Consider the following 288,358-nt stretch of genomic DNA (forward strand, 5'->3'; position numbering starts at 1 on the left):
GATGTCATTTTCATGAGGACTCCTAAAAGTAAAATATGCCTATGATTCATGGGGTTTAGGGTTTTTTCTTTAATTTGGTCTTCTCAGGTAGTCTTTTTATTTACAGCAAACCAGACTTTAGGACAAAGTCTAGAGAAATGTCTTTTGTTTTGTCTTTTATCCTTATTGCTTGCCAATGGGATGCAAATGGGGAGAAAGATCTAATTTCCAATATAACTTCCGCTTAAGGAGAGGAATATCTTCCAAAGAAGAGAATGGTGTTGGTTTGGTTGTGTCTGATGAAGAAGAGGAATGGACGGTCAGCTCTGAACTCACAGGTTACTGGGCAACACAGAGGCATTGCAAGAAGCCCCATGGAACAACCTGCTTCGGTGCCCTCTTCATTGACTTCCACAATTGTCTTCTGGATGGCCTTGGACACAACCAAGCCACCTTTCATAGAGATTCCTGACAAATCAGCTTTTCCCCAGTCAAAAACATTCATTACTCCCATCTCCTGGAGAGTGCTGTTGAGAACATAACTTTCCTCCATCTTGAACTGGGGCAGGTACACCTTCACTCTCAGTGGTTGCATCGTAGCCAAGCTGGTCCAATCTGCGAGTTTTTCGTAGGTGAGGGCACATTCAAGCTGTAAGGTGGTATTGGGAGTAATGAGTGGCACCATAATGAATGCAAGGAAAGGAAGTTCAGTTTTTCCCACTTGTCTTCTGACCACACTGGAGCAATGCTAAAGCATTGCTCTCTATGTATGTTACTAGAGAGAAAATGAAGTGTTACCTGTTCTAGGCCAGTAAAGTCCTCACAGTCATCTTCAGGAAGAAGAATGAACATGCTCAGTTCATTATTGAAGTATTGGAGCTCTATGACTTTTGTTTTCAGTTCCTCTATGATGGCCATGTTAAAATATCCTTCTTGAAACATCATCTGCACTTTCCTTCTCTCATTCTGGAACACATGAAACAAATTAAATGGAAAATACAGAAATTATCACCCTGGTTTTAATTGGTTTCAGCACTAAGCTTAGAGTTCAGCTTAAAAGCATTATTTAAACTGGTCATGGGTTTAATATACTTGTAGCATTGATATGTTCCTCTCAACTGTAGTCCCAATTAAGTTAACCATTTTAGAAGCATTAAAAACTACATTTCCCTTTCTAATGGTGCCAAATTACTTCACTCACAACTTCCTCATTACATCTTTCTTTTTTCTGGTATGTCAGATGAGGAAACTGATATATCTTATGCAACCATAAATTAAATTCCTCATGAATAATGTATACATTCCCCTGAGACAATTTGTCTTTAATACTTTTTTTTTCCCAAAAGCACACACTGTTCTGTTCATAAATAGTAGCAGAGAAGCAGAATCTTCACTTTCAATCTCAACAGCAGACTTTTTGAAATAGCACCCTTAGTTGCAAAATCCCCAACAAAGTTAGTGCATGTGCTCAGTGGATTTGGTCCAAGGATCTCAGCTGCACAAGAACCTCTTTCTGATGTGAATTGTTACAAATATTTACATATTTCGTTAGGAAAACAGAGAGAAATAGAACCTTCTATTGTTCCCACTTAAGACCACTGACAAATATCTTGGGATAATAGAGAGGAGAAAAGACCCCATCAGTTATTACAGGACACATCTGACCTCCATCCCCCAGCTGCTTCAGCTCCTGCCCTCACTGTACCTTGTTCAGGTGGAAATACGCTTCCTTAGTGTCTTCTTTTTTAAATTCTACTGCCCACTTTCCTTTAAAATATATAGCATTGACCAGGACAAGTACAGTCGAGGGATCAATAAAACCAGCAGCAAATAGGTCTTTGATTTTACCTTTAAAAATAATGAATTAAGACAAATTATTACTTTGTTCTGGCAATCAGCTGACTTTGACTATTAATAGTTATTTCTTTTAAATTGACAAGTGATATAATGCTGTCAGACAAATGACAAATATTTATGTACAGCTTTGGAACCAAGGAACTCAAGGCATTTTTGTCCCCCTTACTACATTTGTTTCCTATTGAAAAAAAAATAGTACAGGTGTTTAATATATAAAAATCTTGCTATCTTTGGAAAAAAAGTAGAGAGGGATAAGTAAATGGTTCAATTGCAAACCAAAAAACCTGCACATTTTTTCTTTACCTTTTGTTTCATTTTCAACCCAGAAGTTAATTTTGTCTCTGACTTCTTCTTCAGTGTATTTAAAATTTACTGGTTCCAGTTCTGCTCGATAGAATTTCTTTGTGGAATCCAAGTATTGCTGGAAAGTACAAATTGCAGAAGTTTATTGCAATTGATGATTTTTATAAGATAGATAATTCCATGGCTTCAGGATAGTTCCATGTAGTAGATCAGCAATAAAGAAATTGGTAAAAAAGGCATATGTCCCTCTGTGCTTCATGATGGAAAACATTCTGCTGAGCTCCCCACTCCGAGGAGCTGTTACAAGGAAGACCACAGTGGCTTACCTGGAAGAATGGATAAGTGATTTCTCCAAAGAGCCTGTTGGCAATGGTGAGACAGCAGCCTGGTCCAGGTTCACTGACTTCAGCCAACAGAGCCTGGAACTGGGAATGGACTCCTTCATCTTCTTCACACTTCAAACAGGAAAACAGATGTTTCGTGGTAGGCTTGATCTTTCCTATGCAAAGTTGGACCTGAGGGTGAATTGCAGCCTCTCTCTGCATGCAAAACCCTACTCCACCCAGCTTATTCAGACACTGGAATAAATGTACCAGGACACCACCTCCTACTCCCCCTGTGCCACGTGCAGAATGACAAAACAGTTCCCCTTCAGCCCACACCTGTTCACCTCCAAACTACACTGTATCCTATGGTGGTGTCCCTGTGCACACTGCGCAAAAGGCTGCTGGCTTAGAGACTGGGAGAAGCAAGCTCCAAGGTGCCTTTGGCATGCTCTGTAGGCAAACCTTTGCAGGTGGCAATTGAAGCACATATCACATTTTAGATTGGCACTGCTGTTTTGGTTAGAAACCCACAATGAGAAGGCTCAGCTGTTGAAATGCGTGATCTCACAAGGCCCCTTAAATAACTAATAAAGGAATTGTAATAAGCAGGTTGGCAAATCTAGATGGAGAGGCTGATCAGCCCTGCTGTGCTTTCTGATTAAGTGATTGTCTTCAAGGAAAAAGGCTGACAAACTGGCTCCTGTTGATTCAGCTCAGAACTGCAATTGTGTCTTACCTCCATAGAAGGGTATCTGTTTTCCTGTCTTGTACTGCTCAAAACTTCTCTGAAATGAAAGACCTGCAGTGTAAATGTTGGGTGAATGCAGATCAGTGAAGGTACTTCAGAGCTAAAGCAGTGTTGCAAGCCCATCCCAAAACACAGCCAGACACAGGCCCTGCAGAAGGGCCCCTTTGCTCTTTACCATAAAATCATTTCAAGTGAACAAATAGTTTTAGGAGGTGGTGAGTGCATGAAATCTTTGAAATCTTTCTATATGAGAAAGGAGGCTTTGGGTGTCCAGAGAAGGCAAAAAAGCACATTAAAGGTAAGGAACTCTTCTGTGCTCTAAGAGTAAAGGCATACCTCCAAAACGCTTTCTTTAGCACTGATGTATTAATTGAACAGTCAATTCAATAATAATGCTTAGTCTGAAGAAGTTTGGTATTAGGAACAGCATAATGTATTTTTAAAAGGTCTTTCTGTGTGCATCAGCCCTTTCGATGTCTAGGAACTGTATCAGATGGCACAATCAGCCTCTTGGCTCATATCTTGCCATCATTCCCTTTTCAGAGCAAAGCCCTACCTTCTCAATCTGCTCGAGTGTGCTGCCCCTGGCTCCAAGGACAACCATTCCAAAGGCAGCTGACAGACTTAGTGGGGAGAAGAAGATGTTTTCATTTCTTTTTCTTTTGTTCAGCTCTCTGAAAAAGTCAAGACAGAACTTGGCATTGGCTGCACTGAGAGAGCACATTGTGGCACTGTGATCACCTGAAACAAAGGTAAAAATAATTTCAGTTTCTCATCCTTACATCTGCTATGTTTAGATGCTCTGGTAAGGTTTTTTGCAATAGTTTGGCTGAATTATTCAGTACTTCATGGAAATTCCCTGTTCATTACATTTAGGATTTCACAACGAATCTGAAAATCAGCACCCTGAATTGCAGAAGAAACACATTTGCAGAAACAGTGTTCTGAGTTGAGCCACTTTTCCAGCTTAAGCAATAGCTATGGCTTTGCCACTTAGTCCTAACTTAGTCCTAACCAGACTTCCAGCTCAGTTTATATCCTGATCTTTGTGCCTTGAGTACTCTAGGCATAGCACTTATTAATTACACCCTTGATCATATCTGACTCTTTGTTTCTCTCTAAAAACTTTATGTGTATTACTCAGTTGTGCATCACATAACATGTCCTTCTAAGGCTGGTTGCTTAACAAATGTTTGACAGAAAATGGAACTACAGACAGGCTCACTTAGTAAGATTTTGAGCAGAAACACATTTCTGTGAAAATTCCAGACATATTTTATTATCTGAAGCTTAAAATCTTTTTCCTGCAGATTAAACTCTTTTTTCCAGATACCCTTCAGTTACAATCACAATTATTACAAGCAGATCATCTTGAATTTTCTGCAAAACTCTTCATATCTTAGACCTAGAACAAAGTTCATTTCTCATTAAAGACTTAAAGATGTAGTGTCTGCATCCAGTAAAGTGTTGTAGAAACATCTGATCATAAGTTCAGTATTTTAGAAGTTCCACTATTCTAAGTCACATTTGGTTTGATTCTTACTGAGTCTGAATAATTTCCTCCTCACATGTAGTAAGCATATTTCCCCTATTACTCAAGAAGAATTAAACTATCCATATAAACATTTGAAAGATAGAGCACTATAGAAAGACTGTGCTCTTATAAACTACCAGTCTGGGTCATACAGAAAAAAATGGCAAACTGTTTTAATCTTCTTTAGAAGCACATTTGGAAAGTAGAAGTTTAGAAGCACCATTGTACAAGTTAAGCACAGATTCATTACACAGCCCATACGTTTTAATGCAATCCAAAACATTGTCACTTCCTCAAAATATGCCACATGCCATATTTATGTGCAAAGGAGGTATGTATATTACTAATGCACATATTGATTCTTAGATCCTAGTTCTGTCATTTAAAATTAAAGATCATGGAGATATTTACCTTCTCCTCAGGACTGATGGTGTCAGCTTGATGGTCGAGCTTCTTGACAGTGCTTCTGGAGCAATGGGATATAAAACCATTGCCACTCCCAATGGCAGCATAAATTTCACTCCTGATGAATCACATTCCTGTCTGTTGCAACCAGTTAGTATAATTAGGGAACCTGTTGTGGAATCTTGAATTTTTCCATATCCCTAGGAATTCAGAAAGAAGTCACAATTTTAAATGCATACTAAGATGTTAAAAAAAAAAAATTCTAAGTAGTTATAAAAAAGAAAGCAAACTCCTAGAAAGAAAGGCAATTTCAGAGGTGGTTTTCACCTGTAAAAAAAAATCCTAAGAATTTTGTTGTGTTTTGATGTCAGAAGTGGCACCAATAAATGCAGCATACAGTTTTTGTAGTAGAAACAATTATACTGCTATAACCAGCCCACTGATTTAGTTCTGGGCTAAACTGTATCTTAAGTTTAGCCCAGAACTTCCCATTACTCCTCATTTTTGTCAGTGTCTCTGAGGACACCTGATCATGGTCTTATATTGCTTCAGCAAGGCATAGACAGCAGGGACAGAGCAACCTACTTATAAGAAATAGTATATTTCTGCTGTTATTTTCCAGAGAAATTATCTTTCTTCACATGCAGATTGATATGGTGTGTGGGTGGGCAAGTATTCATATGAGTGTATGCAAGCATTAACAGCATTGTTTTGTAACAAGTACTTAGTTATTACTACTGAGATGTATTTACACATCGATCCAACCAGACACTGGGCTTTTCTGGTATTTACGAAATTCTGAAAGCAGTTTCCTATCAGTCATAAAGTACTCATGGTGTTTAATTCCCTTTCAGTTTGAATTTTCCCATAGCTGTTTCTTGGGAGGAAATAGAAATTAAAAACACACTGCTCAGTCAAGCCCTGAGAACAAGAGAGTCAGACCTGCACAGATTTTCCCTAAAGCAATGAAAGCTGTGCAGTCTGGTTTAACTTGCTTAACACTGGGGAAAGAGAATTTTCCAAAGAAGCATCTGGCTTGCTTTCCTGGTTTCTGGCTGCTCTCCACACAGTCTCCTAAAAACCCACCTGCTGAGCCTGTTCCTCAGTGCTGAGCCCTGTCTGACCAACCAGGAGCCACTCCAGCAGTTACATCTGCACCAACCAAGCTGGGATCAAGACCACTTCACAGCTGCATATCCCACAGCCACAGTCACACCAGATTGCCTTACCATCACAGAGCCTCAAACATCTCAGTCCTTGAAATAATTTAATCATGGTGCAATAACAAAATATCAGCTCGAGCTGGTGCCTCCAAGGAGGGACCCCAAAGACACCTTGGGCTTTTATGCCCTCACAACCTAAGTGTGGGAAAGTCGAATACCTGCACTGAATGGATTCCCCAACACTCAGCATTATCATCAACAGGGAACTGCAGAACAGAACCGGGCAGATGCTGTTCCCTTCCTTGTGATGATGGGCTGCTGTCTGCAGTCTTATTTTGGGCACAAGGCACAGTTGGAGGAAAAAAAAGTTGTGGAATATAAGAGGGGGTAAGTATACAGGTAGGAGCTACAAGATGTAACAGTTTTACCAGGCATCCAGGTGTCTCCCAGAACAGAAATGAGATGGTTTTTGAGCAGCAAGACACAACCAAGTACTTGTCTTTCAGGAACACTTGCAATTTTTAATCCAAATTAATACAGTAAATGGAAAATTGCAATCCTGAAGCACAAAAATTCATGGCCTTTGGGCACAGGGGTATGTGCCAAAAGCCACAAGTACCCTTAAAATGCATTCTTCTGTGTAGGAATCTGTTAAAGCAAAGTTCAAGTTATCTAATATGCCCGCAGAGTAAAACACTACTCTCTTAGCCCCTGCTTAGTTTTCTAATACTTTTAACTATCTTAAGTGAACAGGTTTCTCCAGGTTTTTTTTCAACATTGTTTGCTATTTCTCTGGTTTTGTAGGTACTTCTGTTCTTAATGCATTTTAAATTAATCTAAAGGTTAACTGTGGCTCCATTTTTCCATTTGGTGGCTATTTCTTTCACACACATCACTTTTTGTTAGTGGTCAAATTACAGGCAATGGAGTTAGACAGGGCTTCATTCCCAGAAAGGAACACTCTCTGCTGTTCTTCTAGTCTCCTGCTTTGCTATTTTGTTCTCTTCTAGGTTAGTTTACTGTAGGTTAGAGTGTGGTTTAGACAGAGATAGTTTTTTAATGGGAATATCTGAGAAATCCAGGAGCTTTTGTTCAAGCAGGTTGAAGGATCTCCTGAACTGTAGGTTTTGAGGAGATTCACTATGCAAATGCTTGCTGGGAAAGGCAAAGCTACAGCTCATCCTGCTGTTGAATAGAGGGCTGGACTAGGACTTGTCCCACATTTTCCAGATCTGTGACTCCCTTCTTGCTCTTTGAATAATGCAGAGGTTCATTGCAAGCCAGAGAAAAGCTATGAGGATTGAAGATGGTCAGAGTAGTCTCAGAATCAGGAGACTCTCTTTATTCCTTTCCATTGATAACCTTGCTAAAAGGAAAGGATAAATAGCAGGAGGACTTCTTCTAAAGGTTTCAGAGAAGTAGTTGCTGAGATGCCATTATGTGTAAAGGAAGATGAAGATGTAAAAGCACTGCAAGTACAAAGACATGACAGAATTTGTTTCAGATAGTCAAACTTCTGTCAAGAATGCAAATTTTTGCCCTTTTAACTGGTGGTCAGATGCTTGTCATAGTCAAGTTGCTTTAAGGCACAGAGGAATGGATTCCAGACTGACCTGCTTTCTACACCTAAAATTCCACACATTTAGATAAGACTGTAAACAGCACTACATCGTTAAGAATAAGTTTTGCCCAGCACCATTTGTCTGTTTGAAGTTATTATGGCTGAAAGTCTCAAAATTTTACTTCACTTTCCAGCAACATTTTTTAATGTTTCTGATGGCCCTGAAGCCAGGACCAAGGGAATGAAGACTTCCCTATATGATTTTTAAACCACAAAGAGTTCTGATTACATGGATGAGATAAGCATAGAAAGGCCAAAGCAAGGAACAAAGATCCAGCTGGTGATGTCAATCAGCAGAACACAACCTCACAGCAAGAATGACTCACTCTGTAAGCAGAACAAACCACCAGCATATTCCTTGTGATTATTCTTTGCTTCAAGAGAATGCAAGAAACTTGGATGTCTCCAGTTCTCCCTTGGCTTTTTCCTCACTTTTCGTAGCCATAAGCTTCCCTTGCTGTTGGTGACTGCAGGACATAGCAGGGAAGCAGATTCTTGTCGAGGAACCAGAGGCTGATCTCAAGTTTGACAGCAAAGGCTTTTCTTGCCCCTTTCATCTTACAAAATGCATGTTCTGCTACCACCCTGCTCAGGTGGTAATTACAGAGTACCTGATTTGTCTGAGGTTGCCTGTGAGTAAAGGTACTATTAGATAAGGGGAGTTGCTGAATAGCAAGGGTAAAACAAGGACTCCTTTGATTTTCACTGGCCAAGAGGGTCCCCCTCCCTGTTTGTCAGACATCTGCTACAACAAACAAGTCTTATACAATATATCAGAGCAATTAGTGTGATAAAGTATCTGTGGTGATCCACAGAAGCTTTAGCATGACAGAAAACATGCCTCTTGAAGTTGAGCAAGTTGGAGATACTTCAGATGTTGCTGATGGTCTCAGCTCATTTGGGAAGTACCACATGAGCAGATTCTGGTATTCATTTCTGTGATCTTCAGGTTGTATGATCAAGAACCTATCGAAAACCAAGTGTCAGCTTATAAATAGCACTGCTGTCTGCTGACTCTCCATTACTGAATTTGCTGGCAACAAGGTGCAAGAATTGATGAGTGTGAACATTGCAGAGACCTGAGCCACTTCATGCTGGTCATTCAACTTGCTAGGAAAAAGGTGAGCCCAGCACTGTAGTTTTTCCAACTGAAGTTCTTTGTGCACCAGAAGCTTTTCCACAATTGAAATAAACCCCATTTACTCCCCAGGGAAACTTAGACATGACACAATATAGGACACATCTTTGTTTCATTTATCAGCATCCAAAAATAGCTCTAGCAATAAAGCTAGTTCTGCCTGTTGCACCTTCTCTGCTCACACCCTCTCTCACTTGTTCATGAGCTTTGACTAACAGGAAATTAGATTTGTAGGCAGGGATGTGTGCATGTATCTTCTTAACAGACTTCCACAGTATAAGGTGATATGACTAAACAGATAAATATTTCTGCATGATGACCCTGTTTTATAATGCTGATTCAGGCTTTGTGAGTGATCTCAGTTATAGTATTTCTGGATATAATTTCTTTGTGGCAATTTAAGTAATTTTGTAAGTCAGGTTTCTTTACTTTAATAGCAAGTGCAGCATTTTTTAAAGCTGTGTGATACAGAGTGTCAATAAGCATTCCTCTCTTTGCTCTGCCTCAGTGCATACTTTTTCTTGTCATTCATCATTGTGGGATGCAGTAGAAAGTAGGAAATTTCCTTTGCATTTTAAAAAAGAGACTGCTTTTCTATATTGCTTAGACAGTGAAAAAGATAACAGATATTTTCATGCAATGGAGCTGTTGTTGTTAACTTCGGTTAGAAATTACAGAACTGTGGCTGGAAGGATCGTTGAGATTCCTGGTGCATCTGCTGACCTAAGGTGGGATGAAATAACTAGATTACAGTTGATAGGTGTTTGTTGAACCTGTTTTTGAAGCTTCTGGACAAAGTGTTTTCAAATCTCTGTTGAATTTCTGTTCTTATTCCTGAAGTTTTAACTCAACTTTGTCCTAAGTTGTCCTGACTGTGAATTAAAACAGTTGCATACAGTTATATTGAAACTGTGATATGTGCTACTGGCTAAGTTGTTCAAATACTTATTAGTCCATTTATCCTTCGTACAAATGTAGTATCTGGGAGTGTCTCCCTGGTCATAAAATGTAATTGTTGTAGTTGTACTCATAACCAGGAACTTAACATTACGCTAATCACACTATCCAAAACCTGTGAGTATTGTTAGCTCCTGAGCTACTTTACCAGATTATGGACTTGGAAACCTGAAACGCCCTTCAGGGCTGCTCAGCCCTGCAGCACATTGTATAATTTTCACCATTCTGAGGAGAAAGGTATTGCTTTTGGCCATCAGTCTGGATGTTAAAAATAATTGTTCTTCCTCATTCCTGCGACAATCCTTGTGGTAAGATTTCCATAGCTAGTCAAATTATGCTGTGGCTCAGCAGACCCATATATTATTTGCATAAATGTTAGTGCAGAAATTCTTGCCAGTCCTTACAGTTAGTAAAGTCAGATGTATCACAGGTCCAGAAATTGAGCTTGTTTACCAATATTGTGCACATATTTTTTTAGTGAATGAGTTCTGAAAACAAAATGAGATTCGAAAATACCCTTCCTCAGCTGCCAAGCACTGTGAAGAACAGGCAGGTGAATTATTTGAAAACACAGTGTCAAATTTTCAGCCAATGTAAAGTGACTCAGGTCCAATTGAGGTGTAAAAAGATAATTTGTTTCCATGGAAAAAGGTTCCTCTTTTAGGCCACAGAATAATACAGATGTGTAAATGGTATGTTTTCCACATACTGCCATGGAATTTGTACAATATATAATTTTTTCATTCTGCCATTCAAATTCCTACCTGCCCAAGGTAACCAAGGACTGAACTGTCCTGAAAATAAGTTCTCTATATCTCTTCACATTTCTGCTTTCCCTCAGTTCCACTGATTTTTACCATTGATAAAATTTTTGCTCTCATATTATCCTGGATAAAATTTGACAGCCCTTTTCTCTTCTGGCCTGCCTGTAACCCAGACACATCAGCTTGTGATTCCCAGATACTTGTATCCTGGCTGGTTGTAAACATTTGTGTGTAATCTAATGGGGAACCTGTGACCAGCATCACTGACCAACATCCTTCATAAAACAAGGTGCTTTTACTACACAGTTATTTAAGAAAACATGACTTAAACGCATTATGCTTCCAAGAACCACTACTTCATGCAGAATGTATAAAGTAGTCCCTGCTATTGTGTTCTTGAGTAACCACTGGGTGCAAACAAGAATGTCTTGACAGAACATGATGTTCAATAGCTGTGGTGTTTGGCCTGGGACATCCAAGTGAAATTCACACACAGAAGAGCCTCACATTGTTCCAGATGGAGGCAGGTATTCTAACTACTGCTGATGAAGGGATATTAAGGGTGTGTGAGAAATTATGACACAACACTTCCCTTGGAACTCTCTGTGTGCCAATGGAACAGAGATCCCCTGGTACAGAGGCACACACAGCCAGTGTTGCTGCTGGGGGAAAGTGCCATTTGGCCCTTTCCCTAAATCTCTTTTTTTTTGTACAAAGTAAACATTACCAGTAAGCCATGGGAGGTAAACAGGATCTGGAACAACATCAAATGCCTATGGGGTGACTTCAAAGCTCTGACCCTGCCAACAAGCCTTCTCATTTGAGATTTGGGAAAGCTTCCCACATCTTCATTCACAGAGCTGAAGTTTACTGTATATTTAAGACGTGGCTAATTTTTCCCTCCTGTATTTGTAAACCAGAAACAGGATGTACCCATAAATATATTCTCCCTTTGTCTGCTTTTGTGCTACGTGGAGAAACAAAACTCTGTGTATTCATTTCTAAACTGAGACTTCAAGATGGCCCTTTTTTCTTCCTGCTCAGCTAGAGAACTGGGACTGAATTCTGTTCTCGGACATGAGTGTTAATCTATCCTAACTCCACCAATACCTCTTCACTGATGTTTTAATAGCTTATAAACACATTTTGTATCATTGCAAAAAAAATTGTGTAGGCAGAATTAGACCAGAATTTGCTTTTGCAGTACAGTTCAGCAGTGGCCAACATATATCAATACTGCTTTAGCCAGAGATTCCAAAAGACCACCATATAGGCTACTATGAACACAGTCAGCTCCATCCCAGTCACACTCAGTGCACCCCGGTGTAGACACAGACAATAGTATTAATATATTCTGAAATTAATATGGTACTTTAGAGGGGCCTTCATCCATTATGGAGTTCTGGATCGAGAAATACTTTCCCTTCAGCGGTCATGTCTGTATTGTACAGTAAGACTGTTTTTTCCCACTCATCAGGCAGAAGGTCATAGAACTGGCAGGGTGAGAAATTACAGACTGAGAACAATATTCCTCCAAGGCCAAACCTCTTATGGTCTCCAAGGACCATGGTTTTTCAGGCACATGTCAAACACCAGAGCACTGGGGAGAAGAATTTTCTTAGAAAGTTTCATAGTGATACCAAACAAACCCTACCTTTTGCCTTCATTATTATTTTCAGAATGACCAGTCAGAGAAATGAAGGTGAAAGACATTCAAATTTCTGGTGGTGGTAAATTACACCTACCGTGCTTGTAGTTCACGGATGAAATACAACAGGAAAGAGACAAGACGTGGCAGGGGTTCAAAAGCATTGAGTGCCTAAGGCAACCTTCAAATCAAGGTTCAAAAAGCCATACCAAGTAAATGCTTTGAATACTTTTATTGCTGCCACACTTTACTGCTTCCAAAGGGAGGGCCTGGAGAGAGTATCTGAGGAGAAGAGTGTGGGACAAATCTCTACATATCTCCATGCCCAACATCTGTATGGAGACTTGCTCAGGACATGAACATGGCCTGTGGGTTTCACTGCCTTCATGGCAGCCAAGAGCCTTCCCTCATGGTGGTGTTTAGGCATTGGAGATGGAGTTACTGGAGACATGTTTCAGGAAAGTAGGGGATTCAGCACTGAGCTGTGTCTGGCTTGGGACCTGATGGCTGGGAACAGAGGTCTGTGACACCTCCTGGAGTGTGGCCCCACTATCAGCCTTCTCATGCAGCTGAGGGAAGGCATCATGCTGGACTTCTGATTTACACTGCCCATCATCCAACTCTTTAGACAATGGGAGTTTCCATGGCTAAGAAATAGCCATAATCAAATAAGCTCCATTAAGTCTGTTCACTTGTTGGAGAAGATCTCTAAACAGGAAAGGCCCATTAGAATTTTTTCCAGTTGTCTTGCTGAAGCAGTGTGGTGTTTTTTCTTGGGTTCCAGAATATAGATACCAAGAAATGTCAGTGGAACTTGATAGCAACATATTGTTTATGCCTTACTCCTTTCTACCAAGCATTGTGCTCTCTTTGTGCAGAAAGAAGCAGAACCTGCTCTACCCTTCAGGGGAACATTGGCCAAAGTAGAGAATGTTCTTGCTTGGATTGTATTTGATCAACAAGAGGAACAGGTGGTCAGCTCTGAACTCATAAGGAATTATGGAGGCAAACCATTCTTTTGGTCACCCCTGTAGCAGCAGCTGCCTCAGTTCCTTCTTCATTAATTTCTACAAAGAAAACTCTTCCCCTATCTGTTCCAGCTAGCTCCACAGTCACTTTAATCTCCTCCATTTTTTTTTTTCCTAAAGGCTATACTCTGTGTAAACACAGTCATGTAGTCAATATCCTGGATTTTTTGCAAGAACTGCTGCTATAGAAGCACTGACCAAGCTTCAGACACTGTGGTTCACTGAAATACATCATACTGGATGTGGATTTTTCCCACAACACCACAGGGAGTTAGACATTGGTATGAGAGCATAGCTGAGGTTCTTAGTTCTGGATATTTGCTGCAGCTATGGATCTGATTTTCTGTACCCTAGGCCTAGCCCACATGTTTCAGCAGAACAGTGAGGGGAGCTTGAGGCATCGATGGTTATGGCTTGAAATGTATGTTGGCCTCCTGAGGCTTTTGTTGAGCTCCACAGTCATTGTCAGTCTGCACCTCTGGAAGGTTTGCACCAAGCAAACCAACAAGCAAATAAGGCAGCAAGGTGGAGTTTTTTCTGTCTGGGGTACAAGAGATACACCACAGGCCCCTGGGCATGACTTCCAGGATCCTTCATATTAATCACCATTCATAAACAAGGAAATGGCTGCACACTGCCAAGCACTCATCCTTCTACCCTGGAGGCTGCTCTGCATCACAAGCAGCAGTCAGCTTTTTCACAGTGTTTCCTCCTGGTGGCTGGAGGGTGGCTGTGGGCTGAGCAAAGCCTATATTTTAGGCCAACACGCACTGTGCTCAGCACTGCTCTGGGCAAAATATTGCATTTCTCATGGAAGACCAGCAGGTGAACTCACTGAGCAAAATGCGCTAAGCCCCCACTAGATAATATGCAATGATTGTATGATTATAAACTGAAAATATGACTGAGGGGACTTTTCCTCTTATGAAACTCTAGTTTGAGAAAGCCTTTCCCCACAGTGGTCATCCCACTGCAATTTAGTAAGATGATTCCTCACTGGGCAAGCTGAGGGCTGTGGAAAAGGCAGGACTGGTCATTGCTGGCCCACTTTTGGGAGAGTTTCGTGCTGACAGATTGCAGGGGAGAGAAGTGAGAGGCAGCAGAGCGGGCTATAGTGGGGGTCTCTTGGAAAAGGAGCTGTCAGGGTAGGAGTGGAAACAGAGCAGCCGCTGGTCCTGTGAGGTTGCAGGCTGCAACTAGGGCTGTGCCAAAAGCTACCTGCCTCATGAGGCATTGCACAAGAAAATAAGGCATCCATCAGAACTGGCGAGAGAGGTCCTTTGGGGCTGCTTTTCCAGCATGTTTAAAACTGTCGGTAAGTGTGTGGAAAAGCTGGACTCTGTTTCCAAACTGTAGCACTCAAGTGAGGGAGGATTGCAAAATAATCTTGGAGATGTGTAGGTGGCAGTGCTCTTACACAAAAGCTGTGACTTGCCATCCCATGACTAAGAATATCTAATTTCATGCCTGAGGATTCAGATGAAAAAGCTGCACAGCAGCACTCTCTGAAGAGCTGAGAGGAAGCTCACAGCTGACCTACTTCATTCACTATGTTATTTTCTAGGCAGATATTAAGAAAGTGAAGAAAAATTCATGCTATCAGAAAAATTTAGACTAAAATTCTTCCATAGCATTCTAGTTACGATAGATACCCACATACAGATAATTTTTCCTCTGTTACTGGACTAAAACAGGAATGGCACCAGATCCTGGAAACTAGAACTGATCTATTATACAGTTATTGACTGCAAAATTATCAGTCCTGGAATTCCCTTCTTGTGCCTTTAAGATGCATGCCTTCACATAAGGACTTCAAAATGAAGGTGGGCAGTTTTGCCCTGCAGCCAATATTAAAGCCTAGTGCCTGAGATCACTTGGTGCATTGAGAGCTGCAGAGTTGAATTCCAACAAGGATATGGGATACAGGCCTTTCACCTCCTGAGGCACATTAATTTCTCCACCACAGAAGTCAGGTACTATTTTGAATTTAAAAAAAACCAAAAACCAAAAAACAAACAACAAAAAACAAAAAACAAAAAAAACCAAAAAACAAAAACAAAAACAAAACAAAAAAAAAACACAAACAAACAAAAAAAACCCCACCAGAATATAAAAGAGTCCTTGTAATAGCTTTTTCAGGAGCTCTATTTGAACAGCTTTCTCAAGGTCTACTTTGAATCCATTCACTAGATGTTCTTCAGGAATTTACACCTCATCTTACCTTGCTCCTGAATTTCAATATGGGCAAAGTATCTAACTGCTCACATCAAGATAGCTCAGAGCAAGCAAAGGAAAATGCTAGCTGCTAGAAAATTCACAGAAGGAGAAAATAAAATGCTTACAAATGTTGAATGAGGGGATTTTACTTTCAGATGGCTTTTTGGATGTACAAATTTAAAGCCAGCCTATATTCTATTTAGGAGAGACATGTCATTTTTAGTGTGTCTTCTCCTTTCTGAAGTCATATATAATTCTGTGCATTGAACATGTTATTCACTGATTCTCCATTATATATAAATTTAGAAAGCACATTACAAATGTTAATTTGTTAAACCTCATCCCTCTGAGGAAGATGTCTCTTATGTTAAACCAGGAAATTATCAGTAATGTCTCCCTATCAGCTGGAAATAAGTTTAATTTTTTTCCCACAAGCATTCCCAGGCAATGTTTAACTGTGGTTTCCATGATTTATACCTTTCCTCATTCTTCAAAGCATAGAGAGAGCTCTGTCTCTCAGATTTTCATCTTAGAACTTCTAAATTCACCACTCAGAAACATGGGAAAAGGAAAACACATTTCTTGGAAATTCATTGCTACAGTGTTCCACATCGGTAACTTCAGTGGGATGCTTTGGACCATTTTCTTTCTGTTCTTTGAAACCTTGAGATAAATAGTTTGATTTACCCCCATATAAAAGACAGCCTTCTATACTATGTAAATAATTAACCATCTTTAGAAATACATGTGTTTGTGTCCTGTTCCTGCAGACACTATGCATATAAAATTCTCTTTGGAGTTATTTCAGAACTTAACACAGACTTAGGAGAGGTTGTCCAGACAGGTGGTGGAGTCTCCATCTTTGGAGATATCCAAAAGGAATCTGGACTTGGTCTTGGGCAACCAGCTGTAGATGGCCCTGCTCGTGCAGGGGAGGAGGACCAGATGACCTCCAGGGGTCCCTTCCCACCTCAACCCTACTGTCACCATGAGCACATATGCACATCAAGGAAACAAAGTGCTATCCATATCCAGTGAGTTAAGGTAAAATTTACTCATATTCTGGATTCAGATCAATATTTACAATTCAAGGAGTCTAGTGGCAGAGCATTCGATTCATAGGTTCTAAATAAACTGGCTGCAGTGACTATTTTAAAGTACAAACTAGCCATCAAAGGATTAAGAAAGCTTTTGGGAGAAAAATACAATTTCAGCTTTTCATCCAGGTGTTCCTCACAGTGTGTTAGAAAATGGCCCTGACTTTAAGGTGAACAGAGTTTGCCAAAGAAAACGATAGCATTGGTAGGATTGTGTCTAATAAAGAATAAGAAAGGGTGATTAGCCATGAACACCTCTGTGAGAGGCAGAGACCTCCTCACAATGGAAGCTCCCGTGCCAGCTGCTGCCACGGTGCCTTCCTCATTGACTTCCACATACGCCTTATGGACAACGTTTGACAGCACCAGTGATTTTGCAAACGTCATTGCAGAAAGGTCAACTTTTGATTCAGTGAAGATGTCAGTCATCCCCATCTCTTGTAAAACCTCGTTGAGGTTAAAGGTGCCTTCCAGCTTGAATCGGGGCAGGTAAACCTCCACTGTTGTCTCAAACATGTTCTCTGAGGAGGCCCACAGCATTACATTTTCATAGGTGATTGTGCTTTCAATCTATAAGATGGGGGGAAAGGAGATTAAAATAGGTGGGGAGCTTTGAAAAATCGAGATCTTTACCCATTGTTAATTCAGACAAGTGGCTCCCAGCCCTAGTCCGTGACGTGTACTGCCTTACCTGCTCCAGCCCACTGACAGATCCATCAGCCACATCCCCTGGCAGCAGGATGATCATGCTCAGTGACTTCTGAGCATAAGGAAGTTCAAGGATCTGGGCGCCCACCTCTTCAACGTAGCCCAGTTTAAATTTGCCTTTCTGATACATCATCTGCACAGGTTTCTTTCTGTTCTATTGAAAAGAAAATTACACAGTCAGTTAGGCAATACAGATCTTACCAGCACCTCTACCCAACAGGGGGGATAACTTAAGTTCCCAACACACCCACAGCTTACACACAGGGCAGCTCAGCCCCGGACATTGTTATGCTTGCTGCAATGCTGACAGTATCTAAGGTGAATAATGTTAAGATTTACAGAACGCAGATGTACCTGATTCAGTTTAAAATCCCTCTGAACTGTTTTTTCTTCCTCAAACTTGCTTTCCCAGGATGCTTTAAAGTAGATTACATTCACAAGCACCAGCAATGCACGTCCATCAATCACACCAGGTGCAAAGAGTTCCTTGATTTTACCTAAAGGGAATTTTGAAACACAGAAGCATTTGTTAGCATTAAGACTCTGGACTGAGATGCTTTTATTGGTCTGTGAACTTAGTTTTTGAAAAACTTAGAAACGCAGTTCTCGGTTTATTCAAAGGACAAAAACAATGTAGTCAAACAAATGGTAGATTCTTCTGCCCTGTAACCAGCCAGGGAGGATGGGGGTCACCAAATTATGTCATGGTATTCTGATCGGCATTTATGGCTGTTTGCAGGAGCAGTTTGTCTGGCCAAGACTTATAGTTATTGCTGCAATTATCAGGCCAGGCATAAAGGCGGGAATAAAAAATATTTTACAGCAAATATATCTTTATCTCATAAATAATTTAGCCAGTAACTTAGTCTAATAAGAGCAGATGGAAGACAAACTACCCTTGAACAGCATAACAGTGAACACAAAGAAATGTGAACAGGTCTTTGCTTTTCCTACCCTGGAATTTCATTTGTTGAACACATACAGGAAAGCAGGGATAGAATAGCTATAGTTTTGCTTTGTTTTACCTTGTGTCTCACTTTCAACCCAAGCATTAATTTTTCTTCTGGCAGCTTCAACAGCACCATGAAAGTCGACTGCTTGCAGCATTGCTCCATACAGTTCCTTGCTACACATTAGAAATTGCTGTAAAGCAAATTAAACATTATGAATTGGTCAAATCTATTCATTATTTACTGCCTTTTGAAAGAAATCAATCTCTTGATAGTATTTTAGAAATGGTGAGGGACCTGTTGAATCTGTAAGACAAATTTCATTTTGGAAATGTCAAGTGTCTGAAGTTTATTCACAGGATCTTTGAAAAAGAGATTCTAATGCATAGGTCAAAAATGTAAATAAGTAAAAAGAAAACCAGAAGAATGAGTCTTGTCATGGGGAACTGCATAACTGAGGTTCGGATAAAAAATTAAAGAAACAGAAAAAGTTCAAGATGAGTTGTTTAATGCTTAAGTATCAAAATAATTGACAGCAAAGATGTGATTACAAGTTAGCCATACCAAGTAGTCTCAAGACCACTCAGTCATTCAGTAGGAAAGGAGCAAGAAGTTCAGCAGAGCAGTACTGTGCATGAACCTGCACAACCTTCCTGGAGACAAACTCTCTCCAAGCTTACTGCTGCCTCAGCTGTCCCTCTTGCAAGACCTGAAGTAGGTGGTTTACAGACAGCTTGAATAGGCTATTTTTTGGCTGTAGGTTCTCCTCTGGCTGAGTGCACACACATGAAAAATGTGCCAAAAATTAACAGATCCCTGCTTTATTTTTGCTCTATAGCCTTTAATGTCCACAGGGTGGTTTGTTTCTGTTTGGTTTTTTGGGGTTTTTTTTGGTTTTTTTTGTTTTGCTTTTGATTTGTTTTTTCTTTTAAATAAAAGCATGGAAAGTTGACAGTCTTGTCTCTTTCCCTCCAGCCTCAAGAGCTATAGCTCCATGTAGCACATCACGTGCTCCAAAACACACACATGAGGGATAACAGTAAGGCTCACAGTTGCAGGGAAACTCGAGGTCATGGCCACAGCAATTAGCAGGTGACTTACCTGCTGGAGCTCAAATCCTTGTTGTATAAAGAGATTGTTGGCCAAGGTTAAAACGTATTTTTCACCAAGGTTTTGTAGTTGCAAAAGCAGCTCCTGGAACACTTTATGGTCAAGGTCTCCCTCCTTGTTACACTGGGAGTAACACAAACACAACAATTAAAATGATTCCTCTGTACAGTTCTGGTTGCTAATTTGCATCTTAACTGGATAACACTATAAGGCTAACTCCTGCTGTACTGATTTTTAAATCCAGCTAGTCCAAGCTTTGTAGCCTGATCCTCCTTTGGATGAGATCACTGAAGGCTTTGGTATTGACTTGCTGGCCCCTAATAAAATAAAACCTTGTATCAGTCATTTCCTAGAAGATTAGGCAGACTCTGAGCATGTGATCTTGACTCCCTCCAGTGGCAAATCCTAGTGTTTTACCTGCACTAACCTACCACGCAGTGAAGGCAGGGCTCCCCACCCAAGGACACACCTCTGAGAAGGAAGGCTGACTCTCCAGGCTTCCTTCTGGCTCCATTTCTGGGGCTGCACTCTCGTGATCAGATCCAAGACTCATTCTTCCTGCAGCTTTCCTGACATGGAGCACCTGCGGGTGAAGATGTCAAGTTATGTCAATTGTAACTGGGATAAAACCATATTCCTTGTTTAGAAGCTTTGCTGTCCCCTACTGGATAAGTGATGTAGATTCACGACAGATGTCTTAGCAGCTTCATTCACCAGCTAAAATGACAGACTTGAACTTGTTCATACATTCATGTTCAGACTCACTTTTCTATATTAACACACCAAGAAGAACTTGCACTTAATCCCTCAAAATGTTGCTCTTCACTGCCTCAAAATGTTTATATTTGACTTGTGTTTTCATTGCTAGTCATCCTAAATTTCAAAAAAAAAAAAAGTTGCCCCAAGTAAAGAGATGAAAATTAATTTTCTTTAAAAACACCAAAACTGGCTTCTTTTCATCATTCTTAACATTAGCATCAGCTTAAGAAATAGATCAAAGCCACAGTGCTCTTAATGGAAACCAGTCCTTGTTTTGCTGTGCAAATACATCGCTGAAAATTTTTCAGCAGTTTTTCTGTTACAATAATGTTGCATCATACATAGATTTACTCTCGTTTTTTAGAGGATACTGATATTGAGCAATTCCCATTGCTTTCTCAAAATAAGCAGGAGTCCCTGTCTAAAGTAGTGATGTGGCAGGGTTATGGTAGCCAGGGGGCGGTGGGGGTGGTCTCTGTGCAAAGAGAACAGACTCAGAGTGTCTGGGTGGGCACTCAGCAGCCACAGCAAAGGTCAACCCACCACACCCTGGTGAGAAGCTCTGCCTTAGGATTATTGGTCTTCTACCACTCATGGTAGAGAAGAAGACAGAGAGAAGAAAAAAATAGAAGGTTGTAGAAAGAAGAACTTGCACTGCAGGAAGTAAAGGCACAGTGACTGGAGGTGTGGTCTTCTTCACCTCCTGCTTGCCCACCTGGGGCTCTGTGGGGTGAGACATTTTGACCCTTGAAAGTCATAAGGACAAGTGAGCTAATGTTTTCAGCCACCCAGGTGCAACCCCTTCAGGTGTCTGCAGCTCTACACAGACTCCCACTCTCAGGATTCTCGTAGCAACCACAAGAGGAAACATCTGCCCATAATTCTGAAATGAAGCCTGACATTCTGCCACAGGCTTGGGGAAAGCCAGAACACCCCACTGTGCTGTATCACCTCCTCTCAGTCAGCCCTTGCAGGGGACAGGATGAGACTCACCCCAGCAGATGGCCCCAAGCACAGCTGTGAAGGCAGCACCCGTGCCTGCCCTTGTCCAGGTTTCCTGTGAGACATTCACACATGTGCCGTGCTGGGATACCCAGCATTTCCTCTGAGGGAGCAGCAAGCGATGTGGAAGCACCTCACCCTGGTTCATTCATACTCACTTTTTCTATCTGAGCAGCCGTGTTGTTTTTTGCACCAAGATGGATCAGGGCCAGGGCAACAGAGATGCTCATAGGAGAGAAGATAATATTTGTGTCCTCTGCACTTCTGTTGAGCTTTTTGTAGAGATCAAGGCAAAACTCAGTAACTGGTCTAGAAATGGAGTCCATCATGAAGCAGCTGCTGAGTGGGAGCACAAAAGAATTAAAAAATTTAGTGCAGCTGGCCTAGCTAGACCACACTGTGAAGCATCTCTCAGCTCTGAGATTGTCCCACAGCTGGTCGTTGAACATAATAGACATTTTCTAAATCCTGAAAGTTTTAATCAGCCTTGCCCCGATGAGTCTATGATGCACAGCAGGAGCAAAGGCACAGAGGGTCTGCAAAAGGGACCCATGCTCACAACATATGTACATTACCCAGAAAGGACCCTTTTAATGCCTTATCCCATGCTGTGTTTTATTTCAACTTATGGTATTGAAAATAGACAGGTATGGATTGACATTTTCCTTCTCCACACTGGTTTGATGCATACACCTGCATCAACTCTTTCCTCTTAACAACATACATCAGTGATAGAGACCTGGTGACAGAAACTAAGCCTGCATATAACCATCAGTGGTAACCAAAGCTGTGGCAAGGGTGTTTCAAACAACAGGTTTCTAAAAATAAAATCACTATCAATTAAATGTCTCCATACATATAAAAGGCTCATTAACACCTATGGAGACTGTACTACATATATACACACACTAACAGTTTGAAATACACTTTTAACTTCTAATAAGTTTTCCAGGAGTCACAGACTGAGGCAGGATCCACAATTAAAAATTCCAAACAAATAGCCCAATAGTCCTGAAAAGAAGTCTGTAAGTTCTTGCTTAGTGATATGACAAGACATGTGTCACTCTCTATTTTTGTAAAAGAAACATTACAGTCTGATAGCTCTCCCACGGGTCATTTACTTTCAATCCACTCCATTTAGAACAAGTTTGGACCAAGTTGATCTTGATCCTTGCAAGAAGGAGGCCATTTAAAAAACAGGCAATTAGAAAATTCTTTCCTGAATCTTAGATCTTAGGCTTAGGAGAATTGTGAAGGTGTTGTGTAGATACCAGTGGGATCACACAAAATTTTCTGGAATCATTATACCAAGAAAAAAAAAAAAAAAAAAAAAAACTGAAAAACACATCCCTTTCAGTATCAAATATTTTGGACAAATAGCACTGGTCTGTATTCCAGAAAGATTATTTATTTAGGGGAAAATACACAGCCGCAGTATGGTGACAAGTCCTTCATGTCTCCCATGGCACAGATCTGGCTGGCTCTATCTTTCAGCCTGCACTGGGACCAGCATGGATCAGGTCCAGGGAAAGCTGCCAGAGTTCCTCTCTTTTGGAAAAAGGAGTGAGTGCACAACCAAGTGGTTCTCCCCAGTGCCCACAGACAGCCACAGCACAGCAGGCACTCTTCCTCAGCCCTGTCTGCCCTGAAGCTGTAGCCTGCAAGGTTAGGTTACATGAGAAGCTCCTGTCCATGTCACCAGAGGTTAAAGGTGGGAAGAGGCTGGTGCAAAGCTGAACTTCTGGATCTTTTATCAGCAGGACACTTGTACAGCCTGTCCTGGGCTGTTGCTGCCCCTCTGTGACCTGTCTTGAGCCCTCTGGGGAAGGGGTTACCTGGTGCTGGGGACCTGCAACCCATTCCAGCCAAAACTCTCCTGTCAGCCTCCCACTGAGGCCCCAGTTCAACCACAGCCACAGCTCCCTCCCCTCACAGAGACTCTGACCTTCACAGAGTTCTCTTTATGCAAAGAGCTGCTCAAAATGCATTGCACTGTTCTCAAGATGCAGCATGCATGCTCTCTCCAGCTCAGCCACAAGCCAAGCATGACTTTGCATGGAAAGCTGGGTCTCAGGCGCCAGAAGTTACCAGGGCATTGGGAGCTGATATGGCTCAGCCAAGGTACGACATTTGTGTGTGAAACCTTCCTCACCTGCAGCAAGTGCCAGACAGTGGGAATGAACTCAGCCCACAGGAAAACAGAGTGAGCCTAAAACAAACTGCTGCAGAGGCTTGGAAGAGATGAAAAAGTAAAGTTTCTGAATATATGAAGGTACAATGTGTGGCAAATGCAGACATTCCTTTCCATTTGACTTACAACTTAAGCAACAATTAATGCTTCATACTGTTTCTGAGTGATGCTCTGTGGAAAAGAACCTGTGATGCTGAAAGAAAAGCTCATAGATGTTCCATACTGAGACTTTTGCTTTGCTCTGGAGTCCAGAAGTACTTCATATAAAGACCTAATGCAAACGGACAAAACAGATGAGAAATACCAAAGGGTTCTTTGCACAGACAAATTAAGGATGAGTTTTATCTCATTTATTCTGTACACAGCTGTTTTAGCTCTACTATTAGTGTATTTTTATGTAATATGGTTTTAATTTTTCTTTTAATAATGCAGTAATCTTACAACAAGACATTGCACAAAACAATTTATCTTGTTTTCCACCTTCATATCCTACTATCCACAACCTTCTGAAAACAAAACAGTGCCTTTTCAGGGCTGATGTTTGTAGTGCTATAGTTCCAGATCTCTTGAAAGATCTGAAATGGAGCTGTGATTTCGGACACAGTGAATGTAGGGCATGAGGCACTTTGTAGGTGTGCCCCACCTTCAGACCGAGTCAAGGAGGAAAAAAAAGAGTTAATAATCTTACTCAGTAGGAAGAAGGCAGCTCCACCCCACCCTGCAGGGAAAGGCTGAGTGCCAAGAATGGAGGGAGAGCCCAGGATCTGGGAACAGGTTTTCAAGTGAGTGTCTGGCACACTGATGTGGCCACTCCTTCAGCAAAAGCAGCAGGCTGCCACCAGGGAGACATCCAGGTGCAAACACTAGGGCCAACTCCATGGTTTTGTGAGCAGGAACTGCTTAGAGAGCTGCCCTAGAAATCCAGAGGAAGAGAGGGCAAGTATAGGCTAGTGAAGGAACTTTCTTACTTCACAATGAAAGGATTTAGTGAACTTCCTTAATCTAAAATGGGGTGGGAGCAAGTGTATGAATGGTTCCACACCGCAAAACCTTCTGTGTAACCTGAGCAATAATTCAATCAGACTTTTGGAGCTGCTGCAAGGATCACAGCGTTTGGAGAACATCTACATGGTGGACAGCAAATGGTAATGTCACTTTTAAATAATCTTGGAGTGTAAGGAGGGATGATACAGGATCAAAAAGAGTGTTCCAGAAAGTTCCTAGATGCTGATCTGCACTAGCCAAAGCACCTGTGCTGAGCGTTATTGGTAGTGCAGAGCCGCTGATGACAGGAGATCCTTTGCATGATGGTTCAGCAACTTTTAACATAGTCTGTCAAATGAAATTACTGGCACTGCAGTATGTGAGCAAGAAGCTACCCAGGAAAATCGCTTCCTTTAGAAGAAAGCACTGCATACCACAGACCTCATAAAAATGACAAACTTCCTCCATGGCTGTGTGAAATGATGAACACTCCTTTTCTATAACTATTCATGATCCGGTCTCTCTTTATAGTTTGTTTTTGGCTAAGGTTAGATGAAATCAAAACAAAAACTATCAAAGAATAAAGAAACCTGTGCTGAAAGCTGTCACAATTAATGGTTGTGTTAGATTATATTATTCAGCCAACAGAAGGAGGCAGTAAATTGGGTGGAGAAGGTAAGAGACCTGTAGCCTTGCTGTTAAGGTAATTCTGTATTTCATACAAGTTAAGTAAGAAGGAACCTGTTTTGCCTGATGCCACATGATAATTCCCATTGCATGTTTGACTTATTCAATCTGCATCCCATTAAGGTGCCTTAATATGCATTCATTTCTCATGCACAGAGGGAAATAAAATTGGCAGAAATTACTTGGTCTATCCTAGGAAAAGACAACATGACAGATAGTGCTGTCCCCTCACATGAAAATTGGTAGAAGTGACTTTCTTATTTTTCATTACCAAACAAAAAATAAGTTTCCACGTGTTTCTGTGCTGATTTGGAATGAAATGGACAAACAGCACATAAGAAAAATTAAATTTCCTATAACGCAGCAATTCTGATCATCCCTAAGTAGCACAACACATGCTTTAAATTAAAAACCAACACATTTCAGTACAAAGCACCTTTTCAAGCGAAATGGTGCCAACTTCATTTTCCAAACAACCTAGCCTCTCAGTAGGCTACTTTTATGTCAGAAAGCTTTTTCTTTACTGCTTTTATTAGTTTGCATCAGCCTCTCTGGTATCTTCTGTACCTCTTTCTAAGCCAGTTATTTCTGCATAAACAGGCATGGATGTGCATTGGCCTGTTACAGGCTGTAAGGTGGCAAGTTATTTGCTGTGCCTGTGTGCAGCCTGCACAGGCTTCTCTGCAAGCTTCTAAACAGCATTGCCAAACCGAGGAGCTCATATTTTAATAGCAAAGACTAGCACCCCCACTAACAAAACAAAATCTGAATGCCACTCCACCCTTTCTCTTTTATAGCGTCATTGTTTAAGAACATAAACAACTTCCCTGGTACTGGGGATCAGTGTAAAGGGGAAATGCCTTAGAATCCAGCCAAAGGATTGCCTGCCCTCTCTCTCTTCCAGAGAACATTTCAAGGCTTTTTCTTGTGCCATGGAAATGTGAGTAAAGAAGGAAAAGTAACTGCATTTCTCAGGCAGTGGGTCATGTTGCCCAGGTCACCAGCACCATCACTTTATATGAAGCCTGTTTCTACCAGAGTGAGTAGAGGTGCTCTGAAAATGCCTGGAATACTTCAGCCCTTCTGGAGAGACAGGCAGAAAAGCATCTACTTTCTCATACAACCCACTGAACTCATCAGTCTTGTGGCAATTAGACTTTACTGGGTGGACAGAGAGGTTTTGGGGAAAATTCAGATTCAGAAGCCTGTGAAATTTAGGCAAGAATCCTTAGATGTGTCCCTAAAATCTTCATACATGTCCCACTGAAGACCAGCTCCCTTTGTGTGAGCTCTGAATTTTAGCCACCTGTATTTTAGCAGTGTGGTTTGCTGCCTGCAGCATGTAAAGGTATCTCTCTTTCTGCCCAATATGTAAAAATTATGTTTACTTTACCAGCCTGTAGAGTATTTTGGATCAGGGCAAAAACAAAGGGAAAAAAAAAAAGGAAAAAAAAATCATAGTTATTTTGAAAAAAAAAAAAAAAGAAGAAAATAACAAAACAACATAGAATTTTTACCTTCTTGCCTGAAGAGGTTAAATGAAGAAGACAACAGCTGAGTTCTGGAGCACGTTCCTGTGAATACTGTATTTAAGAAATCTCCCACTCTCCTGTGGGAAAGTTCAGCCTCTAACCAATAATTGCTGATAGCAGCATCTTGCTGCTCAATGCAAATGCCATTACTATGAGAAAGAAGAATGAGAAACCTATATCTAGCAATACGCTATTAGCATTTCTCTCAAGCTGCCCAACAAGTCTGGCAGGCAATATCTGCTGGCAACATCTCCTGATTGCAATGTCAAGCCACTCTCAGCTGGAAGACTGGTCATTAACCCTAAGAAGACCCTTGACTGCACTGCTGTGCTTAGTCCCTTTCAAATTTTGATGGGGTCTGGCCTGGACAAAGGTGTGTGCAGGGTTCATGCCAAGATTGATTGGAGCTGAGCTTGCTTGCAGAGATAAAGGAAATGAATGGGAAATGCATGAGCTTTATGTTGCCTACAGCCATCTCTCCCTCTCAGGTAAGGAGCTGGCTTTATATGCATGGAAGGAGATTAATTAGAGAAGGGAAGAAATATTTCCTTGAACTGTAACAGGAATCCCCAGCCAGGGGGTATTCTTTTAAATCTTAAATCACTGGAGTTAAGAATAAAAGAAGGCCAGGAGTGGTTGATCACTGAGGTTAGGTCTCCAGCATAAAGTGAGAAGGAAGTAAAGAGATGGGAAGCATGGAGCTGCAATAGCACAGTGTTTGATCTCTAATCAGTACCACTGAACTCAGCTGCAGCACTGGGTTATGGCAGCTGGACTTACAGATCAGAGCTAAACCAGGGTTGTATGTGGCTTTGCAACACCAAAAATGTTATGTCTTTTCTCTCTCACCTCTTCTTTCTTCCTACAAAGCACAAAACTGGCTTTGGATTCATAGGGTACTTATGGGATCAAACACGGTAAGCAGGAAAGAGGAACAAGGCACCTAAGCACCATCTTGCCCTACCCATGCTTTCCTTCCAGTGCAGAAGCTGGACCATCCTCTTCTTTAGGCACAGCAGTGTCCAGCTTTGCTGTTCCCCACTCCTCTGCCAAGGTCTCAGCCCAGCTGGCCAAGCTCCAGTTCTCCAGTACCCATCTGAAAATAGGAATCCATAAGCAATGGAAGACACAAGGATGAAATAACCATTCTCATTACCTCTGGTTTTTCCTTGCTTTTTTGCTTCCATTTGCCATTCACTTTCTTGTTTTTGTTTTTTCTTCCTGCATGTTCCTGTAGTGCTCTCTAGTCTTCTTTCTCAGTTCTTTCTTTCTTTATTTTTAAATGTATTTATTTATTTATGAACATTGCCTTACCATGTATCTTCTGATGCTTTTCTAGTCCATGCGTCTTTTCAGTGACAACCTAAATATTTTGAGTATCTTGCAAGATTTTCCTTCTTCCAATTTCTGTGTTTTCTCCCTTCCTTCTATATTGACATCATTCCTCCACTGATTTATTTTGCTTGCTCTGTCATATATTCCCTCAGATCTTCCCTGGCGTCTGCTTAACTGCTTTGCCTCAGGAAATGTCCACATAGGTGCAAATTCTGTTTTCTAGACCCTTAGGACAGCATATTCACAAAAATGTACTGCTTTTCCAGTGGGGCCAATTTGCGCTAAGTTGCATTTTTCAAGGCTCAGAATTTCTCCACAAACAACTTTTGCTACCACAAGACATTGAGACGTGTCCCTTCTCAACCAAATGCTGGGAGCCAGGACCAGGCAGTGACTGTGCAGGTGGGCAAGCGATGAGGTGAGCAGGCACACAGCCCTGCAGCTTGCAACCACCTGCCAAAGCCAGCCACAGCTTGCTGTTTTCCAGGGGCATCATCCATCACTGGATAGTAATGCCCTGTTGAAAGGTGAGGTGGAGCACCCTGTCAATGTGAGCAAGCCCTCAGCTATGCTCACTCTCTCCGTTGTGACCAACACCTTCCAGCACGTAAGAGCTCCTGCACACAAACTCCCACACGCATTTTCCCATGTCCTCCCAGGCAATTTCTTGCCCAAGGCCCAGAGGCCAACAAAGGGTAGAATGAAAATAGTAGACTGTAACACGGTTTCTCCCAGCAGCAGGAGCCTCACGGATACTTATCCCTCACATGCTGCAAGGTGGAAAAGCTTCACACTGGGACTGGCAGAGAGAAGAGGCAGAAGTGAAAAATGACCCTGAGGTTTTCATGAGCAAGCCACCCTCTTCATAAATAACTAATAAGTGGGTTTGCTTTATGTGGGCCAAGACAGCTTTGTATCTCTAACATCTGCTTGCCTTGCACAGGCTGGGATACCTTGGAATTAGTCAGGAGGTGGAGAAAGATGGGCACACCCTGAAGCAGTGTTTCTCTCTGCTTTCATGGGATAACCCTTCCTGGCCAAGCTATCACAAGGAGAAGAATGCTGTCATAAATTTGTGGGGATATGCCAAATGCTCTGATCAGCATTTAAATGGACTACGGCTTTTACTAAATGAAGACTGGCTACTGAACTGGAAATGAGAAAGCAATGTCTGAGCTTTTCTCCTTTAGGAAATCTCATCCAGGAAGGAAAAGAGGGTTGGGACAATCTGCCAGAGGTTTTCATCAGTCTAGCAGACCAGCAGAGCTGTAGCAGTAAGCTGTAGCTGGAAAACTGGAACGACGTGACAAAGTATCAGTGCCCAAGCACAAACTGCACAGTCCCTCTTCTCTATGCATGAGCTGCCTGTGCAGCTGCTTAGTCACCAACCCCATGTCCTGATCCAGCTCCTACAGGAGAACCAGTAGAAGCCACAGTGACAACAGCCCTGGATACATCTGATCCCAGCCTCCAGAGCAGACCAGACAATGAAGGGGTGTATCAATCATTACCAGTCTTTCAGGTATCACTGAAGTTGAGCCAGTAAAGATCTTTGCAGCTAAGTCCTTCTCAGATAGGACGGACCCATTGTTGTATTTTTCATTTTTCTGACCACTATCCTTGTGTCAAAACATCTGATGCATACCAGCAAAGACCCCCAGAGATCTGCAGTGTCTACACCTCTCATTGTTTTTGATCCAAGTTAGTCTCCTCAGTACCCTCAAAGATACAGGCCAAAGACCCCAATTAACCCTCTGGCACTAAAATGCATTAGAAGCCATTAAAGGTCCTCTGAGGGAACTACTGAATTATTGTGACTAAAGGCTTCTCTTGGGTTGTTAAGTTCAAGAATCAAAACAGAACTCCCGTCTCTAAATTCAAAATAAGCAATGCTCTGATGTTGAAAGTATGCACATTTGTTGTCGTTGTGTGTTCTCATTTAGAGATCTCTTTCCAGTTTCTTTCAGACCTGAGGCACCAAGAGGATTTCTCAAGTAGAATGCTTCCATCTTTTGAGGCTACATAATTGAATTCTGCATGTATCCTGACCACCTAAGATAGTCCTGACTGGGAACTATCATCATGTGGCTCAGAAGGGCAATGCAGACTTTCACTTAGCTGCTTTTTTTGTTATTTTGATTTTGTGGCCTAAGTGAATCTGCTTATTTCTGTTCCTGTAATTTACTGGAAGTCAGACGTGAACACTGACACTGTCAATGAACACACACACTGGCACTAGAGGTATTGTACATTTGACACAGGTTTTATAGTGCTTTATTCTGAACAGTATTTAGGTAAATGAGTACTGAACATATGCAGCAGGCAGTCTTTAGATAGAAATGAAATCTGATTACCATAATCTCTTGTGGAATTTGAAGACTAGTAATTACAATGTTAATTTCAGTCAAGTTGAAGTCCTTATTTCTTTCTCATGCCTTAGACATTGAGTAACTGTAAGGAGTTTCCTTAATGCTGAATCCAGAGCTAGAAATGGCAGATAATCTGTGCATGAGAAGTGTGGCACTTCCAGTATTAATCCAAGTGTGTTCTATCCTTGATTTGCATAATGTTCTTTTCCTTAAGATACATACAACAAGATTCCTCTTGTCCCATCTTCCATGTCTGAAGGGAATGAGTCAAAAAAGGTCACACAGCAGAGTTCAACCTCCCCAGTATGGGAACTTCATGCTGTAAAGTTTTCTGGGGACACAGAGTGTCCCCATGATTTTTGCCTCTGGTGTCCATAGGCCTTGGTGTGGCTGCTGTTTCACAGATGCAAATCCTGATGCCAGCCTGAGCTGTTGTAGCTATGCTGCAGAACTTGTCCACTTCTTCAGTGGATGCTGGCAGGGTCTGGTAGGGCACCCTGGACCACCAGAGTGTGGCCAGGTACTGAGGGAGAGCTATCGTACCACATGTCCACATTTCCCCTTTTAGGCATTAGGAATCCAGAGAGTGCGAGTGGCGAGGGAGAGAGGTTTCACTAGGGTGCAGGAATGCAGCTCTTCCTCCTGGAGCCCTTTCCAGCTCCTCAGCTATCTTAAAACAGGCTCTCACTTCATTAGGGGAAAAAAGTGTCACAGAGGAACAAAATGTTCTTGTTGCTGAAGCTGGGATACTTCTCAATAAAATATGGTGTGTTCTTCACAGTGGAAATTATTCCGCTAAAGGGGAGGAAACAAAAGGAGAGAAACTACTTCTGCTGCATATGTAGAGTACATTGTATTACTCAGCCAATATGTGAACCTCTTAGATTTCCTTTCAAAGGTGATAGTCGGGAAGAAAAGCTTTACAGGACTGTGCACCACCACAAATGTAATTGTGCTTTTTTTGTAACGAACATGCCCCGCTTAAGGAGAACAGAATCGGCCTGAAAGGATCACGTTGCGAGTTTTGTTGTGTCTAAACAAAAAGATAAATGGATGGTCAGCTTTAAATTCATCTTTGTGTTGCAGAATCCGATATCCAGGTACCTCTCGGGAGTCGCCACCTTGTTCATTTACTTCCAAGGAGACTTTATGGATGACCCTTGACACAACCACACCTTTTGTCTCACACATCTCAGAGAAATCTGATGCGCTTTCGTTGAAGATATTTGTCATTCCCAGGCTTTCCAGAAGTGGCTTCAGGTCATAGTCACCTTCCACACTAAACTTTGGAAGAAATACATTCACTTTGGTGTTGGCCATCATGCTGGGATTCGTCCACTGTAATAATGTCTCAGGGGTCAGTGCCTTTTCCAGCTGAAAACATAAACGAACAAAGGAAATTAGTGAGCAGTCTGAGGAAAGTGAAAGGAGGAAAAAAAAGACCATCCCTGAACTTCTCACTCCTATCAAACCTCCAAAAAATAAAGTCCAAAGGTAATTTTTGTTTTTAAATTCACAGCCATAGCATTCAGGCTTAACATACTCTCAGTTATATTGATTCAAGTATGATTTAATTCATAGGACAGGCCTCTGGAGCAATTCTGCATGTGCATGCTCTGGCAAGCTTATGATAAGCAATCACCTCAACAGCCATATGAAGGAACCTGAGGAAGACAGTCCCTAACCAGGTTACACCTGGCCAGCTGGCAGAGATCCAAAAGTCTTTATTCCTGACCCTACAGAGTAATGAAATTGCTGGTATTTGGGACACAAAATCCAAATCCAGAGCCTGATCTCAATCAAACATGCAGCTGTTCAAGCATTTTTTTTTTTAAACTGGAAAGGGAGGAGGCAGAATGTGGGGCCACAACAAATTGGTATCACGAAAGGCCTCACTTGCATTTTATGATAGGTGTGTTCTGTAATTTACTCCAACATATAAAAGCATCTTACTGCAAAGACTCTTCCTGCCTTTAAAATCTGTGGTTAGTTGCAGCAAATTGCAAAGGAGACTTAAGTGATCATCAGTCTTCTAATCCTTAAATAACTTTACTATTAATTAATATTAGTAATTACTTAGTTCTTAATAAACTTTGAATAGGGGTGAAAATATGTCGTAAAATTTTCATAGAGAAATGACATATGAAATTGTTGATCTTTAAGAAATGCCGTATTAATTTTCACATTTATGTGCAATTGGTAATAAAAAGTGGCTCATTTGCAGGCATCTCTGCTCAAAATCAAAACTTGGAGAAGTGTAAGACCTGAGTAAAATAAATCATGGACACATGTCAATTGAAAAAAATAAGGATACCAGAAATAAGGGCACCTTCTGCACTTTACACTGTTTTCTGTGCATTCCCTATCTAGAGCAAAGCCTAATGTACAACCTCTCGCTGGACACAGTGAAAACAATGATGCCACAAATATGAGAGGAGGAACAGAGAATGAGAATGAGATGGTAAATTCACAGGAAAGTTACTTTTTGTTTCCTTATGCATTGCTTCTAAATAACAAAAACCTTCCATAAACATATGGCATTATATGGGCTGTTTCCAGGGGAAGTATCATGGCAGTTCTATATTTTTCTCTCACCTTCTCCAAGCCAGTGGTCTCGTCTTCAATCTCTTTGGGCAGGAGAATGAGCATGCTTATATGTTTGTTAAGGCATGGGAGCTCAAGGATGGCAACATTTAAATCTTTTACATAACCCAGGCAAAAAGTAGCTTCCAGATTCATCATTTGCACTGGCTTAGTCTCAGTCTGCAAAACATAGAGGAAACAATCTATCATTTGTTTTAATTCACAGATAAGATGGTGACAGAGGAAAGTTTGTAAGCTTGCATGGAAGCGATACATTGAGTTACCACCAGAGGATTTGTTGGCTTTCACAGGTAATGAAAGCAGCGAGAGTTGGCTTTTTTACAGTAGGCAGCTTTCCAAAGAAAAGTGGAACAGAATTCTACTTAATACAATAGCAATATATGGGGGATGTACCTTAAAGGAGCAATTTATCTAATACTGGTGGCCCTTCATGCCTTTTCACTGAGTACTACCAACTACTACACTGTCTACAGGGCATTGTAGTGCTAGCAAGTGTTAAGCACTAAGCACAGTTTAACAGTGAAGGTCAAGCTGTTCATTCCAATAATTGATATTTTGGTTCAGGAGTTGAAACAGAATCAGAAGAAATTTCAGGCTTACCTAAATCTCTAAGTCTTTGCTTTTGAATTAAATTAAACAGAACAAAACAAAACATCTTATTTCATAGGAAAGACTTTAAAACTGTTGTGTCCACATGAAAATGTTCAAAATTCAAATTCAGTAGAAAAATGTTACTTTAGGGGAGAAAAAAATCGTGAGATGTTTTACTTAAAAATTTTAGTGTTGATTGTGTGATTTTAAAAACTTTTTTAGCCGGAACTATTGGCTGATGAGGTAATTTATGAATATTTTCAGTGAACCTGAAACTTCGACTTTGATTTTGCATCTCTATATGTATGTCTGTGTATATTTGGAATATAATCCCTTTATCTCACAAATGTTGTGCAGCTTTATATCTTGGCTGTAAGTTTTCTGATTACAATATTCACCACTGGTCACAGACTCCTGAATGCACCAGCCACAGGTGCTGCTCCCACATGGACCTCATGGCTCAGCAGGAGTGGCATGCAGGGAGCTGCAGTCCTGAGCCTGACTGGAAAGAGGGAGACTGATGAGATGACATCTCTGAAGAGGAAAACACGGGCCAGGCACCTAGAGGATGTAGTCAAAGAGGTGACACAACTGTACACATTTCACCAGCTCAAGAAATGCAATGTGCTTCACCTCTGCTGGTGTTTGATGCAGCCTCTGGTACCTGCAACCTTCCAATCTCTTGGAAAAAGCTGTCCATGAGAATTTGTATCTCCTTGCAGACAATGGCTGCTTCTGAACACTTGTACTCAGCTCATGTTGTACTCCCAGGACAGTCTGGGACCCTTGCAACACTGGGTAAGATTAGACAGAATCTAAGAATGCCACAGTAATACATATTTCTCAGTTTCTCTTATTGGGATTTCCTTAGCTCAAAGTTTGCATTTTCATGAGAGAAAACAGTACCTTTTATTTTTTTTTCCCCCCCAGAACGTACCTTGTTGACTTTAAAAGGACATTCTTTGATCTCTGCCTCTGGGAACTTCTTCATCCAGTTTGTGACAAAATAAGCTGCATTAACTAGAAGGATCTGAGTCTGGTCACTCACACTATCCTCATTCAAAACGTTCTCCATTTTTCCTGTGAACAGATTTAAGGTGGTTGTTATTACAACAATACATTAGCAGTATATCAATTGCTTTAAGTGAATATGGTAGCATTTCACTGAACTAAACACACTCGTGTCCTGCATCTCACAGACAAAAGATTTTCTTTCTAATGGAAAATTACAAAAAGGAGCACTTACTTAAATCTGCAGCTTAATTTTTCATGTGGGGTTTGGGATCAAGGCAGGTCTTCTAAATGATATGTTTTGTTGGTTTATATCGCATGTAATCAAAACTACATCTCCTGCTTTTTTTCAGTACCTTAAAGAAGGTGCTGAGTTGTCAGTGAAATTCAACAGGTTTAAGTGAAAAACACTTTGTCATTTGGAGAGCAAGACTTGAAGGGAAGCTTCAAATTAGCAGCTACTCTTTTCTAGACTGATACACAAGAATAAAATGACCAGGAAAACAAAAACATGCTGCTTTGATTACAGTTAATATCCAAATACTGCTACAGACTTCAAAAGAGGATGTAGATGTCACAACCCACTCTCTGTTTTAGACCTGTTCAACCACCGCCATAAATGACCCTGAATTCAGAGCACTGGGAAGGCAAGTCCTGTCTTGGGGCTGCACAGGCAGGGCCAGGTGCTTCCCTGTGGCCCCTGTGCCAGCCTGGGAAGGCGAGGTGTCATGCATGGTGTTTCTATATTTGCACCACACGAGGGCCACAGGTGGCCACCAACCCCAGGGCCACCTCTGCCAGGACTTCCACAAGGTGGCAAAGGAGAGACCCACATCTGCTTGTGGCATCCTTGCTGGCAAAAGCAGCTGAGATATTAATTAACAGCCTGAAACTCAGAGTCCAACAAGTGCTTCCCATTACAATGAAGATTTTAAAGGAATTAGAGGGTTCGATGTTTTGGTTTTATGCGTTGTGATGCTCCACAGCCAGGAACTGCCATTCTCCCAGCCCATCCTGCTGCAGTCAAATGTGAGCAGCTTTCCCCAAGGCTAATGCAAGGTCAGTCTCACATTTCCACCTTCATAAGTGCTGCAGCAGTGAAGTCAGTGCTGCTAATCCTCATGAATCCAAATAGTAGGCCTAGTGTTCTTTCCCTATGTATTTACTCCTAAAGAGGTGCCACAAGGATAAAGATCTTTCTCCAAAGAGGCAAACAGCATTCCTAAGGTTAAGATGTACCCACCATCAGTCAGCTCTGAAAGGGATTTGTTGATCTTTTCTCGGGTTTCCTCAGTTTTTTCTTTGAACTCCACTAATTCCAGTTCAGATGGAAAAGGTCTCTTTGTGGAATTGACAAAGTCCTGAAAGATACAAGTAACCAGTCATTCTTGGTTAAGTGCCATTGAGTAGTTGAGGAGTTTATTATTATTTGAGGAAAGGTATTAAATAACTGCAGGAGGCAAGAAGGACATACACCTGCATCCAGCACAGCACTCCCAAGGTCATCTTCAGACCAGTGGTGCTACATCAGCAAAGTAACTTTGATATTGGAGGAGTGACCATGTTGCCAGAGTTTACAGGGTAGAACAACCCTCAGTCCAGGCCTGAGCAAGACTGAGACAGAGGCCACAGTCTGCTCCCATCATGTCTGTCCTCACCAGGGAAGACACTTACTGCTCTGGGTCCTGGCCTTGCTGTAGCAGAGGCTGAACTGCAGGTGATCTGAGCACAGCATCACTGCAGCATGTTGAGTTTTCTGAAACATCTCTTTTAGGCTGATGCTGTCCTTGCTTGGGATTCTACTCAGAGACAACTTTTGGGGGAAAAAACCTGACACACACAGCATTCTTGTCAGTTTTTCACAAAGCTCATAAGTTAAAAGGCCAAACACCACCTTCTTCACTTGTGTTGCTTCAATAGTCAGGCTTCTGCCTTTTCAGGCAGATTAGGAAAACTGAAGCTTATGCAGTAATTACTTGGGTGTGTGAACTGGACATACACTTGCACCACCAATTTTTTTTATAGTCATTTTCACTCATACTTACAATGCAAAGACTTTGATGTGGCATAGAAGTTATGTTGCATTCAAAACCAAACTTGCTACTGACCTAAAGCATATTAACGAAAGACTTAAAAGTGTTGTAAGAGTTGCACAGCTTGGGGTCAAGCAGCAGACTCACCTATCCTCCTACAAACCTTTATGGCAGGAGACAATATTATGCTGTTTATCATTTGAGTCCAGTCAACCAACAACGAAAAGTACAAAAATTAATTTTAAATAACACTGCAGTCTGACATAATCCATCCACATGATGGCCAAGTAGTTCATAACACCAGGGTTTTCCTGCTGTACTTACTGTGGTAGGATTGAGAGATTTGTCTACAAAGAGCCTTTTAACCATTTTCAGTGCAAAGAAAGAGCTGAGTTTGGAAACATCTGAAGTTATTGTTTGAAACCCAAAAGAAACATCTTTGACATCTTGTAAATGGAGCACCTGTTAAATGAAAATGATAAAACACTAAGCATCTTTTTTATTATTATTGTCTAAACATTTCTAACAGCTAAGCAAAAAATGTTAGTTTGTGACCAGAGCTGTTGCTTTTTGTATTTAAGCTAAACAGCCTCTCACTGTTGTTACTCAAAAATCATTTATGTATTTGACATGCTCACATAAATCTAAAAACCAGATCCTACAAGAACTTCCACCAAATGCATTTCTTTCCTATGAGCAATCCAAAGAAACCAACGGAGCTGTTCATGCTGCTGATGCACTTAGTCAAGTAAAACTCCATAGCATGGAGTCATAATGTTTTTGTCAAACTTACATTCCCACCCAAAATCCTGAAGCTTTTAAGACAGATACATGAGCATCCTGGATAATCTCCTTTCTAGAACTGGGCTATACCTTTAAAAATGCTTGACAGATCATCAAGTTTTCTGACTGCTGTGACTAACACATGACATCACATGACATTTCAGCAAAAACTGATCAGATAAAGATAACTGTGTTTGGTTTTGTAGACAGACAATAACCATGGGTAGGGCTGCTGACCCACACATGGCTACCTCCCAACTCCTGGGAACGACAAGTCCAGTTCTAGGAAATGTTGGGATAATGATGCCTTTGTTTGAAAATAACCCTATAAATATGAATTCAACTTTTAATGCCTACTTATTACAGGCTCTTTGATGGTGACTGTTTCATTAAAGGAAGCCTGTCCACCCTTCTCACCTGCCTCAAATTGCCTTATGAAGCACAGCAGGCACTCGTGACCTTCTTTTCCTTTTGTACATCACTACTGTCCTTTCTCCCAGAACACATCACATTTTCACAGACAAAATTGCTGCTCTGCCTTAGTCACCCTTCCATATCCTCCCCTCTCCTTGATCAGTGGGAGTAGAAGGAAATAAACTCCCATTACAGCAGCAGCACAGCTGTCATAGCCAACTCCAGATCCATCTCCTTAGAAACAACTTTCTCAACTTGTTTCCTTTTCCTCCAACAGTTTTACTTCTTTGCATGTCAAGTGCAGAAAGCTTCTGTGCCTGGGAACTAGGTGGAGGAAAAAGCTACTGCCGCTTCTCTACCTGGAAGAAATTTTGGCACAAGTTTCTTGACCGATGTTTCAGAGTACAGCCGCCAATCTGGCTCCTTTTGTATCTAGTATTTAAAACCCAAGCACAAACTCAGGGAAAGGCAGAAGCTAGAACAGACATGGAAAATAGGAGATATTACACTTAAAAGCATACCAAGCTCTCCTTAGCATCTGTAGTCAGCACTTTTTAAATACCACTAGAGAAATATGAAACAGAATTGTGCTTGTGTAACAGAGCTCCACTTGCGGAGGTGCAGGTTAACTTGTTATTATGGAATGGTTCAAAGCAAATTGCAGACACAAGTGAAAGCAAAATAAGGGCAGGGTAATATTTTTAACTTTCCTACCATAAAGACAACGCTTGAATTTTGAAACCGTAAGGGAGCTTCAGGGTACCATTTAAATTTCAATTTTAATTCTTTTTTTTTTTTTTTTTTTTTTTTTTAATACTGTTTGGGAAAATGTGCAGAGCTTACAAGATCCATCCCTGAAAGTCTTCAGTGCCGGGTTGGGTAGGGTCTGGAGCAACCTGGTCTAGTGGAAGATGTTCCTGCCTGTGGCAAGGAGATTTAAGGTCCCTTCCCACAGAAATCATTCTATGATTCTATGACTTTCATGGACATATTGCTGTGCAGCTCTGTGAACAGCACAAGACTCCCTGTAATCTGTGGCATAAGTAGGGGCACAGAAAGCTGTGCTCAGGGGTACTTTCAGTGAATGAGAAACTACATGGAGGAGTTTCCAAAGGAGGGAAAATACATTCAAATATGTTGAGAGTCTTTCAGAGCCAGGTGATAATCAGCATACAAATGCATACTTAATTTGCATTTCATGCACCTTTAGGTAACTACAGAAACCGTGGGGACCCTCATTGGGATTAAAAGGATCCCACTCAATCTCTGCTTACGCAGAGGCAGCAGACAAGGCTGGAGGGCTGACTCCCTGCACCACAGGGTGAATTCCAAAAACTGATTGAATCATGACTGCCATGCTGGATCATGATGCTGGAAACCCCTTGAACATCATGAGCTGCTTGAAAGGAGAAACATGGATGCAATTGTGCCCCTTCTACTTTATCCATCTCCTCTTTACAGTATTGTGGGAGAAAGGGGAAAAGTCAGTGACAGGGCTGCTACACATACTTTCGGCTGACAGCAATGGCAAAATAATTTTAATTTCCATAAAGCTTAAGCATTCTTGAATAATGAAAAAACATTTACCTAGATCTGAACAGTGACTACAGTAAAAAGAGACAAGGCTTTAATGCATCTGTAAGGACCCTGCTATGTTCACTTCCACCTTACACATGCCTGAGAAGATTTGTCTTTAAGACAGAGTTTCACCCTTTTGTTGTGCATGGCCATGGAGTGTGGAACTATTCAAGAAATTTGGATGGATGATTTGAAGTCTATCTTACAAGGAAACCAGACATCCAGGAGAACTTAACGAGAGTTAATAAGAAACCTACAACAGCCATAGAATTTTGCAGCCACAGAACAGGTTGCTGACAGCTTACCTGTTTCATCTGCTCTGCAGTATCACCTTTCGTAGCTTTATATGCCAGAGCCAGAGATGTTGAGGTACACAGTGGGGAAAAAATAATATTGGCTGTTTTGTCCTTCTCACATAGCTTTTTGAACATATCAACTGCAAAGGCAGTGTTTGCTAGTTGCAGAGCGTCCATTGTCATCCTGAAATGGAAAAGAGAAAGGAGAGATGACTCAGGTTGTAATTCTAGTTGCTGCTGTGGTGGGCTGGGTTAGAGTACTGAAAGAAGCTGGCACCAGTATCTGGACTGGGTATCTTGAACTTTCAGGATGAAAGGGAGAGGAGAGGAGAGGAGAGGAGATGAGGAGAGGAGAGGAGAGGAGAGGAGAGGAGAGGAGAGGAGAGAGGAGTGGTTTAGTAATAGCCATCATCTTCAAGTGACAGCGGGCAATGCCACATGTTATGTAAAACCAGTATTATCAGAAGCACTTGAGAAAATCTGTGTGGTTCAGGGTAACCCACACACTGAGTCGAACTGGATCACATTTGAATTTAATCTGTTTTTAATTGATACTCTTAAAATGTGCCAGCTCAGAGGGTAATTCACCTACACTCTGGGACCTCCTGGCTCTCAGACAAGTCTTTAATGGCCTCATAACTTCTCTATCTCACTTCATGGGTAATTGCTCATTAAACCTTTAGCTTTGGTGCACGTCCCTCCTCTCAGGGTTGATTATCCCTGGCCTTTCTAGAAGTCTCCAGAAAGTTGTCTGGTCCTGTATGTTGAGATTATTTTAGAAACTTAAAGGAGGCCTTCTAAAAAATACCACTGTGTGCCTACCCATCACTTACACTGTTTTAACTCAAAGATTTTCCTAGCCACTCTCAGTAACTGCAGTTGCCACAAGGCTGTTACATGACCTGTGCAGTCAGGAAAGGCAAGGCACAGTTGCTGCTGTCCATGCTCTGGGAAAGCCAGAGACGATTCCCATCTTCCAGGCTGCTTTCACATACCCAAAGTTGTGCTTTTGTATAAGCACGTTTGTGTAGATTCAAGCCAAGAAGGGTGAACCCCAGCATTTCAGTCAATAGCACAAGTCTGGCTTTAGACCAGCAATCACACAGAAGATGACCCCTCTGGCATAGTGAATTTGACAATACTAGGTATCCCCCCAAAAAAGGAAACTTAAAACTGGTGCTAAATGACTCCATCAAAGCTATTGACAGAGACAGAAAGGAAATGGAAATTTTTGCATGTATTATGCTGCCCAAATGTAGCTGAACATCTGACACCATTGTACAGAGACACTCTAGAGCAGCTGTGGTACTTGACAGTAGTAATGACTTCCAAATCATTTGTGGTAGTTATAAATTTTTACAACTATTTTTTTTGTGGGAGTAACAGAATGGGCACGTAATTGGCCTGCAACACAGTAGAGAAAGAACTTTGATTTACTTGTAAGACCTGTTTGACTACAGAAGACCTTTTACAAAATAAATGTCTTTATTTTTATTTTAATTAACTTATACATGTTCTTGGATCTGTTAGGTAAGGCAATTGTTTTACTTGGCAACTAGTTTGTTTTGGGCTAAAACATGAAGTATAAAAGGTTAGTGAAATGCACTGTATTTAATAAAGTTAAAAAAATATATAGTGGCATTAAACCAAGGCTTTTTAAAGTCATAGTTTGAAAAGCACACCTAACCAGCCCCACACTCTTGCAAAATCTTCTGACTGTTGGTATTAGCAACAAACTGTTTGCTAACAAATCCCCTCCCACTGGGGGAAGAAAAAAAAAAAAAAAAAAACAATGCAAGAAAAAGAATTTGTCTTGACTGCAAACATTGAACGTATTTCACTGGAGAAACTTATCCCCACACGAAAACACAGAGGCGTATGCTTTGCAACATCCCAAGGTTTTGTCAGACTCAGAATTCAGAATGGGTCTGGCTGGACTTGTCTCTCTTCCAGTACTCTGGCAGTCTCTGGCAGCCGCTTGCTAAAGAGGAATTTTCCATGAGAGATTCCATTTTACAGCATCAGCAGGCCTCGAGCTGATGTCACCACGAGGTTCAGGAAACGTCTCAGAGATCCAAGTGCCAGCCTAGCACTGCAGCCACCCGCCTTGCTTACGCAGACACCATTTCTCAGGCATGAAAGCAACTAATTACCAGAAAAGTTGAGCTTGCCAGCAACCATGGGCTCAGCGCACACCTTCAGGGAGGAGAGCTTAGGCAGGACAGTGGCAAAAGACAGAACCAGTCTGAAGGACCGAGAACGCTGATGAGGGAGTAACTTGGAACAGCGGGGCAAAGAAGCAAACAGAAAATCATTCCTTTAAATGCCTCCTTGCAATTGCACATCACAAACATGCTCTTTTGTGCCTAAGCATGTCTTAAATAAATTCCCCTGCATAGGCTACCCACCTTATCTTTGCCATTAACTCAACCATTCTCACAGGAACAGACAATACACTCCTATACTGTGTCTGTCTGCTTCTCAATCTCTCTCTCTCTCTCTCTCTGCCCCACCCCACTCCACCCCCCAAAATTGAAGATTTGGGGCAAGTACTAACTTCACAGGTATTTCTTTCTGAGGAACTGGAAAATTACCCAGGGAACCAAGAATGCGTCATTCAGTAAACATCTACCACCCTCAAAAAGACAAATAATACAAAAAATCTCACGAATCATGCAGTGCACCTGAAAAACATTTAATATGGAGTTTGATTTAATTTTAATGGAGTATATTATTTAGTATTAGCTGGCATGATATTATTCTATTCAGGCCTCTGGGTTTTCCTTACAGGGTAAAAACCAATATGAAATCATATCCAATTAAAAATACACCTTGTTCCTTTCTGGCTTAATGTTGAATTTGAGATGTAAATGAAACCTGTGTTTCACTTCCTTGGGTTGCAACACATTCAGAGCAAGCAAACAAAATAGGAAATTTTACATAATTGAATTAAATTCTTCTTCCTTTTGCCAGTTAAAAGCTGTACCATGGCTCAAAAACTCCTCTGGCCTCATGAGTAACTCTCATACTATTCATGTTGGATCATTTTTTATAAAGTTTCGATGCTTCTTTTCAGTGAGAAAAACAGGAGGTATTTCACGGTGAACCTTTTATGAACCTTTGTTCATCCAGTAACTGCTGATACTCTCAAAGCTTCTTTGAAGGAGAGTGAAATTTTTTCTGGTAGTGGCAAAGCTCTCTATTCTAATTTCTTCCTTTCAACACTACTATTGAAATAAGGATCATTCAGGGCATTTTGTTGGGGCAAAAAGCTCAGTTGCACCCTTGACCTTGAATTATTGGCTGGATAGCAAATAATCTCTATTCCACCATCTGTTTCAAAGTCAGTCTATTTTTTATTCTCCATTTATTAATGACTATTACATTATATTATATTATAGAGCTCACAACATTCATATTACTGAAAAAAATTTAAAGTATTAAATATTGAAAAATCTTAAATCTCTTTAAAGCCTTGAGCACCCCAAGCCTTGCAAGTCCAGTAAAGCCAGTTCCAGCAAGGTGAGAAGGGCTGAGGCTCCCAGTGAGAGGAAAGCCCATTAGCTGCCCATTAACAGTCTAAGAAATCAGACATAGCTCCTGAGTCAGTAATCACAGGGAACCCTCAAACAGGGAGGAGTCAAAAAACTGAAAATGAAATTTTACAAAGGCCTGCTGCATGGATTCTTATTGGGTGCCTCCTTTCCCAGGAAAGCAGACTGTCAGCATTTCCAGAAAAGCTGCAGCACTGGGGCATCTTCTAAGCACTTGGAGCGTGCGATCCACCCAACTTTATTTAAATCTGTGACTGTCACAGCGCGAAAGAAACACTTTCAGATACAGAAGGCAGCTGAAAGGTTACAGAACTAGATCAGAAAAACCTTATTTAAACTTGTTTATTGATATAAGACCCCATTTTTTCTTAGTCAATCTTGGATTCAACAACAACTGCAAACCCCCACCCCAAAAGAAAAACCAAAACCAGGGAGGCTTTTACTATCTGCTTACTAAGGGGAAATCTAAATATAACTTACATTTAAAAATACAATCACAAGAATAGCAGCATCAGTGTGCAAATGTCTGACAAGTCAAGTTAGTTGTACGGCAGGAATAATCTGATAAAGCAGAACCAAGTATTTATTTTATTCTTCTCTTGGTTAAGCAGTCTTTCCAGGAGAAGACACCTGTGGCAGATAAAGCATAGACAATGCTGGCCATCCAGTCCTGGGGGGTATATTTGGTTTATATCTCAGGAGCTGTGAGTGCCAGTGCTGTAGTCTCTCCAGTCCAAAAGAGGATGAATTGTATAAAACAACCCACATGCAAATTTTACAAGTGAGGCATTAATATTGAAACTAGATCAAGAGTTTAACATGACCATACTTCAGCTCTTACTCAGCACACACGATCACAGGAAATAAAAGATTTATCTGAGCCTTTTCTTCTTCTACAGAAATGACAACTCTCCACCTGACAAATTATCTGGATAAAAAACCAAGGACACAATTTTGTCTGAACAGACATTGTGGAATACAAGATATCAGACTGATGTGGGACCAGAACATCTCATATGGTTGAGGAAAAAGCGCTGTCAGCAACAGAGCGGGGAAAGTCACTCCAGGAAAGAAAGAGAAACAAGCCACTGCAATATGCTTTGTTGTACTTCAATAGCCAATGAACTGGTCAAACAAAATGGTCACACTGAAAATAAATTTGTAATTACTAGGCCTAAGCTCCTGTCCTTCACTTTAAACAAGTGCGCATTAGTCACTTGGTTAATAACTCGGAGCAAACAGAGCAGAGCGTACACACCTCTGCAGAAAACGAGAGGAATGTTCCTTTCTAACAGGGGTTTACAAACCAAAATCCTACTTTGGTACATGAGGATTTTCATGGCATCACACGCAACCTGCTTTTTCAAATATGGGAATAGCCATTTGCAATAAACCACCATATTTTAATAATTCCTAATGCCTTTGCTGTCTCACCTGCCAGATCTTATTCACTGCTTCCAATGAATCTTTCCAAAAAGAAAGAAACCTAGCATAGCAATTTCAGCAGTTTTGAAATGAAACCAAAACAGTGTCATTTGGGAAGGCAAAAAAGCTTCTTTAATTCCACATGTACATTTTTGGCACAAATTTCCTTATCCCACTCCCTCCACGCAATTATGTTTCACAGCCAAGATTTGTTAACTATTAGCTCAGCATAAATTAAAGTATCAGAGAAAGAAAAAAGCTGTACTTACTTCGCAAGGCTATAATCCTGGCAAACGAATCAATGAAGTGAGCACAGCACGAAGAACCAGCTGCCCGTGCTGAGACCTTGCTGAGCTGAAGACTCTGTTACTTGCCTACTCATTGACACCACTCCCACTTTCCCAGCCTCAATTTGTGCACACACACACTCCCTCTCACTCTCGCTTTTTTTTCCCCTCCCTTAATCATTCTTCATGGCAACTCCTACATTGGAGGAGCAAAATGATTCACACCAGAGTTGTCTTTGCCTGCCCAGCCACTGAAGACAACAACAAGCTCTGGCAGGAAAGAGCAGCCCTGTATGTTGCCTTCAGCAAGCGCAGTACAAAAGGCACCAGACAAGAACGAACGAAGGAGCAAATGCAGGAGTTGATAAGCAATTTAAAGATCTTCTCAACAAAACCAGCACTCCAAGAAACTCCAACTGGGATTACCTCTATTTGCAGAAAAATTGTAACCATGAAAAACAAACCCAGAAGAAAACCAAAACACGTAGAAGTGTGTGGCTGGGCACTTTGCATCTGTATATGCATTAAGACAGTATCTTAACTCTGCCCACGAGGCATATGTGTGTGTTTGGCTGCCTAAAAAGCCCAAGGTCAAACCGGAGTTAATGCTCAAAGGAAAACACCTTGTTGCTGCAAAGCAAAGCTCCCTCCCTTAAACAGCCAGGTCCTCTGCAGGGGAGCAGCCATCCCTGCTGCCAGCTGTCCCCAGAGGTGGTACAGGAACAGAAAATCCCACCCCTTCACTTCCAGAATGGGCACCACTGGGTTCATGTAATACAGCCCACTTTAGTACCAGTGAACATGACAGGGCAGGAAAAGAAAGGGACAGGGAGAGGTGCCAGTGCAGCCCACCAGGTCTATTTTCTATAATTTGAAAGATGTCTCTGCCCTTACCAAGCCCTGCCCCTGCTCCATACAATTCCCTGGCTGGGCAGCCCAGCTGTCCGCAGCGGCCAACAGCAGCAAGTACCCCCGGGAGGCCACGGCTGCCCCGCAGTCCCCATGAGGAAAAGGCCCCACACTACAGGCACAGCTCCAGGTCACACCTCACTAACCCCAGGTGGCCCTGCATATTTTTAGACCACAAAAAGCACAAGCAAGATAATTGAATCTGCCTTCAGGTTTGAAGTGCTGGTGTGCCCAGCTGCCCAAATGAAAGGGGTAGGACACCAAAGGATGCATTTTCACCAGCATGGTACTCCCTTGGTGACAGTGGGAACTGGGGAGATGGTATCTCCTTCTGGAACGACATGTTTCTGTGTTGCTTTGAGCATAAATCAGGTCACACCACAGCATCCTGGTCGGGTCCTACCCATGTTTCCTTCCAAGAAGCTCCTAAGCTCTTATTACCCAAATGATTTTTTTTTTTTCTGTGATGCAGATGGAGTTCACCTTCCATCACTGCCAGACAGCAAATTTAAAATTCATGTCCTTTTCCATAACTGAATTCATAACCAAGACAGGGTGTGGATATGTTTAGGCAATTAAAATAAGATACAGGCCAGCTGGCTAAACTGTGCCATCTGGGACATCATTGTTATGTATCTAATTAAGCTCTCTGTAAGAGAAATGTTTATGAAAATACACAATAATTTTGGCTGCCAGACTTTTCTCAGATGTCTGCAGGTAATCTAAAGCCAAGTGTTGCCATCTCTGCAGAAGCAAACATTTTTTCAGACCCAGGTCTAACAAGTACAGTCACTGTGAGGTGGCTCAGGAGCTTCTGGATAAGCTGCGGGGAGGTGGACAACAGGCAGATTGCCTTCACAGAGACAGCACAATTCACCAGATCCATTTCCTTCTTACTGATAGGCAAGAAATACAGGTAAAAGCATGTGTCTCAAAGGGCTGGACAGAGGAAAAAGGAAAGAGCTCTGCATTGCCAAGATGGAGGCGTGTAAACATCACCTACACTTCACTGGGTAACTGCTCTGCGATGGCTGAGATCTGGCACCATGCAGCAGTACAGAATCCTTCAGTCTGACCTAGTTAGTGCTGAGAAATTAATTAATTCTGATCATGGTGCCATGAAACTAGTAATTACTTCCGCAATTGTTATGCTTCAAATGAAGAAGTACACTGGCTCTGGTGTGAGTGACTCATGGGGCAGTTTTGCTTCCCCTCAGAATGGAGTTTGGGCTCACTTGCTCTTGGAGGCAGTGTTAAAATTACTGTGACTTCTTGCTAGCTACTTATTCAGATTTATGGGACTTGCTGGTATATAACTGGGTGTTACTTACAGCAAAAGATGCTAACTTGAAAAGTAAGAAGATGCTGAATCTCAGGTAGTTGAAGTCTGCACAGTACAAGAAGGGAAGCAGCTGTCCCTGTGTCCACGAACACTCTTCCTCACTCTGACTGAATACCAACTACTTGTATCAGCATCCCCATGTCCTTCATTTACTTTTCACTAAATTAGTTCTGTTCAGTTTAATCTCAAAGTATTTTCAACTCACATACATTATGACCTATTTTTTCACCACCACAATAAATTTAAAAAAAAATAGAACAAATAACAGGATTTTTTCTTATGAAAAAATAAAAATTATTTTTAAGCCCCCTGTGAATTGGACATCTATCAAAAAAATAGGTAAAAATAACAAGGTAGAAACAATGGGGATGTGACATGGAACACTCTGAATCTTAGTGTGAAGCCTTTAACACGGACAAGTTACAGTCTACTGGCAAAGTAATAAATGAGCTATTGTCCTCACTCTTCCAGGTCTCAAGGAAAAATCCAAAGCTGTTGCTGGATGCTAGGATCCCGCAGTTACATTTGTGTGCCTGAATCTCTGAACTGGCATGCCAGACACACTCCCTTGCAGAAGGGATGCAACCCACCAGGTGACTCTCCTGTTACTCAGCCTGCTCTCAGCCCTCACTCCCCTGGCTCTCCCTGCCACTCCCTCCTAGGAACACTGTTCCTACATGCTGCTGGAAAGGAAAAAACACCAGCTGTGCCTTCTCCCCACTCCTGCTGCTGGGAGGGAATACTCTTGCTGCTCAATACAGCATGAAGAACTATTTCAATTTTTTCAGAGGCTCAAAGCATCCACTGTAGCCCTTATTTTTCCTTCCCCGTAATCACTAACTCTTAGTGCATGTCTGTTTGCAATTAATGCCCACATATTTAGAAGACCACATGGGGAAACATTTACAAGTGGGACTGAATAATGAATAGCCTAAAACTGGTGCACTCTTTCTGTGCTTTCAGTCATGAAAGATCTTCTAATCAAGTTACAGCTTTCACAATAAGCTTTGGATCTTGCAAAGGAACCAGTGGTAGGAGGTTATTTGTACACTTTTGTTTTGATTTAGTGGCCTACAGCTTTAATACAATTAGAAATATTCAAAGGGTAAGAAAGACTGCAGTGTCTGTAAACAAGTATACACAGCAGAGCTTTTCATAGTTTTCACATAGCATGGGTCTATATTACTATTTAATAACAGGAATAAGCCATAGCCAAAGTATTTTTCATTTCATAAGAAATGCAAGTAAAAGATCACATTGACCACAAGTTAATTTGAAATTAAAAGAACACCACAATAACAAAGCATTACTCTATGCTTCCATTGAGAGAGACATAAACTGAACAGCAACAAACAGCCTATTTTTTTTCCCTGCCAATCCATCTTTACCAATATGTGTAAAGGATGGTGTCACGTAGCAACACATTGAACCAACACATATGGTAGCAAAATAGTTTTCTTCAGACATCTCTGCTGATGTAGAAGTATTACTCATCAGTGGTTACTTCTAATAACAGACAGGAAATTAATTTCTCATACTTCAATGCCTTCACTTTTGTGTTGGGGTTTTTTTGGTTTTTTTTGGTTTTTTTTGTTTTTTTTTTTTTTTTCACTTTTGTGTTGGGGGTTTTTTTTTTTGGTTTTTTTTTTGTTTTTTTTTTTTTTGGTGAGGCTCTTCTGAACTCTTCTGAAGAGGTTTCATTGGAAAAAATGTTTCATTGGGAAAAAAATTAAATAGGCAACCAAACAGCTGACAGATTTCAGTGAGAACAAGGCCTTTAATTTGCACAGTAGGAAATGAATGATTCTGTGTGCCGAGATAAGGCTGTTGAAGATTTGACTACTTTCCCTAAAGGTGTTACTCCCAACACTTAGCACCAGGCATAATGCTTTGTGTAAATCAACTTAATAAAGACACAGATTCAACTGGCTACTTGGAATAGCCTTGCAATATAACTAGGAATTTGAAACACAAGGGGAAATTAATATATGTAAACCAGACAAAAAAATTCTGACACATTACTCTGAAACTGTACACAGATCAACTTCTGTGAAACAAAAGCAGAGAGACAATGCTTTGGATTAACAACTTCTCACCAAAACACCTGTGATCCGTTCCTTACATGAAAAAAACCCAACTTTGAAACCCATCCCTGTGTGCACTGCTGGTTCAGGGTGCCATCTCATGGGGACAAAGTTAATAGTCTTTTTCCTTTGTCACCAGTGCCCATTGTGACTGCATCAGCTTCCTTCACCAGGCTGAAACTGTGATTCAAAATCACCTGCCCTATTTTCATCCCAGATAAAATGCAAACACACTCGCATTTGTTACGTTTTCTATGGGTTTTTTTCAATTTAGTGGTATTTTCAAATGTTTGAAGTGTCACTCTCTAGTATTGTTTAGTTGAAATCACTTAACCACAGGAGTGCTGCTACTAGGAATGCTTTCCCTACATATCCACAATTTCTTGTGCTTGATTATAATTTGGGGAAGACCCCACTAGTGAATTATTGACAGCATAATAATCCATCAGTAAATTCCAAAGTGAGCATACAAGCAATTTTAGAATTATCTACCTTCAAACAGCAAAATAAAATTCACATGTGGATAAGATCACTCTTTTCAATGTGGAAACTCTAGAGAGGGAGGAGAGCACATTCACATAGGGTAAATTAGCAGAAGTATCTTTCCCAAAAGAAATAAAGGGACCAAGCAGCTCCCTTCCTCAGACACCAAACCAGTTTTAACTCAAGATTCAGCAGATTCTGGAAGAGATTACATGACCTTCATTGCTCACCGTAGCAGACCTGGACTCTGACACACAGTTTCTCTTCCAGCTCTGTGCTTTTTATACTACTCCCTTAGGTGCCTCCTTATCAGTACAGAGGAAGGGGGAATGAGACTTAGGAAATTTTCCCCCCCATTTTTATTATCCAGTGTCATCTGTAGATGAGTCACTTTCTTCTGTAATCCAAGTAGTTACCTCTGTGCGATTAATCTTGGTGAAGGCACGTATTTTCCCAGGCTTGCTTAGTGCAGGTTCACAGACTGAATTTATGCACATTAAAGTAAAAGAAAAGCTTAAAATTAATATTTGCTGAATATTTCACTGGAAATGGGCGTGACTTCACAGGCTGAATTTACTCCTCTTGTGTGTTTTCAGAGTAGGATGAAGGTCTTTGTTTATCCCTGCATGCAGCTAAGACAAGGGGTGAACATGTTAATTCTTGCTTCTTCAGGTGAAAAGCAACCAAAACACTGTGTGGATTCTTATGCACAACTTGGAGAAACGCACCCTGCACGTTGTTTGTGTGATCAGTAAAATACAGAAGTTATACCTGCAAACCTATCTTGACTCCCAGTTTTAAAATTTACAATTAACAGTCCAAAGCTCCAGCTAATGCAAAATGCAAACCTAGTGCCCATGAAAGTGAGGCAGCTATTCCCATAGTCAGTTGATTCAGCTCCTATGACCACTGACCCAGGACTGCAGGACTTGCACCACAAAACATGTAGAAAAGATTATTTTATTAGCCCATGATAGGAGAAGTATAAAAATGCCGTAAATTGTGAGACTCAGTTATATATTTTACAAAAGAAAGTTCTAGGACCTTATCATAGACTTCTTCCTTCTTACTTTCCCACCTACATTTACCCAGGCAATAGGTAGTCCACTGAAAACTAGTTTTCCTCAGTCCTTCTGAGATCTAATAGTCTCATTAAGCCCTATGGAAAAACTTCAGAGCATACTGCATGTATATTACAAGCTAATAAACTTACTAGCACAATAACATTAACATTTCTATAACAGGAGTAGGGTATTAAATTTAATAACACAAAAATGTAATAAGGAAAGATGTAATTACTTGTGGTAATGCAAATACTTTCCTATTTGTCTATCTGAGGCTAACATTCAAAGTCCACTGCAAATGTGGCTGCTGACTTCAGTGGGTTTTGGGTAAAAAAGGGCAACAGTGTTCCTAGAGACAATTGTATTGAAAGGTGTGGAAGCACTGTATATGTGGAAGCACTATAGACAGGTTATGGTAGAATAATAGCCTGGTTCCAAGAGCTTCCTGCTTAAAATGAAAATTATTCTGCTACGAGTGGCTTGGATCAAGAGAAAGTTAAATGACCAGTTTTTGCTCCTTTCCATACCTAATTAAAAGGCTTACGGATTAATAAACAGGGATCCAGTAGGGAAATTCTAGCCCAGGAATCTAGTGCAGACTACACTGCAGTAGCTCACAGCTAGTCTAGTGCCAAACCAGCTCTCTTTCCCTTTATCACCTTAATCATTCAGACCACAAGCCATTCAGTTATGTTGGAAACACTGCTCTCTACAGTCACACAGGCAAAAGCCACTTTGAATTCACCATGAAAATTAAGTCTGGAAGCATCAGAGGCATCAGTCTTAAAACTTACTCATGCAGATGAATCTCTGTGTTGCAACAGCCAGGTTCAGTTATTCTGCTGTATATTGGAATGGCAAAAGTTATTCCCCTGTCATCTGCTCAGAGGAGTCTGGTAATACTTTAAAAAGGACCTACTGGAGCAGAACTGCTTTTATGCTTCTCCCTGCTTAACACAATTCAGATTTCTGGTACTCTGGCAACAGTAAACACTACAGACTTTCTATTGCATGGGAGATTCACGGAAAGAAAATCTGGGTCAACACACAGATTCATGTCTTTTTTAAGACAGTGAGACACATGCTGTGACAACCAGCTGGCTTGAACTCTTTCATAACACAGGTTGCAGAACCTGATCTACCAATTTTATGAGACCCAAGATTTCTCTTTGGGTTACAGCATATATTTTTGAAAAATCTGGCAGTGATCAAAACAGACCCCCAGCTGATGAGAGCATCTAGAATATCCTCAGGAGTTGTTCCAATGATTCTACAGGTCATCAAAATTTTAAATGAAGGCAGTATGAAGCAATCTAAAATGCACAGTCAAAACCTGAACATTTCTAAACTCAAAGAAACATTGGCTGGGGAGCACTTTTTAAATTTTTAACAATAAAACCTCTGAGGTGAATAGGGCTATATAAGGCTGTTAAGTCCTGTGACTATGAAAACGTTTCAAAAAGAAATGCTGCTGCACCAAACTCAACAATGCATAGCACAAAATCCCTGAACTCATATATGTGTAAAAGAGCTGGCAGTTTCCAGCTGGCAAAATTGTGTATTTTAAATGAAAATAGTCAACCACTACAGCCCTGAGGCCACATCTGCTCAATTGTACAAAAAGCCATCATCGAAGAGATTTTATTTCATTCAATCTCAACAAGTTATCAAGACCTACAAATGAAATAGTATGCAGAAAAGACCTAGGTGAAATATTTGCCCTTGGTCTCTATATAAAATGCCCATGAGAGTCCCTGTTTGCTGAGTTCAAGATGAGAAAAACCTCAGAAATCTCCAGACTTATGCTCGTAGAGGACAAATATTGCCCTTGAAGATAACACATGTAAAGTTAATAAAAATACTGTTTCAGATTTCGTTTTTTATTCATGACAATTTCTGCTGGTCCTCATGTAACAGTAAAAAAAGTCCTGAAATTCACTATGCTAAATGTCATTCAAAAAACACAGTAGTAGCAGTGGACGGAATATTTCACAACTTAAGAAAATAAGCTATGTTTTTATTTCTATGCTCTATCAAAAAAGATCAAATTAACAACTTCAAAATGTGCCCTGAGTTATACCTGCAATCATTGTCATAGGCTATTTTCATGTTGTGCTGGATTTATCTCAGTATGAACTACAGAAATATACATCCTAAGTCATTCCATTGCTGGGAATAAACTAACTTAGTCCAGAAAACAACACATGTGTGCATATATACAATTTTGTATATATGCACACCTAATTTGAAATCAGTGTGCCTTCAAGCATTTACATATTTTGTATTTCAAAGTTTAAAAACTAAAGCAGAAGTAGAGTGAAAATTAACAAAACTAAAGCTCAAAAGTGACAAATTTAAACTTTCCACACCCATTACTGTACTATGGCAGGAAATAGTGTCACCATCCACCTCAGACCCACAAGACTGGGTAGAGTTGGAGGACCACGAACTCCTCAAAAGCCAGTGCTTCAAGTCTTGCCCCAAAGCTCATTCTTGTCTCTAATGCCATAAATGTAACACGGCTTTATTTTGTTGTCAGTCTTTCTGGCCCTGAATGCAGCTTTAATTCTTTCCCTCCTAGGCTCCATAGCTGCACAACAACTTCTCTGCACCCAGAGCACTGAGTGCTTTAGGAATAAGAGCTCTTAGGACACAGGTCTCCCCCATAAGGCTGCTATGGTTTCAGTGCTATTAAAGGGGTTATATATGGCAGCATCCTCCTGGGAATGCCACAGCAGCAGGACTCCTGCAGGCCAGGCACTATGTAACAGGTAGAAAGGTTCCCAAACCCTGGTGGCTTGAAGTGCTCCTGCTTTTCAGTCCAGCATGGTTCAAAGAAGGGACCCAGCTGCACCACGAGTGCATTGCAGGTCCTGTCCCAAGATCATTATGTGTACACCAAACTGGATTGAGGTGCCGCAATAGAATTTGGACAACCTGAATTTTACTTGCTAGTCTTGCTACTGACAGCGTTTGTTACCTAGGTCAGATTGACCTGACCAGATTCAGCATCATTTCATCAGCTAGAGAAATACAGGAAAACAGAAGCTGTATTTTCCTGCCTTCTCTCCCTTGTCTGCCTGCACTGTAAAGGTCTCTGAGGCACTTCCCTCACCTGCATGGCTCTCACGTCATGTAGCTGATGCCAATCTCACTCTGATGCTAACATTAGTCATCTCTAGCCACCGCTCAGCTGCCAGGACAGAGGAGAATCACAGACACGACACCCGGTTGTGCTGTAGGCATGACTTGTTTTATTGACGTATCCATCCACTCTTGGCCCAAGGTGTCCAGGCAACATGCAGTGTGGGCCCTTCCCTCCAAACCAAGGCATGGCAGCGGGAAGCATTCTGCACAACAGCTTACTCAGCCTTAGGAAACACAGATCATCAGTGCCTGTGCCACGTAAGGCCACAGCAATGCGAGCAATAACGCCCCAGGCAGTTATGGGATGGACTTAGTTGAGGACAGCAGGTACCCATATTAACACCTTTAATACGTTTTATTTTCATTACACTTGGTTGTACACAATCATTCTTAGAATATGGTAACACAGGAACTTCAGCACTGGGAAGCATTGGATAATGCGACTGTACTCGTCCCTCAAATTGAAGTAATGCCCTTAACGTGACACTTCATTAGCTTCTCAAGAAATAATCTTGATGTCATTACTCAGCATTCATCTAGTCTTTCCTCAGGCAAAACTAGCTGCAAAGTCAAATTATAGCAGGAATACCATATGAGTAAGACTTAAATAAGGAGTGCAAGATTTAGCCTGTTATCTGTAAATGACAGAGGTGCCTTTTCTGATTTACTTTCTTTAATCACATTTGCAGAAACCAGTCATTTTTTCTGGAGTTTCTTCTGGAAGGCAGTTCAGTGTGACTGGAGAGGCATACTTACACTCTTGTGAGGTACATATTGTTTTAGACCTCAGTCTAAAACCTAAATATAACATTAAAGAATTAAAAATCATAGGTACAGATGACACAGAATTGCTAGCAACAGGAACGTATCTGAGAATACTCTGTTACACTAACCAGAATGAGAAGGTAAAGCCAAAAAGGAAATGATACCCCAAGGAAGGAGCCTGTTTTAAATAAAAAGGAGGTTAAAAGTAGCCCAAAGGCTTCATAATGGCATAATCAACCATGAAAGAGCGAAAGGGATGGTTTTGCCTCATCCTTTGAAGATGGAACAAAGAAATACATGATATTTAACCCACTTTTCTTGAGCCCCTCCCACCACTGATGCTATGCTTGAATCCTGATGACCACACAGCTGTAAGGTTCCTTTAGAAATCACCTCTCCTTTCACTTTGACCAATTTCAGTTGTCTTTAGGGGCAAACTCTCTTTACCATCTCATTTCCCAAAGCCTGATTGCATGACTTAGTCTTTCCTACGTCACGTCTTTACACATTTGCAGATGATGCAAGGAGAACAGCTGTTACTGACCATGTCTAAAAATCAACCAAAGCATCCCCAGCTCGTGAGGACACTTACCAAAATAAACTGCCAACCAGATGGAGAGATTCACCACACCTTCCCAGTCCAGGGGGAACTGTGGATGTGCCTTTTTCCTTTGTGCCCAGAGTAAACGGCCTACTGACCATATCAAAAAGGTTCAGAGGACTTTTATTATAAAATAAAATCAAAAAAGTTACACTAGAATTATTAAGTCAAAGCTGCACTGTGGTAAGTTGGAGGTACTTGGAAGAATAGGTTTTATTACAGCTGAGTTTGCCAGATACTTTTTTTGCCCTAAAGGAATTAATGTACCAGAGGGGAAGATATGGCACTTATTTAGCAGACATCCATACATCGACACAGCGAGCTGCCTTTCCAGAACTGGTTTGTAATTGCTCGTGCGTTGAGTCACTTCCTCCTCCCCAGGCCGAAAGCGTCGCGCGTCACCTGATCTTCGTCACTGACCCACGGGTGAGTGACACCCGCCCATGACTCCGTCATGACTGATTAAACAGGATTGGGCCTGTTTCATCCGGAGAAAAGAGGACTGAGAGGGGATCTTATTTAATGCATATAAATATTCCTCAAAGCAGAGCCAAGAGGACGGTGTTTTTGGTGGTGCCCAGCGGCAGGAGGGGAGCAGTGGCCATAACCTAAAGCACAAGTAGCGCCACCTCAACACGAGAAAGAACTTCTTCACGCTGAGTGGCAGAGCACTGGGACCAGCTGCCCAGGAAAGCCGTGGACTCTCCTGTGGAGAGATTCCAAACCCCACCTAGGTGCGTTCCTGTGTCCCCTGCTCCAGGTGACTCTGCCTTGCCAGGGGGATTGGTCTGGACGCTCCCCAAAGTCCCCTTCCAAGCCCAAACACCCGGGGGGAGCGCGGGGCGGGCCGGGCGCTCGGGGCGTGCCCGGAAGCGGAGGCGGAAGCGGCGCTCGGCGCGGAAGCGGCGGCGGAGGCCGCGCTTTGGGTTCCGCGGGCGGCGGGACAGGGGCGCTGCGCCACCGGCAACCGGGCCCGCTCCCCGCGCCACTCTCCTCCCGCTCCCGCTCCCTCCCCTCGCCGCTCCGCCATGGCGGGCAACTCCGGCAACCTGCAGGTACGGCGACGCCGGCCCTGCCTGGCGCGGGGCGGACCCGGCAAGCGGCGGCGGGCGGGGGGCGGCGCCAGGAAGGAGCGGGGCCGGGGGTGTCCCGGGCCGGGCTGCGGGCGGAGCCGGGGCACGGGGAGCGCGAACGCGGGCCGGGGGCAGCGCAGCCAAGGGGGCGTGGGGGGCGCTCGGTGACAGAACCCGCGGGGTCGGCCCTCATAAGCCCCGGGCGTGGGACCCTGCGCAGGGGTCCCGGGAAGGGGTCCCGGGGGCACGGCCCTGCGGGACGCGGGCAGCGGGGCCTGGCGCCCGCCCGGGTAGCGCTGGTGCCGCTTCTGGTCTGGACGCGTGGTTCGGCTCGTGTTGTAAGGCTGCTGGTGGCTGCAGGCAGCCCCTGCCTGCTCGGCTGTTCCGCTTGCGTTAACCCTCGGCTCCGCGGCTGTAGTCGGGGCTGCGGCTGGCCGGCAGAAAGACCCCGAAGTGAAATAAGCGCGTTCCAAACAGCGCTTTTTGCTCTTCGGCTGTTTGAACCGTGATCATTTTTGTATGCCTTGTTTACACTGGCAGTGTGATGTTTGCATTGGCAAAGCTAGAGGAGATGATACAGGGTTCATGATAAGAAGAATGACACCTCTTTAAGCTGGCATTCTTTCCTTGGGTGATGTTCATCAAACTATAAACCCATGGCCTGGTAAAACATAGTTTGTGCCTCAGGGATAGTTAGAGCTGGTCATCTATGCCCAAGTTCATACAACATTCTAATAATGTTTTCTGTTTGATAGCAGTGGTGTTCTTCACAGTAACAGGCTAAGATGCAGCTGATGTAAGGAAGTATTAGAGCTGAGAATCTAATAGCCAGGTAATAGTCTTTGGCTGTTTACAAAGAGAGTGTATAGCAAAACCAGGCAATACGTGATGCAGACTTTTGCCTATTTCAGAGGAGCAGGTCTGTGGCATGCCCTGTTTTCTCACAGTTCTGTTTTAGCAGGTGATCTTTGCCATTTATTCTTTGGAATTAATGTCACGTGTATCACTGTCTTTGTTGTACTGGATCCAGGCGGTTGCCCTGGATATTGGGCAATAATACAGTTACTGGGCTGCCCTGTGGTAATTTAAGTCACTGACAGGACTTAAGAACTTTAATATGAAAATAACTTTGGGGGTTAATTTTTGCTCTGTTGCTGTATTTGAATGGTGCACAGAGGTGACTAAGGGAGCCAGCATGAAATGGGCAGCAAGGAGGCAGCTGTCAATTCATACCTGGGAAAGTGCTCTTGAGCTCCCAGCCTCTCCATAAAGGAAAGACTTTGGTTCTGTTCCGAAAAAACAGATGCTTACAGTGCTCCAGCACTTGCCACAACAGAGCCAAAGTCTGATTAATTGGTTCATTGTCTTTAAATACCTTTGATTTCAAGTAGGTCTGTTGAGATGATCTTTGCTTCCAAGACAGCAACACAAAGCGATAGAATGCAATATTTTGGTGTTTCTTTCATGGCTATTGTTTACTAGCTTTGTTCTGCCTGAAACACAGCAGGCTGTAGGTAGTGGCAAGAGTATCTCTACTGGAATATCTAATGGAAGCTCCTTGCTGCAGTTCAAACTCTTAACCTTACTCCCTGACATTACATAACCATCCTGAGCATACTAGCAATGCTTAGGAAAGGGAACCACATGGGAAAAAATAGGTGAGGAACTATGGAATACTTAGTTGGTGTTGGTTAACTCTGGCTGACTGCTTATTTTCAACTTACATGAACTGATGGTCAAAATGACAGTTTTAATTGTCTGGAAGTGGTGTGGGCATTCCAAGAAGGAAAGTGTAATAAAAAGTAATAAGCACTTACAAGCAAGCAATGGAATAGTGGTGATACAATAAATCCACAGGGCAGTGTGTGCCGTATAGAGGCTGGCTTAGATCTCAGATTTATTTGAAACTAGCTGAACAAATAAAGTAAAAATGCATTCATAGCTTCTCATAGAACTCTTTGATGCTTGAGATTTGGGTATGTTCTCTGTCTGTTTTGGGTTTTTTTTCCTCCTCTCCCACTGGAGTGATAATTAAAATTTCTCACTAGAATATCAAGAATCTAAATCCTCCTAGAGAAGCTGCGCAACTCATCTTTGAAGATGTCTCCAAGCATAATGTTTGAAGAGTGGTAGTGCTAGTTTCAGTGATTGTAATCAAGTACTTCCTGTATTGACTTTGCTGTTTACAGGGTCTACTGATGTCATCAGTCATAGAATCATAGAATTGTTTAGGCTGGAAAAGATTGAGTCCAGCCATTAACCCAGCACTGTCAGGTGCACCCCTAAACCACACCTTAAGCAGCATATCTGTAACATAGTTCAAAGTTTCTGTCTGTGATAAAAAACCCCCAAGCCTTATAATGGATTTCCATATCTTTCCATGAGAAAGTGCAAGGGATTGGTAAGACAGACTGTATAGTAGTAGTAGTTCCAGCTTAGTACACAGAAACTTGTTCTTCTCACTTGTACTTTTTTGTGCGCTAGTAAATTTCAGCAGTTTGTAAATTCTGCTGTTCACAAAAGGGTGGAAATATTGTGTCTTGTACAAAACACCACCTATGACAATCAATTGCCTCCAGCTTTGAGGGGGTAAATATTGAGGAGCAGAAAAACTGGCCATCAGAGAACAGTAACAGCTTAAATGGTCTCTGATCATGGAAAATGCTCTTGTACAGCAATTAATTATTTGTTTGTGTTCCAGAAAGCAATAGACCTTGCTAGCAAGGCAGCACAAGAAGATAAAGCAGGAAACTATGAGGAAGCCTTCCGCTTGTACCAACATGCCGTGCAGTATTTTCTCCATGTTGTTAAATGTAAGTGTGATGTGTTGGATGATGAAGTAGAGTTTAGTTGTCAGATTGCACAAGAGAAATCTCTTATGTTGACATCAGTATTTAAATTTTTGCTCTCATCAACAGTTGATAGTTGCTAATTGTAGTTTGACTGAGGTCATATATTTTGCAGCTTTTACCTTTACTGTGTTGTGTGCTTGCTCCATTCTTGTAAGAAATTAGATTATTTTTTACTTGTGTTTTGTTTTAGGTTTTTTTAAGACAGGAGGCAGGTGTTTGCTGTCTCTCCTCTGGACTTTTGTAGCAGTGTTTCAAGCTGGCCACTGCACGAGGAAATATGACAATAAGTACAGGGATCCCTGTATTTCTGTTGTGCTGAAAACCATGTTACACACGAAGTCTTTGCTGTATCTGCAGAGTGCTTTTTGCTCCTTTAATTCATGCTGCTTGCCCTTCTAAAGCCTCTCTGCTGACATTTTTTGCTCCTTAATGTCATAGTCTTGCTGTTTATCTTGGCCGAGAAAATGTACGAGATGGACTTGTATGTAACAATTTTTCTTCAGTTTCCATATTCTCATTACTTTATGCCTTTTCACACTTCTGTGTACCTTTTGTGCCACATTTGGTGTTTGTATGCAAGAAGTGGGCTTTCTTAATGTGGGTACAGCCCTAATGTAAGTGGGCTAGGGTTGCTTGCCTGACAGAAGTACACTTACAGATCTTCATGATTTGAAAACAAAATAGTTTTCTTTATAGTCCGTTATTATTAGGAAAATCTGTGTGTTTATCACTTCTTGTCCATTTAAATCTTACAGACTTTCTCAGAATACCACTTTCTATGCTTTTAACTATATTGATGTACTTTTGGAAACTTAGCTCAAAAATCTGACATATTAAATTTTGATGGTTGGTTTGAAATACTCTAATAGTGATTATGAGAACAGCATGGCTGTTGAAACACACGGAGTTCTTTCAGATGTTTTATGTAATGTTTCTTTATCTTGTAAAATTAGCAGGCTATGGAAGAATCAAGTATGGTTCTAAATAAAAATTGCCTAGCACAAGCAGCTTCTTGATTAGCTATTTTAGAAAAGCAGTTATTGAGGCAATGTCTAGCAGCTTGAAAGGCTGACAGAAAAGCTTCCAGTGCTGTTGTCCTTAATCCTGTAGAGTCAAATTTTAAGCCAAGGTAATGTTCAGGTGAATATTTGATTTCTGTTACATGTTGACATCCTTCTGGTCAGTTCTTTCCAAGGTATAGTGGAAAAATAAGTAGTTGAGATGTTTGGTTATGTTGTGAGCCCTGAGAGAGGTATATTGATAAGAGATAAAGGAGACAGATCTTTAGTCTTGTTTTTTGATTGATGCACATGTGTTTTGCTGTTAACAAATAATTGTTTCTCTTCAAACACTTAGATGAAGCACAGGGTGATAAAGCAAAACACAGCATTAGAGCAAAATGTACAGAATACTTGGACCGAGCAGAAAAGCTGAAAGAATATCTGAAAAAGAGAGAAAAAACTGCACCAAAACCAGTTAAAGAATCTGGTCCTGCTGAAGGAAAAGGGTATGTTTTTGAAGAAGGTAAAGCAAAATACTTCCTGAACTCATCTTATTCTAAACTTCAGCTATTCAAAGATCTATTTCACTTGTGTTTCTCAAATGCTTCAGATGATTACTAATGCTACAGTGGGCTAATAAAAATAACTTGAATTACAATCACAAGCATTTCTGTGCTTGTTTACTGAAATGTGAACATTTGCATAGGAAATGAACTGAAGAATGAAAGCTGCTTCAGACTAACAGCTGAATCCAATGATTATTGGATTTAATGGCAAGGAGCCTGATGGCCTTCAAAGGCTTTCTGCATTTAAATACTTAGTAACTACAAAATAATTTCAGACTGGTGATTACTGGGGTTACTCAGTGTGATCTGTCTCACACTTGATAAGAGATGAAAAGCCCTCTGTAGGGTAAAGTTCTGTAAGGTGGACTGAATCCTTCCAATGTGTTGCTGCTGCCTGCTCCCTCCTCTGCTTTCCTGCTGTTGGATTTGTTTCTCACTTTGCATATGAGAGAGTTGAACAAGCTGAGCCACCAAAACAAGCCCAGCCTCTTTTGCATTTGCTACTTCCTTTATGGCGATAGGAAAGAGGAAGGATTCAGGATTGTACCTTCTGGTGGGACTGCCCTTTCTAGGAGTCCTGAACAGCTGAAGTTGCTCAGTTGTCTCTTAAAACTTCACCTGATTTTCAGTCTTTTTCAATGTCTGCTCATCAGCCTTATTTTTTGAGCTGTACCGTCTTCTGCTTATTTATAATAGAAGAAAATGGTAATACCACGAAGGCTAGGTGTATTTTCATGACCTCCACTCCAGTTGTTCCCTCTCTAGTCTCTTTTCCTTTAACTTCCACTTTCCTTTGCTCTGATGAGAATTTCATAGTACTAGATGGAATTGACCAAGTCCTGTTGTAAGTCCAGATAGAGGGGAAGTGCCAATGTCTACAAACAAATCGTTCCAGCACCTCTGTGTTGCTGGATATAAGGGCTGTGTTTCCTAAAAGCTGTCTCAAAGCACATAGAAGTGTGTTAAGAGGGCTCAGACCCATAAGAGGAAGTTGAAATGGCAAAGGAGGGTGAATTGGAAAGAAATCATAGAAAAATGTACTTCTGCTTTTCTACAGTCATGTAAACCTTTAGAGGTCTGGAAGCATCTCAATGTTTATTTGATTCCGCAGCCTGATGGCTTTTCTGCTTTTTGCGTTCTGATTTTTATGCTAAGACAGAAGTCTCTCTTCTCTTATTGTATTTCAATATTTTGTTTCCTAATCAGGAATGACAGTGATGGGGAAGGGGAATCAGAGGACCCTGAAAAAAAGAAGCTACAGAATCAACTTCAAGGTAATTTGAAGCATCCTTTTCTTTAAATAGGGATTACTTATATTTTTGCCATCTAAATTTTATGGATCTGTAAGTGGCTCAGCTGGTATGTAATCTTCAGGTGCAAATGCATAGTCTTTATGGTAGTAAAAGGACTTGTGTGCCATGAACTTACGTAGTCACTATATTGAAATGCATCTCCTGCACCCTGTGTTTCGTGTTAAAATTGTACCACCTATCAAGCTAGCATTTTCCAACAGAAGTTGCAAAATCCCAGGTAGCTACTGGCTAAACTGATTTACTAGTTGTTTTTTTTTACTCTGAAGTGCACTAGCATGTGATGTGTAGGAAATGATGATACAAATACATCGTGTAAGCAGGACTGTATTCACAAAAAGACTGGTATTCATGTTCAGGAGTAAGAAACATGGATTCTTGCCCATTTATAATAACAGGCAGCATTTTCTTATATGCAGTGATGATGCTGTCCCAGTTCAGTAGCATAGTTTGGGATTTTGCACTCAAATACTGAACATAGTCAGTGAAGCAATGTATAGCAGCTACCAGCAGTTTGGTGTGCAGTAAAAAGGAGGCTTTTTGATATTTTTTTCCCTTTAATAATGAAGAACTGCTCAGAACTTCCCTACCAGAAGGTGCTTATGGATCTGAAGAAACCTCATTGTTCTCCTGTTTTTGACTGTAACAAAGATCAAATGCATTTACCAGATCTTGTGCCTGTGTAATTTCAGGAGCTGTTGTATCACCATTGGAAACTGTGCTGTGCTTTTTCTACTTCTCTGCACGTTACTTGATCCTATGCACAGTTATAAGAAACAGTTTCCTGATTTTTTAAAAGTGCCAGAAAATTGATGAGCCTTGAATTCCTATCCTGTCTCTCACTATTCAAACTTCATTTCTTCCCACATGAATCTGACCTCAGATAGCAGAAGTAGTGGCTAGGATTACAAGATCTAATATTATAGGTCTAATAACCTATTATTACCTGAGTTCCAGGTTTTCCCATCTAGAAGTAGTTGAGACAAAATTTTTAGCATGCCAGACTAACCAATCTGAAGAGAAGGCTGAATTACAAGCTCAGTTGGCTGAACTCATTGACTGAGGAGGATGAGACTTGGTGCAAAACTTTGAATGTGCCTTGACTAAGAAAATACTTCTGCAGCTAAGCAGGATCCACATAACCTTTATGATGCTTCTAACCCTAGCTCTCAAACCTCTTTTCCATTAGATGATCAGTTTATTTGCTGCATGTCTGGAGATACCAACAAGTTACTTCATCTGCTGGAGAATATTAAAAATTCCTGAGCTAGTGCAGCTACATTGTTTAAAAGGAAATTTCAAATTTTTTGGGAAGTGCAGTGGTGGTTTATTTATGAGGTGGTGCCAGGACTTCCCTAACTCACAAATGTTCTGGTTATCCATGGTTTATTTTGATGAAAAAATGTGACAGATATCTGTAAAAATAACACCCATTTGACTAATGGAATTCAGTGTTCCTATCATCTTATAAATGCCTTGTTTTTATTCAGTATAGACATGGGTGTATATTTCTTTTTTCACCAAATGGAATTTATTGTAATTGTGAAAAGATACGTACATCACTACCTTAGACAATCTTTTCTTACAGGAGCAATTGTTATGGAGCGACCAAATGTCAAATGGAGTGATGTTGCTGGCCTCGAGGGTGCCAAAGAGGCACTTAAAGAAGCAGTCATCCTTCCCATTAAATTTCCACACCTGTTTACAGGTCAGGATTACAGCATTTATTTGCTATTGTCCAATCAGGACTGGCACTGGGACCTGTGAAGTGTGTTGTGCCAGTGTATCACAGACTCAAGAGATCTCTTAACAAAGAGATTTTGATCGATCTGACAGAAGTTGCATAGGTAGATGTGGAAAACTTCTGAGCACCCTACAGGAGGATACTCAGAAAATAGTATTTTGAAAATTGCTGGTTTGTCTCTTGCAGGCAAGAGAACACCCTGGAGAGGGATTCTTCTATTTGGACCACCAGGAACAGGAAAGTCTTATTTAGCAAAAGCTGTGGCAACAGAAGCAAACAACTCTACCTTCTTCTCAGTATCTTCATCTGACCTTGTCTCAAAATGGTTAGGTGAAAGTGAAAAGTAAGTTGGAGTTGGCAGAGGTCTGGGAAAACATTGTCGAGAGGAAATTATTATTGAGATAAGTTGCCATAAAGAATTTAAGAGAATGGTCTGGTCTTTTTAAAAACCAACTATAGGTGTTTCTATGCTTCATGCTGCAGTGCCATGTAAAGATACCATTGTATGCTGCATTTTGAGAAACTTTTCAGTGCTCAGAAAGATTTTTGGGAGCACCACAGAGCTCATACTTAACTCTTCATTTGTTACTGCGTGATGTATGAAGAAGACCAGGAAGCCAGAAGACCATGAGTGACATGGCTGCAGTCTAGAATTCCAGGAATTTGTCCATCTAGTCTTCCAAAAGAGATTTCCTGAATTAGTAAAAAGCTCTGGGTTTATAGGGAAAGGATTTTCATATCATGATAAGCATACTTGTCATAACTATGATTTAATAGTTTGAAGTGTGGGACAGCTGAGCAACACTATTTAAAGCTGATAGAATGAGAAAGAAAGGCTAATAGATAAAGTGTTTGAAGTGAGGTTTTTTTTCCGCCCTGAAAGCTGGAAACCTTAAGCTGCTTTTCTTCTGTTGCAAAATGAATACAGTACTGGAGACTAGCTTGGCATTAGATTTTATGCTTGACTTCATTTGAGACTATTGCCTGAGATTTAGTGCTGTATTATGAAGAATTTCCCAGTGTGTTCCTATTTATTTTTCTTTTTTAAACTAGTAAAGTGTGTTCATGAGAGATGTCTAGGAGTATATGGGGTTTGTTTTAGGTTGTCTTGTTTATTTGATTTGAAACCAATATTCCTTGTCATACAAAAATTATTTAGTAAGTAAAGTTGTATAAAGATACATGTTATTTCTTAAAAAATCTCTAGAATTAATTTGAGTTAGAAATGTTTAGAGAAAGATTCAAAAGAAAAAAGCTTTCTAAATTGGTGGTTTTGTATAGTCCATTTATATAGGCTGTCATGTAGAAGTATAAACTAAAAAAGGGCTTTATTTTGAGAAACCGTTCCTGGAACACTCTAATTTTTTTTTTCTTTTCATTATGCTGGGTTCTCTCATTCAGTGTAATTCTGAGTCATGGAGCTGGAAGAATGTTGTTTCTTTGAGTAACTTTATGTTAATGCTTTTTCCCCCTTGCTTTCTTTAAAGGAAATGATGTATCACAATCTGAAGTTATGTGTTTCTGCTGTTGTAATTATTAATATAGCTGAAGCTGTTTCCTTCTTTAAGATTAGTGAAAAACTTGTTCCAGCTTGCCAGAGAAAACAAACCTTCTATCATCTTCATTGATGAGATAGATTCCCTCTGTGGGTCAAGAAGTGAAAATGAAAGCGAGGCTGCTAGACGGATAAAAACGGAATTTCTAGTCCAGATGCAAGGTAAGTTTATTTGGTTTTCAAAATCAGACAGGGAAATTAAGGCATATATTTTTAAGTGTAACTTAAAAATACTAGAATACTAGAATACATTAGAATGCTAAAAATATCTGCAGTTCCACCCCATTAAATTTTGATGGCTTTTTAAAACAATCCCTGTTTATCATCTAAACTGTGAAATTATTTCTGCCCTGATACAGGGGTTGGTGTTGACAATGAAGGAATCTTGGTCTTAGGAGCAACAAACATACCCTGGGTTTTGGATTCTGCTATCAGGAGAAGGTATGATAGCACTTCTTTTCATGGTGTGCAATTCACAACTGGTGTGAGCCTTCAGCCACAGAGTGCTTAAGGTGTTCATCCAGCTCATGTTTGCAGAATGTTCTGTAGCTCAATTCCATGAGGTAGACTTAGCTAAACTGATAGCCACTTGCCTCTTTAGAGAGAGGTAGGTTGTTCAGTCCTATAGTTTATCTGATTTCTTGGTTAGATGATTATGCTTGAAGAAACAGGAGTTTTCCGCTTGCTTTTTGGTTTTCTGGGGGCTTAGGGAACAAGCTAGAAAATACACACCTCAGAAGGGCAAGAGAGGGTAGAGCTTTCCTTTTCAGCTGTTAACAAACTGGTGAGTAGCTTGAGTTTTTTCATGGAAGTGTAACCTTATGGAGAAATGCCATGTTTTTCTACTGGTCAGGCTTAACTTGGAATTTTTTAACTGCAGTTTTGCAGATAAAGGACTTTTGCAGATACAGGACTGCCTGTACCTGATTATTTGGATCTTTCTCTGAGCTGCAGAGCAAGCAGAGGACAGATACAGTTATGTGACAAACAGGATTATGTTGTGATGAGGACACAGCTTGGATAATGGCCATTTTTATTGACTAAAGAATCATTGATTCTTTTTTTTTTTTTTTGGTGACTGACACTGACTTTTATTTATATACTGAATTCAAGCTGGCCATACTTCAGTTTGATTTGGGGTTGGACCAGGTTACCTCCAGATGTCACTTCTCATCTGCATGACTCTAGCGTTGTATAAGCCAGATTTAAAAGGTATTGCTGAGAGTTTCAAGTCATTCTTGAAATTCCAGCTTTGGTTGGGATCCACAGTAAAAGACAACATAGACCTGATCGAGTGTGTTCAGAAGGGGGCCGTGAAAATTATCAGAACACCTTTCTTCTGCAGGCAGGTTATGAGGGTGGGGCTGTTCAGCTTGGAGAAGAGAAGGATCCAGAGAGACCTTGTTGTGGCTTTTCAGTATATAAAGGGAACTTACTGGAAGGATGGACAGATGTTCCGTGGTTTTTTTCCCGGGCTTGTAATGCCAGAACAAGGGGCAATTGTTCAAACTGAAAGAGGATGGGTTTTGATTGGGCATAAGGAAGAAATTTTTTATGATGAGGGTGGTGAGACGCTGGCACGGGTTGCCCAGAGAAGCTGTGGATCATTGGAGGTGTTCAAAGCCAGGTTGGATGGGGTTTTGAGTAAGCTGGTCTAGGGAAAGGTCTCCCTGCCTGTGGCAGGGATTGCAATTAGACAATCTTCAAGGTCTCTCTCGACCCAAACTATTTTCTCATTCTCAGCAACATGAAAGAGAAATTCCCTAGCTCTTGCCCACAAGACTTAAAGGAATTTGTACAACAAAGGCTGTAATAAAATTAATTTTTCATGGATTTGAGGCACTTTGTGACGTATATCAGGTTTATTGTGTTTAGCAGAATTTGGAGTTGCTCTTACTTTGTTGGTAAGAGGTATCTCTACTCTGCGAACAGATGCTGCTTCAAAGGAGGAACTGCTGTTACCAATATTTTCTTGAGAATGACTTCAAATTTACTTCCATGTATGGTGTTTTCTTAATTTAGTTGGAGACTGTAGAAAGTTGTTGCATAAACTTGTTATCAGGCAGTTCTTTCTTTGAGTGTGAAATCTGTTCAAATACACTTTAACACTTAAAGACTTCTTCCTCTCAGTTTTTTCTTTTAAGATTCAAACTGTGCTGGAAAAATGTCAGTCTGGAGAGAAGGATTTTGTAATGGAAAGGAAGCAGTTGTTACATTCTGGATATTAGCTTGTACTAACTAAAGTATTATTTATGTGAAAAGGTTGCTGAATATTTGCATCAGATGTTTTTTTAAAGGTTTGTTGTACTGAAACTGCTTTCTAATATTTCTAGAAGCAATCTCATTTGCATGAACTCTTTCCACTGTGCACCTGCATGAGTTGGCATCTTGGGAGCTTTGTTTTTGTCTTTTTTAAACCAGGTTTGAGAAGCGTATTTATATTCCTTTACCTGAAGACCACGCCAGGGCTGCAATGTTCAAACTTCACCTTGGGTCAACTCCAAATGACCTAAAAGACTCAGATTATCGAGAGCTTGGGAAGAGAACTGATGGCTATTCTGGTGCAGATATAAGCATCATTGTCCGTGATGCACTGATGCAGCCTGTTAGAAAAGTGCAATCAGCAACTCACTTTAAAAAAGTAAGTAGGAATCAAAATTTTTCAAGTTATTGCGCCTGTGAGAACAGTCTTAATTTGAAAATTCCTTACAAATAAACTGAATTTGGTTTTGGGTAATACTGCATGCTTATGAATGTCCCTTATATTGGCTGGGGAGAGCTGTTCTTCCTTTCCCTATAACCCCCTAGTCCTGCCATAAGTCTGCTGGAGCTAATTTCTGAATATTCGTGCTCTGACTCTTTAGTGTCTCTAGAGGGTGTTAAAAGCATTCAGTTTGCCGTTTAAATGGCAGTGTTACAGAAGTGCTTTTTTTATTTCAAGTTAAGTGGTTCTAACCATGCTGGGGGAAAAAAGTATCCCTCATCCACTTGAGAACAGATGGATTGTACTTAAGCACATTCTGTTTACTTGGCATATTTTTCAAACTGAAAAATTAAGGTTCTTGTAGAGTTCTGGTAGAAACATTGAATCAATTACAGTAGTAAAGATGCAACACAACTGAGCGAGGTCTGTGTTTCATTTACAGTGCTGAAATGTAAAAAACAGTTTACTTTTACATAGGTACACACCAAAGAGCCTAATCAAACTATATTGTTTGGCTTATCTTCCAGTTCCTTCTACGTGCTATGTATTGACTTAAGTAACGTTTCTTCACAATATTTGAATCTCAGAAACTTTGTCTGTACAAGAACCAATTGGCATTCTTTACCACCAGTCTAAATCCATTACATCTGGGAATGTCTTTCCCCTGGAGAATTTGCACAGATGGGCCTTGTTCAGTCAAATTTATTGTTCCTTGAAAACTATTAAACTCTTAAATGGAAAAAAAAGGAGTGATAGTATCAGTGATATAAACAGAGGTTAAAATATATACAATGTGTATCAGTTGAATAAAATTTTATTTTGCTGTGTAGCATATTTTAAAGTAGACCCAGACTAAAGGTACTTTTTGTTAATATTTTTAGTGCAAAGTTTGATTTTTGCAAAAATTCATGGGTTTTGGGTGAAGGTGGGTCAGGATATTCTGCAGAGGTGCTAATTGCTGTAGAAGGAAGCCTTAATTTGTTGTTTCTTAAAAGAGCAGGTGTAGTAGGAAAAACTCCTTAGGTGTGGAGTACCATGTATGTTGTGTTGGCAGCAGTTCTTTGTCATCTCAGTTACAATTAGAGTTTCTTTATCAGCAACTCAACCTGACATAAAAGGGTTAAGGGCCCTTAACTGAACAGCTTCACTTGCTTTGAAGATAGGCTTCTTTTTTTCAATGTCGTTTCTTCCAATGAACTCATCCAGCTTAAGATTCAAAGAGAAAGACACACTTAAATCCAGTATGGTCCAGAATATGAGAGGGCAGGAAATTTAACTTCTGGGGACAACTCACAGTAACGACGTGATGTAAGCTGTATTTGTAGATAAATAACAGTGACTTTGATATATCAAGGATTTTCTAGATGCTTCCTTCCCTTAAGCAGTGATGTCTGAAGTATTTATCTGTTGTTAACTTTATGTGACAATGGCATTTCTGGCTAAAGGGCTGTTAGCTTTTAGTGTTTAGTTCAAATTTGGAACAATCTGAGGCATGTTTCAGCTTGCCATGGAGCAATGAAATAACCTCAGTTATCACAGTTTGTGGAACAACTTCAAAAGCACTTCTTGCATCTTAACTATTTCTGCTTAAGAAAATTTTAAAAAGGAAGAAAAAACCCCACAACTGCACTACTCTGAACGCTCTGACATGAGCCAGGTTGATTCCACTTGTATTGTTAATGCTTTGATTGGATGTGATTTTGTGTTTGTGTAAGCAAAATCTTAGCGTTATTATTTGTGTTATAACAGACGACTTGCCTCAGTTCAGCAGAGCTTTCCTCGGTTGTCAGTAATGAACTGTAAACCTTTCCTTGCCGTATGTGATAATGCAGGTTTGCCAGAGTGCATTTTGAATATTACAATCTGATCCCCAGCATCTTGCTCTAAATAAATACAGCTTGGAGCAGCCAATCCAGTTCTATCCATAGTCAGTTAGCGTGTTGTCCTCTAACCTCTGTGTATGCTCCGAGTTCCGTGGGTGTGCGGAGCTGCAGGTAGCAGCGAGGGAAGGCAAAATCCTTGGTACCGGACAGTGTACTGCGCAAAGGGAACAGATGCACGGGGCAGCTTTTTTGGGGTCTGTCCGTCTGTCTGCGTGCGGAGGGGGAAGTTGTTTTGTTCTCCCGCTAGGTGGCGCTGTTTTCTACGGAGCGCTGCTCAGGTGGTGCCGGGAAAAGTGCTGGAAGCTTGGGAAGGCGGGATGTCAGAGGGAAAAGCACTGGGAAGCTTTTAGAGAGCTGTTAACTAGCGATGAATGACCTCCTAAAGTGACCAGGGACCAGGAAGGGTGGTCTTCACCAGGCAGATTTCCTGGCATGTCAGTTTTCCACAGAAATCCTCAGCCTTAAGAGGATGTGGCTTCTGGGATTTGACCTGATGCAAATTTAAGTATCTGGCTACAGCTGCATGTTTTCGAAGTGAATAATACCAGTACACTTGTACAATTTCTCTTTCACAGGACGTGTGCTCCCAGTGGGTAGGGCATCTGCATAAAATCAAGGGATGGTTTTTGCTTGGGGTGCTGTTCAGCTTCTGGTTTCTGTTTTCGAAATAATAACTCCCATAAACTGAGTGTTTTCTTATTTTTAGGTAAAAGGACCATCAGTGTCTAATCCAAATATGATGGTAGATTTATTGACCCCTTGCTCTCCAGGTGATCCTGAAGCCATAGAAATGACATGGATGGAGGTCCCAGGTGATAAATTACTGGAGCCTAGAGTTTCCATGGTAGGTATTCCTTGTAGCATTTCTCTCTTACTTTGGAGAACTCTGAAAACACTTTAAGATAAAGAGTCTTTTTCAGGACAATTGGATGAAATGTTTGTTTTCAGAAACCCTGGGCATACCAGATAACATTCGAATTCTCAATGTAAATCACTACAGTATGGCATGCTATGAAAAAGACAGCTATCTATCCCTGATAAGCATTTTTTATTCTTGTCTGCTGGCATGCAGCTGCCATCTTTTCATCCATAGACAGTTTCTGCCTCTTGCACTGTTCTTTCACTTGGCTTTTATTCATTCAAAACCTTTAGGGTTCCTGCACCATGATACACTTTCTTCTCATCACTGTGGCATTAATACTGAGAAGTGGAAAATTACATTCACTGTAAATTAGGAAGTGATGTTCTATAGGTAGATATTGACCATGAAATAGATACAAGTATAAAACCAAAATGTAAGAAGATTTTGGATATAATGATAGTTTAGGTTTAAATTTATTATAGGTGATACCGCTCTTTCTGCTGTTTTCTTTGTGCATGTGAAAATACTTGGTTTGGCCTAGGGAATAAAATATCTAAGACAGTTTTCAATTTTAGATCACTGTTTAAGAAAAAAATAATTGCTGGACACTCATTCTGTATTTTTCCCCAAGAGCAGCAGAAGAAAATTGTATATTTAAATACAAAGTTTGTGGGAAGCACTTAAACAAATCTGTGTTGCTGTAGTTTCCTGTGTGCAAAGGGCCCTGTAAGGAATGAAAGAAATCAATGTGATCATGGGGATCACAGGCAATGCTTTGAAAATAGAACCATCACTGTATTTCAGAAAAGAATTTCCTGTGTGTATTTGCATACTGAGGAAGCAGAAGAGGATTTATGCAGGTGCAGGCCTGCTCTAAAACTTCTCTCTGCATGGTCTAATTGGATTTTTAATCAGTCCTTCCTGGAATTAAAGACAGCAGTTCCTTGTGTGCTCCTAATGGTACCTGGGCTCTGATGCACTACAGGCAGATGTTTCAGTGTTCAAAATCACTTCTTGCCTTAAAACATAAGGCTTTAATTCTTTTTGAGGAAGGGTGCCTCTAGTCTGATGTGTGGAAAACCATTATACTAATTTTTGGATTTTCCCCGTAATTTTATAGCAATATGAGGTGTTGGACATCTACTTTCTTCAGCTGCCCTTGGCTGGGAATTGATTAGTTTTCTTTACCCTTTTTATTCATAGTGTGTTTTAACTGCTGCTTTCAACTTCATAGACCTATGAATTTTTTTCTAAACTCCCATCTCCTAGCATCTAACTATTTATCTAGGAAATTTACTGAGTTGAAGAGACAGAAATTACCAGTCAGGAGCAGTAAAACTGCTAGAGATTAATCACGAACTGTTGTTCTACATTGCTGGACTGTGAAGAGTACATGGGAACATCTGATTATTTTCCACTTAATCTGCTGTAATTAATCATGGATTGAAAATAGCAACTGACCAAAAAAAACGTTCAGTTCTTTTAAAAAATAGATTAATAAAACTTGAATGGATGAGTGGCTTAAGCCTAAACCTGAGGTTGTGATTTCGTTACTGGAAAACTCATTGACTGTTATCTGCATTCAGAGGATTAAAGGGCTGCCTCTGTGCAAAAGTGTTCAGGCTTACTTAAAGTTTTGTGTTAATAGGAACTTTTAATGATTTTTTTTAATGCATATTTGTCCTGGTAGCAAAATTGCTAGCACTGGTACTATGCTTGTTTCTGAAAACATGTTTGGTTTTTTTCTGACAGGCTGATATGCTCAGGTCGCTTGCTAGCACAAAACCAACAGTTAATGAACAGGACTTGGAGAAGTTAAAGAAGTTTACAGAAGACTTTGGTCAGGAAGGCTAAACCAAAGAGATGTGTGAAGTGTTAGAACCTTTTTTTTTTTTTCTTTTTAAAGTATTCCTGTGTCTTTATTGATGGCACTTCAAATAAATGCCAATAAAATCACCCCTTTCTTACTTTGCAGAAGGAATAGAAGATACCTTTGCAAAGACCTGTAAGCTTTTGTATTGTATTGTTTTCCTCAGATGTCTATTAAATGTCTTCTATTGAAAAAATAATACAAAAATGCAATTTTAGGGTGAGACAGCAAAGTGATGTGGTAATGTCTAATAAATACTAGAAAGCTTTAAATTACTAGCTCCATATTAGGTAGTATATTAGACCTGGATACCAGTGAGTTTTAGGTTTTGACTTTACCTCCCAGTAAGGTCAAAAACCTTCTTAAGGGATGGGAGAGAACATATTTGTCAGGTGTTTTCAATATCAGTCAATCAGCATATGTATGATTTGCTCTCATTTCATTTAGGAAAATGTAACAGAATTTTCTAATCAAGCATGCTGCAAGTGTGGGTTTGCTGTTAAAGTAAGAAAGAAGACACTGTGAGGGTAAGACTACATAGGCCAGTACTTTGATTAAATATTGATGGACCTGTTATTTGGCTTTTTTTTCTGCTATGCTGTGTTAAAATTTTGCCTTAAACAGCAAGCTTTTGTTTTTAACTCTTTACTAGCTGGTACACACTGTCACTATGCAATTTAACACAAGTTTGTTAAATGCAAGTAACTCAGAAGGTGTTTTGCTGGCTCTTCTTGGGGGGTTGTTTGGATTTGTTTTATTTGTTGTTTTGGTTTTTAAAATATGGATTGTCTTCCTGGTGAAGCTTTGACTGAAATTAGAAAAAAGCATTAGTAATGTCCTCTAAGATCCCATGTGTTGAGGCTGGCAAGGTATATGTAGTCTTTGGAGAATGTCTGGGAGGTATTTTGGGAAATAGCATACTTCACATGCAAGGAGATTAGAACAGATGTTTTAGCCACAGCCTTTCCAGTGATAATTTAACCCAGAACCCCACTGGTAACTGTAGCATATAGGTTACATCAATTTAGTGCTAAAACTGGGAGAGAAGGGTGGCGGTTTAGTATAGAAGTAGCACTTCCATTGCTCTTTTTCTGCAGAACTGCAAATGGAGATGTGCCTGAATGTAACTTAAAACACTACAGCATCAGCATTGAGTTTGTGCCTTGTAAGTTTGCGCTGGCTGTAGATATGAAACACCATTAGAATATCTAGAATACTCTTCCATTATCATTGTACAACTCTATCCTGCAAATGTTTTGTTTAACTTGCATTAAAAGAAATTTGCACATTTTAGGTGTGTATGTTCTATGTACATATGCACAAATATGATCATCTTTTGATGGGGCTTGGTTTCTTCTATGTACATATTTTGTGTACTTTATAAATCATAGGATGGGTGACATTTTCTGTACTTTAATGAAGTAAAATGTTGTAGTACAACATCAGTTATGTTATTTGAGTATTTCTTCAATGTTATGTTCAAGTTTTTACTCTTTATTGTCTTCTTAGACTTTCGTTTCTGTGTTTAACAGCCAAACAAAATAGTTAAATATTCTTTGATCTGCAAGGTGCTGAGCTTTTTTTTACTAACATAATGAAGCATTTTTTCCAAAATCCTTCAGTTACACAGCTTTACCTTTGTCTTACATCAGAATGTGTAAATGTGAATCAGTGGGTTGCAAATCTTTCTGACAGCTTTTGTGGGGATGGCAGGAGAGGGAGTGGTGAGGGCAGGAATTCCAGCATAGGTACAACTAACTATGGTTAGTAAACATAATCCTTATTGCAACAAGATCTCGTTTGTAGTTTTCTCTTGTGAGCACTTCAGAAGTGAGCCACATACTAGCGTGGCTGTCCTTCAGAGCTTTGAAGCCACTGTCTGAAGTATCTATCTCTTGACATTTTGAAAAATGAGAGTCCTTACTGCAATCCTGCAATCTTAAAATTCTCAGGAACATTTTGTTCTTTGGTTTATTTTTTTCCTTTTTGTGGTAAGCTGATTTGTCTTATGGGCTTCCATATGCTTAACTGTATAATCTTGTATCTTTAATGCAAAAGAAAAATATACTGTATGTTTTAAATTTACATCTTGCTGCTTGCTCAGATGACATCTGTAACAGAACCTTTGCTATTTGATGTTGAAAGTTGTTTTTAGAAATATTCCAAATAAACTTTGCTGCTTAGAATTGCAGCTAAAAGGGCAACTTTTTGGTTTGCTTCTTTGTAAAATTATGATAAATTAATATATATATCACTGAGCGTCCTAGCCAAGTTATCCATAGCAGATGACAGCCTAACAAGGGAGCATGCAAAATCACTTTTTAGTTTTCAGTGTTAATTTAAAATACTGTAAATCAAAGAATTTGTGAAAGGTTGTATATGCTTTGAATAATGAAAAGCTCTGTAAATACTGGACAAATTAGTTGTACATTTTTAAGAGGTCTGATCTTTGGCTGGTTAGCTTACAAATTGTTTTCATACCTTCTGGTGTTACTGCTTACTCTTGACTGCAGTATGAAAAAATGTCATTTCCCTTCCTGTGTGTAAAATAATTTTTCAGTTAAATCACTTCTATATGTGCTTATGTCCTTCACAGATGGTTTCTTCACAGTGATAGTGAGTTTTGGATTTCCTACCATTTGTGGTCTGTCTCTTGATGTACATACTTACAGGGTTAAAATAGCTCAGTAAATCAACTTATATTTTTTCCTGGATTCCCTGACTGACATCAAGTTCCAGAGTAGTTTGATTTATGTGTTGCCTTTTTGTTCTTGTCTAGCATAACAAAAGCATACAAATCTTTTCAGGCTTCCATAAATCTCTTAAGTTTCTCATTTGGTTTGGTTTTTCAAGTCTGCTGGTCTTTGAATATACTCATATGCTTTTGTTTTAACTAGTGGAGCAGAACAAGTGTAGCTGAGGGAGATACTCTGGAATTGGCTTTTTTCATGTTCCTGCCTGTCAGAATTTGCTCTTTTTGTCAACTGAAGCAAAGAGGCTGCTGAATATTCTCTGGTCAGGTGTTTTGATCTACTTTTGGTGTTTATTTAGCATTAATAAGAACATTCCACATTTTTTTTTGTTCTTCAGAGGATTATCTTGACAGGAAGCTATTTAATAGTTCTGAATATGTTGAAATATGCAGGAACATCTTCATTTTGCTGTTTACTCTTTCGTTCCTCCAGAATGACAAGCTTGTTTCAAGATTGGCTTCCATACATGTTTTTGGTCTTAACCAGATTCACCCTAGTAATCATGGTTGACTTAAAGCCATTCCTGTAACTTACGTAAACTATTGCAAGAACTCAGTGGACTGTTTGTTTCATGCTGTGCTGCTGTTCCAGCAGATAATTAATTCTTATCAAAACATTGTTTCTTTTATTCTTGAGCAGTTAGCTTTTGTTGTAGCTCTTGTGGCGTAGCTTCAGTGCTTACCCCTTCAATTTTTCTTTAGGTTTTTATTAACATACTAATCTAGGGATTTTATTCCACAAATCCTCTGTTGTCATAATTAGCTACGTAAAAACTTTTAATTGGTCGTTCATCCTCTGTCCTGGCATTTGTGTAGTGACAGCCCAGGTATTAGATAAGATTGTCCTGTTTTTATCTTTTGGTCCCTGTGACCTAATTAGAATTCTTCCTCTCCCTCCCTACTTCTACATGCACACACACCCTTCTGATGGGAGCTTTTCTATTAGGTCGCTGGTTTGTGACATTTTCTGTTTACTCGCCTTTGCAGCCTTCCTACCTGAGAGGCTCCAACTTGATGAATAAATACTCAAGGATACTTCTTTCCTTTGTCATATCCCAAGTTCAGGGACACTGGATTTCCATCCATCCATGCCGCCTGTGCATGGTACCTGCCACATGTACAATCTGCCAGTCTTCTGCAGAAATACTTGACATTTTTGGACTCATTCAGCTGAACTTCTCAACCAGTAGTCATGGAAACACAATAGAATGTCCTATCTACATCATAGCAGGAGCTAGGTTCCCTTCTAAATAGGCTTTGGTTGTGTTTGAGACATCTCCAGGAAATAAGTCACTGACACATGACACAGGCCTGATGTTGATAATGCAGCCAGAGTTTTCTTTCCTGCTTGGTGACCTATTATCAGGCACTGTAACATGAATTGGCAGGACTTGCTTTTGCTTGCCCTCGCTCCTCCTCTGCTGCCTCAACTCATTTAAATCCAAGCTATTCAAGGCAGGGACTTTGCTTTCAAACATGCTCAGTGTCACATGCATTCTGTCAACTATAAACAGTAATTTCCTCTGACTCACTCTGTTGTTGGCCTGATGACCATCCACAGGTAATTTGTGACAAAAATCTCAGCTGGAGTAGTTGCCTTCTGCTCCATGTCTCAGCAGTAGCGAGTCAGCTAGGCAAGGGGCTGGGAAAGTGGCTATAAATATCACCATCTCATTCAGGAAATACAGCGGCAAATGGGGACTGTTAGTTGCAGCTGTGACTTAGGCTCTGGCAGAGCCAGGTGAATTGTTTGCCCAGTAGAAAGTTAGGAAAATATTAAAACCATATCAATGCAAATTATCATTTCTTCTTCCTCGTCTCCTTGAAAGCTAGAGCATGGGCTCTAGCAGGGAGGCTATGACCTATCAAGACTTCTGCTTTATGCAAGATTTTAGAAGATCTGGAAAAGTTATGTGATTACTGTTTTCACATGTCCCATTTAAGTTGCTAGTTGAAATGCTCATGCTCTTGCCTGACTGAGCATGAGCTCATTTAAAGTTTTAATGATGTTTTAATTAATTAATTAATCACAGCTATTAGTTGCTCCATAGACAACTGAACAGCAAAGAAATTATTACTGTTTTAATCTTTATACCTGCTCTTGTTTTGCTGTAGGCTGATATGTTTGTGTCCTGCCTTGCCCTGTCACTATAATTTAAAATGTTTTCTTTTTTGTTTTTGTTTTTCTTACCTGCCCAAAAAGCTCATGCCCATGATGCACGTGTCCCCTTCCAGTGTGGGAGCAAGCAGGGCACTGTGCCTGCCTGACAGCAAAGCTGGTTTAGCTGCAGCATAGCCCAAGTTTCCACAGGAGCCACAGAGCCTCTGCTGACAGAGCCTAAACCTTTCTGTCCACCCTTCGTCTTCTCTGCCCCTTCACCAGCTTCAAGACAGAAGGGGTGCCCCTGTAAACGACACTGCCATTGCCCAAACTCACTCGTGGGGCACACGTGCACACCCGTACGTAGGAGCGCCGGTGACAAACACCTCACAGACACGCGGGCTCCTGTGTGACCACCCACCCACCCAGGGCACGCCAGGGAGGTGCTGCGAAGTTACCTCCATCCAGCACCTGGAGTGCTGCGAGGTTCCTGCACATTCCAGCTGTAGGTGGGCTCAGTCCAGCTGGGAACAAATGTGCTGGAGCATTTGTGGGGTTTCTATGGGGCAGTGGGACATAGTGTTGTTGTTGTTCATCCTGAGCAGCCTGAGGCTCTACATGGGATAAATGAATCCACAGAAATACGTGTATGGTTTGTGCTTCAGATCCCCTGGAGCTGGCGCAGGCTGGAAGTTGACTGGTGAACAAGGGCAGCGATGCTGACACTCAGGGCTCCTATGGGGTTTTGTCCTAGTTGTCAGCTGTGTAAAATGGTTTCCACAAGCTTTGAGGCTATTTGGCTTATTCTCTTGGGCCTTTTTTTGTGTAAAATGTGCTCGCTTCACTGCAGTACATACTGGAAATGCATGATGCTTCTTACAAGAAGAAAAATGTTTTGATGAGAATTTTCCTTTGATGTGAATGCTAATTGGCAATTTTTGCCTGCCTCTCCTGTTGCTTTTGACTAATTTTCTGGGGGTTTTGCTTTTTTTTTTTTTTTAATTTTGGTTTCTTTCTTTTTTTTGTCTTACTTACCCTCTGTCCTTCACACCATTTTTTTTTCCTTTCTCAGAAAGAAGATAAAGCACTGATTTCTTTTTAAATCCTATTTCAAAGCTCTTTATGTTCCGATATTTCTCCAGTGTTTATAGCAAAGCAAGTTTATATCCAACAAAGCAGAAGCTGACAGAGTGTCTCTGATTTCTGTTTTTCCCTTCAAAGCAGCAGGCCCATCTGTACACGCTGTCCTTTCCCGGGCTGACAGCAGGAAGGCAATGGGCTGTGCTGTTGTTACAGGATGGAGACACACTTGGAGGACCACAAGCAACTCTAATGTACTTGGTAGCAGTGCAAGGGGAAGGAATGGTTGAATTGCTTGTGTTCAGCAACCTGTTTTGTACCTGTTTTTTGGGTTAGAGGGGGAAAAGAGAGCTATGTACAAGACCTCTTCTAAATTTCTCTTGCGTAGCAGCAGCTTCTCTGCAGTGCGTGCCAAGTTAAATTAGCAGGGACTGATGGTAAGGGCAGAGGTTGTGTAATTTCATTCAAGAAATAAACATCAGCCTCTTGCCAGTGCTGTCAATATCCTGTGTGTTACCTGGAACTGGAAACAGACTTAATTCATGTTAAAAGATTGAGCAAACAAAGTTGTCTGAATGGCTTTGACAGAGAACCTGGCATGAACCTGGAGGAGGTAATTTCAGTTCTTCCAGTATTTTTAAGAGTGCAGCTATAAAGCAAAGAGCAATGGGAGCCCACGATGCTGTCCCACGCAGCAACGTGGGGTAGGGCAAGCAGCTCCAGAAACAAGAGTTGTCAGTGAGAGGCACAAATAAGACCTGGGCAGCAATGCTGTGGTTTGCAAGCGTGGCAACTACCTAAGATCACCTACAAAAGGTAAGTTCTTGAGAAAGCCAGAGGTCTGCCAAAACTATAAATCATTAATTTGGCCTTTTGTAAAAAGATCGAGTCATATCAATATGTACATCATAGAAGTGGCTTAACTGGGGTGGTATAACTGGTAGCTTAGTTCTGAAGCAGAGAAGACTGCTCACAAATGTGTAGGACCTGTCAATCTTTAAAGATTACATGGAGGTGTTTCTAAAAGTACAATACAAAGCAGAAGATTATTCCTATTTTTGAAAAACACATTAGCAGCTTAGGTGGAGCAACTTAATCACCAAGTTGATGAGTAGACATAGGCCAAATTTCCTGCAAATTCAACTACAAAAATGTTCCCTATCTGGCTAAAAAGTGAAAGCATTCATGAAAATACATAGCCAGGAAGGTAATGGTGACAGTAATAGGTAAAGACTTTGTCTGAGGGAATGCAAAACATGATACAAACATTGAGCAAGCAGTGCAGTAGCTGCAATGGTAATTCCTAAGCCTTTTCTGGCAGTTTTTTTGAAAAGAGCCAGAAAAGGCTCCCTCCTGTAGCTGTCTGCCTAGAGTTTCTACCTGAAAGCCTAGAAAACTATAGTGGCCAAGGAACTAATTTCCCCATAGATGAAATTCTGTATTAAAGCTCTCCCTGTCACAGTATCATGATTGGAGCTTAGAAATTATAAAAGCAGCAGCTGTGGATTTTCTAGACAAACAGGGGCCAAGGGAAGGTGAAGCCATGGCAATCCTCACATTAATCTGCATTTATTAAACAAAGTGGGAGGGGGGCTCTCAAGCCTGTGAACCTCTTCTTTTTCTCTCATTATCCAGTTTTCAGCAGGAGGTGTGTGTCACCCCACAGTAAGCACAGCACTGGCATCTTCTCCTCTTCCATGCCTCTGAAGCACAGATTCCCAGGCAATGCATATTTTTCATCCCTGTGGTCAGCAGATCCTTGGTTTATGCACTCAGCTGTTCAGCTCTTCCTTTGACACTGGGAAAGGGGGCAGCTGCAACCAGCTGGAGAACTTGAGGCAGGATAGGAGTTGCAACTGATTTTGCTGGCAAAGGAGGAAAGGCTGTATGGCAGTGCTGATAAGTGGAAGGCTGCAGGGGGAAGGTGTGGAAAGCCAGAGGAACTCCAGAAAAGGTTGACACGTGTCACATCTTGAAATACTGCTGATTGTAAGAATGGCTCTACCTTCAGTTTAATGACGAAGACGTTCAAAACACAAGCACTACGCTTCCTCCAATAAAGACTATGGCATGTCTGCGTATTAGAAAAAGGACTGCCTTTCATTAGGAATAAAAGAACCCCCTTACTCAGCACTCAGGATACAATAGGTAGTGGAGAAAATCATACTACACTTGAAAGGAAGGTGATTTTGGTAGAACTGCATTTTCGAACTCCTCAGTGTATCACTTCTAATCCTATAGTGCATTTTCCTGTACATGTTCAATGACTGTGGCCCAGCAGAGTGTTCCCAGTGGATAAGTGCAATAAGGTGGGAGGGGCAGTGAGGCGCTGGGGGTATTGTTACAGTGTCAGGCGAACACACCGTTGGTGTCTCTGGAGCTTCATCTAGTCAGACAACTGCTGTTACCTGTAATATCAGCTGTGCTATCTTGTAACATGAGCTTGCATTGTAATCATCTGCTTAAATATCATTTTTGAGGTGATAAGACCAGTTGGGAGAGGGTGCTCATGTCAAGAAAAAAAGTGGATGTCCCTGTGTAAAAGACCTGCATTTACTTCTTGCAGATACTTAATTATGTTTGAGCTCTGAACCTTGCAGTGCAGGGAACAGCCACAGCCTCTTCCCTCCTGTGCCTGTGCCTGCTCGCTGTCAGCAGTACTTTTCCATGCCACCTGAGGAGAAGGTAGGCTGCCCAGCCTTCTCTTCCAACCCACAGTCCACAGCATCCCTAGGAATATTTAGCAAGCTAAAGGAGTCTCATGTCCAAGTGTGAACAGCAAATTGTTCCCATGTGAGGTCTGGTATAAGTAGGTGTACCAAATGAAAAGGAACACATACTAAATGAAGTTCAAGATCATTTTGGTCCCAAGTTTAATTTATGTCTTTTCAAATTACTTGCTTTTGCTACTGGGTTGTCACTAATTTTATTTCAATAGATCTAGTGCTCAGCATGCAAAATATCAGTACAGTTACTTCTTCAGCATAAATTAAAAATTATAACATATAATGGTTCATCATTTACAAAGAGTTAATTCAGAATATTGGTTTCCTTTTTTTTCTTTCTAACACCTATGCCAAACATGTTAAGCAGTTAAATAAGTTTTGAAGTACAGTATGAAGACAAAGTTCTGATTCAAACAGCACTTTTGTTTCCAGAACGCTCCTCCCGAAGCAGCTGCAGCAGCCCCGGGGAAGCAGGCTGGTGCCTGGGCTATATATGTACATGTCACCTGCTTTTGCAGCACACCATCAGGCACCAACACCTCCTCTGCTCCAGCAGGCAGCCCCTCTTCGGCCTGAGCCCCAGCTGCCTACAAGCACCACCTGCCTGTGTGCTCACAGCCCTGGGAGCGGTTCTGCAGCAGCCCCTGGGCCATCAGCCATGCTCACTGTGGCATGGGCTGGTGGCTGAGAGCACTGGGATCCGGCCCTGTGGCAAACAAGCACCTCCTGGGAGACGCACAGAGTGCAGCAGCACGGGAAATTTCCTTCCAGGGAGACCCAGAGAATTAGGCTGACATTTTTCCAGCAGAGAGGGTACCTGGACAGGGTGCTGTGGCCTGAGCACTGCTCTGGGAGCTGTGTGGCCCCGCAAGACAAAGTCAATTCTGTGATCTCTGCCAGCACGACAGCCAGCACACAAGTTGTTGTACAGATACAGCAGGGCCAGTTTTTTGTTTGGAAAAGCGCAGCCAAACAGACAACGGGTGTGATACGCATTCCAGTCACCCTACATCTGTCACCATCATATACTTGTCATCATTTCACTCCTCTTTCCCAAGTATCCTCTATAGATAATGGACAGGGATAGACAGTATGTTAGATCCTTTTCTGATGGAGTACAGCAGCTCTTCAGTTCCTATTAATTATTCTTCTTCAAGAGATAAGGGATCATGAAAGCTGGTTGACAGGAACCACCTATTTGCACTGCCATTATTCTAAAACCTTGGGTTTCCCAGGAATCCCAGAATTATTAGCATGGCTCTTATGTCATGTAACCTTTAGTGCTAATTTCTTAAGAGGGCTCTTATATGCCACATCTATGCTTGCTACAAGAAACAAGAAAGAAAAAAAGAGTTGGGAGAGGCTAGAAAAGAAAGCAAGTATTTTGGAAAGAGAAAATAAAAAAGTTATTTTGCTTGGCCATGGAAATTACTCTCTCACTGCTATTTCTTTTTCTAAATAGAGTAGGAGAGTTTGGATGGAAATCTCACCAAGGCATCTCCAGCTTTATCACAGTGTAACCTATGGGATACTGGTCTTCCCCTGGTCTTCCCCTGCCCTTCCCAATAGGCAAAAAACACAACCAGGTAATTCAGTAGATTAATAGTCAGGGACAAGTGATTCCAGAGGCTGGAGGCTGCAACCATGCTACCTGCTCTTCCAAAACTTCATCTCTTCTCCCGAAGGCCTCTGGAAGCATGACAAGTTTCTTTTACCTGTTGATGTGTTTTGGGAGCATGTATCTTTTAAGATCAAAAGGACATTTCTAATATCAGCCAATGGTCCTGCAGTATTACCAATTCAAAAACTTGTTTCCACATTTAAATGATGACTTTGATTCTACAGTTGCCACACCGTTCATACTGAATATCTCAATCCACAAAACTGTCACTGCAAAACTCTGTTGAAAGATTTAAATTAACAAATCTGAGGAAGGAGAAAACCACAGCTGCAACAGCTCTTATACTTTGCTTTCATCTACTTGTATTGTATTCTCTGTCCTTCTCTAAACACATCACTGTTGTATTGAAGCTTCTTCTGCAGATTAATTAGCAAAGTAATGAGTATGTTTTATCCATTCTTTCTCCCTCCCCATCCTCAGGGTATATACAGGCATTGGCCAGCTCCCTCTTGAAAATTATACACTTTGTGATGTTATTTATGAAGGTCAGATTAATTAAGTATTGCTTTATATATAACTGCAGTTTGGAGTGGTGTTATAATGTTTATGTTAGCATTCAAATTCCAGCTCCACAGTCATTGAGAAAACAGTTCTATTGTAAACAATTCCCTTGTGCCAGGAATGCGTTTCCTCTGTGAATGAGGTCATGTGAGATGAATACAAACCAGGTAACTTGGGGAGGGCAGACTTCAGTTTCCACTGGCATTATTTAAAAGAATGAAAAAGCTTTGCTGGGGAATCCATTGGTAACTTGTATGGACTTCATAAGGTCTTCCCCTTTGAATGCCTTTCTCACACAGAAGCCAACGTCACTTTACAGTGCAGAGAGCAAAACAAGAGCAAACATTATCACAGCTGCACTGTCAATCCCAAGGTTGCTAAAATGGCCTCTTAGCCAGAAGAAAAAATCAGTATCGTTTTTTTCCAAGAAATCTGCTACAAGAGAATTTCTCCATTAGTGAGCTGTGAACATTTAACTGTGACTGACCAGGGCAATATCACAAGTTCAAGGATTCTAAAGGTCTCCTACCAATGTTTAACCTTCATTTTACTGGGAGCTTAGTGCAGATGATTTTTTGCACTCATGTCCTCACCTCACCTTGACCTCAAGAGTTATATGGTGAAAGACAGATTTACTTTTGTCTGCTTTGCTCTATCTCTATACTGCTGACATTTGAGCTTTGAAAGCCTCCACATCTCCTGTGGTGGAAATTTAGAAGTAGTCTATAGTTATTATCTGATTAATTTCCTCTTTTGTGTCAATTCGATGCTGTTGGAAATACGGCACATATAGACTGTCCCATATGTAAAAGAGGAAATGAACATATTTGGTTGCTGCTTTTTCCTGTCCACATCCTATTTTGACTTCTGCTAACATCATAATTAACATACTTTTCTTACACAGATCACTAATCAACTTCCATGGATGTCACCCTAGCAGCTAGCATTTTTTTAATTATGCACAATATCTTCCTCTCACTTCCTTGTGCCTCCACCTCTGAAGCACTGGATACAAAATGCCACCAAAGACATATTCTAGATCAATGCCATTTCAAGACTAATCCTTGGTTTTCTCATCCTTTTACTGCATCAAATTCAGGTCCTTTGTTCTCACCCTAAAAACTGCATAATCCCTGCCCACAACTCTGTTTCCATTTCCACCTACTCACTACTTCTAATCTCCTCCTCTAAAATATTACTTTCAACACCCTTCTGCACACCTTCTTGCCTAGGGGATTTTAGTTTTTCCTTTGTTTTATTTTGGGTTTGGGATTTTTTTTGGGGGGGGAACCATTTTGTACAAGCTAATGACTGCATATTAACTAGTAAGGAAAAGTAATCCGAGTTTTTAAGTTACAAATAATTATAACTTAAATGAAAATATCCTAAATAAATAGCTAAATGTCTAAGTCAAACATGCGGAATTATTTCATTCAAACTGCTCTGGGTTTTTTGTATGTTTGTTTGAATATTTGTTCCTATATTCTGCCTTAAAGCTGAAAACTGTGCTTTTATCTTCTTTTAATGTGAGTAACATGAAAAACCTGTAGTTTCAATCAGCAGGGAACACCATGCTGAAAAAAATTTCGGATTTAGAAGAAATCAGCAGCATGAGCTTCAAGTGCAGCCAGCAGAACCCAGTGGAGCTCAACCACTGTGCAAACCAAGTCCCACAGAACCTGCATCTGTTTTTACTGGGGCGATGATGCAAAACATCATCAGGCTTTAAAACACGCCGTGATAAAGTCTGTTAATAATCTTGCATAAAGGGTTTATGCTTTCTACCTCACTGACACACGGTATTACCCACAGAAGGGAGAGCTCTCTGCCCTCATCCCATTCCGAGTGCACGTTGCAGGAACGTTCCGACACATCTCCACAATTTTCGTCATGTCAGTTGGTAACCTCAGGCAATGTATTAACAAGTTGGTGTACAAACAGGTGCTTCATACTCTATAGATAGAGAAGTATGTGTAAAGGCCTCGGAGCAACCTCCCAGTGTCTGAAGGGAACCCACAGGGAAGACAGAGAGGGATTCTTTCTCAAGAGCTGTAGGGATAGGACAAAGGGGAAAGGGTACAAACTGAAAGAGGGGAAATTTAGGTTGGATATAGAGAACTGCGTTACTGTGGGGTGATGAGGCACTGGAACAGACTGTCCAGAGAAGCTGTGGATGACCCATGACTGGCAGCATTCAGGCTGGACGGGGCTTTGAGCAACCTGGTCCAGTGGAAGGCGTTCCTGCCCACGGCAGGAGGCTGCACCGAGGTGATCTTTAAGGTCCCTTGGAACCCAACCCATTCTACGATTTTACGATTAACAAACGCCAGGGCTTTTCCCCCTTTCCCTCCCGAGGCCGGCAGTTCCCTCCCCATGGACAGGGCATTCAGGGCGAGCTCCGAGCCCACGCCTCCCCATCTCGGGGCGGGCGGCAGCGGCGAGCCCACGGGCCTGGCCGGGCCCTGCCGCCGGCACCGCCCGGGGCCGCTCCTCGGTGCCCCCCGGAGAGGCCGCCACGGGCAGGGACCCGGGGGGCGGCCGCGCAGCACCGCCGCTGTCCCGTAGGGGGCGCCCGCCGCGCCGGGAGCGGCTCCCGCTTCCCGCCGCCCTTTGCCTCCGTCCCTGACCCCGGGAGCGCCGCGGGCTCCAATCCGCGGGCCCGCCGCCGCGGCACGGGCAGCGGACGGGCGGCCCCGCGACCCCCGCGCCGCAGCACCCGCCCCAGGAGCTCGGCCCCCCGCCTGCCCGCTGCCCCTCCTCCGCCGGCGCAGCCCAAGCCATGCTGCTCCTGGCCGCCGCCTTCATCGTGGCCTTCGTCCTCCTCCTCTACATGGTGTCGCCGCTTATCAGCCCCAAGTCTCTGAAGCTGCCCGGCGCGCACGTCGTGGTGAGTGCGGCGCCCCTCGGGAAGGGCACGGCGCGGGGTCCCGCTCGCCGTCCCGCTCCGCCGCGGGAGGAGGCAGCGGGCGGGCGCTGCCGCTCGGCCTCGGCGCCGGGGGAGGCGGCGGGATGGCTCCCGAGCCGCCCGCCCTGCGCCGGGAAAGGGAGGGAAGCAGGGAAGGAAGCCGCTTTCTGCGAGGCGGGGGCGCAGGCTGGGGGCAATGCCCCGCTGGCAGCCGGGGGTACGGCTGCGGGAATCCCGCGGCAGGAGCGGGGAAGGCTCTCGGCGGGAAGGGAGGTTTGGGGCGCCCGGAGCGGGGCTGGCGGCCGGGCAGCGCCAGCCTTGGGGGAGCCCGCGGGTCCGAGAGGAATGGTGGAAAGCTGCTGGCGGCACCCCGAGCTACCAAAACACCGGGAGCCACAGGTCCCGGGTGATAAGGAAATGACCTGTCCCGATGGCTCTGACAACCGCTGCGTGTCCCGGTTGGCTTGAGGCGATGGTCTGAGTCACCATCTTCCAATCTCAGCACTGGCTTTTTGAGACATTCCTTTTGTATTCTCCAAAGCCACCGGTTACCTCGAGTTTTCTTTTAGCATCATCCAGGGTAATGACGTGGTGTTTACACACGCATAAGCCAAAGGCCAAATCTATTATCTCCTTGGTCTAAAAAACCAAGTCAGGTATGAGGAAATGGAAAAACCAATACAAAGGAAGTGGTCAGATGACACTTGGGCGCCCTTTCATCTTTAAGCACAGAGATATGGATGTCTTTGAGCAACATTTTGACAAGATGGTAGGAGGAAGTCTTTGGAAGAGCGTACTGTTGAAAGAGTCCATGAGTAGTACATCACTGGAAGTTGTACGAATATGTGGCTTGGGAAGAGGGGGACGGAAAAAAGGGGAATACTACCCAGTTGCTTTCAGAGGCATCACAAAATAGTGAATTTGGGCACATGACAGCAAATGAGTTAAGTGGTTCAAAAGATTCAGCGTCCTAGAATCAGCTTTCTTAGTTTATCTCCAAATCTCCAGGGTATGTTTTGCGCAGAAAAGCTGCAGTTTACTATTTGTTTAAATTTACCGTAAGTGAGTAGTTTTGGTTTGGTTTTTTCATTTTTATCTTTTGGAGTACCTCTTTGGAGGATGGAGCTGTCCCCAGGATGATTAAGTTGCAACAGTGCTCCCCAGTTGCTTTATGCAGTAGGTGTTAACTTGGGTGCTGTAACTGGCTTTGCAGCATCATATGCTGTGTGAGGTGTGTTCAAGGTTGCATTAAGGTTCTTGGGTTATGGCTCTTTCCCTGCAGGAGTAATGATTATTAAGGCAAAGGTGAAGGAGACTTACACACTTGCTGTGACTTGTGAAGAAATAGAATAGCAGACATAAAAAGTGAAATGGATTTTGGTTGGTTTGTTTTATTTATTTATATATGCAGTGATTACATGGAGTTTTGTTCATTCTGTACAGTGATGAAACTCTTTAAAAAGCTACTGTGCTGGCTCTTCCAATCAGAAGGGTTCATTTAAACAAACTCACATTGAAAACTACGAGAGTGTTGTTGTTAGAGAAACCTCCCTGTAACCATTGCTGCTAATTAGCAGTTTAAGCTCCATTTGGTGCTAGTAGAAGGCTGAAAAACAGTATTCCTGCAAGTCCTCTAAAATTAGGAGTTCAACTGGAAAACTAACTTTATGAATATATATGAATATGCTGATAGTGAAAAATCTTACAGAAAGGCTGTAAGATATATCCATCTTGATGATGCAAATACAAATCTGCAGGCAACAGTTTTATTGATGTCACCACTTGTGGAACTGCTTATTTTGACTTCAGTTATGCTCCTCAAGTGTTTCTGCAAACTAATGAAGTATGGGACAGTTGGCTTGAAGGTCACTGGTTTTTAGATGTGTAGATGCTGTTAATAATGCTGGACACTTGTACTTGTGGATTTCAGATTCCCTAATATGTATAAGGACGAGTATTGGGTGACGGTAATGTAAATCAGAAATACTATTCAAGAACCCTTCCCATGTTGTGTGTGTAAAGTGAATTCTTCAATCGTATGGTGGGAGTGAACATTCTCTGCTACTGAAATGACTGAGAGACTTCGTGAAAGTATTTAAGGACAGTAACATTGTGCTTCTTTGAAGTCTTCTCATGGAAAATGGTCAAAACCTGTTTAAGCATCAGGCCTCAGTTAAACCCACTGTTGAAATAAATAAAGGAATGACCTGCAAATTGTGTATATAGCTGGTTGAGCCCTTTCAACATGCATAAGTATTGGGTGACGGTAATGTAAATCAGAAATACTATTCAAGAACCCTTCCCATGTTGTGTGTGTAAAGTGAATTCTTCAATCGTATGGCAGGAGTGAACATTCTCTGCTACTGAAATGACTGAGAGACTTCGTGAAAGTATTTAAGGACAGTAACATTGTGCTTCTTTGAAGTCTTCTCATGGAAAATGGTCAAAACCTGTTTAAGCATCAGGCCTCAGTTAAACCCACTGTTGAAATAAATAAAGGAATGACCTGCAAATTGTGTATATAGCTGGTTGAGCCCTTTCAACAGGTTGAGTGATTGTCATTGCACGCTTTAATTTTTCAAAATATACCTGAATAAATTGCTTTACTGAAGCAGAAAAAGTCAGTCTTCCCTGGAAACATTTCTTTCTACGGGTCTGTTGAAAATATAATGAAATATGTTACATTTCTGAAGGAAGGTCATTGGGCAATTTCAGAGGCTATTACATACCAGTTATTGAATTTTCAACTTAAGTCAGCATTCTTTTCACTTCTTATCCTTCAGAAAAATTATTTCTCTTTACTCCTAGCAGTTATGGTTAGGAGATGTCTGAGTTATGGCTGAATAACTTACTCTGGCTGCCATTTGGGATAGGAATTTGAAGCAGAAAACTTGAGGGTTTTTTTTCTTTGTCCTCTCCCACAGTCATTTGTGCATTTGCGTGATGGAAGCCCTTGCTGTGTTAGGCGAGACATGGTTTCTGGAGAAATCATAGAATTATAAGAGTCCCTTTTTCTTAGAAGAGGAGTGCTATTCAGAGTGAGAGTCTAGAGAACTCCAAATTACTCATCGTCTAATCTCGTGGGTTCCTCACCCCCTCTCCCCCCCGCTGTCCATATCTGCTATGTATTTTCTTTACCCCAGCTAGCACCATTAAATGGTAAAGGCTTTTTCTGCTCTTAAATTGGCTCAGGCATTAGGTTTAGCTTATTTTAAACAAAATGCTTCTTAGATGCTTAATACTTTTTTACTTCTTGCATGACAAGGAAAGCATTCTCAAAGAAAGGGTGTAAAAGTTATTTTTGTGCTGTAGAGATGTAGCTTCATGTGCTGAACTTCTTTGTGCTTTGTGATTCAGAAGGCAGCTTAATACATTTATTATTTTGCCACTGGCTTTATCTCTCTTGTGTGGTCTCAGGCTACAAACTAGTACATGTCACAGATTCTGTGAGAATAAGCTAGTATTTTGGTAGCTGTCTGTAACAGTAGTCAGGAGTATGAAAATAGGTTAGGGCAGTCACCGCTGCTGCATTTGCATTGAGCTCACTCGGACCACATTTAATTGCCCTTTGCCAGGGATGTTACACCTGCTCTCTATACATGTTCTTCTTTATGTTTCTCTACAAAAGTTCTTGAGTGGTGTTTAAAAACTCCTCGCTTGAAATATTAATGCTAGTCTTCTCCCCTTGTTTCAGGCTTAATCTTTCTAAAACCAAGACCCCTCGGGTCTCAGTGTTATTAATGCAGTTATCCAAGTTCTGAATAGCGATGGCAGGAAATGGAAAGACATTACCTGCTTGGCACTGTCTCCCATTCAGTTTGACAAGGTCCCCTTTTCATGTGGCTGTAGTTCAGGGTGATTGTGCTGAAGCCTCCTGCACTTGGGTCATCTCTAGTCCAGTAATTTCCCCCCTTCTGTGCAGAACCCAGCCTGGTGCCTGTGGTCAGCTGTAAGGAAGGCCCATCTTGGTGTCTCGCACCGTCGTTCCTGTGTTGGGAGTGATAAGATCTGTGGTTTGGACACATCTGAGTGGTTCGACAAGAGGTCATTTTGAGTCTAGTCAGGTGTGCTAACCACTTAGAGCCGGTTAAAGGCACGTTCTGTTTCAGTAGAAGCTTCTTTCAGAGCACTGTCTAAAAGCATGAAGCCTGCTTGCCTGCGGTTCTCAGTGAAAGTTAGTGAGTTCTATTGGAGATGCCATATCAAGTCTTGATCATTCCTGATAACTGTTCAGTTAATTTGGATTTGGACTGTCTCGTCAAATGAAGTGAATTTCCAGTATCTCAAATTTGAAGATCTAGTAGATCAATTCTCTGTACCTCATGCCACTGTTTTCACTTATAATGGGGAAGTAAATCCTGTGACTCTTAAAAATTGAACTATGTTATCAAGGATCATAGCTCAACAAGTTGGAGCCAGGTATTTTTTGGCATACATAGTTTGGTACCTGTTCTTTTTAAGCATAGTGCTGCATTCTGAACATCTGAATTAATGCTAAGGTTTAATTGTGCTTTCTTGTCAAAATACTAATCTATGGTTTGAGTTGCAGTGGCCATATTTTTATTTTTGTAACTCCTCTCAGGCTGGGTTACAGTAAAATTTAAAAATGGGATCGGTGGCCATTCAAATGTCCAGAATTAGTGAAATGCAGGAGCAGTGTAGAACCATTAGCCACAAGGGTAAGTAGTTGTAATGATGTTGTCTTTAACAGAGTAGGTGTGTGCTCTTCTGTTAGTTCTGAGCATGTTAGGAACTTACATACCTAACAGACCTCATAGATTTGCTTAGGTTAACTTCATCATAGCACAAAGCAAACTTTTCACTGGTGTTGGGGATTTTTTTTTTTTTGCTATTACATTAGCACTCATGGTGAATGTTTCTTAAAGATGTATTAGTAACAAACTCCCACGTGCTTGTAGCAGCCTCCCACCTAAATGCTAAAGTTCCCAGCTAATTGATATTGTACTTTATCATCAACCAATCTGACATGAGCTCTATCCAGTGTTCTTGGGTGTGACTGTAAATAAAAACTTCCTTTTTCTGTTCCTTTCATGACTTCAGACATTGTCTTTCTGAAGTGAACCTGAGTGCTGTTTGACAAGGTGGAGGCTTGGTGCCAGTACCTTCACCTGCAGAGAATTCCTCAGGCAGTGTTGTAGCTGACCCATTCCTGATAGTTGTCAGTTTGTGCTGGTAGTAATCAGCTGTCTCACCAAAAATTGGAGTTGGAACAGTCTTCCCTGCCCATTGATTAGTGCTGGTGTACCTGCTGCTGATCTGTGGAAGCATCTCTCACATACTGTGGATCTGAGGTCTGCCTAAATGTATCAAACTATTTTACCCTTTTCAGATATGTATTGAAATATTGCAATCTATTTTAGGAATTTCTGTGTATTTGTTGCTTCTTTCCCTAATGAATTATTAAATTAATTCTGTGATTCTGCTGAAGTCACAAATCAATAATTGCCACTCACACTCTTATGGGCTTATTTACTCTGAGAGCTGTTGTTGTTGGTTCGTAATACTACAGACAGGGTCTTGCATTTCCAAACGGGACACACATCTTGGAGTTATTCTCAAAGGCTTGGGTAGTGTGAAGCTGATCTTGCAGAGTCAGTTAGAAGTTAATCTGAAGGAGTTCTCTCTAATAACAGAGGAAGCCTAAAGTGCTGAAATTAGTCTTTGTGAGTGCTACGCCTATTCTTGGCCCATTTACGGCTCAAGATGAACCAGTCAGAAACTGTGGATTGTGTCGAAAATCTTTGCTGGGATTATTTTATTTGCACTAAGCTGTTTTTGCAGGCTAGTGGTAAAATACTCAAATGAAAGAAGAGTTTAGTGACTCATGGGAATGTACTTCTGACTCTTCTGACTTTACTGCCTCCGGGAGTGGAAAGAATTTTGAGGATAATGCATCTCTGAAAACAAAACTGAGGCGTTACCTAATGAGGAGACAACACAAGGCTTTTGATAGGATGTGTAGTTAGAGATTGGGATCTTTGCTGGTACACTAATTAGCTCAATGCCTCCATTTTCTTAAAATGCAGGAGGTAACCTTTCACTGGAGTCTTTGTAAAGGTTTTGATAAAAAGTGAAAGGTGATGATTTCCGAAGAAATCTGAATTTCATCTTCTTCCAGTTCTTCTGAACTCGTTTCATCAATGTGTTTTTCTTTAAGATAACTGCTTCTAGGTATTTTGTTCCAATATTTTCTCAATATGAGTTTTATTATGCTGTTTAAGGAAAATTCAAATAACTTCAGTATATAAGGAGGATACGAGTGTCCTAGAACCAACAGCACATGCAGGATGAGACTGATCCAAGTCACCTAAAGATGTCAGGGCAGACATTTTTATTTTAGTCAAAAAGAGAGGTCAGGATTGCCATCTACATCTTGATCCACAGGCAGTTCATAAGTAGGTTTATTGAGGGTAGTGAGAGAGGTGGTAAGGTGACCTTCACTTGTATATTGGTATGATTTTTCAGGGTACATTCCTGCAGCATATGGTGCAGGACTGTAGCCATCAACCTGTATTTGTCTAATATTAATGAAATATTAACTTTCTGTTTGCATATAAGACTATCCAGGTGTTACAGCTTGGAGGAAGAAGAAGGGGTTATGGAAATTTAGGTGCTGACATCCTCAATAAACTGAAATAGCAGGATGGAATGGGGGCAGTTCAAGGTTCTGACTGGGGGACTGAAAAATACAGCAAAAAGGGCAAACGTTGAATTAATAGGGTTTTTCCTTTAATAAGAAAGAAGGTGTTTTATGTTTACACCATGATGTCTTCAGAAAACAATCTGCAGTAGCTGATTTTACAAGTAATTTCTGCTGTGGCCAGGTATGAAGGGACAGTATATAATGGCACTATCATGGCATTCATAGTGGATTCAAACTTCTAACAACACGCTTTTGGGAGCAGCCTACGGAACATGTGGGAGCGCCCACGTGGGAGTGGTCTAAGTGTGCCTTACAACAGAAATGACCAAAAATTACCGCTGAGGTAAAACTGGTTTTAAGGCAGAAACACAGGCTCATTGATCTGTTCAGACCTTATGTTTCATTCATACTCCTTAAGTGAGCTAACTTTAGTGCATCTCCTGTACTTGTATCTCCTTGGGTGACATTTTAACCTCGGTATGTTTTTAGAATTTTCATGTGATTTGACTCATGCATATGTGAGGAGGGATGAGGATAGTGGACTAACACTGATATTTTCAAACAACTTTTAGGTAACTGGAGGCTCCAGTGGAATTGGAAAATGTATTGCTATTGAATGCTATAAGCAAGGTGCTTTCATAACACTGATTGCAAGGGATGAGGTAAGTGTATGTGTAACTTCACCGGCTAAACTGTTCACAAAATCTGTATAGGTGGGCAATAATTTTGGAATTTATGATTATTCATACTACTTCACTGTATATTTTAAGGGGACCCTAAGCATTTCAAATTAATGCATTTGAATAGCAGAGGTGGCTGCCTTTTTAAGAAGCATAGCCCAACACGGAATTTGTGATTAGCTTGCTTTAAAACTTCACCAGTGCTGTTGCTTTTGTTATTGGCATTTGTTATATCATTGTCTAGATTTGTGCCAGAGCACAAAATCAGGAAAACCCCTATATTGGTTAAAACTGTGGAATTTCCCTACAGTAAGTGATATGTGGGAGTTTAATCATCTCTAAAATTCACAAACTGTACTGGTGTCCAATCAGCATTATATAATATTTTTTACTAGTGAAAAACTCTTCATCAGGACAGCTTTGGAAGAAAAAGCATTGCTTTGTTGTTATTTTTATTGCTGTTTTTAACTAAGAGGTATTCAGAATTTAATTGGAATTACTCTGTTTTCATAATAGGCTGTTGTTTTATTTGTTGCAAAAAACCTAATTATTCTGGAAATAAAAGCATTTAATTTTTGGGGGGCCCTCAGTCTCAGCTGATTTGATAGTTTACTTACACTTGAGAACTTACTTTACATAACCTTGAATGTAGTCAGAATTAAGAGAATTTTTCTTGAAAGGACTTTTACACTTTGAATTTACCAGATTTTTGGGATTTGATGATTTCATGGCTCTGATTATTCTGCAGGAAGGTTTATGTAATTTCATATAAACATAAAATAGAGCCAAAATAATGGAGAAGAATGAATACCTACCGTTTTAGGTGTGCTCTCTGTTGCATGAAACAAAAACATTAAATCTATGGAAGTCATTACTGGCTTTAGAACACAAAGTGAAAAACAGAGAAGCGAGTTCTTGATAAATTTCATGTTTTCATATCTTTGTAAGTCTTCAAAATGACAGTAAACTGCTGTAACTAATGGAGGATAACTTTGGGGGGCTTTAGGGTTTAAGCCTCATTGAAGCACTGAGGACTAATTCTGCTCTCAGAACTATGTTTCAGTTGTCCTTGTGTCCATTTCAGAACAAGCTGTTGCAGACGAAGAAGGAAATAGAAAAGTACTCTGTTAATGACAAGCAGGTAAGGTCACTGCCAAGGGGGGCTGTCGTGTGTTTTGTTGAACACAGTGACTACAGCTCAGTTCACTGGTCCTGTGTTTAAAACAAAGCTGTTTGACAAAACTGAGTGAGGACTCAGTGTTTGGATTCAGGAATACCAGTCTGTTTACATGAGATGTTTTGAGCTCTTGCTATATTTGATGTTGCCTAGCCTAGTGCATTAGCCTGCTTTTCTTAGAAAAAGATGTCTTCATCTGTAGGTGCAGAATGCTTTTTTGGATAGCTGCAATTCACTGTCACTTGATAAGCATTTTATTCTTGCAAATGAACTGGAAGAACCAATTTTTTTTTCCCTTAAATACCGTGTTTTTTGCAATTCATAAATACAGCATCTATCTTGGGAAAGAAGTTTAGTCGCTTGTTCCCAGGTTTATTTCACTATATCATACTTTTGTTCCTTTTCCTGACTAATTCCTGTACTGGTTACACAAGTTAAAGTTGTGAAGTTCAGAGACTTCTAAACATAGAAGCTGCTTTGCTGAATAGCTAATGCACTCGTGCATGAGGGCAATGGTTTAGAGCTTGCAGAAGTACTAGCTTGGAATAGCTAAGCTTGCTGTGTTCAAAACATGCAACCTTGAGGTGAAACAGTAAAATAATTTTTTCTTACTACTAATAATGAAGGGGAGAGGGGAAATAGTACTGAAACTATTAACATCTCTGATTTCTTCTGTTCCAGGACTTTGTTGATCATAAAAGTAACATAGTAACTAAGTTCCTTTCATGATCACAGATAAAAGTAATTTATTTGTCCATAATTTTTAGGGGGCCCTCAGTCCCAGCAGATTTGATAATTTACTTACACTTGAGAACTTACTTTAAAGTTCTAAAGAACTTTAGAGATTTGAATTGATAAACTAGATGTTCTGTTGAAAAGAGCAATGAAAAAAAGCTGAATATTTGCCGGCAAGAATGTTAGTATAGTAGCTGATACAAAATTTTTTAATACCTCCATTTTTAAGATAAGATTCTGTCTTTGCTTCCTTATACTTTTATCAAATGGCTTGAGCTGTTTTTGTGTTTTTTTCTGTGCATGCTGCCTTACTCAGATCAACTTTGTTTGAAAATCTAAGCCATTTGAGGTGAGGAGAAGCTGTATTTTGCCCATTAAAAAAATCCTGATAACCATTTTCTTTTAGCTGCTCTAACAGTTTCCCAAGCTTAGCATTATAGTTAATCCCTTGTCAAACACTGTGTCAGGATGTTCTTGTTAAAATCTCTCCTAGCTTGATAGATGCTGACTTCTAAAAAGACTATTATTTGGTGCATGTACCTAGGAGATTCAGTGAAAATGTCCAAAAGCACCTTCAAGGCTGAGCAAGCTCCAGTGTGGACTGACCAGGACTTATTTTGCAGAAGCAGTTTCAGGCTTGCAGCCAGGTTAAGCAGTTGGCAGCGGAGGTGGCGGGCAGGCTGGCTCCTGGTTGTGGACGTGGTCTCAGGGAGGCCTGACTGATCTGAATGGAAAGGACAGAACTGGAGAAGGCAGGGAGTCTGGGGCAGAGCTGGCACTGGAACAACGGATCAAAAGCTGTGAAGTGACAGTAGATGAACAGAGAAGCTGTACAAAAGGATTACTGAAAGGCTGTAGAGAAAGGTGGTGCCTGGTGTAGGTAACATACACAGACTGTAACCTTTAGTAGATACAGAATCATGGAATGGTTTGGGCTGGAAGGCACCCTAAAGATTGTCTAGGTCCAATTCCCCTGCTCTTGGCAGGGACACTTTCCATTAGACCAAGTTGCTCAGAGCCCCGTCCAACGTGGTCTTAAACACTTCCAGGGATGAGGCATCCACAGCTTCTCTAGGCAACCTGTGCTAGTGCCCCGCAGTAAAGAATTTCTACTTAGCGTCTAATCTAAACCTACTGTCTTTCAGTTTAAAGCCATTTCCCCTTGTCCTATCATTACATGCCCCTCTTCAGCTTTCTTGTAGGCCCCCTTTAGATACTGAAAGGCAGCTGTAAGGTTTGCCTGAAGCCTTTTCCATGCTGCACAACCCCTCTCTCAGCCTGTCTTCATAAGAGGATTGTTCTAGCCCTCTGGTAATTTCTGTGGCCTCCTTTGGACTCACTCCAGCAGGTCCATGTCCTTCCTGTATTGGGACCCTAGAGCTGGATGCAGGGTTCCAGGTGGGCTCTCAGCAGAGCAGAGCCGAGGGACAGAATCCCCTCCCTTCCCTGCTGCCCACGCTGCTTTGGATGCAGCCCAGGACACGTTTGGATTTCTGGGCTGGGAGTGCCCATGTCTGGATCATGTCCAGCATCTCATCCACCAGCACCCCCAAGCATCCCCAAGCCCTTCTCATCAGGGCTGCTCTCAATCAGTTGTTCATCTCCCAGCCTGCGTCAGGGGGGGATTGCCTCAATCCAGGTGCAGTACCTTGTACCTGGTCTTGTTGAACTACATGAAATTCCCAAGAGCCCACTTCTCAGGCTTGTCCAGGTTCCTCTGGATGGCGTCCTGTCCTTCGTGTGTGTCAGTTGTACCACCAAGCCTGGTGTCACCTGCAAGCTTCCTGCAGACCAAGTTGTCTGTGTCCTTGAAGACACTGAGTGGTCCCATGTCAAGAGGCAGAGAGCCTCAGGAAAGATTACTGTTTTCTTGGGCATGGGCTGTCACTGTTCAGCTCTTGGATACATGCTTGAAACCAAGTTGCATTGACAACCAGAGTCTGGCCTCTATGTACCTTTAACCTTTCACCTTTGCGTGTGATTTAGAGTGCTGATGGTGCAGCCTCTCTGGAGGTAGGTGTGCACCACAGCAAAATCCTTACCCTTAGAGGTTTTTTCCAGTATTTTTAAAGTCCTTTTTCTAATCTAGAATATTCTCAGTTGCTTTACTCAAAGTAGAGTTGATCTTTTATTGGGGAAGGCTTTCTTAAAGATCCAACATCACGCAATATTTAGAACAAAATGTAATGAGCAGGACTGGGCATAAGACTACTTCTGGTGTCCTAGATGTGGATCTATAGTCCATTTTTTTTTGAGTAAAGGTAATTAGTATATGGTAGGAGAAAGAATGTATGATAATAGAAGCAAAGAGGTGAATTGTAAAACATGGTAATAGTCAGTAAAAGTTGTGGTAGTTCCCGAGTGTGTTGTTCACAGTATAACTAATCTATGCCATCTGTTAAATTAAAAAATTTGCTCCGATTTCTATAGAGAACTATGATTTACTTCATCTCCTCTCTGATCTTGGCAAAGACATCCAGATGATAATTCAATGTTGTTTGCATTCAGCTGCTGTTTTGTTCCTAAACTTATGAAAAAGATAAATGTTTCCAAAATGTAATAAATGCCTTAAGGGGATTCCTACCAATAACTTGTGCCACAAGTTTACTCTGCTATCCAACTCCACACAGTGCTGGGAGGCAGGAATAGCCAACCTGCTGTACAGGAATGGCAGGCAGATTCTGTTTATGCAGCTAAGAAGTGTTACAGTCTGACCAGGGGCAGGACTGACGATCCCTGGCTGCCAAAGCAGTTAGTTACACTGTGGTGAGCCTTTTTGTGTGTGTGTGTGTGTGTGTGTGTGTGTGTGTTTGCCCACATGCTCCATGATAAGTGGTCATGAGCACACTTTTTACAACTACTGATGACTTTGTTTTATTTTATCTCTAACTTTTAAATTAATTGACCAAAGTAACAGAAAGGATAGAAGTTGGAACAAGTATACAAGAGTCCCTCCTATTATTGCTATAGGAGATGGCTTTTCTGTTCAAGATGAGGAATTGCCCCAGAGCTCTGTTGATGGCTTAGCAGAGAGAGTAGCTTATTTGTCAGTACATGGTGTTTGCAGCAGTCTTATAGTTTGGAAGTGGTAACCCAAAAGAAGCAGTGCTTTCTTTGGCCTGAAGTTGATTTGAAGGTGTTGGAAAACCTAGATTCTGAGACCATCTTGCTGAAAGTAGTCAATAACTTTCAAGGAAAACAGGGCCTAACTTTTAGCTGCAAAAAACCTATTTTCCTTCATCCTGCCTGCCCACCTCTCCCCTCTGCTTCTTTCTTTCCTGGTCATTTTAATTTTTCTATATCTTTCAAACTAAACCTCTTAATGTCTGATTTTCAGACAAGATGTAAATATGCACACATGCCTCCACTTTTTTAGATATTTGTGACACTGTGCAATGAATCAGTTTCTCATAGAGTTTTTACTTTCATTTTGTCCTTGAGGTGTCCCAATTAAATATTAATGCAACTAGGTTTACTACTATTCTTAAAAAAATAATAATGAAATAAGGAGGTAGTGTGCATTGCAAGTACTAAAATTAGGGGGTTTTTAACACTTGCTTTCTAAATTTTGGAACAAGTTTTTTATTTTTTTTTTGCAGTGCTGGTGCTGCCGTTTCAGGGTAACACTGCAACAATGCCTTGCTATGAGGAGGAAAAAAACTATTTTTTCTTTAAAGATGAACCTAAGCCATACAAATGGTTTGACTTATGTTTAGCTGATAAAAGTTAAACATATTACTGGGGAATTTTGATTGTCTTAGTTAAAACAGCTTTTACTAAACATCATGTAAATAACTCGGTCAATAGTGTATCTTAGTACAGTAAATTAGAAATTGTACTTTGCACATGAGTCACTGCTTTGAAGATCACAAGGTACTTATTTGTTCTTAATGCAATCTTTATTATACTAGAACCTGTGTATGAGGGGGAGGAGCTTGGAGGTAGCAGAAACTGCTTTCTTCAATGTGCCAGAAGGCATAATATCTTGTCAAAAGACTTTTTTTGTGGAAAAGATATGACATTGGTCTTGTTTCATTTTGAAAGGCTCTAAGTCAACAATTCCTGGGCTTGGTGTGTTGTGAAAATGTGCTTTTGCTTTTCTTTTCTAGGTTGTACTCTGTATTTCTGTTGATGTGTCTAAAGACTATGAACAGGTGGAGAATGTTCTAAAACAGGTGAGAAAATAACTGGTTCACCTGCATAGCTTGAGAAACTTATCTCTGTGTGTTGTATTTCTGTTGGAAATGGTATTTTATTTGGTATGGTGATACAGGAAGGTTTTTTCCTTATAAAGAATATCTTAACCTCTGTCCCCTCTTCCAGGCTCAGGAGAAGTTGGGGCCAGTTGACATGCTTGTAAACTGTGCAGGGACATCAGTTACAGGAAAATTTGAAGATATTGAAGTGAATTCTTTTGAAGTGAGTGAGCATACTTTTTTGTTTCATCATATGATAATTTCTTATTTAACCATTCTAACAATTAAGTTGCATTCTGTTCCAAAATTTGTGTCTGCAGACTTGAACAGTGCTACACTTGACTTGTGCTAGCTGTCAGAATGTCTTCAGATTTGCAAAGGTTGCCTCTAACTTCTCCCCTAATGATTTCACATAGTTTCTTTTTTATCTGTTGAAGATTTTTCTTATCTTTTTTTTAACCTGTTTAAGAAAAATGCAGAAAAAGAAAGAAAAATCCGTGTTCACTTCTGAGACGGATTAATTGTTTCAGCTTGAGAAGCTGCTGCTCTGATGAACAGACAAAAAAGCAACCCCAAAACACCTGTATTTTGGTTACTTTTTGCCCGCAGCCCTCAGGCCTCCATTCATCTACAGACACTGCTGAATCATCTGAAAATACTAAATGGGCATAATTTTATAATAAATATGAATCATCCATTTTATTGCTTGTATAGGCTATCAGTTGTGTTTTATGTTTTGTAGAGAATGAAAGTAAAGACTTCCCTTTATCCTGGCAAAGAATAAAATCTCTGAAACTTGTAAATACATAGCATTTTTCCTGTTTCCTGTTTTAGAAAGCTCTTTAAACTTTCAGTACGTTTTCATGCATCATGCATAAATGGATTGCTTCCTGGAGGCTGTTCAGGTTAGATTTTCCCTAAAATATTATTCTTTCTCCTTCAAGGCCATATGGTTCACAGTATTATCAGTATCCTGGATGCTATTAAGACTTACAGGATTTCTTTTGGCTTGGAGAGAGATTTTTAGCTATAAAACAGTTTATGAAGCTGTAGAATAGAAAACAGTTGTTTCTTTTGCCAGAACAGATCTGGTGAACTTGATTGCTAAAGCAGACTGAAGCAGGGGTTTTTTTGATAGATAAGACAAAACAGCTGAAGAATTCTGGATCTGAGGCTCAAATACTCCACTACTGCTGTCGTTTGTACAGAGATTAATGGCAGTCAATTACCTGGGCAGTGTTTACCCAAGCCGAGCAGTGATCGCTACCATGAAGGAGCGCAGGATGGGGAGGATTGTCTTCGTGTCGTCTCAGGCTGGGCAGTTAGGCCTGTTTGGATATACAGCTTATTCTCCCACGAAATTTGCTCTTCGAGGGTTGGCTGAAGCCCTGCAAATGGAGGTATGTGTGCAATGATTTCAAGTAATTTTGGTTATAAACAATTTTAACTGTCCTGTTTAGCACAGGACATTTTCATTTAAAAAATTGGGGCGGGGTTTGTATTGTGCAGCATTGCGAATATCTGTGTGTTATTTGCCCTTATTTGGCAGCAGTACAATGCTATTGCTCTGCATGGGTTGCAGAAACTAACCTGATTTCAAGAAATAGAAAAAATCTGTTCCTAAAAACTGAGTATGACCACATGTGCAAACATTTTTTAATATTTTATTTTAATTAAAAGGACTAGGTTTTTAAGACTTTTGATTAAAAGCCTTCTTCAAGGTTCTAAGTGCAAAATGCTATTGAAGATATCACATGGATGCATGAGATTGCCAGTTTGTTTGAGTGTCCATGGTAAGTGGTATGTGAACCATATGAAACTGTAAAACTCCTAGGCTAGAATTTGAGGATTGTCCACCAAAACAAAAATTGGGTTTGCAGTCACTCACCCTTCCATATTTTGATATATATGAGCTTTTTATTCTGCAGTGATCTAAGCTTGTGTTTAAGACCAAAACCAAACAAACACTGTTTTTTCATTATTCAGTGGAACAAGGTGGGTAAGTACATTGTAGTAAGAGAGATGAAACTGACTTGAAAACTACTTTTGCCATTTTCCTGTCAAGAATGTATATTTGAGTAATTACGTGTTTATATACAAAATGCTTTTGTTTGGTTCCAGACCCTGTCATAGTCCCTGTCATATGCCTTGATCAGGATAAGACTGTGGGGTAAAACTGCCTCTAACCATTTCTGGTCTGCCAAATAGAACAGTGTGAATGTAGGGTCTTTCTTCAGACTGGTGACAGATACTTCTATGAAGACTGAATTATTCAAGACTAAAAATAGGGTGTTTATGGGCGTGTGGTGTGGTATTTCAGGAAGTGTTTTCAATATAAAGCGTTTCATAATATAAATAAAAATGCTCAGTGTTTTACAACATTTTGCTTTATTGTAGCCCTCTGAATATTTCTATTAAAAGTTTGGGGTTTTTTTTTTGTACTGTGGTACAGATTTGCATTGTAGCAGTTTGAATAGGATTGCAGTAAGTAGTGTAATTCTATGACATGTACATACATAAATAAATACAATCCTTGATGTAAGACCTTCCATTTCCCCTCACATTTTCCAATTATTTTTTGTCTCCTTAGACTTTGACCTCTTGCAAGTTTATACCATGGGTTGAAAAGCCTTGAGACTTGAGTATACCTCTTAAAGATAACAGATTTGAATTTTACATTTTTGTTGTTGTTTTTCTTCGGTGAAAGCCTTTCTGGCCTTATGTTTATAAATGTTGGGTACTGGTATTTGACAGTGGTTTAATCTTCTTTTAGAAATTGAAAGTGGTAAAATTGTAGACCTAAACTACTTTATTATTCTTCCTAAGTGTCTTGAAAGCCACCAAGATTCATCAAATAATTTGCAAAGTTTTTAGGGCATTTTATTAGAAAAAGCACCACAACCACCTTTTAAAAATCTTTGCTGTTTTGTTTCTCAGTTGACAAAGCTGCAAGTCTTGAAATTGATGAGTACTTAACCCTAGAAGCAATCTGAATTGTTGCTTGCTAAACTTACTAATTAGAAGATAAATTGATGAAATTATAAGGGACATGTGAAAGCTGTCAGTATTAAGGTAACACTTAATGCTTTTGTAAAACACAGGTAAAACCTTACAATGTCTACGTAACAGTGGCCTATCCTCCAGATACTGATACTCCTGGCTTTGCAGAAGAAAGTAAAACAAAGGTAAATTATCCCTTAGTTTTTGAAATCAGTATTTTTAAAGCATATTAAGTACTCTTAAACACTTCAATTTTACCAGTTTTTAACTATGCAGAGTTCTATAGCTTGCAGATAATTTTGTGTAGTTTCTCGTTCTGAGGCTTTAATACTTGCCTTTAAGATCTGAAACATTGCAGAGTATTCCTGCATGAAATCAGAATGCTGCTGTGGGGTGGAAAACTGTGAAATCACTATTTGTTTTGATGCTAAAGCTTAATTAGCCAAAAACAATATTCCTGTTTTGCATCTTCGATAATGTGTGGCTGTTGTGATAGATGTGACAGATCAGTAAACCTCAGTTCCTTCAGTGGAGCCTGCAGCCAGATCAAATTGTATGAGTGCATGTACTGATGCAGTTCAGTGATGGCTGTTCTCTAGTATTGCAGTAGAAAGGGACCTCTCTGGCACTGTGTTCGTAGTGGAAATGACAGTGTCACTTTTCAGAAGGATGTGTCAGCAGCAGGAGGCCTTTGTCATTTGGTTTACCTTAAAAGTGAAAGTTTTGACCATCTTGTCATTTGCCATGTCCATACACGTGAAGTATAATTCCAAAAATCACATTCAGGCGCCCTGTTCAGACTACAGCAAAAAATCTCATTATTTTTTATTTGCATACTGTGAACTAAAAATCTGCTATCTAAGACTATCATCTTTTCAACATGCACCATCACGTACAATTGGAAATTGAGTTTGAATTCCATTTTTTCTTTCACCCTTTGAATAGGAATCAGTAGGGATTGTATAACACAATTCTTACTTCATCATTTCTTGATACAGATATTCTGTATTAAATGTATACTCCCACACATCCGCATAAAGTGCCAGAATTAGACATCTGCAGATACTTGTACAGCTTGCATATTCTCTAGGATTTTTAGCCTATTTCAGGGCACCAGCAGGCACCAGGAGAATGTACTGTTCATCTAAGATTTCTCTTCGAAAGAGATTCAGAGAGATTTATCTTATTTGTCAAAAAATCTTTTGTCTTTTAGGAGAAAATTATGCATTGCTTTAGCCTACATGACCTCTTTGGATGACTTGCTCCTAGCATGATAGTGTACCTTAAATCTCTGCAATATTGCATTGCCCTGACATTTCAGATACTCATTTATTGTTGCATTTATTTAATACTACTGAATTAATATTAATATTCAGTACTACTTAGAACATATGCCTCCATGTTGCATCTCCTTATTTTTCTCTGTAGTTATTGATTATAGTAAAAAAAAATGTCAGGAGCTAGGATACAGCTTTCCTGTGTTTATTCAGTAAGCTTTTTTTTTTTTTAGGTAGCTGCCTCACAAATGACAGCTGTACCTTGGCCAGCTGAGTAGCCAGCTCAAGCATTTAATGGCTGATTTCTGCCTGTCTTATTCCTAACATATCATTAACTTTAGCTGTCACTCCTGAACAGCTGCTGTTTTTTTCCCAGATTTAGAGTTTTTGAATTACTGTTGATATCCCTGTATCTCATTCAGATTCATTTGATACTGGCCAGTAAGCTCAGAAGTAAATAAGGGGCTATGAAATGGAGATCTGATGACATAAGCCATATCACTGTGGGAATGAATGTAAAAGGTTTTTGTATGTGATTTGTGCTGGCAAAGGCACTGATGCGCTCCTGGCCACCCTTAAAATACACATATTAAAAAGAATAAAATTCAGTGAGCTTGGTTGATGAAATCAGAACTCATAATTCTACAAATATAGGGAAATAGGCCCTTTTCTATGAAATTTAATTACTGTAGTACTTTGAATTGATGATGAGAGACCTGTAGTTGTTCAACTTTTCCCTAGAAGTGCTTTTTTAAAAAATAATAATCCCAGAATTAAACTAATCCCAGTATTAGAGTAGGCCTGGGGGGAAGAAAAAAAAAGAAAAAAACAAAACCACCCAAACAGGGCTTTATAGGATCTTAAAATATTTCATGTCTATCTTATACTTCATTTCTGGCAAAAAACATTAATGAACAAATATAAGTATTGAGGAAAAATAGTTAAAGTGTTTTGATAGCTTCTACTGAAAATAAAATACTTGGGGGGGAAAAAAACTCTCACTTTCATGGAAGTAATAAACTATATACAAAAAAGTACTACTCAGGGAAAAGTTATAACTTCCCTTTGTAAAATTGGACTATTATTTATGAACATGCTTATACCTTTGTTTAAATGGGTATTTTAGATGACACTTGCTAGCAGCAGTATCATCCATGTCAAAAGACCCATTCCCAAAATTTGACCTTCATGTTTTTCTCTCCTGTGTGTGCTTAGTCAAACTTAAACTGGTGTTTTTCTATTAAAGCCCTTAGAGACGAAGCTGATTTCTGAAACCTCATCTGTTTGCCAAGCAGAGCAAGTTGCCAGAGTTATAGTGAAAGATGCCATAGTAAGTAAATGGTGGTTTTTGAGCATGTTCTGTGTTGAAGAGTCTGGGACTGAGACTATAAGATAATGGCTAAGCTAAATGCAAAAGCAATTAACACAAAACAGTTCTCTTAGGTTAGTTTGAAAAGAGCTGTTTTCTTTATTCTTTTTTTGCCACTGTGCCCACAAATGATTTTATACAGTCTCTCAGAAATAAAAGGTATCTGAAGCTGTACATAGGCAGATTAAAATGATGCATCAGTATGATGCAATGTCTCAGGGATGGATTATGACTGACTTGAAAGCACTAAACTACTGACTTTGTGTGTATCAATTACCATTTGTCTAACCTCAAAAGCTTATTGTACTCTCTTATTTTTCTTGAAGATGAGTTCATATAAAAATAATTTTACAATAAAGGAAGGCAGTTGACCTTTTTTGGCTTTTAATATCTGAAGTATGTGATTTGTGAGTGATTAAAATACATAAAATTCTGTTCTTAGTGTATTGCCTTTCTGAGGATTTTTTTCAATGTTTTGTGCTAGGCTTGCATGCTAAATAAAGCACCTCAGAATAGAAACAAACATGAAATTTCATGATTATAAAGCACACCCATTGAATCCTAAAATCTGCAATTACTTTGCAGTTCCAAATACTCTTGATATTCCACATGGTTTACACCTACAGCAGGTGTTCAGTTGTGAAGTTTTTACAGTGTTGTCACAAATACAGCAATAAACATAAAATTATGTCTGATTTTGTTTTAAAAGCAAGTACTACCTCCACAGAGTATTCTCCTGTGGTGATTGAGGAAAATTAATCTCCTCTCTCATCTTAAGCATCTGGTATACTTATACCATACTTTCTACACTTTGGATCATGTATTAGTTCAGATGTGGTCTTTATGCACTCTGGCCATGAGCAGAGAGACTGAAATAGAAACAAGAAGGTGTTTGTGTACTCTCAGGTGTATGTTGGGAAATAATCAGATCTAATAACCTCTACTACTTTGCATAGCTTTACCCCTAACCCTGAATCAGGAACTCCACCTTTTCCTTTCACTTCCACATTCCATAGATTTAGTCCCACAATGTTTCAGAAAGTCTGTCTGGCATGAAGTCAAATGAAAACAAATGAGAGAAGCCTGGGAGTAAGAGCTGTAGAACTGCAATTTTACTGTTAAGTAATTAAAGTTGTTTGGTTGTTTGGGGTTTCTTCCTGGTATCTTCCCCCCGCCTTTTCTCTCCTCTGAATTGCTTAACAAGCTGTGTCTTGCAGTTAAAAATCCTTGGTGTAGGTGAAAGAGAACCTGCTACCTAGCATTTGAAATACACCCCCTTGCAAATCTCATGTGATAAGCAAGCTAATTTTAACAAAAGGCAGGCTGTATTTGTCATACAATTGCAGTAGTGGTTGGTGAGCTGATAGAGTTAGGGTGTCATTCAGTTTCTGAAATATGCTTATAGCTGTGAAGACTCGTGTGTTTTCTTTAGAAGTAAGCATGCCACAAGAAGAAATTTGCAGCCTTTATATCTTGTAAAAATCTGCAGTAATTTAGCACACTCTCTCTAAAGAGAAGTTGGCTTCTTTTTCCATTTTTAAATGAATACCTTTTAGAATGTTGCTGTATAGCCCAAAATATTTTGGAGTATTTTGCTTCTTAATTGTGGCAATATTTTTTTACAATAAAATATTTGTTGTTAGCGATATCAGTTATCTGTGTCCATCAAGAGTAGCTGTTGAAATAAGGCACATCATGATTTGCTACAACTGGGGAAATTACTTTTTGTTTTCTTAATCCTTCCATCCAGCAAGGGAACTTCAACAGCTCAGTTGGATCAGATGGCTACATGCTGTCAATATTGACAAGTGGAATGTCACCAGTCACTTCTATTACTGAAGGTCTTCAGCAGGTAGGATTTGGGAAGTACCCGTTGTCATAATTTCTGGTAGTTCAAAACAGTTTCAGAATGTAGAACATGATGCAAAAATGGATTATCTTTTCATCAGATGGCTGTTAATACTGTGGCACTTGGGTTTAGGAAACTGCAGTAGTATTTTCAGGCTGAAGCAGCAAGTTGGTGACTGAGCTGAAAGTATTTGCTGCTACTCAAGTCCTGAACTGTAACATAGTTAGCTTGGTTTGGTCAGTTTGTTTTCTGAAAGTTATATAACATGTCTGCCTAGAACTTGGGGTTTTTTAACAAATTTTATGACTCAATAATATGGTGGAATCCGGGATCCAAAATGAATTGAAAGCTGTTTCTCTCTGTTTCCAGGTTGTTTGCATGGGCGTTTTTCGCATCATTGGCCTATTTTACCTAGGAAGTTTTGACAGCATAGTTCGTCGCTGCATGATGCAAAGGGAAAAATCTGAAAGTGCAGATAAAACTGAGTAATCTTTACTTTGAGTGGAAAGAAGAATGTCAAGCGGTCCTGGACAGCTTGCTGCTTAAGTGGGACTCAGTTTTGCTCCTGAAGGATTTAGGCTGGAAGTACTTGCATGTGTGACAGAGGAGTCCCCTCAAAAGCTATCAGAAAGAAAAAAACAAAAGTACAAATCCAGAAAATGCCAAACTATGCAAAAGTGTGATTGAGGATTAGATAACTTTTTTTTTTTTTGGTGATTTGAGTTGGAAAGAATTTGGAGAGCTCGTAAGTGATCTGCAGAGTAGAATTTGAGAATGGATTATGTGTGGTAATTCTGGACAAATACTTAAGTTTTCTCACTTTGGTGCTTATGGATGAAATAAGTACCATGACAGACTGGGCTGAAGTAGATTGAAGTCCCCTGAACAAGTCGGTACCTTTTGCTAACGTTTTGGGGCTGCTTTGGATTTAGAATGTTAACTTCTCCTTTGGCCAGTCTACAGATCCTTCTGTCAATGACAGCTTTCCTTATTCTGTCCAACATACGACTGTGGAAACCTGAAGATGGCAAATATGTTTGTATGATCCAAGCTTTCTCAGTGTGGGAGTAATTAAAAAGTATGATTAATAAATGCATACTTTCTAAAGGGAGATGAAGAACCCGTTCCCACAGAGGAATGCTAGGAGATGTGGTCGGGTCTGTAGCTCTTCTGGCCTTTGAAGTACGTTGTGAACAACAACAACAAAAAAAAATCAAACCAGTATCAGTGTGTCAGTTACAACTCAGCATTTTAAGCCATTGAAACAATGTACAATTTTTACAGATATCTAATCTGCCAGTTTTTGCTCTGGAAAGGAAAGTGGCTTAATGCTACTGTTATGCACATTAATTTCAAAGCTGCAAATGATGAGCCAAACCAGTAGTTGATGATAGAATCAATTGTAATTAAAATGCCGGGCTCTTCCAGTAGCAGGAATGTAGCTTTTTAGGGCAGAGGGGTCAGGAGTGGGGAGAGGTGTGTGTCAGAATGGCCTTCCACACTGCATTTTATCACTGCACGGAAAAGCTTTCACATGAGAAATTACATAAAATACTCTCCTTATATGACCCACTTCTAATTTGTTTCATTTACATTATATGAAACAAGGCTGCTCAATAACTGCTTCAGAATACACAGAACCCAGTGGTTGTTTCTAACAGATCTCGTTTAACACTGAAAAAGCTTGATGCATAACAATGATGTTTTAAGGGTGCACTATGTATACAGTTTATTTAATGGACCACTATAGTATAAGTGCCTTGTGAGCTGCTTTTTTTTTTTTTTTCAAAAGCTGCATATTTTGTATTTGTTAGCACCGCTGTGTTTTCAATGTCATATTTCCATTTTCATTCAGTACTCTGAATCTAAAATTATGTGTAAAACTGGGCACTTTCACTTCTTTGACAGAAATATTTAACAACCAAAATAGACAAAATTGATTGCTTTTGTTAAGATATTATCTATTTAAGAAGATGTATTCAATTAAACTGAGATAAAAATTCACAGGTGGTTAACTGGAAAACCTTAGAATGTAATTTATTGAGGCTAATTTTTTCCCTCTCTGAATTAAGCTGATCACATTTCAAATTTTCTTCACATAGACTAAACTTGCTTTAATACCTGGTTGTAAACATTTTTTTTTTTGGAGAGGATCACATTGGCACTCTCATTTTAAGTGGTGAAAATTCATTAGATTGCAAATGTTGAGGCGCTCTTGAATTCTTCACAAAGCCTGTGTTTTAGGTCCTGCCTCCTGATTTTGTTTAGATATGTGAAGTTGTGCATGCCTATAGTATAATACTAATTTTGAGAATATAGTGTATTCCTGCATTTTTTAACAGCTTGGCTTCAGTGCAAAGAAATCCAGTGTGCATTTGTATTTCCTGTGCTGCTTAATGTGAGTGACATAAAGGAGCATTTATCATACATCCATTGTCAACATTGCTGTGTTTCTTAAAGCAACATAACAATGCTGTTCATAGAATCATGGAATGATCTGGGTTGGAAGAGGTCTTAAAGATCGTCTCGTTCCAACCCCCATGCCACGAGCAGGGTCACCTTCTACTAGACCAGGTTGCTTCATCCAGCCTGGCCTTGGAACACTTCTTCAGACCCTATGATCTATGTTATTCTTGTTTGGATGCAAATCAAATATTCTTTTGACCACCTGGAAAAGGTACCAAAATGGGTGAATTGGTTGTGTTGTAGTTTGAAAGAAATGCTTATGTAAGTGACTTGATGCCAGCACTAGCTTGAAGGTCAGGACTTAAAACCAGTAAGCCTTTGGATACTTGAATTTTTGGATCTTCAGCTTGGAATGTTAAAGGGTTTGCGTTTAAGAACCATGACCCAGAAGGTCAGAGCACACACAACACTGTGGCAGCTGGGCCTCTAAAGCTTTCAGGTTGGACATGCTGGATCACCACACACCTCCTAGTCATGACTGATAGAATTCAGTGCAAGTATCTGAATAAGTAAGACTACCAGGTGAAAGTTATGGCCCTGATCTACAGACAGTTTTGTGGTTTTTAAGACCTGGTTTTGCATAGTGTAAGTGGTTGTCTTGACAGTGAAACTGTAGATTGTACCCCTCAGCAACTGTGGAGGTTAGAACAAGGTATGTTTTTTAAAGCAAGAAGAATAATCTTTTTCATTGTTCTAGTTTCTGCTGTTGCAAGTTAATGATGTTAATTTTAGCTGATAAACTTCTCCACTGTTTTACTGTCAAAACAAGGTAAATTTTCAACTACAGCAACCTTTGGTGTAAATTTTGTTTTCTTATGCACATTCTCTGTCTACCAATGTAGTTATTTTAAGGTCCAATATAAAGTGAAGGAGATGCCTTGTAATCTTGTGGAAAAATGTTTAGCAGTTGAAAAACTCTTGCCAGTTTAAATGTTAGAAAACTTCTGCATCAAAATGTTTTATCAGTATATTAGATCCATGAAGATCTTCAAATAGGCTTTACTTTCTACTTACTGTCTAACTGTCAATAATTTAATCACTTGTGCCATATCATTTGCTGTCTTGTCTCTTGTTTTCTTGGTCAGCCTTTAAGATTCAGTTTAGGCTTTGATAGTCTTTTCCATTCCATGTAGTTTCTAATGACTGTTTGCTTAATAGACAGATTTATTATAATTTTACTTCTAGTTTATTTCACCAAGGTGTTCACGTGCAATTTAAATAGATTTAATATTTTAATAAGGAAAAAATATATAGGTGAATAAAGTTTATTTGCTGTGAAAAACTCTAGGCACTTTTAAATGGTAAAGATATATAGCGTTATTTGTAAACAGAAACTTTGTGCTTATTGCGACATCATTTTTTTGTGCCAGAACTGTAAACTAGTTTTCATATTTTATATTTCTCAAAATAAATGGAGAATCAACAAAGCTTGTAACTTTTAACTTCTTTGAGAGGATAAAGACTAATGGATAAATTCGTTTGCAGGGCTTTGCTGTGGTGGGGTATTTTAGTTTGGGTTTTTCTTTTTTTAAACTCAAGATTAGCTCAGCAGGAGTCTGTTAATTTTTAGGACAGCAGAGGGGGCAACATGTTCTTCATTTTAGCAGCTTAGGGCAGAGGTAAAAAAGGATGTGAAAAATTTGACTGAGCATTGTCAGCAGACCCAGTACCCTCAAACTACAATGAAAGTGAGATGAAATTGACAAAACCTGCCTTTGTTGCTGGAGGTAGTGCCAGTATGTAACCAGTGTTTGTGCTCTCTGGAAGTGCTTGAGAATCCTGAGGAGCCGAGCGATGCTCATTCTTCCCAGTGGAAAACAATAGAAGTAATAGTTAGGGCAGATGTCTTTCTGTACCAGCGCTGAGCATGCAGCTGTGTAGAAAATCACTGCATTATGTTGGAGTTCTGTGGTAGGAAGGGCTTGAGTGTGTAGCTTGCCCCCAGCATAATAGTGAGGGGAAAATAGTGCCAAGATACTTACTCTCAAAGTAAATACAAAATCTCAAATCTTTTAAAGAGACATTTGTATTAAATTATCAGAGAGACAAAATCAAAGATGGATTGAAGAAAGCATATGCTGTCTAAAATGTGTTGCTGATGTTAATCTTTTAATTCCCCAACATTCTAAGTTTTGAAATGGAAGAAGGCCATTTTGCAACTGGAGCTCCTGTTTTTTCCAGTTCACTACACGTAGCAGGCCAAACTAGATTGCTCCTCAATCTTTTTCATAATTTAGCCTTGTAAGTGAAATAAGATTATCTTGTAGTTCCATTTAATTGGGTTTTTTCCTGCCCAGCCAGTACCAGGCACGCTGTAGAGTAGGTATGTGCGATTGTCTGTCAAAAGCTGGTAGTAAAAACCTCATGAAGTAATTTCCTTTCCTCTGTCACTGGAGGGAGACTTCAAAAGGCATCTGTCTTGCCATGCCTCTCATTGTCTCTCTTACTGCTTTCAACCTAAGTTGTTCTAAATTGGTGGGAAAGGTTGATGTGGGTGATGGTTTTGGATGAAACTTGCACTGAAGGAAGTGGAAAGTGCAAATTTTTTTTTAAACCCAAAAGATGCGTATCTACTTTTTGGAGGGGGGGTGGGGCAGAATCTAATTTGATGATTTCATAGACTTGATTGGGAAGGTTTGCTGTTTGGGGAAACCTTGATGAATATAATACTAAGTCTCCTTTGTGGTAGAGTACCACCAATGCAGTCTGAAATTTTCTTTTTTTAAGTTGAAAACAAGTCTGTTTTCAGCTTGGAGGGGAATCCCCATGTTAATTTTAAACCTTTCCAGTTCTAACTCTGAAGTTGATTCTGTAGTGTGCTGCTAGAGCAATGTAAATAAGCATAAGTGGCAAGAGAAAAACACACATGATTAACACAATCATGCTACCAAGCACCAAGAATCAACTCCCTTGACCAAAAAAAAAAGGTGTTAAATCTATAAAGATACCAACTGTAAATAATATATATAAAATTAAGTTTAAAATGAAATTTTTAATGACATAGGTTACTTGCAGCTGAGGGGAACACCCTTTCAAAGCTAACAGGTGCTTCAAAGTAAGTTGTTAAAATGAAGTGTGTTGGTCTTTATTTCAAAGCATTTACTCAAAAAAGTGCTTTCCTCCCTTTTTACTTAAGAAATTTTAACAGGTGTAATAAAAGTTTATGAATCAGAGATGGATGTTCCTGTTTGTCTAGAAGAGTGTTTCGATTTCCTATTCCTTCGTGCAGAACCTGCCTGCTTTGCTCCACTGCAGTTTCATCTGGGAAGCTGGTGTCCAATCCTTTTCCAGAGAGCAGAAAGACAGGGCATGGGCGGCACTGCCTCAGTCACAAGCACAGGCTGGTGTCTTGCGAAAGGTGGCGAGACAGCTCAGCTCTTGTGAAGGCAAGACCCTATTGCCACATAGAGAAGTACAAGAGTGCTGCCACGAGATGTCAAAGAAAGAGGTATCCAGGGCTGTTTGCCTCTTTCCAATCCAAACCATGGGGCCTATGGATCCCGACAAGAAGTGAAGATGGTTGAGGGATGAGTACAGTAAAAGGCATCTGAAAGCCAGGAGCTGTTCGCTATGTTGGACCCTAAGGATATTATCCAAGTATCTCATCCAGCTGCCTTTCCTGATGAGCGCAATTAAAGCCCATGAAATAAACCATAATTGCAGGTTGGGCGTGCTTTAAGTGTTTTACAGTAGCATTATCTGCTCTGTAAGCGCTTCCAGCCAAAAAGGATCCACTCCACACCTGCAGGATTTGCAACACCAGCAGGATGAAAGGCAATCTCCCATTTCAGGAATGCACTCTGAAGAAGTGAGGAAGTTTGTTCAGGTTAGCCTGCCACCATCCTGGTTAAGAATGAGGAAAATATGCATCCAGGCTTCATGGGTAGTACCTTTTCCTATACTTTTTTCATGCAGAAAACTGATTTTTGAAGTGTTCTATACAACAGACAGCTGCTTCCTAGGCAGCAGTGCTGGGCCACATGTTGAGCAAACCAGATGAGAGTCTAAGCAATAAACGGTGGCACCCGATAGCAGAGCATCATGTGCATCCATGCAAGTCTCTACAAGAATATTGCTTTCAAGACATTTCATCCTGCTTGGCAGAGATACCGTAGATCCGTGGGTATTGTGGTCTCACGGACAGAAACAAACATGAAAGATCATGTGGTTGGTGGTTAGTTTTACTGAGGGTGAGTTAGACAGCTCTGCAGGAACAAAGGCATCCAGAGTAAATGAATGCTGGCATGGGAGGGAGCAGCACTGAATGCCTGGAACTGAGGGAAGCATGGCCATAGTGGCTGGCACAGACAGACAAATACCTTACTGGACACGGCACCAAAAAGCATTTACAGAGCCATTGGCTGTGTGAGGAGCGGCTTGCTGATTTGCATATGTGCAAATTCCCCACCTGTGGGCACAGTCTTAGTGGACTCTTTCAGTGAAGCCAGTATTTAAGCTGTGCTCCAACACCATAAGGCAATGGACCTCTTCTGATGTCATAGGTGTATTTACCTATATTGCTCTAAATGCTTCTTTCAGGTCACTCAAATTTAGTTTACTGTTGTTGGGGGTTTTGGTTGGTGGTGATGGTGGTTTTGATTTTTTTCCAGAATAAAAAACCCCTGCAGATTTTCAGAAAAAAATGTGGCAATATCCTTGCTCACTGTGAGTTCACACACACATCCTGCTTGTTTTGTGCCTGCTCAGGCAGGGCTTTAAACAATCATTTGCTTCTCTCTAACTTCCCTGCGCATGAGCCAAGGAAATAAAAGGGTGGGCAGGTCACCAGGAACCAGGATTGCTGCTGAAAGCCTGCTGATGTTAACACAAAGGTACAGGGAAAAGGTGTCTGCTTTCAGGTTGTTGGGAAGTTTAGAGTTGCCAGACATTACAAACTTTTCTACATCATTTGTTAATAATACATCTGCTGTACAGTGGGCATCTGGGAAGCCACAGAAGAAAGAGCAGGCTTTCCAGGATCCTGTCTGGTCAGTTGCCCAAGCATGGATAAGGAAGCCATCTCAGGAAAATAATCTCAAGAAAATCCCTCATGCCACCAGACCTGACTGATGCCTGAATGGTAATGCTGTCACCACTCTTTAAGTGTCAAAAGAGCTTTTTGCAGGTGAACTGCTGCTTGTATTCCTAATCAAGTTCCAATTTTTCGTACAGCTAATTCTTATAAGCCTGATTAACTTTGGTGGGCTGACTCACATAAAGGTAAATGCGTGTGGAAGGACTTGCAGGATCAGATCTTGAGTAGTCAGCATATTATTCTGCTACCTAAAAGCCCCATGGTTTCTTAGCTGACTTTGTGCACTGAGTGCAGGTTCCTTAATAAATCCTGAGCTTCTTTTGCCGTTTGTTCCATCTGCCTCCAAAGTGGTACTGCCTTTGTTTTGGATGTCTTCTTAACTGCTGTTTTATCCTGCTGAGCTCAGACGAACAAGCAAAGTGAAAAGCAGTGCTGTGATGCAAACTCGTGACACTGTAATAGATGTTTATCACCCATTCAGGTAGCATAATTGCTTTTAAGATGCCGCTCCCTTCAATTAGAGCCGTACAGGTCAGATGCAATGCTTTTGACGTTTAATGTTAAGAACAAGGCTTCAAATGTGCATAATTTTGTTTTGCTTTTTTTACAGAGTCCCAATTTGTCATTCTTCAAGGCACAGTTTTTGTTTCCCATGACTCAATGCTAATACCCTTGCTTAAAGCAAACACTTCCCAGGATTTTTCCTTGTGTTTTTTATATTTCTTGGTACAGTCTCAGCTGTGTTTGGTGTTAGCAAACTTTCTGGTGAACCATGACCACTATTTTCCCATTAATTTTTTTTTAAAAGCTGGGAGCTATCATTCCCGTAACATAGTGCTGAATGTGGAGCTGGTGAGGAAAAAGCATCATCTCTAAATCCCTTTCAAACAGGGCATCTCATAAAATTTTTGCTGTACCTGTTTCCATCAGGAATCAGTTATAAATTATGAAACTCTTATTTTACTGATTGTGTCCTCAGTACACTCTATTAATTTAGCTGGCCTCACTTGCATTTCTACATGCAAAATACCTTTAAATACCGTAAAATCAGTGATATTTTCAATTCCTCCTTACGAAATCCCATTGATTTTATATGCATCTTTTGTATCTTTCCCACAGTGATTTACTCTTTGGGCTTTAAAGCTGATCTTGCTAGAACATCATTGTGCATCTAGAAGGGGTTTCTGTGTTACTCAGCATCTCTGTCTGATGCATTTTCAGTTGCAGGACCAATTGCATTAGATTCAATCACCAGCACAGGACTGAATGAGCATCCAGGTTGGTTATGGCTGCTCTGATTGCCTGTATCACTTGTTCCATTTAAACCATGGAAATGGTTACACGGAAATGTCAGGTTACTTTCACTTTTGAGAGACCTCTTGTTCTTTGTTCTCTTTCGGTGAAAGAATATAAAGGTGATGATGTTACTTGGTTGACAGATCCCTTGTCTGCATTTCTGCCGTCAGAAGCCATCCCTCAGCTCATCGCAAGCACCTTACTTTGGGGAGTCTTTCATACGGATGGAGATGAGTTGAGCTTGTAGTCCATCATTAAACCATGCTGTGAGTTACCTGGTCAGGTACAGCCCCTAGTCCACGATTTCACAGAGCACCATCAGCCTTACCTGAACTCATTTCACTTGCTGTCCCGCAGTCCCTGTCCCTCTTAACCCCCAAGAACTCAACCATCCAGAGCCAACCCCGTTTCACACACCTGCAGGTGGGAGTGCACGCAGGGCAGATGAGAGGGCCCCGCCTCGCTCCCGCAGTTTCCCGGGCGGGTATGGGGCGAGCTCGCTCCTGGCTCCCGCAGGGACGGAGCCCCGAGCCCGGGGCGAGCGGCGGCCGCTGGGTGGCAACAGCCGCCCGCCGGAGAGAGAGGAGGGAGCGGAGACAGGAAGAGAGGGAGAGAGGAGGATGCTGGCACTAGGTATGGTGCCGAGTGCCTCCCTAAAAAACAGACGCCTGAAGGGTTAAACACCCTGAGCGCCTCCTCAGGCACCTGGAATGGCGCTGTTTCGTACCTGTCAGAAACCAGTTCCTCGGTGCGGCCTCGAAACAAAACCCTGGATCACCGAGGGCACAGGTGAGCTCCGTTTAATGGAATCCCTCTCGTTTGGACGTGGAGACTTCCCCTTCTTCTGTTGGAGGGACAGCTGCTCACCCTTCCCACACCAGTGCCATTTCCTCAGAGGAGCAGCCACCCTGTGAACTACCCGTGACTGGTCCGTGCCTGAAGGAACCATCTCTAAAAACAGACCTGGAGGGCAGGGTGCATTCATTCCCAGTGCCCCCTGTCCAGGAGAACTCATGGTCACAGCTTTGTTTATGCATTTCATTCCTTTTAGTTTCAGGGTAGTTTACAGATGAGATTATCATCCCAATCACCCTTATATCGACAAAAACTACAAGAATTTATCAAACGTCTCTTTTCTCCTGTATTGAGCAGAGAAAGGTGCCGGGAATGTCCTTCTCCCGTTCGGCTTGGCATTTCTCGGTATGGTGCCCCGTCTCAGCGGGGGCAGTCCCAGCAGCACACATCCCTGGCCCACAATGTCGCTGCTCGGGATGGCACGGGGGCTGAGCCACCGCTATTTCCCAGCTCTTTGGGTTTACCAGCTTTAAAGGTTAACTCTGCTTCTTTGGTCAACTCCAGATCGACCTCATCTTCAAGCAGCTCCTTAATGCCTCTCTTCAGTGTAAAAAATTCTTCAGGCTGGAGCACAGAGACAAACCTGAGTACCGTTTCTACAAAAAGTCCCAAAACCCAACTCCCTGCCTGTCCCATCGCCTGAACACCGAGCGGGGGGCGGCCTGCGCGGAGCAGGTGTGCGGGGCGCCCGCACAGCCGGCCCGGCGGGGCGGGCAGCGCACGGGCTGCACCCTCGAGCCGAAATGCACGGAGCCCCGCACGCCTGCAGCGGCCACTTGGCTTTTTAAAAATGTGTATTCAGACTTCTTTTTTTTTTTTTTTTTCCCTCCCCGTTTTATTTTTTTTAGGGCGGGCGGGCGGGCGGGCAGCGGCGCCGCGGCCGCGGTCCCCATCGGCACCAGTCACACCGCACACACGCCCCGTCCGCGCCCCTCTTCGGCAGCGCCAGGGGCTCTTCCTCCGCCGATACAAAGCTGCTCGGGAAATGGCAGCAGTCAAAAGCAATTTTCCTTCTTTATTTTTATTTTCGTTTTTTGATTAATTTTTTTTTTTGCTCTCTTTCTTGTGAAAAAGAATTAATTTCCTAAATACATACGATTTTTAAATTTTTTTCAATTTTTTGGGTGTGTGCGTGCGTGTGTGTGGAAGCACCGGGTTCCTGCGATCGGTGTCTGAATGAAACTACGTAAATGCATATGTCTGTACGTTGCACTGGAGGGAAAAACAGAGCACTTCTGCGAGAGCTTGGATTCAAATGTGGTTCATCTGGTCTCCAGGATTTTCCGTCTCTTTGGGGTTGTTCGCCTTCCCGGTCTGCGAGGCGGGATTTTCTGAGCTTTGACACATCTTTGGAGATGTCTGTTAAACAGGAGTCTGGGAAAAAACATTTGAAATCGTAGAAATTTTTTTTTTGCCCCTTTCCCATCCCCTTGTTGACTTGAAGCATCAAAGCAACCAGAACTTAACGCTTCTGAAGACTTGTGATGTTTGGATTTTATTGTTGCTATTTTTCTTTTAGAGGAAACTTGACAGAGGAACATATTTATAGTCCAAGTAAGTACTTTACAGAGGAAATTTAGTTTGTGTAACAAAAAACCCAAAACCTAATGTTGAGGTTTCTAGCAAAAAGTGCATTGGATTAACGTCCATCCAAGGCTGCTTTAGCAAATTGTGTTGAATTGCAGTTTTTGCAGTGTGTGTTCGTCCGCTCTTTCGTGTCCATGGTAGTCCAGCACCTAGGGGAAAATGCACCTGATTTTCAGTCGGTATAATATTTTTTAAGATGCATTTCAACACCGAGGAGGAAATGGTCCTAAAGTAAATTTATAATAAGTAATAAATGTGCACCTGGAAGTAAAGTATATACAGCATTTTAATCCCTATTTATGCCGTGCATCTCAAACCAAGGAGGAGACACTGAGAAGACAAAAGTACCTCCGAGACCCCGAGAACTCCCCCACACCAGCATGAATGAAACCGTGTCCAATACAATAACTGGATTATAAATTTTGGTGTTATTAATTTTATTATTATTGGCTGCTTTACTTTTTTGGGTTCATCCTGCTCCTCTTCTTCCTCTCTCCCTTCCTCTTGCTGCTTCCTCGTGGAAATTATGGCTCATCCGGGGAGAAGAGGCTACGATAACCGGGAGATAGTGCTGAAGTACATCCACTATAAACTCTCCCAGAGGGGATACGACTGGCCTGCCAGCGAGGACAGGGCGTCCCTGCCTCCAGGTCTCTCTTCTCCTGCTGCTGCTGCGGTTGCTGCTGCTGCTGGGACTTCCTCTGATCACACTGGGCTGGTGTCTCCGCACCCCGAGCCCCCCGGCTCGGCTGCTGCTAGCCACGCGCCCCCGGCCGAGGGGCTGCGCCCCGCACCCCAGGCCGTCCACCTCGTCCTGCGCCAGGCGGGGGACGAGTTCTCCCGACGCTACCAGAGGGACTTTGCCCAAATGTCTGGCCAGCTGCACCTGACGCCCTTCACGGCCAGGAGCCGCTTCGTGGCGGTGGTGGAGGAGCTCTTCCGAGATGGGGTTAACTGGGGCAGAATTGTGGCCTTCTTCGAGTTTGGCGGCGTGATGTGCGTGGAGAGCGTCAACCGGGAGATGTCTCACCTCGTGGACAACATCGCCGCCTGGATGACTGAGTACCTGAACCGGCAGCTGCACAACTGGATCCAGGACAACGGAGGCTGGGTAAGTCTCCCGATTGCTCAGTTCCTCTCCCGGCTCCAGCCCGTGGCTGGTGGGACCCTGGGTTGGGCAGTGCCCGGGGGATCGCACTCGTGGGAGCAAAGGTTTGCCCAGGGGGTGTTTGCAGTGGGATGTGCCAAAGCAGTGCAGGCCCTTTGCCAGTTGTCAAGTTTCACCTCGGTGCAGGGTAGGGTGGAGTGGTTTGAGGTAAGGGGGACAGCTGCAGCTTGTGAGCAAAAGGGGTGAACAAAAGGGGTGAGCAAGGGTCTGTCTTCATCAGCAGTCTCCACTTTCCTGTGGTCTCCACTTCTCCTGTCCACCCTCCCCTGTTGGCAGAACAGAGGCAGGTTCCTAAGCAAGGCAGGTTCCTTGCCGAGGTAGGGTCGCGCAGTGGGGTGGCAGGGGCAGCAGAGATGCCCATCCAGCTGCCAGGCAGAAGAGGCAGGTCCCAGGCAGTGTCGGGACAGCAGGGGCCACCGGTGTGTGTGTGCATGCAGTATCCCTACCTGCGAGGGGTGATGTACCAGACTGGTGTGCAACAAACATCGGATTCTGGTGTTACCAGCAAGCAGGTGGCCATCAGTGACAGTGTCTGCAGCTGTGGTTGTCAATGGAGTGGGGTGTTGTGGGATAAGATATGTCTAGAGTGAAAAATCTTTGTCTTGAGATGAAACAAAGGTGCTGGGAGCCGTGTCTGTGGGATTGTTCTGGAAAATGAGTATTTGTTGTGATCTGATGGGTGGCTGTGTTTCTGAGGTACAGAACTTACTGTGTCTGGGGCAGGCTTTAGCATCAACTAGAAAGGGAAGCTTTCCACTTGTGGAAAATGGACAGCTTTTTCACTTGTAGTCAGTTAAAAGCCTTTCCTTTTTCTCTCTCCCTCTCTTTCCAGAATAAGTAACTGCATTGAATTACAAGGGTATTTCTTTCCTTTTTTCCTTTATTAGTTGATGTACTGGAACAAAATGTGCTCCCAGCTGCTCTCCCACAAACCAAACCTGTTGTATGTGTAGAGCTTATGATATTGCTCTTTTGGAGGGAGAAATGGCAAAAGTTATACTGAAGAAGAAACCTGGGTTGAGAGCTGGCATAACTCACCTAGAAATGGAGGTCAGCTAGGTAGGACACTGGCAATGTCTGGTTCGGTCTCCTGTGAAATACAGAAAGCTGACTCAATTACACAGCACACCTTTAAGAGGTGTGTGTAGAAAAATGTAAATTACATGTATGTTTCCCAGTTAACATGTTTTTCAAGCCTGGTGTTTGTTAGCACCGGATCTCTTGGTAAATCAGTGTTAGGCTAAATAATGTGCTGCCTGCATTGACCATCTCTGTTAAAAAATGAAGGTGTTGCCTTCCCTGCTGCTGAACCTGCCTGACTAAAGGAAATTCGTGTCCAGGGATGCAGAGGACATCTCCTGCTGCTGTAACAGAGGGAGCAAGGCTTTGGGGCCCTTTTCTCAGCAGGAATCCACATTGCACACCTCCCAGAGAAGTGCTGCTTATCCCTTGCTACAAGTCACACTGGAGGCAGGATTGTTCTCCTCTGCTTCTATCAAGAAGAAAAAAAAAAAAATCAAAATTCATGGGGCCAGAAGGGGGAGCAAAAAATGTGTGTGTGCGTGTGTCTGTATATTATACACAAATATGCACACATACACAGACACACACTTATGTATATACACCCATACACACAGCGTGACTCCAGCACCTGGTTGTTGGGACCACACTTGGGAGAGGGAGGTCTATCCCCTGACCCCCTAGTTCACGGATCACTACAGAGGGTTTGTTAGTGTTGTGAGGGTCTTTTTTCACAAAACAGATTACTAGAGGAAAAAACCCAAACCTCTGAATGGTTCAGGCTTGTTCAGAGACGAGCAGCTAAAGGGTTAGGGATTTTGCGACTGCACTTCTGGGCTGGGATGCCTAACTTGTGCGTAAGTCCCTCCTCAGGCTGGAAGCCCGTCTGTGGAGCTGGGGCCCTCGGTTAGCTCCAGAGCCAGTGAAGTCATTCTGTTGACTCCAGTGAGCTTTGGATCAAATCGTAAGCATGCTGGAGATGTATTGTCCTGTGGGTGTATTATGTAAAGAGAAACATAAATAATGAATAAAACCGAGAATGTGAAAAGACAGGTGTTGCCAGGCGTGATTGGCCAGAGGAGGAGAATGCTGGAGCTGTTGCTCGACAGTTAGAAGAACAAGAAACTTGGACTGTAAACAATGACTGCCTTTAAAAGGAAAAGATGCTTCTTATTGATAGGCATTTAATTGTTTATTGAGGTTTCCTGTCAACAAAAGCTCCAGAATTTGGATGCACGTGATACCGTTTACTGTCGCTTGTTATTTGTAATGTACACATGAAATGCTACCTGAAGGTGGCTTTTGCTTGTCTCTCTGGTTTGTGGCTGGTATCTTTGAACCCTAGCATTATTAAACCCTGGCATTTTTAAAGCATTGAACCCTATCATTATTAAACACAGGCAGAACCTTATGGCTGCTTACAAAGAACAAAAGACTAACATGAAGTTGCAAACACAGCTTTTGGGATCCTTTCTTCAGACAGAAGAAATCAATGAGAGCATGGGGTAGTGGATTTTTCTTTTATTTTGTCTTCTTTTTCTAGATTTTAGGATCTGTCAGTGTAAAAGGATGCTTTAATACATGTGCTCGGTCTTCAACTTGCCTCTTGCACCATACCCCATGTAGGAACCTTATTCATAAATGGCTCTTCCAGAGTAGCATGTGGTCATGCTTGGTAGGACTTCAGCACAGCCTCTTGCAAGATCTCCCTGTCATGCAGGGTGATACAACAGGCAGGAGCCCTGGCTGCTGTAGCCTCCTCCTCTATATTTTGGCTCCTTGGTATTTTGTGGAGTGGTAAATTTATGAAAGGCTGCACAGTACCAGAGAAGAGAGTGTCACAGTTGTGAGAGCATGTTTTACACAGCAGGTAATTTGGGCAGCATGGGCCTTGTGTCTCATGAGTGGGCCTGTGTCTTACCCTCAGGTCTGAAATTTGGTTGACTTTTGGTTTTCTTATTTGTCTGTCTGGCCTGAGTCCATTCTATAAGTTGGCAGTGTGTTTTCAGGATGTGAATTCTTTATATTGCAAGGGAAACAAAGAAGGAAAGCATATCGAAGGGCAGGGTGGGAGGGGGATATAGCTGGTGGAGTATAAATTTTAGGCACTAGACATCGCTGATAATGGTGTCTGGGGTTGCTAATGCCCTTACAATACACGGCCTCATGGGTTTGTTCAAAACTTAGGAAAAGCAACAGATGGGGACTGCACGTAATCTGCATTATTAGCTTGTGGTTCTGGTGGCAAATAAATGCTGCTTTCAAAGATTTTCACTTTGACCAGGATACCGCAATATTGTACTTCGGCCTGATAACATCTTAATTGTATTAAAAAAGAAAAAAGAGGAGAACTAGCTCATCTCTGCAATTTTGTGGCACTTGGTATAATATATGCCTTCTGATTAAAAACTTAATGGCTTCATTTTAATTTCCAGAGCTGCAGAAGGACTGGCTTGGCAGCGGCCTGTCGCATTTGGCAACTTTTTTTGACATTGACATAGGGAACACTGAAGGGATGCAGTTGGTGTGGGAGGAAGAACTGTGTTTGTCTTGCTGTGATGGGTTCCCTGTTTGGGCACACAACCTAACAGACGTGGGAGCCGTGCTTAGCTCTGGCCACTTCTAGTCCAACATATGGCTTTCTCCCCAAGCTGTTCAAGAAAAAAACAAGAGTATGAGCACTACAGAAGGAGACACAGGCACCATCATATTTACATAGACATGTACATTTTTGATGTAAAGTATGAAAAGAAGCTCAGGTGAGAGAACCAGAGAAAAAATTCAGCCAAGAACACTTAATTTTAAATTACTGTATTTACATTTGAACCAGGAATGCAAAGGCCATGTGTTTTCATTTGATTCTGTTCCTTTACTGTGGTTCTTTATATTCTGCTCGAGAGTTAAGGCCACATACAGGGAAGGATTTAGATGTCTGAAGTGAACCTTTGGTGGAACATAAGCACTTGCATCCTCCGAGTGCCTGCCTCGCCAGAGTTTGATGGAAGTCCCTGGCTTCTCATTGTTCCTCACCCGAGCTAGTCAGGAGCTGCTTCTGCCGTGAGAGAAGGGAGGCACTTTGGGGCTATGTGGGACACCATTCCCAAGAACCTCCATGTCCCAAAGCTGGCAGGCACCCTCTGGCCCAGCTGCTGTCACTTAGGTGCCATCCTCGCCTGCAAAAGCATCTGAGGAGAAGTCCCCACTCTTCCTGGCAGCTCCTTAGTTTAGGCCTCTCCTGAGCTTTGACAATGAGACTTTCTCCAGCCTGGCAGTGGGGCATCACATCTCCAGCATCTCTGGAGGTTTCACCTTCCAGATGGCTGCTGATTTTGCTGAGGTGTCTTCCCCGCTGGCAACAGGGCTCCTTCTAATTCTACAGGGGTGATATTTCATTTGGTGGAGGAGGAAGAACGAGGGTGTCTAATTCCTGCAGTCTGATATGTTTTCTCAGGTGGCTGTCCACAGCCAAATGAATAAATGCTTCTTAGATGAGCAACAAGACCCCCAGCTTTCTCTTCTCCTGAGCTGATTGTCCTAATCACTGAGCTACCTCTTTTATTTTGTGCCTATTAAATAATTAACTTTCTTTGCTTAGTGGCACACCTTGGAAAGGAAGCTGGGAGCATCTCTGTGCCCTGCAATTGTCCATGGCTGTGTCATGGAGGTGGGGGATGGCAGAGGCATCTTCCTCCAGGACAGAGCTAGAGATCATGGATCAGTGTGGCACAGGACCCTTCCACAGCTCGTGCGTGGGGCGCTGGCCAAAACCCCATCCCTTTTGGGCTCTGGATTTGGGCTGTTCTGCCAGGCACCCTCCTGCACAACACACTGCTTCTTGTGCAAGTCCCAAGAAAAAGCTTCTTGCTCTTTCAGCACGGGACTTCACCTTGCTCGCAGAGGGATGCCACGTGCTTTGCCAGGCAGAGCATGGAGCAGAGGAGCTTCGGCTTTCTTCAGCGGCGACGCGCGGCCTTGTAACGACTCAATCCCCAGCGGGGCTAACCCCAAGTCACTGTTTGACTGGTAAAAGGAAACTATCTGAAATCCACTCCGTTAAATAAGTGAATTGGCAGTTTCAAGTGTTGCACCTTCTAGGTCCTTTGCCAGTTTTTGTGGCTTTGTGGGTTTATAATCAAATTCTCAAAATATTATCAAAATATTTTTCTTTTTGCTGTTGCTGAAGAGAAAGAAATTCATTCTGCAGAGGATCTGTGCCGAAGCAAGGAGAAGAGCTAGGGCAGAAAGAGAAAATTATTGTGGTTCTCTAGTCCCTTTCATTTATAATAGCTTTCTCTGTAACTTGCAAAAACAGTGGGCTGCATATTTTCTCAGAAGTCTGTTTTTTTAGAAAAAAAAAAACAAAAAAAAATGTATTGACTGTGACCTTTAAAATTTCAGAACCAGGGGTCTCACTTGTGGAGATGATGTCATTTGCCTTGATCTTGCAAAGAACTGTAAAGTTCAAACAGCAATCCTATTAAAAAGTTTTACTTTACTTTCAGTATTGAGAAATAAGTTTGTTCTGTGCCTGCACTAACACAGGCATCTCCCGAGCTGCTGTGTTAGCTCTGCTGGACAGTAAGGAGCTTAGTTTTTTTGAGTATGTAGCTTGAAATTCAGAGTTGGTAATCCATGAAGAAAATCCGGTTGAATTTTTCTGCTGAGGCACAAGCGTTCCTCCGATGGCTCTAGCAGAAGAATCACAAGACCTATGCAATGATGTGTGAAATTGCATGTGGAGCAGAAGCATTTTCCCAGCGGCCAGATCCCAGGGCCTGGGCTTCCTAAGGCAGCATGGGAACTTTGTACTGCATCACCAGCAAACATTAAGCCTCGTGCTCAATACAGGTGTCCTTGATGAGAGAGAGGCCCATCTCTCAGCAGGTCGGACCTGGCATGGTGGAGGGAGGTGGATGCAGAAACGGGAGTGGCGCTCAGGTGTCGCTCTGAAACCTCTGCTGTGGTTTTGGTCTCGTGTGGTGGTTTGTGCCTGGTACACAGAAAGCCAGCCCTGTGCTCTGCCATCGCCACCGAGGGGTGCTGGGCTGGGGCTTGGGGCAAGGGTGGCCGAAGTGGTTGCTCTCTGCTTGCTGGCAGCAGATGCCAGCAATCGTGCTGTGTCCTTGTCTCCCATCTTGCCCTGCAGCCCCCTTGCCGAACCAGCCCAAAGCCTTTTATCACCACGATGCTGCCCCAGGCTCTGGTAAGGCAGGGGCCACTGGCTCCTGACCCGAGCTCTGGGTGGCCCCAAACTAGGTCAGCAGCCTGGGCAGTCACGGAGCTAAAAACAGTGTGAAAGATCTGACTGAATAATGACTGTCCTGTTAGCAAAGAGGATTTTTACTTCTTGCCTGATTCATTTCCATCCCTTTTGGTGATCAGGGTTGTGGTGAGACGTTCTGGTTCTTTGCCTGTTTTTTCTTTCTGCTTCAAGGTGGACCAGCAGTCCTCAGCTTCCTGACTGCCCCCTTCCATCCCTGCTCCTGGCACCGGGCACTGGGTGCTGCCACCTCAGGAACTATGTGTGCCAGGTCTGGCCTTGCCCTGCCCACCTCCATCCCTGTTTTATTTTCCTTCACACCCTTGGGAGGGTGGAGCCCAGCCCCGTTTGGTTTGTTGGTTTTTTAAAAATAATTTTTTTATGAGCACCTCGTGGCTGCCCTCCTGCTGATTTAGTAATAATAATAACAACATTTGTTACTCAGTGGCAGCAAAATACTGATTATTTCTAAGGGCAGTACCAGCCTGTTTTATTTTCCATTTAATATATAATAATAGGATGGATGAAGGTGTGTGATACCATAAATCTTCTCTTCCCCAACAGGATAACATCCAGGCCTTGGCAAACATGAATGCTGATGACAGATTTGAGGGATTTTTATTTTACTCTGGCTTTCAGTCTCATTAACAATCTGATGGCTTTTTTTTTTGGCCTTTTTTTTTTTCCTTTTGGCTCCCAAACGACTATGAAACCAGATAACTTTTCCAAATGCATCTGACAGTCTGGAATTTATTTTCTGTTATTTTATCTTAATGTTAGGTTGCTGTCATAATTATTGTATATTGATGGACTTTGCAAAATTCCCCCTTGCTGGAAAGCTCCTTGCCAGTTTCTGGATTTTACAGTTAATGAGTAAGAAAACAAATCTGATGTTAGAAAGTGTTGCCATTGACTTCAATAGGAACAGGAAGAGGCACTTAATTGGACAATTGTAGTTGTGTTTACTTTGTATATGCGGCAAGAAAAATAAGATCAAATGAAAAAGCCACAGGTTTTCAGCTAATAGACAAAACCAGCCTTTTCTGCAACACATGATTAACCTTTGGAGGTTGTTTTCATGAGTTTGTGAGGTTGTGAGTGAAAGTACTGACTTGCTTTCAGGAAAGGTTTAGATATTTATTTATAAGAGTAGGGAAAACATCTATGCTGCTGTTTGAATCAAATTCCTTGAAAGGGCAGTTATTCACCTTAGGGTAAATTTAACATCAGCTGCTGAAATCAGATCACCAGGTGCTGAGGGTAGAGCTTTCTCCAGGAAATGCTATTTCAAAATTATCAATTCCATTACTTCTCCCCCAGAGCACCTGGTGTTGGTGGGGATACTGGGATGGATGCGCTGCTCATCCATCCAGGGAAAACTTACTCCTGCACGTGTTTTGTTGTTAAGATAATTGTAAATGCACTTGAAGTGTTTCTAAGAGCACCCACATCACAGAATTTACTCGTGTGCTGACTGGAGTTCTGTTATGCATTGCCCCTTCTCATTTAAAGTTGCAAGCCAATCCTCCTTGTATTTGTCATCGAAGTTCTGTGAAAAGAACCAGTGCTGGGTTAGTGGTTTGTCTTGATGATTTCTGAGGTCTTTTCCAACCTAAATGATTCTGTGATTCTATGATTTTGAGTTAGTTGAAAGAAATACTCTGCATCCTTCAGTGCATACATAATTTTATTGCTATTTTATTTAGGAAGCATAAAAAGAATGATTCCGTTTTGTTGATTGAAAAGGCAGCTCAGTGGGTTTCAGGACACTTCAGTGAGTAATTTAAGAATGTGGGCCAGGTACAATGAAAAAGGAAAGGCCTCATTTTACCCCGCATAGTGACTGAAAGAAGCCATCACACAGTTGTTTGAGAAAGTAACTAAGAGTCAAAACTTAACTTCCTCTTCTTGCTCTAGTATTGAGTACACGATAGGAAATGGGGCAAATCACTAATATCTCTCTTTTCAGTTAACCCATATATGAAATAGGTATTCTTGATATACAGCACACAAGGTATGGGAAATTTGTTGTTGCCCATCGTGCTGTTGTGAATTGAGCTGGTGGTCTATAATTTAAAAAAAAAGGAGTGATACAAGGTACAATTTTGAACAAAATGTCCAGTTTAGTAATTTGGAGCTTAGAATAAAGCTCAAATCTGTAGCATTACATTTTGTCATTGCTGGAGCTTGCTAGCCTGGGAAAGAGCAAAGTGAGTCAGATTGTGAAAGTATCTTGGGTGAGATTTGAGTGGAGAGGAGATATAAGAAGGAAAAAAAAAAGTTAAATGGAAATTAGGCTTAAACTTTTTCAGTTCCACTGTTTGGATGTGTTTAGCAATTCTTGTGATGGAAGCAGATTAAAAAGATGGGTTTCAGGTGTTGATTTCTAGTTTTTATGTAGGGGAAGGGTGAGCAGTGAGAAATGGCAAGTAATACTATTTGTGTTTTCCTTCAAGTATCAGCCCAGTTCATTGGGTGTTTCAAGAAGGAATTTGTCTTTCCTTTTCTCTTCCCACTGTATGAAAAATCTGTCTGTGGCACTTCAGGGAAGGAGTAGTATCAGTATATCATATGCACCTGTAGGAAGTATCTTTATACGCTTGTATTGTTGTGTTTCCATTCACAAGCTTCATTAAATGCTCAGATACAAGCAGCAAAAGCAATTTTAAACTTTTTTTTTTTAATGAGTAGTAATCAAACCTTTTGGCTTAAGCATGAGCTTGAAGTTACTCTTAAATATCTTGCTGAACTGAGCCTTAGGAAGCCTTAGGAGACAAAATTTTTGTTATGTGCCTTGGAGAGACTTACATGAGTCACTAGAAAGATGGAATAAGACCACAGACAGCAGGCCAGTAAAATCTATGGGATAGTCCTGTAGCCTGTTTTTGTGATGGAATAACTATTGCAGGCTTGTCTCTAACAGAATGAGCTCCTTTCTTAAGAATACTCTTCACATGTTCAGACTTGTTACATGATGTAGTAAAGGATCCTATTTCTAATCTCTTATTTTTAATAGACAAAACAGAGTTAGAAATAAATCAAAGATAAATACTCTAGTAAATGAGTTGACATTTCCATTAGCAGAATAAGGTGGTCAGTGCTGTAGATAGATAAAACCTGTTGAGGTTTCATTCTCAAGAATGAGCCCACAGCTTAAGTTTAAAAAAAGACACAGAAAAACTGTAGTAATGACTCCCTCCTTCATAACTGAAGCAACTTCTACATTGTGCTCCAAGGTGTCTGCAAATTTTTCCTCAAGTCAGACATATCCAAAGCCCCTCTCCTGAAGTGATCTGGCACATCACATTAAATCACACTCTCCAAATATCTAATCCTGTCTGCTGCTGGATGCGCGAGGTCCCAGATAAGGAGAAGGAATCCTAATGCCTGTGTTATTTCCAGATTCCAGCTTGACCCGTTCCTTTCTCTGTTTTCCAGATCTGCAGTAATTAGCAGCACTGCTGTGGAGCTTGGCTGAGGGAAACGCTTTGCTTCTCACGGGGCCCGAGTGCCGCAGCAGGGCGCCCTGACAAGGGAGAAAATAAACCAATCTCTTGAAATGTCAGGTGGCAATCAAGGCTGCAAGTAAATGAGCCGGCCTGGAGTCTGTTCAGGCTTCTGAAGTAGCTCATGGCTGTCTGAAAAAAAATCCCTGCAGTAGAAAATCCATGTATTTGGCTCTGGGCTGAATGCATGGAATCCTTGCCCATTTGGAGTCAATAGCTGTTTTTTTCCAGTGTGGGTGCTAGAAGCGGTGGTGTGTAGCCTCACACTGCAGTGAGCATGTGGACAGACCCAGAAAGGGATCAGTGGAGTGTTGTGCAGAGCCCTGCTTGCAGTGGGTGGTTGGGCACGGCTGTGCAGTGGTGGAAACTGGGGCAAGGCTGCCTCTGGCTTTTCCTTGCGAGTGCTTTTCAGCCTCCCAGGCATCCTCACTGTAAGGGGAGCCCGAGATGCTGCACACATCCTCCTGACTGTGCCTGTGTGGGACAGGGGTGGTAGTGTCCCACCAGGGCCACGACAGTTTTCTAGAAACTGGTCCTACCCAGCTTGGCCAGTAAAGCTGTTCCTTAGCCCCAGGGGCAAGCTGGGCAGCCTCCCTGCTCTAGGAGCATGAGAAGGGGCCTTTCCACTCTGCTCTCAGTCTGGGTGGCACAGCTGGTGGGGAAACCTGTACCTTTTTTCATACCTTTTGAAGTGGATTCTTTCACAAGGGAATAGTATATTTATTTTACAAGCAACTGGGGTTTTTTTGCCTTTTTAAAAAAAAAATGATTTTCCCCAACACAGTGAGAGGGATGCTTGTGGCATGGTAGTACATCCTGAAGGCTGGGACTTCTGTGGGAGTTCAGTGGACTGAAGGAAGAGGCAGCACTGGCACACTGTTAGGCTGTGTAAACTGGCCTAGGGTTCGTTTCAGAAAACTTGCTTGCTTTTTTTTTTTTTTTTTCCCCATCTCGCTACTCCCTTCTCTTCCCCCCTGCAGACACAATACATCATTCTTGCAAACGCAACTGTTTAACTTTAATAACTGGCCTAGAGCAAAAACTGACAGTGGGAGAGGAGCTGTTTGGTTTGCAGTTGCTGACAGCTGGAATAAACTACCTGTTCTTTTGGAAGGGATGGACAAGCAGCTTGTTTGGTTTTCAGGAGACTTTGATCCCTAAAGAAACTCTTCTCAACAAAAGGAAATAATGACTGGAACTGTGGCAGCTCAGTGTTGCTGACTGCTCTTTACATGTAAAGCTCCAAGTTCGATGGGGAAGCTCTGTGTGCAGATGTTCCTTGCCTCTGTGCTTCAGACCTTTCTGCTGAGAGCAACTCCTCATCTGAAAGATCACTGTCACCAGTGCCTTGGGAGAGACCCAGAGTCCTGCTAAGTCAGTTTCCTATGACCAAGGTCCCCATCAGGCTGGTTTGACAGGAGCTTTTCAGAGTAGTTAAATGGCTTGGGTTCTCAAAACCCTGCCTTGAAGCAATGAAGGCTGAATGATTAAGTTAGAGATTAAATAATTTTGCAATGAATGGTTTTACGTCTGGCTCCTTAAGAAAGTCAGCCTTCTTACTTTGCCAGGTCTCAGAAGAAAATGGCAGCAGTCCCATTTCCTCTTCTCTTCCCTCAGGGCCTGCCACCCTTTTTATTTTTATTTTTTTCCTCCCAGGGCTATTAGACAACACGCAAATTATTGTTAATAGAGCCAGAACAATGCTGCATTCCCAGTGGGATCGTTAGGGTCTAAGCCACTGTGTGCCAACCCTCGGTGTGATACTCATTTTGGCCGGTGTGATACTCATTTTGGCCGTGTCTGCCCAGGGTTTGGAGGTCAGCGGAAGGGGGCTGTGGAGCACAAACCCAAGCAGGACCTGTCCCTCTGGCCATTCTGTGCCTGGGGCTTCTTCTGACCCCCTGGCAAGGCTGGTGTGCCACAAGGCACTGGCTCCTTCCTCCACCTCTCCTGCAGCCTCCCTGAAGGTTCCTCAGAGGGTACAAAACCTCCCCTGCACCTTGCCACCCTGAGCTTTGGTGCAGAGTCTCCAGAGGACAGGGACAGGTTGGGGGAGCTGAGGAGAGGATGCTCTACCCGCACATTTCCTTCCCCTGTCAGGCCCTTCCTCCCAGGAACCCTGAGAGTCCTCCCATGGAGGAACAAGTTGGCAATTAATCTTTCAACGTTGGCTTTGGAAACTACATGGACTGTGTACCACAGCTCAGAGGGAAAGGAAGGGCAGCTGCCATCAGGCCTTAGCCTTGAGCTGGGTTCTGTCTCTTGCCTTTGCTTTAAAGTCATGGATTTTGCCATTGGAACTGTTGGCAGGGGGATTAGAGCATTTGCAAGACTCTTTTTGTAACACATTTTACAGGGAAGTGGTTGTAACTGTATTGGAAAGTGAATGTGGGGGACAAAATAAAAGTGTGTCTGACATCACTGGCTGAAGTAAAAGTAGAGGGAATTGGATGTCTCTGTCAAGACTGGGATTGCAAGTCCCTTTTCTCCTGCAAGACTTACTGAGGGGTGGTTGTGCCTGCTGCAGGGAAGAGGCTGAAATCCCCACCTCCACTGCACTTTGGCAAATGGCAAGACCTTGACATCATGTCTTCACCCTAGGTTTTGGTGGATGAACAAAATAAAAAAGGAATGCATTAGATTTTATAAAATACTTCCAAGTAGTAGTTTGGCTGGGCTTTTTCCTTCCTCCCTCTCTCTGTTTTTGGCCTTGGCAAGGATTCTGTGTGCTCCCTGATGCTGGAAATTCAGGTGTGCTTACCTTTAAAAGGTAGCAATAGACTCACTGAAGTCTCTGACTTCCAGGGAAGCAGAATGAGAGGGCTCAAGCAGAAAGTGAAACTCTTTAAAAACATAAATGCGACAGAGCAGCTTTCTTTCATTTTCCCGACTAAGCATAATGCAAAAAAGTAAACAGTTGGCACAAATTACTAATACAGGTTTGCCAGGGGCTGATCAAAAACACACTGAATTCAGCAGTATGTTTTGCATGAAGTTCAACAGGTTTTTTGCATCAGACTCGTTGCAAGGTAGAGAAGGATATTTTTTGAAAGAAAAATGCCATTTGAAAAAAAATGTGGAAAATTCTCCTGCTCTACCTCCTACATGTTTCTATTGTCAAACAGTCACTGATCTTATTTTAGACTTGACCTTCGTGTTCTTTCCACAGCACACAGGCTGAATGACATGTTATTCAAGTTCTCAGACAATATTATGATATATCTGCTTTTATATTTAGCTGTAACTTTTATTCTCCTTATAAACAAACCCACCTAATGCAACCACCACCTATCCAGGGAAAGTATTTCCATTCCCCTCGGCTTAATTTGGACAAATTTGGCATGAAAACATTCAATAGTTCCATAATAACCTTTGCAACAGGATGCCTGCTGTGCTGACATGCAGGTCTAGAGTGACTTGTACCATGTGCCAGGAAATTGCATTCTTAAGAAAAATCTAGACATAAATTTTGAACAATCAACACTTAAATTTTGAGAAGTCTGGCAGCAAGCTGTTATCTGCCTCATGGGTTTTCACTTTAATGACTTTTTACTTTCTGAGCACTGCCTCTCTGTCCTTTATGCAGGCTGTATGCTCCCAGAGCTTTGGAGAGTGGAGAGAGGGGGCAATTCCCTCTTGCTGCTGTTGTGCATTCCAGCACTGCACCTTGACATGGCAGGATGGCTCTTCTTACCAAAAGAAAGCAGAGCTTAGCTGGAAGTTACATAAATGGGCATTTAGGTCTCAGTGGGCATTCCCACAGCTGCTGGGCTGCAGTGCAGTCAGCCTTGCCTTCCCACCTGGCAGGCTGGAAAGAGGATGGAGAATTGGAAGAGATGGAAGTACCATCAGATCCATCTATCCTAAATCAGCTAGGGGCACCCTTACCCTAGGACAGGAGGGTTTGTTGAAGTCTGAGGGGCCTGAAGACAGGGAAGAAAAGGTTCTCCTGCCTTGAGGTCTCTGAACATTCTTTTTTACCTGTCTCACTGAAAGTGGAGCAGCATCATATAGCTGCCTGTCTTCCAGAACTTCTGCGCTGTTGCCAGCTTGGACAAAGGCTCCGTGATTCTCAAACGCTCCCCAAATCTCCATTGTTCCTACTTAAGGGAGCAGCAGCCTGGCTGGAAGATCTTTATGTGCCTCTCTGCCAAGACCTCCTAGGTGTGCTTAGCATGTTTCATCAGCAAGAAAGGGGTTGTAGACAGAAGCAACTGGATCCCTGAGCTTTGCTGTTAGGAGATTGCAAGAAAAATTGTCAAGACACACAGAGCTCCTTAGGAAATAAAAAACCTGCTGGATTTTGTGATGAATTCAGTAAAGCAAAGGGCCAATTTAATCAGCAAAACATTAAATGGGGTTCTAGGAGGAGGCAGGGTCGGGGAGGGGCATTCCATGGATATGAATTTGAAGCAAAATGAAGGGCTGTGAAACCGTGTGAACTGAACCCCATCAGGGAAGACTTACTAGAACTTGAGCCAGGAAAAATTATAGAGTTCTATAAATAGATAAATTGAAAATTGAATGCATTTGTGTGTGTGGATGCACACATCTATCTATGAGGTCATGTGTGTAACAGAAATACAGTAGTACTTCATGTGTCGAGGTTTTTTTAAGTAGTGGAAAATGTTTTAATGATTTTTTATTTTTTAAATTTTTTTCCTAGAGACAGTACATTATGTTCTGTCCTTAGGGCCAAAAACACAAAGTGCCTATTTTCATGAGGAATCCTACAGAAGGAGGAAGGGAAAGTATTATGCAGTGAAGCAAGAGTATAGTAGCCATTCCACAGTGATTACACATCCAAGCAAAGCCTGCACTAGAAAACTCAAAAATATATTGGAAGCGGAAAACAAGATGTGTGAAGTGTTTCCTATTCCCTCCCCACACTTAATGACAACCAAGCAAGCAGGGAGGTGGTCAGAGTTTAAATTTAACCCCTTGTATTTGATAATACTGTATTTCAGTGGCAGGCAGAAAGCATGTTATGTACACACTCGATTGAGGACTTCCTCTGCTTATTGATTTTGCTCCCTCAGAACTTTCAGTTATTTTCAGTATGTTAAAATAGTCCAGACACAAACCAGAAGTGACTGGAAGCACTAAATAATGCAGCAGACTTTGAAGAACTAAGGTAGTTTAAATGAATCCCAGCCCAAGCAGCTCCTTAATTAAAGTACAAAACTGTTTTTAGTTTTACTCTAATAATTTGTGATTCCAAGTCTGACCCCCCCCCCCCCTTTACCTTTTAATACCTTTCATTCATCCTGTGATGGTCAAATGATGAACAAAATCAGTCTTCTGGGAAAAGGAGCACTTCTCCATACAGAATTCAAATGAATTAAAGAATCTGTGCAGTTGTTCAATTTGATTTAAGAGCAGGACTCAGTCTGGAGTGGTAATGCCCTCATACCATGAGGGAATCAGCTTTGTATTTGAGTCCCCTTTGCCGGCTTGTTTAATCGTTTATGATAACATCAGTAGCTTGGTAAATGATGTAATGGGAGTTAAATCAGGATGACCAACATAAACATCTGTCAGTGCATGTGAACATTTGATGTATGACCCCAGGGCCCAGTGCAGCAGTCAGTATCTTGGCAGGCAGTCCTTGGACATCCGCGTCAGTCGAGGTTTCAGGATCGCACGCCGGAGAGGATCCGTGTCCTGTGCTCCGTGTCCTGTGCTGCGTGCTGCTACCAGAATGTGCGATCTGGCTGCTCGGGGTCGGGTGTAGCACTTGGCAGCAGGTCCCCTCCTCGCTGTGGGCACAGCTCACCCCAGTGCCGAGGGTCAGGGCAAGGCATCGGCGTCGCAGCGCTTCTGCCAGTGAGCCTCAGCTGGCACTTGGTGTTGGGCAGGCTCCTGCTGGTCCTCTGAGTGCAGGAGAGTTTTACAGAGGTAACCAAGGTTACTCTGAGTAGCCATGTAGTTTGAGATTCACAGTCCAATTTGCACCCAAAAAAATCAGCGTTAGTGTTTTGTGAACATAATTTCAGAGGAATGATTTCCCAGGCTTGGATTATGCTGGTGTTATTTTCATTCAAAATCATCCTGTCATCATGTTCTTGCATAGATTTGTAATTTTCTGAAAGCAAGCTGGCTGGTATGTTCATGCTGCTCATAAATCTTTTTTTAAAACTTTTTTCTTTTTAATGGAAGTCATGTGAGAAGCTAGAAGTTTCTAATACAGACAAGCATGTAAGTTACTGGATGTGAATACCCTCTGAAGAAATGGACAGAAAGGATATGAAAATAAAATGTGTTACAGAGGAAGTGCAGAGCTAAGGGAACTCTGCCTGTTGCATTTTAGATTGAATTGTTCTTGGAAGGAAAAGTCTTTGTTGCAAAGGTGATACAGGTGAGAAATGCCAGATGAAGAGTACAGGGGGGTGGATGGTTGTGGTTCCTTGGTTATCAATGAGCCTCAGTGTAAGCAGACATGAAACCGTGGTTGGTCCCATGTGCCCACCCACTCTGAGAGCAGCTTTGCTTTAAGGGGTGGACATAGGGGAAAACTCTTCCCGTTTATGCTACATTCTTGTTGTTATCAAAGTGGTTGCTTTCACACAAAAATTAGTCGTATTTAGATATTTTACTCCATTTTAGTCCCTTCAAGTTACTGCATGCTTATAATTGACTTCAAAAAGAGCCTTTTATCAGTCAAGAGTAAGTACATGACGTTGCAGGACATAGACTTCCTATTGCCACGAGTTTTCAAAACACAGCTGGCAGCACCTCTTGGTTTTTATTATGGATATAATATATAGAATCTGTTTGCAAAGAGAAGGAATAAGTTATATGTTCTGTAGTTACTAGTATTTTTTTTAGATAAAATGCAAGCCATTCAGGAATGCAGCTTAAGCTCCATTAGTTAAAAGTAAAGCTATAGAAATAAATATAATTGCAAGCTAAAATATTTTATCTCTTTAAAGAGGCACTGTCCACTTTAAAAATTATCATAATTAGCTGGATCATAATGTTAAAATTAAAAGTGGCAGAACAGCACACAGTTATTCTAAATGAGAAGGAAGACTGGAAAAAGAAACCACCCCTCCTTGCCAGCAGTTGTGCACACATGCACCACACATGCCCATGGTTTTTACAAAGTATGCTGTCAAGTGAATACTGTCATGTTCCCTGTTTAATCAGTTTCCTCTTTTATTTGTGCGCTGTCGTATATAAAAGGAAATCTGCTTGTAAAGTCAGGCTGTTTAATAATTCATTCAAAAATGATTAGAGTTCAAGGGGAAAGTTGTTCCTTTAAATGACTGAACCAAGCAGGAAAAAAAAATGTGTAACAGAGGTTGAAATTCACTTCTCCCAGGATTAAGTATAGTATTTTTAAATTCCATTTTCCGATCTAAAAACTTGGCTTAAAGTAGAATGTCAGTAGTTATCATCTTTATTTGGGTCCTCCTTTATTCCCCTTTTGGGTAAATTTTGTTTGTTCTGGTTCTTCAAAGGTGCTTTCTTAGGCAGTAAGATAAGAAGGTTGATTTTTTTCTTTTGGTCTTTACATGTACTGTGTCTTCCCAAAACAGGCTAAAAAATCCCAGCTGGAATTATTTTTGCCAGCGGTGGTTTTCATCTTCTCCTCAGACTGTGCTCTACCAAGTACCCCAGTAACCATGGCTGGGAAATGTCCCCACTTTGGGGCTGGGTGCCGGGCTGGCAGGGTGGTGTGGAGGACTTGGTGGGTGGGGTGGCAGGGCACAGGACTGGCCGGGCTTCAGCCCTTGGGGTGACTGCGCCCGTGCCCTGGGAAAGTGCTTCCAGGGGGTTTTTTAGTCAATGTTTTCCCTCCTTTCTCTTGTGCAACAAAACAACTACCAAGGGCCTGGGTTCAACAATGTGTTTAGACCAGAAACTTCCCTTTGAAATCCCTGTCAGCACTTTCCCAACATTAGCTAAAGCAGTGAAACAACAGAGCATGGGGACACTGAAGCAGAGATGAGAGCCTGTGCATTGTACTGACTCCGGTCTCCAGAACTGTCCACGTGGCCCCAGAAAGCCTCTTTCTATTAATGGGAATATTTCCTTCAACTGCTTTGCTTTGCAGAAGCAGCCTAACCAGCTGTGACCTGCACTTGCAGTATTTACAGGGGGCTGTTTTCCTGAGTGCTGCTCAGAGCTTGCATGGTGAGACACAAACCTTTCCAATCCGGGGAGGCTCAGCTGGGGTGGTCTGCACTTCCCCCATGCAAGTCCAGGCTGTTTGCATGTGATTAACGTGGGCACCATCCTTGGGGATGCTGCTGTGCCTTGCACTTGGACACTTGTCTTCCTGAAGCCACTCTAGAATGAGTCAAGCAGTGGCATCCAAGTCACTCCAGCGCGATGATGCCACTTAGATGTGACTGAAGGCCAAAAGGTGATAACGGTGTGAAGAGGAAGGGAGATAGCACTTGTCAGATAGCACTCTGGTCAGCAAAGCCAGGGATATTTTTAGGTCAGTGTCACACGTATGGTCAGGAACTCCTTGATCACGGGAATACATCATCTCATTTCTCGAGTCAGAAAAGCCTTTGTCCAGGTCCCTGGTATCACATAAGATGGTTCAAGTCTAAGCTTTAGATGTCTCACCATGGGAGGGAGTTTGGTAAGTTCCAGTGTCATTGGGATATATCCGCCTTGTTGTTAGTGCCAGAGGGACCCTGGACTAGTGGGGTCCATGGTTGTCTTGGAGGAGTGGGCAAGTGGCTGCCAGTTGTGGCCTGCAGGCAGATAACCCGTTTGATGCTGGGTACGGTACCAGCAGATGGTGCTGAAGAATGAATAGCACAGTTCCCAGGTTTTGCAAGGACCCATTAAGACTTCGTGTCTCGTGGCATTTTGGGAGCTCCTTGCACACCGGCCTTTTTGTGGAAGTGGTATTGTCAGCTGGGCTCAACCTGGGCCCTGAGCTCTGAGCTAAACAGGTTGTTGAGTATATCACAACCTTGGTTTCTCCTGCTGCATCAAAGATGTTGCATGTTTCAAAATTGTGCATGATGCCACTATGACACTTCCTCTACCAAGTATGCCCTGAAACTGCTTACTCTCTGGTGGCAAACAGAGTTATTTAGCAGCTTATCCCAACACCCAACAGCTGCTTGTTTTCATTGAAAGGCCAGTGGTTATTGTCCTCCTGCTATTGCCTCTGCACTCCTCTGCACTCATGCTCTTGTCTCAGAAGACCTGCAGTCCTTGTGGGCATCATCCCAGTCCTAGCAGCCTCTCACTTGACCTTGGTACAATTTGAGTCAGACTTGAAGCCATCTTTTTTCACCCCGGGTGGTGTCCTACTTGCTACAGATCAGAAGTGCTGGAGTTCATAACTGAGTAGGTCATTGCTATAATGTTTTCCATTTGAAGTAGGAAACTGTCTGAATTGGTGGGGGGGGGGGGGGGAGTAAAATAGAATTTGAGATTGTTTCATGAAAAATAGATTCTATATTTCACAAGTTTAATTATGACTGATTTTCCAGTTTTAGCTTTATATGCTTTTAATGTTGAGTCTAAATTAGGCCACAGGAAAAGGATGGTCTATCTTCAAAGAAACATTTAAGCTGATTGTGTTCTTCAGATTCACGGAAAACAGCTGTGGGTGTAGCAGTAGCTCTCAAGCTCTCTTCCATGCTAGCACACGAGATGTGGATGCAAGCTGGATACTTCTGCTGTGTGGGAGTTTGGAGGAGAGGCTCAGTAAAACTGGTTGGCAAAATTACCACCAGAATTGTAGAACTTTTTAAGACCTTTTAGAGTATGGGAGCCAGGGGAAGTGGACAAGAGGAAAGGCATCCCACATCCTCCTCATGCAACTATGAAGCCTCTGATTTTCATGGGCACAGACCACATTGCATAGATGGATGAATATATTCTTTTTATTTGCTGCCTGCCCATTAAGAAAAGCTTCTTAAGTACATAATTATAATTTCTTTGATTGAAATACAACCCTGTATATATATATATATATATACACCACCACAGGTGGAAGGTGAAGGTGATACCACAGGGAGATCTCCTTTGGAAAACATGTGGTGGCTCTGCCAGCAGAGACTCTGATCATTAAGGTTTTGTAGTGACTGTTCCAATTTCTTAACAGCTTTTTATGCAGCTCATCCAGGAGTGTTAGTTAACCTGCACTGGTCATATTTGTAGTGACCTGTGCATAGGTGACTAACATATCTCACTAGACTATAGCTTGACATAGATATCCCATGACTTCTCTACTCGTGTTATTCAAAAATAGGTATGGAAGAGCAGTTGCTCCAGAACAGTCCATGAACCAGTAGTCTTTTTCTTTTGGAAAGAGGCCACATTGCTCCTCAACAGTCTTTCGAATATTGCAGCACTGGCTTTGGCTGAAGAGGAACAGAGCACTCTTATTGCAGAGCAAAAAGTGGCAACTCGTGGAAAAATTCATAAGTAGTTGCTCTTACAGTAATCCCACATGAAGCTGAGCTCTGTTCTTTCAGCGGACTCTGTGGATGTGCTGCAGGGCTTGATCTGGGCCTGCTGAAGACCTGTCGTCACAGTTTATGTTATGTAGTGCTCGTCTGAATGGTGACTTCAGAAGCACCTAGCTTGGCAAGCAAACTGAACAAGCTCTGTTTAAATAACCACACAGGTACAGAAGGCTAGTTTGGAATTGTCAGCAAATGACGTTGAATTTTCAGCAAAATCGTCTTATGTTTCCTACTGCTTCAAAGTACAAATTCAGAGAGCAGGATGCTTTTGAGAATATTAAAAGTGCAGGGGTACAAGTGCTCATTTGTGAGGTGCCGCAGTTTTGTTTGGGCAGGCAGCTATTTGCTGCTTTGCCAGTGGTAACAGAAGGAGTAGCTGGGCCTTGCAAAAACATGTGTTTCTCTTCTTTTGAGAAGCTCCAGCTCTTTCAGCAAATATAAAAAAAATAAAAATTAGAAAACATCTTAATTGTTTTGGTGTTATGGGTTTCATCAGCACCTGGAAGAGGAATGCAGTTCATAATTTAAAACCTTTCCAGTCTCCCTTCCAGCACAGGATGGTTCGTGTTTCTGAGAGGCTCCCTTCATGCGAATGTCTGGAGAGGCCCTGCAGCCCATTTCCTTGTTTTAAAGCTGAAAAATACAAGAAGTCATTTTGAGTGACATTCATTCTACCTAATTTTCATAACATCTTGCCTCTGGGCAGGCTGCAATGCCTTTGCATGAAGGACTGGGGCTATGGGAGAGTAACTGCTGAACCTCCCCAAAGCTGCTTGCCCTGGCCCTGAGCTGCAGCAATGATCAGGCCTTTTAGGCTGCAGTTCCGCCCCAAAAGCCAAGAGTTTTTATGTGACTTTTTCTGCAGCAAATGACGGTATTTCAGGATTTTGAATTACTCTTTGTCTCTTTGGACTTGCAAGTTACTGAGACGTAGGAAGCTTTCTTGTTTATTGTTCCCTCTCTCTCTTTCACATGACTTTGTTGAAAACTCAAGCACTTCTTCAGCAAAGTGTTAGATTGAACATTCTTTTTAAATTAAATGTGCTGAGGTGACCTAATCAGATGGTAGCTGGTTGACCACAGGAATGGGAACTACGATACTGTGTAATCTAGTTTAACGTTAATTCACTCTCTGACCTTAGGCAAACAGCTTAGTTGCTGCAAAATGGGAATGATAATTCCTTTTAAATGTTGACAGAAAGTTGAGTAAATAAGCAAGTTCTACTCTCTGTGGGTCAGGCAGTTTTGTTCTCAGAGGGACTTCAGAACTTGCATTATTTCAAATTACTTTGGAGTAAAGGGATGTAGCACAGGCATCTGGACTCTGAAGACTATGTTTTTCAATTCTGATCCCCATACCTCAGCTTTCTGGTGTGTGTGTGGGTCTGTTTCAGGATGGAGTGAGGGATTCATGGTGTTTGGGCTGGGTGATCTTGGGGGGTCTTTTCCAACCTGTGATTCCATAATTCCTGGCTTGTGTCCAATGGCAATGTCATTCACCATCTTACACCTTGTGGCACGTAAACATAAGAGGGATGGACCTCTTACTTCCCCTTCTGGCAGGAATGTGGCACTCAGTTCCATGGCATTTTTAGTTTTGAAGTGTCTTTATACTAAATGCTGACATAAATGAGCTCAGCTCCATAGGGTTAAGAGCAGCAGTGACTTTTTGCCACCAGTGAGTTTGCCTGAAATGTCCCGTGAAGCCTAAAGCAGACTACTTGCTGTTTAACACCCTGGTGACAAAACACCTCAGGACAGTGGGGCTACCTTTACAGTTTTTTGTTTCTCAATTGTGCTTCTTCAACTTTGAAGTGCTATTTATTTTGATACCTGGTGTTTTTCAGGCCACGCTTTTATTTGGTGGGAATAGCATTAACATGTATTAAAGGCAGAAAAGCCTGCGGAAATGGTTAGGAGTTATTCCCAGAATGTAAATAATTTCCTAAATTTTGAGCTCTACAAGCCTGGTGTGTTTTAAATGGCCTTTTAGAGAGCAAAATGAAACTCAGTGTGGCATTTAACCAACAGTTTACAGAGGTGCTAGTTATTCCACTTGGCTATATTTAGGAGTCCAGGAAACAACAATGACAAAAAAAATAGTGAAACACTTTTGCAAAAAAAATTAAAGGAACAGTTTCAGCTATAAAACTGATGTCTGCAGCAAAAAAACACAGCTGCTAAATGTTACCAAATCATAATAATTGTGACAGAGTTACATCCCGATCTTTCTTTAAGACATCTCACCCGTGTGAAGGCCTCTTGATTTAAACAGCGCTCAGCAGCAGCAGGGAGGTTTGTTTTAGAGGATCCTGGTAAAATTGGACTGCTCATGTAAATCAAGGCTTATTTTTGCATTCCAAAGGGTGAAAAAGTCACATGAGGGGAGTGAGATGCAGGACGTGTGAAGAAACCTTTATACAGCGACTCCACGCTGGGGAAGTCTCAGCTGGATGCTGTGCTCTGCTTCGAACAAAAAAGCAGTTGACCACTGTGAGAGGGAGTCTTGGGGACTCCCCCGTGGCTTGGGGAGCATCATCTGCAAGGAAAGTCAGAGCAAACCTGCTTGTTTGCTCTGTGAAAAAATGCAGAAGGCTAAAGGATGGAAGGTTGAGTCCTCAAATGAGCGAGAAGCAGACAGAGAGCAAAAGGGACAAGAAGAGAAGTGACAAAAAACTCGTAGGTGAGGGATAGCTAGCTTAGCTAGTTAGCTTAATGAAACCCTACTTAGTAAAGATGAAACAGTACAATTTATGTGTTTTAAGTGGGTATAATTAGTCCCTCTCCAGAAAATAAAGTAGGTGAAGTACTTAAGCTGATATTTTGCACTCTGCCTTATGAAATGATGTAACTTTTACCAATCTTTGAAATACTGATTGTGAATGAGTCAGTGTTTCTCAAGGGCTTTGGTCAGCTGTTCCCATTTACTGGTCTGGAATCTCACTTTTATCATCCAGTCTCTCTGAGTTTCCCCTCATGTGTTCAAAACCAGGTTAATGTCAGTACGCTGAGATACTGTCGTAGTATTATAGAGGTTGGAAATGCACTGTGATAGATGCTACTTAAATATATGGGGAGACAGAGTTACCTGCTTCTGCAGGTCTGTGGTTGAATTGTTTTCCTGCTACAATACGGTTCATTAGGGCTGTGATTTCTTGTCACAGCACTTCTACAACCCTAGTATAATGCAAATTTATCATCAAAAGGGGTATTTTTTGCTGCAAGAAAGGGAGCATATTGACGCAAGCTTCCTTCCTTAATCTGCACTGTTCCCCGGGATAAGTGTCGTTTGCACCACCTGAGCTCACCTGTGCAATGAAGTTGCCTGTTAACCTGGTCAGCTCTTCCTCCTGCTGACCCAGCCTCAGCACAGCTTTGTGACCCCAAGAGGCATTGCAGTCTAGAGGGCACCTGCTTGAAAAGGACCATCAGCAGGCCGGCTGGACACAGACGCTGTATTGTTAGGGAGGGGAGGGAATTCCTCTCACAGGGCTGGTCTCGGCATCCTGCTGCCGTGCCAGAGGGAGAGCCTGGGAAAGACTGTGTTAAAGCGTGGATAGGTATTTAGCTCTCCTGTTTCTCCTCTACAGCTTTCACTGCTGTTCAATGGCGATTACTCCATGGGCAGAGCAGCCCCTTTGCTCTGCTCTTGGGCAGGTAGCAAGTCATTCCATGAGCAAGCACCCTCTTTTGCCTGCCCTCCCTCCCACTCCGGCCCCTTGCCACAAGCAGGTCGGCAGCAGTGGTCAGAGGCATCCTTAATGAGGTCCCTAGCTGCTGGCCGGGCTGATTTGGTTGTAGTTTTTAATAATGCGAGGTTATTTTGTTAGCGGCTTTACTTTCCAAGTCTTTTCCCCCTTCCAGCACCCCTAGGTACAGCTCTACTGGATCAGTTACCATCTGCTCCAGTGTTTGCATTTAGCCTGCAGGGCCTGTGATCTCAGAAATATTTCCTGTAAATGGGATCTCTCATGCCAGGCCTGTCACACAATAGATATATAATTGGATAAAACCTAAACTGAAAACAACAAACAAAAAGAAGAAAACTACATGTTGTGCCATACACAGCACGTGAGCCGGTCCAAAATGGGATACGCTCCTTGTTTATGTCTGAAGCTGCTCTCGTATGTCTTTTTTATTCCCTTTTGCTATTGAACAAAATCAAATTAATGTAATAATTAAATTCCATGGTGCATTTTTTCTCTACTTACTCTGGAGCAGCTTGCGGTGTGCATGCAGAACAGCAGTAGTGCCACAGCAAATGCAGTTGCTGGGTTTTAAGTCTTGGCCCTGGTGTTGGATACCAGGTAGAGTCCATGTTGAAGTCACAAATCCTTCTCCTCCACGATTTGGCTGCATTTGTTGTTGGTTGGGAGGCAGGATGATGTTCCTGGGAACAAGGCTGGGCTCTGGGGGAAACAGTGGGCAAACCACAGGCAGCCGATCCCCTGGTCGCTGAGAGCAAGGATGAAGATGGCATCACTGATCCTTGCAAAGGAGGAAGAAATGCAAAATGACTTTCAATTCTTTAATCCCATTTTGAAGGCCTCCTGAGCAGGGGTACAGGTTTGTGTAAGATGCATGCTGCCCTCTGGGACAGCTTGCCTTTTGGATTTGCCAACCTATCTGCAAGAAGGCGGAGATGTTGAAAAACATCTGATGCAATGTATCCACACCTAAACTAAAAAAAAAACCCTAACTGATTGTATAAATCAGAAATTGTTCACTATGATTTTCCCCTTGCTCATACTGTGAATTTTCTTCATCGTTGCTGCAAGAACAAACTGTGTGAGTCGTATTCGTGCTGTTTTTCTGGTAGTAATGAGCTTACAAATACTTTTTCTGTTTTGTTGGAGGGACTGCAAATGCTCTACTCTAGTCATAGCTTGCAAAAGCTGCTCAGAAGTGCACTGCAGAACATCAAAAAAAGAATTGAATTCAGCTTCAGTCAAGACCAGTAATTGGTTTTCATACAAAAAAAAAAAAAATCCCCAACCAAAAGCTGTTCATCTGTCTCTGGAAGATAAAAAAAAAAAAAAAAAAAAAAAGCCCCGAGTTTGGATTTGATTGTACTCCCCCTAAAGTAATAACAGTAATCCTAATAAACGGGCAGATTTATAAATTTTCACCAACAGACAGTGCCATGATGTTATACTAACTTTGGTTTATTTATGATAAATGCAGTCTAAAGCACCAGAAATATAAACCTTGAATCCTTTTTAATTCTATCATAAAAGGATTACATTTTATCAATATAGCTTATCTCCTACCACTCTGCCTTTTTTATGAACCCACACAACATGCATTTTGTCTTCTTTTCTGCTTTATTTTTTTAATCATAGCCAGCAATTTCTAAATCAAGAATACAGTCTTAGTGCTAGTGCCATTTTTGGCAATAGGCTGTTTTATTGATTTCCACAATGCTGGCATTTCATCAATAACAGTCGAATACAGGCCCATAAATTCACCCTTCCCAAAAGAAAGTGGCCTGATTTTTCGTAGCAGCTTCCATTTGCCTTTGAGTTGAACTGTAGGTTTAGTGGTTCAGGGAAAAAATCAGGTTTGATGAGCCTTAAAGAAACAAATAAACCAAGCCAGAAGCAATCAAAAGTACATGGGAGTTCATAAAAAGTGAGCCTTGGTTTCTTTGTCTAGAAGATTAACACTTCCTCAGGAGGGCTGTAATAGGATTGAGCCTTCCCTGTGGTACTTCAAAGACATGTGCTCCTGAAGATTTTTACTGAGTAACTTACAGTATTATTGGAAGCTTTGCCTCTGCTTTCCTTCTGGTTTCTTTCAATACTTCGTGGAAGATCTGAACTGAGGATCATGTTACTCCTCCTTATTTTTATCCCCCAAACATTTTCTCTCTTCTGTATGCAAATTTTGTATTCTTAAAGAAAAAAAAAAAAAAAAAGTAAGTTGTGTTACAGTTGGAGATTTTAAAACGTAAATATCTGTCTCTTTCATGTTACTACTTCAGTACTTTCACGTCATATTTTTGCATTTAATGCTGTATAGTGAAATCCTTTCCTTTCTTTTAATTCAGAGAGACCCAGGGCGTGTATTTTTGTTACATTCATAGCACTGTTGTTTCTCCAGGAGAACACGCTGTAAGCCGTGATTTCCCAGGCTCTCTGTACCGAGTACTGAGTTCAGCTCTTGGTGTTCATCGGTGGTTGTAATGTGCTATCTCCTTTTTCCCAAACTTGAGCTCTTCTCCCCACCCTGGCTCAGATGGCTAGGCTGCTTTCCATGGTAGTGGACACCTCGAATTCCATCAGACTGGAGGCAGAAAGATCCACTCCCTGGGTAAATGTTAACTGCTGGCCTGGAGACAGCCACCGCTCTGTGTTCAGAGGAAAAAAAGGAGCTGTGTTAGGTGGGAGGAGCTGGTCTGGTGCATGGTAGGGATGCTCTACTGGTTTGGCTCCATAGCTAATAGGTCCTACCTCCTTGGGCTGGGCTGCTTTGAAAAGTGAGGTTGTGGTGACCCAGCAACTTCCCTAGCTCCAGGGCTATGTGGTGCCCAGCTGGGCTCTCTGGTTCTCACTGTGGATCTTAGAGAGACATGAAGAGCCCATGTCCTGCTTAAATGCTGGAAGTTGATGTTTCTGGATCAGACCATGGGTTGATGTGCCCGAAGTGAGGCAGGGAGCAGAGAATCAGGCCCAGGTATGTGCAGTCTTTGGCCAGCTGGATGAATCACAGGATGAAACTTCCTCTCAATGCCTCTAGGAGACATCAAGGAAAGGACCAGGAAGTCCCCAAGCATCATGATAGTTTAGTTCTTTTTCTTTCTGTGACAAGTTTTGCTCTTGTACTGATTGAAATGAATGAGATTAGACGGGGAACACCATTTATGATTTAATTTCTCACTTCGAATGTGCTGTCAACCTCAGTAATTCTATTGCCAGGATTTCTCATAAAGCATCTTGGTATGCTAGTTAATACATTTAAATCTACTTTAAAAGCCTCTCTCTCTCAAGAGCAAATGGAGGCCTTCTTAGCATTCCTGATCTGCTTGATTATGGGGAAGAAAACAGTTGTCCTTGCTGTATTGGTTGGCAAAGGGAGTTGCATTCTTACTCCATGTACTTTACTAATTTGTAATCTTTCATTCTAACTAGCTTGTTTCCATGTTCTAGAGATTCAGTTGTTTTAGTATCAGCCTTGACTAATAATGCGGTGCAGCAGCTCAATTTCGATGACCACAAATAAGCAAGCAAAAGTTGTAGACTAATTCTGGTAGTCAGACATACCCAAACAATTTCCTGCCCATATTCGTGTAAGTCCCAGTGAAGCAGTCCCCTCTGCCCAGCCTCTGGGCCTGCTTGTCACCTAAGCCATTACCAGGAAGCATTAAACAAGCCATGGAAAGTCCCCTTTGCTAGCACTTCTCACATTACTAAGCAGCACACAGGAGCTTCAGCTACAGGATGAATAATCCCAAAGTTTCCCAGCATGGCTTCAGAGTGGTGGGACTTGTCACTGGGAGGGAATTGAGGGCTTTTTTGAGCAGCTGGGTAGGGTGGAACGCACTTCTTGTCCTCACCCAAGGGGGAAGGGATGGTGGGTACCTGGGGTGGCCCAGGGCTGCAGCTGGTGACATTGTCCAGGTGTGACCCAGTGTGCAGCTATGGCCCGCGTGATGGAGAGGGAACGGACGGTGTGTCAGTGACTTCTTTTATGTCAGGAATGGGCTCCTGGTTTATTGCAGTCCTGTAAATTCTGCCTTTGCTTGCTATAAATTAACCGCCGTATTAAGTGCAAAGTCCAGAAAAAAAAGGGCATAAATAGTTGCATTTGAAAGCTGTATCATCGTCTGTAGATGTTTAAGTGGGGATTTTATCCGTTAGATTAGAAATACCACTTATCTCATCCTTCTGGATATTTTCACTACCCTTCTAACTTGGAGATAAATATCCCTTAATGGTTTTTTTATGTGTTTTATTTCTTTTTCCATGATGATCAGATCAGTTCTGACTGAAAATGAAGCCAATTATCAAGAACAATAAATAAAAAAGTGCGTGTTGCTCCTTCTGCACTGAAAGAAAGAACAGTAAGTTGAGACAAAACAAATTTGGTTGCCAAGTCCAAGTACCAAAGGCAGCAAGGAGAACTCAGGCCCCATCCTAATTAAAGAGATCTAAACACAATGAAAACATATTGTACTGATGTCATATGTTAAAATATTTATAATTGCACAAAAAGGAATTGCAGTCTATTGAAAACATTTACAGAGCTCGCCATTTCTGCAAGCTAAAGAGAAAGAAGAAGGACTAAAAGGGACTGGTTTTGCTCAGCTGTGAAAGTTTTACTCTTCAGGTTTTTCTTGTGAGGTCCAACATTACCTTGCCACTTCCTCTTATCAGTCACTAAGATAAGCGAAGTGCACTGCTGACATTGTATCTGAAGGCAGGAGATGGTATCTGTCAGGAATTGCAGTTTCCCCGGGCATTGCATTGCAGTTGGCTCTTCTGGAATAATTTCAGCTGCTGGGGAGCTGCTTGTAACACAGGGGCCCTTCATATGCATCCAGAATGCCGAGTTGGGTGTGGAAGAGCCAGGGTCTCCCAAAAGGAGAGGGTGTGCTGGAGGAGAGCAAGGCGGGCACCCTCCTCAGATACATTCAGCAGGCTCAAGGTTCAGCAAAAAGATGTACCTTTGCCTGCTTGCCACAGGGAAGCGGTGGGGGAAGGCTGACATGTAGGAAGTCACGCTCCCTTTCAGCAAAACCAGAAGGGCAATAGGAAAAGCCACAGCCATATGTGTAGAGATCTTGAAAATGCTGGGAGGCCAGGCTGAACCAGTTTTCTGTAGCGGTGTGTGGCAGGGGTGGTGGGCACAAGCCACTTTCAGTGCTCTGGAAGTCTGCGGGAAAACGGGAATCCACCTGAGTGCGTTATGTGAGCAAGATTCCCTCATATACGTTCCCACAGAAGCCTATTGCAGATGTGCTCACTTAAATACTTTCTGTAGTATAAAAATAGGCTTTTGGCTGCACACCATGTACTCATTGGGGGAGGAACTTTTCAACTGTGGCTTAATTTAATATCTTCCTTGTTTGTGTTTATGTTCCTTGATATTGATTTCCATGTTTTTCTTCCTCAAATACTGGCGAGATCCTTTTAAGAGTAAATAATGCAAGCATCTTTCTAAGTTTCTCTAGAGCTTTATGGCAACACATGGACATATTGAGACTTCTTACTAACATATCAAAGATGAGGAGCATTTATTAGTTAATGATTTTATTAGGAATTCATGTTGCACCAGAAATGTGATTGGAACTTGAAATATTTAAAGCGTCATTTTTGGGAAATAAGAGTATCTTTGTTTAGCTAGTTAATGTCTACCTATGGTATTTAATATGAAACGAAAAACCAGCTTGTCAATCATACAAAGGAGGAAAAATGTTGCTACCTCTCTGGAATTATTAATGAGCCAAGAAATGCTATTGCATTTCTGTATGACTTTGCTGTAGTTGGAAAAATTGACACTTTTTGTCAGAGAGAGATTGATAGCTCTGCAGGGGTTCAAGAAAGAACAAAAGCAGGTGAGTGGGGGAGTGCTAAAAAGGACATGTATGAGGAAAGATGACTGTTGTTTTTCTAAGTGGCTGTGGGTCACGGTGAGGGGATGCAGACAGCCTTGCACTTGGCCGGGGTTACACACTAAGGGCAGGTTGAAGGTTAAGTCAATTCCAGACCAAAATCCATGTCTGTGGATCATTGTAGGGCTGTCCCCAAGGTACATGCTTGCTGGGGAGTGGAGACAGTGGCTGGAGCATGGTGCCACACAAAGGTGGCTGCATGGCTTTCCAGTGGTGTGGAGGCAGTTCAGCCATGGGTGGCTGGAGCCACTGACTCTTGGTTAGCACAGCTCACGTAATGAGGGCTGACAGTCAGAGCACAGCAGGGGCAGAAATGACATGGAAAAAGCCAAAATTTAGCTTAAGTGCAAAGGAAATCTTGCTACATTAAGGGCTTTGAGGGTTTAGTATTGCCTCCTCAGGGAAGTGAAAGGTGGCCAGCAGTTTGCAAATTATGAATGTAGATTGCTCTCTTAAAGCCAGACCAAGAAATGATGACCCCAAAAAGGGATGGATGATGGCTTAAGCCTCTGAAGTACACACTTTCTACTCCTCACAGCAGTGGTTCTGTGTCTGTGGCATGGGGTAACCATGTTACCCCAGTCTAAAATCACCTGACCCTTTCTTGATCAGAAGATTTGGGGATTACTTGATGGCTTTTGTCTTTTTCTCTAGAAACGGTGCACAGCCAAAGCCATGTGATGACTTGTTTCTCACAACTTCCTGACCCAGGTTTTCTGTCCCTGCTCCTGGCAGGATTGTGCTGGTGCCTGCTCTCCAGGAGGCCAGCCCAGGGCCCCAGCACGGCTCTTGGCTGGAGTAACGTGGCTGCTTGCCCTGCCCATTGAAGCAGACCTTAGCCTGCCCTTCTGCTGCAGAAGTCCCGGGCTCTGTTCTCTATTTATTCCTACAACAACTCAATTAGTTTGATGGAAATGAGATGTCAAAATGCCCCAGGCTTCAGCGACTTACCCAATGTCACTCAGAAAGCTTTGGCAGGGCGGCTGCCTCCTGAAATCTATGTGCCCTCCAGCAATGGGCCATTTCTTCTCCTCACCTTCAGAGACAGCTCAGGCCAGTGGAAGTCTGAGGCATTCAAAGGACAATTACAAAAAAATCGCTTGTTTATTTAACTTTCTAACAATTTAATCAACATCCTGTTTTTCTAAGGAAGTTTAGATACGGCTCTATTTTTTTTTCCTCTTCCTTAATTCAGCTTGACATATGCACTCCTGGGGTCAGTCCTTTTACACAAAGCTTCAGCCTTGGCAAGATAAATCTAGACTAACAGAGAATAAACATATTGATATGATTTGTTTAATAGTGTATGGACATATTCCTACAATTAAGGCTTACTATAAATGTAATTTGACTATGGGGTGAAAACCCCCCTCACTTACCTTCAAATACTGCATGTGAGACCTGCCTAGCTGACGGATTACAGAGCAGGTTTTAAAGTGGACATGAAAAGAATGCCAAATTCAGCTTTCCTGGCAATAATTGCCATGGAAAGAAGCTGGATTAGAGCAGCTGGAATAAAAAGTCAAGCACTAAAAGAAAAATGCTAATTACCGGTTTCTCTAATCATGTAAAATGAATGTTTTATGACATTTTAATATGATGCTTTTAGCCTTTCCTACTTTGTCAGTGCCAGCATCCTCTGAGCAGCTCATGGATGCTATAATTATGTGCTCTAAGCGATCAGCTGCATTGTGCCTTACCTGACTGATTCAAGCTGAGCTGGAGACATCATATTCTGACTCAGTACTGTACCAACCACCACTCATTTGGTGGCAGAAATGAGGACACCAAAGCAGAACCTCCTAGCATGTACTATAGCTTTTGGAAGGGGATTTTTTTCTTGAAATCAAGCCTTGGGATCCACAGACAAGCTTTACATCTGAGGTATTTCAACTTGATGAGGTATCTGAATGCAGGCTCTTGATATAGTTTATTAAAGATATATAGGCTAGTTATAATGTCTGGACATGAATTTAGACCTCCACAAAGTTTAGGAGCAATAGGATCCCAGTTTTAAGGCCAACCCTCCCCCTTCAGTAAGATGAAAACTCTTCAGATACTTCTAAAATTAAATTTGCCTGCCATCAGCCCCTCTCTGGTTTTGAAAGGGTTGACTATAGATTTATGTTTGAAAAGGGTGCAGTCAGCTACCCTTTCCTTTTCTTAAGGCTTACAGTTTTCCTAAAGTCGTCATTAATTCTCTATTGATGCCTAATTTAGGTGGTGAGATTGGCTTATTTGCAGGCTGACTTGGGTGCACTACTATTGAAATTAAATCTGCACTTTAATTTCCCTCTTAATCTGTTTCTTCATCAGAGAGAATCATTATTTCTTGATAATACTCTGTAGGAGGAGAAGGCTGCTATTTCTGTTTTAGCATTGCACCTCGGAGGTGCAGGATTTGGACTTATCCCATCTCTGTGAATTGCTAATTCCCTATATTTATTCAGGTATGTGATTTTTAATAGTTTGGGAAAGTAAGGGGAAAATACTCTGATTTTAAGTGGACAGTGCAGACTGTATACAACTGTTTTCCACCCTACCCCCATCAGGACGTGAAACAGCTGGTATGTCTCTCCAGAGACTAATGTGCTGTCTCTAGCTCCATTTTGCCTTCATAAGCCTCAGGCATTACTCTATAAGTGCACTCCAGGAATTAAATTAATTTACAAGCTGAGGAATACGCTGTTTCTCCTTACTTACAGGTCTCAGATAGGACTGCTACTGTACGGTTCGGAGGGTAATGTGCACATTGCTGTGAGGCTAACTAGCATCTTCCCAGGGCAGTCATCATGCTGGGCAGGGCAAAGGCAGTCCTGCAGCCTGCACCCCATCTGCCCATGTCATTTCTGCTCCCAGTAACGTTAGCTCACTAGTGAGGTTACCAGGAGATAGTTCAGATAAGCTGTGCCTCCCCTGGTCTTAGTCTTTATCCCTGCCATGCACAAGTTTCTTGATATACCAGTTTGGTTCTTCGAAATCATATCCATCCATACTTAAAACCAAGTAATTCTGAACTGTCTCCCTGGAAGATGATTACTTCTGGGACCTGCCTTGTGTTTTCCTGGATAGAAAATGCAGTCAGTGTCCGTCTTTGAACCAGTTCAAGTTCCAGCCCCAAATATGCACTAGCTGGCCATAACCAGCTAATGAAAGCAATCGATGTGTTTTTGTTCTTGTCAGTAATAGCCTTGTAATTTGTAATTGCTGCAGTGGAACAGTGGTTTCTCCTTTCCCTTTGCCCAAGCCCCCATTGCCAGGGTGTATGTTTAGGTGTGCTGCTACAGGGCTTCGTTCCTGACGTCCCTGGCATCCTTGTCTGCCTTCCTGCACGAGGTCCATCACCATATGCATTTAATGCCCACCCTCATTAGCACTGAAAGAAACCAGGACTTTCCTCCTGCCTTCAGCTGGGATGGGATTTGACTTTGCAGTGAGACCAAGATAAAATCTGGTCTTCAAAGCTCTCCTGAGGGTCTGCACAATAGAGCAATTGGAAAGTAGGGAAGTATCTTGCTTCATACTGTATTATTCTATTAAAATAAGATTTTTGACACAATTGGGCCCTTATGTTTCTAAGTGCTGGGTACCTTTAATCTGGCTGGCATCCCCTCTTGGCGGGCTCAGCTGTCCTCCGATTGCTTTCCATCACGCAGCCAGCCCAGCAACTTGTGAAATCAATTGAGTGTTGTGCATCCAAAGTTTATTTTTCTGTTTCTATGTTTGTTGCTAGGGAGATTTGCTATACCTTGCCTCACGCCCCTCCCAGTGAAACGCCAGTCACAGACGTGCTGTGGGTTATAAAGCAAAGCCGCACACCTCCACGGAGAGCCAGGGCACCGGCCCTGCTGCGCGCCGCTCTTGGAAACCCAGCGGTCAAGCAGCACCATTCGAATTAGAAAAGCAATTTTTAAACTGCTGCAGAGCATAATTCATGTCATGGTGCAGGAATGCTGAAGGCTTTTTGATCTTTGTCATCATGGACCTAAAGGTGAAGGGCTTTTTTTCGGGGGGGTAGTTTCTTAAATCCCCTGAGAAAAGGTAACTATAACAATAAGGGAGCAGATGTGTGGGAGTAAATGCAGCTGTAACTCAATCCAGACGCTCTTCTGTATGTAAGGACATGAAGGGAATGTTCCAATAAAATTCACGTAATAAAAATCTGAGCCCCCTTTTTTTTTTTTCTTGCTTAAACTTGGATTCACATGTGTAGAATTCCTGTGGACTTTGATGTGGATTGACATTAGCACCATACAAAACCGGGCTGGGAGAAAGATTTTTAACAGGCATGGGGTACTGGAAGGTAAATGATCTATGGAGACCTGCAAATTTTAATAGAAAAACACTTTCCCAATTAAAAAGAGTTTAGCAAACCAGATATTTAAGTGATGCAATCACCCTAGCAGGATGAACTAGATGGTCTAGTAAAGAGTTTCTCAAACTTTCTGAAAGCAGGACTGCCTTTTGTCTCACCTGTGTTTGTGCCACCCTGAAAGGCATGCAGAAGCAGTTCAGTTCCTGGGGGAAAGGAGAGCAGAGGGAGGGGGAGCTGAGGTCGCTGGCTGGAGGTGCCTCCCCCAGCCCAGGGCGAAGAGCTGCTGCCAGCGACTACAGGAGGTGAGCAGTGCTCTGCAGAAGGTTAAGGCTCCCTGTTTGTAGCTGCTCCCTGCTCACTCTGCTCTGCTCTCTAACTCCAAGTTTAAACTCAGCTAAATGAAGTTTCTCGTGGTTGTTGCTGCCCTCTGAGAGTTGCCACCCCCTCACCTTTCTTTGAGTTGCCTGGCAGTGTGAGCAGCTCTCTTTCTTCTAACAGAAAGGAATGGGCAGAGCGACAGGGTAAGCCATCCACTCCTCCTTGTTTTCCTGTAGTTCACATAGCTCTGTGCTGAATTAATTTTTTACCAGACAACTTACATTGCACAGTAGTGTATTTTGTTCTTGCCCCGTGCATGCTTCCGAACGCGGGCAGTACCAGACATTTCAGCGCAGCCAAAAGCGCCTTCCATCTGCCTCACAGCAGCTGAAATCCTCTTTGTATACAAAAACAATTTCATTGAATGCACACAAGCCACGTTTGCGCTCGGGATGTCGCAGGAACACTGTGTTGTTGTCCCGGCGGACATCTGTAGGGCCTCGCTTCTTCCTTCGTGTGATGTCGTTCCCCATGCCCCCTGCACACATCTCCCTCCTTGCTGGGGAGGGCAGCAGCCTCGCACCCCAAAACTTTGCTGGCTGCTTCTGATTAGCCTGCTCGGCCATTGCTCATGACATGTGGGCTTGTGAGGATGCCAGTGGTCACGGATTGTCTGCAGGGCACAGCACCAGTTGAGCAGGCAGCACTGAGAGCATTTGCTGAGATGCTGGGTACCCATATAAGGCTCTTCTATGAGTCTGACTCTGACACAAGACTATTTCGTTAGTCCAAACTCCATCAAGCATCAGTTTGCATAACAATTTATCAGAGAAGTGTTTAATGATTGCTGAAGCACTGGCTTTTTGTAGATTTTCTCAGAGAGGTATACATACTTCTACTTCATACAGCTGTTGCTTGGTTGAAATTATTATTATTATTATTATTATTATTATTATTATTATTACTAGGAAGAGGAGGAGGGAGAGGATGTTCATTTTAAAGGAATAATTTGGGGTTTACTCAGGTCTTGTCTTACAGCTGTCTTTAGTGGGTGATGTCAGGAACTGAGAGAAATAATGTTGTTACTGACTTGTTTGCAATTGTTTGGCCTTCTAACCATTTAAATATTTAGTTGTTACGCTACTTGCAGAGGAAAATTCCAGTTCTTGTCCAAAGCTACTTTGGAAGTATTTGTACATAGATTATCTCCCTGGTGTCTTAACTGTAAATATGTAACTATATGTATTTCACTGTAGCTGGAAAAACTTTGCTGAAAGACTTTTTCATATAGCAGACTACAAGTTATTCTTTCTTATTACTTTGGAAGATGTGACCTGGAACTGCTGATGTGCAGTAATGCTCCTCTGCTTCTGTTCTGCTGTGTCAAGTGTGCTTGGTGCCCCTCACTACTCTGTGACAGGGAGATGCATCTGTCCGAGGGATACAGGACACAGCAAAGGCTGTTTTGCATAGAACTGCTTCGTTCAAAAGTGTCCTGCTGGGCACTTCCCCGTTGAGCACCCATAGGTGATGCCCTACAATGCTGGGCATCCTTTGGCCCCTTTCCTGGGCATGGGTTGCTGCAGCTGAGGGTGGTCTAAAACTCAGCATTCGAGGATGCTCCAAACGTGCTGCTCTCTCTGCTCTATGCACCAGGCTAGGAAACCCAGGTCTTTCTGTGGTGTGTTTTGATCACAGGCCTTCCCGCTTTTAGGAAATTTGGATTTGTTCATTTTACTATGTACAGCCTGTTTCTGCCATTGAAAATGTACACAGTGTGGTTGGTGGAAATGCCGAGGCTGCGCTGGGCAGACAGTGCCAGCTCTCACCCGGCGGGGGCTGGCACAGCCCACGGTTGGGCTCCGTTTCCCCTGTGCCCAGCACACAAAGGCTGCGATTCAGCCGCCTCCCGAGGCGCAGACGCGGCTTTTATGTACCTAAGGAGGCCCAGGAACCCAGAACGATTCAAATCCCACAGTTCAATGTCTAGCTGGCAAGGGGTGAAGTTGTTTTACATGCACTTTGCACAGATGGAAATGAGTATGGAATCGGTAGGAGGGTGCTAAAGGGGAAGCAGTAGACACAGTATGTTAGTCTCTCTTCTTTTATCTCGCCAGCCTTAGTGTGCTTAGAGCTTTACACTGGATGAAAATGAAGAGGATAAATTAGGGCTTGCTTTTTCAAGCCTTGGATTGAGTTTCAAAATCCTCTCCACTTAGGGCTCCTTCTAAGTTCTGAGTCATTTGCCAGATACCTCAGGGAAACGTGGTGACCCCATCTGTGTCTGCATCCTGGGGTGGGGACATCGCTGCCCTCCTTTTGAGCGTGGCAGCACAGTGCTGGCAGCAAAACTGTGCTTCCCACTCTCCCTGTGGATACAGGCAGGCAGAAGAATGCAGTCCATTATGTCAGGAGCCTTCAGGAAGCAGCTGCTCACCTCAGTGGCCAGTGTCCCACCAGAGGGGACAATGCCAGTGGGTCAAAGGGAGGGTGGACTGCCCCACAGATGTATCCCAAGAGCCAAGAGCACCCTGTGCCACCAAGGTGGCCTCATGGGCTGTCACCACTGCAGCCTGAGCTGTTCAGAGATAATCTGTAGATGTTCTTGTGCCCTCCATGGACTGTACTGAAAAAAGGAAGTGTTTTTTCTTAAAGAATGAAATAAAAGGGGAAGATTGAGCTATTGGAATCTAATCTGTGCAGAATTTAATTAATAATAACAATATCATTCATTATGGTTTTATAACCTTAATGACTAATGAAGGGTGACAGGAAAGCATCACGGTTGCATCAGGATTTCCTTGCTAATCAACCTTGCTGTACCTGAGACACAAAGAAACTGAATGGTCAGTGGGGAGAGAAAGGTGGGAGAAAAGGAAAAGGGGGAGAAAGTAGAAAGTAAAGGGAAGATAAAGTATGAGACAAATACACTGAGAAAGAGACAAGATTAGTTCCATGGTCTGTACCAACAAAACTTTAGCAATGTTTCCACAACTCAGTGTTTTAGCAATATAAAGCCAGACAGTTTAGTTTTTTGGTTTAGTGTTTGTAGCCACAAGAATGTGTATTATTTCCTTCTTACCCACAGTGTACTCAGAGTCATCCATCCAATACAGAAGTTAATCCCAAATAATCTTGTCACCCAGAATAGAGAAAGTGCCTTCAGTTTTACCACCCTTTATTCACTTTTTACTTACATACATACTTCAGTAAAACTTGTGTTACAATGTTATGGGGTTTATCACCCTCTCCTTGATGCATTTTTAGAGAAATATCTTCCTGAGCAGTAAATTATGCTTACTGACAGTTTTTCTGTCATGGCATATTTCACAAGCCCAGCATTGGAACGGACATGCTGAGAAGGAGTTAATTAATTCATTGTAAGGTAAAATATATTATAATCTCTCTTCTAGATTTCAGAACTTAAGCAGAGGAAGATTCAAGGGCCTCTATATTTTTTGCCAGCTGTTTGTATAGAGAGGAAGTTATAAGGTTAGGAGTTGGAAAGATGCATAGCTATATTCAGATTCACTCATAACTACTGGCCCTGCCTGTACACCTGGCGAGGGAGTTGTTCAGTTATTATTATCAGCAACGCAGTAATTTGATGCTGTTATCAATAAAGTTGTCCATATAACTCAACAGGAGCAGTTCCCAGAGCTTTGATCTTTTTCTGAGTGTATGTGTCACATCAGGTCACATCCAGAAGCTTTGCTTTGCAACTGAACAATGTAAGACCTGACTGCTTAAAGCAAGGAAACTGCACTTTGGGGCAAAGGGGAGAAGTCCATCTGTGACCTCTGCACATCCACTAAGTCCATTTTTGCTCAGGAGTTTAAAGTATGTTTTTTTAGAGAAACAGATTTAACAACGAAAACCACCTCTGTTCCTCCTGCCTATGAAATCAAAGAACGAATGGTGCAGTTGTGCAAGTGCACTAATTACTTGCAACTTCACAGGCAGGAGGTCATCATTTCCCAGTTGCCAGCCCTAAAGCCCTGAAGTTTTCTATGGCAAAGCAGTAACATATGGTGCAGAATGCCCAGGCTTTAAGTTTTAGTCACTGTGGTTTTCGTCATGTAGGCTTTAAAACACTTGAATAAAAATCCCCAAGCTGTGCAGAACCTCCCTAAAACCTGTTGGTAGCAGTTTGGCATAAAACAAGGAGAATTTTTTACCCTGGGGATTGCCCATAAGAGTGAAATCAGTCATGAAATAGAAACTCACCAGTTTGCATTTGAGGCAGTGTATCTGTTGGCTTGCCTGAGGCACTTGTCGCTGTGGGAGCAAAGATGCTTTTTATGTGTCTGTAGGTCTGCTCAGATAGGCCTCTTGGGTTTCAGAGGCCTTGTGGGCTGCCACGTACGTTGGCAGCATTGCCAAGCCTTCCTTACAAGGGCTGAGTCTCATCCTGACCCATGTCCTTAAGACCTTTGCTTCTGGAGCAGGCTGCTGAGAAGTTTCTCGGTTGTGGAGGAGTCTTCTGAAAGCTCAACACCAGTGCAGCCTAAAGAAGTCAAAACCAGAGGCTCCACAAACCCCCTGGAATTACATTTTTTCCAAAACCCAACATGTTATTTTTAAGTTGATGGCTTGGAAGGGGTTTGATCACATGGGTATCACTGGGGAGTCTCCCCAAGAGGCGAAACTCTCTGTCATCTCTGCAAATAATTCCTGCAGCTAGATCTGTACTGAGCTCCACCATTTTCTTTGGAATTGGACACTAAAAGTAGTGAGCAACAGGCACTTTAGAAGCAACAGAGATTTGTATCCAGCTGTAACATCAAAGTGGGTTTGACCCAGGAGCTATATGTTGTTTCAGGCAAGATTGGGTCTTAAAACAGCACACATTTGAGAAGGAACCCATCTGGCACATGGGTGGCAAGAAAACACAAATGTAACTTCAGCCCCTCCTAAGACATATGTACAAAGCTAGAGCTACAGAAAAAGGCACGCTGGCTGCAAAGTTTGATTATGTGTTTGCATTGTCTTCTTCACCATCTCAACAGAGAGACTTTTCAATCGTGTGGTGTGCCTAACAAAGTAGTAGTTTCTTCTTGAAGCATTTTCTGTTAAAACGTAGTGGCTCTTCTGTTTGTTTTTGGTCGGGGGAAAATGTTGAGATTATGAAAATTAAGCGTTTGGTATTTTTGTAATTTCTGTCAAAGAAATTACTAGATAAAGCTTTTCTGTTACTAGCTTTAGAGAGATGCATTTTAGAGTTTATCAAGTATATAGTGGAGATGATGATGCTTTTCTGCATAGGATGGATTTGAGGTATCTAAAAGTTAGACATCCAACAGACAGAGACTTTCAAAAGGTGATTCATCTGGTCCTAAGATAGGTGGTGCGAAACAAGATGAATCATCCAGGGAGCACGTCTACGTGAACACTTTGTTTAGACTTGCAGTTTTAAGGCAGCTCAAGCTAGGTAAAATACATCCCACCCTCCTGTTCATGACTTCTCTGAGTGGCTTCATGGTCTGAGGAGAGGCCTGACTGCACGGGCTCAGCCAGTGTCACGCTTTGTCACTGAGAGAGCTGTGTTTGTCCCTGCCTGCAAAATGGGCCCAATTCTATTTCCATAACCAGCAGATGACATATGAGTGACAGAATCCACAAGCTCTTAAAAAAATATCTTTGGATCCTCGGGCTAAATAGATAATATAAAAAGCCAAGGAGGATTACCATGACCTGGAAGACTACCATTTATCTAATGGCAACAAAAAATATAATGATGGCAATTTTCTTCTCTTTCTCCGTTGTGGGAGAAAAGGGCTGTAAGATTTTCCTATTTCTCATTCCACTGCTATATTTAAGAATAATTAAAGCCATTCTGGCTAAGGGTGATATAATGCATATATTCAGAAGCAGGCTTTCAGTTTAATTTTTCCAGCTGGTGGGCCTGTTAGCCCATTTATTTGACTATTCTTCACACGTTGACTGAAATAGGTAATTGCTCTGTTCCCCCTGAGATTTCACGTCCGTTTTTTTCAGGCATGAAAGATATTAGGCTGTGTGTATTTTAAATTCAAATACACTGTAGGATAGATTTATGTCCTTAAACGCTATGCAGATCTAGCTATAATTCATTTCATATAGAACTGGAAAATGGATTAAAACAAGAGTGCTAGACAAGAAAATCCAGAGTCTTATCTGATGAGGCTGGAGTCCTTTAATCCTCACTCCTTGAAGTGACAGCAGTATCTCCCTTCATTTTATGTTCATTTCACATTTTTATCTTAATGGGAATGCAGGGTTGATTTGTTTGTTTGTTCTTAGATTTTTCAGTGTTTCTTTAATGGATTGCTGTGGGATCGTGGATAAGATACTGAAGGGGTGTAAATCAGGGTGTCCGTGCTGAACGTGGTGGGGTTGTCTCAGTGAGTCCAGCAGTCAGCCTTGCAGGGTGGGTTGTGCAGACCCTCGCCTCAGCATGAACAGGCACCAAGTACTTTTAATAGTCAAAGGCTGTGGACTGGTCGTATTCAGAGCTGGACCTGTGCCAGTGAAAGGTTGCTAAAGGAAAGAAGCAGCAAGAGTTTTAAGGTCCAATAGTTCATAAATTACCAGGGATAGAAACACATGCTGTATCCCACAGGAACGCTGGGATTATATTGTTGTACCACTATCCAAACAATGTTCTAGCTCCATACTATCTGAGGATACTAACCTTATATAAATAAAAGTCTTTATTCATGTATATATAGATAATACTTGTCATCTTAATTCAAATTTCAGCATGCTTTTGCTGTAGATTGTGTCAGGAACTATCAGACATAGCAACCCCCTTCTTTTTACACGTCAGAAACTCAGCATTTGGAATCTACAAAGCAGGGGTTGCTAGTCCAAGGAAATTTTAGCTACTGGGCTGATAAAATAATTTAGGATTTAAACAGCAGAGAGGAGATAGGAGAGGATTCAAGGTGCTATTTAGTATCAAACGTAACTGAAGTACCTGATTTTCTCAGGTAAAACTCCTGCTTGCAGGATGTGTTGGGTTTCCTGAAATGAAACTGAAGGAAGGGAGTGATGTGGCAAGAATTTCTGAACTGATATGCAGATGGTTTCTTAGGTTTGTTTGGTTTTCACCAGCTGTTCTTGGATTACTAGTGTTGTATTTTTCATTTCCTAACAAGAGAGAATGGCATTTTCAGGTAAGAGGAAATCTTAATGGCCAAGGATTGCACAGTGTATAATATATACATGTGTGTATTTCCCCTAAGGCAAGTTTAATTTCTTCTCCATTTTTGACAAGCTGCAAACTCCATGACTTCTCTTCAGTTTATTCGAGTGTAGTTTTCTGGGTAATAAAATAGTGTTGCACTTACATTAAGTCCTCTGTTCAAGATTATTTATCTTGAACTTTGGAAATGATTGAACTAAACCCAAGTCTTTGCATTACTTTTAAATGTGTGGGTGTTGCTCAGAAGCCTATTTCTTATTATTACTACTTAGGTAGTTTGCTGTGCTCTTAGTAAAAATACAATCCAGAAGAATGGTATGTTACTGTGTATTACAGTTGTCTTTCACACATACCTTGAATTGTTTGATATTTTGTAGCTTTTTGAGGAACTGGGTTAAAGTTTTCTTACCTATTTGCAGCTGCAAAAACCCCAGTTTGGCTTCTTGCTGTTTGGGAAAACATTCCAATATGTCACCATCTGGGAAAAGCATGAAATGCTGGCTGAGGCCTGGAACCCATTGATTTCATAGATATCTTGTCCTCCAAATATTTTTCCCATAAACATGAAGTTGCATCACACTTTCTGGTTTTTCCTTCTCTATCCCCCTCCCATCCAACACTTGCAATGGGGCAATAGAAAGAAAAACTTAATTAAACCCCCTTCTCCCACAGACTCTTTGTTTGGGTTACAGAGTTTGATTGGAGCATTTTCTTATCTTTTAAGGTCACTGTTGTCATTGATAATGAGCAGATAAAATAGATATGAGAAATTTTGAACTACATATTTTCCAGTGCACTTAATAGTAGAGGTTGTCTTAATCCCATACCCTTCTGGGGCAAGACTTTAGAACTTAATACCAGGAGAAATCATAATCCACAATTTAATATGGCTATTATCTGGTTTTAACTGTCTGTGAAGAAGATTAAATTCCAGATGGTAGAAGTTATAATCCAAGCCTGTTACGATCACCAAAATGAACCAAATAACCAAATGCAAAATGGTCTCACCAGAATTATTTGTTCAGGAGCTTATCTGCTGTAGCCACCATAAGATATGCAAAATATCAGAAGTATATGGGAAAGGATTTGGCCAATGGTGCCCCCCACCAAAGCAAAGAGACAGCTGCTCTTAAGCAACATATTGGATAAGAGAAAGCGTGTCCTAGATCATCACTGCAGACCAGCTTTTCAATCTCCTTTCTCCTGTCTATGAGCCACACCTTCCCTCATTGTGTACATCAGCCTTTGGAGAGGAGGAGGGAAGGAATGGTGAGAGCAGTATGGGAGGGGATGTGAAATAAATGCAATGAATAAGTGCCCTGCAGTGATGTTTGCCTGGTCGCACTTAAAGAACTTGTTACTTAACAGTCAGGTTCTGCTGGAGGCTCCCAATAAAACACCAGAAGTGGGGGAGAACTCAGTTTCCAGCCCTGGTGAGGTATGGGGCTTATCTGGCTGCATCACCCTGCAATGAAAGTGGGGATGGTAAAAATGCCATCCATGACCATAGGTACCTTTGGTTTCCATCCCAAAGGCCTTGCAGTCGGATAGAAGTTCGGCAGATGTGCTTTTAAGTTGTGCTAATATTTATGGGTTAACAAAAGCTGCCATCTAATCAGTGGTTCTTGCACTGCTTCCTTAGAAAATTGGACTGTGACATCCCTCTGAAATCACATAGGTCAATTGTGAAAAGTAGGTAAGAGGAGCAGTTTACATTTTAATGGGCACTACCAGCAGAATTCATGCTGAATTATTCATTTGGAAACGATGTATGAAGTGAGTAACACAACACACTTCTTTGGGGTCATTGAGGGAAAGATTTCTTAAAACATAGCTCAGAAGCTACATTTCAGAGAGATGTCAAAAACGATGTAGGATGCTCACATATGTGTCAAATACATGATAATACCTCCCATTAACAGCGGCTTCCCCGCACAGAAAAAAGCATAGCATGTCTTCATGCAGATAAGCAGACCTATTTCCATTTTTATTGAGGAAGAAATTGAGTTGCACGGAGGCAAAGCAACTTATCTGTGGTTGCCCGTAATGGGAACTGGACAGGACACAAAAGCAGGTTCCCCACTTCCCAGCTTATCTCCTGCGTGCCCCAGTTTCTCCAGCCATTCCAAAACATTGCCTCCCAGTCAGCTGCAGAGATTTCCCAGTAAACAAAGTTACTTCATGTAGTCACATGCAGGATCCCTAAAGGATTTATTTTTTTTAAAGGCTATGATTTATAATAGCCCCTTTTCAAGGACTAGCTGTGCTTAGGTGAGGTTAAATCAACGATTATTCCGAAGTCCTGTTTTCAGTGCAGGCTCTCTGGATGGTTGCTGATTTTGTTCCATTTAAAGCATTTTGTGGCATGAACTCACTTTGTTTCTGCCCACATCACTGCATTCCTGGGATGTTTTTCACAGGCCTTAGCAAGATCATCTGACAGCAACTAGTGAGGTCAATGAACTTTATACACAATTAAACACTTGAAGCTAGGAGAATTAATTGTTATTTTTTTCCCCTGCAAAGTTAGGGAAGGATACACGGTACGTTATAGTCTGTAACAGAGTCAATGTTATGTGTGGTAATCAAGCTAGTTTCACATGATTTAATGCTGAACAGAGTCAGAAAATGATTGCATCCTTTACATGGGCCTCACAGAGCAGTCACCACCCACACTGTTTATTCAGACTCGGAGCTCTGCCATTCACTGTTTAAGCCAGAGGAGGAAAAAAATCCCTTCGTGAATGCTCTTGAAGCCATGTATTCTCAGTGCAAAGTGGAGCTGGGGGGAGGAATCCAAATAAGGTCCTTCCAATTGCTGCAGTTGTACAGAGGTGAGATTTTATTCGATCTTCCAGTGCCACAGTAAAAGAAGGATTATTTGGAACTGGTGATGTGGGGGCGAATCAAGCTAAGAATTTGTAGATGCCACTAAAATTTCCAGAGACAGTTGGGTAGCTTTTCTTCTCCCAGCTTTCCCATCTGTCACTACCTGAACAAAGAGGTAAAGTTACCTCTTCTGCTCTTTGTAAAATTGGTAGGGTTTGCTGAAAAGTCATGTGGTGGTGTGGATTTTGTTCAGCTTGTTTCTTTCAAGTTTTTCCGCTGTCTTATGCCTTAACTTTTTTGGTAAGAAAAGTGTTTGGAAAACACTTTGCTCCTTCATGCCTATCCATCTGTTGCAACGGAAACTCTAACCAGAAAAGGTTGTGAGTGAGTATGCAAGACATCTATGACAGCCTAGTAAAATTTTATATGCATCCAGTGATAGTGTTTTTACTCCTTCTATAGCTAAACTTATCTCATCAGGAAGGCTTTTGCTACCTCTTCCATTGATATTTTCACTTTTACAGTTCTTCACATTTCTTCTGCATAATCCCATTCCTTTAAAAAAGGGATTCTTCACTTCCCCAGGCGCTTATATTTAAAGTTACTACAGATCTAAGCAACTCTTTTAAATTTATATCTGCAAGTTTCTGAGGTTATAGCAAATGCCAAGAGCATATCATCAGTTGGTCTAGAGACATAAACTAGAGCACCACCACCACCAACACCCCCATTAATTTTATGCAGCATTTAAACTTTTCATGTTAAGTGCTGGCTAATCTGAGTGGCAAGCTTGAACTGTGTGATTCCTCATCTGAAACTGGTTCTGTGGTGTGCTCTATCCAACTCATAATTTTGAGCCGGAGATTTTTTTAGTCTTCTCCCCATCTTTTAGCTGCTCATCTGTTAGATGGCTTCTTATTCCACTCTGATTTGTTTTGAATAAAAGAAACAAGTATTTCCTTGCTTAGTAAGCTCCTTCTGATGATAATAATTTTGCAATATATAGTGATGTAGCGTTAGACTGGTATCTTCATGTTTTCTTGATGCCTTGCAATTTTTCAAGACCCACTCCATTTGTGTATTCCTTTGGCTGGAATAATTTTATTCCAAGCTCAGGTATCTCATCCATTTTTCCATTTAAGAACTGATCATAAGATGTGCAATAGCTGTGTCCATATGCTTTTGTTCTTCTTGCCAAACTCTTGCTTCATAAATTAGAGCTTAGCCACGGTAAATCCTGGGATCTGGAGTGTCCTCCAGGTTGCCGTCTGAAAATACTTGGGGTATTTTTCCAGTCCACCAATATCTAATAAGATGGATTTGCTCATTGTAGTTAAATATTATGGGTGAAATTCTTCTTGGAGGAGCAGAAATGGAGCACTCACTGACTTTAGGTGGTGCGGATCAGGGAATAAAACTTGTCCAAAGTGTCTCCCATTGGGAGCTTATGGAGCGCTGTGAGCTTACACAGAGAGCACAGTGACTATTTTAGTCATTGTTTTCCTTATTACTCAAAGCACTTACTTAAGGCAGTGCCTGGAGGGAAAGAAAGATAATTATCCCCAAACAGAAACCCCTTTAGATATAGTAAGGGTTATTGAAGCAGTATTTATATTTCCAGCATAAGGCTGCTTTCCCACTTGCCTTTGAGATGTGACAGAAATGTTCCTCTCCTCCCGCCAGTGAATACGTTGCTAATACAGAATTCATTGGTACCAGAATTATAGTTCTGTTTCCACATCGGGTCAGTTGAATACTTTTAACCCATGTTTGCCTCATTCCTCAGTAGCCTGAAAATTGCAGTCCATAATATTTTGGCTTGGTCAGCCTAAGTCAAACAGTTAATTGCGCCTTCATTCCAGCCCTACGTACTTTGATAACAGGTGTCCCCCAAATCAGATGTCTTGAGGTGTCCCCCAAATCAGATGTCTTGAGAGGGGAAAATTATTATTTGCTTTGTGAAGTGAATGAACTTGATGTAGGAGTCTCTGTGGGATTAAATATCTTTATAGATACAAAATAATCATGTTTGATATGGAAAAGTGAGTCACCCAATGGTTTTGGTTTTTTCCTAGTCATTGCTGGAGTCTTTCCACTTTCTTCCCAGAGCTGTCAGCATTGTGGGGTCAGAGAGGAGCGCATGAAATCTTTGCCCAACTCAAGCCAATGAGGGTAGTAATTAGTAACTATGCAGTTCAGTTGTGCCCAGAGCCTATTTAGATCATGGCACAAACTACTGAATAGCTCCTCAGGGCTGTTCCGTGAGCCAGCTCTGCCCCTGGGCCATGGGCAGGCATTGCCAGGCTGAGCTTGCACATCCTGCTTTTACACAGCCCCTGTCCTGCCTATAACTGTGTTTTGGTTTCTGTCCTCTGTGATCACAGTTCTGTTAACTCTCTTGAGGGCTCAGGGAGCTGGGAAACTGATTTTTCTGTTACTCACTGCTTATCACAGGCCCTGCCCCAACTCGTATTTGCATGTCCTGCATGACTCTGTACCACTAAGATGTAGGCAGTTGTCATTTTACAGCTAATACTGCTCAAAATCACAAATAAATTCAAGGGAAATCTCAGCAACTGCTCTGAGGCTTTGGTACAGCCAGTGGCCACCTTACTCTGCAAGGAGTATCTTAGTTATTACTTTTGAAGTATTGGGACAGTTTTCAATTCTGTTGGATTTATTGCTGAATCCTGGCACTCACCTAACAATGGAGGCCAGAAACTGTCCGAGTGTGGTCACCTGAAGCCTCTTCTGACAGATAGGCTTTATTTGACTTCCCTTTGTCAGCTGGAGAGAAAAGTCCTTGCAAGCTGGGATTGAGAGTGGGGCTTGTTCATGGTAACACAGAGCCCCCTGACTCCTGAGAAGCACTGCCCCTAAGTGCTTCAGTGAAGCTGTTCTTTGCCTTCAGCTGTGTGACAGCAGGATTAAACCTAGACTGAATAGAAGTCTTTCCAGTCATCTAGAAAGCTCTGTGTTGCTCTTAAAATGTTAGAATGTGCTAACAGAGCCTCAGCTGAGTCTCTCTACCTTCTGGTTCCCACCTTCAAGCAGATGCCTTCCAGAAGGCTGTGCTGGGACAAGATTTGGGTGCCCTTTTCCTCCTCCCCCTGGTTTCTTTAGAAAGGGTGAGGTACATGTAAGACTGGAGAAATGCAGGATGTGCCCCACAAGTCTTTCCTGAGGACAGTCTGTGTTTCTGGAACCTGGATTTGGATTGTACTGTGCAGGTGCAGCACTGTTAACTCCCTATCTCTTCTTGACTATCTAAATTGTGAAAAAAATCCCTCAGAAGTAATGTTGCTGGCAGTTTATCACATAGAATAATAGAATCAGAGAATGTTAATGGCTTGGAATGGACCTTAAGAGGTGGATCATCCACAACCTCCTGGGCAACCTGTTCCAGTGTCTCTCCACCCTCATAGTCAAGAATTTCTTCCTAATATTTAACCTAATTTCTTCCTAATATTTAATTTCCTCTCCTTCAATTTGCACCCATAACTCCTTGTCCTGTCACTACAGTTCCTGATGAAGGGTCCCTCTCCAGTTTCCCTGTAAGCCCCCTTCAGGTACTGGAAGTTTGCTATGAGATCTCCATGAGCCTTCTCTTCTCCAGGCTGAGCACCCCTAACTCAGACTGTCTTCACAGGGGAGGGGCTCCAGTCCTCTTACCAGCTTTGTGTCCCTCCCGAAGTCCCATGTCCTTTCATGCTGAGGACCCCAGAGCTGGGTGCAGCACTCCAGGTGGGGTCTCACCAGAGCAGAGCCGAGGGAGGACCTCCTTTGTCCTGCCGGCCACGCTCCTTTGGATGCAGCCCAGGGCTCCATTGGCTGTCTGGGCTGGGAGCACACACTGCTGGCTCACGTTGAGTTTTTCCTCAGCTATCGCCCCCAGGTCCTTCTCCTCAGGGCTGCTCCCAATCACCTCTCTGCCCAGCCTGTGGGTGTTCCTGGGATTGCCCTGACCCATGTGCAGGACCCTGCACTTGGCTTTGTTAAACCTCAGGAGGTTTGTGCAGGCCCAGCTCTCTGGCCTGTCCAGTCCCTCTGCATGCCATCCCTTCCCTCCGGCACACCGACCTCCCCACACAGCTCGGTGTGGTCACTGAACTTGCTGAGGGTGCCCTCAATCCCACTGTCCGTGTCACCAACAGGATGCTGAACAGTATCAGCCCCAGGGCTGGCCCCTGAGGGACACCTCTGTCACTGGTCTCCCTGTGGACAAGGAGCCAATGACCACAACTCTTTGTGGCAGCCATCCAGCTGCACCATCCAGCCATCCAGTTCTTTATCCCCAAGTGGTCCATCCATCAAATCCACACCTCCAACTTGGAGATAAGGATAACATGCAGGACAGTGTCAAATGCTTTTGCTTAAGTCCAGGTAGACAATGTCAGTTCCTCTGCCTCATCCACCAACACTGTGGCCCCATAACAGAAGGTAACCAAATTTATCAGGCATGATTTCCCTTTGTGAAGCCACGTTGGCTGTTACCAACTGCCTCTTTGTTTTCCATGTGCCTCAGTCTAGTTTCCAGGAAAATCTGCTCTATGATCAGGCATAGGAAAACATCTCCATGGTCTGTTTTGTTGTCCCATTCCATGAGCCTTGCCTTTCTCTCCCTCAGGACAGAAGCTGCTTCGCCAAATACGTTTTTGCAGTTGCACAGCTATGGATACCACTTTGGATACCAACACTCTGTAAGGGCTATTCATGCTTCTCCACTGGAAAAATGAAGTGAGCCTGAAGTGTCCCTGCCAACCTGGCAGTGCTGGTGGTAACACTTGTTGTGGCTGGGATATGTAATGAAGCCCAGACAAGCACAGTAGCTTGTGGAGCTCACTAGTCCTACAGGTCCCTGCCAAGGGTTAAGTGTGGGCATTTTTAAAGTGTGTTTCTGAATCGGGATGCTTGCTTGTTTTGGAGACTGATTTATTTCCTCCTGTACGTGTTTGGGATCAGAGCACTTGTTTCCTCTGACTCCTGATGCCTCTGTGGTCTCTTTGGACTGCAGCTCTGTGAGGAAGGGACTCTTAGTTTGTGAGAAGCTGGCACAATAAGGCTTCTTGGCATCATCATAGCCCAGAAGGTCAATAATAATAAATAGTGGAGACGTTTCAGATGCCTTAAATCAAACAGTCATATGGAAAAAGAGTTTGTGTTCCCCATGGCTATAATGTGTATGCCTTATAGGTGGGTCAGGAGATTGTGTTAGGAGTCCAAATGCCAGATGTGCATCTCAAAATCCTTGCTTTTGGATGGCAGAAGCTGGGGAGTGGAGGTGGAGGTGGGATTTCAGCCCCTTAATTCTATACAAATATAGCTCTGTGGTTTAATGTGCACAGCAGTAGCTCTGTGGTTTATCATTTACTGAGAACTATGCTTTTCTAAGAAAATGCTCTCTTCCTGGTGCATATCTAAGGCAAGGCCTCCGCTGTCATTTCGTAAGCTGTAAGGATTACTCTTTAAAATAGCTGTTTGGTAGCAATAAGGCCAAACAATTGCCCGATTCACGCTGCAGGTGAGTTTAACAGAAATCATATTGACTAAAGCTAGTCTGAGCAAGACAGCAGTGTTGCATTTGAGTATTTGCCAAGAAAAACCTGTAAGTTCCTAAAACTGGCTGCAAGGACAAGGGATTAGGCTGTCCTTCCAAGTCTGTAAATAAGGTCCTCAGACACTTTTTCCACATGGGAACATGAACACAGACTGTTTATATTTTTTAAAGAAAAAATTGAAAAATCCCATGATTTTGTAGATAGCAAAAAGTCAGCTTTGCAGTTGCTCAGCTACCAGCATGTGGGTAGTTTGATGTTCTTTTCTAATCAGGAATGCAGTGTGATATGGCTGTTCCTTGCAGTGAAAGGTCACTGCATTTTTAATTTCTATTCACTGTTTGTATTTTTCTAATAAATCACACCCTCTGATAAACCAAATTTCTGGAACCACGGAGCAAATGAAACTTTGAATCAAACCCTTTCCTGTTTCACATGTACGGATCCTGAATTTCCAAAAAAAGGTGCCTTTTCAGTGACATAATCAGCTTTTGGGAGTTGGGCACACTCTCTGTAGCTGTGTGACTTTGAACTGCCAGAATATTTTGTGGTGCATGTTTGTAAGCACAGATATTTAGTTTCAGAATTAGTACAGGACCTGAGTAGTTGATAGCCCAAGCTGTTATGACTACACCGCAGTGCAGAAATACATAGAAGTGCAAGTTCCAAAAAGCATAACTTGATATTTATGATGCTGATAAAAAGCATCGTCTGCTCTATCTGTTCAGGAAAGACCAAAACCATTGCTTTGTTGCTGGGCTTTATGCAACGCAGCTCCCATGAAATGCTTCCATATAATGGATTATTGGTAGAGGACCCTTTATTCTCTTTTCTTTCCTCTGTCCTTCCCTTAAAAAGAAAAGCAATCTGACTTTTATAGCTAAGGGCTTGCTTGTATTCAAGTAATGGCTGTTGAACTGGTGGAAAACTGGAACAAGGCAGGATTGAATCAGACTCAGAGCTTCATTTTGTCTCTGCTGGGTCGTGCAGTGGGACAGTGCTTGGGTGCGGGAAGGACGGCGTCCAGGCTGGAGCTCCCTGGCGCTGAGCTGCTTGGCTTCACCTCTCCCCGTCATTCCCCTGCCGCTTAAGAAAATATTTCCATTTGTTCTCTCCAGGTACTTTATGGCAGTGCGACGTGGCCAGAGAATGCAGTCTTCTCCCTGTGAGAGAGGCAGGACGAATGTCCTTTATTTCAGTCACTCACTGCTTCTGGTGTTGAGCAGGCAGTCTCAGTTCTGGCATCTCTGAACTTTTGAGTACTTGCCTTTGCAAGTTTAGGCTTCGTTTGGCTGGAGAGAGTTTTTTTGGATGTCCTATTGCTGTAACTTACGGATAATTTTTTCCCCTAATGAAAAGAAGAGGAAAAGAGAAGACATACGCTTTGTTTTGCAGATTCAGCTGAGACACAAAGGGTGCGTTGTTCTGACCTTCCCAGCGTGCTGGTAAATTTTTTATATTGGCAAAAAGGGCCTGGACCTCAGAAGTCCTGAACACTTCTGGTTTCCCATACAAGAGCTGAGGCCTGCAGTGTGAGCCAGAACAAAGTCTGGAAGCTGTGGTCAGCAGAGTGAGCATGTGCTGGCAGCCTGCGGGACAGAGAATTTTTTGGGGTGGCAGGGGAGCTTCCCAGCATCGCTTGCCCTCTCCCCTGAGCATTGCTGCTCACAAGACAATTGGATAGACCTCTATAGGAAATACTTGCAAGGCTCTGCAAGTGCCATTTGCAAAGCCATCTGACTTTCCCTGCTCTATGTGTCCCCAGCAAGCCGCCTGCCTCACCTCAAGTGCTGCAGCACTAGGCATGGTGCTGCTGAGCCTGGCTCTAAAGCTGTCAGGAAGACGCCTGGCTCTGATTTAGTGTCCCAGACCCCATGCTTATGTCACAAGTGAGTTTGGTGCAGCAGAAAGCGGCCTCCATGAGTTGGTGGGAAACCTGCCTTCCAGCCAGAGATCCTGGTAACTTTTGGGGACGTCCCAGGAGATCTGGAAGGATCCGAGCAGCTGAGCACAGCTGTACTTAGGGTAGTGGGGGTTGAGCTCCTTTGCTTCACTGACCCTCAGCTAATAAGGCCTAAGACAAGAGGACTGGACAAAGGTAGCCCAAATATTATGTTCATTTTCTCCTTGCAGTTTTTTTTTCTGGCAGCTAAAATAATTTCCTGAAGCAAGAGGTGTCATTTAAAACAGAGCAATTGTGAGTGCACAGATGCATCACTGGAGTTCAGAGGCAGCCTCCTACATCTGATGGGCAAAAGATTGTAACTGCAATTCACTTAGAGGAGGGAAGGGCCCCATCCTCACTTATGGGGTTTATTTCCTTGATCAGAGGATCTGGTTTGCACTTTGCCTATTGTTCAAAGTTTCAGAGGGAAGAAAACCTCTCTGCAGAAGATGCACAGCAGAGCCCGCTGGTGTTTAACGCTCTATGTCAGTCAGGTATTGCAAGAGAAGAGCAAAGGATATACTTTAGCTCCTCTGGTGGGCTGTTTTCATATACTTTGTGCTCATTCAGAGGAACAACTTGCTTTTTAGTTTTACCATGAAATGTTTTGCCTACATCCTTCCTCTCTTCCTCTGGGGTACACCCCTGCAGAGCCAGGATGAGGACTTGGCTGCAGCAGCAGGAATGCTTCAGGCTTGCCCTGGGACCTGTCCTGTCTCTGCTTTCTGCAGGAGCCCCTGTGAGGAGAGCCCCACCTTTGCCTCCTGTGGGAAATGCTAACAGGGCCATTGGAGCTAGCTGGGCATGGGATGCCTCTGCCTACCCCTGTCCTGTTTCCCCAGGGTCAGTGTGATTCCTGGTCCCTACCCACTGCCCCAGGAGGGATGACACAGGTGCTTCTGGTCCCCTCCTGTCCCATCTCAGCGGTGGGCCGAGCACGAACCCAAACAAAGGTATCTCCATCACGGCACGGCGACCGCCGAGAGCCTGGTAAGGGCTGGGGCGGAGGTAACCATAGATGGCTCTGATTCATTTGACTTCCTGTCTCTCTCTAAGAAAAGGCTGTAAATAGCCAAAAGCAGGGGATTCCAGTGAAAAGAGCAGGCGGGTGCCGTGCGGTGCTGCGCTGTGCCAGCTGTGGCGGCGGGCCTCACGGAAAGCCGGTAGTGGTGAGGGCTGTGCTTCTCAGAAGTGGGGGAGGCGCGGGCTGCTGCTGTGCCGCATCGCCCGTCGCATCAGAGAGGCTTCCTGCAGACGGAGGACATCGTGGAAGGAAGAACCTCCTGAGCGCCCGTGACCTCGCCCCTGACTGCAGGAGAGGTGCGTCCTGGCCACTGCACCCTGAGCAGTGCTGCTGCTGCTGCTGCTGCGGCCCTCGCAGCCAGGCCGGCATCCCTGTGTTGCGTCCTTGTGTTTCGGCCAGGCCCCAGCTTGGGGGAGGTCCCAAAGGATTGATGCCTGGAACTGCGGTGACATTTTTTCATGGGAACTTCATGTCTTGGGGCCACTTGCAGGGTACTGTGGGCAAGGTTTGTGTCCATACTTGGTGCTTATAGCCATGCCCGTGAGTGTTGAACGACTGCCTCCTTACAGAAACACAGACTGTCATCACCAGTGTTTTCTGTGTTGCTAATGCAATAGCAAATTGCAAAGATCCTACAGAGAGCGGCTCACACACCAGCATTCTGCTGCCATGGGAAGGCTGGTATCACTCTGGTCTTGGGGGAATTGTCTGGGTGGTATCCTGGGTCCAGCTGTGCTCGAGACACTCAGCAGTGAGGCAGTGAGCTCCATATCCCCAGCTCATGCCGCACATCACCCTCACCGTCATCAGCTGGCTAAAGACACACCACCAGTAGTGTCTTCACCCATAGCCCTTCTTCCCATTGCTGTTTCCTTGCACTCAGGAGAATGCTGAGGAGGCAGCACCAAAGGGGGTTCAGTTTCGTAGCACCAGCAAGTGTATACTTTTAATTGATGTAACATTGTCAAGGGACTTGAGGTGTATCAGGCACTCACTGGCAGCCAACAGACATGGGTGTTCACCTGCCTGGCTTACCTGTGGTATTAACACCTGTAGTATTAACTCTGTATAAATCCAACACCCCAGTACTGTTTGGATGAGGAAGCAGGGAGAATGGTTCACAACATGGTGCTGGAATTGCTTATTTGGTGTCCAGCTCCGTGCCCTTGTGTGAGGAAAAACATCACGTCTTTAATAAATTGTCTTTAAGGCTGTTACATACATGTACCTCTTCTATGAAGACAGGTTGAGACAGCTGGGGTTGTTCCATTTAGAATAGATAAGGCTCTGGGGAGATCTTAAAGCAGCCTTCCACTACCGAAAAGGGGTCTGCAAGAAAACTGGAGAGACACTTTTTACACGCACATGCAGGGATAGGACAAAAGGTGATGGATAGATATGAAGAAGAAATTCCTTACCGTAAGGGTGATGAGGCACTGGTAGAGGTTCCATCCCCAGAAGTGTTCAGTGCCAGGCTGGATGCAGCTTTGAACAGTCTGGTGTAGTGGAAGGTGTTCCTGCTTGTGGCAGGGGGTTGTAACTGGGTGATCTTTAAGGTCTCTTCCAGCCCAAACCATTCCACGCTTCTGTGGTTCCATATGTAAAAGATGCAAAAAATACAAGAGCTGGGGGCAAAACTGAGGCCCAAGGCAGTAATCTAGTGCAGAGTTTGAGGTCTTTTTTGGAGTGCAGCTTTCTGAGACAAGGTTGCAGTAACAAAACTTCTGTCACTTTTGGAACCTGAGTATGGTTCATATGGGACAGGGTTGTTAACAGAGCTCTTCTTTTTTAGGAGTAGCTTTGTATATAAGTGGAACTCAAAGAACTCATTTATCTTCTATTTTCTGTACCCTAAGCCTAAAAAGTTTCTTTGTCAGTGGTGAAGTTGCAGGCAGGAGAAGGTGAGAAACACAGTGCTTTTTACAGGGAACAGTAACCTAATACAAAATACATTCAAGGCACAGAGAAAAAGCAGGGGTGGGTAAGGATGAACTAGCTACATCTTCTAAGTGAGTGCTGTGGGGATGCTTCAAGGTTACAGATAAACCTGTTCACCCATAATGAAATAATCAATGCAACAGATACTAGCAAACTCTTCCTCAAAAAAAATTCACATACAGGTTGGTTATTTAGGAGTACATTTGCTAGTAGCAAAGTTAATCAAGGTGATCTCTTTTCCTCACCATCTTCACCTCCCTGCCAATGCAGTCCTTTCCTTTTGAAACTGCTCAAAATGGATTCTGCTGCTGTCCTGTAAGACATTCAAGCTCCACCTGTGTTTAATTAGATATTGGATAACCTGGGTTGTTGTATTACAAACATCTAGGCCAAAAGTCTAGAAAAACAAATCAGTCCTAGGTCAAAGAGCAATAGTTCCAATTTTAAGCCAAGTGAAGTGATAAAAGATATAGAAAGAGACATCTGAAAAATGAAGGAAAATTGTTTTTAAAAACCCTAAATTAAGTAAACTCTCTTGCTTGTATCTACTGGTTTGTAACATATTTGTGATTACATAAAGTAGCAAACATATAAAACTATCTTTCTCAAAGACACATGAAAATAAATAATTTTTGCAAGAGATTCTTTTACGTTCCCTTCTTGCTGCTCTACAGGACAATTTAGATATACAAGGTAAATCCTACTCGTAGAAGCAAAGGATAAAGAAATTATTTTCCTTTAAGTGCTTTGGCTGGTTTTTGGACAAAGGAAAGAAAGCAGAGTGTGTACATCTGTAAAGGGGCTGCTCCAGTGATTATACAGCATTTTTGTGGGCTAAGGTACCACACGGGGAGTGTGGAATCTGCAGTTTGCTGCTGCCCCAGTGATGGAAAGTGGGACAGGCAGGGTTTGTAGGCAGCAGTGGTGTCTTTATAACATTCCTACCCCAGCTGATGGTGGTGGGAAACAGATGCACGTTTGGGCAGCCATTCTTTGTTGCCATTCATGCTGGATCTTGCAATGGTTCCTGGGTGAGGGCACCTGCTGCTCCATCATAGGGATTGTTCCTCCCTCTGTTTCAACAAATTAGCTGTGAGATGTGAAAACACTACAGCAGGTGGGGTGTGTTGCATTTTCTCCTCAGCATATTCAAACCCATAGTGCTGAGTTTGAAATGAAGTGAAATAGTGGGCTGCAATCTGTTTGGGCTGAGAGGAATGATCCCCAGTCTTCTCATATCCCTGTAGAGTGGGGTGAGCCCAGACGCCCCTGGATTAGATCAGAGAGAAGTAGTTTTGGAAGGAAGAGGAAAGCACAGGCCTCTGGGTTATATTTTTTTCTTTGAAGGAAAGTAAGTGCTTCCAAATGTGTCTGAACTCCCTGAGGACACAAGCATTTCTCTGCAATCCTGAGTTAACCCCACACTTTGGCCTTGGGGTGAGGGCATGGTTTGTCTCCCACATTTTCTCTGGTTTAGCTCATCACTTAGCCAGCTGATTTCCACTAAGTCTTTTCCTAAATGTTTAAAATTCCCTCTGCTCCAAGCAGAGAAACCCCAGCCCCACACATGGGTTTGGCCAGACTCAAAGGCCAAAGGCACCCTCTGCTTGGATATGTGAAAATGTCCTTAGCTGAAATAAATCTTTCTCAGGATCTTCATGCCACAGCATTTTGTTTTACTAGCTGCAGGCCCAGTGCAACCCATGCCTTGTCTACAGTTGATGAGCCTTGAAGTTCATTGCAAAACCTTCCAGCCTTCAGACTCTAAAATACATGACTCTTTCCCCCTCCCCACCCTAAGATTACAGTAGCCTACAGCAACCTTCCTCCTGTAACACCCACCAGGCTCTCCCTCCTCGCAGAGCTGTCACTATTGACAGTCTATGGCTGAACTCTCTTGCCTTTGATTTTTTTCCTTCGGGAAGGGGCTCAGGTCTAATGACGACACTCTGGTGGCCATAAACATCCTCATCTGCTGACCCAAGAGCTCTCCTGCCACACGTATACTGCTTCTTAAGAGCTTGTGGTCTCCTTTCACTGCAAAGGCTCAGTGAGTCAGCAAAGTTCCTTGGAGTGCTCATGTGCCTTCAGGAAGAGCTTTGTAAATACTGGACTTTGTTTTTGCAAAACAGCCAAGTAAAAGTTATCTGTTTATGATGTGATACCTGCAGTTGTATCTAAATACTTTGCAGCTTGCGTTTGTTAGGGCTGGCACAGTTCCTCAGCCACCAGACCAACCCCAATGCAGCTTTGCATGCCTTTCTGCCTTGAGATGAAGAGCAGGTCCTACTTTGCCACCTGCAACCTGGCTGGGAAATGAGCTTGCTAGAGGGTAGTTAAACTTGTTTCTGATCTGTGGGAAAGAGCAAGAGTCTCCTTAGATCTGCAGAGGTTAGGCACACGGTGGCTATTAACTCACCTGGCCTACTTGCCTATGTGTCATTCATAAGTTTCACCCACACATTCATTTACTAAGCCTGAAAGATTTTATATTGCAGTGTTTGGAGCCAAAAAGGGAGGGGAAAATGAAGCATCCCCAGATGGGCCCAGAAATATCCTCCAGATGATCGGTGCAGATGATGGATCATAGGGGTAGGCTTGTCTCCTGTGATGTGCACGTTCCAAGCTACCTAAGGGCCTGAAAATGCAAGAGCAGGTCAGGACAGACAAACACAACATTGCACCATGCTGTGTTGCCCCAGCAGTCTCATGCATGGCTCCCAAATGTGGCGCTTCCCCATGGATAAGCCTTTCATGCACCTTTCACTGGCTTGGGACCATGGAAAAAGGCATTCATCTTTTCACACCAGGCTCCTTGGGTGGTTTTTGAATCCCTTACTAACTGGATATGTCTTTTTGGTTTTCCCCCATGTTTTATACTTGTGTTAACACTGCTTCTGTGTGTTCTTTAGTATAAATACATTTCTGTCTAGACTAGTAGTTTTAGGCTTTTTTGTCATTAATTTACCTGTGGAATTGTGGCTGACTTTTTATAAAACCATCTTGTTGTCAATTATTTCTGCTGTTAATTTTTGTTGTCCTTCAGTTATGCTAATACGTCAAGTTTGGGGATACTGACACATTTCAATTTATTGAATACATTTCTGTGGTTGATGTTTGATTCCTCTTGATCCTAATATGGTCATCATTATGCCCAGCCACCTGCTAATTCTTCAGTCTGTAAACTTTTTATACTTTTTGTCTATCTGAATGAGGTCAGTACTCATCTCAAGTGTGCTGGGTGCATGACCGTCTAAGGTATTTTTTGAATGACCACATGAGATCTCCAGCAAATATCTCTGAGGCTGAAGTCACCAATGATGGTAATTCCTCTCTCTGCACATTACAAACAGATGGTTGAGGAGATGTTCCATTCACTGGTAAAATTTGTTCTGTAACAGATGCCTGCCAGCTGCCATTCCCTGCCCTGCTGCATGATTTTATAGAGCTAACGAGATTAAGAAACTGTTGAAATTGATTTTTGCTTCTAAATACAGCAGATCTGATTCTGAAAATGCAGGGAGGGCTCTGTCTCAGGTGGTGCAAGCTGGCGCAACTCCAGTGAAAAGTCAGTGGAGCTGAACCACTCCACATCAGCCACAGTGCTGCCTTGAAGAGCAGCTCTCTTAAATGAAAGCGTCAGCACTGAGAAACTGACAACAAAAAGAAGTTTCCCAAGTAGAACAACAGCACAAAAGTGGGACAAAGGGAGAGTTTGGGGCAGTTTAGAAAACTAACCTTCGATACCAGCATTTCAAGACTGCTGATACGTCTTGAAAAATGCCTTTCACTGGAAACTCCAGTACATCAGATAGTTCATTTCTCAGCCTCGGTGTCATGGCAGGAGGTTGTTTTGCAGCCTTCGAACTTGCTTGCTCATGAATCAACGCTTCCCACCTGTAGCCACTGAGGCTGAAGCCGTGAAACCTCCCAGGGTGAAATCCTTCTGCTGATAAAAATCTAGATTGAACTCAGCATGAAGCTGTGGAAAAATGCAGATGTGTATTTTGAGAGTCCATGGTCAGGCTTTGAACAATCAGATGAGTATTAGGAGAAAAAAAATGCAGTAGTTTAAAAATAACAGATCTACTGCGTGGCAGCCATAAAAGGAGATTTTAAGGAAAGGAACAGAAAATCATGCCAGACGAACGCATTAAGAATAGCAGTTAATATGGCATGTACTAATGACAACATATATATCTCCCTTCTCTCCAAAATAGATGTGAGAACCTTACAGCCAGAACACACTGTTTTAACTCCGTTAACACAACATTCACCACATCTTCTTACCACTGCAGGCTTTTGCTGAGTACTACTACTGTTGCTTCTCCCTCCAGACAAAATTTAAACTCGGGTCAAAGCTGTAAACAGTTCTTAATTGAATGATCCAACTTAAAGCATTACAGACTGCTTGAAAGCCTCTGTGACCCGACAGATTTGAATACTGAAAAACATGACATCAGAATGACCTTTCCTTCCGCACTGTTCTCACAGCTCCTTTCTTCTCAGCAGATACTTGAATCTCTGCTGTCTTCCTAGTCTTAGTGCCTGATACACTGAGTTTGCTCCATCCATCCATCCATCCATCCATCCATCCATCCATCCATCCATCCATCCATCCATCCCACTAGGACCTCTAGTTGCAGGATCATTTATTCCCTCTCCTCTGTTTTGTAAAGGGATGATAACACAGTGCCGGGTCTCGACAGCATCCCCCAGCTATCTAGACACCGCCGTGGGCTTCCCAAACACCCTCATTCCCAGAGAACAGAAGTCTGAAGTCTGTTGTGGTTTAAGATTATTGACAAAAGAGTTTGGGCCTGCCATTACCACCCCGCAAACCCAGCCCATCTTAAATCACGGCCTGCTGCCTACATCAAAAGTCCTTTGTGAAGAACACAGTTGCTCTTCTGTAACTCTTCTACATGGAGCAGGTCATCAGCCGCTTATGAGCTTTCCTTCTGTTTCTAATTTTTTTCTCAAAAAAACCCCACAGTATGAAGTAATGTTAGGAATAAATAGTCTCATCCTTCTCCCCTAATAATACAAAGAGAAGCCTCGTTGGGCTACATGTGATTTTCTGTGTCAGTTCCTCACCTGGGAGTTCGAGTGGGTTTCCTAGAAGTTGCAGCAATTTCATTCAGCAAAATCTGAAATTAAACACTTTTTGTTTTCTGTGAATCCACAGGATGATCTTTGAATTGCTGAGCTTTTCTCAAGGTGACTTTGAAAGCCATCTTCCTTGCCCCAGCAATGAGATCTCTGTGCGCGGCATACAGCTGTGATAATCCCTGGAGAGTTTTGTCCAAGCCAAGAAATTAAGAGCCCCGTCTAATGGGGTCACCGGCTGCTAATGAAGTTGCACGTTCATAAACTACAGCTACAGCTCTCAAGGGAAACTCGGGAGATGCCGTTTGTCTGTGTCATAGGAGCTCATAGGACCTGGAGGCAATCTGCTATGTGGCCTCTATTTTTAACCCCACCTCCCCAGCCCCTAAGCAGGTTCTTCTTTCATTCCCAAATTGAACGGAACAGAGTTTTAATTTCGGTGCCTGTGTCAATTTGTCGGCAGTAGTCAAATGAGAGAGGAGTTATTCAGGTTTTTTCCTCCTGTGGAGGATCAAACAACAAATCTGTATAAGGAATTCCTGATGGAGAAGCCTAAAAGGAAGATTACGAATTTTCAAAGCTGTGGCCTTGTAAACCAAGCGTCTCTGCAGACGTCATGGAACGAGAGCTCATTAAGAGTAATCATCTAAAACCTGGCTGAAATGTCTGTAGCTTTTCTGACTTACACCAGATGAAGATCTGATCCATTCACCTAGTTTTAAGTCCAGACACACGTACTTGTGGTGGAGACATAATTTCCTCTGCATGCTGTAACCATTGCTCTGCACTGTGACAAGCAAATGTTTATTGGGCTTTGCAGGCCTCAGCAAGAGCTCATAATACATTTCTTTATGGCATTTGTTTTGCTACATGATGTATATTTTGGTGGGTTTACTGGTGCTTTATTTGATGCTCAAGATCAATCATTTCTGAAACACAAGTGTGACATTTTGGGAAAAACAACTTCCACTCACTCAGTACTAATCTATCATGTTGACTTTATTTCCGGCACAGCATACCAAGAGCAAACAACTTCCTACTACTCCGTGCTTTTCAGCTAAATGCCTTTTCCAAAAGGTTAGGGAAATGCTTGTGTCATGGAAAAAACAGAATCCAGCTACGCAGGAAATAAAGAGGTGCAGTGGATCAGGCTTAATTGAGCACTTAACAGGCTCAGACTAGCCTGAGCTTACATTAACTGAACCACTGAACCCATCCAAGCTGAACAGATGCAGAGCGTTGGGCTGTGCAGTAAAGATACACTTTAGCATGGGCTTCTTTATCTGCAGGTAGTAGCACATAACCACCTGGGCAGACCCCTGAAATGACTCCCAGCGTGGGCAGGGGAGAGAGGCATTTTGCACCTGCACAAGGCAAGGTGTTCTCAGGGTCTCTGTGTACAATATTCCCCTCTGCCTCTCTCAAGATGCAGCTAAGATTGTTCCTCATGCTTTTGTTTGTTTGGTTTATTTTTTTCTCCAATCTTTGTCCTGTGAAAGAGGTGTTGGGGGATGTTCTCAGGATTGCAGGTGGCTTGGAGGCAGAAGGGATTGTGAATGACTTTGTCCTTCCTACAAGACCTTCTCTTACAGGCCTCTGATGTCTCACTAGTGTGATGCTGTTTCTTCCTTTCTCAGGAGCCGGTGTCTCAGTCAGTGTGGGAATTGCCCCACAAATCCCCACCTGACTGGAAATAGTGCTTCTCAAGCTGAAAATAGTGCTTCTCAAGCTGAGAGTTAGTTTTTGCTAACTAGAGACTGTCACAGCTGTTGGTCATTCTGCAGTACTTTCTGCTAGACTTTATTTTTGAGCTGGGGAAAAAACCCCAGCCCTGTGCACACTTAGCTCAGAGAGGTGATAATGTGCCTGGCTTAGGTGATCGAAATGACAATTGGTATCATTACTACGCCTGTAGACAATTTAGGATTCAGTAAAGTAATATTCAGGGGGGAAAAGTGCATGATTGCAGTTTAGCATCGTGGTATTACAGCATCCCTGGCCCTGTGAGGAACATTGTAGCTCAGCATTTTCTGGATTGTAGGGATCTATCTGTTGGCTTAGGCTTTGCAAAAATGTAAGTGGTGTTTACAATTGCACTTGGCAACGAGCTGCTTTTTTCTGATACAAATCCAAATGCTAGGGTTATAATTACTGTGAATGTTGCATCCTGCAATCTGGAAGCATAAGCAACACGCATTAGTCTGATCTTCACAAAGAAATTGTTGAGGGCTGCAGTGGCCATCCCTGAGGAATCTTCCCATGGCCCTGAATTATGTAGCAAGCCCACATCTATGTAATCTCCTCTCCATACTGTTTCATTTTGCCTGCAATAACTGTATTAGACACCACTGCCGATTAACTCTGCAGGCTCATGCTGGTCCAGATGTAAGATGTGGGATTCATCATCTTCTAGGGACTAATTTTAAATACTTAAAACAAAATGGAAGACTTTCAATAGGAAAGAGATGCACTTGAAAATAGATGCTCTTTTATATAGCAGTCTTGCAGGTCACATTATACTCGTAGTGATCAAGGGAGAGAGCAGAGTAACAGCATAAGGATTACACAAGTTTGGTTTTTTTGGAAGGCCTGGTCTTGACAGTGATCTGTGTAGATGCATACCAGATCAAGCCAGAGCAAAGCCACATAGGCAGCCAACACCTAGAGACCTAAAAAAAGATTACATTAATGCTCATGGAGACTGAGAGGGGTTGCCTATATTTGGGGCTGGCGTGGGTGAAATGACAACTAAGGTATGAATCACTTTGTGGGCCTGCTGTGTGCTGTTGGCATTGAAGGGTTCCTTGTTGCCAGCTGCCAAGAAGTAAATCTGCACAAGGGATGGACAATGGACACCTCACAGGCCAAAACAGCACTTGAAATCTACTGGACTCAGTGGATGAAAACTGAAGCTAAAACCACAGCTGAAATTTTGGGCCAGGTTATAAATAAAGCACCTGAGTGAACTGAAGAGAAATTGTTTTTAAAGGAACAGAGCAGAGGGAGAGACTCACGTACACGTGCCTTGCACTTCAGTGTTGGGATGCAACTTGGTTGAGTTATTTTTCTGGTGGGTAATACAGTGTGTGCTTCCAAAAAATACATTTGAACAAGCATGGATGCTAGAATGTAATGGGATGGGGTTTTTTTCCCCACAAGCAATTTACTAAGTTTTTCTGTAAAATTGGATTAACAAAAGTCTAATGAACCAGTGTAACTGGTGCATTTCCTATGCCAGACACTTTGTCTTACGGACATATAGTCACAGAAAAGTAAGAGATTCTTACACAAGACACAGGTAAGCTCACAGTCTTTATCTATAATGAAAAATTCCCCAAAAACTGAATAGGTCTCAAAATACTTATACTCTTCTGTAGATTTTAGTTTTGCATTGTATTATGAATTTGACACAGCAGAAAATTTTTCAGCTAAGGATAGAGGAGTTTTTATACAGACAGACATACTCTTTCTGTCCTGTGTGTCCCTACATGTGTCTTTATATATTTATATATGTCATTTAGAGAAGAAAAAGATGAACTATATCCTCTTTGCTGAACTATATCCTAGTTAGAAAAGAGTAGCACTCAGCTTGAAAAACATTATTTTCAGCTTGAGAACTTAGCTTTGTAATAAACTCAAACTAAAGTGAACCCAGAGGAAGGCTGGCTGTGTGCTCAGCCTCTGCAGGTAGAGTCTCATTTCCAGCTTATTCTATAAACAGACTCTTTTCTTCTATTATTTAAAACTGCTCAGCTGCTTCTCTGCAAGAAAACAGCAAAGGCAATTGAGCACAGTCTTGGTCACGTAAGTGGCTCTTGTCTCAAAAGCAAGTTCGTATTCAGTGCTGTCCTAGTTTTTCTTTTCTCAGTCCCATAAAGGTCCTTTTCAGAGTTGAAGAAATTCCAATTAATGAGCACTGGAATCAGTGTGTGAGCAAAAAAAAGTACAGTATTTAGCATACTGCTACAAAATTATGGATAAATATTTACATACCTTTTAAGGTCCCTTCACATTCTCTTAAGCTGTTGGGTTTTTCTCTAATCTTCATTTGACCATTTCAAGCATGACTAACATATTTTGAATTATTTTTACACTTCCAGCATCTACTCTGTAAAAACAGTGAGCACGAAGGTGCAGGTGGCTGAGCTGAGTTCAAAAGATTAATTTGTTGAGGAGAACTAGGACTTTCCAGCTGTATTTCTGTGCTTGAGTTTCTTAATAAAGCCACCGTGTTATCCTGAACTTAGGCTAACTCCATGGTTACGGTGGTGTCGATTAACCATAGTGTCAAAGAATCACTCAGCCTGAAGCAGCCAATACAGAGATTTTTATTTTCCTCTCCTCTTTATCCAAGCATGGAAAAGGGGGCAGGTTGCTACGTGTTCTTGTTACACGTTATCTAAATATATCGATCACTTCCTCCGGACTCTTATCTGTTTGCTCTGTGGTGGCTGTGGTTCATTCACGCTGGGATTTGCAGGGAAGCTGAATGGATACAGCCACGTGAGAGGTACCGGTGGGCTGGTTCAAGCCGAGTGACACTGTGCCTGGCTTCTCTTTTGTTTCTTCTGGCTGGTTGTTTGACATGCGCCTGCCTCTCTGTTCATTAAGGCGGCATGATGAATGGAAGGCAGCGAGTGTAATTGGGGCAGTTAGGGCCACCTGGTTCATAAATATAACAAACATCCACTAGTGCATCTCTTTCAGCACCACATGCACCGGTGAAGTGCAAACCGGCTGATAGTGAATGGAAATCATAAACTGATGTGAAGGTTCTAGCAGTTCCCAGAGTCACATTGGCTCCTCTTACCCCAGCCTTTTTTATGGCCCTTAAAAGAACATTTTTTAAAGTGGGGCTCCCCCAGTAACAGAGGCTACATTCATGTAGCATTATTGTTCATGGAGTTAACAACTGGGATAACTTCATTAGAGTAGATCCTGCACTGCCCCAAGGGTGGGTGTACCCAGCCATACAGAATTGAACTGGTGGTTGGCGCGGTGGTTTATGTGCCATTTGTGCAACATGTGTATGGCACAGGTAATTTGCTCGGGAAGGCAGGAGAAGGGTTTTGTGCACCTCTAGTAGTCCATGTGCAGAAAGGGGAGGAAGTTCAGCCCACAAGAGATTCAATACCAGCTGATTTAAACACCAACTTGGCACTTAATGCCTTCTTCTGAGCTGAGCTCTCCAGACCTGACTTGAGTAGGGCTACAGTGGGCAGAGATGTGGAGCCATCTCAAGCTGGAAGCATGGACATCCCACTGGTGCCCAGGACTGAATAACAGTGACTTGTAGATGTGACCTTGGACCCAGCAGTGATCAGTGAAAGCAGTGCTCAGAGTGTATGGGAACAGCCCTGTGCTGGCCACTGAGGATAATGTCTTTAGCAGACTTTGCATCGTGAAGCGGTTAATGAATTCTTTTGTAGTGAAAGGCTGGATTCAATAAAAAGTTTCTGGGGCAAGTTACCATAGCCTGCCATACTACAGTGCGTCAGGCAGACCCTTGGTTTTTTTCCCTTTTCATTTATTTTTTCTTCCCCTTTTAATTTTAAATTGAGTGCAGCTGACTGCCTCCAATGCTGTTAACAATGGCACTTCTTTCCCTGGGACAATGTTACATTTAAAGCAGATAAAAGCTCATGTGGGGCTAATAAAAGTTTGCCCCCATCCTCATTCCTGTAGGGCAAGTTTCCTCATTGTTAACATTTTAAGTAGCAGCTCTATGAATATGAATGTAATTGACTTTTACACGCTATTACTCATCAGCGGGTAACTCCGAACAGGCGTCACTGGAGGGATGTGCAGACTCTCAAAGAAACTTTGTGGCCCAGCAGCAGGGGAGCAATGCTGTGTGAGATGAATCCTCAGCTGGGACTGGGAAGTCAGTGGGTGAATAACTGCAGAGACCAGAGTGCTGGGCATGGCAGCCCAGCAGCCCCAGTCCAGCAAGAGTTGCAGAATGGAAGGACACACACAGGTGACCCTCAGCAGCCTCTGTGCTCCTTCTGGTGCTTGATGGAGAGAAGGAAGCAAGTCAGTGGGGTCCCATTCCAGATTCTCCATCAGAGTTGCTTGTACAGATTGGGTTAGAGGTCCAAATGAAACCCTCTGAGCACTGGTCTTTTGTCCATGTCAGGGACAAGGAAAGGCATATGACTTGCATACCTTCTTGGATGGAATGCTAACAAATTCATCATTGTTAGTATTCAAATTATTGAATACTAACAAAAATCATTATTAGCAACATTATGATTTTGAAGGCGCAGTAAAAGTGTTAGGTTTTATAAATGCAATTTAAGGTGACTTCTTTCCTGATGAGTTTGTGAATGTGTGAATATGTGCTTTTACATGATCAGTCTAAATTCTCCTTCAGTCGGCAAACCAACTAGTTTTAAAGCAGTCTGTGTGTTGCAGGCATATGTTTTGACTGTCCTCCCTGCAGAACCCAATCCAGTACATCCATGACTTTTCCTTCCTGGATCTTCCTTTCCCTGTGGTGATCTTTGGATTAGACTCTTTGGTGCTTTGAGTATCCATGCATCTTTGTGAGAGGGATTTTTTTTTTTAATGGTTTTAAAGCCTCGATAAGTGCTATGATGGGAAGGTGCCTCTGTTCTTTTCCACCTCTTCCTAGTCTCCTTGTTGCTGGACAGTTCTTGGTTCCCCCCTCAGCTGCTGTTGGCTGTAGCTACCAAACCTGCCCAGCTGCGAGGCTGAGCCCGTGCCCTGCCCTTCCCACAAAAAACACAGGACCAAAGAGTTGGTGCATTACGCACTGTTTATATTTACAAATTTAGAAATATGATTGCTCCCCACCAATGTTTACCAATTATATATTCCAGCCAAAGCAGGAATGAGTCATTTTTACATTGCTCATAGAAAATTAAAAAAGGCTGAAACACCCACAAAATTTGCTTACTCTTCAGGTGTAGGCCCCGGAAGGGTGAGGACAGCTTCCGCCGTCTTCTGGTTGGAAACATCACTGACATGACTATTGGGAAGTTGAACAGTGATGGGTGATGTGCAGAAAAATATGGAAAAGGCCATGAGGTCAGATGCTGAGGACAATTTTGAAAAAAATGCTGGGTTGCAAAGAGTGTGCTTGTTTTCAGTAAGGGCTTTTCATGACATGTTGCTTGATGACTCTGCGTGGTGTTTGTAGAATTAAGCCAGTCTTTATCCACAAAGATAGGAAGTCAGATCTTTTGATGCACTAGTGGCTGTCAGCAAACCAATACAGATGGTCGTTTTGTTCAGAACAACGTGCACAAAAGTATCCCAGAGGTGCAGCTCAAAATACCCACATTGCTCTCGTGTGTCACTCCCTCTCTTTCCATTAATGCAAAATGACTCACAGGCTTGAAAAGGCAAACATTGATCAAAAGACCGAAGAGTGATTTACTGGTGCAGGATGGGACAAGATGTTGTTTTAGCCCAACAAACAGTAACTGCATTTAGAGGTATTGCCAAGGGAGTCCGAGGCGGTGCTTGCTTACTAAATTGGGTAAAATGCAGGGATTTCACCAAATGCAAATGACAATGAACAATATGTATGACTCAATATATCCGCTATGCTTTCAATGTGCAGTCAGAGGGTGGTATAGCTGACCTTTTAAAGTGATGCTTTTCAAACCACATTGTTATGATTATCAGTGTTCATTTTAGAGTACAATATTTGGACCCACTCCTGTTAACTTTCTTGTGTATCATTTGAAGGCTGTTTTCCCCTCTGTTTATAAGAAAAGCACTTCCAGGCAACCCCTAGAGTGTCATACATTTATTTCTATGTCTAATCAGGGAGTGAAACTTGCCATCAGTTCTCCGAGGCTTGAATCACACCTCTGGAGTACTTCAAGTCACGTATGGAATTAGCTAAAATAAGTTTGATGGTAATTTTGTGAGACCTTCCTGTGTGCCAGAAATAGTCTTCAAGAACAATGTAGGGCAAGAAATATTCTCTGCTCTTTAGCCTCAGCTTCCTCCTATCTAAAAGCTGTCAGTGGCATCTCTGGCTGTGCAGAGCAGATCCCAGAATGGCTGCGGGGTGATTCCCATTTTGCAGTACTGTAAGGGAAAGAAGAGAATCTGGCATCAGATTTGTAAATTGAAGTGTAGAAAAGGCTAAAAAAAAATAAAACAATCGCAGCTCATACTCAGCCCAAGGCCAGCAAGCAGACTGGAACAAGGCCCCCGCAAATTCAAGAGAGGCAGTTTTGCTGGGATGCATTTCCTCTCCATCCTCCATCAGCCAAGCCAAAAACTTAACAGGAAAAAAATAAAAAGGAAGCCGTACAGAGCAATTTGGCTGCACAACCGGCTGCACTTATCACAGACAAATAGCCTGGGCCCAGCTCTCCATGGTGTGGTGCTCAGGGGCTGGGTGAGACCCTGCCACCGTGTCCAGCGATGGCCACCACCCTGCTTCCCACTGCTCATCCCTGAGCAGTCACCCCTCCGGCCTGAGGGGTCTGGCACAGGCTGGGCCCAGCACAGTTAAAGCACAGCTTTCCTGGGATGCTCAGATACCCCATCAGGTGAAGAGTTAAGTATCAAAAAAATAAAGTATCAGTAAAAAATATCAGAAATTTCTATCAGGTTGAGGATGCCTTATTTTGATCATGGAGGTCAGACACAGACATGGGAATTCCCCCAAGCTGGTTTATTTGCAGATTTGTTCAGACAGTTTCTTTTCTTTTTTTCTTTTTTTTTTTTTTCTTTTTGGTAACAAATCAGCCTGTTTTTATAATAATCTCATCTTGAAACTTGAGAGGAAGGGAATGTATGGGTGAGCAGCTAATATCAGTGAGTTCTGGAAACTCCCTTTTTATGGTCTCTCTCATTTAGCAGCTGTTATGATATTTTCATTGCATTAAAAACTTACTTTACAAGACTGACAATAAATTAACTTCATCTCTTCCAGTAAAATTAGCTTCAGATCACAATAAGTTTGAGAAAAGAACACTAAATAATATTAATATACAGACAACAGGGCTTTGATCTAATATATCATGAAAAAATAAAGCGTCGGAGGTGTTATGACTGGGGGAGGCAAAGCTATTTTCCTTTTTCTTTACTGATATTCCCCTGGTTCAAGTGCTATTTTAAGAGTGTATGTGTAGGATATACTGACTCGTAGATGGAAACGCTGGTTTAAAATTAATTTGAAAATATCTCTTTATATGAAGCAATATATTTACTGATTTAAATCATACCCATCTGGACATGTTTATCAAAATCAATCCTTGTCTACTATAAGCCATTTGCTGCCATTGCCACCCACTGGCCAGGGACAAACAACCATTCTGTTACTGACCCAGATCAACAAATATCCTGATTAAACAGACACATCTTGCTACACATCCACCTGCTTCCTATTCAGCATCTTGCCTTTAACACAAAATCTGGCCAGCGTTGTACAAAATGTATTTACTGTTTTTATCTTTAAAACATAAATCGTAGTCTGGGAAGGAGGGGGCAGGGGGAGCCTGCTCTGCAGAACGTGAACTCTGATCTGATAGTTTCATCCTTCTGTCATCTCTTCAAATGTAGTATCTAAAAACTGAAGGATCTCATCCTTTTATGTTTCTGTAAGATGAGATACAGTTTTGGTAATACATAGTAAAATAATGAAACCGAATTACAGACTGTGGGGAGCCATTTTTTCTCACATAAGGGTCAGCATGTATGATAATACTTTGGATTAAGTATGAAATTACTACAGGACTGTAATAACTAACCTTGTTAATCTTTTCTCGTTTTCTTAAGAGTACATCAAAAAGAAATATTACAGCAAGCACAGCTTAATATTTGAATCCTTCTATGCTTTAATCAGAGTCCTTATATACTCTGATTTTCTGTGTTATTTTGTCCCAATATTGCTAACAATTTTATTAATCATGTCTGTTGTTGGTTGGTTTACCACTTTCCTTCACAAATGATTTTAGGGCCCAATATTTAGGTCTCTTCTGAAAAACTGATACAAAAACTATTATTCTTAGAGGAGCTGCTCTTCACTTAGGTACCCATGAACAAAAGCGAAACCAGGCCCTTGGACTTCTCTTGCCTGTGCTTTTCAGTACCATACCAGGTTCACACCACCAATGCTGAGACAGCCTTCTCTACAAATGAAAGGCAAAGAAAGGCGATAATGTTTTGTTCTCTGCATCATTAGTAATGGGGGAAAGAGGAGAAGAACTTAGCAGAACAACTGCATCTTTTGTTTTTAAGTTCTTCGGAACAATTCTGCCAGGCAGCGCGTTTTCCCTCTGTTTCATTTGTCTTTGTTATTTTCCTATCTAATTAAAATTCTGCAGTGCCGTCATGAAATTGTTGTCCGTTTAAGGTCACAAGCAGCTTCTGTCCTAATGAAATATGAATTGCATTAGTTAATTGAATTGTGCACTTATTGTGTGTTGTGAATGGACTGAGCACACTTATATTCTTAACATATACTGAGCGTTTTATCAGTTTAGGCAGTGTGTGGACACAGAAAATGCTACTATCATTCTTTGCATCACAATAGGGAGATTTAATTGGCAATAGACAGGACTAAGAAGTGTTTGTGAAGGACAAGAACTCTAAGATCTCACACAGGCATCTGCTAGCTGGGATGAGATCGGCTCTTCAGTGGTCTGGGGTCAGGGCACAGTCCCGAGCGGAAAACTCGAATAAACCCTTATTATGCACGGTGTCTCTGTGATGTCTGTCAAGATAGGAAGAACCAAGGGGGAGTAACGAAACATCTGTGGCCTTCTGCAGCAGGAGGCTTTCTGGGTTAAATGAACCTTGTAATTGAAACCCTCAGTGCACGGTCCAGACCGTTCTCTTCCAGGGCCTGCCCCGTCTCTGTGCAGATACTACCCCCACACCCCTGGTAACACAACAAGCTGAGCTCCGGGGTCCTCTTCACAGCTGGGAGGTTCTTTCTTTGAACGGTGGGAAGGTTCACTTTAGGATGTTGAGGACCTGATCAAAGTCAAATGAAAGCATGGAAACTCTTTCTGTTGACCTCAGGGCTGTGGATGAAGCAGGTGCTTACAGGAAGTGCAGGCTCTGGCACTGAGCCTTTACAACGTGAAAGATGGATGTTTTGCATTGGTAACCACTCAGTGCTGGACTCTACTAATGAACTGGACTGTTTTAGAGGGTGGTCATTAGCTGGGAAAACTGTAACAGAATACTGGATTTAATTTCCTCGCACAGGTCTTGATTTTCCACTTAGTTCTTCCGACTGCTCAGTATTGTACATACACACACATATGTATAATATGCATATGTATATACATATACATATATGTATATCTCCAGTATTTAGGTATTAGATTTATTTACAGGGAAAAGTATCTTTGGATTCTGCATAGTACTTCTGTAAGGTAGTAAATCTGAATATAGTACTTTCCAGATATCTTTGAGCTTGACAGGAGAGATACCTTTTGTTCTGTCAAATAGTGCCTCCCTTAGCTCGAAATGGTACTTCCATTCAACAGTAGGCTGAAAGGAAAGATAAGCAGTGTTCAGATTGGAGAGTTGTTGAGAAACTTCTTGTTGTCATTTTCTACTCAAAAACTGAGGAGATATGCACATGGAAGTTTCTTTTACTATGGCAAACTCATGCGGGAATATAAAACCACTTAAGATAAACACAGCTAAAAATTGACTTGCCCAGTACACAATTCCCAAAGGGAAATACCATGACCCTTTTTACAAGAGAAACAGAGAAGAGTGTCTGTGCTTGATCTCAGCAAGCATGGACACCCCATTTGGGGGGACTTCCTAGCTCTGCACACATGCAGAGGCACTTGTCATTTCCCACTGTGGGTGATCCTCCACAGCTGCCGTAGCACTCACCTTCCAGGAACACTTCTCCATGACAAGCGCTTTGTTACCACCAACCACAGACAATGCACTGAGATACAAAGACTAAATGAGGGATTCTGGTTCAGGTAGGTAGGCAAGGACTTTCCCCCGCATGCTTGATAGACTGGAAGAGAGGTTTAATCAGAGGGCAGTGTGGGAATAGCCACATTATGTGGCTGCTTCTCTGAATCACCTGGAAGAGTTTCTTTCTCAATCAGTGTAATTACTGAACCTAAGGGGACCTGCCTCTGGGTGTAGTTGTTGCATTACAGAAGTGCTTCAAGCAGATGAGTTTCCTGCACTCCCCAGCTGTCCTGAGAGACTCATACCTGCTTAAACTTCTGACTGAGGAGTTTCCCACCTAGTGCCCATATCACTTGGTTCTTTCCCCTCTCTCTCTCTCTCTGAATTTATTGCATTGGCCATAGTACCGAGAGCTGTAGCTGAGCAACTGATGAATATCCCCGCCCGCATGAAAGGGTTCAGAGGTGATTAAGAAGGGGTGGGTGTCTGTAATGGTTTGGTGAAGTAAGTCCTGACAGATTCAAAGGCAGTGGGCAAATGACTGAGAGCGAAAGTGGTGGTATGGGGCGTGAAGGGTGATTGGCAGTGGTTGCTTAGTGGTCTGAAAAGGGGTGAGTGAAAGTACTTGGGGGAAGGCTGATGGTGGGAAAGACACTACTGTGTTACCCTATGGCACACTACAGTTGTACAAGCTGTATTTTCCTCCGTGAAGCAGTTTTAAAAGACTCTATGTCATTAAAAATGCTCACATACTTCTGTCTAAATTATATCATGTAGTGCTGCATAATTAAGCAGGGGAGGAAATGAAAGAGATTCAAGGAAGGCTGAAAAATAAAAATAAACTGAGGAGTCCTCTAGGGAGAGTAGAGAAGAAGCAGAGACTGATAAACTCCTGCAGACTGATGTGATTTTGCTGTCTTCTGTAGCACCACCACGTTTCAAGGGAGACAGTCTGTGTCCCTGCTCCTACGGGTGTCCTTCCATGAGGACACTTGTGCTCAGCCTGCCCCTCTGCCCCTGGCTCCAGCCACAGGATCTGTCTATGGCGTGGTGAATCCTTTTCTGCCCCAGCACCATCAGCCACACTTCTGTGGCCTCTTCCAGCATTCACTCCAGCCTCAAACAGAGCAGGAATGCAGGGGTGGTCCTCAGAGCAGCTGGGAAGAGCGTCCTCCCCTGCTGTGATTAATTCAGTTAAAAACCCATGACTGACCTGTCACAGTGTCTGTGGCTGGACAAAGGAGTGAAGGCGGCCCTACGTAAACAGTAGCATTTTATACCCTGGCACATGGTTAAATTCCGTATTGTTACCAGGTTTTTTAGCTTTATCTTCAGTTAAGTAAGGAACAGAACTATCTTTTTTTTTTTTTAAATACAGCCTCTTTCCTTTATGATGCTGTCATTGTATATTGACTTATTATTCCTTCCGTTTGGATAAAGCACATGAACAACTAAATTTTGTTCTGTTTACTTTTTAGTTTTCATTAAATAGTTTATGAAAATGTTCCTTCTAAGATTAAAGAATTTGCCCATTCTAAAAATTGGGTTTGAACTTCTTTTCTCAGTCTTTCATTATGCCTTGCATTTAACTTACAGCATTTTTAAAATATTAAATAATCCCATTAGTTTTGCAGATAAAAAGACATACTGGAATTTTTTTCTTGAGTTAAAGGTACTATGTTGCTTGTGTAGAATTTTTTCAAATTTCTATAAAATTCTTACGTTAAGAATCCATGGATTCTGTCTCAATCAAAGTCTTTTTGTTTGATGAACATGAAAAAAATTAGAAGGATGTCTTTATAAGCACAAAAGGGCACAAAAATCCCCTGCTCAACTAATACATAATTATTTAAAATTGTCCATCTTTATTGGAATCATGATCAATCTAGCACAGACTGTGTCTGTGTCTGTGCCTGTGCTGGGCACCACCTGCTTCAAATGAAGGCAAAGAAATGCCCCAAGAGGTGGATTTAGGATAATGTCATCTTCCACCCTTCTCCCATCTTGTGTAGTCCTTTTGAAGATCTCACACTAATCCCAAAAATCAGAGATTTATTTAATCCTTCAAACAAAAGCCTTTCATTATAATTATTATAATAGTAACAACTATTATTACTATTATTGTTATTGCCACCATTATTATTACTACTACTATCCCTATTATTTTGGACTGTTAATGGCTTTTGTTTACTGTAGAAATATTTACTTATTCTTTGAAGCTCACTGAACTCACGTCTCAGCATTCTGTAGCAATTATCTAATTTAAGTACTTTGTATAATAAGACGGTCTAATTGAGGATGGCATGCAAAAGTATGCTGTCTTACCAGCTTTGAATTTCCTGTCCTTCCTTATGTTATGGAAATCCCTCTATTTCTTGCTTGCCTGAAGAGGACTGGGAGTGCTGAATCTCCATCTGCACATTCTCTCTCCCTGTCACTCATTGACTCCTTGTTCAGTTAGATGGCTACATTCCCAAATGGCTTGTTCCAGTGCTCTCTCTATTGAAAAGTTTCCTGTGTTCTTATAGTCTTATTGCTCTACTCTGATCCCTGTCAAATAAAGAGTGCAGAAAATTCAATCACTGTTTTCAGAAAAGATTTCTTAAATCCCAACAGCTTTAATAAATTATTATCAGTGCAATGATTATTAATGCATAATATTAAAATTTTAGAAGTAGGATCAGGAATTTAACTGATTTCCTCTGTCCCCATCCAGACTGTAGCTTTGTAGTGTATTTCTTGGCCCAGGACTTCCAGTACTTGTCATGTGCCTAACTTCAGGCCACCAAGGCAGGAGGTCCCCACTGTGAAGTTCAGTCTACTCAGTTGTCTACTCATGTGTTTAGGAATCTAACTTGAAAGCATCTTTTTTCAAGATTTAGGTAAGTGGGATACATTACAGTGACAATGAGAAGGAACTCATATGGGCTATAGAGTACTGACAGTTGTTTGCCCATACAAAAGGCAAACATTTTATTACCACAAGCAAGTAGATAAAAAGACAGTAACTCTTATTTTGACTGTGGAACTGGTTAAAATATCTTACCTTAAGGACCCTTGATCTGACACAGCTTCTGCTTCTTTACTTTCAAATGTTCTGAAGTCCCACAAATGTCTGTGACAAATTGAGGAAGCTCAGAAGCTGAAAGGTCATCTGGGAGGGGAAGGGTGGCTCTGAGGCATGAGCTGGCCAAGGCTTTGCTTCAAGAAGCCAGTCTCCCTATGGCTGCAGAGTGGAGGGTCAGATCATCCTTCTCTGGCAGACAATGAGACTCTTTGCAACTAAAGCTGGCTTTTGCCAGCTGAGAATGAGACTGGTGAGGCAAACACCCCCAGGTGTCCCCAGGAACACGGTCGTGACGAACATGAGCTCAGCAAGCTTCTTAATTTCTGCCAAAACAATGGATATCATGAGGCACTGGATGAACTTTTCTTACCAGTAAGTAAGAGAAATTGTCTGGGAAGTAACATCATTTGGCTAAACAGAAAGCTCTGGTCCAAGACAGGGCAAATGGCTTTGACTCAGCTGTTCCCAGTTTCATATGCAAGTCTGATGAAGCAGTGAGATCTGTGCCAGTTCTCAGTGTGGCCAGAACAGACTGTGCAAGAAGGTGTTTTAGTTTGTTAGATAGAGAATACAGTAACTGAGTGAAGGAGAGTCTAGAAAATGGAGAGGACCAGAACAGAAGTAGATCCTGCAAATAAGCCAGAAGTTATGAACGTCTGGGGAACATATTAGTCAGATATGTCTATTAAAGACATCTGTATATATGGCAGCGTCTTGTGAATTCAGAGAACATGATGCCAATTACGACCATTGAGAGTCGTAATTTTGGTAAACGTATAAAAGGGAATTCAGGAAAACTGGGAAGGTATCAGAAAAAGCAGTTGAATAGCGTAACTATTTAGACAAATGTAACAAGCTTGAAAGCAAAAGAACAATCAGAGTATTTTGCCATGGAAGATTATTTTAATAGCAATGGGTGGTAGGGAAATTTAGTGGAAAAACATAATTATCTACCTACAAACTGTTCAGGAAAGAAAGACTGGGCCACAGAGGCAGAAGAAATATTCTTGTATAGAAGGATAACATGAACATTATTTAGCTGAACTGTAAGTGGGAAGGGCTGTGCAACTGAATCTCTGAAGACAAATAAATAAATGCTAAAGTAGAAATTCCAAAGCATTTTTACAACTTTTGCAAAGTAAAGACATTAGCAGGTCTTTGTTGCTAATATCCAGCTTAAGAAAAGGAAACAGAATGAGCATTGTTGAACTCAAAAGAATTGTTAACAGATTTGTGGTAATGGGGACTTGGGCTACTCCCCTAAGCCTGGCCAAATAAATCAGGAGGCACACAAATTAGAAGAGCAATTTTCTTAACACTTGACACAACACTATCTTGGAAAAGTGAGAGACAGAAGAAAGAAACTACTCTTAACGCAGGTATTAATCACAAACTGATTGTAGCTAACTCACTAACGCTTAGGTGTACCAGAAACCTAATTCGGGACGGCAGTTCAGGGATGGAACTTTCACCTCTTGGAGGTGATGGTCTTTTTGTTTTCTTTAACCTCTGTGACATAAATATGTATTTTAGCATGTAAAAATTCAACAAAGAGCAACTTCATCTTCCTCCTCCTAAATCTACCCTTAAAAATTGACCAGAGGGGAAGTAGTGAACACAGCTTTATGAGCTGCTCCTCCTCCTGGGAGTGTGAAAGCCTTCAGAGAACTTCCCACATGGTTCAGCTGCTACCAGCTCCTTGATAAATCATACAGGTGTGCCGTGCCTTCCACACAGGAGGTTTTTGCATGCAGGTGTCCAGCTGTACAGTGCCCAGGTATCCCTGCTTTCTGAGCATGATTTTGTGTCGGCTTCACACTAAACCTGGCACAACTGGTGTGGGACTAAGCCTTATTTTAAGCATTCCTATCTGTCCCCTGCTTGCTTCTAGAGGAACACCACCTCGACTTGGGTTTCTTTGAGACTCAAACTGAGTCTTGAGCTATTGTTGAGTTCTAGTCAGGGCTAGTCTCGCTGCAGGCTACCGCTGTGTCACAGCACAACCTTGAAGAGTCCCTTTGGCACCGTGCCTGCGGTGACTTGGCTATGACATCCACCTAGGCTACGCTCAGCATTGTAGCAGCCAACTGCAGTTAAAACCTGCTGGGACCACAGCTCAAGCACGATTAGCTGGCACAACGACAATCATGTATTTGTCTCCACTAACTTGTGCTCCATAGACAGGAATAAGCAATACACCATCAAGGAAAGACATAACTTGTGTATGGACTAATGCTTTGTGGAAACTCTGTGAGGCAGCACCAAATGCCTGAAAGTGAACAGTGAAAAGAGCAGTAATGAAGGAAGTAAGGTTAAACAGCCAGAGGAAGAAGGAATCACACAAGAAATGGCAGAAGAAACACGCACCAGAAGGAAAGCAACTACATGAACAAAGCGTGTAAAAGTCCCCCAATGTGTGAAAGGAATGCAAATTCAGAGGTACAATTTTGGAGTGAATACAGATGGCAAAATTAGACTGAAACCAACATACAAGGTCAGGTCAGTGTGAGAAGAGACTCACTGACCCTTTCGTGGTTCTTACATGTATAGAAGGGCCATTTGGATGGGACAGAAAACATTGGGCAAAAAGAATGCAAAGCAGCAGCATATTTTTTTCCAATCAAAAGCCATCTATAACCTGTTTTTGAAAATGTCTTTTTTCTTCAAGCATAGTACCTGACGGTACATTATGGCATTAGTACATGACAGTATCACTGGTGACACTGAGAACACTGGCCTGTAGTGAATCAGTAGATTTGTTTCATCTTTAACTAATTTGAACCTTTAATCTTCTTGCTTGTATGAATTCTTTTTCCTTCAGGTCAAAGTATTAAATAGGCTCAAGAAGTAAATAAGGAAATAAATACCACGAACCCCATAGGGAACATTGAAATTAAAGTTTCTAATAGTCAAATCAACTTAATGCTGTGATTACCAGCTCAGTTCAGCTTCTTTCCCTCACCTCCCTCCCCCCTACTCTATGGCTAAAGCTGCAGGAGTAAATAGCCTAAAAAAGGAAGGTGCTTTGGGTTTCTTTTAGTTTCTTGATGCTTGTGTTGCTCTAGATCGGGGTTGAGGGTCTTTGTATTTTAACTGCTCTCACTATAGACATACAAGAACTTTTATTACACAGATATGAAAAATAGTCCAAAACATTGATCTTCCTTATGTTTCATGCCTGGTTTGCATTGTACTGTGTGCCCCTGTTGCTGATGTGTCTGACTTTTTTATGGATTTAAGTTATACTGGTGTGAACCCTTCTGTAGACAAAATCTTGCTGATACAACTGTCTCCCACCAACACAACATATTTCAGTTAATGAGTCAGAATACACTTTGATATCAGTATAAATGGTTCCTCCTGGGGGGAAGATTGCTTCTTTACTTTTAAAAGTATAGATAAGTTCTGAACTTTTCCCTTACTTGTTCTTAAATCAATCAAACCCATATCTATTATTTCTCATCCAGAAAAAATGCATTTTTTTCATCACCTTTTTGACTGCTTGTCCCTGTCCGTGTTCTTGCTTCGATCCTGTGGTCATCAGAAAAGGGTATATCTGAAATCTTCTTGAAAGCAGAAGTTTTGTTTCAAGTGATGGTAACCCCAGGATCAAACACCTCCAATCTTAAAAGAAAAAGAAACAAAACTGACTCAAAAGTTTGAAGCTAACAAACGGTTTGTAGCTGGCTGAGACACTTGTATTTAATATTGAAGAAGCAATGACTTTCTGGTCTCCAGTGGAGCATCTCCTAACCAGACAGACAACGAAATGAAGTCTTAATGCTGAGAACTTCTTGAGAACACTACAATAACATTCTGGCAGGCTGGGCTCCCTTGGCTCATGCACTCACTGCAATTTAATTGCCTCTTTCAGTTTAGCATGATGCTTGGCAAATTTCCCAACCTTACATTATCTGGGAAAGGAAGACAGGAGAAGCTGGTACATTCAGCAAATCTTTGAAGAAGCTTCTTTGCAGTTTGCTCCTAGCAAAAGTGTTGGCTGCAAAAGAGTGTAGAAGTGTCAGGACTGCAGCTTAGCTAGCTTGAAAAGGGTTTATCTGACATCCAGGCATCAAGATGCTCAGATACCACAGCAATGTGTGTGGTATAAGAACCTAGATAGAAGATGATTAGATAGCAAATCACACAAAATTTTGCATGTGATTTCCTGGGTTTGTCTAAACTTATAGCAGCAACAGTTAATTATAGGAGGTTATGAAGGCAGCTTCTGGGTGGGTTTATGACACTTATACATTGGATTCTAGCCATAAAGAGCCAGCTGAGAGTTACCACTGTGGCAGGAAGCCCCTATTGATGCAAAGCTGATGGAAACCATCTTTGGGCCTTCCCACTTAGGGCTAGGAGCAGCAAATATCAGTGATGGAAGATACAGGGGGAGACGAAGTCTTCTGGCATCAATGGCAGAACTCCAAGGAAGAGAGCATTGAGATGTGCAAGGGACATCGCCTGAAGAGGGACAGAAGCGGGAGGTAGTTGCACACAGGAGTTACTCATGGTCATCCTATAGATGATTGCTGTACCTACTTCCAGATCTGGCGCCTCTCCTTCCACTACACATGAATTCCTCAGCCCTTGTAATCACTTCCTCTGGCTCTTAAGCAAGGGCAGCTCTTTAATTGCAGATTAATGTGTTAATGAAATTCTTGAGGCTACGTTGAAGTGGCTGGGCAGGAGAGACTAGGATTTCAGCAGCAGCTGCTGGCACAGGAGTCACAGCTCGCACTGCTCTACTGGGAAGGCAATGCCGTAAGCAGGAGGAGGATCCATCATTTTTAGTCCAGTAGTGCCTCAGGGCACATCTACACGGCAGAGCACAGCACTGCACAGGGATTCTGAAGCTGCCTGTGAGCAGTGTTGTGCTAGTTTCACAGAAGAAATATTCAGTCTGCCTGGAGTGCTATTCTAATATACCCACAGTGTTTGCACCCCTATCCCTGACCCTGAGGTAGCTTGATGAGTGCAAGGTGAGCTCTCTTTTCCCCTCTGTAGAACTGCGCTCTGCTGTGTGCTCCCACCTGCTCTTAGAAGTAGTAAAAAAATAAATTATGACATTTATGAAAGACTTTATATCAGTTCTGATCTGTGGTTGCTGATCTGTGGGGTCTTATTTATTTTAGAAATTGGGGAAGCTTTCAAGGCTGATTTCGTAGGTGATGCTTTTTTGTTTCCTTGGCTGACAGTCCTGATTTTGTTTTATATTATTTCCTTTGAGTATCTGAAATTTTGCATGAAATTTCTACTGACTTGGAAACACCAACACATGGAGTAATTACCAATCTTTCCTGCCTAAGTTAACAGCATTCCCCTTCCTTGTGCTCATAGTTCAAGGTCACAATGATAGAATTTAATCCTTCATGAATTTTCGTCTGACTTGCCATCCACAAAAATTGTTGATTAAAAGATCCAATTTCCATTGGCATTCTCCCTTTCAAAGGATGTCAACAGGAAATATAAATGTGCAGGCCTTGTGAATGATCTGCAAGGACATGCAGGCTTATGAAAAAAAAAAGCAGCAGTTAGCTAAATCCTTTTGTTTCTGTTTTGAATGACTGGCCATAGGAATGCAGGCTAAGCTGTATTTCAGCTGTTCCCAAGGATGTGTATGTGTAACTTGTTGATAGCGGTTGGTACATCAGGCTCCAGTGACAGCTACGTGACCACTCCGATGATCACTGTCCTGTAGCAGAACCAGCCCCTGCCTCCCCTCAAGAACACCAGGCATGAAAGAAAACAAAGAGGGATCTGTTTATTCAGAGGACTGGCACTCGTACCTCCTGCTTTTTACTGAGAAAAGAGAGATCCTAGGTCATTTCAGCTCTCACTCTCTTCTCCCAGCAACCATTAGGTTGTAAGAAACTGCGTGACTTGCTCCAGCAATTGATGGGAATTTCTGATACCTGGGAGAGCTGAGACTTTTGCCATACAGGGCCTGTGGGGAATCTGATTGATAGGAGCAAAACTCAACACCCAGAACACCAGCTTACTTCATTGGGAGCTACCCATTACCAACAAAAAGAAAGGAAAGCCCACCACAGTCTTAAAGCTTCAGCATTATGTTTTTAAAATCTTACCAGTGTCCAAGGTATATGTCTTTCACAGTAAAAATTACTTGGAGTGTGCTGTGAATGCACAGACACAGATCAGTGCTGAACATCTGGTTAAAATAAATTACAGTCTTATTTTGCAAATAAAAATTCCTAGGGTCTACATGACAAAGTCTGGCCAGCATAACTATCTCATGGGGAAAAAATCACATCCCTAGCTTACAAAGATAGCTATTTTGGCATGATTCCCTTCCCCACTATGTAGACTTACGTAGACTTAGACCAGAGAGGAGTCCTTTTGCCAGTGTAACTCACATTGTTTGGGAGGTACTTCAACCATGCTGGCAGACTGCCGCAGCTGGTATAAGCCATGTTTCCATCAAGAAATATGGCCAGAATAGTGACACCAGCAAAGCCCCTGAAGTACTTAAAGAATAGCATTTTTTTTCTCCTGCTACCAGTGTCCAATATTTTTCAGCTTTAGAGAGAGCTTTCTGCTAAAAGGAAATATGCAGAATTTGTGCCCTTTCTTATATCATCAAGACATTATTTCTTGTTACAGAAGAATGAAAGTATACATATGGATAGGAGATGTGTTGCCTTCCAACATCCTGGTGGTACTTCCTTTGAATGGGAGAAGATCCCAGTTCTCCTGCAGGATGCCTACTATATGTTTTGGTGCTTGTTTTGGAGGTCAAGAGGCAGAGATGGTTTGCCTTTTATTAGGTCTTCATATTTTGGTTTTGTTGGGTGGCATTTAAATAAATCTGTTGGTCATAGTTAATGAATTACAACTGTGTATGCAAATGAATTTGAGCTCTTTTGAATAACAAAACAGAGTCCTTTTACTCTGTGACTTGGCTTGTATTCTTACACTCTTACTGGTCTTTTTTTTTTTTCAAATGGTCCCTGTTAGCTCTTACCTGATAAGATTTACCAAAGGACTTTCTGGATGAACCCAAAAATTGAAGATTTACCAGCCCACTTTAACCTACGAGCCCCATCATCTGTAAGGCAAGCAACATATAAAGCTGTCTTGGCTTAAAATTTCAGCTTTTTTGACAATAGTTTTCACCTGTCCCACTTAGTTCATTTTGTTCAAATTTCTACTTGCCTCAGTCTATGCAGACTCTGCTCATTCCTTTCCCTGCTCCTTCACCCTCAGTTTCTCTACCAGAGAAATGTTTTTGTGCAAGTGGTGAACAGGACAGAAAGGACTAAAAGTGGAGTGGGGGAAGGCACTCAATTAAAATCAATATCTTCTGAGCAGAGAACTTCCCCTTATTTTAATTTCCCATTATCACTTAGCTGTGAATTGATGAGAACATGGAGCGAGACACCAAGAGGCCCCATTCTCACATGCATCACATTGGAAGGGGAGAATTTGCAGCATTCCTTCAGACTGCCAGGACCTGTCTGCCTCCCACAGCTCCTGGTGGGAGGGCTGACTTAGGAAATGGCAAAAGACAGAAATGACCAAAAAATGTTGCCTCTTCTCTGCCTCAAATAAGGCTTTTTCAGGTGAGCAGAAATGGTCTGAGCCACTAATGAGGTGTAGGCTGCCAAAGAAAACACATGGGCAAATTCGTATTTTCCAGGTGGCTGGTGGTAGAAATGTAACTGTCCATTGAAGTCTACAGCATGGCCTTTTTTTGCACTTACTCATTAAATTGCAGGTTTATCGTGAGGTTACTTTAGCATGATGTTAGCTGTGTTGTCTCACTGGCCCGGTAAATCAGTTGCTTGTCACAAGATGTATGAAAAAAATTAAGTGCCTGCATCAAGTCACATGAGGATTGGGTAGCACTTCTGCATGGCCTCTTGCTGCTGGAACACCATGGAGCACCACGGAACAGCCGGGCCACCGCTCCAGCTCTGTGCTACTCTTGCTCAATGCTGAGCACGAGTTTGTCAAGCCGATGGAGTTTGGATCAGAACTGAGTGTTGAAACAACAAACATGAGATGGAGCATATCCCTGAGGGATGTTAAAACAAGCAGCACAAAAACGCATGACTGGTCCCTCGTGGTGCAGTCGATGGGACAACCTGCTCAGACCAGTCGGATTTCACCCATCTGCTTCACACGCGCACTTATCCTTTTCTGGCCAAGGCCACCCTGAGCCAGGTCCCTCCCCAGGCTGACAGCTTTGTCACCTTGCTGTCCTCTCTCTGCCTCCATTCATACCTGTGCCTTGAGCCCAGCACCACTGATGCTCTTGTTAAATGAAAGCCTCTGTGGCCTGCAGGACAAGCACTGTGCCACAGCACCCTGAGCACTTCTACAAGCAGCTACTTTCGTTTCCCATTTCCCTGGCGGTTACGTGATTTAACTCTTCTGCGGCAGCTCAAGAGCAGCCCGGGCAGCTGGAGCAGACAGGGAATATAATGGGGGATGTGTTCACATTTCCCTCTACTGTCAGTGCAGCACCCAGTGTAGACAAATCTTCAGGGTTGCACTTTTAAATTAGCTGGGCTATTTGCAGGATAAGGGCACTCATACTGAAAGCCAGTTACAAACAAGACAGTGAATTTAAGTGAGATTTAGAGAAAAACAGGCCTGCATTGACATTCAAGCCCTCTTTGTCATTATTTTTTTCTAAGCCATTCTGAAGATTTGACAAGGGTCTTAATGCATCCAGCCTCTTTTCGGAGGATGCAGGTATAAGAGCAATGTTACAGCATGAGATGAGTCTCCCCAGCAGCTCTGTGACACTTGCTCTCTCCTTCAAAGGGATTCACAAATCCACAAATGGATGTCACTAAATTTACTGTTGCATGGGAATTTAAACTCTTTAGAATGGGTTTGATAATTTGGGGAAGAATATGGCCCACTAATGACTTGGTTTTAATGCAACCGAGATTCATGTGTAGGGACAGAGTTGTTTTCTAGGTAGAACAGTTTCTAGCACTCTGTTTAAGTAAGATACCTTCAGAAAATTAAATAAAGCAACAAATTATTTGAGTAGGACTATAACTTACAAAAGATCTCAAAATTGTGAAGGATCAAATAGAGCAGCTTTGACTGTGTTGTTTGGACACAACATGTTGTCCTTGTTGCTTTCTTTTTATCATAATTGCTAATAGTGCTCCCTCAGAAGTGGCACCCATCAAATACCACCAGCTAGCTGCTGCAGTGACATTACAGCTGTTATCCTAATGCCAGAAATACCTCATTTTATAGTGTGGGCCTTTCCAGGAATAAGAGAATGAGGCAGCCTCCATTAAGTCTGGGCTTTTGCATATTGCAGAACCATGTCTAAATGAATTAAATAGAAATGCCAAGACTAAATTACTGAAACAGTTCTCATGCTGACTTGGTTTGACAAGAATGTGGCCTAGTCTGAACACCGGATGGATTTCCATTCAGGCTGAGTGATCAACACCTTACAAATCCTGTGTTTAAAGATGTGGTTTGACTATTCCTCAAAACCTGGATTTACCCTTCATCCCACAGGGGTCTGGAGAAAACTTACCTGCCAGCAGGGTCACTCTTTAGGAGCACAGACAGGAGGACTAGTCATCACCATTACTCTAACTACTCACAGTTATGTATTTCTAAGCCTATGCATCACTTTTCATTAGCAAACCTAACCACAATCAGTCCTTGCTCCTTACATGACTGACATGTTTAGTCAGTCATGCAAATACTATCTCCACTAATGCCAGTTCACAGAGCCTTACAGTGAGAGCCCCAAAATCACGGGCTCACCGATGCAGGAATTTATACAAATACATAGTAAGGACATGGAACAAAGTAGTTAGGCAAGACTACTGTGATGGAAACCAGTTTTGGTCAAAGTCAGAAACCTCAGACAACACTGGAGAAACAAAATAAAAAAGTGTATGCAGCCAGCATCAATACATCAGCTGCAGACCTAAGACTGTGTCAGGCTTTGCAGAAACAGAGAATTCAATACAGAATCATAGAATCATAGCAGGTTGGACAAGACCTCTAACATCATCAAGTCCAACCATTAATCTAGCACTGCTGTGTTCACCACTGAACCATGTCTCCAAAATAGACCCACTTTCTACCATGAGCAAAGGTGAAGGGGGAAAGGAAAAAAAACCCAGATGGAAATCGGTTCAGGGGTTCATGTGCCAAAGCCACTCCCCAGGCAGGTTCTTTTTCCATGATCAGCAGGGCTTGCATGGTGACACCTTTTCCTTCCCATTATAATTTGTTAGTGTGCACCTGGCAGGACTACCAGCATGTCGGCACTCCCAGGTGTAAAAGGATATCGGCCTCTCTAAAGATACGGACCTTGTGAAACACCACACCTCAGCACAGCACAGCACAGCCAGGGGCTGAGCCGCCCTTATTTGTACTCATGACTTAGGCTTGCGTAAAAGACTCATAAACTCTTTGGGAAAAGAACAGCTACACATTTGTCTACTTCTTGTTTCCAAGAACTTTTCTTGTTAGCTGCAAGATGACATTTTAATGAGGTTTCACGGCATAGAAAACATGGGACGGTCTGTCCACCCCCTCCCTCCCTCACTCCCCAAACTCCTTCTGAAATGAGTTACCATGCGGGAACAAAAGCTTTTATGAGAATTTATGTCATTCGTGTGGAGGCAGGGGTGAGGTAAAAGTAATTCAGCTGCCAAACCTTGGCATCAGAATGTGTGCCATTCCCTCTCCTGCCCCATAGTGTGTGGCAGAGTGGCCTTGTTCAGACCTGTGCAAGTTTCTTCAAAAGCCGGGGACTAATGAGTGTTTGTTTGTTTGTTTGTTTTGGAGTCACAGAGGGGGCAGCGTAAAATAGCTGCGAGGCAATTCCCGTACAGTAAAATGGAAGTCTCTCTGGCTCTTCATTCAATACAATGTGGCTCAAGAGGATATCCTGCCAAACCAATGATAACGAGGGAAATAAAGTCACTTCCTCACCAGCTGTTTGATTCAGGTAGAAAAAGGAAGCGTTTACTTCCTCATGTTTGCTCTCCCCGCCTCCCCCTCGGTCAGAAATGCCAGGCAGAAATTGTCTTCTCCCTCCACATTTTTTGGTAAGGAGCTGTCAGATCCATAATGCCTCTCTGGACTCAGCCTGTGGGCAGCACGTCTTCCTCTATGGCCGAGGAGCTGTGCCTTGCCTCTCGGGCTGGGGTGCAAGCTGCACTGTGAAAGGTCCGAGGCTGAAAAAAATTGGCTCATTCCACAAGCAAAGAATGCCCGTGTAATTAAAGATGACTTTGTTTCTTGGATCAGAGCTGCCGAGTTTGCCAGTGGAAGAGCGGGATAGTGTGATCTTTTGTTTTGAGACTGTACTGACTAAGTGCACTATTACACCTCCTAATCTTCCCAGAGTGACGAACTCTTCTGTCCTGGGCTCCCTGCAAATCCCTGGAACTCTGTCCAGGAACATGCTCTGTCCTCCCTGTATATAGTGCAGTGGGCAAGAAGGCAGTAAGGGGTGCATGTCCCTGGGGTAATCCTCATGGCTCCCAGTCAAAGCAGGCAAGGTGAAGCAGGCATCTCAGGAGCTTTGGTGCCTAAGAGGAGCTCAGGCAGAGCATCTTTCCCTTCTCCACCGCCACCTTTCTTGCTTCACGGAAACGGTCAACACAAATTTGCACAGTAAACCAGCAACAGACTGATTTGACTTAATAAAAGCTTCTTAAGAAATGGCTTTTTAAAAACTTACAGAACTGAATGAAGAGTTCTTTTCCATATAATTTTTAACAGCCCTGATATAATTTTACATCCAGGATACAACTTCCCATTAAATTTTGAAGGTTTTAAAAGCAAGGTCTGCAATGATTTTCTTTCCAATTGTGTAAGACTTCCAGAAAGGTTGACCAAGCCAGAACTTGCCTCAGTCTATTTGCCAAGGGGACCCTTGCTTTCATTATAAAGAGTGCTTTTCAAAGGACATGAAGTGTTTCAAACAATTTTCCTAATCTTATTTATTTTAGCTGAGATTCTCTTATTTTAAACAGAGCAGTTTAGGTGACAAAAATCCAGTGACAAATACATGGGTTTACAGAAGACAAAACCTTATGAAAGGTTAAAATTCTGTTTAGGACTCTCTTTGTGCTAAAATAGTTTTCAGCAATGGGTCATACTTCCCTCCTCCCACCCCCCTTGTTTTAGTACATAAAATGGACATGTGTTTATTTAAAACAGGTTTGAAACTTAAACAAATAGTGACAGGCTGTTCAAACAAGCTTCGGAAATAGGCCTAATCAGAATGTTTGAGAAGGGGAGGGGGAACGATCATAAAGAGCTACTTGTAATATATAGTGCAGACACCATTAGGTTGGGTTCATGTTATTGTTGTAGTAATCTCGGACAAAAAAGTACTGCATGCTGCACATTTTTTGTTAACATTCCTCTTTTGAGCCATAGGTTGTGCCATATTTTTGTCTTGTATCCAAGTTTTACTGTTCTCCTCCGTCCATCTCCATACCCAGTACCAGAAGCTCTATGGAATCATTGGAAATGGTCTCACAGAAAAACTTGGAGGAATGTTCCTGAACTGGGATAGAAGGGAAACACAAAATATGCTCATTTTGATATTGATACTGTGTATGCATCAACTGTCATGAATATACAGAAGTGAGACCTTCCCCACAGAAAGAAACCATGAAAACCTTAACATTTAAATGTTTGCACACGACTTGTGTTTCCATGTGGGTTTTTTTTTTTCATTTCCTCTCTTTTCCACCCATAATAATATCACCAAGTGTTGAACTTTACCCCTGTTGTATTTTTATAAGGCCCAATCTTGAACTCCCTATACAGAGAAGGCTCCTGTGGAAGTCAGGGAGTCTGTACTGGCGACAACAGGATTTAGCCCAGTCTGTAACATTTTAGGATATTGTGTTACTTCATAGCCTTAAGGAGAAATAAAAGCAGCTTTCCAAAGAGCTGCACAGCAAACTGAGTGTGCTTTTTCAGCTCTGCAACAGCACAGCAGAATATTAAGGCCAGAGTTTGCAAATGTCTATGTCAAAAAACAGGCAGATAAGCAAAAGTTGCCAATTTCTCTCTGAAATGAAGAGTTTGCATTAAAACATTCCATCCTCCCCACAAAAGGTTAAGCTGCTTTCACTTAAGAATATACCTTTGGAAACCCAAGTTGGAAAATGATTGCCTAGAGGAACAAGCGTTGAGAAATAGCAAGAGGCAGACGTGTTTTCACGTCACTGGCTTGTCCAGAGCCTGTGGCTGTTCTGCTATCAAGCCTTACCTACTTACATCCACTCTGACCTACAACATGCAGCAGTGTTACTTAATGTAATTACACATTTTGGAAGCAAATATCTATTATTTATTTGAATCTCACTCAGCGTCTAGTGAATAGAAGTCAAAATATTAAAAATCCTTACACGCCCTCTCGTGGTAAAACCGCAAACGCGCCTCTTCTGACAATAACTAGAGATGCCTGATGAGGGAAGCTAATTTAACTACAGAATTTGATTGTCATTAACTAGGTTGGAAGGTTTACATCAATAATGGACATCTTCCTCTCCTCAGTTCCTGCTGTAAACCATAACAATATACGCATTATTAGAAGACAGATATGCATTATTAGAAGACAGGTCAACTCCTAGCATAATAACATTGCAAAACAGCTAAAGGCACTATAACTTTAATAGAGAATGTGATCTTCTACCAAAAATGGGAAGTCTAGGATAATAAAAGTAGACACAGAAACTGTCATGTTAGGTAGCTGTTTCATGGGCTTATTGCAATAGCTTGGGAGCAGACCTTAATTGGCAGCACAGTAAAAGAGTTGCCATAAATGATGCTATCAGTTTTGTCACATTTTTAAAGTCATTCAGCTTGGCTATTTACTGCTTTCGTGCCACACAGTATGATTTATCTGTCTCTGAGGAATGCCCTGAAGCGTCATGCTCGTTAGGAATTGCAGCCTGAAAGAAAGGCATTACGTGCAGAGTATCACCAGTCCAGTCATTTGTCCGGTCAAATCCCACTATATTTATGAGTCACAAAAACTTTATCTTTGCTACTTAAACAGCCTTTCCATTTGGTGCCTACGTGAACGACCAGATTTTCCTGGAGCACTGGACCACAGCATCACCCTTTTTGGTGACAGTTGTGAAAGATTATCATAGGTGTAACACAACCCTAACACCCTCAGTTCAGATGGAGGAAACATCTGTGGCTACTACACAAAGTCTTCCGAGCCCGTCCAGGGGAACCAAACAAATACTGCCTTATTTTCCATGAAGCTGACCTGCAATATAGATGCTCCTTATCCAGTGGAAATGAAAGATGTGGAGAATGAAGGTTCATCTACTTTCTTTGTATGTGTTCATATAGACAACATTTTGGACCCAAAATAGTGGTAACTTCTATTTTACAATGCTGCTTGTGTCTTTTCTGTTAGACTAGACATGCCTAAAGCAGGACTCACAACCATAAGTAATTTCAGCAATATTTATAAAGAAATAGGCACAAGAACTTTTTTTAAAGCACACAAAACAGACCTCCCAAATCACTATTTTAATAGGTTTGTGTGGTCTTCTTGTGCCAGCGAGATTGTTGGGTGATCCCTGAGGGTGAAGAAGTTGCCTCCCTTTCCCCATTCCCCCTGTCCCCACAAAAAAACCAGTAACTGCAATTCTGATATTCATTTTCTCACTATTTCCCTTTCTAGGATGCCTTTGTGGAGTTGTATGGCAACAGTATGAGGCCTTTGTTCGATTTCTCCTGGATCTCTCTGAAGACTATCCTGAGTCTGGTTCTGGTGGGAGCTTGCATCACCCTTGGCGCTTATCTCGGACATAAGTAGAGTCACCCAGTTTATTGTGGATTACAAAAGTCTTTCAAAACAACAAAATAATATTTTTTTTTCTGTAGCACAATGATATTTTATGAGCAAAGCAACTTCCCAGCGAAAGATTAAATCAGCTATTACTGCCAAAGGAAATATCATTTATTTTTACATTGCCGGAAAATTATTTATTAAAAGATATTTACATTTTAACCTGCTATTTTCAGAACCTCAGCAAGTTGTATCTGTCATCACATCATGTTGTTATTCTTAACTTTAATGAGCCCCAGAGTATTTTACGTTCTTTTTTTTTTTTAATTAATGCCGCTGGCTAGATTATTTTATCTCTGAAGAGCGAATATACTGACAAAGACCTACCTGCTTACACTTACAAGGGCAGTTACTTGAGCTGCTAAAAACTGCCAAATTGTGTTGAATTTCCTAGCATTTTCCGGGAGGGATCTGAAAGACAAGGTCAGCACGAGCAAAGTTCTCACCCTGTCCTGCTGGCAAGAACTGATGTAGTAAACAATTCAACATGGTACATATGTGGAGTCAAGACAGAAACTTCTTGAAGGACACTCTGCTATCCCTACAGGAGAACAGTTGGAAATATGATTGCCTATGCCTTTTAAACACGTGTTTTCAAGTTACCAGCTGTGCCATCACATCATAAAATCACAATACCCACACAATACATGTCAACTTTTTTTTTTTTTTAATGGAAGTGTGAAGTTAAATCTTTGGGGCTCGCAGGAAATTGCTGTTCCAATGATTTTCTCAGCAGCAAATGTTTTTTGTGGCTACTGACACAGAAACATCAGGAGACCTTAAGTGCCTGCTTCAACAGAGCAGAGCTGGAGTCTGAAGACCTGACCTGTGTCCCACTTTAGTGGGCTCATATCTGCAACTAATCCTGCTTACTTACAGAGTTCCTCTGGGGGTTTGAAACCAATTAGATGTGGTCTCTAAATCCCTGAAAGTTGAAAAAGATCTTAATTTTATTTGGCAAAAAGCAGACCTCAGCTAAGTTACAGATTAGCTCTGACTATCCTTGTTTATCAAACTGGACACCAAAATCAAGTTCATATTCATAACAGGAAAGGAAAGTGAGATTTATCATCCTGCCCTTCGCCCTCAAAATATTTTCATGCGAATAGTCTCTTAAGACTTTCTACAGAAGAAACGTTGATGAAGAAACTCAAAATCCTCTCTCTGGATAGAGACTCTTTGACACCTCTCTCATGCAGGTGCCTACTGTCATCTCAAGTGAAAATAGGGTGAAGGAAAAGGGGGAGTGGGAGGCGTGAAGTCATCTGCTCCTGTTACAAAATGCACCGCCTGTAAAATTAACGCAGAGTACACAACACAGTTTTATAAACAGACCTGTGTTCAAAGCGAGGCTTTCCATGAGCTCGACGGGGGCCAGGAGTCCCCTGGAAACAGAAGACTCTGAAGCGTTGAGTCCCAGGGGCTGCTCTGAGGCAAGGAAATGTCCAGCTTCAAATGTTTTAAATCCTGCGCTTCTATTTTTAATATGAAACTTTTGAAATCTGGGATTTGTGGGTAAATGGATGTCCAGATATAAAAGGAAAGTTTGCAAAGCTCTGGATAAAATGTACCGTACAATACATAAGTGCTCAAAGGGTGAAAAACACACAGTGAATAAACTGTAGCTCCAACCTCAAGATTTCAGCTGAATAACTTTGTGGCATTATATGCAAAATATCTCCAGTAACTCGGGAATGTAATATGTTCAATGTTAAGGCTGTAGTTGATATTGTGTCTTCAAAGCTGCTTTTATGTTTGGTTGGTTTTTTTAAGAGTTGTACATCTCAGCATTTTTACTGCTATTTAGTCGTGGCACCTACACTTTGTATGAGCAAAGATGGGGCAAGCTTACATTTCAGATTTGAAATTACTTAATTTTATAGAAATGTAGAAAGGAAATATTTCTAAGAAGACAAAAAATGTGAACTGTGCTTGATTAAAGGAAAAGGAAAAATCCCACCATCAAACAAATAGTACCTGCAGTGCTTTCAGAGTGCTTCTCAAAGCAGTGGGCATGGTCATGTAGGGGTTTTATGAAAAATATTTAAAATCGGAGGAACTGAGGAGTATTGTGGATTGAGTGTGGGCTTTGTTTTTTATCTCAGCTTAGAAACTGAATTTGTTTGCAGCCAATTGCACAACTGGAATTGGCTGCTATTGAGCTTATGTTTCATTTCACAATCTAGTCTTCATTTCGATTTGTGCCCATATGCCCATTAAAGTTTATTAACTATTAGACCTCAAATTGTTTCAACATTGTTTGTTTTATTAAAGGTTTACATTGTCAAAAGTAGTAAAAAATATCAATTCCAGTGCTGCTATAATACCAGGATAATTTGAATGGGGTTTTGGTTTTTAATACCTTCCGATGGCTAAAGTTTTTTAAAGCTGCTTTAGAAATAATATGAAGAGGACACATGATACACAATTAAATGAATACTGAGGATTTTGTGTTCCGTTGTGTCTACTCACTGGACTTCCCAGTGTATTTGTTAGTACCAGGCAAAGAGAAGAGTCATGATGACTGTTGATAATTTTATTTTATTAAAGAGCTGATGGAGTTTTCCCATCCTGACTGCAGAATAGTTCAGTATTGTGGCTACATTAGGTATAATGATAGTTGATAATACATTTATTAAGAAAACATTTAGAAACATTGAATGTATATAAAAGCTTGAACTTCTTAAATAAAATCCTCTCTTCTCACTCCTGTATTTCTTTTGCAATAATTCCTGTCTTTCCTACTCTCCATTACACTTCCATGTAAGATTTTTTTCTCCACAAAATGCCTTACAGACTTCCATGCTCAAAGACTATGCTTCAGTGAAAAGCCATCCTCTGTCACTGTGCATGCACAAACATCTAACCACTCCCACCTTATCCAAAATGTAAAAGAAAAAAAAAATTAAAAAGAGGGACACTTCTGAAGTGCTTGGGTGTAGAGAATCAGAGGTCAAAAAGGAAGGAAGAGGTCAGAAGTAGAGGGAAATGGAGAGATCACTGAACCACCTCCATGGTTAAAGATGAGTGCTACCTGGAATTTGTTTATCTTTCATCCTTTCCAAAAAGGAATGTTATAAGGGCGGAGAAAAAGCTTGCAGAGACCCCACAATTATTTTTCACTATAGAACTTTGTTAATACTGAAGGCAGTCTTTTTAAAAACAGCAAATGCATAGGCATCAAAGAGAAGTACTGGGTTTTGCTATATTCAGCTCAGGTGTCCTTAATTCTTTTTCACTCTATTTTTTAAGAAAATAATGAAGAAAAGTATTTTGCTTCTGAAAAAAAAAAATCTGTAGGATCACCTGAGATCTGTCATAAATCAGTAACTTAGGAACAGATGAAAAAATCGTGCAAAAGTATTCTGAAAGTAGAGGTGATCCAGAGGACATTTCTTAATGGAACAAGCACTGGATCCACCAAAGGACTAATGGGGCTGTCAAGGTAACAGGGATATATAGAGAGAGATGAGAAAGGGGGCTGGAAGATATGGAGAATGACATTGGTATGTAAGAAAATCTTCAGTTTCACATGTTGCAGGAGTTCACTCAAGATGGTCTGAAAATAACTGTTAACTAAAAGCAGCTACAAATGTGTGCACTGCATGGCTATGATTACTAAAAAAAAATAGCAATTACAAAAATACAGCTAAATTATTATAAAATTATCTGGTCTGTAAAAGTTCATCAGTTTGCTGTTATGATTGGGGATTATATAGCCTGAGTAGTTTTGCACTAAGAAGGAGCAATTATGAAAAAAGAAGTCTGAAACCAGATGTGCAAAGGTAACACGAAGGTGATGCAGTTCAAAGAAGGTGGTCCCAGTCCCCCCAGTCCACACAGTCTCCCCAGCGAGAGTCTGGACTGCATGCTTTGACCCTGAAGCATGACACTGCTTAGCTGTGCACCTGCACTTCACCAACCTATTGATTAAAAGTATTGTGAAGTAGCATATTTAAAGCCTTTCTTCTTTTTCCTCTCTCTATCTATGAACAAACTAGCAAAATGGTTTATTTCTATTATGAGTTTATGGCTCAGTACTATATGAAAAATGATACGTATTTTAATTTATGGGTATAAAAATTCTTTCTCATTACAAAAGCCCAGCTTTATTTTTCATTCCTATCTCTCTGTACAATAAGGCTAAATGCAAGGAAGACAAAAGAGCTAATTTTATCCATACTTGGTTTAAATCATACTTCTATACTAAGTTCATGCAGCTTCATCACACAATAAAATTATCTTCAAAAAGTAATACAGCATTAAGAGTTCCACACAAAAACGATATATTTTTATAATTTAAATAGCAGGTTTTTTTTTCCTTTTCTTCTGAATATTTGAATTTTAATTATCACCAGCATAAATGTACATAAGCAGATATTGTTTATCCAGTACCCTTGGATGATGTATGTATGGTAATGTAGTTTGTCAGTTTATCATCATTTAATATGATTATGTTGTTCTTTGTCTTTAAAATGTTATAAGAACATGCTGCCATTAAACTTTCCATGTCTGTCTAGTTTATATTGTGAAAAAATAATAAAAGCACACTGTGAGATACTTGTTTTGCATTTGCATTGTTTAGGATTTGTCGATTAGAAGCTACTCAAACATTTTGAGTGTAATCCCATAAATGACACATAACGTTTCCTTCCTGCTACTTCTGTTCGCCTGTTCTGCTCAGCAGTGGCCAGTACTCGCCAGCCTTGCTCACGAAGATGCAGTGACCCAGGTCTGAGTAGCTGCAGCCCCCAGGTGTAGTCTGTGCTTTGGGACCCAAGGACAGTGTCACCCTTTCTGCCCTCTGATTCATTTGGTGCCTTGCAGAAAGTGCAGCAAGGGTCTTCTGTTTATTTGCTAAAACTGGTTTTCATTCTTGCAACCATGAGCTGGAAATGGACATTAGCAAGTTTCAACAGGAGCAAAGGAAATATTTTTGTTACTGCTGAGGGTTTCCTGCAGTTATGACCAAAGGTTTCCAAAAAGTATTTAGGTATTTTGCTTCTTACAGCTCCTATTAACTGGCCCTAAATTCACAGGCATTGCCTCTTACCTTCTGTGGCTTTAACTCAGGTAGAACATAGCTACATGTGTTCAGGTAATCAGTATTTGACTGCTTTAAGAATTTACCCAGTTTCTTGAGTGGGTTTTGCAGCCAAATGTGTGCACTGTGCTGTCATGGATGCACTTTTTATGAATACCTGATCTTCATAGTTTAATGCTTTTCAAGCACAACTCGAGCACATGTGCAAAACATCTACCCCTCTGTCTGCATCCATGAAGACAGAGAAGGCGAAGGAAGTCAGCCTGAAACTGAAAGAAGCAGCAACACAACAGAATGCAATGCTGGACTCTGTCCTCTGGCATTTAACTGTCCAGCAGAGAGCAAGGTTACTAAACCTTTGCAAGGCAGAAGGTAAACCACATTGCAGTAGGGCAAGTACTGCCATTTCTCTCTGCCATTATTCTGTGAAATAAGAAGAGGAGGTCTTGGAAGAGAGCAGCCCCAGAACTGCATTTTTTCTAGCTAAAACCTAACGAAGAAAGATGGGATTAAGTTTCCACAGGGACTTCAGCAAAACCAGGTAAATTAGTTCAGGAATTCTTCTCTTTCTGCCCAGTCAGATAACTCCAGTTTTTCTTAAAAGCTAACAGATCAGCACCTGAGATTACCTTACCACTGGGCAGGCACAGTGAGCAGATGGGGAGAGCAGAAGAGGTCTGGATAAAGACAAAATGAACATTAGACCTGGTAACTAAGATGGGTTTTGGCTGTCTGAAAATTAGGTAGGAGCACCCTAAAAAAAGATGTTTTGCTGGGCCAAAACCAGAAAGCTCCCTTCTCAAAACATTCCTGAGTGGTTTCAAGCACTGTAAGTCTCCACTGAAGCTGCAGCAGCATGCAGTTGTCCCTCTGCAGCAGCAGGTTCTTCATCCCATAGCTCCTGCTTTTGTCCTCCTCAATTGTTAAATATTTAACAAGTCTACACGTGGTAAAGTTCATCCCACTATGAATGGCTGGGTACCAGCTGCATGGCATTTAAATTTCATGTAGCAACTGACCGTAGGAGGAGCTAGCCTCCTGCTTGGAACTAACTTTTTGGTATTCAGAACTGCCTCTGAGGACGTTACCCTGGGCAAAAGACAATGGAGTCAGGATTTGTGCACTGCAAGAAACTGATTTGCACAGATGGACAAACAACAAAGCAGCTCTTGAAGCACCCCATGATAGGCTGTAGTTCACTGCTCCCCACTGCAACTGAGCACAAGTACTGAAAATGCTCAGAATGGATCTCTAAAAGCTTATGGGGATAAATACATGTCAGTTGAGACATGTGTATCTATTTTTTTTTAAGACTTCTAAAGGTGCAGAGACACTCCTTGCCATCCTGCAATGTACTGAACAATGTTTCTGGCTTAGTTCACCTGGATGATGCCTCTTCCTCTTCAGTGGGAGTACCTATTCTGGTACTGACCTATGCAACTCATATTAAATGTACTGAGTTGGATATCCTGGAGAAACACATCAGCCTTCCCTCTTCTGCATGTGTCCTCCAGAACTCTTACTACAAGCACAATCACAATGGTGGGAATTCAATGCCTTGATTGTGGTGAAAATTTGGACTCAGAAAAGGTCCTGGTCATACAGGTGAAAGTGTCCATTTGGAGCAGACAGTACTGATGCAAACCTTTGTAAAGCCACAGGTGACAGAGACAGAAGTCAGCCAGTCTGTTTATTTGGAGATGAGATGGAAAAAGAGCCTCCTTCCCTTTCTGTGTCCACCTGATAAGCTGCAGGCACTTCTCTGCCTATGTGATCAGAGATGCTGTCCAATGCCCTAGTTAATCATATCCTTGAGTTTTGTGCCTGTTTAAATTTCTCCCCACCTGTACACTCCCACTCCAAAAAATCTGCTGATCCTAAATATATCCGGTAAGTAAACCTTCCCTTTCCTACCTGTGACTTCTAGATTATTACTTTTCTTACCCCTCTGGTAACACGTCTTACCCCTCTGGCAAATCAAGTTTGCATGGCAAGGTTTTGGTAGCTGTGGGTCTACAGGAGTGTCAGAATCTTCCCCCATGTCCATTACAGCCAATGTCCACTGGCTCCAGGATTGACCCACTGCTGGCCAGGGCTGAGCCCATCAGCAACGATGGCACCACCTCTGGGATTCTTAACTTATTTAAGAAGGTGAGGGAGGAAAACCACACAATTTCAGCTGGAGAGAGGAGTGAGAATATGTGAGATAAACAGCCCTGTAGACACCAAGGTCTGTGAAGAAGGAAGGGAAGGAGGTGCTCCAGGCACTAGAGGCGGGATTCCCCTGCAGTCCCTGGTGCAGACCATGGTGAAGCAGATGTGCTCCTACAGTCCATGGAGGTCCATGGTGGAGCAGAGATTCATCTGCAGACCATGGAGAATTCACCCACAGGCCATCAGAGCAGATGGATGCACAAAGGAGTCTGTCACCCCATGGGAAGACTGTGCTGGGGCAGGCTCCTGGCAGAACCTGCAGACCCGTAGAGAGGGGAGCCCATGAGGTTTTCTGGAAAGACTTCTGATGCCCTGGGGTAACTCACACTGAAACAGCCTGTTCCTGAAGGACTGCACCCCATGGGAGGGACCCACACTGGAGCAGTTTGTGAACAACTCCAGCCCTTGAGAAGGACTCTCATTGCAGAAGTTTGTGGAGGACTCTCTCCTGTTGGAGGGAACCCACACCGGAGGAGCGGAGGAGAGTGAGGAGTCCTCCACTTGAGGAGGAACAAGTGAAAGAAACAACATGTGATGAACTGACTGCAGCTCCTAACAGCAGCTCCTTTACACTCGGGGGGAAGAAGGTAGAGAAAATCAGGAATGAAGTTGAGTGAGCCCAGGAAGAATGGAGGGGTTGAGGGGAAAATGTTTTTAAGGTTTGGTTTTATTACTCATTATACTAACCTGATTTGATTGGTGATAAATTAAACTAATTTCCCCAAGTCAGGTCTGTTTTGCATGATGGTAATTGGTAAGTGATCTCTACCTGCCCTTAATCTTGAGCCAGGAACCTTTCATGGTATTTTCTCTCTGCTGCCTAGCTGAGGAGAGTGGTAGAGCAGCTTTGGTGGGCACCTGGCATATAGCCAGGGTCAATCCACCGTATCCATTCACCAAAAAGCCCTGTTGCAGAAAGTTTACTTACAATAGTGGAGAAAACATTTAATCAACTTGACCCAGCAGGGGAAAGTTTACACTGTTCGAGAAGCACTTTGTGTAATGAAATTACATAAATGCAAGCCACAGAACTACTTCATAGTCATTCAAAAAACACTCTTTTAGTCAGTTATCATGAATCCCAAAATTGGATTTATAGTTCTACTGACCCACAATAATCTTATGAACTGATAAGCGTATCTGATGAAAACACATAAAAAGTCAATGAATGCAGTCTACATACTAGTGTGGCAACAACTTTGATACACCCTTTGTCTTTGTTGGGGCAACTACATCAGAAATTGCGAGAGGAGAAATGCTGTGTTCAGGAAAAAAACAGACAAAAAAATATACTGTACATTACTGCTGCAGTGGAAGTAATCCCTCCTGATTTACTTAAATTTTACTCAAAAAAACCCTCAAAACAAGTCACTTGTCAAAAAGCCTCTTGCTTTCTTCTGGGTTCAACCCTCTACTCACCAGAGTGACAACACACACCTCCAGTTGCCTGAGCATGAATGCTTAGCATTCAAACTGCACAGCCTTTCACAGAATCATAGAATGATTTGGGTAGGGAGGGACCTTCAAAGATCATCTAGTCCACTCCCCTGCCATGGACAGGGACACCATTCACTAGATGAGATTCCACATAGACTCTGGCCTCAAACACTTCCAGGGATGGGATATCCATATATGACTGGATAGTTTGAAAAGAAAGCAAAAGAAAACAGCAAAAGATTAGAAAGTGAATCCACAAGTCACATAAAACACCCTAACAGGCATCAAGGCACTTTGGAAATGCACTTCTTCAAAGACAGGATCACTGGAAAAAGCTGAGAGGCATCACACCTCCCTACCTCTTACCGTGTCATCCCACAGCACTGCCAATGGCAAACCAAAGAGACTTTGGCTAAACAGCTCCTCTTCCCGGCCTCCACTGCCTCCACTGCCCTCCTCCCAGCAAACAGTGGAGGAACCCACTGGCAGGGCCCAGCAATGCCAAACACGTCGGCCAACCTCAGACAGGAGTTTTGGCAAGCCCACTTCCGCAGCGTCAAGATGCCAGCACCCTGTAATACACCAGGCAGGCGGCGCGGAGCCACGGAGCTGCAGGATAATTAATGCTGCCTTTCAGCGGGGAGCCGGGGCACAGACGCGCTCTGTAATGTTTGCGTCGGAGCCCGGCCAGGAGCCTGGGCTGTCTGCTCCAGTGCCCAGATGCCGTGGCCTGAAAGGGACCACTGCCTGCACTGCTCTGTCCTCCGACAATGCTGCTTGAAGTCAAAACTGGCAGCAAGCCAAAGCGTTCTCTCATGAGACTGTAAATTAATGTTGCTGAAGGAAGCTGGCTAGTAGTTCATGTGACTCTGGGTTTGCTTTACATCTGGTGTCAAACTTTGAATTCCCTCTGCAGCTAGGAATAAAACAGGTGAGGTGCCTGAGCCACTCAGCACCCCCTACACGTTACTAATTTCCTTTCATCCAGGCCTTTAAAAAAAATCCTCGATCATGCTATGGTTTTGAAATGTTATAGGGTTGGGGTTTTGGGGTTTTCGTGGGGTTTTTTTGGTTTGTTTATTTTTTTTAACTTAAAAAAGCAGCTGTTATTTCTCTCCAGGCTTTGCAAACATTCTTCCCATTAAGTAACTCATTTACTGCTAGTGGCAGGCACAGCTTCCTCCAACTCGCAACTCTAAAAGAAGCTGATACCTTTTCCTCTTGAGAAATGTGGCCATGGAAAAGAAACAGACGTATTTTAAACAAAGATGCTCATTTTCAGCTCCTCCTCACTCCTTCGCCTCACAGACTAGGTACCTAATAAGCCCTCCATTCCAGCTGCCTGCCACCTAAATCAGCATGATTCCTTGTCCCTGTGTTTTCATTAGGGACATGAAATCAATCTTTAACCAAGGACAAATAGCAATGCTTCCAGTTACATCCAAATAACAACTTCCAGTTCTGGAATTAGACGCCAGTGCTGTTACTTTATAGCTGCTTTCTTGCTTTCTGCCAAGATGGAGGGGGAAAGCAGGGCAGTCCAGAGGCCATAAAAGATATTCAAGAAGTATAAAAAGTTTATACAGCTACCTCCAAGAAGAGATGACAGCATCCAAGGTTCAGATAGGCCGAACCTCCTCTTCACATCACAGGCTTTTCAAAGCAAGCTACCCACTTGAGAACTACTCCAATCATCATCTACTGGGAAACTCCCATCGATATTAACTAGAGCTAGGAAGAGAAAATTTAGTACTTGCACTGGAAGTGGAGTACTGATAGCCGCAGAACAGCTTTAACTGCTACACAGGGCTGCTCAACTCCCTGAAAAAAGCCGGGATCCTTCCTCAAATACCTTTACTTTTCTTAAGTTCAGGTTGATTGCTATGGGAAGCTATGTGGCAGGGGAAAAAATCACCCAGCCATCCTGAATATTGTTCCTGCCTTATGAGGAGAAACCCCAGCTGTATCTTGCAAGCTCCTTTGAAAGCAACATTAAAATCCATAGTAGAGTCAGAAAGGTATTAAGGAAATGGACCATGACACACAGCTGCTGCATGTGTTACAAGTGAGCGTGGCACATGCAAGCAGAGATGTGCCCTAGACTAAGCACTATCCTTTGCTTTGCTTATTTTGCATACTTGAAAAGTGATGTATTACCTCATGCTTTCCCAAGTCTTTCTGGAAGTAATTTCTCTATGTATCTCCAGAATGCCACCAACAAGGATATGACCAAAAAGTTTTAATTTGCTTGCCTTAAAATATTCAAATTCTCTCCTACTGCAGAAATTGTATTTAAAAATAAAAAAATTAATTAGGTCCAATTTTTTTTTTTTTTGTTTTAGTAGATACTTGGAAAGAGTTAGCTAGTCAAAAAGATATGTCACTTTTGGCAAGCAGAAGTATACACACCCACATTAAAAAAAAAAATTCTGTCCTTCATTTTCAACTGTATGTCCACTGCTGAATCATCCTTTAATTACAGCTGACAATTGCACAGATGTCTCCAATGCAGTTTGCTTATAAAGACACATTCATTGCAATGAAATACATGACAGACTTCACACTTAGCAGTTGTCAACATAACTTCATTAATGTGTCTTGAGTATCCACTTGCCTACCCCCACCCACTTCAAAACCAAAATTAAAACCCGCTTTTCTTCTGTCATCACATCCTCCAACAACTATCACCACTCACTCAAGTGTTAGGAAAATAAGTCACCACTTTTTTTCCATAATCCCCATCAAAAATTGCTACTTCCAACAAAAGCAGTGTACAAACAAACTCAGTCACAAATGAAAGAAGCCATTTTCATTTCCCAGAGACCACATCTATTTATCTTCTTGACCCATCCAATTAAGTGGTATGATTCACCAATGACTAGTAGCACAAACATACATTCATGTGTTAAGTTCTGTCAAAACATTACAAAATTAGCAGAGAGCAGCTACTGTTGTAAATTTAATGGTGTACCTATGATGACTGTAGCTGGCAAAACAAATGTTCCAGCATTATAAGAGCCCTTTTAATACATAAATATGTCCTCTAAAAACAAGCTTGCACACTTCGAAGACATTGTCTTTATTGGGTAGAAAAGACCTAAATGTTCTCACTTATGAATGTCAGACAAGCTTATGTCACGTATGTGTAGGGCAGCAGACCAAGAGGAGACAACAAATGGGATTCTAAACAAGAATGCCCATGTTTTATGTTTGTCTACACAGGGATTGAGACTAGGATGGAACATGTCTACAGATGGAGCCAATTATCTGAAAACAAGAGATGTTCACAGATTTCAGGTTTTGATTAGAGACATATATCAGTCAAAAAACTACTCGTGACTCATGCTAAGATTAGTTTTATATTATAACAAAGAATTAAACTACCTCTTGGTGCCATTATTGAGAAGACTGATATTCAACCTGCACTCCTGAATTTTGCCAACTTTGACAGGTCTTTTGACTAGGACTTGGTTACAACACTGCTCAGCTTTCATACACTCACAGGAATAGAAACAAAATGTTCAACTCCGGTACCTCTTCATGAGGACTTGAACTGAGGGAAGACTCTAAGGTAAAGGAAGTAGAGTTCAGGAAGTCCTCCCCATTCATACTGCCCTTTGGATTTTGCCAGATGTTTGCATCTTTAAATGCTAGACAGAGCTAAGGGTGTTGTGAACCTTGTAAGGGTCAATCCTTTGGTGACCTTCAGAGCCAGGAGAGCACTACACCTGAAAGGAATATCAATGCTAGGAGCTGGAGCACCAACGGAGGGAAATTTCCCTTCTTATTCAATTTAGGCTTAGTTTGAGTCCCTCTACTGACGTCTCACTGTGCTTCTTTGATGTCTCCCCTCTTTTGCAGACACGTGCACATACACAGCTGTAACTTCAGACCCCAGTGCCAAAGAATGTCATCCTCATTGTCACCCATGTCTCCCTATCACCGGCTATCTGAGCAAGAGCATTTATCATCACGATACGTGTCCTCATGAAACAATCAACACTGTGAGAAAATTTCTCTGAGTTTCCCTCTTTCGTACAGCCTCCCTTCTTTGGTGGGAAAATGGAACACAGTAAGGAAAGGAAATTATACAGCTGGAAGATTCCCAGTAAACCTTGGAATAGTTCTTCAGTAGGAAAAAACATCCATAGGAGTTATAAAATCACTCTAATACCAGGGATATACTAATGACATATCTGTATTGCTGCAAGTATGTGGTAAACATTTCTTTGTAAATGTGATTTGAATGTATGTAGGCAGTACTGTAAGACAAATTTGAATTTTGGCAAATGAAGACTTTGTATACTCAGCTAAGTAGAAATTCAAAATTATATACAGCAACATGAGAAAAAAACCCAGTCAGACTGACAAAAGTGTGTGTGGTGGTTTTTTTTGGTATAAAATGTATTTATTTTGCCAAAAATCCATCTAAATGAAAAACCTTAATATGTTAACTATGATGCTGCTGTTCTACCTGTATAATCAGTTTAATGTCTCTGAAGATTTAAAGAATAGTGTAGTGATTATGTTAGTTCATCTTAATGCCAGCTTCAAAATGAAGGGGGAAAATCACTTCTGTATGCCTCACAGAAACAAATAATTGCTTTAAATCCATCTTCCTTGAAAGCAAGCTGTAAACTCTCCAGTTTCAAAACAGACAGATCAATCTTATGCAATTTGTCTGGTTTCTAATTATTAATATAATTCATAATAAAAAACCGGAGGGGGTAGAGTTAGGTGCTAGGGAAAGATGTTTGGGCACACATCAACCACCAAAATGGATTAAGATCAGATGAAAAAGAGAGAACAGAACAGCTATTAAACTTCTGCCTCGTCTTCACTGGGGCTGTTGTTAGAAACTTGGAGTACAGCTGCACTTAATGAGTTTGTGTAAAAGCAGACATTATACAAATGGGAGAAAGTAGGAACTTCATCCAATTAGATAAGAGAATTGGCCAGCAGCCTCCAATGAACTGAAAAGCTCTTCCAACTTTAGGGATAAGAGCTAATTATAACTCTGTTTTTGTGTGTGTACAATGCTACTAAATTATTAAGAAATATTGTTCTGTCAAAAAACTATGTCATATATACTGACTCGATTATTACAGATAGAGGATTTGCCAGAGACAGGGCTGGAAAGTGATTAGCCTTGATAAAAAGAGAAGTCATTTTGCCATCAGATTTCAGGGTGCAAACGGCTTGTTTTCTTGAGCTTCTCCCAAAATTTGGGCAATCAGGTGGAATGGCAAGAATTTCTATTTCTTCCTCTAGGTAGTTAGGATGCAAGGAAGAGAGGCTGACATAGGTAACTATGTGCCTGTCGAGAAATGTTGTTCAAGAGGTGTTCACTGTTGAAGCTAACACCCAACCCAGTGTATTGTTTCCTTTTTTTTCCTTTTTATTTTAAAAACACAGTAAAATGAATCAGAAATAAGCTAGATATGAATGGGCACAAAGGTTATCACTTTTGCTTGATAACAATAAAATAGCTTGTTCAGAGAATAGTCTGAGGTACAGAGAAAACAAGGAATTGCAGTTCCATCTCCTCTTCTTTGTCACTCGCAAACATGCCTCCTTAACACACGATATAACAACTACTTAGGGTGTGCAACTTCCAATAGCCATGGCCCAAACACCGTTTTGGGCTTCATGGCCAATTAAGTCTCCCAGCCAGCTCCAGAGTGTCCATCAAGTAGGGCAATTTTCAGGAAAGAAATTACATTTTATATAAGGGGGAAAATGTGTGAGACGGCGTGTGCTCACTCCTCCCTGCATGCTGAGGACAGCAGGGAGGGGAAGTGAAATTAGAGAATTTATTAACTCAGAAAGCAGGTTCAAACTCCGGACCCCACTATTTCACTTCACTCATGTCTCCTTTGGAATAAGGGCTAACAACAACTGCCAAACAATGTCACTGCTTATAGCCAAACAACCAAGTTCCATGCTTGCTGACAATCTGTGCACGCTGTCCTTATGAGCATGAAATGTAGTTTGGTTTCTTTTCAGGACAAGGTAGAGCCACTGGGACTCCCTGAAAGAATCCAGAAAAACAAGACAGAAAAATCCCAGAGCAGACAGCACACCGGAAGGCTAAGACTGCTAATGGGACAGCTGTAAACAAGGATGACAGACTCAAATTCAAGATTAAAAAGGGGAGTGGGAAGAGTCCCGAAGAGCACTGTGTTTAAATTTAGCCAAGCCCTACTTCCAAATTAATATCTTTTACTTCGATTATCCCAGAAGCTAATAAAGAAATTAACTTAGATTTAAATCATCAGTTAGACAGCCTCTCAAGAGACTTCCCACAATGTTTCAGACTTTGAAGGAAGACTACCAGTGCCAGTCCTAAAACTAACAAAGGCAAGAGAGAGGTTTAAGGCTCCTAAACGCAGATTCAGCATGTCAATTCTGAAATGCTAAATAAAAGCATTGGTGTCTTATTAAACAAAAAACAAATCACCAAGAAATCAGCTTTCAGGGATCTACTGAACCGCCGCATTGTACTTGCTCAGAAAATTACCCAGCAGTGTTTTCTGAATGAAGAAATACAAATCAGTTTTGCTCAGCAAATGCAGGAGCCAAACTCTTCTATTGTGAGAGTTTCAATAGACACTCAAATAACTTTGACAGCAGCATGGAGGGGGAAGGGTGTCTCTGACCCAGTTTCTGTATTACAGCATCGCTTGGGTGATGGTGGTACGAGTGTTCACAGCAGAACCTCTTTTCTTCAATTTTCCTCTCCTCCTTGCCCACCATCACTTTGTTGAAATAATCTACAGATGTATCATGGGCACAAGAATATGGTTAATTGAGCTTAATGATTGCTGGCTGCTTCTTATATGCATTCAGCTGGTGATTGTTCAGCAGAGAGCCCTTTACACAGTGTGAGAGGAAAATTTGTTTTTTAATTTGTCTTTCTCATTTCATGGCCATTCTGAAAGCAGAGTTCTCATTTTTCCCTGAGATCTTTGCCCATATCCTCTTAACATGCCGTGGGAAATTTTGAAGGTCAGGCCCTCTTCACCCAGTGGAACCCAAAAGATTTTTTTGTAGGCTCCTCATCAAGAAGTTTCTTGCTACTTCTCACACCACTGATCCAGGAGAAGTTTCAACTAACTGCTCCTTTTTGTAGAGCAACAAAAGCCTAGAGAGGTAGGGAAGTGAACTACTGAACAAGTGGATAAATGCATGAAAGAAAGGCTTCACATACCCAGGCAGCAGGGAAAGGGGGACTCCACGTGTGCAGACACCTAAAGGCAGTATCCCTGCCAGGAAGCCAGGTAAGAGATGTAACAGATGAACTGGGATGAAAACACTGAAAATCTGAGCAAGAGAGGCAAAATCCAAAGGATGCCCATAAAGCTAGTCACAAGCTTTTTCCCACAGTAAGGGCTGAAATACACTTCTGAGTCTGAATATGCACAATGAAAATTTTCTCTTAAAAAAACCCTAACTGCTAGCCATGTTTCAATATGGTTTTCAACAGATCTTGAATTATTATGAACCTTTGCTTGTCTGCTTTTATATGTCACAAGCCATCACTAACCTGACAGCTCTTTGGCAGTCTTTCAAGCATCTTCAAAAATACAAAACTAATCTTGCTTTTAATGTTTTCCCTACTTCCAGCTCCTAAACCAAAATCAAATTCAGAGATTTCAAGAGAGCAGAATCAGAAACAGATTTTCACAAATGTCCTGATAAATAAAGCTGAAAGTAAAGAGTAACACTGCCAAAAGCAATGGTATATTGGGAAAAGAAAAGCAGGAATAATTTTATGTCAGACTGTAGGCTGTACAGTGGTGTATGCCACAGCCAGGGGTAACCAGCCTTTGAGAAGCCCAAAGATAATTCTGCTACGCATAGACTGGGATTATGCCAGGTGGATCCCAGCACAGGTGCATGAATCTGAGGGCTACTGCACAATGAGAACCCAGGCCATGGAAGGAGGGGAGACAGAAGAATTGCTAAGGAGATCCCTGTTCTACTGGACAGTAAAGCAACCAAAGTCACAAGAAGCCACTGTCATCAGCCATAAGACCTCTTCCCAGCTCTCTCCCTCTCATTTTCCTTGGCTAATGAGTGTTGTTCAAAGTGCTGGTGCATGTTTATTAGGGTTAAGGAGATTAGTCAGTTAAAGGACAAAAAGAAAAGACTAAGAATAAAGAGACTGAAGCCTGAACAAAGATGTAGTTTTATTTTTCCATAAAGAATACATTAGTATTCTCATTTCATTGGAGAATGAAACCATTGGAGAAACCAGGTCTCTTTTTCGCTTTCTTTCCAGCTTTTGTTTGTTTGGTTGGTTGGTTTTGGTTTGGGTTTTTGTTTTTGGTGTTTTGTTGTTGTTGTTGTTTTGGTTTTTGTTTTGTTTTTTCTTTGTTTTGTTTTGTTTACGCTAGGGAAAAAGACCAATTGGAAGATTTACATTATAAATCTTATAAACCTAACTCATTTTTGTTCGAATCCAATAAATTTTACTTCACTTTCTCAAAATAGTTACATTTTCTGCAAAAATCTTGTATCATGTGAAAACTCATATTTGTCAAGAAAATAATGGTGATAAAAACTTTTGACCATTTCTAGTGATTCCTTGTTTATGAGAATTGTGGCACTTCCCTGGAAAACGGTAGCTAGTACACTAACTTCAGTACTGTTAAATACCCTCAGGTGGCACAACCATCATTTCCTCTGCTGCCAGATACTTCCCTCTTGACTTTGACTATTCACTTTGCCTTTGTGTTTCTCAAATCCAGCTATAAAATGGGTATAAAACTTGTACTCTACAGAATCACCATGGGCATGAAACCACTCATTATTTGAAGCTTTTGCATACTGTGGAGGAAGAAGGTATAGAATACATAAAAACCACTTGAATTAGGCTTTAGAAAGAGGCTGGGAGGATGATGGACCTGTCTGAATTAGTATGCTCAACTGAGCAAAGCAGTGTTGCTTCCTGAATGACTAAAGCCTTAAGATGCTCTTAAGCTTGCAAATAGCACTACAAAATCTCTAATGGGTTGCAGATAGGCAGAACTGCTGTTTAATATCTCAGCCAGAAGATAAGAATTATTCTGCTGCTCAAAAGGCTACAAACACACAGTGGCTCAAGCAGACCAATAGGAAAAGCAGTCAGCACCACAGAGTAAATACAGACGAAATAAACACCATCATTCCCACAGCACTTTAATTTTATCTCCAGTGGAAAAGCCAGGCACTGCTTTGCTTTGCCAATGGTATATGAAGAATTTACTGTCCTGGTGCAGTGTGTCTGTGATGTCACTTCAACACTGGATATTTGTAGCTCTACTCCTGCAACTTAAAACATGTTTTCTTAACATAGCCTTAGCTAAAAAACCTTTTCCCGGCTAGAATTGATCCCATGCACTTGCTGGTCTTTGACATCCCTCATTTAGGTTCAGAGTGGTCTGTTTGCCTTTCTGTGAAGGTGGAAACACAGGCCCAGAGCTGAGCTCGACATGGCAAGGCCGGTAGCATCTCATACAGACACAGGTTAACAGGGAGCAGCCGAGAGCCCAGTGCCCTCCTCCTCCTCTGCCAATTACCAGCAGTACCTGGTACCGGAGCTAGCTGTGCAGAGGGAAAAGGGAGAAAAACTGAGAAAAAGCGAAGCCGATGATTAAGGAGTAAAGAATGGCAGATGAAACTAAAAATAGTCCCCTCGGCAGTTGTAAAGGAAATTCGTTTGACAGGAGGCTGCTTCTTTTGTCGAGAGCGGTTTGTTATGCAAGAGACGATACCAACACCGGCTCTTCTTATCTGGCTTGTCAGTTTAACTGACAAAGAGGAGCAGGGTTAACATCTCTGGAGCCACTGCCAGGCTCAACATTTGTTTGTTTTCATGCATGTCCGTGTTTTAAGAGGCAGCCCGGGGATTAATACCGTCCAGAAAGTGTGGTGCAAGCTCAGTTAGGCAATTCCACAAAAATCTTCAGAGTACTTACTCGTCATTAAAGGCAACAATTGAGCCCCTGCCTGCTGCTGGTTTTGTTCCCTTGCCTTCTGCTTCAGCCATCACATGGTGACTTTCCCGCACAACAGAAAACTGAATGCCTACAGACTTTTCCATGCACCGGCAGCAGAGGACAACTGCCCCTACTCTGCTTTTCCAGTTCTCAAGATACACGACTCAAAATGTGCAGAGCCTCCTGGATACAAGAAAATGAAAAACTAAACCAAAGAAAGTTGTTTCATTTTCCCCTCACTCCTTCCTGATGCTGAGCCTTCAGCAGCAATTACACCTACCTCTATGTGCAAAGGTAAGAAGTAGGAAGGAAGAGGCTTTAAAATAAACCACTTTAACACCTCCTTTCTTACAGAAGAGAAGCCGCCATAAAACCCGAGGGAGAAGAAGCAAAAGTGAGGCTATCAGCAGCTTGCTGGCCAATTTCCCACACGACTGCAGGTGAGTCTGTATGTTCCTCATTAAGGTGCCTTCTGGCATGCCAGAAAGCTTTTGGAGAGAGCCTGGTGGTCACGGCTGCCAATATCTGTTGGTGAGGAGGTAAGCAAATCACAGCCTGTCCAAGTTAAACAAGTTGAAGCCAGGATTTCCAAAAACTCAAGTGACCCACATACACTGTGCAGGAGGAGCACTTGGGTATGATGTAGGTGCAAGGGAAAACAACTCTTATTTGTCTTCTTTTCATTGGACTTCCCCGAAGCATTCATTTTTAGACCCAGTATGCTGCACTAAACCGTGGGTTAATTAGAAACAGGAGTCTCTCCTCTATTCCTATTTTTGGAGGAAATGTTCATCAGCACAAAGACAGAAATGCAGAAGTCCTGTCTTCTCGGTGAGTAACTGAAATCATCCTCTCTGTCCCAAACATCAAGGTGTTTGGTAGAAAAATAAGCAGAATAAGATAAAGTGGTGAAAAATCCTGGTTGAAAAGTATATAGCAGGTTTTTACTTCGGGTTTTAAATATGCACTCTGTTGAAATATTGTGGGCTTCTTCTGAAAATTAACTTAGAAACAACTCGATCCATTTCCCACTCAGTGAAGGAAAACCTTGGTAGCAGGTTCTGCCCTAACCAGACCCACCTGCCATGAACTGCTGGGGCCACAGGATGCCACTGTTGCATTTCTTTTTCAGGAGGTTGAAAGAAAGAATGACAAATTGTTTGCATGAACAGGAGACCTAAATTTAATACCTCTTTTCCTTCTTAACACATACAATTGCTGATGTTTAGAACCCCAGACAGACCATCCAGATGTTAATAGCTCAGAGCTGCACAGGAATGTTTTCTTCAGGAACAAAATGTTTGAATACCTTTTAAGGCTCGATTACTGAATCCAGCACCTCTGTACCTTCATAAATTTTCTATCCACAAGAAACCTTTCCAATGACTGCCCCAAGTGCTGACTCAAACTCTGATAGTTTTGTCCACAAAATAAATACCCTGTTATTGGATTTTATCTGTGTCCAGATGAGAAAAGAAAAACACTAGATGGGAGAGCAGATTAAATCAGAAAGAAGGCTGATCATAATTGATACCTCTTGTGAAAGAGCAAGAGCCCCTACCATGTTAATAAAACTTCATAAATATTTTACTAATATAAAATGGAATGTAGTGTATTCATACCAAGAGACAGGGAAGTGGCCTGAGCTCCCAGATAGCTGCTCTTGCTGCAATGTTATGCAATTTGCAAATTGGCACACAGAATCAGAAGCCCAGGACTACTGAGACCTCTGGGATGGTCGAGACAAAAGCACTGCACAAAGGTCCACCAGTGTGAATTTTAGAGCGATCCAGACTGCAGAGATCTACACAGGGTCTAAAAATCCTCTGAAAGCAAATTTGAGTCCTGACATATTTTTACGCTGAAGTGGTAAATTATTACAGAAAAATAAGTATGGGGTTTCAGACAGTCTGCAAGATTTACACAGACAAGGGTTCCCCCAAGTTCAGCACAACACAGATGGAATTTGTGAGAATGGGTTGTTAAGAAATGCGGGAGAAATTTTAATGCTAACAGTTTCTCAGATTTCAAAAGCCATTTTGGTTTTGCTCAACATTTTAGAAGGGGAAAAATTGTTTTAGCCTACTACATCTCCATTTAGGAACAGGGAAAAAGAAAATGAATGATAAGGTTTCAGATACCTCTTGGGTGGCCAGCAACAGAAGTACTTGAGGAAAGCCAGCATGAAAGTGACAGCTGTGGTGATGCAGAGCATTACCAAGGCTGGTGTTACAGCTTTGTACTTCAAGCTGATGTAAATATGAAGGGGCCCACAGATAACAGCCTTTTAGGATTCAAGGCTTCAATAGAAACATCCTCACTACCTCCAGCCTGTTTTGGATGTGCCCCAGAAACTGGCTATTCCACAGTGAGGGTCTAGATTCAGTGAGACAAAATCCATCTCTTCAGAAAGCCATGTTGTAAGATCTCTAAATCAGAGCTAAACAATTACTCAGAAAGATGCTGGGAAGTACTCAGCCTTGTAAGAGAAGCAGCTACTGACCAAACAACTCACACATTTCCAAAGACAAAAATAAAAGAAGCTCATGGTTCCACTGCTTTTAAAATTAAGTATTTGTAACAGCACACACCAAGGATATAATATGAATTCAGCCATGACTGTTTACATTTCTATTGCTGAAGAAATGTTTAGTGTTGTGATTTTTTTGTCATTAGCACAGAAAAAAATTTGACCACACATAACCAATTACTTAGTTCCCAAACTGAATTTACCTCCCATTCCAAAGACCAGGGATTTCAAAATCTCCTTAAGAAAGAAAAAAAAAAAAAAAGCTTTCAATCCAAATTCTTTTCTTGCTGTTTATAACAATAAACAGCAGATTTCATATAAAAGCAGCAGCATAAGGGTAGAAAATAGTGTTCCAAAGCTAATTTTAGTCCTGCTGATGTCAGGAGCTTAGTGTTCCTGTCAGACTGAACAGACTCCAGTGGTGCCCTGCCTGCCTGGCTGGAGAAATCTGTCCCCGGAGATCTATTTATAGCACCTTGTACCCTGTACCTAGATTAGGTTTTAGGTTTTTTGTTTTGTTTTGTTTCATTGTGTTTTGTTTTGTTTTGTTTTGTTAGGCGGGAGCATGTATCCAGGACTACATTGATCCAGGACACAGATGTGACCTACTCGAGTAAATTACCACGGGGAAAAAAAATATCAAAACAGTTCACACTTCATTTTCTGCACATCAGTCCCTCTGGACTTCATCAGCTAGCCAAAATTCAGTCCCAAAGGTTATTTCTATTACAAAGAGAAATTGATGACAGAATTGGGTGCATCTTTGATACAAACCCATCTGCTTACATACAACACAGCATCCTTTCATCTGCAATAATGTAAAAACAAATTATCTGATCTTTTTCCTTGGTGGCTGTCATTTAAATTTAGCCAGTACAATATCTAATCCCTTCATGATTGTCTCCTTAGAAACACACTCCTACTCCTACATTTGGACATTTCTCCCTGTCAGCATGATTTTCTGTGGCTTGTTTCACTGGTTCTTATGTCATATATAGGCAACTCCAGCAGTCACTACCTATCTTGTATTTCCTTTATGAGTCTCCAGAGAAAAACCCTTATGTCATAGAGTTAAGGGTTTTTTAAAATGTAGATCTCACCTTGTAATTCTGTGTTGGTTGTGACCCTGTTATTTCAACTACCTGGTTCCATAATGACTTTAAACTCTTCTAAATACTTACTTTGCCCACCAGCTTCACTGAGTTTTACCCAGTCCATAATAGCATCTTTTCAGTTCCACCCAGTCTTCCAAACCAAAATGGCCACACCTGAACCCTTTCAGCCCAGAAGGAGAAATGTTTTAACAAAACTACTATACTGCAAACAGTGTCTGTCAGGGATACTCTTATATTTCACCCCCTCCAAAAAAGTCTATTTCCAGCCATGAATCCTTGTTATTTTTCAATTGTTTGTATGAAATCTGCCCATCAGAAGGGAGATGTAATTCCTCATGCCCTCCATCAACAGTAGATATCTTCTACTGGATGCAAATGATGAATCAATTTCCCAAATATTTGTTATTTAGACAGGAGAACAGAGTTCATGCAGGCACCCTAATCTTTGGGGTAAAATCTGCAAACTAGCTTAAACAACCTCTAAATAATTAGACTGGGAATTATAAACAAACAAAGCTATGAAAGAGTAAAACACTCCTGCTGTTAGGCTGCCTTTGCTAGCCAGATGACAGCCCCAAACAGAGAGGGCGTAGCGACTGATGGGTAGTGGTGTCTCAAACTGCAGCTTCTCATCAGTTACAGTCACCACTCACTGCTGCCAAGAGAGGTAGCCCTCTTCCCCCATCCCTCCCCCAGTTTCTTCCCTGTGGGACATGTGCTTCTGCCAAATCTTTGCTCCAGTGCACATTTGATTGCAGCACAAAGCCAATTCAACTCACTAAAACAGCAGAAAGTAAATTGGTTTTGGCTGGAAAGCAAGCAGAACTGGATTATTATGTGATCAAGCAAGCACCAGAGTTGGTGCAAGACATGAGAAGAAGATGAAGTGTACAGCTGAAGGCACGAACAGCAGAAGACGTCTAGGCAAGGTGTGAATGGTAAATAGCAAAAGAAGCTGTTAACACAGCTCAGCCAGAGCAGGGAATCACACTCCTACCACACTTCAAAACATGTGCTTTGAGCATTCAACTCCTGTAGCTATCTCCTCATTTCAGGGACAGGAGCTCCTCTGTTACCTGCATGTTATTTACAGGGGATTTATCTCCGCCATAGGACTGCACTTACAGCTACATATCTTAGCCCAAACTCATGAAGCACTGGTACCCCGAGCTTGCTGCTGTGAAAGCCCTGGGAAGGAAAGGGATTTCCTGCTCCCAGCTTTTGTGCAGGACAGTGCCACAACATAAGGCAGCTTTCCAAAGCTCAATATTAGCTGGGCACGGTGTCATGTTAACACCATCATCCTGTTTCCCAGGCACAGGCTGCTTTTGTGTACAGGACTGCACAACCAACAAGCCATTTGCTGCAATCCCGGTTCAAGAGCCTGTCCAGACTCATTCCAAAAAGAGATTATAAACACCAACAGAAGGCATCCTGAGGAGACCAGCACATTGTTCCTCTGTAAGAGAAACATCACAGGCTGGCAGCGAGGTGACAAAGCCCCTGCTGATACACCACAGGGAGGGCTTTCAGCAGAGCACCAAGGAAGGACACTGCATACATTCAAATTGGCTGATTATCCAAAACATGGCTCTGCACCAGAGGAGAGTTTATCTGCTTACCTCCCTGTGCAACCTGTCTAGTGTAACACAGGCCATTCCCACACACCTGCTCCTGGGCACAAGTTTCACCCATTACCTTTTACCTCCTGCCCTTCACCCCTCCCACCCCGTGTTCTGTGGGGCTTTCTGCCCTGAACGCTGCCAGTCATGAAGGTGGCTTTAGAAAAACAATACGGCAACCTGTGGGGGCCTTGAATTTCAACTTTATTCACCCTCAGGTTTTATATCCTCTCGCGGTTACCAAGATTTTCCTCAGCACTGTAGGGCACAGGGACATCATTTCATCAAATTAAACAAAGCCCGGGTTGTCCTGTGCTCCCAGACACCCGCCCATCCCCACAGCCCTCGTTCGTCTTCACTGAGGAGGAGGAAAGGGCAAGGAAGCTGGTGAAGGGTCTGGAGTGCACATCCCATGAGGAGAGCCTGAGGGAGCTGGGGGTCTTTAGCCTGGAGAAGAGGAGGCTCAGGGGTGACCCTGTCATTCTCTACAGCTGCCTGGGAGGACGGTGTAGCCAGGTGGGGGATGGCCTCTTCTCCCAGGGAAGAGGAGAAAACAACAGCAACAGGACAAAAGGACACAGCCTCAGGCTGTGCCAGGTGAGGTTCAGGACATCAGGAAGAAGTTCTTCACATGAAGACATTTGAATGAGCGGCCCAGGGAGGTGGTGGCCTCACCATCCCTGGCGGTATTTAAGGAAAGTCTCAGTGCCACGGTCTGGTTGACATGGCGGTGTTGGATCACAGACTGGACGTGACGATCCCAGAGATCTTTAGTTCATTTCCAACCAAACTGACTCCGTGATTTTGTAACTCGGCTCACCTTTCCCGGGTGGCGAGCGGGCAGGGCCGGCCCGGGCAGGGCAGGCGGGAGGCGGCCGGGCCGGGAGGGCGGTGCCGGCGGCGCCGGGAGCTGCTGCGGGCGGGACGGAGCTCGGCGCTCCCTCAGGTGAGGGCCGGGGGCCGCGGGCCGCGGGCCTTGGCCCCGGTGCCGGGGGGAGCCGGCGGCGGGGGGAAGCGAAGGTGCCCGGCGGGAGGTGCCCGGTGTGTCCCGGTCTCTCGGGGCAGCGCCCACGCCGGGGCCACCCCCGGGGCGCCACGGGGGTCTCGGGGCGCTGCGGTGGCGGCGCCATGGACCTTTCCCTGCGGAATGGCTCCTGCCCTCGGGGGAAGGCGCTGTCTCTCTCCCTCTTAGATGTAAACAAAAATTAATTTATTCCTTTATATTATGTTTTTGTATGTTTATATTTATTTACTTTATAACACCCAAAGGTGATGGAGGAAGGTTATCGGGCCTTGATCAGTGCAAATTAAACCGACTGCAGACACTTCTGCAGGGATGTTGAAGGGCTGTGATGAACTCAAATTAGTGTAAGGATTGCTCAGGTGTTGGAAGTCTATTTCCCTATTTTACAAGTTTGGGTTTAATCGTATTGCACTTGAAAAGATAAAGACACTTTCAGCAAATAACAAACTGGTAGCATTTAGTACAGAATGATCAGGGTATAGCTTCTTGCCAGCTTACTTTCAGCCCAGCACAGCTTTGCCTGTACCTAATGTTTATGTAAATCATAGGCAACGTTTGGTAGTGACTCTGCTTACACCCACGGGTGCCCTCCTCTTAGAAACTCCCAGGACAAAGGTCACAGCCTGCTCTTCCAGACTTCCCTGTGCCAGTGGCAGCTGTGTGCACACTCATGCAGTGCATTGGCACTTGCTGGGCTTAATGCTTTACCTGAGACACAACATTGCAGAAGACAAGATTCAGTTCCTGGTGGACACGATCCCTTGCCCTGGCAGCAAAGGCAGGAGAATCGGAGCAGACCTAGTAAATAATCGAAGTGCACTAAATGTCAGGTACAGAAACATTGCACTTACTTGATGAAAAGGAAAAGGTAAAGAAAAATTTCTTGCTTTAATGAAGTTACTTTGTAGTTTAAAGGGTTTTACTTCCTTCACCTCTTGAAGAAGTCTGTACTAATTTTGAATAGCATTTAATGGAAGTGAGTGCTGGTCAATGAATAACTTTTAAGTGGAGCAATAAAATGAACCGGTTTTATTTCTCTGGCTCAGGAAGTTATTTTAGAAGGAGAGAACAGATCTGAGAAACAAGATGTCTCATGCTGGGAGTCGATACCAAGATAAGCAACACCGGCACCATGAGAACCATAGATCTGATAGGTACAAGGAAGACAGAAGAGCAAGAAAACCATACCCATACAATGCAAGGTACGTCTTTATCTCCTCAGAGAAATAGATCACAGCAGGTCTATAATGTCTGTCTTCTCTCTGCTTTTAAATAGGCTTTATTTACAACAGTAAAGAAAGCTTTTAGTCTGCTGTGAAAGCATGAGCAATCTGCATTTGGAAGGGAGCTATTTTACACTTGGAAATTTTTTTCTTTGTTTTGAGCTGGAGGCAGGACAGAAAGCTAGGCTGTGTAACACAGGCAGATATGTGAATTTCCTGGGATGATCTGAATCAGGTTGGGTGACAAGTAGGTGAAATGTGGCTATGAGTCTTAGTACAGTTCCTCAAGGCACTGGTCAGCAGGTGATGGCAGGCTGTGTCTTGCCAAATATGCTTAAATAAGAATGTTACATGTCTGAGACCAGCACAGGGACTTTGTGAGCTCTCAAGTTGCTGTGAACATGTTCCTGTTAATCTGAAATCAAATTACTTTCAGTAGTCGCTGTCAATAGATGAGTGCTTGTTGAAGTGTCTAAGGCTGTTGGCAGCACTTGAGAGTGGGTCAATCCCTACCACCACAATGAGTAGATCAACTAATGGGTTTCCAGTGCCAAATAAACTCTTAAGATATTGCACTTTTCCTTCCAGCCTGGCCTGGCTGCAGCATGCTAGACGTGAGCTTAGGCTGTGTGCCTTTTAGGTCATGCCAGGAGAGAGGTCTGTAGGTCTAAACACCACTGGCAAATTGGCCATGGCAGCAGTGTTCATCTCTGCCATTTAGTCTCTGGGGACACGATTGTAGGGGAAATTAAGAATAAAGGGAAACAGGGAGAGGAGATAAATATAATGGAAGAGCTGAAAAGCTTTTTACTTGAAAAGCTGAAATACTGAATACTCCCTGATATGCATTTTAGTAAGGAAAACAGGACGACAGTGAAAGGAGCAGAGAAGAGCACTGTGTGGACTACAAGTAATACTTATGGCTAAGTACAAAACACTTGGATAGCGCTAAAACTATGGCATCGTGAAAGAAGCTAATGAATTTTTTCTGTCTCTCTTAAACGATGAAAAATTGAAGAAAAATGGGAACAAAGACCAGCCTAAGAATCATCCTCAGAGGCTGAATGCCTGTCCTTAGCAAAAGCAGAGATTGGCAGGCAATATAGTTAAATTATTTTGAACTCATTAGAAGTGAGAGCAGCTAATGCCAGTAACACATTAATAGCACAGTGGAGAGAAAAAGAAAAAAACAAAAGGATTGGAGGTTTGATGTGGGCATTTTTTTCTTTCATGTGTAGCATAATATAAACAATGTGTGAAAGGCTAGCAATAAATTAAACCACCACTTTTAATAAAGCACTTCTCTGGATTTCTTGGTTTTGCTGTTAGTTTTATGTGTTTGGACTCGTAGATTGAAAATTGATGGATGGACTGTAAAGGTTCATAGACATCCCTGTATCCACCAGGGATTAGAGGAAGGGAAGCTGCAGTTGCAAATCTGTAGCAGCCACGAAGGTAATTCTTAGAGTCAAGTCAAGCATCTGGGGGCAATCAGACCCCACTAAAACTGATTGAAAAACTTTTCTGTCAGTTGTTTTGAAGGAGTTTGGCTTAACCTAACAGCATTTCCTCTGCTTGGTTCTCATGGAGTTCTCATGGGTTTTGGTGAAAACTTTGGCTGATTGATCAGAAGACCACCAGACCCTGTAATGAAATACATGGGAAGAATTTCGTTGTACTTTGGGTGCCTAATACTTTAATCCCTGATGAACCAGACTTTCTAGCCAGAGTATTTCTCTTTCCAAATGCATTTCTGTCTGAAACTCCTACAGCAACCTTCCTCCCAGTGCTGAGGAGAATTACCTAGAATGGTAAAATCCTCAAGGAAAACAGCAGCAAAGGTGGCCAGAACAGGCCATATTGAGCAAAAAAGGCATCTAAAAAAAGATTTTTTTTTTTCCTAAATGTACTCTGCTGCTGAACATTGGGGCGGTGGTGGGGGGGAGGTTTGGTTTGATTTTTGTCTTGTTTTGTTTTCTGGCAAGTAGCAGGAAACAATAGAGAGAAGCAGCTGCATCAGAAGTACCAAAGGGATTGCTTTCAAGTTACTGGAAGTCTTATAAATCACACAGCTTATTTAATTTATGTGACACAGCTGCACAGGATGCTTTGGTAGTTGCACAAGACACAGGACAGAGGTCAGAAAAATCAGAAATGTTTCAGCCAAATAGAGCTGTTGGCAGCTAAACACGGAGACGTTCGCATTGGTCTTGTTATTGAACGTCTTAATTAAAATGTAAGAACTACAAAGAACATGATTTAATGTGGATGAACGAGATTACATTGAGTCTGGAATTGGATGAAGATAAACCTTAGTGAAGTGCAGTGATACTAGGAAACAAAACTACAGTTGAAAATGCTGATCTGTGGATAAGAAATTCAAGATAAAAAAGGAATACAAAGAAGACTTTTAAAAATAATAATGCTGAATGAGACTTAAAATACCATTTAATAATAAATTCATCCAGCTGTACCTTGAAAAACGCCAGCTCCATTTCTTCTTCAAATGAGGGAGAAAATTTCTGTTAGATCACACAAAAGATGTGCAGCCAATGTTTCTTTTAACCTGAGTGTTTGCTCAGTTTAAAGGGAAAATTGCACTTTTCCTATAAAATAACCAAATTCTCACCAACTTTAAAAATCATCAGGCTTCAGATATGGAGCTGTATGTCATTGCAGAAAACTGGACCATTTTATCAATGAAAAGACTAATTGGAGATGGGAGAAACGGATCTTTTTGGGGAGGAGGGTTGATTTTAGATTCTTCTTCAAATATCTTCAAGGACCTCCACAATTTGAATAGGCTATTTTTTCCCTAGTTTAAAATCTTTGTCTGTTTATTTTAATAGCTTTTATTCTTTTAAAAGACATATTTGTGAGAGACACTAGTTGGAAGTACAAAGACCCATTAAATAGTTGTGCTACTTTGCACATTTATTATGCCAAAATCTCTCTCATTTCTATTATCTGGCCTGCTGTGGACTGGCTAAATTGTTTGGTTTTCATGAAAAAGCTGTTATTTCCTCTTTCTACCTTTTGCCAGTAAGCTAAACAGTTCAGCCAGCTTACCCAGTGAGTACACTATTTTTCAAAATAAGGACCATTGAGTGCAAATATCCTTGTGAACATGGATTTATGCAAGATTTTGGGATATTTGCTTTCAAAACAGGCAAGCAATAAAGGTCAGATGCCTGTGAAGCAAGCTAGTTGCTTCCACTAAGAGGAGCATCTGATAATTTCTCATGTTCTGATGTTCAGGAGGACATTAAAACATTTATTTCTCATGTTCAGGAGAGACTGTGACCTGATGTGTAACCATCAGTTGTTTACTCCATTGTAGAGACATCCGAGGTGGCCAGCACTCAAGGGCTTCTCCTCTTTGCTCAGACCCTTACTCTAAAACCTCGGGAGCAGCACAGGAGTATTTTGGCCCACCACCAGAATTTTATCCTCCCAAGGAAAGCTTCTCAGTGAAGTGTTCAAAGGTATGCACAACAAGAGGTATGTGAGACTTATTGTCTGTCATCCACCCCTCTCCTTCCAAGAACTTCTCTTGGTTTCTGTGTTTAGAAGCACAACAAAGTACAGCTAGAGGAATATTAAAACAAAAGAAAACAAATGGGGAAAAAAAAACCTACCAAAAAAAAAGGCCACAAGGACTGAGAGAGTTAATGAATTGCATGATTGAGGGTCATACCATTTTAGACATCTAAAGGCAATATTTCTACAGATATTTAGATACTTGAAAATACATCTCTGGAATATGCATCCAGAGCACCCAAGTAGGTAATGTGTGTAATCAGCCAGTCAGTGCAACAAGAGTTAGCCTTTGGAATTTTGGGAATAAAATGGCCATTTTCATCTGTGAGCAGTTTAGCTCACAGGGCTGTTGAAGGTTTGGTGCTAGTTTGTTTCCCAGTCATTCTTCTCACACTTTTTATCAGTTCTGGATTTTCTGCAGTTATCACTCATACATCCTTTATAAAGCATCATTGCAGGAGACAATTTTTTTTTTCTGGACATAAATCCAGTAAAACAGTTTTGGAGAAATAACTTGGGTTTTTCTTAGGAACAAAGCAACTGCTTAAGGACAGAAATGAGTCTTAATGTGGGAGGAAATCAGCCTTAGTAAACTCATTCCTGTAAACTGAAATAAAGAAGTTGTTAAAATATTCATTACCGCTTGAAAGTTTTCCCTCTTTCAGGGCACTATCATTCTCACCTTGTCTGTAGGAAAGCTCCACTGCAGTCTGAGTAGAACTTGCAGCTAGGTGCAAAGTCTTTGGCTGATGTCTATAAATAGACTTTCAGTGTCCTCCAGTAGAGAGAAAAGTGAAGAGATTAGCTGTTGAAAGTAAATTAAAGCACATAATGTTAGATTATTTCTTTACTCCATGTAGGAAAGTTAAGTAGCACAATCAATTTAATATTTCTCTGTATGTGAATATGTGAACAATTTTAAGAGTGAGATGAACTATTTTGTCTTAAAAATATGTTCTGTGTATTAGTATGCGGTTTGTTTTTCATCTTCAGATGTAAATGCAACCATTAGTAAAGTTTTAGTGACATGGAGCCATGCTGATATTTTATCTATGATAAAATTTTATCATCAGTTTCTTCTTTAAACTTGCTGAATTATTTTAACTTGCCTGAAAAGCTGCATAAAACTCCATGCCCTATTTTATCAGAGCTTTAGGAAAATAAAGGGGCAAGTTAGTTTTAGTTTCCAGTTTTACTGGTTGCTTGGACTTACGAATAGCTTAATGTGAATATCTAGGGGTTTTTTTCCCCTGCATTTGCTTTTCATTATTTCAGTGCATTAAACATCATTAAGATTTTTAAAATGTCCTAGTTTTGGATACATCAGTTGAGAATGATGATTTTACTCCCACCCCTCCCCCAGGTATTGCTCAGTGTTTTCCAAAAATTTCATGTCTGAGCTTGCAGTGGAGGAGGGGAAAGACATCATGCAGAAAATAAACCCTTTTATTAGCAACCTTATTTCAAAAAATGAAAATATATTGAAGGTTGATAAGATTATGAGAATGTTACTAGCCTGTTTAGTTTTTGGAAGTACCAAGATTTAGCAGACTTTACTAGAATTGTTTTGCAGAATTCTGTATTCCCTGCAGTTATGGCAGATGCTGTAAATGAACTATATGAATTGTTTACAAAGAAGTCAGTACATGGGAGCTGCAACACTTTAGAGGATGAAAAGTTCCTGTAAATACTTATTAACCATCTCCTTCTTTTGCCAATGATTTATCAGCACTCTGGTGAAATTCCCCCTTCCCAATGACCATAATTTTAAAATAAACTAGACTCAAACAAGGCTGGGAATTCAAGTGATGAAGCACAATCTTTTCCAAAGCAACAACTGAAATGTGAACCTCAGTTTCTGACTGTCCACTGAGTAGTTGAACTTTGGGGCTTTTATCTTTTCCCTAGCACACCTAGGTTATGTTCTTTTTGCATTTTGAGCAGTTTAGCAAACTGCTAAAGCAAACTAGAGAAGAATTCTATACAACCAGAGCTCTGAATAGTATTTGCTTCACCCAGATAGTTCCCCCTTCATCCATGTTTTTTACCAGCTATATCCCAAAAAAATGTAAAGCTGAATTTGAGAAATAAGCAGCTGGGTTTTTTAGGGATCTTTTAAACAGCTTAGCACACTTTAGGACCTCATTCTCCTGTCTTTGTTATTCCCCCCTTCCCTCCCTCTTCCTTGCCCCCTTTTTTTCCCCCCTACAACCACAATAGGACAATAAATCTAGACCAAATATAGTGGAAGAAAAAACTGATACTGACCCCTTTTGCTGGTAGGAACATTTGATACCATCTAAGAAACTTCAAAACATTCTGCTCTTTTTTAATCCTTTCATCTTGAAAACAGAAGGGGAAAAAAAAGTCTGTTAAAACTTTATATGAGGGATACCTATTCAAAGCCATTCAGGTGGATCACATGGATAACAGTGCTGGATCATATGGGGCACTTCATCACTCTTCCTCCCAAAAAATGGACTAAAGTACAAACTTAGGAGGGCCATCAAAGTTTGGATTAGTAGAGAGTAAGCTGTCTTCTGGAATAGACTCCAGACTTTGGATTGGTGGAATTTCCTGAATTGGAAAACTTCACTCACATCTGTTGTGTTTAATACCTCTTTACAGACCTATGAAGTTTGTTTAATTTTCTGCTGAATCGCTTTTTTAAATGTTTGACCTTCACATTACCTTAAGATAAGGAGTTCCAGAGTTTCACTTGAAGTACTACTGTTTCATTCCTTAAAATGTTTTAAAGAAGGTGTTTCTGATTCTCATGGTATTCTAAATATGTAGTATAATCTCATATATTCAGCTCCTCTATGAGATTTATGGTTTTAGAGTGAAGTCTTCCCTTTTTCCCTGTGCCCCTATTGCTTCTTCACAGATTGAACAACAGCCAGTTTTGGTCAGTTTTCCAGTCTTATACCTTTTCCAGGTCTATCGCACCTTTTTGAGATAGGCTGACCAGAAATGCAGTAAAAATTCCATATAAATTCCAGAAAGAATCAGACATCTGCCAAAAGGATCTGGTTCTGTAATCCTATTCTAATGCTTCCTACCTTTTGTGTGGTGTTTGACTATCAGTGAACACTGAGCTGATGTCTTCAAAGAAAGCTTCCTGAAATGGAAATGCTTTGCTGAGAACCCATCTGCGTGCTCTGTCCACAGGGGCATCGGTTGTTTGTGGGTATTTCTGTACAGCCATGAAGTGGAGGTTGCTTATTAAACACTGATTTCATTAATTTCTCATTCAAAGCTTGAGCTCTTAGCAGCCTACCAATTTTACTGTTGGCAAGCATGAAGAAATTTTTATTATTATTATTATTATTATTATTATTAAAGCAGTTTTCACCATCTCAATTTTCAGTCTTTTCAGTTCATTAGTCTGTGCATCCACCCTTGTATTTTGGTATGTAGTTTTGAGCTGAACATGCTTGGAACCTCCACTTACAGGTCTTTGGGCCATATTACAGAGCAGACCCAGGGTGCACAAACTGTATTTTCTTTGGATAAAGCTAAATGAAAGGATGAGCTGTAACTACTAGCAGGTACTCTGCCCTTTGGAACAAACAAGACACAAATAGAAGTCCTTCTCTCTCCCCAGAAAATGCCTGTCCTGTAGCCCCTGTGTCTTGAACTCCACCTGACTCTGCAAATTCCCTCCCACTGCACTGCCAGCATGGGCATGCTGGTGACAGGCAACACAAACTAGAGATTGCTCCCTTAACTCTAGTTGCCTGAAAACTGGCTGTTTCCTTTTTATTATCCTTTAACCACTGCTAACCAGTGAAATGATTGTTTATCTCACAGGAGCTTGTGTCATTTAAGAGCACTACCTTTCTTCATATATCTGCTGATTTTTTTTTAATTGACTTCCCTATAAAACTCTTGACTGTTCCCTGCTATGCTGTCTTTATGTCTAGTTTCTATATGTTGGGTAATTTTACATAGGAGAGCTACACTTGTGGGCCTGCGGATTACAGATCAAAAGGCAGCAGAAGCAGAAGTGTGCCACCTTCTGTTCCTACAGTAGTGAGGGAGATTGAGGGAACAGTTTATGGACGGGTGTCAAACTGCCTAGATGCACTATATAATTTATGAATTTAGAATTTGAAATAAACTGTTTGTGATAAAGACAAACCTTTCATTAACTAAGGAACTGCTGCTTGCAATAGCCATTTCTTACTGCTTACACACAATATATTACATGTGCCATTTAAAGCAGCACCTGTTAAAAACAACAAGAGTTTTTTGACCTGGGGATTCTTAAGGCTGAAATTCTGTCAGAAGGAAGCATTCAATTTGCTTTTCACAGTGCAGATAAAATTTCTGTCATTCTCTATTCTATGTGGAAAACCTAAATTAGTAATCATTTTGCCTTTCAAATAACCCCCCTAGATATATTTAAAATAAAACCAGATTCAGTGCTTTTGTTTAGCAGATGGAATGAAAAAAGTGTTCAAGGCTGGCTGCCATCCTTCACCTCAGTGAGAGGCAAATGTGAGTTGAACCCAAGAGTGAATTGCTGATCATAAATTGGTCTCAGATATTTGGTCTTGACCTTAAAAACTTCTAATTTTCTTTTTATTATGTATATTGATGTGAAAGAGGTGGAGCAATGCAATTCTTGGATAATGCCTCCTGTAGTTTTGCTTAAACAGCAAAGATAAACTTAAGTTTCTGCCATCTTTGGTCAGTATGTGACTCAGAAAATTACTTGTGCTTTTGTCTTCTATAGAATTGTACTGTGCTGGTCATGATTCCTGAGCAAATAACGTTTTGGTTTTTTTTTAATTTTTCAACCCATTTGGCCTTTAAGGGAGACAACACTGAAGAGGTTACGAAACATTTTGTGAGAGAGCAAGTATAATTGAATCCCTGTTCTTTGCTGCTATGAATACAGCTTTGCTCCTTGAATAGTGTTAGATTTCTTAAGCATATTGTAGGCACTTCCAAACAATCATGCCTTTAGCCTACATTCTAACATCCACAATTGTTAAAACCTTCAGACCAATTTCCTCTCAGAAAAAGACAGCATTATGGTTTGTAACAACATGAAAAGTCTCCAATTTCAAACATAGCCAGGAGGAAATATCAAACTGAATTTATTTGGAGGAGGAAATAGAATTAGGGAGTAACAATGACTTTCTCCAGGATGCATTCATGCACTAACAAGCCAGCATTAATTCAAATGTAAACATCTATAAGCTTTTGTTTTTACAAAACACAGTCCATTTTTTCCCCTATAGCTATGCATGATGGGAAATACTCATAGACAAGAAAAAAATACTGAGATGAAAAGTTAGCCAAGACACTGGGTTCACACTAATAGAAACTCGCTTTGAGTTATGCCATTGTTCTCAGCCATAATGCTGCTGTTGTTTCTTTGCTGTGTTATGTTGTGATACTGTTCCTCTTGGAGTCAGACATGGGAGCAGGAGGGGAAAAACATTTTGTGGAGGACTCATATCCCTTTCAATGCTGCGGAGATGTTGTGGGAGAATAGTGGTCTGCAAGAGGCATTGGACTGAAGTAAAAAAAATCTCCTGTACCTTCAGGTATGCACATTAAAAAACACTGAAGGGTCATTAAGTGTGCATAGTGCAGGTAACTCTGTGTGTGAAAACAAGCATTTGATAAGTACATACAGCAGCATGTTGCATCTTTTTGGCATTGCAGGACACCTACATTCCTGTGGGGGCACCCAACAGGATTAGAAACTGTTGTGTTTTGTAGTCACCATCTTCACATTTCGCCCCCACAGTGTGCTGTGCTTAGTTCCTTTAAATTGTGCCCGAAGCTGCTGTAGATTGTTCCTGTGGCAGTTAATTTCCATGTGTTTCTGCCTAAGAAGGGAGCACTAGGGTCCCCCATAGTCTCATTGTAATTAGAGAGCTTCCCCTTCTATCTTTTACAAAGTATATTTTAAATACAGAGTGACTAACAGGCCAAAGTTGCCATCAGGTTTTTTAATCCTGTAATTGTGAAGACAGACGATATTAATAGTGGGAATTGGATGGAGCTGTGCAGATTAAAATAATCCCAGTTATTCAAAATGCTTAATTAAAGTAGCAGAGTAACAAGATACAGCAGCAGAGCTGCAGGTAACCTTCCTTCCTGTTCTGACGTTCAAGTATTTCATTTGGAGCTCAGTCCTCTTTACTGCGAAATACAAACAGCCTTGAGCAGTTGGCTCTATAAAAACACTCAGGGGAGCTACACTACTTGCAGATGCCAAATCCTACCTTTAGCAAACTGTTGCCTTGCCAACACACGGGACTTCACTCTGCCCACATTTTCATATGAAATTATTTTCATCCACCTTTTGGCATTGTGCTAACATGTACACGATTGTTTTTAGAGAAGGGAGAGCTGCAGCTGAGAAGACTCACTGAAGTTGGCAGGGGAAGGTACTGGCAAAGTTGAGGTGTGTGTTAGACTCCAGTCCATGTTTCCCATACTGGCAAATCTTAGGTTTGCTCGCTGCTATTACAGAAGAAGAGTTACACCATCTTTCCTGTGAGAGAACCAGGTTTGTCTTCCCTACATCTGACCCAAATTATGGGAACAAAGGGAAACTCTTCTCTTTTAAAAGTGGCTCACAAAGCCAATTGATACAGCAGACAGACAATCTATTGAATGTAGCTCTATTTCTTGAGCAAGTGATCCTAGCTCTCTTAAAGGAGAAAAATCCACCCAGACAGGAATGTTGCTCACCAAGTGTGACAACGTACAATTAGTGAAGTGAATGAGAAGCATGAGTTCACAGGTGCCTCCAACCTGACCCTCCAGCCAGACTATGCTTACTTAAAGAGCAATAACACCCCAATCTTTGTACTTTATAAAGGTGGCTCAGTTTCAGTTCAAACGGAGGGAGTGGCCATGGAAAGTTGGCTTAGGGAACAAGAACGGTTCATTGTTTTCTGAACTCCTTTTAAAAAAAACTCCTGCAAGCTGGTTTCAATACCAAGACACTTGTTTACTACTTGAACGAACTATTGGTACATTAAGAAAAAAAGGATAAAAAAGGCCATTTCCTGAAACGTAGAATGCGAGGTGACCATACAGAGACCTACCAGTGCTACAAATAGAATACAGCCTTATACAGTTGTTGTTTAAGCAGTACTGTCAAATACAACAGTTTAATGCAAGATCTTTTGCTTCCCACCCTCTCCAAAATTAGGAAAGATGACTCATGCTCAATTAGCAGGAGAGAAATCAAGAACATTCTAGAAGTGATGCTTTAAAGAACTACTGGATACAAGTAAACCATAGCTTTTGTTCCCAGGCAAGGGCTGGGTTGTACTGAAACTGTCTTACAGTGGTGGGAAAATATGGGGATAAAGGATGATGCAGTAATTCTACAATTTAAGTCCACCCTTTCCTGTGAAAATTGGACAGCACTTTTTAGAGGATGGGAAGTTATTAAGCAGAAAGAATAGAGCAGGTGGGATAGTTGTTCTTTAAGGGAAGAGGATACACAGAAAAAACAGGATAATACATTTGGATCTGAGCACTCTGTGAATGCAAGACTTCTCTGAGTCATTAAAACCAAGGCTGGTCATCCTTTGAGATTTCCTAAGAGCGATTATCTTGACTAAAGAGAGACAAATTATTAAAAGGTAATAATAAAGTTTTTTTTCTAGAGCACATAAATCTTTTCATTTTCCCAATTTTAAACTGTTTTTTCAGTGATTTCCAGTAAGATGGATATCTCAAATGAGCATAAGTGTGTTGGGCACATCCGTGCAATTTAAATGCAGTTGGCTCTGAGTGTGTGCATCCCTTGGGTCCTCTGAAAAGCCAAGATTTTGTTGGTGTTACATTGCCTAATTCTTGTGTTTTAGGGTTGGGTTGTTTTTTTTTTGCCTTTGATTTTAGCATGACTAAGTGAAAGCTAAGTCCCACCACTGGCTGAAGAACACAGAGACCTGCAAAAATAATAGTGTTGTGGGGGCTCGGGGGGCATTTCTTTGTTTATGAAAAGCTGTGCATTGCCCTTATTCTGCTTTAGTGAAGCTGGTTCAATTCTTGTTACTGGTTTGAGTAAGATCTTGCTTTCTACATAAAGGGAATAATACTGTTAGGAAGGTATTAAAACATCTTTGCATCCAGATTCTATATTTTTTATCTCTTGCAACTATTGTCTTCATTTCTTTTCCCTTGTTCAGTTTTCCTCCTCTGTTTTGGTTTCTCCTCATTTCTGTCACATTTTGTCCCCTCCCAAAAGCAGAGCCAAACCCTGCTTTACTTTGAAATTTGCTCCCCTTCTCCTTATCTTTTTCCTCCTGCTACTGACTCGGTTTAGCAGAGAGGTGACCAAAGCTGCAATGAGCTGTGCCTTCAATCTCTGGGGAATGGCAAACCTGCGCTGGCAAGAGAGGTTCTCCATTTGAGATCCTTTTCAGGACTGACTGCTGCTTTTGTAAGTCGCTGTATATGTTCAAAATACTTGTCTTCTCCTTTTTGAGGGGTAAAAAAAAAAAAAAAAAAAAAAAAAGAAAAATTACCTCTGAAAAGCAGAAAGCTACCCAAAAGGGGGGTAGAGGAAAAGCAACAAAATACAACTTGCAGTGAAAAAAGCTTGGAGAAAGATTTTTCATGTGTGTTGTAGCTTCTAACTCCTCTCTTCCCTTCTCCTGGAGCGACCCCTAATGGGATGTGATATGGGTGCCACTAACCTGTGTGTCACCAGCTCTGCCACTGGGACCCAGGTGTCCAAAGGTGGCAGCCACATACCCCCAGGGCTGCCCCTGGGTCCTGCTGGTCCCAGTGGTACGTGGTCTGAAAAGGAAGCAGAGGGAGAAGGCAAGCCAAAATGGAGAATGGTAGACATAGAATATTCTGGAAGTACACAGTGATGTTCACTGAAGAGGAGCGAATGAGACAAAAAGAGACAGGAGGAGGAGTCCATGTGCATTCAGCAGAGGAAGGTGATGTCTGTCTCAGGTACAGTGGAGGGAGACACTTTGAAGGCCTTTTCCATTAGTATGGCACTAATGGGGTCAGGGGAGTTCAACAGAAAAAGCCAGAACTGTCTGTCCTACAAATTCATTTATGGCAGAAACAAAGGAGCAAACAAGAACTGACCATTCTACTTTATGTACTCACGTTACACACACCACAACCCACACACCTGAACATGAGAGCTGTCCTGCCACAGTGCCTGGATGGAAATTCCTCTTTGCAGCTTCTGACACGAGACTTGAGTGCACAGCTGAGTTGCTGGGTATCACACATCCAGCCACAGTGTGGTCTTATGAGGCAGAGCACGTGGATTTAACAGCTCACCTCACCTGAGAAGGGGAGTTTCTGGTCCTTCTCTGGTCCTGGCTGGTACTGCCCTTGCTAAACTCATGCCAACATGATTGCTCATCATATATCATCAGATATGCTGTGAGTCACCTCAGGATGCTAAAGTTGCAGAACAAAACCTGCAGCACAAAAGAAAAAAGTTAAATAGTTTCCTGCTATTTTAGTTTATTTGAACAACTCTTAGAAGGGCCTAATGTGGAGGTAAGGGAGAAAAGTAGTGACTGCCCAGCCAGGGGTGGGAGCTGTTAAATTCAGCTGCTTGTGGGTCTGTATCCTGAACCAGCCCACCTGTCAGCTTTGCTGGATGGCCAAGCCCACATTTGACAGAAGATAAAACCATTGTTCAATGGGTTGATACCATGGAAATATCCCAACAAGGAAAATAAAGGGAAAGAAAAAGCGAATAGTACATAAATAGTGTAACTTGGAAGGATCTATTATTGGTTATAGCAGGAAGCATACTCACAGCAAAAGACAACTGCATTCAAGCAAAATTAACAAGTAGGATACATTGAAATTACTATCCACTGCAGATTTAGATTTTATGAAACTAATGAAACAATTCTATGGAAATCTCTGACAACACCCACTTCTAGATTGCAGCCCTTCTCCTCACTTTCAGTGCTGAAAAGCAGTGCAGGAAAGAAGCACAGGAAAGAAATAGCAATCCAGGAGCCCTGACAGGGCTTATTCTGTAAGGAAAGGGTTAGTTTCTAAAGCCAGCTGTTGACTCTGCTGATTTTAATACAAATACAAATGTGCTGATTTTAATACAAATGAGTAACATTTTAGGTAAATCCAAAGATGTTGAACCTGAGAAAGGAAAAAATAGCCAATAGAATTTTGAGCTGTTCAGACCTTCGGTTATTTTACACTTAAATCTTGCAGTGTGTTCATTGTAGCATGGGATTAGGGAATTACTGTAGAGATAAGCAACTTCCCTGTAGGAAGACCTTTTGGTTTCTGCAGATAAAACTTCAAGATGACATGGCTAACTGGCCTGTGAAAGCAGAAATGGCAGGATAGACTCGGTGTGTGGCTTGTAACTCAGTCCTTTCCACCAGCAGCACACTGCTTGACACAGGTCACTGCTAAGATGTGTGTGACCATACCTTGGCAGAGCTAAGATTCAAAACTTACCTGTCCTTTTATTCCTTTTATTCTCAAATCTGTCTCTATCCTGTTATACTAGTAGGATTTTGTATCAGTTTGTAACTATCACAGATTAAGGCTGCAAGAGAGGCCTTTGGTGTTACTGGGTTGGAACATACTGTAAGGCTTAATATTTCCATCAAAGGCCTGATGATTATACAAGGTCTTAGGCATTTCCACTAATTGTCTGCTACGTTCGTAAACCCAGCTGGCTGTCATCATAGACCTGTGATTCATTCTGCATACTGCTTATCATTTTAAGATTGTCTTTAATACAGGAGGCTTTGTTCTTGCACTTTCTTTTAAAAAATCCAGGTTAATCCAAATGATACAAGTGATTGGTGAAGTCATTGCTGCTGAACCTCTCTCCATTGTTTAGTCACTCTAATCAATTCTGCAGCAGGCATGTGTCACAACTGTGCAGGTACATACCAAACCTGTCCAACCTGAAAGCCCTGTCTAAGGAAATTTTTCAGGCATACCTTCAAAGCATCTACTGCTGTGGTTAAAAATACAGTAGATCTGCACTGATCACATTTGTGTTCCCATTATCAGTCAGCTCAGCAAAGTTAAGGGGTGGCATACAGAATGTGTGTGAACATATAGAAAGCTTTGGAGCATCATCATTGAGGATTGGGGTCAGTTATAAATGTGGGGAGGTTAGCAGCAGGCAGTGACTACTTTGAGAACAGAAAATTGCCTTTTCCAAAGCTCAGCAAGGTGATGTAGAGGAAAAGTTGATACTTGGCAGGTCAGGGGGCCTCAGTACACACAGATGAAAAGGAAATTCTGAAGTCAGCAGCTGACGGATCATGAATTCCCAACTACTAAGTAGCCAAACATACTTAAAATTTATGTTTCCCTTAATCAAATGGTCTTTCCTCCATGTAGACTTGTAAGAAACAGTTTCCTGATGGAGCATCTATGAAATCAATAGTCAGCCTTTAAAAAGGGAAGTGCCCTCCTGCATCCAACACTGTCACACTGTCTAAGGGCCCTGAGGATCTAAGTTGACTCCCTGTATTTGGAAGGTATACTCTACAACTCAACTGAGCAGACCAAAAAAAAAAAAAAACAAAAAACCACCTGATTGAGTTCCAGTTAATGTTCTGCACAGCTACTACTCTTTCAAAATACTATGAACAGTCCTAGTAAAGTGATGACTCTTTACCTATTAAAAATGACGAGTCTTTTGGCTGCATTGCTAGATTTAGTAAAAGAAGTTCCAAATCCTAACTCCAGGGCCAAAAATTAAATTTCTCTCTACGTTTAGCTCCTACAAATACCTCCTTTGAAGTACTTGAAGCCTCCTGAAGAGATTTGGTAACCACCACAGTTACTGCCCTGCTTCACAGAAATGGTTGTGCAGAACAGTCAAAGAAAAGGTACGCTGCCATGCAGAAATCAGCATCACCTCTGAAGAACACATACACAGAACTGCTCACTTGGTTCCTCTTGAACAAGGGGAAGAATTTTGTCTGCTCTAACTAACACTACATTCCTGTGCAGAGCAAGTGGCAGCAGGAAAGGACTCATTACCTTAGCTCTCTGTGGAGGGAGTAAGAAGGGGCAGAATGGGAATATCTGAAAATCCTTCATTGTGGCTGTCACTGGCTTTCTTTGGTTAGAAGCATCTGGCAACACAAGAGAGGAATTTGTTTAATTCCCTTGTGTTCCTGCTTCAGTTCTTCCTTTTCAAGCCCATACAGCCTTGACAACAGCTGAGCCTTGCTCAAGAGGGAAATGCCATGTTGGATCAGCGCTAGTAGCATAAAATGAAAGTCTGTGCAAACCACAGATCCTGCTCCACTTTAAAGACAAATATAGGACCGCTGTGTCGAGCATCTTACATTCTTGGCTGTCAGACAGCAATGGAATAATAAGATTTACAATTCTGTAATTAACTTCAGAACTTGGAGCAACACGCCTGACACGCTAAGGGTTTTCATTTCCCCAACAGGCAACTCTAGCTGTGCTACGCTTCAAATCCGTCATGTTTACTAATCTTAGGCTGACCCCTAGTGAGCTGTCACAGAATAATCAGATTTATCAAACATAAGGCAGCTTCCTGAGAGGCAGCTACCACAAAAATAAGTAATTTCTCTCCTTTTCGGTTCTGGGTTTTGTTTGTATTTTTTCCCTTAAAGATACTTGGTTACTATTATTAGTAACCTAACATAAGAAAAAGGGAAGAGTCAACTGAGAAATTGTAAAGCTTTCTTCTGAAGGTCAGGTTGTGAAAGTGCATATGACCTAGTATCAAATTCACTTAATTTATTTCTGCATACAAGGTGGGTTTTGCATCCTTCCCCTCCTTCTTCTTTGTTTTTTGGTGTTTTTTGGGGTTTTTTTGGTGCAATCAGAAATTCCAGAGTTATGAGCAATTTTTGTCTTTGAAGAAGATAAAGTACAAGTTAGATAGTAAGTTTAAATTAACAAATACCTTCACACAAAAAAAAAAAGGTGTAAGTTAAAGTGGTAAATGTGTTTTGAAGGACTGAAGTAACTTGCACGATTTTTCAATCGTTAGAAGCTTCTAGGTTTTTGTCAGCTTCAACCTCAGCATTTTGTTCATACTGGATATTTCTTGCTCAGTGTGTTTATGCCAAGTAGTTACAGGCCAAAATATAATCACTGTGCGCTTGCCTTGGCAGTAACACAAGCACTGTAAAATTTTTATGGATTTTTTTTCACTGCATGAAGATCCATCTATCAAGCACACTGACAAATTAAAAAAAGTAATTTGCCCAGCCTCCAAAATGTACCCGCGAGAGTTCAGGCTTCTCTTTTTTTTTTTCTTTCCAAGTGCTTTTCTGTAGCTGTAGCCAAGAGGATTATCTCAGTATTAGTACTCTCTGCCTATGATTTTGGTGTACTTCTGTCACCCACACTTTGCACAAAATGTGGTTTTGACACCTATTCCCATCTTTCTGCTCCTTCCAGGCATTTTGAAGTTCGTGGAAATCACAGTTAACCTCCTGGTGCTGATTTGCGTGGGCGCTTCCCAAGCCTCCGTCGCAGGCTTCACGTCCCTCGGAGGCTTCGGATCCTTTAACCTGAATTCAGCCTACAGCCCCTTTGAGGGCACGGAGCTGCGGGAGGTGCGGGAGCTGGACATGCAGTTCACCCAGATGAGAGCCCCTTGCGTGTACGGCGGAGTGGCCTTCAGCTTAACAGCGGCCACGCTCACCCTCGTCTTCCTCGTCGTGGGGGCAAAACCCATCCAGCAGCTCCGGACAGGGCTGCTGGCAGGCGAATGTGCCTTCAGCCTGCTGGCTGGCCTGGCGTACCTGGCGGCCGTGGGGCTCTACCTGCACTTCGTCAGGCAGGTGAACGCCACCGAGGTGTGCAGGAGGCGCGAGCGGCTCTACGCGCGCCGTGGCTACACCTCCATGAACTGCGACGTCCAGGGCGGCGACGCCGCCGTCGGCCTCTTCGGGGTCGTCGCTTCCTGCCTGTACTTTGCCAGCTTTGTGCTCTGCGTCCTTGCTGTCCGCACCGTCCGGGCCTTCCAGAGCCACGCGGCCAGGGCTCAGCACAGCCCCGAGGGCAGCGTTAGAGACAGAAGTGTCAGAAACCAGCACGCCGTGCACAGGACCTCTGAAAGCTCCCACAACGTCCGGGCTCTCGCCACGTTAGTGTGAAATCAGCTCTGGGACTGGGCCAGAGAACTGAGGCTTCAGCAAAGGATGGACACTCGCAAACGGGCAGCCAGCCCACAGTGTGTTTTCCTACAAGGTGTTGAAGTGTGTGTTGAATCACCGATTGTAACCATACTGCTCCAACGTGATGTAATAAAATCGACATTGAGTGACTGTTTTAACAAGGATTTTTGCACCGGTCTCTCAAGCTGGATTCCTGCATTTAAAATGCGTTTCATTGTAATGTTTTCATCCTGCACAGACCAAATCCAAACAGCAGTGGGCTTTTAATAGGTTACAACTGTGTTGCTGCCAAACTTGAGCTAAAAAGAACTTCCTTTCCCTCTCCCATGACATAGGGAATTGAATACACAGCTAGGACGACCAGCTTTCAGCAGATCCTGTGTCTGTTGTGTGTCCTGTTCCTTTATCCTGCAGTGCTTATAAACCAAAGGACACCTGAGTGCTTCTCTGAATCCTGTCCGAAGTTACACTTGTAACCTTTTTTGCCTGGGCTAGTGAAGCGTTTTATCTTTTGAGTCACGGGGATTTACACATGCCGATCATGTGCTCCCCGAGGAATGCTGCTGGGGGAAGTAGCTGCAATGTCAAAGGCAGCATTCAGGGTTCTTATCCCGTTTCCTACTACATTTTCCCATCTCAGTGAGCACAGATCAGAACCTGAGAGATATCACACTGGTCAGGTATCACCTTAGTAAAGATACCATTTGTTTCTGTGAGCGCCTAAACGAGGTTTGCCTTGCTGACTCCACAGGCATTGGTGGGCAGAGCCTGAATCAGGAACATGCTGCCTGTCCTGGGAATGCTGTAACAATGACAGAAAGTACATGTATCCTTCCAATATCTAAACAGGCAAAGCATGAGTGAACAGCAGTAATTGTATGCCCCAGGACTGAGAAGATAAATTTAAGAGAACATCTTTCAAGAGTCCTTTGTTTGAGGCAGATGAAATAGATCACTGGTCTTCAAAGATGAGGGAGTGGGAAAAAGAAAAGGCTGTTCTTCAAGTGCATAAGATCTGTCAGCTTGAGAGGAGAGAAAGCTCTGGCCGTTTTCATTCTTTTCAGTTTTATCTGGCTCACAGTCATTGCCCAGATGAGGCTTTTTTGAACCATAGTAGAGTTTATTTACTGCATACTGCATACATACATGTATGTATAAACACACACACACACACAGAGATCTCAAAGGATTGTGTTTGAGGCCAAACAAGAAAATGTTATGGTTCTGATTAGAAGTGATTACATGAGCCTTTACAATAAGTATCATTTGTATAATTCCTTAAACATCTCTTTAACACTTTGAACACCAACAAGCTCTATAGCATTATTATGCTTATGGAGAGACAGGAATAGAGTTTTTCCAAACTGGCTATGACTCACAGTCATCACAGAGTCAGGAAATTAGGACTTTGATTTCTAGCTCTTTGCCAAAGCCCAGACCTTCTCTGGTATGCCGTAATCAGCTGCAAAGTCTGTTCCAGGGATGTCTGGCATGCAGCTAAAGCCGCAGCTGACCACTTGTTGGGCATCTCTGCCTGCACTCCTGTTCTGTGCTACCTCTACACCTTGCACAGTTTGAAAGCAGGCTTAGTTACACATGACACACTGTTATTAACTTACACAAACAACAGAAAAGAAGCACCTTGAAGTGACAAATTCAAAAGCTTAGAAAATGTTGCAAATAAGAATGCATAAATTTAAATAGGTCATTAAATACATGCACAATATGAATTTTAGTCTCAGGGCTTCTTACTCTGTCCCATTCATTTTTGGATGCTTGCCTGGCATTGCTGTGTAAAAGCAGTAATCTTCTTGGGAGCATCAATTTCTTTTTTTTTTTGCTTGTCTCTTATTCCTTGTGTCTGTGGTAGAGGCCTCATTTGCTGCAAGGTATTTCAGTCTTTGGAGAATGGTGCACAGGGCTCCACTGTGGACTATTGCTGTGGTGTTCCTCCCCTGGATACCTGGGTCCCTCACAGTCCAAACATTTTGGATCCCTTTCCCGTTAGCAGGAGCAATTTAAATGTGTTTTACATGGAGAGTCAAGATGTAGGTGCTGAATACAGGTCAGTCCCAATCACATTCTCTCAGCTCCTCACCCAGTTGCTTCCCTGCACTCATCAGCCTCTCTTGTTTCTAATTTTTACAGGCTCAAGTTTATTCCTTATAACACAACTAATTCTACTCTCTTTTAATCTAAAATAATTCCCCCTTGTCCTGTCACTATAGGCTGTAGTAAAAAGTCTCTCTCCACATTTTTCAGCCCTCTTTAATATATTGAAAGACAAAAGGGTCTTTCCAGAGCCGCCTTTTCTTCAGGCTGAACAGCCCCAACTCTCTCAGTGTGTCTTCATAGCCAGCCCTCTGATCATTGTCCTGGCTGTCCTATGGTCTCGTCCCAAAAGGTCTTTTGCGTGCTGGTGACCCCCTGAGCTGGATGCAGCACTCTGGATGGGGTCTCACCAAAGCAGAGCCCAGGGACAGAATGCCCCCCTTCACCCTGCTGGCCATGCTGCTTTTGGTGCAGCCCAGGATATGATTTGCTTTCCAGGCTGCAAGAGCACACTGCCAGTTCAAGTCCATTTTTTTATGCATTATTTTTTATCCCTCCCGTACGTCTCCATAGGGCTGCTCTGGATCCCTTCAGCATCCAGTCTGTACTGATCCTGGGGATTGTCCCAACTTCGCACTTGGCCTTGTTTGAATTTCGTGAGGTTCACACTGGCCCACCCCTTAGGCCTGGAGACGCTGACAGGTGGCTGTGGATAGCATCCCTTCCCTCAAGCATTCCAGCTGTCAACTTGGTGTCATCAGCAAACACGCGGAGGTCCTGCAACACTGCAAGCAGAGGGACCCCCACAGCCCAGCGATTGAGAGTTTCTTGAAAGTTTTGTGCCTTGAATTTGTTTCCTTCCTGGACACCATGGAAAGATTATTAGGAAATAATTGTGAAGAGGTAATAAACAATGCTGTTTCCTCCACTCACCTTCACAGAAGGAAGTGCAGGAGAGGAGTGAGGAAAATCCCAGAAATATTTCTCAGAGGACTAAGGCAGGAAGGAAGCAGCTTTTCTACCTGTTGGGGTGAAGGACAAGCCAAATGCCATCAGAACAATCCAAACAATCCTGCTTTCCAACTATAACGCCATGCTTGGTGTCCTCTAGAAGTCTTGAAAGTCTCGACTGTATGAGCTGGGAAGGTGTAACACAAGAGCAGAGGTTTTCTAGCAGACGCATGTGACTAAGGCCACAACAGGCTGTCGTCCCCAGCTGCCATTGCAGGTGGTCCTTCTTCCAGGGCAGATTAGCCTTCCCACTTTCTGCTGGACATGGCTGTGCCTGACCATTACCTCTTAGCAGCGACTGCCAGTTAGTACGGGACAATAATCCACATTTGGACCAGTAAAGAAAGGCAGGGCAAATGGCTCCTGTCGGCCCTGCCATTCCTTTGAGGCTTTCCCAGCTGCTTGCCCTGTGCACACGTGTGTCTGCAGTGCCTGCGTGCAGCCTTCAAGGTCAGCACTGAAAACAAGCTCAGCTGTTTCTCTGACACAGCCCCTGACAGCCTAATTCACCTGCAGCCAAAGGAATGCCCACAGCCATCACTCTCAGTCCTTCTTTGGTAAGGGGGATCCTCAGGCTGTATCCAGCTTGCCCTCTGTGACCACCACAGCTCCTCATGTGCTGTGAAGGAAGCAGGGATAGCAAAGGCCAAACCTGCCCTTCTCCAGGAGGCTGTCCTGGGGGTAAACAGCACAGCATCTTTCAACCTCAAAGCCTTGGGTACAGCAAGAAGCCTTCTGGCACACCAAGCCTTTTCTGAACCTTCACAAAGAGGATTAAAATGGCCACCATCCCTGGAGACGCGAGGAAATGGTTGCAGGATGCAGGGTGAACTGGAGCTGCCTGGCAGGAGAAAAGCCCCACTGCAGATGACAGGTCACTTGTGAAAGGAGCTGGGCTGAGTAGCTCATTCATCTCAGAGTTACCTGTGAGACTCCTGGCCAGCTCCTTTGGATTTAAACCATCAATTTGCACCACTCTGCTTCAATGCGTGAGCAAACAGCTTTAGTCAGTCAGAGAGAAAAGCCTCCAGCTGAGCCCCCCAGCATTAGCTACCCGCAGAGGGACCCCCTCCCCACAGAAGAGTCTCAGAGAAAAACAATCTGTCTTTGAAAAAAATGTGTCTCCACGCCCTAATCTTGAGGAGGAAACAAAGGACAGAAGATATTTATGCTGAGAAGGACAGAACGATATAAAAATAAAGTAGAGAGGAGGAAGGAGGGGAGGAAATCCTCTCCCCTGATCCTGCATCCCAACACTGAGTAGACTGCCATGAAAATTCCATCACACTGGGCTGTGCACCTTTGAATACCCACTTTCATGGATGTGTCCTTTATTCAAACAAATTGATAAAATAGTTAATTCTGGGGTAAATCTTGTCCAAAAAAGAGCAAATCAACATCCAAGGACACAGGTCTCTTGTTTCAATGTGAAAGGCAAAACTGGGGGAGTGGAGGACAAAGAGGAGAGAGGATGTTTACTCTTTCAAATAAGCTTAACATAACCTTTACATTTCCCAAATAATTGATGTATCTGGAACTGGAAATCTGGTGCTGCTGGAAGATCTGCATGTATTAGGGCATTGCCATCCTGCTGCAGAGCAGCTGTAACGGGGAAGGACCTTTGCACCCATCTACAGAAAGAAAATTTTCAGGTAAGCAGAAACAAGAAGCTCTCTTATTTTCTTAACGATAAAAGAAAATTAAAAGAAAACATTCCCAGACTATAATACATTTTATCCCAATTTAAGCTTTCTCCATGAGTCCTCCAGAGAAGAGTTTGAGCGTATCCAATGTGCAGAAGCAACTAGGGACACAAACCGGTTGTGCAACAGCAGAAACTGAATTTAAGGTTTAGCATTAAGAAAAGTCAGGATCTCAGTTTACATGGGAAACTGCTTTAAACTGATGAGAACACATACAGGGATTAGAGCACTACAGAACAGTTTGAATGGAGTTTTTCTTTCATAATCCATGTATTTTACTCCTAGTTCAGACTCGGCTTCATTAAAGTTACTCTTCTGGTAGTTTTCCACCACAATTACATTCACCATAGAGATAAGCAAAGCTACAGATAGACATCAGTAACTCAGATCCCTCAATCACATTTGCCAAACTTGGACGCCTCCTCTTCTTTTTCAAGACTCAGGTAAGTTACTGAAGGGCACCACTGAAGTGCAGTATTTATGACAGCTGTGACATTCGTCATTACTCTTCTCCTTCAAATCATCCATCTCCCAGAAATGGTGGCGCTCAGGGTATTGCAGCAACTTAATGCCGGCACAGCATAAAAACTGTCACAGATGCTCAGCATCACCCGTCATAAATAAAAGATGTGACCCCTCGCAAGGTCCACCAGTTGTCAAGGCGTTTGATGTAATTGGTTCGGGCGTGTGACAGTGCAAAACAGGCAAGTCACAGGATGCCCTTCATTACTACAAACAGTCTATTGATTTCCAGGGATGCCTTTCACACACGGACCTGCACCTGCTACTGTGCTCCCCAAAACTCTCAGGCCGTGCTGAAGGGCTCAAGTCTGGGAATGCCTGCATTCCTGTGTTTTACAGGTAATTAGTTTTTCAGAAGAATGTAGCAAGGCTCATGAGACAGATGCACACAGGTGCAAACAAGGTATTTTCCTTGCTTTAGGGTGCAAAAATAATTCCCCAACAAGATGGCCCCATCACAGAGCCATTAAGGTTGGAAAAGGCTTCTCAGATGAAGTCCAGCTGTTAACCCAGCGCTGCTGTGTTCACCACTAAACCATGTCCTCAAGTGCCCACAGCCACATCTTTTGGACACTTCCAGGGATGGTGATGCCACCGCTTCCCTAGGCAGCCTGTTTGAATGCCTGAACACCTTCACAGTGAAGAAATTTTTCTAAACCTCCCTTGGTCCAACCTGAGGCCATTACCTCTCATTTTGTTATTTAGGAGGACAGGTCAAGCCCCACCTGGCTACAAGCTTTCATGCAGTTGTAGAGAATGATAACATCTCCCAAGCCTCCTTTTCTCCTAAATAACCTAGACAAAGCAGATGCCTCAGCTGCTCCTCATCAGACTTGAGCTCCAGACCTTCACCAGCTCCACTGCACTTCTCTGGACGTGCTTCAGCACTTGTGCAACTGAAAGGGGATTCAGATTTTCTGACTTGTGAATCAGCTCTGACAGGGAAGTTTTGGCAGTTTATTGGTCCAAATAAATAAGACATGCTGGGATCAAGATCTCGTTGTACATAATTTGCTAAGACTACGTGAGATCTTGCTAAGATCCTGTTTTACCTGGCAGCACTGCGGGGGCTCTCATGAGCAGTAGCAGGTGTGGCTTCCCTGGCTCCTTCAGCCTCCCATCCTTGTTTGGACTCACAGCAAATACTTGTAACACTCAGGAGGCTTCTGAGAGCCCTCAGTCTGTGCGAAGCAGACTCCTGCTATGTCTGTGTTGCTGCCTTCCATGCTCATCTAAAGAAAGGCTTTTCCGAGCCTCTGGCTCTCCTGCATGGCTCGCAGGATGCGGTGGCAGCAGGGTGTGGGATGCAGCCGCCAAGGAGGAAGATGCAGCAATGCTGGTCCAGCCCCGCAGTAACACGAGGGGGAGCCCTTGCAGCTTCCAATACGGACAGCAGGAATACGCCTTTCCCCACCCCAAATGCAAACGCTCAGTTCCTCATCAGAAAAAAAACAGGAGGGCTGAAAGCCATCTCTGATCATCCTCACAAGGACATTGGTCCTCGTTCAAACACGTGCAAGCCACAGACCACTGGGAATGGGGAAGGTCACTTGCTATGGATTCCCCTTCCTAGACATTCCCTATTTCTGACGGTGCAGGATGGTCTGGGGACATCCTTTCCCATGTTCTTATCTCCAAAGCATTCAAAAATGCCAGGGAATGACTCTGCTGATACCTGAGCTGATTCTGAACAGCAAAGCAACAAATTCTGGAAATTTGTGGTCAAATTTTGCCCAACAAATGAGAGAACAGAAAAATCTCTCCCTTACCCCTTTGTTAAATGAAACTCCCATAGGTGACCTAGCAAAGCTTGCTTTCAGGGAGATTTGCTCCTTTCAGGAGGACAGCTTTAGCCACTTTAAAAAGACACAGCAGGTTTTGCTCTTCCTTGCCACCCAATTTTAAATACATTTGAGCAGAGCACTTCCCTATGTATTCTGTGCACTATTCTGTGCACTGTACATCACTATATGTTCTGTAATTTCAGGACCAAGGTAAGTACTAACTGCAAGTGCACCTACTGCAAGATTTTTTTTTTTCCACAACATGCTGGTGTCTCTGTCCTTAAGAGGAATTAAAATGAAAAAGCATCTTACAAGTCACAGACTTCTGCTACACCAGTCTCTCTTCATAGTTCTGCATCCCAATTTCCCTTAAAGCATTCAACAGCATACATTTAATTAGCAAAACAATCCCATCTGTTCCACGAGTCAATACTGACAACTTTATGGTTAAAACACATTTATTTCTCTTGGTGCAGCTGTGCTGAATCTGACGAGGGGAGAAGAGCCTTCTGTGCTCAGAGCATTGTGTCTGGTGCCCAGGCTCTCATCACAGGGCTGCTGGCACTGGGAGCTCCTGAAGGCCTCCAGAGCCCCATCGCTGCCCACTGATGGCCCCTGGGAGGCCCCTCAGTGACCTACATGCCCTAAAAACAAACCTCCAAAGACAATTCTACAGAACCATTGGTAAAAGATCCCTTTTCTGTTTCCTTAATTTCAATGAGAGACACAAAAGAACAATCCCAAACAAAACCATCAAACAAGCACCAGAGGCTGTGATGAGCAGCCGGACGTTGGCACTGAGACCCTAATGGGCAAAAAGGGCAAGAAGAGCCAGCTGAACTTCATCCACCAGCAGGAACTACTTCCCAGCCTTGGGACTGCATACTTCATCCTCTCCCCCAAAGTCTGACGTGCAGGAATCCACACTCTGCTTGTAAATCAGGCACCCTGAATCTCCTACAGCAGAAAGCCTCGGGGGATCACCGGCTCCTGGGTCTCCCTATGAGGGAGCAGACCAGTCCTGCCTGTCCCAGGTCGCTGTCACACTGCACTTATTATACAACAGCTTCCTCATGCCGTCATGCTTCTGATGAGCTCTTGCAGTTTAAGTGTCTCCCTTTAGCTTACAATATTAAAAAAAATATGGAAAAAGATGAGATAGCGTCTGCCTTGTTCAGATCCTGCCTCAGTCTCAACCTAGAGGGCAAGCTTAGCTCATGGCATGAGATAAAAGGTAGGACGAGGTATCCAAGTCAACCGCAGGTGAATCCAAACTTGTCTGGAGAAAGGATGATCTAAAGGATGAACTGTTGACCTCAACAGGAATGGAAATACAAATAAAACGGTCTGGATAAAAGCAGGGACCAAGCATTTAAACCAGGGACTTGGAGCAAACAAGGAACGTTTTCCACACTGATGTCCCAGATAAATGGTATACTGATTCTGCCCTGGGGCTGCGGTTAATCTATTTAATATTTGGGGGGTTTCCACCCCCATCTTTTGATTGAAATGGCTGCAAAGAGTCACTTGCTGTCACACAGCAGACAAATTTTAACTTTCAGCTTTCCATAGAAGCAGCAGTCTTGTTAGGCAGGGCATTTGAACACTTAGAGCATCAGTGTAAGGCACAGCAAAATGCAAGCAATCAAGAGGAAACAGACTGGTTCACTAGCACCCCGTGAAACCCTCAGTGCAAGCACGCAGGTAAGATCGCAGGTAAGACAAAGGAATTACTGCAACAATAGCCCCAAACAAGTCAATTGAACGAACAAAGCAGGGCAGTAAAGCAGGTTAACAGAGAAAAGTAAACAGAGTCATTTAACAGATGCCAAGACTGTCTTGGTTTCAACTGAGCCCAAGATATTTTTACCACCTTCTGGCCATGTAGCTCCCCCCTGCAGCCAAAGCTCTGAGGGACCGGACCCAACAGCACTGCTGAGAACTGTTTGGCTTGAGAGCCTTCTCCTCTTAGGAAAAGCACACCTCTCCGCTAAGGGGCTGGCAGTGTCCAGAGTAATCAGGCAGATCAGGCTGAAGGCACTGTTCTGTTCACTCCTTTGAATCCTACTGCTCTGCTTGAATTGATTCAAGCCCTCCTGCCCCCCAGACCAGCAACACCCTTCACGGAGTTATCCCAACCAAGCCACTCAAGCGCACATTTGCAAGCCCAGACCTGCAAGGTTGAACCCAAGAGGCACCATCCATGACTAGATGCAGAAATTAGCTTCAGAGCCAAGTGTGACATTTCATTAACACCCAGCCCCACACAGATATGCTTCCAAAGTAGCAAAGTTATGCTTTAAAAAATAAATATGTACAATTTGCTGGAAAATTACATGGACGAGCTGTAAATAAACATGAGGGCTGGTGATGAAGCCGAGCTTGCTACAAAGAAATTACTTGAAGCAAGACTTCAGTACACCTGGCACTACAGTAGCAGCACATTCTGCACCACATGGATGCAGTGGCACGCTCCGAGACCAGTAAGCCAGAGGAAGGCGATGCCACCACGGTGGCTGCCATCACGGAGATGGTGGTGCCACCCGCTGAAAGCACAGGCAGGATGCCAACAGGCTATTCTGGCACAACAAAATGTCTTACATTAGAGCACTATGGGCAGAAAGCAAGAAAAAAGCTTTTATGGTTTTTAACAAAAGGCTCGCATTTACAAGCACAGAAGCCACTCGGTTACTTCTCAATAGTACCACAACTTTCTGTTTAAAATTATCTTCCAGAAAATAATGGAAATATGTTAAATTTCTCTGCCATCAGCCATCTACCTCCTCTTATTCATGCATTTCTGCTTGTCTCAGATACAACTATCAGCAAATTTCAAAGGACATGGAAGGTTTGATTATAAAGGTAATGGGGTTGTACATTTTCCATGGCTGAAAGCCTTCTTTTTAGCTCCCAACCATCCTCCCTGCTACAGCTGTCAAGTTCTGCAAATAAATCCACATCTCTTTGAGTCAGATAGTTCCCAGTAGGTCAAAACTGTGCAAAATACACTGGGAACATAATCCAAATATGCAGTATTAGTGCATGCAGATGCAATCGGTGACCTTAGCTATAGCACTCATGAGGTAAGAATACACTAACCCGCTTTTGTGAAAGAGGATGGTCCAGAAAAAATCATGAGTTGCAAACACTGCACCTTGTTTTTCAAGTCAGTTTAAAGCCAGAACAAAATACCTTTTGCCCCTGTTGAAAAATAAATGCTATTTACAACCATGCAGCAAACCATCCAACCTAGCAATCTAGCCCGACACACGACACAAAGCCCAGCAGAGGGATGAAGTCACCCCTATGAATGCATCAATCCTTCACATTATGACTTGCTGAGACAGGCTACTATCACAGCCGTATTTTCAAGGCAGAGCAAATAATCCAGAGGTACAGTTTCTCCACCAAAATTCTGTCACATTGCTGCTAACTTTACAGAAGGCACCAGGTTGAAAGGGGCAGCATTCAGTGGACTGTCAATTTTGACCATCTGCACTTCAAAGTAAGGGCACAAGGAGGGAAGCCACAGTGTCACCTGTAAGGAATGAATGCCACAGGGGCTGGCAAGTCCTTGGGAGTCTGTCCTTCAAATGGAAGGAAGGGAAAGTCTTGAGAGCCTGTGGGCATATCCTTCTATTCACATGAGAGAAGGGAAGCATCAGTTGTCAGCACTGAGCCAAAGTTTGCTCACATGAAATGGTTCCCCTTCCACTCCTGTTCTGCCCTCTGCTCCTCTCTCTGAATTACCCCATGTACAGCACAGCAGACACCTTAGCACAGAGACAGCGACAGCAAGGTTACTCCTCCACCAGCAGCAGGAAAATAAAGGTAGTGCCCTTGCTAGTTATCACCTTCAGCCTCAAGCAGCATCAGAAGGAAAAAAAAGAGAGCATTTTCCAAGGACAAGGAATCAATTCAGCAAAATCTGAAATACACACTTTACCAAAGAACCCCCAAGAGTTACTGACCAATAAACCATAAACCCTTTTTGTTTAAATACATTATTTAATGAGTTTTCTTTAAGAAAGAGATCTCTTGAAGCTCAAATTACAATGAAATACAATCCTCTAGATCTACAGTACACATTGCTATAAACATTTATCAAACCAGGTATTTTAATGTTTGCTCCTTTGTTGTTATTGTTATTAAGGAAAAGTAAACAAGAATCTTCTGTTAACAGCAATCCTGTTCTAACTTGCCTATTTCAGCCTAGAACAGAATAAGGACAACAGCCTGTCACCACACTCCTCTTCCCAAATACAGACCAAATGCCAAGAAGGAACAAGACACTGTCATGACTGCACACTACTTCAGCTTATAAAGAGTGAGAAGTAAAATGGAGCAGTTGGCTGAGGGCAATACTGAGAAAGGACATTTCACCTTTCCCACAGGAATCACAAAAAGATGCCCCTTTGCTACCAAAGTCTGATTGCCATCAAACTCATGTTCATGCAGCACACTGAAGCAAATTTACACAGGTAGTTTTAAATTCACTTTTCTGCCTTCTCCTCATATTTTCTCTCTTCTCTCAGTATCCAATGCTTTCCTTCTACCTTTTGTTATCCCTTCATCATTTCTATCTTCAGTCACTCAGTCCCAGTGGGACAGAGCCAGAGCACACAGCTCCTCTTCAGTCTTCTGGCATTGTCAATACTGTGGCAAAGGGCAAGTCAATAGTGCTGCATTAGTACTGACAAAGAAAAAAATGGAAGAGGTCAATTCCTCAGAGAGTTGGTTTGTATCTTTTAAAGGCCACTTTGCACAACCTTTGAATTCTGAAAATACAAGTGAGCTTCTGCAGTTAGTGTAAAAATATGATCGAGCTGAAAAAGTTTTAACACTTCTTGGTTTAACTGAGCAGCACGCTGAGGAACCACAGCAAGCTGCTGTTTGAGAGCTGCTGCTCAGCTAGTCAGACATAAAAGCAGACATCAGGTGTAAATTTTATATTTATTATAACAAAAATTATGACATGTTCATTTGTGCATTCGGCTTTAATATAACTCTCGGTATGTAAATGTTCTACAGCAAATGAGCTCTATACAATCATGCTGGTTGTGGCAGCAGTAAGGAACACAAACAAAACGTGTCTGTAAAAGTAAGGAAAGAAAGAGACCGGAGGAAAAAGTGGGTTTCTTTGAACAGTCTACACCACCTGGGCTCTAGCTAACTTGTACACAGCCACACAGTCCATTACGCTTAATGACCATGGCCCAAAGAGTCGCTTAAGAAAAAAGGTCAGTTTTTCAGGTTGTGTCCTTAATGCCAAGGCTACAAAACATGTAAGCATCACTATACAACACTGAGCTATTTACAGGAATTTCCCAATCAACTGTTCTCTCAGAGAAAATTAGTGAATCTCAGTGACTTAAGTCACCTGAAAGAGTAAAGCAACTCCTAGGAGTTAGTCTCCATATTCTACAAATGTCTATCATTTTCAAGACCAAAAAAAGCCTTTTCTCTCAAAGAAATACAGTATTACAATATTACTTAAATCATTTAGCACTGGCTACTGCCCTGCTTTTCAAACAAAACAAACAAGCCATTTTAAAAAATATTACATCATCATCTGTTTCTCAGCAATATATTAAACCTTTTTATTATTTTTTGTTTTGTTTTCCTGTTTTTACACTTGATATGTTAAGGGAGGGTTAACTATTTTAAACTTTACCAGTCAAGCGTCTCTAGAAGAAAGTCAATGAATATTAAACCTAACAAACTGAAAAGCTGCAGTTATCTGTAGTGGCAGGATAAGGAAAAGGAAGTATATAAAGGAAAAGGAAAACCCCTGCTGTAATGCAAGCCCACTGGGTCTCACAGTCAAGTCTCCTTATTTGTTAGTTTATTTCTGAGCAGTAAATAGAGTGGGTCATAGTGGTGTGTCATAATAGTCTGCCAGGTGGTCCATCGGATACTGCTTCTGCTGCTGCTGTTGTTGCTCCTGGTGCTGCTTCATAATCTCCTTGACTTCTTCTTCGAGCTCTGGTGGGATGATGAACTGGTCATCAGGATCAGGTTGTGCTGGAGCAGCAAAGTAGCCCCCGGTTTTTCTGAGAGGCGCATCCGTTGCAACTTCAATTAAGTTATGGCTCCTCTCGTGTGGTGCCACGGAGCCGTTGCCCCGCCGCCGCCCTATTGTGCCCGTGGCAGAATATTCAGCTTTCCTGGGAAGGCCGGGCTCATCTTCATTGGCACTGATGACGATCCCTTCGTCACTGGCTTCCACTGGCACTTGGAGAAGCTGCTTCTCCTTCGCTCGGCTGCAGTGGATGTCCACCTCCACCTCCACGCGGCTGCCGTTGGTGAACACCCCCTCGATGGGCTCCTCATCGTCGCTGTCAAGGCCGTTGTCGGAGAAGGCGCTGGAGAAGGTGGCGCTGGAGAGCTGCCGCTGGAAAGAGTTGGACAGGCAGACGGGGTGCAGCATGCAGCGCTGCTCCCCCGGGTACGCCGGGCTGTTCTCGTTCATGGCCACCTGGGGAGGCTCGTCCGAGGCCGTGGACCCCACCTCGCTGCTCATTTCCGAGGTGGAGATCTCGCTGCTGATTTCGGAAGCCATGCCGCTGCTCGAAGACGGCATCCCGAGCGCGTCCGTGGGCCTGTCCTTGATGACCACGTTGACAGACTGGGGGAAGATGCCTGGGCTGGGGGGCGGGACCCCGTTGAGCTCACAGCAGCAGAAGCTGTCCTCCGTCACGTTGAGCTGAACCACGACGGCGCTGATGCTGTCGTTGCAGCCGTAACTCTGGGCCAAAGTGCAAAGCTTCTTGGCGGCCGCCAGCGCATCAGGCACGTTTCTGACGGCCTCGACTGCTTCATCCATCGAGAGGCTGTCCCACAGCCCCTTGCTCCCCAGAATGAAGAACTCATCTTGTGGAGTTAAGGTGATGGACTGGACGTGAGGACGCGGCACAACACTTGGGTGAAGGAAGGTGTATCCCAGGATTCTTGTTGAATCTGTCACACCATTCACTTTGCCATCCTGAAATTAGAAAGGACAGGAAATTTGCAACAAGATAGACAAGGATATACAGTACCTGCCTCTCCCTGCATTCTACTGATGGCTGTTTTTGCAGTACCTACCCCCAACGTTGCCATTCACAGTCAAGGGGACAGACAAGCAAAGTGACTTGCAAGGAGGTGACAGAGCTGGGATTAGAGCACAGCAAGGGCTGGTTTGCGAGCTGCGCTGCGCCTCCTACACCCGACTGATTTGTCATCAGCACCACCTATGCACAGACCAACAAGGCAGAAGGCTGCAACAAAGAGCCATCTATTCTGCTCCTGCAGCTGCAAGAGCCAACTGGACAAATCTTTTACCAGTGAGTCAGACTTATCCCTCCTCCACCCACGGTATCTGGCTTTAGACAGAGCAAAGCAACACACATTTGATATAGGGGCAGCTCATTCAGTTACAAGTCTTCTCTTGCAGCTCTAACAATTGTAGGTTTCATCTTGGCTCATCACTTTAGAAACCAAGGTTCATTTAAAAAAAAGGTTTTAAATTAAGCATGCAAGTCAAATGTAGCAGAGAGCAAGTCTGCATTTCTCAGTCAGCTGAGTTGTAGTGAAATGTTTTACACGCCCCAATTACTTACTACATTTCCACTTAGATATGACATTTCCAAAGGAAGGAGGAGTAGTAACTGAAGGGATAACATCAGTAAAAACGGACGCATTTGAGAAAAGAATCCCATGCACTTCCAAACCCCAGAATCCTGTCCTGGTTAGAATCCAAGCTGCCAGAATAAGCAGAGCAAGTGTCTGAAACAGCAAGTCTGGCTATTTGTCAGCCTGATGGGGACAGCTGTACCCTGCTAATTGAATATTCAAAAAGAACAGCAAAGGTGAGGTTTTACCCTCTTTGGGTCCAGCTAATAACTGTAGGGGTTATTATAAAGCAGATAACCACAGAAAAGTGAACCAAGACTAAAAAAGCTTCCTCTTTAAAATCACTCAGGAAAAAAAAGCCCCCATGTCAGCTTGTTAACTTTCCCATTAGAAGGCTGACAGCAGTGATAAGCCATCAGTGTACATTAAATCAGTGAGTCATCTGAAGATTCAGCCCAGAAATTTCCCTTTTCCTCTGGAGCCACAGAAGGAGCGTGCATCCCTGATGCACACTGTGTTGGAGTAATTCCCTTTCAACTTGTCACGTTTGGGATCCCAGCCCTCACTTTTCCCAGGCAAGATCAACAGGCACATGACTTACTCCACACACACATGCCCACCCTGCTCTCAGGCACACAGCAGGGAGGTTTCTGCCCTTTCCCCCACCATTAGGAGGATTCAATATTTATCTATTCCTCTGCATGTGTCACACAAGGCAAAGCAAAACTGACAGCAGTGGCTTCAAGCTCCTAAGAAAGGAACAAACAGCTTTCTCCTCTCTCATGGTTCAGCTGAGCACAGGGTGAGCCTCTCGGGCAAGTGCTCTCTTCAAGAGAGCCTGTCAAAGGGCAGTTCTGGGAATGCAGCTCAGACAGCAAAGTCAGCCTGCCAGGAGCAAGGAGTCTCCTAAGGGAAGGACGGCATTGCTCCAAGTGCTCTGCCCTCTCATCCTTTTTAATTGGAAAAGCTCTCCATGACAGTTCCAACACAGCAATTCCTCTCCCATTAGAAGGAGAGGATCTGCTTTCCTGTTTTAATGCAACATGCTCACAGCTGCTCACTCTTGAAAGCTAATCAAAGTCCAGCATGGCAATGGAATGGAAAAGCAACTTGACTGCATGGTATCAATCACCTTGAAAGGAAAAGTTCAACTGAGGAGCCCACACCATGAACACCACCTCCCAGAGGTTGCTGATATCATGTAATTTCATGCACTGCTGTGCAAATGCTCTCCAAAGAAGCTGCAAGTTGCAACATTCCCCAGCTGTTCTCTAACCTCTGTGATAATGGCCTTATGCTGCTTAATCCTCTTCAGCTCTTCTTCACAGCTCATCATGTAACACCTGGACAAAGGCAGAGGTTTTCCATTCCGGCAGAGAACGGTTTGGCACTTCCCCACATTTGCTGAGGTTAGCGTGAAGCATCCACCAGGGTCCATGGGATCATGTTTTATATGGCAAAGGACAGCAGAGCCTCCAAGTTTCTGTCCAGCTGTTCCAAGTTTCCTGGAATTTAAACAAAACAGTGATTGTTCTTTAATTGGAAAACAAGTATTAGGAGCACTGTGGAGAAACAGCCGCTGTTCCACAACCAGAAGCATTCGGGGCACTGGCTCTATTGGATCACTGGGACAGAAACAAAAGTCTCCACTGAAGACTGTGACACTACAGCAGCAGCACTGCAGGGATCCCACGAGCAGCTCTCAGGCAGGGTGTTATCTTCACATATGCAGCAACTCAAATATGCTCAATTTTAGGAAAAAAAAATCTTTGCACTTCTAACAGTTTCACAGTTGTCTTTACATCTGATAGATATTTGTTTTAAAGATCAGATAGAGCTTTGGATCTTATTATTATATCTGAAGCGATGGATCTTATTATAAAAATAATAATTCTGACTGTAAAAACCGTCTACTTCTGAGCAAAAGCAGAATGCAGAGATTCACTGTTTTGCACTATCTTCAGGATAATACTCTTAAAAGTTATCAAATTAGGACAAAAAAATCAAAAATCAGAATCCTGAGGGCAGAATGGACAACTAAATTTGCAACCAAGCCTCAATATGCTTTCTACATTATTTTTTTACAAATATAAAACTCTAAACTCTAGGAGTGCTGCATATCATCTGTAAGCATTAGTGAATATTAGTGAATGGCTGAATGCAAATGGAACGAATACTATTTCTGCTTCTCCAAAGAAATGGTTAGATGATATTGATTTGAGACCAAAAAAAAAAAAAAAGAGCTTTTTGTAGGAATGCCGCATTCCTCATAAATTGCATTAGTAGCAAACAAAACCACTTAGTAAGTACTTCCAGTACTCAAATTTTTTATTATTTTTGAATATTTTAAGTATATGGCAATCACCTTTTCAGTTAGCAGTCTGAGGCACTGTTATAAGCAATTATAGGAAGGAAGTCTTTTCTCTCTTGTAAGATTCAATGCCACCCTACTGCTTCCCTATCTTTCCCAATGCAACAACTTCAGCATTTTTCCTTTCCAAGGGTGCAGAAATTCAACAAGAAGCAATGCTACTTTAAATTTGATCCATTCACTCAGTCTCTAAGCTGCTTATTTGCTTTCCCCTCTGCTTCCCTGACCTCTTCCCTCTCCTCTGTTCAATTCCCTTCATACTCCTCCTTCACCCAGTGTCTCCCTAGGCACAATTTCTTCTTCTGTCCAGAACAGCACACACGGTTTCTAAACCACTACACAGAACTACTATTACACTCACAGCTAATGTATCACAAGCTCCAGAGAGCTTGTGATGGGTCCTGCTCAAATAATATTCAAAGGCCAAAGGGATTTCTAAGAAGTCAGACTATGTGTTTTAAATATTTGCGTAACCTTAAATAACCTGAATCAGTACACAGAAACAGAAAGGATAAGCTCAGGCTTTGCAGGCCGTTGTAGCAAGGAAGTTTAAAAAGATGATCAAGACATTGATACCACCAACTTGGTTATGGCCAATTGTAAACCTTAATACTCAGGAGATGATACCAAAAAGGAATAAACCTCCACCCACCACTTAGTCATGAGCATTTTAGTAACTTTGCAGGCGGGTTGGGATTTGTTTGATTGGAGAGGTGTTGGGATTTTTCTCCCCACACCTTAAAGGAACTGACGCAATATTCACAAAACAAGCAATAAAAGGAAACACTGTAGCCAGATAGCAAGGCTTTCCCCCCACCCCCCTCACATTTCTTTGAAGCAAGAGCAGGTGCCTGACCTGAAAGCAAAGAAACTGCACAGACAAGGTAAAAAAACCTTCACATCCAAGACTCACCTCTGCATAACAATGAACGTGTTGATCATGTATTCCTCCTCATTCTTTGTTTTCTGCAGCTCTTCTGCCAGGATGTCACTCATCGTGCACTGCAGCAGATAGGGCACCTCCACATTGCGGTCCCCATCAAACACACCATAAAGGGCCTCCCGGTTGTCGCAGAAGTTGTTGGCCGAAAGTGCTGCCACGCACAGCCTACGGAAAAAACAAAGCAGAAAACATCAGGGGTTCTATCCTACACTACTTTGTCAAGTTGTCATTTTGACCAGAGAGATGCAGCCTGCCCTGAGCACCAGCTTTAACCACCTCTGGTCACAGGTGTTTCAGGATGCTTTCTGAGCTCTGGGGACGAGTCAGGCCCATCAACAGCGCTAAGACATGGAGAGAACTATGCTTCAAGTTCAAGCTAAGCCCTAAGGATTCTTCCTTCTTTTCAGCACGTGAATTTTTTATTGTAAAAATGGGAGTGAAAATCTCTCTGAAACAATACCAATTTTAAACTGCACTTGCTGCTCCAAAAGCCATCCTTGAGATCTAGTGTGCTGATAGCCAAGTTGTGTGTTAAACCAGTTAAGAGTTAGGAAAGGATTGCTGGCACTTGCTATGGAAACCTAGGTAGCAGAAGATTTCTAAAAAGGTATTTGAGGAACAAAGAAAGATTCATCACATTGCCAGCAACACAGAGACTAGCAGACTCTTGGTACATCATTTGTCAAGTGCTGCCTTTAGTCACAGCAGCCACACACTATGAATATTCAGAGTTTTGGTCATTCTGTCTCTTCTTTAGTATCTCTGATTTGCTTGGTAAACATCCTTTGGTTGAAGATAAAGAAGCTTTGCAAAGAGGAAAATGCTTTTAAACACTCAGATCTTTTGCAAGTAGCAGAGTCTTGCACAGACCAAACGTGTCGGCTGCCCTTGTATCTTAGCAACTTCCCTAACAAAGACCCAAAGGGAGAGCCAGGCAGGAGAGCTCGGTACACAAATGCAGAGACGTGGCTTGCCCTCTGCAAACCCTAGAACGTCCCCAAAACTTCCACTGAGCAAAGGAGCTCTTTGTCTCAGCACAGAGGTGCTCACACAACAGAGCCCGTGCCAGGCCGTACTTGTTCTTAACGCCGGACGCCTCCGTGTAGCCGTGGCTCCACACCGCCGGCGCTCCCGACGCGTCGCCCGCTGACGGCTGGTCGATCTTGAAGCACCGGATATTGCTGCGAGGAGAAAGGAAAGGGGACGGATGCAATGGATGCACTTGCTGACATGGTCCAACTTCAAATGTGAAAAGAACAGCCTTTTTACTCTCCCAGTTCTTAGTAAGACATTTAATAGTAGAAAATGCAGCAGGACATCCAAAGTGTCTTTTATGTGCCTGTACACAACCAATAATAACTGAGCCTCCATAGGGTGTCAGCTGCACCACTTTGTTTAGCTGGCCTGTACTTCCCTGCCTTCACCCCTGAGCTATTTGGTTCAAACCAGGCCCTGCAGGAATACAAAGGTAATTTGCCATTAGTTTGATAAAAGCCAGTACAGCAAAGTGACTTTTAAAACTTATACATCTCCACACATTTTTACAAGTTTCTGTGCTCTTTTCCTTGGACTCAAATGAAATCTCCTGTATGACCTGCAGCACCCCCTAAATGGGAAAAAAAAATTAAAATAGTTGTTTAGAAACAACAATGTGTAGTAACACATTGTTACTTTCATGAAAACACCCACAAAACAGAAATCAGCTCCATCCTGATCCTGCACCAACCTGCAAGAGCCAGCATGTGGTCCTGACAGCAGGCATAGCCCTTCTGCATTGCCCAGTTGTGCAGTCCAATTTTCACATAGGCCCTTGATCCTCTGCCCTCCAATTTACTACCAACATAGCCTTTAGCCTGAATTTCAAGTATCTCCTGGAGCACAGTAAAGACTTAAAAAGGGCCCAGCCCTCTCTGTTTATACTCTTCTCTTCACAGCCCTGCATTGCTGGGAGAGATGACCTACCCACTGCTCCCTACTGCTCTCTTCCAAAGGCAGGAAAAGCGAGCTCCCCACACGCTGCAGACGCTTCAAAGGCACCCAAACCTTTCATGAACCAAATGAAACATAAAAGGACTCAAGCAGAAAGGTCTAACTGTTCACTATGAGCATTCATTTTTCCTCTAAATCCCCACCTGACCTGAACACACAGGAAAGTCTTTTCTGCATTGCAAAGTCTTCTTCAAATAACTTAAAGTACTGTCACATCCAGTTTGATTTCTTTTTACATTAATAACCAGGATGTACATCAGTGAGGGCAGACTCAAAACCAACAAATTACATAAATAATGTTGCAACCATTTGTCTTGGTTTGGCCGCCCTCTGTGTGACAAATAGGAGGCAAACATCTTGCCATGGCTATTAAAAAGGTTAACTAACCCCAAATCAAACTGGAAACCTGGACCTCTTCTAAAGTAGCAGAGATTTTAGTTCTGTTGCACCTGCAAAGCAGGACACACGCGAGCAAACACACTTGCACTGCAGACTTCTCATAAAAGGCATTTATCTCCAGGGCAGAGGAACCTGGGTCACAAAAGTTTCTTTTTGTTTCTTTTTTAACTGGGCTGACTGACCTCTGGCTCCTGGGCAGGTCAAGGACCCAGAGTTGTTTCAAGACTTCCCAGCCGCGGTGAAAAAAAGAAGTTACCTCAACACACTGGTTCCAGCCTCCTTAGGGGCACCAGTACAAACAGACCATGTGTCCTGAGGGAATGATACCCAGCAGAACATCCTATGGAGGCAATACAGACTAAGTCTTGTGGGCAGCCTGGCTTATTTTCCCCTTAATTTAAAATGGCTGTTACAATTGAACTAGATGCTCTCTCTTAAAAATCAGAGTAACAGCATCTTTTCTTTTTCTTCATTTTCATTTTAATTGCTAATGAAAATTCTTACATCCAGTAAATCACTTGGCAACATCCTCCCAAGTATGCAAGCTTCCTTTAAGATCTCCAAACATACTAAAAAAGCAAGCATGCATGACAGGACTCTTCTCACCAGCACTGAGAATACATATTAACCTACTACCTGCTTGAATTCTGCCAGGGCACAGATGGAGAGCTGCCTTTCACATGCAGAAGGAGGATATAAAAAGTACCAAGTGCACAAGTATTTTTGTGCCTGCCACAAAAATCAAGTGAAAGAAGCACCTCCTCTCTCACAGTCAATTATAGCAGAATACCATAAAAGTAAGTGTAGCGTATCAGACGCTGAGAAACCCCTCAGGAGGCCTGAAACACCTGATTGTGCCTAATGAACACAAATGAACAGAACAGACCTGTGGTTTTAAGAATAATTAATTTTTTTAAACCCCCAAAAGTAAAAGAAAACCCAAAAAATCCTACAACAACCAAAAGACCCCCCAAAAATTCCAAACAAATCATACACATACACTCCCTCCAAAAAAAAAAAAAAAAAACAAAAAAATCACTCCCAAACAAACAAAAAAAAAATTAACCAACAAATTAAAAACCCACCCACACTGCCAATGCCAAAACAAACAGCAAGGAAAATGCACTTGCAAGAGGGAAACGCTTCCTGTGAATTAAGGACTACACATATGCCAGTGAAAATATAGCATTTAACTGGACCACGCTACTCTTCAACTACTTAGAATTCAAATTTGTACAAGAATGCTACTGTGCACGATGCCTGAATACTAAAGTGATAAGAGAATGTGAGCCCATCTTGTCTTCTGGGTTATACATAAGAAAAGCTGGTGTTTTCTGAGTTTTGACACCTTTCATGAACTCTATAAAACATATATAGCTTTTCCCCTATGAACCAGAGTGTGTAATATTACACACGGCTTCTTCAGGAAGATTTCCTGCATGCAAAGAACAACTCTTAAAATAGAGGCATGCCCCTTTTTTCACTGTCTGCTGCAGAATTTTGTTTTTATCTCTTGTTTTTATCTCTGAGAAATCATCATTACTCAAATTTCCACCTATATTTTGAACATCTGCTGATTCAACCTAAAAGTAAACTCACGCTGTAAATTTCCCTTGCGTGCACAATAGATGAGGGTTACTACTCCAGCGTCTGATCTTAACCATTTAAAAGCAAACAACTTGAAGTAACTGGTCAACCCCTAAAAAGTAAATCAATCCTTCTTGGAACCATTTGATGTTTAAAGAATAAAAGAGATTTAGAAGGAAACTTGGAGCTGGTACAGTTTCCCACAGGACGTAAGAAAAGTTCAAGGTAGCACCACTGTCCACAGATTATCTGGTTTACTGCAACAGCTCCTCATCATACTGCAGAAGAAAGGACAAAGCACTCAGGGAATTTCAGTTATGGATGGCACTTAAATCCTAGGGCAGGAAACAAACAGGTAGACAGGAAGGAAACTGAGGGTCCCAAAGTAAAGGAACCAATTTCTCTGCAAACAGAGCACGTCTTCAGCAGTTTAAATATAAAAAAACATATAATTTCTAGCACAGAAGCAGGCAGATATGAATGGGAGCAAGAAACACTATGAGAAGAGGTAAAAAGCAGCACAATGGCAAAGACAGACCCAAGCAGGTTGAATGCAACAAAAAGATATAGCAAGCAGCTACTGGCATCTCATCAGTGGTATAAAATACATCTTTTGGCTGAATCTAGTGTCATAAAAAAATGCAATCCAACTGGCCCAACAGTGGTTACACCAGACTAGAAGACACCTCTAGCAGTTACAGCTGAAAGCAATTGCACCAAATTGGGTAAAATCATCCTCTTCAATGAAGCATCAATTTCACACCTATTCACTCTATCTGTTACTTTCTGATCCACTGGCAACAGGGAACCATACTCCTTAAAAGAGATTCCACTTCTGTGCAGAAGTTTTCACATCTAGAATTGTTCTGCTCCTTCTCCACTCCGTAAGGTAACTTACTTCAGAAGCTCTAGCGTTTTGTGATCCAGGGCTAATCTGGGATTTCCAGTCAGGTCCAGCTCCTGCAGTTTTGGAGGCAGGTTTTCAGGCAATGTGACTTCACTCAGTTCATTGCAGCTTAAGTCCACACACTGCAAAAAGAAAGCAGCCAAAAAAGCAAGAGAATTCAGCTGTTATCAGGATCACACAAATTTTGACTAAATGTGGTAATGCATGTTTCATGAACAATAAAGGCTGCAATCAAGACCTAAGACCATTCATTTAAGTAAGTGGTTCTTACAAAAGAAATTCTTACATGGCATTTAGCCATCTTGCCAGATGTCTGGGACACCTAGAAATATGTTCCTTCCATTTCTATCTCTAGTCAGGTGTCATCTTGTTACAAAGCCAGTAAGTTTGGTCTGGTCTTCACAGAGATAGTGGATTTTAAAAGTAATTAAGAAAAAATATTGTTAATGAAAACAGTCTCTTAATAGACAAAGGAAATGGAGGCAAGTACAGCTGGGGCTTCTAAGCCACTGGCATCAGGCTCTCAGCAATTCAGTATTTACTGAGGGATATTAAAATAAGCAGTGTTATTAATGTATGCAAAAGGGAGGAGTAGAGGGGGAAAATATCAGAGCAGTTTTAAACATGGTTTTAATTAGTGTCATCTTAGATGGATTTGTATTTAAATAGAAAATCAATAAAAAGAGTGAAGAAAAAAGTTTAAATATTTCAAAAATACAAAACAGCAAAGAAACTTGCAGGCTGTCTACCAGCTAAGCACAAATTAGCTAGAACAAGTGAACTATAATGATAAAGTCCCCAAACATTGCTTAAAGCTGCATATTCAAATGAAAGTCAATACACAGGGAGAAATAGGGCATATGAGAACAAAATCAAATCTCAAACTACTAGAAGGATGACTAGTGTAGTATGCTCCAAAAACTGAGGAAAAAAAAGTAATTCTGAGAGGATAGATCAGACTGGTATTTACAGAGGACAGAAGAACTATCTACAGTCTTTCTGAAAGGCCATTTTCTACTTTCAAGTTCCAAAAGTGAGAGACTTCAGAAACTTTAATAGAAGAGCTGAAAGGGGCAGAGTGAGACTTTTTCTAGCTGCACATTTTGACCATTATGTAATTTCCATCAATACAAGAGAGGCATTTTCATTTCTGTAGGTATATTCAAAGACATTGGCTCCTGAACTGGAAGCAGACATAAGATAACCTACTAAATCCTGGAAAAGAACAGTCTCCAAACATTTTATTAAAAAAGTGCAATGAAAATAAAAATTTCTGACCCAAATCTTGAATCCTAAGATTGTCTATTATGGAAGCTTTATTATCTATGAAGAACAAACTGCTGGCGTTATCTCAGCCTGATAAGGAAATCAAAGTTTAAATCAGTCATGCAAACAAAACAGTAGACAGCTTAGCAGCAGTTATTCCAGCGAGCTTTTTCCCTCTGCACAACTGCTTGCTGCTTCCAGAGAGCCAGTAATTACTTTGCAGATTAAGGAAGCTGCAAGCAGGCCTGGCTGTGTTCAACACCTCCATGCCATTACATATTTGATGGAAGAGCATGCTGGAGAGAGAAGTACAAATACCAGTAATTTCATTGCTCTCCTTAAATGCCCAGTGTGCCAATGTCAGTGACACTCTACAGCAGATCCCTTGGCCCCTAGGCACTAGTGAAAATGGTTTGTCAGGTTGGAGTTTCTTAGGTGTTGCTTGTACTCATTGAAGAACAGGCTAAGAGGGACTTGCTGTGTTAAATTTAGTCTTTGTTTTACTCCACAGGCAAGCAGGAAAGTTTCTTTCCTAACTTATCCCAATTTCCTCCTGTGTTATTTTAATGCAAGCTGGTTTTGCCCCACCCATGCAGCACCAGAAGAACAACTGCAACTGCACACAGGATTTTGCACTGGATGGGCCAGCTGGAAGACAGGGTTTAACAGGGAGCGTCTGCTTAGGCTGCTGCATTTAACAGCTTCATAACTGCTGTGTTCAAGGCTGGAAGGGACTTGGGTTATTTCCACTTGTTGCTGAAGGTGATCATACCAATATTATCCTATTTGGCTTTTTTTGTAAAGCAAGGAAATTGGAGTCACACGACAGCTGCAGGGAAGAGCCTGCTGGGGCACTGACTCAGGTGTGAGTGCTTCCAGCACTCGGCCATTCACAGAAGACATTTCAGTGCACAGGGCAAACCTAACTCTGACAGCATCTGTCATAAAAGACAATAAAACCCCTAAAAATGTATCGTGCAAGGTACTTCCAAGGTCTTCACCGGGGTCTTTAAAAGACAGGACAACACACAACTTCTGTAGCCCTGACTGTAGTGTGTAAAAAAGGCTTAGAGACAATTATATCTTTAAAATGACCTTGTGTCTGCAAGTCCTGGAGTTATTGCAATTGTAAAAGCATCATCATTTACCCTAGTCTTCCTTCTGAAATCATTTCAGATAGCATAGTAACCGCTGCTACTAACTGTTCCAGTGACACTGACACCAAAAACATAATACGTCAGCCTCTCAGGCTAATTAAATACAGAAGTAAAACAGCCATTACCTCAGGTAACAGAGTTTCCCCAAGAGTTTACAGTGAATGTCACTTCAGTTAAAATTAATCATCAAACGTGATATAATCACAGAGGTGACATTAGACTAGATGACTTGGTGCTTTGCTACAATCAAGTTTATTTCACCAAGTGATCAAATCCACAGTTAAAGAAATAAATTCTGCACTTCAGCATATTTTGAATGCCACCCCATATCTAAGAAGGAGCTCATGCACAGACAAGAAATGGATAAAGGCAGGCAGCACATGCTTAATCTCCAGACTGATAAATACCAACCCTGACCTAGAGAAATCACCCAAAGGCCAGAACTCCTATGTCTAACAGGGCACCTTCCCATCTGCCAACTGTATGAACTCATCTCACGTAAGTCAAAACAAGGCTTGAGTACTGACCACAAAGGTGGAGTCAAAGAACACTTTGCCCTCTTAGATTAAGCCACATGTTATCCCGGCATTCCCAAACCACTGAGTGACGTCCACATCTCTTTCTTCTGCTGAAGAGAACTAAACCATAGGGAACCAGCAGGAAGAAAATGCCAGCTCTTCCAAGAGTATTTTGCTGCTCAGTGTGGCCAAGCAGCACTTTAAATATGACACCTCTGTAAAGCATTCTGTTTTCCCCAAGATGCACAAACAAAAGGAAGGTTCCCTATCAGTACATTTACAATATTTTTTTTTGTCGTTAACACCACCCTCACATTTTTAAAGAAATGTTTACCATGCAGAGCCTCACTCCCCCACCCCAATTCTTCCTCTGAGAAAAAAGGCTTTACTTCTGATTGATTCTAAATGGCCCTCTGCTTCCTCTGGCCATTGTTCCAAAGAGGGAGGAGTATTCAAACCCACAAGTTTGTTTGAGATTTCCTGGCTGAAACCACAAAGCTCATCTTTACATATACTCGCTTGTCCAACAGAATTATTGCTCCTGCTGCTTTCCATGACCCCAGACACTGAGGCACACACAGCAGGCTGGGAACCTAGCCTTTTGACTTCACAAAGTGCCAGAAGGACACTTAAGTTGTTTTGAGACCCTGAATAGGTAATCAGTTCTCAGCCTCAGAGAAGGACAGATTTTTTCTGCTGTATCACAAGATTTGTATGCTGTGAGACAACAGTCTCCCAGCTCTGTCCAGCAGAAAGGGCACACAGTGCAAACTATTCTGCACTAGAGCCAGGTGAGAAGCAGGAACTCAGCTCACAAAGGGTAAGGAATAGCGTTCATAGTGTGGCCAAGCAAAGAACGCCTCCCTCAGAAAGAAGCATCGGAAAAAGTACAGAATTACTTCTGGAAACACAGACAGGAGACAGATTAGCTAATCTTCCTGTTGTGCAAAATCTGACTGCAATTAGGAAAATGAAAGTTGATTGCCTAAATACTCAAATCCTGCGTGTGCTCCCTGAATTTATCTCTGTCCCTGAGGTCTACCCTGCAGCTTCTGTAGTTTTTAAGATGCATTCTAAACCAAGTCCATTCCTACAGAATCAATCAATTGCCACGGCAGCAAGAGTTAATCACGCACAGCTCTTGCCAAATGTTTAAGTCGTATCAAAACAGACTGTCACAGGAAGACAATTAACACTTATCTGGCAGAAAAGATACAGTGCAAGCAAGGTAAGCGTAAAATCAGATTTTGAGGCTCCTCTTCCTTCCACTCTGAGACTGCACAGGGGCAAATATTTTGAATATGATTTCAGAGGAGAAAGCAGCTGTCAGATCCCCATACTCTCTGAGAATATACTAACCCATAGCAATGAGAGACCCGAGGGCAGAAAAGAATTGGTAAAACTGCATTACGCTTGCTCCTTCCAGAGCACATTCATTCCATACCTTTATTTCAGAAAGCTGCATGACTTCTGGGAAGACTTCAATGCAGTTGGAGTGAGCAATTACAGTATGCATACGTCTGCAGTTCATGATGGTTGTTGGAATGGCTTTCAGTTTGTTCCCACTAATATCGATTTCCTCCAACTCTTCCAGCTTGGCCATTTTGCTACGAAAACAAGAATTTGAGAATTTTTCTTCTAATAGATGCATACTTTATTTTGAAGTGGTGATAAGAGCAATGGTTTTGTTACTTTAAGAGAACAAAATTTTGTTCACAGCAGGGCCTGTCATCTCTCCTCATGTCAGATACTAACACAGTTGTGGAAAAAAATGTGTACTTCTTCTGTCAGTGTTTGTTAATGCTACCTTTCAAATTACTTTATTTTGCTTACATCCCCCCTACTCACCAGCTCACCTTCACTCTTTCCTCCTTTCTCCCCCTTTCTATCAACTCTAGTTTCTCACTACATCTCTCCACCTCACATTTTCCCCTCCTGCTTCTAGCACCCCACTCAGCCCTTCCTCTTAAATTCATCTCCTTCTCCTTGCTGTTGAAGCCCAGCTGCTCAGAATATCACACAAGGACAGAGATGTCTCTTCCATTATTTATTGGCATCTCTTTTTCAAGGTTGTACCCCATCAGTTTTACAGCACATCTTACACTTGAAAGATTTCTGATTAAAACAGAGTGAACTGAAAGCACAGAAATTGCTGCCAAGGCAGAATCTCCTTCTGGAGTCGAGAGGATTTTTCCCTAGTGGAGTTTAGTCCACTTCCAGAGGACATTTCCAGACGGCTGTGCTCACAAATCTCTTGTGAGGAGAAGCTCACCAGGTGTAAGCAAAGTTAGCAAGCCAGGGAGAACAGAAGACCTCCTTGCTTGACTTCCAAAAGCATAGAGTGACCATGCTGAATTAGTCCAGCTGAGAAGAGTTTCAAGCACCACAAAAACTCACCAAGTAACAAGCATCACTCGCTTGTCTGTACTGCTAGAGAGGGCAGCAATGTGCAAGAGGGTTCATAAGCGGGGGAATCCACCCACTGTAGTACCACTACACCCAAAATGCAGCCTCTGCCACCGCATTCCTGTGCAATTTGGTTCTCGCTGTGAAAATGCTGCACGATGCCCACCCACCCGTGGGCCAGAGGCAGTGAAACGAGTTCCTTACCTTGCAGGGAAGCTCTGTAGGCGATTGTAAGCCATGTGCAAGATTTTCAGGTGTGGGTGGCCTGTTAACAAGGGTACACATTTATCTGTGAGGTTGTTATTGGTCAAATACAACTCCTGCAAGATGCTATGGGTTTCTTCAGAAAGGGTGGCTGGAGGAAGCATTTCCAGTTTGTTGGCAGAGGCATTAAGAAATCTCAGGCTGCAAAGAAAAGTTACATAAGGGAGTTCAGTCAAACACTCGGCAGGTTTTGTCTAGAAATAGAAATAAAAATCACTATTTTTAAGAGTTAACTTAAGATAGTCATAAGGTAAAGGTCAAAAGCAATAAGTTCACAAAAGACCAAAAGTCTAGCATCACAGGAGCAAAACTTGTGATCATGTTTTTAATGGTCACATTTGTAAGAACTAAACATCAGCAAAAGGAGTACATCGAAGTGCCTCTATCCTGTTATCAAGAGCTCTGTATCTCCAATGTTACTACAGTTGTAGCTACAGGTAAGAGCAATAACAAACCAAATCATTTCCATACTCATTACACGCAAAAATGAGTTCCGTATTCATCATCAACGAACCATGAGAATTGCCTTTCAAATGACTAAACAAGTCAATGGTAAAAAAGCCAGACTATTTTTCAGTCTTGGTCTAAGTGCAGACAGTATTTTGTTTAAACATGCAGGCCTGAGAGCAACTGCAAAATATGAAAAGTCCTCTTTGAATATTTGGATGAAAAAAGATGCATCAATCACAACAAAAACCAAAACCTGAGACCAAACAGCAATTTATGCTTTCAACTTTAAAGAGAAACTGTGCTAGTAACAAATTAAACTTTAAAAATTACATCCTTGCTTGCTGATGTGTGCAGCAAGAGAGCCTTATCTCTGTGTAGGTTTTCTGAGTGCCCTTCCCCTGCTCCCCAACACAGCAAGAGCCCGTATTTTTGCAGTCCCGTCACAAGGGAAAACGACTCAAAGAGCACAGAAACTGAGCTATTCTTTCTGTCCTAAAGGCCTATTCCAGGATGGAAATAATACCTGCTGAGGTACAGGCACTGCCCATTCCTGCCAGCAAAGTTCTGTGGGCAGAGGATTCATGTTTGTTAGGGGAGTACGGTGGTCACAGCAGCACTGTAGGTATCTTGATGGCTAGATCTCTCACCAGCAATTCCAAACAAATGGGAAAGTAAGACTATTTATCCTTTAGTAACCAATTCTGGCATGACTATGCCTTTTCAACAGCTATGGGACCTCTCTTCTTTCCTTCTGTTTTCAGAAAAGGCTGCCTTGGAGCAATGCAGAAGGAAGTGTGGGCTTTCCAGTCTGCAGCGACTGCGTTCAGACCAGGCTGTCCTGCTCCTACCAACTAATGGGAACAGGCAGCTGCAGAGAGCAAGGCTGCATTCAAGAAAAAAAGACTCATAAAATGTGCTGTCTCAAGCCTGTAAAGCCCACTGATCAGGACACAAAAGGTAGGTGCGTTCCTGTCATCGATTTTAAGAGAAAGTGATAAAATATTGATGGCTGCTCCCATGCACGCAGGAGTCCACACTGACCTTTAAGGTCTATTAATGAATGAAGTGGATTTGCAGGAGTAGCAGCTGGTTCAAACTTGCTCAGCAGTAAATAAGGGTCAGGCATGCTACAGGAGTCACGTGGAATGCCAAAGGATTTTTAAAAACCCACTATTTCCATCAGGAGCAAAAGCTTCTCAGCACTGCACAGAACTGAAACCAGGTTAGCTGTTTTACACAGACAGAGGAATCCACTTCAGAGAAACACAGTTTAATCCTCAGGCTCATTCATTATTCACAAGGATGCTAAAAATCCAGAGGAGGAAGGGAGGAGAGGAAGGATTAGTACAGAGAAGGAAGTAAGATGCTGAAAGGGGTTTTTAATTTATTTATTTATTCTAAAATGATGCTCAATTTCACCCTTTAGCTACAAACTAAAAATATACTAAGCTCATTCAAGGCTGTATCATTAAACCAAAGCGTACCACATCAACAGATCCTGTGCTTAATTAAACAGCAGCAAGTACAGCTATTACTAAAGTACAGACAGTTACTACTCAGGCAACTTCAATCAAACATGCATGGGAGTCTTCCCTCTCCACAAGATAAAGGCACTTTGATTAACATTAAAGCCACAGAATTTTTTGTACCATTCATAGTACAAAATGGTCATCTTCAGCTCAAGCTGGAAAGGCTTAAGAAACAATTAGGTTTAAGGCTGCTGGAAAAAAGTGAGTTGTCACAGGAAAGATGGGGATAAGAGGTGACAGCAAAACACACCCTGAGAAAGGTGTGTTCTGAAGAAGAACCTCTATCTTAGTTTTGCTCTTGCAAACTGCATAAGAACAACGTGCAATGTTGCACAGGTACCAGCAGCCAAAGAGGTGATTTAGAGAACATCATAGCCCATGGCTGTGAAGTCTGGTCAACAACAGCTAGCCCAAAGTACAACTAAAAGCTTCAGTTAAGAAAAGGTACATTACTCTGATACAGCTACTACACTAATACAGTGTACTATACTGTAGCCATTTTAGACTCAAAGAAAAAATTAATCACTCTTCTGTTTCTAATAAACTTTCAGCATTGGTGAAATGTAACAAGATATTTCAATTTGTTCCCTCACTGGTAATAAAAGTGAGTGGAATCTGTTTGTTCTTGTCAGAAATAACTTTTGATGTATGTATTTTCTAATGGGGAAGGGAGAGAGGAGAGTTGATGCTCTGCACACACATACCATTCCCCTCAACCTGATCTTTTGCTAAATCTTCGAGGGAGTGATACAGTGACACTGGCAAAAAATCCCCATCATCCTAATCTACAGGCTACTGCCTTGTGAACAAAGTTTAGGTGACTAGCAAAAGTCTTGCCAACAGCTTAGAACAGGAACCCTGAGGTAGCAGAGTGTCTCACCTTAAACAACTGACAGTCAGGGTCAGAATAGTCACATACTCATCTCTGTCTCCAGATGACATAATTAGAATTAAATCAGCTTTTGGAAATTAGTGTGTTGCTTGCTTGCATGTTTTTAGGCCAGTTGTTACATTAAAATGGCAAAAACCATTCTGACATCATAATTCTTTCAAGATATTGTCTAGATTTAAAAATAAAAATGAAATAAAATAAAATAGTGACACTATTCTTTGGGTAGAGAACAGAATGAATCATCAGATTGCTAGTACTAAAGATTTATCAATTCTGTACTATAATTTTATGTTAAAAACAAACAAAAAGAAAAACCAACCTAAAGCAACCCCAGAACAAAAACCCAACAACCAAAAAAAACCAGCAAAACCTAAAACTGTAGTTGCCCGTCAGGTTTTCCCTCACACTGATTTAACACAGGAGTCCTCCTCCAACTTATTTCCACTTCCCCATTTCTTCATCCTTGTGCAATGTGCCAGCTGCTACCTTAGAAGGCACATCTTATAAATGCCCTCCAGACGAGTGGAGATTTACTTGGAAACAACTGTTCCCATCTCTCTTGTGCATGAACTTAAACTGATTCATGTTCCTTGAAGATTTCCCACTCATTCTGCTTATCAGATGGAAGCAGAATGTCAAGTATTAAAGCTCAGTCCAAAATTAATTGTTTCCCCTTTCCAATTCCACCCACACACTATACCACAAGCTCATGAAAAAACTACAGCATCACTACAAAGACCTGGATTCAGCAGCCTGTGCACATACCAGAGCACAATACAGCCAGGAAAGCATGAATTAACAAGCACTAAAAGAGTGTAGCAGATGAAGAAAGAAATGAAAGTGCTGGCAGGGAGATGTCTGAATTCTTCAGCTTGGACAAGGTGAATAGTCTCCTCTGGCAAAATAACATAAACAGTGATCTCTGGCTGGAATAAGTCACCTTTGGTTTTTTGGGGTATTAAGTCATTTGCTGGACTTAACTTTTCCAAAAGACAAAAATAAGAAAAAGGACTGTCCCAAAGAACAGGCTAGAAACGAGGGCATGGATTTAATTCAACTAAAACCACCTAATATGCAGTCATATCCATTCCCTGTTCATACCCAGAAGATTCCACCTCAATCTGAGCTTCTAAAAGCAGAGGAAGAATATCTTCTATATAAAGCTGCAAAAGGTTTGAACTTTGCCTACCAATGCCTACCTCTAGCACACACAAAAGCTGAATAGAGACAATCGGGAGAACACAGCTCTGAATTCCTCACCATTTTCTGAGGCAATTTGACAAACTTGCCTTGCTGGGCAAGACACAGCCATCACTGAAAAAAAAAATAAGTTCTCAAAAAAGCTCAGGAATGTTTGACACTAAAAAGAGGAAGACAGACAACGGCATTCTTTGGTGAAGCAGCAACAAATCAAAACCACTGTGTTTAGCTTGAAAGTACTGATAAGAGTTGGAAAAAACACTGCAGTTACAAAAAGAAAATATGCAGAGAAATCAAGATCTCCAGTTTGGCCAATGCCCCAAGATCTCCACCAGTACAGAGCAATCAAAATACAAAATTTCTTCTTCAGTATCTTCTGCAGAGACATGCCCTCAATTTCTGATTGCCTGAGACTAAAATAATTTATGAATGTGGTAGCAGGTGTGTGAAGAAGAATCCTGTAAGCTAAGCATGTCTGGGAGGGAAAAGAGAGAGAGGAAAAAATCAAAGCTGTTCTGCCAGCCTGTGCAGAAGGGACTATTTCTTCTTTAAAAAATAAATAAAATAAATTAAAAGATGGAAACATTCAAGTGAATCCCCTTCCTGCTGATGGACTGCCAGAAAAACCACTGCACTGCTGCTCTCTGTCAGCTCTTGCTCTCTAACCCATCTTTAGCTATTTTATAAACGGATTTCCCCAGTTTCTAAAGTACCTGCTTGCAATCCTTAACCTAGCATTCAAAGAGACAAATGCAGCTAAGCATTTCTGCAACACAAGCATGTGCATCTAACACTCAAACAGCACTTGGCATTCATTTGACTTGGTTTCCTCTCTCACACTCCCCCTGCATCCAGGAGAGGACTGAATCCTTGCATCACAAAGAAGCAGCCACAGTGGGTGGAAATGGCAAATATCAAATGAGAGAAAATTTAACTGGGTCACCTTCCAGAACTCCAGCAAAAGCCAAATCCACCAAAACAAATAAAACAAATTCAAAACAAACAGAAAATCAAATGAGGTAGGAACAGCTGAACAAAGCTGAAAACAAAAATTCTGCAGACAGAGTCTAGACAAGCTCTGAATAGCTGACATTGGCTTAACAAGTACAGCTGGCCACTACCAGACACTGCAAAACAAAGCCCAAGGTTTAAGCTGTGCACATCACAGCTACAAATCTTCACCACACAAATGCTTTAAGAAGTCTGATGGCTGTTTTAAGGGTTGACATGAAAGCATTCATTCTAACTGGAAAGGAGCTTAGGCAAGAGACAAACCCTTGCCCATCTTCCCACTGTGCTTCCCCATTTTTAACCCTGCCCTGACCACTGTCTCTGTCTTTCTACTGTGCCCAGCTAAGTCTCTTGAAGACTCATTCATCTCAGCTGGAGAGCACTTGGTGCAACAGTTTCCATGCCATTTGCCTGCAAGCTGCTCAAGGAAGGCAGGAAACGTCTGTATGAGAATTGGACAGCGGAAAAGGCATCACCAGAGATGCAGCAGAGGATAGAAATGAACGGCTTCAGGAATGCAGGTGCACAAAGAAAGGTTCAGGACTCAGTTTGGGAGTTTTCCCCATCAGCTGCAGCACTTGCATGAATTCTCTGTTTTTCCAGCATATGGTAATGAGAAATGAAGAGACTATCTGGCTGCCTCCACAGCATGATCTTGCCAAGAAAATCCCCACCCCACAAGAGAAATCCTTGCTAACATGATCAAGATGTGCATACTTTCAGTGCAATAAACAGAACCAAGTTCTATCTCGGTCAGAGAGATGTGTCATAGGCTAGTCCTCAATTTCTCCTTGACTAACAGTTTAAAATAGAAAATTAATTAAAAAGCAGACCAACAAAATATCCCTAATTATATTCTTCAGCAGAAAACTACCCCATTTAATTGTTTTCTGAACGATTAAGGCAAAAAAATCAATGTTTATAGATTCTTCTATGAAGAGAACTGAGGTTTTTCAGTATTTGGGGTTTGGTTGTTGTTTTGTTGGGGTTTTTTTTGGTGAAAGCAGTATTCTCTCTTTGTGCGCCAGTGCACTGATTTCCTTTCCTTCCTTAGATGTTCTAGATGTCAAAGCCCACCAGTGCTTGTGCTAAAGTTTGCCCAAGGCACTTCACACCCACTTTGTCAAATATTCAGGA

The 288,358-nt window shown here is 42.1% G+C and overlaps 8 protein-coding genes and 1 long non-coding RNA gene across 9 annotated transcripts in view; 4 read left to right on the forward strand and 5 right to left on the reverse strand.

Moving 5' to 3' along the window:
- Window positions 1-223: 223 nt before the first annotated feature.
- LOC121348371 (leukocyte elastase inhibitor A-like) lies at window positions 224-3,937 on the reverse strand. Its single transcript, XM_041427784.1, has 6 exons — window positions 3,770-3,937; window positions 2,466-2,594; window positions 2,140-2,257; window positions 1,685-1,827; window positions 778-945; window positions 224-628 (listed from the first exon to the last, which is right to left on the reverse strand). The coding sequence occupies exons 1-6, from the start codon at window positions 3,935-3,937 to the stop codon at window positions 224-226; spliced, it is 1,131 nt and encodes a 376-aa protein (XP_041283718.1).
- Window positions 3,938-16,950: 13,013 nt separating this feature from the next.
- LOC121348355 (serpin B12-like) lies at window positions 16,951-23,185 on the reverse strand. Its single transcript, XM_041427760.1, has 8 exons — window positions 23,097-23,185; window positions 21,473-21,653; window positions 20,023-20,136; window positions 19,545-19,676; window positions 18,519-18,636; window positions 17,848-17,990; window positions 17,477-17,647; window positions 16,951-17,355 (listed from the first exon to the last, which is right to left on the reverse strand). The coding sequence occupies exons 2-8, from the start codon at window positions 21,641-21,643 to the stop codon at window positions 16,951-16,953; spliced, it is 1,254 nt and encodes a 417-aa protein (XP_041283694.1). The 5' UTR covers window positions 21,644-21,653; window positions 23,097-23,185.
- An 8,208-nt stretch (window positions 23,186-31,393) lies between these two features.
- SERPINB5 (serpin family B member 5) lies at window positions 31,394-39,905 on the reverse strand. The gene is made up of 6 exons (XM_041427783.1): window positions 39,732-39,905; window positions 36,976-37,113; window positions 35,862-35,979; window positions 34,545-34,687; window positions 33,008-33,175; window positions 31,394-31,786 (listed from the first exon to the last, which is right to left on the reverse strand). Exons 1-6 carry the CDS (start codon window positions 39,903-39,905, stop codon window positions 31,394-31,396), a joined length of 1,134 nt encoding a protein of 377 aa, XP_041283717.1.
- Window positions 39,906-55,403: 15,498 nt separating this feature from the next.
- Window positions 55,404-56,217, reverse strand: LOC121348362. Its single transcript, XR_005954367.1, has 2 exons — window positions 56,114-56,217; window positions 55,404-55,991 (listed from the first exon to the last, which is right to left on the reverse strand). It is a non-coding gene; the product is annotated as an uncharacterized LOC121348362 (long non-coding RNA).
- Window positions 56,218-56,272: 55 nt separating this feature from the next.
- Window positions 56,273-75,007, forward strand: VPS4B (vacuolar protein sorting 4 homolog B). The gene is made up of 11 exons (XM_041427769.1): window positions 56,273-56,438; window positions 59,158-59,269; window positions 60,665-60,815; window positions 62,082-62,149; window positions 63,774-63,893; window positions 64,116-64,272; window positions 65,498-65,646; window positions 65,844-65,925; window positions 67,906-68,125; window positions 70,778-70,915; window positions 72,686-75,007. The coding sequence occupies exons 1-11, from the start codon at window positions 56,412-56,414 to the stop codon at window positions 72,785-72,787; spliced, it is 1,326 nt and encodes a 441-aa protein (XP_041283703.1). The 5' UTR covers window positions 56,273-56,411; the 3' UTR covers window positions 72,788-75,007.
- An 11,294-nt stretch (window positions 75,008-86,301) lies between these two features.
- Window positions 86,302-108,392, forward strand: KDSR (3-ketodihydrosphingosine reductase). Its single transcript, XM_041427772.1, has 10 exons — window positions 86,302-86,531; window positions 93,786-93,875; window positions 94,978-95,034; window positions 99,915-99,980; window positions 100,129-100,224; window positions 101,210-101,401; window positions 103,103-103,186; window positions 105,525-105,608; window positions 107,398-107,499; window positions 107,866-108,392. Exons 1-10 carry the CDS (start codon window positions 86,424-86,426, stop codon window positions 107,983-107,985), a joined length of 999 nt encoding a protein of 332 aa, XP_041283706.1. The 5' UTR covers window positions 86,302-86,423; the 3' UTR covers window positions 107,986-108,392.
- Window positions 108,393-118,030: 9,638 nt separating this feature from the next.
- BCL2 (BCL2 apoptosis regulator) lies at window positions 118,031-214,341 on the forward strand. Its single transcript, XM_041427770.1, has 2 exons — window positions 118,031-119,846; window positions 209,612-214,341. The coding sequence occupies exons 1-2, from the start codon at window positions 119,262-119,264 to the stop codon at window positions 209,744-209,746; spliced, it is 720 nt and encodes a 239-aa protein (XP_041283704.1). The 5' UTR covers window positions 118,031-119,261; the 3' UTR covers window positions 209,747-214,341.
- Window positions 214,342-235,447: 21,106 nt separating this feature from the next.
- On the forward strand, window positions 235,448-253,625 carry LOC121348372 (MARVEL domain-containing protein 3-like). Its single transcript, XM_041427785.1, is given in 4 exon segments — window positions 235,448-235,578; window positions 235,795-235,950; window positions 239,312-239,472; window positions 252,925-253,625. Coding segments are annotated over 4 exon segments (1,149 nt in total).
- Window positions 253,626-265,652: 12,027 nt separating this feature from the next.
- The window catches only part of PHLPP1 (PH domain and leucine rich repeat protein phosphatase 1), a 136,187-nt gene continuing 113,481 nt past the window's right edge, over window positions 265,653-288,358 (reverse strand). Inside the window, exons 13-19 of the mRNA XM_041427786.1 lie at window positions 282,080-282,280; window positions 280,914-281,076; window positions 276,520-276,650; window positions 272,723-272,827; window positions 271,617-271,811; window positions 269,609-269,837; window positions 265,653-267,703 (exon numbers count right to left, since the gene is read on the reverse strand). Coding sequence (XP_041283720.1) covers window positions 266,591-267,703; window positions 269,609-269,837; window positions 271,617-271,811; window positions 272,723-272,827; window positions 276,520-276,650; window positions 280,914-281,076; window positions 282,080-282,280 — 2,137 coding nt within the window. The 3' untranslated portion in view covers window positions 265,653-266,590. The remainder of the gene's footprint in view (window positions 267,704-269,608; window positions 269,838-271,616; window positions 271,812-272,722; window positions 272,828-276,519; window positions 276,651-280,913; window positions 281,077-282,079; window positions 282,281-288,358) is intronic.

Source organism: Onychostruthus taczanowskii, unplaced genomic scaffold (genome assembly GCF_017590055.1).
Source record: "Onychostruthus taczanowskii isolate IOZ18803 unplaced genomic scaffold, ASM1759005v1 scaffold119, whole genome shotgun sequence".
Lineage (NCBI taxonomy): Eukaryota > Metazoa > Chordata > Aves > Passeriformes > Passeridae > Onychostruthus > Onychostruthus taczanowskii.

Bases quoted from the DNA above. Each gene is read 5' to 3' on its own strand.
- KDSR (XM_041427772.1), top strand. From the start codon at position 86,424: ATGCTGCTCCTGGCCGCCGCCTTCATCGTGGCCTTCGTCCTCCTCCTC. The intron at 93,876-94,977 runs GTAAGTGTATGT...TGTCCATTTCAG, and splicing joins CACTGATTGCAAGGGATGAG to AACAAGCTGTTGCAGACGAA. The intron at 107,500-107,865 runs GTAGGATTTGGG...CTCTGTTTCCAG, and splicing joins TTACTGAAGGTCTTCAGCAG to GTTGTTTGCATGGGCGTTTT.
- LOC121348355 (XM_041427760.1), bottom strand. From the start codon at position 21,643: ATGATGGACTCCATTTCTAGACCAGTTACTGAGTTTTGCCTTGATCTC. The intron at 17,991-18,518 runs GTAAAACAAAGC...AATTCCCTTTAG, and splicing joins GGTTGAAAGTGAGACACAAG to GTAAAATCAAGGAACTCTTT. The intron at 17,648-17,847 runs GTACATCTGCGT...TCTTTTCAATAG, and splicing joins GGGATTTTAAACTGAATCAG to AACAGAAAGAAACCTGTGCA.
- BCL2 (XM_041427770.1), top strand. From the start codon at position 119,262: ATGGCTCATCCGGGGAGAAGAGGCTACGATAACCGGGAGATAGTGCTG. The intron at 119,847-209,611 runs GTAAGTCTCCCG...TTCCCTTTCTAG, and splicing joins TCCAGGACAACGGAGGCTGG to GATGCCTTTGTGGAGTTGTA.
- SERPINB5 (XM_041427783.1), bottom strand. From the start codon at position 39,905: ATGACAATGGACGCTCTGCAACTAGCAAACACTGCCTTTGCAGTTGAT. The intron at 34,688-35,861 runs GTGGGTACATCT...ATCTGTTCACAG, and splicing joins CCTTTCAGAGCTGACTGATG to GAAAAATGGAGAACGTTTTG. The intron at 33,176-34,544 runs GTACGTTCTGGG...TATGTTTTGCAG, and splicing joins GTCCTTTTAAAGTCAACAAG to ACTGAGACTAAGCCAGTGCA.
- VPS4B (XM_041427769.1), top strand. From the start codon at position 56,412: ATGGCGGGCAACTCCGGCAACCTGCAG. The intron at 60,816-62,081 runs GTATGTTTTTGA...TTTCCTAATCAG, and splicing joins GGTCCTGCTGAAGGAAAAGG to GAATGACAGTGATGGGGAAG. The intron at 62,150-63,773 runs GTAATTTGAAGC...CTTTTCTTACAG, and splicing joins GCTACAGAATCAACTTCAAG to GAGCAATTGTTATGGAGCGA.
- LOC121348371 (XM_041427784.1), bottom strand. From the start codon at position 3,937: ATGTGCTCTCTCAGTGCAGCCAATGCCAAGTTCTGTCTTGACTTTTTC. The intron at 1,828-2,139 runs GTAAAGAAAAAA...TTATTTTTAAAG, and splicing joins GGTTGAAAATGAAACAAAAG to GTAAAATCAAAGACCTATTT. The intron at 629-777 runs GTAACACTTCAT...ACCACCTTACAG, and splicing joins ACTTTACTGGCCTAGAACAG to CTTGAATGTGCCCTCACCTA.